The sequence below is a fragment of the Tauraco erythrolophus genome, chromosome 6, assembly GCF_009769465.1.
Source record: "Tauraco erythrolophus isolate bTauEry1 chromosome 6, bTauEry1.pri, whole genome shotgun sequence".
NCBI lineage: Eukaryota > Metazoa > Chordata > Aves > Musophagiformes > Musophagidae > Tauraco > Tauraco erythrolophus.
In genome coordinates, this window is record NC_141470.1 from 23,527,243 (window position 1) to 23,815,600 (window position 288,358).

General features: G+C 37.8%; 1 protein-coding gene across 1 annotated transcript; it reads left to right on the forward strand.

Moving 5' to 3' along the window:
- The first annotated feature begins 14,889 nt into the window (after window positions 1-14,889).
- SPON1 (spondin 1) lies at window positions 14,890-206,455 on the forward strand. Its single transcript, XM_086613778.1, has 16 exons — window positions 14,890-15,112; window positions 22,090-22,196; window positions 56,352-56,485; window positions 80,604-80,677; window positions 81,355-81,477; window positions 84,521-84,669; window positions 175,834-175,898; window positions 199,170-199,371; window positions 200,426-200,566; window positions 200,940-201,015; window positions 201,450-201,632; window positions 201,973-202,143; window positions 202,257-202,424; window positions 203,305-203,469; window positions 205,177-205,440; window positions 206,292-206,455. The coding sequence occupies exons 1-16, from the start codon at window positions 14,890-14,892 to the stop codon at window positions 206,453-206,455; spliced, it is 2,409 nt and encodes an 802-aa protein (XP_086469904.1).
- The last annotated feature ends 81,903 nt before the right edge of the window (window positions 206,456-288,358 follow it).

The following is a 288,358-nucleotide window of genomic DNA, read 5'->3' on the forward strand; positions in this document are numbered from 1 at the left end:
GGAATTTTAAAGGTATTTTTGAAACCCGGTTCACTTATGGTCACAAAAACCAGATACAGAGATGAGTTAGTTACTCTTAGTTTACAGTTACTTATTTTTCTATTGGCTATTCCTTTAGAAATAGTGAAGTTTTGACTTCTTTCTGTTTCTGGAAAAATCTTCTTGTATTTCTCTTTTCCTCAGAATGTTTCAATAGCTGTAATTCAGCAGCTTACGTTTCAAAGTGCCCTCATACATTGCACAAATTAAGTAAATTGCAAGGACTTGTATGTGATCATAAATTCTTGCAATCAGTACAGCAAAGGAATATTTTAAGAAATTTCCACTCTAGGTTGTAATTTTATGTCTAATTTTCTTACAGAAAAGCATTTCTTACTGACTCATTTTGTCTCCAGCTGTCTCCCATCACACAAGATACCTAGCTTTACAAAATGTCTCATGAACAATGTCTTTGAAAGAAGATTTTTCTTAATGATCCACAATCATTTTTTCAGAAATGTCATCCCTCGTCAAATATTATTCAGATTTTCCCTATGCACAATATATTTCTGCTTCAATAACGTGTCGTCTTTTTAAAGACAGCTTTCCTGTTACAGTGGGAAAATACATAAGATGAACAAGTGTCATCGTACTTCCAATTAGCGTAGAACAGACCCAATCAAACAAATCACACAGTTATTTTATCAATCTTATCACTTCCTAGTATGTATGAAGAAGCTCAAACAAAGGTATTGAAGGGTCAGAGCCATGCCTACTGTGCAAATTCATCTGAAATTTGAGGAATGTAGAAGTGAGTGTCTGGAAAGCTAAGTCAGAAAGCATTTTGACTTCCAAAAGGCTTTCCCATAGGAAAGACTTTTGCAGGATGTAGGTTAGTTTTCCTTTCAGAGGTTTTTCCAACTCTTTGTCTTTGTACTTTACTGAAGGTTGGTTACGGATAGACTCCATATATGGTGATGCTTGTCCTTTGGTGAAACATCCAGGTACTAAAAAAAAATTTAAAAAAACCCTCAAAACAACCTTTAAGAAGACAGTTTACTTCACTAGAAGATTATTTTTCTCTCAATTCCAATGAGATCAGGTTATGACCCTTTTAAAAAATATGCTGTTTCCATAGTTGCAAGTTTAAATCACATTTGATGCCATTACCTTTGTGTACACATCTACAAAAATCTCTTGATTTTTTTTAGACAGTTTTAAATTTTGAATAATTTCTGAGGATGAGCTAAAAAATATTTTCTTTTCCAAATTCTGTATAGTTTTCAAAAGCTCTTGACTGTCTAGAACTTTTATTCTTAAACCAGACTGTACATATTCTTTCCTTTTCAAACAGTAGAAGGCAATAATGCAGCACTAAGCTGGTTGGGATTTAGTTAGTGACAAAGTAACAGAAGTACTTCTGTCTGCGCCATTATATACCTTAACAATTTTTAAAAAGTCTGTTGAAAGTTTTATGACCTACAAAATGCGTTCTTTGCTATAAAGCTTCACAGGATTATTCCAATGATTAAATCACAGTCATAAAGAGCACACTTGTCAATAGTTGTATTGTGACTAATTTTTCATAAATGGCGTCCACTGTGGAACTGAGTAGTAACATGCTGTATTTCACCTAGTGAAGGAACATAAAGACTTCCTTATTACAAAATACTAAAACTTCACTTAACAGCTTCTAGATTAAAGTCTCAAGTCATTAATAGTGTACGTAAGAAGCAGAGGGTAATTATGAGTTCTTAATGATGGATCTAATAAATTTAAGTGGACAAGAAAATAGGAATAGAGATGCGTTTATGTACTGTTAAAAGATAACAATTAAACTCTGCAGTGTAAAAACTACTTTTCTCACACATTTTACTAATAAAATCATTTAATTATAAATGTATTTGCTCTCTATGATAATATCATAGTTTGATTTTTTAAGTTAAAATCAGTTCAGGATTTTTAAGGCCTTTGTTCCCTTCATTCAAATACTTTGGGCATGTATTATTTTATGAAGTTTATTTTACTACAAATTTACTTGACTTGTAAGTTTGGATCAGATTCCTAACAATTATAAAGACTTTGAAGTGCAGTCTCTACAATACCTGGTTTAGCCCCGTTTCCATTAAGTTTATTCTTACCAAAATTCTAAAATGAGCAAATTGATCAGAACCTCTGTTATTTCTAGTCTTACTGTAGTCATGCTGAAAACATTCCGATGATTCTGTATCTTGGGGAGGGGAAAGTCTGTTCTATATTGAATTTTTAGAAATATTGCAATGTACTAATAAGATCATATCATTTTTTAATGAAAAAAGTTTGGTTGGTTCTGCAGGTCACTATTAAAGTGAATGAAGTATAAATTAATAATTAGTTTTTTCCACTATCAGTGCTTTTCAAAAGTTACTCCACAGTACTTTTACACAGAACACTTTCCTCATAATTACCAAGTAAATGTTTCGATAGTATTGTTCTGATTTTGATCAACAGTGCTCTAAGAGTAATTTATTCAATTAAAATACTTCTGAGCCATTCAAATTGTTTTGAAAGAGAAAGTGATAGCATTCAATGAAAGGTAAGTTGTGGATGAGGCTGGATTTAAAACTGAATTCTGGGACTCATGTACAGGAAAATACTGTTTTTTCTAGTCTGATAGGAATTTATATGGAGGCATCTATGTCCATATGCACACCTATGTTCATATTATTTTCTGTAATTTATAAATAAAATATACAGAATGCATTTATAATAGGCTGTGTTTAGGTAAATAGTATGTACTCTGTTAGAATAATAAGACATGATCAATGTGTGGATATTTTTCTATTTTCATGCATAATACAATTTCCATATGGTACAAGTTTTTCATAACTAAAACTGGATATTTGTCTATTTTTCAAAAGCTTGTGTTGGCTCAAATGAAACAAAAATATTTTGGACTGTTGAACTTGTTTTGATAAGCTCAGTTCTACAATTTAATTACCTCATATCCTTACAGGTGAGAGTAATGGACTACTTATTTCTCATAGACCCTTTCATCATAACATTCTTTTGGAACTTTTTTATTGTCAGGAACACTTCACTTTAAAAAATGGGGAAAAAAAAAAATTTTTTTTCGTAAGGGAGAATACAATGCTTATGAGGTGTATCCGTTGACATTATATAAAAGAGATTATAAGGAAATTGAAGCTGAATATTTTGAAAAATAAGCAGCAAATGAAGCAAAATATTGAACTATTCTCAGATTAGAATTTTCCTGTGAATTAATGTCTGCCTACCTCCAAATCTAGATCCTAGCTGGGATAAGTAGATAGACTATAAAGCAGGTTTCTGCAAGATGGAAACTGATTTTCAAGCAGCTTGGCTAAGTGGCCTATATGACAGTATCATATGTGTATTTCTTTTTTTTCCACAGAACAACCAAAGGAAAAGCCCTACGGGAATTGCATTATTTTGAAATACTTTATATTCAGGGTAGGAATATTCCCCTTAGACAAACAGAAGGTGGTTCTTGATGTCTCAGTCTTAATGACCTCAATTGAGCACATCCAGTTGCAAATGTTTATTGGTCATAGTTTTACGAGTGTTCTTTAGGAAAGCTGTGTTAATGCACAATAGAGCCAGTTTAGGGTAGAAACTCAGAGCCTCATGATAAACTCCCAGGCTTGCTATAGAAATAGAGTGCATCCGGACAGTTACAAACTTCAAAAATAAACTTGGAAATAAGATTGAGGAAGCAAAAGAAATACCCTTTAATAACATTTGAAAATAATCATAAGAGTAGAGGAAAGAACCCAGGCTTCCCTGCTCTCAGCTAGGCTTATTGACCCCAGGATTTAGAGTTGTTCTCACTCGTTGAAAGTTATTTCCTACACCATAAGACAACAAGCTGGGCAGCAAAGGAGGGGGTGTAGGAGTCGTCATCTGGAAGGGCTAGATACAAGGGGGCAGCAATTTTGCCAGTCATCCCAGTGTAAATTAGTCCACTGTTCAGGCCTAAATTCCTTTTCTTTCAGTCAATGCTTATTCCTTTGCAGTTTGGGTTATTCAGCTAGTTTATGACACTCTTTTACAGTGGTTGAAGCAATCTGGTTCATCTCCATGTGCTTCTTACATGTCCAGCTTTCACAATAATATGCAGTACTATGTACATTTAAATTTTTGGACTCAAAGGTCTTTGGAAAATTAAATGAAATTTTTGTAAGAATTTTTTTAGTATATTTTATCTACTTGCTGAGTATGTTAAACCCTTTAGTACAAATTTAATATTTTGCCACAAATGTTTAGACATGGGCGGTTTTGATTTTTATTGACTATGTTTTTTCTTTCTTTCTGGTCACTGTAGTTTCACAGCTCTTGAAAGGACTGAATATATTCTAAGTGTACTAGCTGCAGGTCAGTAAATCAAGCTGACTTCTGTTCCTTCTTACCCCTCATGCCTTACCTATTTCTGCTGCAATGATTTCAAATGGCATATTCATCTTAAACTAAAGCTTCTCAAATTAAATTGATTAATTAAGAAGAAATATGCTCCAGATTAGATTGACGGAACTCTAGTTTTAAAGCTTCAAAATATTGGAGAATGTTTTTTGGCTTCTGATGTTTCTCTAAGTGATGTAATAGAATTTTTTTTGAGCTGTTTAGGACTAAAAGCATCTATTGCCTTTTTACCTAAAATTAGAGAGGACTGAACTTAATGATCAAGTAATTCTCTCTAGTCATATGTCCTTCTCCCGGCACAGCTCATCAAGTTTATGGCTTTGAATTATTCACAGTCTGTGGCATTAATTATTTTTTGTCAAAGAAATGAAGACTAATTTCCTCAAGTAATCCTGAAGTTCTTGAGTGCATAGCCAATTTCAAAGCTTAATCAGTCATGTTTTGAGTTTTCTTGTAGGGACTGGAATTTTTCCAAGGGTATACTTGGTATATATTTCCAAGGGTTTCCAGATATCTTTGTGTTGCTGTGCTTTTTCCAGCCTATGCATTGCAGTCATCGAGGCTTCATCTCATGTGCTTTCTCTATTTTGGATTTATGAAAATTGTCACAGAACTTCTTTCTATACTGTTAGTCTTTTGAGATCACTATGGCCTGAATAGCACGTTCTGCCATTCTTACTTGCAGGACCTAAAACTATCCTCTCTGGAGTGTGATGTCTTTCTCTATTTAATCTCATACTCATATTCTTTGTCATATGCATCTTCATTATAGCCACTTTTTGGTTCCTTTCTTATGTGTCTGTCTTTATACAATTTTCAACTCTTCTAGTGCTCTAAAAGTACCTTGAAAGACAATAATGATCCCAATTGCATTTGGGAATATTGAGAATACAACATGTGTGAATGCCTGCTAGCTCAGATCCCAAAGGCAGCTGGGGTGAAGGAATATCTCATTTCCAAACTCTAGCTGTGCTCAGGTCTAGGTGCAGACTCCATGAGCTTTGTCATAGGACTCAATTAGAGTGCCTATGCAGGAGGCTTTAAAAAGGCCAGCCAAGCAAAGGAATCCAATCTAGGAAGGCAGTCGTAACTCTGGAAATCTAAGCTTCCCAGAACTTCTATTTTGAGCAAGTAAGATTTTCATTGAACCTAGAATGTCATGAATATGCCTGTATTACTAATTTCATTTTGATTACAAGAAATGCCTAGCCTTTTGGAGTCATATTTAGAAATCAAAGCAAAAAAATTAAAATCCAATTTGGCTTAAATTTTATAGTGATTTTTTAATAATGTCATAATAGTGTTTCTGTAAAAGCTATTTCTAAGACTGTTCACAACAAGAAAGTGATTTAGTTTTGAACTGCAGTAGCAGAGCAGGGTCAATTAATTTTGTGTGTGTGTATTTACATATATGTTGGGTTTTTTTTAAGGAAACGAAGAAACTTTAGAGTCACTAACAGATATTCTATTTTGTGTTTCTGTAATGTATATCTACTACATACCAAGTACCAGTGCCTCTAACTGATAGTGGCGGAATTACATGACAGCTCCATTAAAAAAAAAAAACAAACACACAAGCAAAATCAAACAACAAAACTAAAACCAAAGCAACAAAAGGAAACATTCACTGTACGTTATTGTCTTTCTATAACACTAAAAATATTGGTGTACATATCTTTCATGGATTCTTATAAATGCTCTATGATATATCACTATTCTGGGCGGAAAGAAACATGTTTGTGTTAGGAGAGTGAAAGACAGTTTAGCTCTACGTGTTATGAGGATACAAGCAATATAAGCTGAAAAAATGTATGAATTTCTCAATGTTTTTCCCCAAAGAAACAAATCTAAAAACATGAATGCTATCTACAGAGTCAGTTTTTATATGATGACTGACACATATGTATCTATGTATATAATCCAATTTCTTTTTTTTTTTTTTTTACATTGTGTTAGCACAAGAGTGACTAATATGGTACTTCATCAGCTGTCTAAGAACTAATGGATGTAAATAATTGTCATAATTATCTAAACTCCAGTAACTTCATTTATTCACTTTTTCTGTGCTTTGGTACAGCTCGGACTGTGGTACATACTAGAAAAAAATTACTTAATCAGCTAAAAACCACTAGTACTGCCTGCCTTTTATTGTAGTTGTCTCAAGAACTGTGGTGCTTTTCCCTGCATGACTGTGGGAAAACTACACGTAATCTAAAGGCCTTTAACTTGCAGTCAATATTGCAATTCATCTTTAGCAATACTGAATAATGTACATTTCAAAAAGGTATATTTTACTAATAGAAGAAAATTTTTGTTCTGTACATTTTTCTGTACAAAAAAAGTTATTGGTTAACCAATGTTTTCGGATGCCTGTGATCTACACTTGATTTTAATATTTGGCTGTGCAAAGTAGTGATGAAAAAATCATAATGACTTGAGGGGATCAATAAAATATGGTATTACATGATATTTTGCTTTGAACAGGAGAAGATGGGACACTTGGTAGTTCCAGAAATTCACTCCACTTTACTGGTCCTGTGATATAATTTAAAAAATTTAAAAAAAGGAAGAGACAGACATATATTTCTTCAATGCATTGGATTCTAGGCTTTTTGAGGGTGGATTTAGAGTAGTGTACATATCTCACTGTCAGGAATTTATCTTCATAATTCTTCTGATTTATCTAGAAATAGTCCAGATGAATCTCTGTCAGTTTACAGAGCTGAAGTCTGGAGACTGTCAGACTCCATTGTCTGCTTAGGCAAAAGATGTGACCTATGCAATGTATCCTAAAAAGAGTACTAATTTGTTGGCAAATTGCCAGCCATCATTATGCTTGTAGTTATTAATGGCTTATGTCTCAAAGAATGTGATATTCTCTCCCAGTACACCAGGTGAACCTCTTTTGGGAGATCTATAAAGAACAAGACACCCAGCTGCCATTTCCAAACATTTCCAGGAAAACAGTTTTTCTCTCTCTAATATCTCTGTTCTTATCATCAAGGTAAACTTGCAAAACACTTTCCAAAGTTGAGCCTGCAAACTAAAATGTAGCACAATGTGGGACACCAAAACCCAGGAGCTCAGTAGAGACCTTGGTTTATTGCACACTCTGCTATTACTCTCCCACTCCTGTTTATTCTGCAGACTATAAAATAACTCTTTTTCACCTACTTATCACCCTCCTCCTCTCTTTTTGACGCCTACCTCCTTCCCTCCCTTTAACATTCTCTTTACTTCACAGGTACCAATTACCTTTCTTCACAAAGATAGTCTAATGAATGTGTAGCTAACTAAACTCTCAGAAATTGTTGTGATCATGCATTTAGCTTTGTAAAATAGCTCATTTTCAGACCTGCAGAAGGGCTGGTGTGTTTGAAAGATTGTCCATTTTTTTCAGCTGTACCAGCTGGTCTAGGAAAAGAGGTTTCCTCTTCCCACAAACCCTGTTTTGCATCAAGAGCTTGCAATTTTCACCTCATAGGCTGATGACAATGAAAGTAAGATGACATGTCCACAGAACTTGCAATGAAATAGTCAGCATAGTACCTTTGCCTAGTTGATCTTCCATCTGTCTATCAAGCAAGAAAATATTAGCTTTTAACATGGTTTTTTTAATCTCTATAAATATACATATTTGAAAGCTTTTCATATATGTATTTTTAGTAGTTTGTTGCTAGATAGTTTAGATTCCTTTCTAAATTGCAGCCACAAAACTTCCTTTGATATGAAAAAGAAATGGGTCTGTAATCTTTGAAAGATTTTGTAAAGCTCCTTTAATATTTGAACTGGAAATCCGAGATTTAAGAAACTTTGTTGGAGAACTTTTTTTTTTCCCCCCTCTGATATCCCCAACTGCAGAATCTCTCTGCAGAGACTCTGTGGATAGTGAGTATCTGTTCATCTGCAATCCTAGCGACCTACATGAATATCTAGCAATACTTGACATAACTGTGAAGTGCACAAATAGCTGTTCAGTGGCAGAATAAATTCTGCAATGTAAGTTTTAGTCCTGCACTCTCAACTTGGCCATGTTCCCTTCTCAGCAACATGTCAGATGAACACACACACGCACTGCTGCACCCCTCCACCCCTCCTTAGAATTCACTGTACTTCCAAATGTTTAATTTGCATCGAAGATGTAAGTAGCTGATTTAGATTCCCAGGTATGATGGGAAGTGTCAACAGTCTGTAAACTACAGAACTGCTGCAGTTGACAGTCTGAGGTTCAAAAAAACCTGCCATCTAATGACATATGAAAAAAGACGCATCAGTCCAATATGTTACAATAAATGTTTTCTTGAAAAGGAAGAAGTGCTACTGAATGCAACAGGAGAACATGGACAAATTAAATTCATAACACGTAGCAGGAGGTTGTTGTAAAAAGCTTGTTTTGGGAGACCATTCTATTCTGCAAACATCGGTATGCTTGAGTTGGTCCCCATGTGCAAATGTGTCGGAGAGTTCACTGATGGCATCACCTTATATTTGTTTTCTCTGTCTTGATTTCATGGTCAGTGCTAGAAATCCCAAAGAATTTTTCATCCTCCTCCTATTTGTTTGGTTGGAGTTTGTTGTTGTTCTGGGGGTTTAGTTTTTCGGAGTATTTTTTTGTCTTTGAAGGTAATGTAATTTTTGGGTTTGGGTCTTTTGGGTTGATAGGATGTGTTACTTCACAAGGAGCATTTTCTTTCCATATTTAAGATTTAATTGCTACTATAATCTGGGCAATTTATGTAATTAAGTCAGTTTTTTTGGCGTATGTTGGATTTTGTGGTTTGGGTTTTTTTGGTATTTTTTGAGTTTTCTTTTTTTAAAGCTGAACTTTTACTCTGTTGTAAAAGGTCCCAGCCAAAGTGGCCACGGACACACAGTGGTGGAGGGACCCCAGCAAGTCAGCAGCAGTGGGTACCTGGGTGAGATGCAGCAATGAGGGCTGGCACAAGCACTACAAGATGTCCCCTGTTCCCCGCCATGGAAACTGGGAAGTTCTTAAAGGCAGGGGCTGGTAAGGGAGACAGGTATAATTGGAGGAGATGTGACCTAGAAATTGCTGGGCTTGGAGAAACTGGTTTTGTTTAATTTACTCTTGGGAGTTTTCAGGAATTCCCAAGATAGCTCTTGAGAGTTGTCATGTGGGATAAAGGGAGAGATTTTTAAGAACATATTTACTCTTGGTATTGGAAGGAATCCTGAGTTTAAATATTCTAAGAAGTCTGAGTCTTTCCTTAGCAAACCTTCTTCCCAAAATAGACTCTGTGTGGAATATGAGTTTCTGTCAACATTTGATCTTGAAAAATTCATTCAGGAGCAGCCTTAGTTTAAATCCTGTTCTGCTTGTGTTACCCAGGGTGCTGGCAAGACTTTTCTAGATCTTTTACAGCCTCTGTGCTGTTTCAAACACACATTCTTGTCCCACGGTTTTACAGCTTCGCTCAATTTTTGCTCCAGTCAAGCCCAAAAGGAACCTTAACAAGAGCTTCTCTTTCTCCCTCTGTTTCTCTCAGCATTGTAGTGTTCCTCTAGTAATATGTATGATGCTATTCTCATCATGTCAGTAACCAAATATTTCTATAAAATGTATTAGAAATGAAAACTCTCTGTATTGTCAGTGTAAAAATACGCTGAAGACACGCATAACTAAACAGGCAAATGTAATTGAGCTACTGGGGAGTTTAATATTGGAGATGCATTGTATTGACTGACAGTAGTATAAATGGTGAACACACCTCTACAAACATTTACTATCATTACTTTTCACTACTTAGATTCCTAAGAGAAGGGAAGTTGAGAACAATGTTACAGAGCCATACGAGATCATCCGAAGTGCCTCCCAAGCCCTTTCCTTTGTCTAAAAGGACAACAGATGTCTCCAGATCTTTTCCTAAACAAACTTCAAAGACAGCATGGGCCAATTGGTATTAGAAAAGCCTTATTCTTACTGTAGATAGAGGGGGATTTTCGTAGCAATGGGATTATTATTCCACCTAAATCAGTAGAGGAAGCTTCTATCTTATTTAAGAAAAACTGACAATGACTGCTGAGTGAGTGAGAAAGGAGCTAGAGATGCAAATCAGAATAATAACTAAATTTATAGTAAGACATAAAGGTCTAAAAAATGGGATAGGCGTATTTGGAAGTGCAATTCTCAAATTTTGTGCCTAGCCTCCCAGTCACCAAAGGTTTTATCACAGATTGTTTTGCAGTGTTGTTACCAGTCATCTGATGCACTCTTCCTTTGATGGAACAGCAATATCCTCTGTCTTGGCAGTGATGAGCAATTAAACATTTAGCTCACGAGGAAAAGACTTTGGGGGGATTTTCCTCAACCTACATCTCCTAATTTGGTAGTAGTATTCAGGATTCACTTACTTAACTTAACTTACTTAACTTCCAACGTTAGCTGATCACCTGAACACTGAATAGCTATTGATTCCAAAACAATTAATGTCTTCCAAGGAAGAAAAGGCACCCTAGATCTCAATCTCCAGAAAATGCACTCTAATTAATAGAGCACCCTCACTTTCCTCTCTCTCTGGCTATTCAGTTGAGCTTTGGCTCAACTTTAAAAGTATAACATTTTCATGACAGACTGAGGGTACTTCCAGAAGACTTAGAGCTTCATGGTTAGAAGCTTCCTGAGAATTGAGATGAGGATTTGAACACCTGCAAATCAAGCAAGGAATTGAAATGCATATGTCTGACATCCCAAATGAATACTTTCATCGCCAGCACTTGTGTAAAAGAGAGAGCATCATTCTTTCCAGTCATCTTTTGAAATAAATTTATTCCCATTATTATTACTATTTTTAGTTATATAATATATTAAAGCTAGGCTAAAGCTTCCAGCTCCTGAGTTTGGGAAGGTGAATCCTACAACCCAGTAAAGTTATCAAGTACCTGATGGCCATGCGACTTAGAGCACCTGTCACCTTGATGTTTCTTATTGGCTAGTTTTGTTGGCCTCTGCTCTGTGAACTGACCCTTCAGAGGGATCTTGTAATCAGTTTAGAGATCTTGTAATTAGTTTAGATGTTTACCTGAGGTACTGGCCAGGGCCAGGGGCCTTAAAAATCAGGTGTTGCATAGTCAAGCATTGCATTGCACATGCCATCTTGTAGGTAATTCCCAAGACTTCAAATAGCTATTTCAAATCACAGAAGCAGAAGGAAGGAAAAATTTTAAAATGCCACCTACGATATCTTCCAGTCAATGCAGGGATATTCTGCAGTACTTAGTGCAGTCTTCTAAAATGCCGTTTAAAAACAAGCTCCTTATCAGAAAAGCAAAAAGTAAGAAAGACTGCAGATCTTGTGAAATGCTTTTGTTTGTTAGGAAAGACCACTTTGTGGGGGTGAGGGGGAGGGAACAGAGTTTCCTCCAACCATAACAGCTCCATCAAATGCAATATTACCCCAGTAATGATTGTTATGCCTAATAGCCATAGACAGCAACTTTATTCATCCCAGAATGTACACAAAGAAAAGCAGCACTGCAGTCTCTAATATACGAAGCTTTCTCTGTTAAATTTGCCATGGACGGTTGGATTCATCAGTTTGCATGTGTCTTTGACTGATACATCATGCTGGATGCTTTAGGCAAACACACACTAATTAGTAGAACAAATAGAAAACCCCGAGGATGCCCATGCTTAATGACATTGCCCATATTCTAAACCATCTCTACGACAAATTACTCATTTCATGGCTGTAGGCAGTGCAAGTTAATTTATCTGTATCAGTTGCTAAGTTGAAGCATTCACTTTTAACAGCACACACTGTATTATACCTTTCTAGGAAACTTCCCAACACTTTAGTTTTTAAACAAAAAAGAAACTAGAAATAACAAGCCAGGCCAATTCAGGGATTAAAAAAAAAAAAGAGAGATAGGATCTATTGTAAGTTTAAAGAGTCAACAGATGCTGATGAATTAGTTAATTTTTAATTAGTTTGGTACCATATAAAACCCAAAAACTTGTGAAGAAGACTGAAATTAAATCTTCAGAGTATTGAGTTAGAATCCAGAACTCGGGCTCAGAACAAAGGTGGATTGTGCAGAAATGTGTGTGGTTCCTGGTGTGAATGCTTCAGTCAGGTAATTGCTTTCCAATCAATCTCAGCAAAAGAAATGAGAATTCAAGTATGGAGAATGAGGCAAATTGACAGGCATCTTCTACCACTACGGTTTTAGTTGTCTGTTGTTTTCAGTTGTGTATTGGTTTGCTTTTCTTCCCTGACAAATTTGACTGAAGAACCTGCTTAAAGTGAACCTTATTCTTATAAAATGAATGAGCTGAACATAGCGGTCAAATGATCCCCAGGAGTCTATGACATTGCTGAATTGTAGTCACTTAATTACCTAAACGATGCAACTAAATATCCTGCATAATCAAGCCAACTCAAAGCTTTGTTAGCAAAAGCAGACTGAATATTGTTGCTCTAAAGATGATGGGTCAAGTTGCCCTTGTACTGACGGGTTGGATGGAGGGGAACAGTGAAGGGAGAGGATTAAGCAGAGGCAGATAACCTGGCAGATTACACTGGAAAGCCAGGAATGCTCTTTCTGCCTCATTCAGCAGGATGAGAGGAACAGAAAAAGCAACTTTTGCTGGAAAGACCGTTTATGCTCCCATAGTTGAATCTTGTTCTCAGCAGTGGAAGTCTCTACAGTCAGCCTGGCTCTCCAAGGGGTCTGGCAGAAGCAAAGTAGCTGGTACCACAGCCGCTGTTGCAGGTCCCACAGCAGGCATGTGCTTAAGAATTGGATGGTACCATTCAGTGTGGTTACAAAAGCATTGACTGCCACCTCTTAACAAGCATATGGATGGACATTGTCTATAACTCCATGTTTGCAATAAAAGCTAAAACCTTATCCAGCAGTTAACGCTATGTTTACTGAACATGTATTTTTGAGGTTGTGTTAATTCACATTCATTTTAAACATGTAATATAGAGACTAAAATGTAGACAAGCTTATGGTAGCAAAGCTTTTGGCAGATAACCTTCCAGAAAGTAAAAGTTTCGGCATCCTCACAGAGACTTTGATGAAAGAGCACCTTTATTTGGTGCATGAGACTATGCTTTTGCGAAACAACTTCCTAAGGTAAGTTTAGAACCAAAAAAATTGTGAATCTGATACTAGCGAATGCCTATTTGTGTGTTACTTGCCTACCAGGAGAGTTTCAAGCTGCTTGCTGTTTCCTATACTTCCTTGGAAGTTGTGCTTAAACGCAGTTGTATTCATCAATCTGCTACGGTTTTGTCCCAGAGAAAGTGTTTAGAAAGGGTTTTGTGCCCTCTTGCACATGGGGCATCCTGAAAGTATTCAGGTCCTGATCTAGGATGTACCTTTCTGACTTTCTCCTCCACTTACCAAGGCAGTGGAGGGAGGGAGAGCAGAGCAGCATTTGGGGATCAAAGCACTAGAGTAAATGACTGCAGGGGTCTAGGTTCACTTTTTCCCCACTGCTGTAAACTTCTTCTATGGATTTAGATAAATTACCCAGTGCCATCAGTGTGCCTTGTATAAAGGCACAATAATGAGACCTGCTCTCTCCTTGCTTTCTTCTGTTTTCAACTGTTTGGATTTTTGAGTGTTGGAGCAGACGTCCCTCGTTTGCTTAGGAGAACTGTGTTCACAGCTGTCGCGGGTGCGCGCTGTGTGTGCGTGTACGCTCACACAGCCTGCAACTCTGATACGCACGGCTGCAGGTTGATGTAGAAATGGATCTCGTCTTCCTGGCACATCCACCTCTCCGCATCTCTCTCCTTTGTGTTACTCGAGGCGCTTACACCCGAGAACTGCAACCGACCCTCCTTGCTTGTCAAGCGCTCACAGAGCAAGCGGTTGTCTTGGTCGGTCTGTGCTGATTCGATTGATAATGTTTGCCGTGTCTGAGGGTTTGGAGAAAGATGGGGACCGGGGGGTTGTGGGGAAATTCTTTAAGCCTTGTTATCCCTACAGTAACTATAGACTTTGGCAGGAATGCGAGTGATTAATGTCAGGGCTGTGGGCTCAGCCCGAGCGGCAGCAGCTCTCCCCGCTGCTGCGCTGGATGTCTAGGAGACAGCAGCGTCCCCCGTGCTCCGCTCTTTCACCAAGCCCTGTGAATTCATCTCGGCTAAATAAACATCACCGAGCTGCTAATCACACGCTCTGAAACAAAACAGCACTTCACTTCGGGATCTGGGCAAGATCAGACTTCCCTCCCTCCCTCCTCTCCTCTCCTCTCCCCTCCCCTCTCTCTCTGCTCCCTCCCCGCTTTTCCCCTCCCTCTCCCCGGCAGCCGCTGAGCCGGTCCCTCCGACCTGGCAGCCTCATGCTGGGGGCCGCTGCCGGCTGGGGCTGACCGAGGCCGCGCTGCCCGCCCTGCCCTGCGCTGCCCTGCCCGCCCCCCGGGCCGGCACCCCGTGCCGCCGGGCTCCCCGGCACCGCCGCCGCCCCGACCGTAAAAAGTTGTGCGGAGCGCCGAGGATGGGCGCGCATCTGCAGCCTCTAGCCCTGCGGCTTCTGGCGCTGACTTTCCCCTTGGTGGCGAAGGGTTTTTCTGACGAAACCTTGGAGAAAGCCGCGAAATCCGAGGGATATTGCAGTCGGATCCTGCGAGCCCAAGGCACCCGGAGGGAAGGGTATAATGAATTTAGCCTCAGGGTGGAGGGCGATCCAGAATTTTACAAGCCTGGAAACAGTTACCGGGGTAAGTTGGCCATCCTCTACTTCTCATACTAACGATAATAGTCGGGACAAGTGGCTCTGAAACTATAACGTGTCTCTGCCTGTCATCTCTGTATCCCTTTGGGCGTGTGTGACTGTGTAGGTTTAAGACAGGGTAATATACTCCCACGCATGACTTTATCGGGGATGCTTTCATGACAAGTGAGAGGGAGTTGTATTTCACAGTATCGCATTAATCCCAAACGTTAAATCAGCATTAAGAGGAATTTCCTTTCGTTTATGAATCTTTGCTGCTGGCTCAGTGCTAGCACAAGATCACAAGTTGTTGTGATACAAAACATCCACTCTTCCCCCGTTTACCCACTTCTATAGGATTTCTTCCTGTCCCTTTAAATATAACACGCTTAACAGGAGAATCTTTAACATTCAGCAGGAAGGAGAGGAAACTCGGAGCTAATTGTTCTTGCCCTGAAATATGAATGTTAATATAATGAGTTAGCATATGGGCAAATAGTGATGCAGCACACTGCCAACTTCCCACATTCTCCACTTATGTTTATCCCACCCTCCTTTTTTTTTTTTTCTGGGGAAATGAACAGATGGTTCAAACAGGAAAGAGACAGAGATGGTGCTAATGACCGCTGTAAATAAGAGATGGAGGGATTCGTTCTTCTACAATCTTTGAAATTAGCTTCCAAAGCGCATTTCAGTGTGTTTCTCTATAATTAATAGACAAAGGCAGGTTTTGGTCACTTTTCCTGCCTCGCCATATAATGCCTTTGGAAGCAAACCTTTTTGGAGTATACTGTTAATTGTGTATTTTAAAAGCACTTTGAAAAGAATTTGGACATTTTTAGGTACTATAGCTACTATATTTTATAGGCATCACTTTGGAAAACAAATTTTGAGAGTTTCTTCTGTTTCTCCTGACTTTCCTTAGATTCAGTGTGAAGAGCAATGTTTTCCCATTGCATGAACGTGGGAATCTTAGTATAGATAAGGAGAAAAAAGCGTGCACATAACATAATCATCATGTTCTCTTCAAGGCTGAAAAATACATCTGCAGCAGTGATTAACCTGCTTTGAGCATCAGCCTGTAACTCGAAAGATTTTTTTATTATTATTGTTCTTTTTTTCTTCAAGAATTGATTTATTTTAATGTGGTGTGAGGAAATGCACATTTCCCACAAATTGGTGGGAACTGTTCCAGGCATTAGGCTTAGTACTTTGAATCTGAAAGACTTCTTGTTGCATGTCAGCTTGATGTTTCTACTAAGCAGGATAAAGATGTGTCAAGTTTTTTGACAGCGACAAATGTGAATATTCTTAAAATGTTTTGGAATTTACTTCCGTAAAAGCATTGTTGGATATTTTCAGTTATCTACCAAAGAAGTTTCTTTTGCATGGAAATGTAGGGGGAAAGCAACTCCCAGATGAATTAACAGAGCTAATTTTCTGGAGATATTAGGTCTTGGCATCAGGAACTCAATTAATAGAATCATGTTTGTATACTATAGCTTTTCAGAAATGAGAAAATTACAGCTAACAGTAAAAAGTTAAACTCTAGACCAAAATATGTGCCCAACTTTTCGGTACTTAAGACTGAGGTACTCAGGGGGGCACTTAAGCTTATCTAGATAGTTCTTTAAGGACACTTTGTGAATGGTTAGAACATAAGTAAATGTTACCATGACATATACATTATCTATGGCAATAGTTAAAACTAACAGCATTACAAAAAGTTTCAAGAGCTCATTGTCAAAGGAATTTCTGCAGTAAACTAGAACTTTATTCCTGTTTTATACAAAGGGTAGAAAATCCAGCCAGTGATAAAAAATGCAGGGTTATGATAGGTCTGTGGGGTTTTTTAATCTGTAAATTACTGGATGTACAACACTGCAGGAGACTTGCACAACCTCCCTTGTGTTGGAGCCAATGTGCCTGTTTCCATGGCCCCTGTTTGATTTAGTGCAATCTGGATCCTTGGCACATTCCCTAGCAGGCTCCTGGAATAAACTAGTATTTATACAAGGTGGATAACACAAGCATTAACTGTTCATACAAATGCTGTTCTTCACCAAATTGGTGATATAGAGGTATCCGTTTATGACTCTCTCGATCATTGGTTGATGTGACACCCACATAAGACTCTCAAGCTTTGATGACTGGAGGAAACATCACAGCACTCTTGCAGTGTGGGAATCAGAATACCACAGTTCACAGCTGCCACTTGCCTTTGGGAAAATTTTTATGGCTTTCCTGCAGTTACACACCTGTAGATCAATGAGAATCTGTTTGCCCTGAGGGAGAATCCTGGGTGGATCTATGTGTATGGAAGCCTTGGTTTTCCACCTCTCTGGAGCTGTGATAGAGGAAAATGGCCCTGAGGACTGAATAACCTGCTTGACTGGGTATGCATCTCCTCTGTCTGTAAACAGTGGCAGCAGTAAATGAGGACACATTGTCCTGTCTCAGACAATTAAAAATCACGTAGCAGCAGGGCTGAAGAGCCATCCTCCTTTCCTCCCTTGTGTCTAACAAAGCAACAATGGCTATGGGCTTCGTGGTGTCCCACAGGGGAGGTGACACGACTGATTTCTAACATCTTGGGACTTCTGATGCTGTAGCCTGCAAGTGGCCTTCATCTGCCTGGTCTTTCAGGCTGCAGTATTGTTGCCTCTCCCCTTGTTGAGCCAGCAGCCAAATGCATGTGGTGGGCAGGTGTTCTCACAGTGCCGGGTTTGTGGGCACACCATCTTCCTGGGGTTGAGGTCCTCTCCTACCCGCTGGTTAACTTAGACCGGGATGCAGCTGCTGTGGCTTCCACTGAAGGTCAAAGTTCCCATTGCATTCAAAGGGCACAAATGAGCCTTAAGTTTAGATGGTGTTACGAGGGTAATGATCCTTGAAAGTACACAGTCCTAGCTTTATTGATCTCTAGAGTTAGATAGATTAATGACTGCATGAGATTTCCATGAAAAATGGGGTAAGTTTCATCCTGTTAAAAATATGAATGAAATTGCTTCTAAGAAAAGGCATTAGTATGTCCCTTTCATGTGCTAACATGCATGCCATGGAAATAGTCTCCTTCATAATACCATGAAGAAAATGAAGATTTGACTAGTATAGTCCTTAGATTTACCTTTTATGTGGGTTGCCACTTCTGTTTTTAATGGAATTTCCACTTGTAGGTCTGTTCACCTCTGAGTTTTCAAGGAAAAGCTTGTTTAATGTTACACACTCCATTGCATTAGTTTGGAGACTTCTCTAGTAAGGAATGTTGAATCTTTTTCTTTACGTTTCTTTTTTCCCTCCAATGTGCAAACACTCTTTTCTATACTTTACAAACAAACCTTGATTCTGTAAATATTTTTAGCAATTCTCATGTTTCACGAGTTACAGATAAAAGTAGATATTCAAAGTGTATTTGTTGGTACTTGTGCAATGTACAGCACAGGATGTGCTGTAGTGTAGGATGTGGGAAGTCAGATTTCCTGCCCGAAACTAAAGAAGCAATGGCTTTGATCACCCCATCTTTAGCTGGGGACACAGGAAAGAGGAGCATGTTGAAGGTGTGTGCCAAAGTGCGACTTGTAAGGTAATCAGAAATTTGCCGGAGGGGATGGAAACAGACGAAAGTAACTGTTGATATGTAAGCTTCCCTTTAAAGGAAAATACTTAACTTTGAGACTTGCACTGAGATTTAACTGATCTTTACAGGAAGTTCATATTGTTTGGTGAACATTAATTAATGTGAACACAGTGTGAGCAAAACTTGGCTTTTCTTTAAAATAACACAGAGTTTAGCCCAAGAAGGAGAACTCTCAACTCTTATGCAATAAGGAGCTGCTATCTCTTGTGAAAACCAGATGTAGCCTGACAGCTTCCCACTGCTGCCTGTGCAATGCAAGCCCCCCCCTTCTGTGCTCAAACATCAGTCCGGAGCCAGTGACTGCAGAACCATGACCATAACAAGGCTCTGTGTTTAGGAGCACTTCAAATCAAGCCTTGCACTGCAATGTTATCTCAGCACACTGGATAGTTCGGAGAACTGACAAATGTTTTTAGCTCAGTTGTTAGCATTTGTTCTGGCCTAGATCACGGGTGACCAAAGCACACGTTTGTCTTGGTATCCTTATCTGAAGTAGCACAGAAACCTAAATCCTGTAAGTCCACTCTGCTCCTGTGGGTCATCGCCCTCCTGGACCCTCACTCGCACCCAGGTGTCCCCGCCACTGGTGGAAGCGCTCCTGGGGTGGCACAGCGCAGCCCCTCTGGGACTGGACCCAGCTGAACTCTTTGTTCAGGGCTTTTTGGTTTGTTTGACTTTTCAGCTGGACGTGTTCCCTAGCTCAGCTGACGGCACAGCTGCGTGGTTGCGGCTGCTGCAGGAGCTGTGTGGGGTGGGGAGGGCAGGATCACTCATGTTGGAGGAGCATGGATTTATTCTGGGTTAAAATGACTGTGCAACCACAGCATGAGTATTGCTAACCCCGGGCATTCAAAAACTGTGAGTCAGGCTTTGGAATTATCTTCCTCTTTTCTTTCTTTCTTTTTTTTTTTTTTTTTTGTTTTTTGGTGGCTTTTGTAGGGTTTTGGATGTCTGCTATTCCTCTATTTTCTAGAGAGGTGTTTTGTGTAGAATTTTGAAAACTGTTTGGTTTGATCTGTAAATTTGCAAGGAAAATGATGAAAACTGTTGAGTCAACTCACAGCTGGATTCTGTTTGTTTGCATAAGTATTTAAGTATTTCTGGTGTAACCTTGTACTGAGTGACTCAGACTTTTGAATTACATATAATATATGGAAAAATTTCTTGCACATAAAAGACCTTTATGGCAATTAGTTTCTAAGAATCAATGTTCGAGCAAGTATAATGCATTCATCCTTGAGTTCAGCAGTGTGCTGTTCTCAATTACTGCAACTGAGAGGCTGGCTGTGGATTTTCATTTAGATAGAGCTGCAAAAGTTTGCAAAATTGGGCTAATAACACTAATTATTGGGCAGATAATGAATTAATGAATTGGAACATAAATATACATAATCAGAAATAATAATCAGAAATTTAGAAACATAATCAGAAATTTTAATGCTTTTATGCTACTACTCAGTTCCTACGTAAAAAATGTGAAAACTTCTTTCTCCTCAAAAATTATGAAGTTTAACCTCATAATAAGGTTCCATGGAATGAAAAGAGTCCTGAAAAGCTTGAGAGTTGGGGGGGTTACTATTATGCCCATCACTACTCTACATTTGTACAGATGTTTGCAGATGTATAGGTCTAAACTTGGCACTTTCATTTCAATTTTTAACCTTTTGTGTGTGTCTCCAATCCTTCTTTTTTCACATATAGTCAGAAAAACTATGTATTGATACAAACACAGTGGTTTTTAGACCCAAATACAGCTACATAATACTAGAAATCTTCAAAGATCCTATTTTATATTTTTCCACTATTGAATTTTTAGATCAAAGAGCTCTCTATATGTTCCAAATGAACTCCGGACATATTCTGAAATCCATATCTTTTAAGGGCAATCTTTCATTTTAGTAATGCGTTTCAACCCCTCACGGCTTACTTATGTGAGAGGGAGTCTCTTGTGAATACTCTTCTATGAAACAGCGTTGGTAGTTGCGGTTTGCTCGTGAAAACTCTGGGTGGTCTTCAGTTTTTATTGTGCCAGTCAGGGCTTGAGAGCGTGACAATAGCGTGCTACAAACAACACTGTTTGCCTTATGCTTAAAGTAAAAGCTACTTAAAAGTATTAGCAGTCCAGCTTTCTGTCTCTTTTCCTTTAGTTCAAAATGAATTTTTCCCTAAAATTTACCTCTGTTTCAGAAAAAGATTCCTATAAGATGTGGAAAAGGGTTCTGTAATTTTACAACTCCCTCAAAAGTCCTGCCTCATTCCATCTTTCTGATGTTCAAAAGAGTCACAACCGATGTAACTCAAGTGTTGCTAGATGATGCTTAGGTACTGATGATGGCAAGTAGGAAAATCATAAAAAGGTATCTTGCACTAGCAGAAAATGAGGGATGTAGTCCTGATGCTGAGCGTGCCGAAATCAGATTAGTCAGCATTATGTTATTTGTGCTCTGCTGGTGGATCCAACATCGGCTCCCTGGTCAGGACTGGTGTGTGAAGAAGGTGTTTTGCTCATGTGTAGGATGCTTTGGCAATCAGAGCTGGCAGCACAGTCTTTAAAGGTCAGCTTTAGCCTTGAGTTTAATTTTGTGTCTGGTTCTGCCCTGAGGTTAAGGGAAAGGAAGGGTAGTTTTAGAGTGACCATCTCAGTCAGCTGGAGTATTGTGTTGAGGGTAGCTGAGCTGGAGCAGGCAATGTGGTCGTCTTGCTTTACAGTTAAAGAAACTTTCTGTGTACTAAAATGCTTAGATCCTTGTTTATGCTTGGAGCAAGACGAAAGCTGAAGCCAAATATTCAGGAGATGTTCCCTCAGGTTTAAAAAAAACCAAACAAACCTCACCTATCCCCCAAAAAACCTAAACAATCATCAGATCCCCACCTAAAAAAAACCCCAACAAAACAAAACTACACCAAACAAAAACCAAAACGTGTGTTCTCACACCCAAACCACCACCACAGCAACCCACCACCACCAAAGCAACCGTCCTGCAGATCTAAGCAGGTTAGCAATCTGCTTAAAAAAAAACCAAAACAAAACACAAAAACAACGACCACAACAAAAAAAAACACACAACAAAAAACTGACAACAAACAAACAAAAACCCCCATACCACAACAAGAAAAACAACCCGAGGTATTTCACAGTGACAGTGGTGACTTTTTCAGTTTATGTGGAAACAGACTGAACGCTTTTGTATTCTGGCTGGCTCTGCTCCATGTTGCTGGTGCTCTAGCTTTTGTTAATACCGACTTAAAACACACACCTTTCAAGTTGAACCATGAAATGATATGCAAAAGACTGATTTCACAATTATTATTATGTTTTCATTATTTCTCTGTTTGTTATATCTCAGTGACGCTTTCTGCTGCCACTCCTGCCTACTTTCGAGGATTCACACTGATTGCTCTCAAAGAAGGAAAAGAAGGTGACAAAGAAGATGACCATGCAGGAACCTTTCAGGTGAGAGAACTTTCCTTGATCAGTACCTTTAGACCTCTTCCTTACTGTATACTTGGCTCAGAGGGAGGTGTTATTTGCACAGTAAAAGGCAGACTGTGCTTAAGTAAGCATAAATATTTGTGGATGTTGACATGAGAATAACATAGCATATTCTGTATTCCGTGCAACCTCTTCAAGAGGTCAAGACTTTTGTACCTTCACTTTAACTCATCTTCCCACATTCTTACAGTTAAACACAAGCATTGGTTATTTGAACTAGAGCCTGGGACACCTGTATTTGTTATCCAAAATGAATATAAAAATTGTTTTATTCACGTTTTGCTTTTTGTATTTCTTTGCCTATGTATTTTTGTCCATTCAAATGTAGATTATGCCTCTGAGAAGTGTTTGCCACAGCTGTAACGACTGTTTTAGCAGTCATAAATTAGATTCCACTGTTTTATTGATGCTCAGCAGTACTTTACTTAATGAACACATTCAGTGGGATAAAATGTTGTTTATCATTATTAAAAGGATCAGAATCCAGAGAGATGATTCACAAAATAGTATTTCTAGCTATTTCAAGATCACATTTCATGAAAGAAATTATGGAAACTGACAATACATGTCATATTTATGGAAGTAGGTAGAAATTATGTAGGTTTGTTTATTGATTCTCAATTGAGGTATTTTTTGCTATTTGACTTTTATAACTTAGAAATATTGTTGAACGATATTGGTTATATGGGTAATAATATTGATAATAATTTTAATAACAATTTATATATAGATTTCACTGGCATCAAAGAACCATTTATATGTTTCCAAGGGAAACACCCCAAAGTTCTAATTTTGGTGATCTACAAGGAGACAGAAATCAACTTAGTCTTAGCATCTCCTCCTGAAGCATCTTCTGTGTTTTGCATATAGCAAATATGAGGTGCAAACTCAATATGTGTTTACTCTGTTTTCGTACTGAGTTTCCCAGAGGCCTCTTTCTGATTTTTCACATATTTTGTAAGAAAATCTAGAATAAATGAGAACTTATTTGATGTTGGAATAACTTAGAATTAACAATTTCCTGTTATTATTTGGGAGAAATCTGTTCAATATAGACAGGTTTGTTTTTTGTTTTTGTTTTTTTTTAAATCTAGCATAAAACATCAGCTAGTGCTAAGAGCAGAAATGATGGTGCTTCATCTATTTTAAAAGAAACTTGTGACCATTTGTTTCTGTGTTTCAGTTGTCAGTTAGCTGTCGCTGATGGGAAAGGCTTGACCTGAGTTCTTTGCCTTTATGGCCAGACACATCTCTAACTCGTATTGTAGTGAGAAACTCACTAAGCTTTGCTGAAGTACAGAGGAATTTTGAAGTCAGCAGAGTGGGATGCAAATGGAAATTCTGTATAGATCTAAAAAAAAAAAAAGCCCAATGGATCTCAGTGGAGGGAAAACTTTAATTAGCTTTATTGTACAGATTGCAATCTGAAATCAGTATTCTAATTGGCAGATGAGAGTTTCGAATTTTATGCATAGCTAAATTTGTATTTCTGTGGCACAAGCAGTGCTTACTGTGCCCATCCCACATTAGCACAATTAACTAAAGTTCATTCAGATAGTGCCTGTCAGTTCTTTCCTGTGTTGATACAGATTTAAGATCCTTATTTAAGTTTCCAGTTAATACTTACAGTGATAAATACTAATCTCTCTTGTACCATGGCTAGGTGCTAGTAACCAGAGGAGGAAAAAAAGTTCAGTTCGAAAGCTTGCCCTGTGTTTTTATTATAATGTGATGATCCTAATGGTGTCTAAACAGCTGTGCAGGGTAGGAAAAAACTGTGTACAATAACTTGCATGCTGCTCGCAGTTACATATTTCCTGTGCTCAAATGAAGAGTATGTTATTCAATGAATTACCCAATAGAAGACAACTCAGTGAAAATTCCTTAATAGTGGCAAGAGATTAAATGCTGCTTCTGGACTATTGGCATAAGCCTCTCCCTCCATAAGGAGACGTATTTACTGTTCAAATAATAGTTGAAACAAAGCACATGACCGTACTGCATGAGGCGAAGTGCTTCATTCATATTCGCAAGACTTTGCAGTATAACCAAGATAGAATGAAATGAAAGCTGACCAAATAAGACATATGCTTTCCCCTCATGCCTCAGAGACTGCAAAACACTGTGTTTTTCATGCCTGTGAGCACCGCTTTCAAATCATGAAGTACGGGTTGCAATGTCTTTCATTGAAAAACCTGAATCCACACTCTGGTCAAGATCCCATTGAGGCTGTGACTTGTGTTTGGCACAGCTATTGTGTTAAACTGATCAACAGTTCTAATGCCTCGAAGTAGTGCGGAGAGGCATGTGAGACAGTAGCAAGGTGTTAAATAAGGACTAATATCTCAGTGATGGATATGGTGCACTCAGGCTGGAAAGATATTGTTTTCAGTGGTCACAGTCATACTGCAACAGGTTGAGTTCTGCATCCCATTGCAAAGGATGAAAGTGCAGTGAGCAGTTGCCATGAGTTTGCCCTGCCAGGGGCTTTGCTCTGCCTTTTACAACCTCCTCATGGCTCATTTACTCTTGTCTGACTCTGCAAGTCAGTAGGTTTGGTCAATCTTCATTAATCATTAAGCTGCCATGTCTTGATCCCATAATAGCATAGCTGTTAAAATTCTTGGTCAGACAGGGTGGGTTTTTTTCTGTCCTTTTTTTTTTTTTGTTACCTTTATAATTGTTATGGAGTAGAGACCTTTAGAGAAGAGTAGTTTGGACTCCACCATTCTAAAACTGTTTTTGTCTGAGAAAATTGTGACTTGGAAATCTGATTTTACTGTTGTTTGTTTATTTAATGCATCCAAACTTCTTTTTCGTTGTCCTTGTAGCACACCCAGGGCACAATTTGGCTATAAAACAAACAAATCTTGTTGTCTCCCACAAACATGCAAACATATGTTAAATAGCTAAATTAAATATGGCTGGGGAACTAGAGATGCCAAATTCTGTCGTAGAAGTTTGGGGATATAATAATATGGTTCTTACTTATGCCAGTGGTAATTGTACAACAATTGTGCAGTGTAACACTCTGAAAGCTTTGGATATCATGTCCCATTGGCCTCTTTACACAAGCCATTCCCAACTGTTGTCATGCAGACTGCTGATCTTTCTCTTTTGTAATGTTTAGCAACAGTCTGCAAATTGTTTGAAGGCAAACTATACTCCAGGGCAACAATCAAGCACTAATTGACTATAGAACAGTATCTATATAGGCCATTTTAATCAACATATGTATGCAATTATCAAGTTCTGAACTACAATCCTATCCTTCAAAGTGCTCACTGTTCCTTCAAAAGTGGGTGCTATTTGTGGACTTCATAAATACATACTTGATCCTTAAACCGTCGTGTGAAATACTGTGTGCAAATGTGACCTGCTTTTCTCATGTGCGGTGGTAAACTGAGTCACACTCAGAATTAGACACTTCTCTGTATTGTTTTGGCATAATCAATTTTTAGATTCTTACGTCCACTATTTTCATGGTAGTTAAGTGTTAAATGTGTTCATCATAGTAATGTTCCTGGAGGTGTTCTTTCCACTGTTTTTGCTCTACAGTGAATCAAAACATTCTTAGTTGAGGTCACTGAATTTTATGACCCACCAGTGCAAAACCTATGTAAGAACATAAGCAGGCTTGGCAGTAGCAAGTGAAAGTTTCCTTAAAAGGATGATATTTATAAGAGCTAGGGAGGTGTGCTGCAGAAGAGAAAACACTCAGGGAAAATTGGAGTAGTAATGACATAAGTAAGGTAAGTGGTCCTTTATTCTAAGTCCTCCTTCTCTATGTTTCCCTGAAACAATAGTGCCAAACATTGCCTCTGTTTCAAAGACAAGCTGACTGGTGACCATTTCTTTTGATGTGGTTTATCTGACTGATGTGCTTACCAAAGCTTTTAGATTAAAAGGTATTTTTACAGGCTCTTAGAAAAGTGGTTCCTCAATTGCTGTGTTCCAGCATTTTATAGGAATTTTACGTCTTTTAAAGAGATTGATATACTGCATTTTGAATAAAGCAGTCTTGAAAGACTTTTAGCCATGTCTCATTATTTATTAGTTCTTGTATTCATAAGCAAAGTTTGTTTATTTTTTAAAAAAATGACTGCAATTATTTATTAAGCTTTTTATATTAAAAATTAAACTATGCTTATGTAATCTTGATGTTGTGCTCAATTTGTATGCTGGTGGGTTTTTAGCTTTGTGTCCCAATATAAGCACATCAGGCTACTTAGTAAATGGCTTATTCTGAAATGTATGAAGTGATGTAGTTTTGTTTAACAGGGGTTCAGAACTTTCAAGTATTTTGCTCATGTTTGCATTCTCTGCATTTTCTTTCACAGCATCTTATCACTGAAACCGAGTCTGTCATCTTACTGCTTATAAGCATATGGAAGTAATACTTTTTTACTCTGATTTGATGTGAAACATTCAATCACTAATGGTTTGCAAATCAGGCAGGATGAATTTCCAGTTCATAGTGAAACCACATAGTTTAGATTTCTTAGTAAAGCTTCTTCATGTAAACAATGTTCCTACCTAATTAAAATTTTAAATTTTAAAAATTCTTCAATGTTTTCATGAAGGAGGGCTGAGATGTTACAAATAGGAAACAATCCTCAAGTGACATATGATGTGAGGGGCGAAGGGGGAAGTAGACACTAGTTACTTGTGGTTTTAAACCTAGTAATTATGTGGCCGTGACATTATACCTACTTGATGTTTATCAAACAGAAAAGAATACAAAGCTACCTGCATTGATTTCAAAGAGGGACAGATGCTGTATCCCCAAAAAGGGGGGAATGCAGTTGCATCCCAACCCCTAAATGAAAATTTCCTTTCTGAAGTATTGATCCCCAGTTCTACTATCAGCAGGAGATAAATCAATGTGAAATAGCTGTACACAGTCATTAAGTTAATAATCCAGATCTATAATTACAGGAATATGTTAAATACGAAAGAATCAGAATATGCCATTTGAAGACCGAGAATCATAGAATCATAGAATGGTTAGGGTTGGAAGGGACCTCAAAGATCATCTAGTTCCAACCCCCCTGCCATGGGCAGGGAAATCCTCCACTACACCAGGTTGCCTGGTGAAAGGTAGAGATGAATTCTGAGTCTGTAAAATTTAAGTCTCCTGGTCTTTTGCATTTGCAAGAGTATTCCTGAATTTTCTTTCTGTAAGAATCATTGCATATATTATTTTAGACAAGAAATAATTTTATAATGGTTAAACAAGCTCTAGTTCACCTTTCCTGTAGGGTGGAATTGATTGTCCTTGATGAAAACTTTCACATGTTTTTCTAGAACTGTCTGACTCTCTACATTGTGATACTCAGGGATTACATATGATCTTAAGAAGAAAAAAGGTACTTGCCACAACCAGTTCTAGCATTGATCAGAAAATGTGAACGTTTTGAATGAGATTAAATGTGATAATCTCCAGTACACTGGAGAAACCTTAACCCGAACCACTTACTGACAAGGGTTTGGTTGAAAGTTGTCTGAAGAGATAGTTATGTCTTGCCTCATACAGTAAAATATAATAATTTTAAGTAAGAGTGATGAACACTAGGAACTTGAAGAAGAGAAACAGCTCTGTGATAGTGATTATTTGCTACTGATGAATGCTGTAGGAAAAGAAAACTAGATTCCTATCATATAGTGGGTTTTACACCCTTCTTTTATATTTATTCTTTTTTTTTTTTTTCCGATTTGGGCTTGTGTTTTGAATGAGGCAAAAATAACATTTCCCACTTTTGCATATACTAAATGTTGGCTTGTTATACCTTGGAAACTCTCTCAACTCATTGTATACATAGTTGCCACATCTTTCAGAATTAATTACTAAAACCATAAAATTGCAGTGCCAGAATCAGAAAATGTAAGACATTTCTGAACACTGCTTTGTTATGTATTTTACTGTACTGAGTCTTTGAAGTACTAGTTAACACACATTTACAAAGAGAAAATAAGTATTAAAATTATACTTGCTTGTAATGTAACTTAATTCACTACTGAACAAAAATGGGTTTCAGTTTCTTAGCCCAGGCTCCTGCTTCTGTTGACAAGTTGCTTCTCTCAGCTCTGTGAGTTTTCATGTAGCTTCCTGGTTTATTATGTAATGGGGAAAGAGCTTTCCATGAGAGCCCTCTGGGATTTATATGGCCCAATCTCTTCCACCACGGATGCTGAGAGGATGAGAGTCAACAGGAACAAGCTGAAACAAGACAGGTAATACTAGATATAAAAAAGAAATTTTTCTTTGAGAACAGTCAGGTGGTGGCAGAGATTGCCCAGAGAAGACTGTGAGGTCTCCACTCTTGGCAGTTTTGAAGACTTGTCTGGATACAAGTATTTGTATTTCTAGTAATGTATTTTGGTAACTGGAGTTATGAACAGATGCCAGCATATACAGTACTATCCAGTCTTTAGTATATACATGGTCCAGTCCAGTTACACTCAATCTGTAGTGATGTGTACAAACTTTCTTTTACATGGGCATTTGAATCAACCTGAAGAAGTTCATAACCATTGATTTCATACTGAAAAAGTTACCTATATGTACCTTTGTGCTAAATATTCGTACCCTGAGCACTCAAATCAGAGACCTCTTCCCCTAGCCCTCCTTTGATAGGGCATACTCATGCTGATGGGAGATTGATTTTGTAACCCTGACTTCCTCTCAGCCAGCTTAATTTTAAATATGTTGGAGCGTCTTTTGTAAGGGTTTTCTTGCTATGTCACTCCCATCACTTTTAAAACTTTAAATTATTTTTTTATTTTATTTGTTTGGCTTTAGTTTCTCTTCTGCTTATTTATTTTTAAATTTTTTTTTCCACTCTTTTCTTGTATCTCTGCTTGGCTAAGGAAAAAGTCATCTAGCTTCTGGCCATGTAGTTTTTAGCCCTCTTTCTTTGTTTAATCTAATCTTATTTATTCTCTTTTCTTCATATCTTTTTAGTTTTTTTTTAATTTACTGGGGAAGTGTTCTTTCTTGAGAATGACTTCAAATGATGATTGTGTCACAGGAACAGCTTGTGTTTTTTGGAAAGGGTTATGCCTAAACAAATGTTATATTTGTTGATGTTTCAAGTTCTTCCTTGAAAAAAAATCCAAACAAACCACCAAAACCAAATAATATTTTAAAAAACCCTCACACCTAAAAACCCCCAAACCAAAATCAGGAAGCATACTTCTTGAGATACGTCAGCTAAAACTCCAGACTCTTTTTCAGATCCAAGGCTTATCAGAGTCATGTTATCTCGAGTCTAAATTCTGCCCTGCCTTGCAGTCTGCCAATGCATACAGCCTACTTATGCAGTGCCAGACTATGTCATGGTAAGATATCTGAATCGTCTAATTATATCTATTCAAAAATAATATCCACTAGTTCATTTTGTTCCTTGGATTAACGCTAAACTGCAAGACTTTCTGGTTCTAAGAGGTTTCTTAGGGAATTGTTTCCTAGAACTTGGCACTGACGCTTAATGAATGAGCTCTACTCTGCGGGAAGAAGTAAAGAGAGGAAATGACACTGGGAGCACTGTCTCTTTCTGCCTTGGAGACTCCAGTCTGCTCTTCAGACATATCAGTATTGGAAGTCTTCTGTGCCTTTTGGGGATTGGGACCATTTTGTGACTCAAGGTTTCTCTGCTCAGGTCTGGCTTCCAGACTCAAGGCTAGTTTTACATTTGCAATTATTTCATTCAGAGTCTGGTTCTGGAAGTGCAGATTCCACTAGCTCTCTTTTATCAATCAATAGAAGCTGTATATTCCTCCCCGGGCAGTGTTAAAGAGGACATATCCACCTCAGTGACTCAAAAGGACTGTATTTCAAATATCCCTTTTCTCCAGCCCAGGTAATCTACCTAACTCATTGTTATTCCAACGTTAGTCTTTCTGCAGATAGTGACTCACCTGGGCCAGAAATTTTGGGAAGGGCATTTAACCCTCTGACAACAGCCAGATGCTTTACAGTTACCATAGGGTAACTGTCCCATTTGAACTTTAGATGGATGTAGGCTCCGGCCCTGTCAAAACATCTATTCAGCATCTCTTTCTTCATTCATAGTGTTACCATCAGGCTTTCCTTCCTAAATTTACCTTACAGTCTCCTCATTATTTACCAGCTTTGTCTAAAGCACTCATAAATTACTCTAGATTCTTTGTGACTCTTGCTGAGAAAGATCAGGACTCTTATCTCATTAGCTCCTATTATCCTCCTTTAGTGCTCCAAGAATTACCTCTGATGTAGTTATTTGCCATTCTTCAGCATCAGAAAACCTTCAGTGTGTCAGTTCCAATCAGCAGGACCTTAGAGCAAGCGTCTGTTCTTTGCACTTTCCACTTTACATCAGGTTACAGAGCTTTTATCAGGTATTCCCCACTGATCTGGACTTCTTCAGCTATCACTGCCTGTAATCCTAACTACGAGAGCTATGGATCTAGACAACTGTGTTACTCCCATGATGACACAGGGCTTTTAAAGGGAAGGGTTATTCTGGGGGAATATGCTTATTCTGATGCTTCTCTCCAAACGAGCGCTACCAGACTACAATGACTGGGCTGTAGAAGCACAGAATTGTGTCTGTACTTGAAAGTCTTTTCTCATAATGTGCTTTCTTTTCCCTTCAAGTGATTCGGGGTGGAGCAGGGAGGGGAGGAGGTGTGTGTGAAAGTGATGATAAAGGCTGAGGCTCAACTTGACAGTGTCTCTAGACTATATGGACTTTTGTACTACTTTAAGAAAATTCTGCTGTCAGTTCTCTGGACTTCTGAGGAAGGTACACATACACCAGTAGAAAGTCTCCCAATTAAATATGGCTCTCTTAAATTCAGGAATTTACCTACCTGACTCGTTCATGAGTGGCTGTTGTAGGGGAAATCCTTCCTCCAGGATTCATAGTCAAGCGAGTCAAGTCAGTTCTCATCACAGCTCTTCGCTGGATTAATTGCTACCAGACTAAATGTATTGCTTCCTGAGCCAGTTGTCTTGAGAACTACTTTCTGAATTCAGAAGGCAATTCTGCATTACCGAAGTGACAATATATTTAGCTTTCACTATTCTAGACTGCATGTTTACTCTTCTCAGACCTAGATGCAGTCCACCCTAACAGTTCTCCTCCTTGAAAACTGTTCCCTTTCTAATGCTGGTAGGGGCCTCTGGGTGTTTGCAAAGGGATACTGTTTCAGCTTCCATTGCTGTCTTCAACAGTTGAAACCGATTATTCTCTTTGCTGTGATAGCTCTTTCTCATGACCTAGCAACTCAGGATAGTTAGTCATCTGATCAGTGTGTTTACTCTACAGCAGAATGATGCAAGATCTGTCCAGGGAAATTACCGTCTTTTGATTCTGGTGCATTCAACATGTTTGCCTTTTGGTGCTTTATCCTAATATACTTTCATAGATATTTTTAGGCATTTCACTTCATGCAGTCATGAATGGAAATGCACAGTGATGTCTTCAGAATGACATGCAAAGACTCATACAGCTCAAAACTACACCTTCTCATCATAAACACATCAGATGTTTTGCTTCAATACTAGTCTTTACTTAAGAGACTTTGCTGACATGTTTCTGATTAGGATGCTTGATTTTCTTTGGTTTATTTTTTCTGAAAACTGTATGGTAAGGACAGGATGTAGCTTTAAGAGGTCTTCTTTCCCTGACCCGGTTGAGAGTATTTGATGTCCTGTACCAAAAAAGCCATATAATGTTGCTTTTCCTCTCACACCTACTTTTGCAGAACTCCAGGAGCTTGTCTCATCTGGGATGATACTGGTTTGCTTCAATGTAAAGTGACCTTGTTCATCCCTGGTTTGTGAAGTCTGGGATTATAAGCATATATAAGTACTTATACGGAAGGATGTCTTCAGACATACAGACCAAGTTCAGACATCAGAATTTCTCCTAGTCTGTCACTCCACACCCTGATTCTCTCCAGTTGCTTGCATATCTACCTCAGCCTCTGCTTAATGATCACCTGAATGCTATCTCCTTCCATTAATGCAAAGCCCTACCAGACAGGCTGTCAGTGCTCATCTGCTACATAACTATAATTTTTCAAAGGCCTCCTGAGGCACTGCTCACTGGAGCAGTGCCACCAGTGAGACTTGTGTTGGGTCCCGTCTGTTCTCCTGTGACCTTTCCTTTACCCCCTCACGTTGATCCCAACCTGTCTGCTGCATCTTGGTCTGCTTGGATTTCCTGACTGTGGTCATCACTACTGTAGGATTCATGCTCTTATAGATTTCTCATCTGCTAAATTGTTTTCTGACAGAATTGCCCTGGTACCTGTGCAAGACTCTCACCTTAATCAGGAGACAAAGCCAGGAACCTGGCTTTTACTTTAAGGAGATAAGATTATTTCTGCTTCCCCCCTTCCCTGACTTGCTCCTTTAGTTCTCTGAGACCTTCCTTAATATAAGGAGAGCTCTTGCCTTCTACATTGGCTGAACCAGATCCTCTCATTTTTTTGTTTCTCTAGCAGGGAAATACCAGGAAACAGCCGCAAGTAAATATGGTCTCGCCACTGAGACCACTGCTGAGTCACGTTATTTCTCAAGCCATGGTATGGATGTTTCCATCCTAGATAGCATTAGGAGAACTACTTGCTTACAGGACTGACTTACAGGAGCTTGACTTACTAATCAAACACTACAAAATCAAGGATATATCTAGAAATAGCACACTACCCAATATAGTTATGCAGTTCTGTTTTCTGAAATGATTCTTGACTCCTATTCCCAGTAATTGTGCTTGTGGAAGGACCTATAGCTGCAAATCACCCATGGTGGAAACTTACATATCAACAATCATGGAAAGGGGACAGGAAAGTTACTTGTGAGTAATTGTTTTCCTCAAAGATGGGTTGGATATTTTTATTTTACTATATCTCTCTAACCATCTCCCCTTCTTCCATGTTTTGTCTCCCTTTTCAGTTGCTGTGAGAGAAACTGAAAATCATGTGTTCCACTTTGTTTTTCCCATGGTTGTATAAGGGGCAAGATATGAATGTGCCCTACACATACTGTGAAAGCAGAGTTTTCTGACTTTGATACTTATTATTTCAATTGATACAGGCAAGTTAGTATATAATGAATACCTATATACGCAAGATCTTTCAAGAAGTCGTTACTACTGGTAACACGTTGTACTTTGTATTAAGAAAAAAATATTCTACCAAATAAGTTCTGAAGAAATAGTTGCTGGACAATATTTTGTATTTTTTATGTTTAGTTACTTTTGATTATTAAAACAACAGCATATTATAATTAATTTTCATATGAAAATAAATCAAAAATAGCAAAGAAATTCCTGATCCTGTTGGACAAAAGCTGATGTTTGGCTCTCCAGAATACTTTTCATAGTACTCAGCAATTAGAAAGGGAAATTCCCTGCTGGTATAGAGCTACCATTTTGTTCCCCATTCCTTGCATTGTCACTGTGGGTAGGGTTATTATGCAATCTCTGGCAAGCTCATCCTACCAGACTGCTTACTAATTTGTAGGCTGTAGGTGTAAATTGAAAAGCCTTCATCCTGCTTCTGTTTACTTCACAGATTGAACTGGGCTCCAATTATTCTCATCTATGTGAATTGAGGCTCTGTTGTTGCTCTTGCCTCTTTTTTTCCTTGTGGGTGGGCATAGCTCATTTGGACCTGCATTTCTTTTCAAAAGAAACATTTAAAAGAATGTGTTTGTAAGAAGTAGTTTTAGTACTTACTGTTCTTTAATGATTATATATCTCGATACAGTCAGTAGTGTAGTAGAGGTTCCTTAGGGCATTGCCAGTGTTTATTCATTATTTGTCAGGCACACATTAGGGTTTTATTCTCTTGAAACTAATTTAATTTTTTTTTTTAAATTCCAATTGGATGAGTAAAGCTGATTCTGCTTGTATGGGAGGGTTAATTATACCTGATGTTGCTCGGTTTAGCCTGTTTGTCATAAACTTATTTTAAAGTTTTAAAGAGGATGAAAATGAACAAGGGGAGAGAGGGGACATGAAGTAGCAAACAAATGTTGAAAATGGAGAAATACTTTATACCGCAACCTCTCTTGAGCAATAGATCAATTTCACAGGAAAATTAGCTACCTATTTTATACTATTAATAGAAGAATGCTTTCTGGGGAGCTTCAGGGAGGAATTTTAAATTGTTGCTAAGGCAGCAGCTTGCCTCTTATTTCTGGTCCTTTTGCTCTGGCCTCTCTGTACATGATAGCGTGGGAATCTCAGATATTGGAATAAAGCAAGAACCTGCAGTTAGTAAATTACCCCCATGCTAATCCTACCTGTTATGAAAATCTGCCTACACATTGTGATAAATCTCAGTATTATTAAGAGAGTCATAAGTGTTTTCTGTATTTTCTGCATACATAAGATCTGTGTATTTTTTTAGCTATGTAAAGTTTCTTGGCTTCCTTTGCGATTCTTTCAGTAACCTAGTTTTGTTGTCCATAAAGGTCATACAAAGTACTTATATGAATTAGAATTGGGTTATGATATATTTAGACAGTGGGATTATATAATTGCCTTAGCTTCAAATACAGTGCGTTCCAAACAATATTTTGGAACTTTTTTCTTAGAGCTTGTGTAAGATTTCTATAAATCTTACTTGTGTGCTACCTACTGAAAAATCTCTGTATATTAATCTAATTTTTTCTTTTAGTTCCTCTGATGCTCACGAGCTCATCTGATTACATTAGTTGAAAAATGTATTAAACTCACATAATAAACAATCAGCTTTGTATGTGTTGCAGATGTTATGCAACTGCCAGCTTCCACAGAAAGAACACAGTGTACATAACAATATGTTCTTAGGTTTCTAAACCCATTTGCCACTAACTGCTGACTATGACAGAGATTTGGTGTTTCTTTTCGGGAATAACAAACCTGATGTAACTTATATGAAAGCTGGCCTTGCAGTATGACCATTTCTGTTCATATTTTTACATCTATATGCATCATGTACAAAAAAAAAACAGTTTATGCCTGAGCCGAATAAGCCAAAATGATATAAATATGGGAAAGAACATTGCAAGATTAAAAATATGGTAAACGTATAAAGGCAGGATAAAATGCTGAACTCACTGCTGTTAAGATACGTGACTCTTAATACATACCTCTTTGTATGAATTTAGAGAAATCATGACTGAATTTTTTCCAATTAAATTTACTGAATCTTGTCTTGATAATTTTTTTGTCAGTGCTATCAAATTTGCATTTACATTTATCGGTATAATACAGCTTTTATATTGCCTTTCTGCTGAAGATTTCAAAGCTTTTGAATGATTCTATTCCGTAAAAATCTTTGTAGAACGTGGTTTTATCATATCCACTTTACAGAAGAGTAAACATTGAAGCATCTCACTCAAGATCACGTATCACCTTTTAATCATGGTTAAACTTCAAGAGTTCTTTGCATGCCGTATTTGACTCCCAAGTCAGGAATGTTTAAATAGTCATCTTTCTTCTTGCATGTAAATATGCACTAATATGACAAATGTTTGTAAAATATCTAACATTCCAACTATTAGTGTAAAATATCATATGGGGATTTTAAAATATTGGGATAACAGTCTAATTCTGTCTGTATGGTATGGTAGGGTCCTTAAAAACAATTTCAGTAATGGTAGCTGTTGTGCTGGCATGTATCAGAAAGATAAGCAATTCCTTCCCGCTACAGAATTAAGATGACAAAGCCCCTCCAAATACTGTCTTAGCACTCTAGGCTTAGTCACTTAAACCAATAAATAGGTTTTGATCCATACTATGTTTTAGTTCTTCCTGTTGCTCGCACAGAATGGGAAACAGTAGCATTAACATGTATTTTGGATTACTAAACTGGATGCTGTAACGCCTACTGTGCTCTGTATAATATTGAAGTATTGTGTGTTTAAAAAAAAAAGCTAAAATAATCCCAGCAGTAATAAGTGTCTCATCTATTAAATATGATTCCTGGCCTTTAATTTTAATAATTCTCTAATTACATGATTCATATTCTGGAGATAAGCTGTCATTTATCAAGTGTTGATATCTCCTGCAAATTAATTTTTTCTTTATATATGGTTGAATTTCTAACCATCAGAAGTTGTTTTTGCCCTTTATTGAGTTATTTTTTTCGTACTTCTTTGCTAAAGTTGTTTTACAGTTGTATACCTCATAGGATTGTTTTCTGAAGTACCTGTGCAAAATTTGTAAGCTTAGTCTGCAAAAGATGTAAAAGCACAGAAAAATAACTGCTCCAGAGTGCTGACTTTGAGCTTTATATAGCTTTTAATAGAAATTTTTTGAGAATAATTCAAAACAACATTGAAACTACCAAATGAGCTCAAGACCGGTGCATCCCAACAGGTAGGAAGTCAAGAAAGGGTACCAAGAGACCTGCATGGTTAAATGGAGAACTGTTGGGCAAACTCAAGTGGAAAAAGAGAGTGTACAGATCATGGAAGGAGGGGCAGGCCACTTGGGAGGAATATAGGTCTGCTGTCAGAGGATGTACGGAGGCAACTAGGAAAGCTAAGACCTCCTTGGAATTAAACCTTGCAAGAAAGGTCAAGGACAACAGAAAGGACTTCTTCAAATACATTGCAGATAAAACTAAGACTAGAGGCAATGTAGGCCCACTGGTGAATGAGGAGGGTGCCCTGGTGACAGAGGATAAGAAGAAGGCAGAGTTACTGAATACCTTCTGTGCCTCAGTCTATACTGCTGGAGGCTATCCTGATGAGCCCTGGAACCCTGAGGCTCCTGAGGAAGTCAGGATAGAGGAGGAGTCTTCCCTGGTTGATGAGGACTTGGTTAGGGACCAGTTAAGCAACCTGGCCATCCATAAGTCCATGGGTCCTGATGGGATGCACCCGTGGGTGTTGAGGGAGCTGGCGGATGTCATTGCCAGGCCACTTGCCATCATCTTTGCATCGTGGGGAACGGGAGAGGTGCCTGAGGACTGGAAGAAAGCAAATGTCAGTCCAGTCTTCAAAAAGGGCAAGAAGGAAGACCCAGGCAACTATAGACCGGTCAGCTTCACCTCCATCCCTGGAAAGATAATGGAACAACTTCTCCTTGGTGCTGTCTCTAGGCATATCAAGGACAAGAGGGTCACTAGAGGCAGTCAACATGGCTTCACTAAGAGGAAGTTGTGCTTGACAAACCTGATAGCCTTTTATGAGGACATCACCCAATAGGTGGATGATGCTAGAGCAGTGGATGTGGTCTATCTTGACTTCAGTAAAGCATTTGACACAGTCTCCCACGGCATCCTTACAGCTAAACTGAGGAAGCGTGGTCTGGATGATCGGATAGTGAGGTAGATTGTGAACTGGCTGAAGGATAGAAGCCAGAGAGTAGTGGTCAATGGGATAGAGTCCAGTTGGAGGCCTGTATCCAGTGGAGTCCCTCAAGGATCAGTACTGGGACCTGTATTGTTCAACATATTCATCAATGACTTGGATGAGGGAATAGAGTGCATGGTCAACAAGTTTGCTGATGACACTAAACTGAGAGGAGTGGCTGACACACCTGAAGGCTGTGCTGCCATTCAGAGAGATCTGGACAGGCTGGAGAGTTGGGCGGGGAAAAATTTAATGAAATACAACAAGGGCAAGTGTAGAGTCTTGCATCTGGGTAAGAACAACCCCATGTACCAGTACAAGTTGGGGACTGAACTGTTGGGGAACAGCACAGGGGAAAGGGACCTGGGGGTCCTGGTGGACAACAGGATGACCATGAGCCAGCAATGTGCCCTTGTGGCCAAGAAGGCCAATGGCATCCTGGGGTGTATTGGAAGGGGTGTGGTTAGTAGGTCAAGAGAGGTTCTCCTCCCCCTCTACTCTGCCCTGGTGAGGCCGCATCTGGAATATTGTGTCCAGTTCTGGGCCCCTCAGTTCAAGAAGGACAAGGAACTGCTTGAGAGAGTCCAGCGCAGGGCCACAAAGATGATAAGGGAGTGGAGCATCTCCCTTATGAGGAAAGGCTGCAGGAGCTGGGTCTCTTTATCTGGGAGAAGAGGAGACTGAGGGGGGACCTCATTAATGTTTATGAATATGTAAAGGGTGACTTCATGAGGATGGAGCCAGGCTCTTCTCAGTGGCATCCAATGATAAGACAAGGGGAAATGGATATAAGCTGGAACGTAGGAGGTTCCGCTTAAACATGAGGAAGAACTTCTTCCCAGTAAGGGTAACAGAACACGGGAACAGGCTGCCCAGAGAGGTTGTGGTGTCTCCTTCTCTGGGGATGTTCCAAACCCACCTGGACGTGTTTTTGTGTGATCTGATCTGGGTGATCCTGCTCAGGCAGGGGAATTGGACTAGATGATCCTTTGAGGTCCCTTCCAATCCTTAACATTCTGTGATTCTGTGAAATGTAAGTCTCTGAATAAACACTAATGTGACTGGTGGTCCATAACCACTGAGGCAGATTTCCTATATCACCAAAACTCAGCTTTAGATGTGAAAGATGGCATGGGACTTTTCGTGAGCTAGAGATGACCTTCTGGACAATATTTAGTTTCTGCTGTGAAAGTCTGTGTTATTTTTTATGCTTCCATGCTCACGTTCTGCAAATGTTTACTTATGTTAGACTGTGTCACTTATGTTGAAACTACAGGATTTGGGGTTTATTCTGTTCTCAGATAAAAGCTTTCGTAGTTATATGTTTCAGATGCTCACATGAAAATCTAGAAGAATGGGACAGCTGTTTATATCCCTACATACCAACACTCCATCAGTTTAAGAGAAAATGGTATGTCTGGCTTATTTGGTGCTGCACTTAATCTTTTCATTATACTTCTTACTTATGGGACCTCCTCCCAAATATGTATAAAGTCATGTGACTGAAAGAAGCTTTGTTCAAAGTTGGAAAAAGTATCTGTAGCAGATTAAGTGTAGTAAACAAACAGAAGGAAAGGAAAGAAACATTTTTGTAATACGTATCAAAATTTATAAACAGAAATTAATTGAATGTGTACTTCATAGAATCATAGAATAGCATAGGTTGGAAGGGACCTTGAAAAATCATCTAGTCCAAACCTTTGTGGGAAAGGGAGCCTGGATGAGATTATGTAGCACCTTGTCCAACCTCATCTTGAAAACCTCCAGCAACAGGGGTTCTACCACATCCCTGGAGAGATGATTTTTTTTCAGTGATTGAGTGTTCTTACTGTAAAAATTTTTTTTCTTATCATAGTGAAACCTCTCCTGGTGCAACTTGTACCCCTTGCCCCTTGTCTTCTCCATGTGGCTCCTTGTAAAAGAGAGAGCTTCTGTCCTATTTCTAGCTGCCCTTTAAGTACTGGAATATTGTGATGAGGTTCCCCCTGAGCTTTCACTTCTCCAGGGAGAAAAGCAGGATCCTGGAACCTAGGATCCAGTTTGCCTCCGCTGCTGCAGCAGCACACTGCTGACTCATGTTCAGCTGGTCCCTCAGGACCCCCAGATCCCTTTCAGCAAGCCTGCTTTCCAGTTGCAGAGATTCTAGCCTATACTGGGCTCTTTGGTTATGTCATCTCAGGTGCAGGATGCGCTTGTCTTTGTTAAACTTTATACAGTTCTTGCTTGCCCGCTTTTCCAGCCTGTCAAGGTGTCTCTCTCTGAGACGACTCTCCTCTCTGACATGTCCACCTCACCACCCAGTGTAGTTTCATCAGCAGACTTGGTGAGGGTGCTTTCAATCCCATCAGCTAGATAAACTATGAAGGTATTGAGCAGTGTGGGGTTCAGTATTGATACATTTCACTGTGCGTATTCCGTATGATGGAACACTTGTGCAATTCCGTCTACCACCAAGAAAAAGTTAATATTTATCAAAAAACTCAAAAACTTGTTTGACTGTTATTTCGCAATTTTAGAACTTCTAATGCATAAAACTGTAGAAGTTGATTCTGGGTGTGGGTTTTGGGTTTTTTTTTTTTTTAAATTTCTTAATCGCCGGTCTTCATTTTCCTGTTAAAGTCTTTGGGGAAGTGTGGAAGGACCTGAGCCTGATGTCTCGCCTTTGCTAGAAGCTTCCTCATTGATATCTATTACAATACAGCTGTAAAATGAATACAGCAATTATAAGCCCATGTGCTACTTTGAAACTTCACTTCTGTGAATTAAGCACTTCAGTGTGCTCATAAATAGTGTACGTCATGTTGAAGTGCACAAGATGAGCGCAAAAGCCCTGTGGTTCTTGTGTCTGTGCATATCCATCTCCAGTTTCTATATGCTCCCATTTTAACTCTGCAGAGTTACTGTTCTTCTGTGTCCATTTCTATGGAAGTATCTGAATCTTTATCTCTTTGAAAAGCATGAATGAGAGCACATACAGGTGAAGTTGAGCTGCTTGGGACCTCAGTTTTGTCAGTCTTTTCAGATGGCTCTTAGAAAGGCATCATCTCTTTTATTCTGTGGAAAACTGATTACTTGCCAAAAGGAGAGTGAACGCTTTGTTTTGTGCATAACACCTTTGTAGCTGCCTTTGGCCTCATAACTATTGCTGTCTTCTCATATTCGAATGACCAGGATAATGTGGGGGCTGAGTGCAAAGAATAAGGTTTGAAGATTTCTCAGATTCATGTGTAATATCAATCTACAAGGGTGTGTAGTGATAGGACAAGGGGCAATGGATTTAAACTGAAAGAGGGGAGATTTAGGTTAGATATAAGAAAGAAATTCTTTACATTGAGGGTGGTGAGGTACTGGAACGGGTTGCCCAGAGAAGTTATGGATGCCCCATCCCTGGAAGTGTTCAAGGCCAGGTTGGATGAGGCTTTGGGCAACCTGGTGTAGTGGAGGGTTTCCCTGCCCATGGCAGGGGGGTTGGAACTAGATGATCTTTAAGGTCCCTTCCAACCCTAACCATTCTATGATTCTACAGACAAATAGAAGGCTTATATCTTGTGACTATCAGTAGCACATGAACAATAGTACTGTGAGTGTATTGGAGACCGCTTTGATCAGCAGCATAAAATATAGACAATTTTACCTGCTTTGCCATTTATCTTACTGTTTTCTTCTATTGCTACTATGTGAAAGGCACAGCCAAACAATACAGAAGGACTATTTGTTTTCCCCAGTTAGGGCTAGTAGTAAAAAGGGCTACACACAGGGGTCTTTGAACAACATAAAAAAAGAGACTGGTTGAAATTAGAAATGTTCCCTGTCAAAATATGCTACAGTGCTAATTAGTTAAACAAGTCACTTGGAAATTTCCAGTAGGAAGGTCATCGGCACTTTATGTGCAGATAGAACTGAAATACACTATACTTTTTACACTACACTATGACATTATTTACAATAGGTAAACATTATAAATAAAATATTGAAGCGACAATACTTGAGATGATGAAAAATAAAATAAAAAATATTTTAGAATGGATTAGTTTGAATATGTTTAAATTTTTTCCAAATGCTTTAAAACGGTATTTCACTAAAATGACATTTTCAGAAGAATAATGTTTTTCCTAATACTTGTAGTTACTTGTGGCAAGAGTTTTAAGGCCTAAATATTACCATGTCAATTAGAAACTTAGTTTATTTAAAAATATACTTTTGAAATAATGGAATATCTGGGGTTTTGTTTGTGATTTTTTTTTTTGTGCAGTGTTTTTTTAATCTATTTTATTTGAAGTGGATTTGCTAGGAGCATGGAGGGAAAGCCTTGGAAATAGAGCCAGCGTAAGTATATGTTATAATTGACATTATAAATTATTCCATTCTTCGTGTTCTTGATTTCATACACATTTGCTTGTTTTTCAGTGATAGAATGTTAGTAAAAAGGTTGTTGATGCTAGAGAGCTGCAATTTTAAATTTTCCTTACTTATGTGTCAAATTGATTTGGAAACGAATTTTCTAGTTTCTTAATGAATATCACAAAAAGCTGAGTTTTTTTTTCCCCCCAAAGAAAATGTACTTACCTCCCTCTCCTTCGACAACTGCATATATTGAATTTCTACTCACCCTAATGAAATTTCAAATGAAACAGCTTTATAATCTTGAAATACATATTCATCAGAATTAAATCCCTTTGAGATTGAGATAAATTTGTTTTTTTCTAAAGGTATTGTGCTGCCATCTGCATGTATGGTAAGATGGGAGTACAAATTTTTAATTGGAAAGTCTATTTACAGCCATAAAGTTGACACCCATAAAGAAAGCTTATATTTCAAAACAAAACATGCCACACCATCAGGAGATGAAAACTTAATCTAACGCATATATATAGGGTTGCTCTGAAATCTGCTTGCAGCTTTAGCTCTTCTGTGGTGGTGCAGTAAGCCTTAGATTTTTATTTTGTATGCAACTTGACAGTGTCAAGGCAAGAGATGTAGGCAGGTCATGTCCCAACTTCTTCCTCAGACTTCTCGTTGCTGCTCCTGCATCAAATCAGGACAGAGCTGCCAGCCTTGGGAAGTGCCTTGACTGTGGCACAGGATGCAAGTGTCTGGGCTCCTGTCTGGCTGTCTCTTGGCAGGATTTGGTTTCATCCAAGACCTCCTCACCTTGGTCTTACTGTGTTTCTGTCCTTCAGGAATTTGCTGTCCTCTAAGCAATTCTTCTTGGAAATGCGATTTGAATGTACAAATAATTCCAGAAGCAGATTTATCAAAATCCCTGCCTTGAATAATTTGGTTTAAAAAAACGTTGTGTGCCAAGTACTTGACAAAATTCATGGTCCATGCGTTAATATGGAAGTACAACTAAGTGAATGTTTTATTCAATATATCACTTAAAGCAAAATGCAATCAGTGTATGCACTGAGGGTTTTGAAGAGCTACTGTAATAATGTGAGGGGGAGTACTATTTTAGGCCCTAATGCAACAGCAGAGTCGGAGCTCTTTACGTTTTACAAATGTTTTGTAGCTTTTTAAAACTAAAGAGAGTGATGTCTGCATAAGAAAATGCCACTTGTTTTGTTAGTTTTATTTTTTTAGTAATAGTAATAGTGTAAAACTTCTTCAACCTTCTGCATAGGAGGGTGCCCCTTCATTGAGACATGCTTCTGCTTGTCGTGCCAGGTTTAGTGAGTGACAGTTGCATTGAACAAACCACATCTTTACCACTGTACTCTTTGAGATTAATACAAAAGCAAGATACTATGATATATTAAAAAAAAAACCCACCACACTGACAAAGATTTTTAGTCCTTATAGTGTTAATCTATATACAAGTACAATTTGATACAGTTCCATTTCAGTTTACAGGTCTTTTTTTAGAGTGCTTCAATTTACAGAACTATGAAAAATTTTATTGTAAGCTTTTAACAAAACTCTGTTGTTCTCTTCTCTTAGAATCCCTTTCTACATGTTTTTTTCCTTTAAGAAGATTCTATAATTCTCATTATACCATGATGCAATATACCACTATATTCAAGAGTATATGGAACTTTTTTTGAAAAAAAGAACCAAACCTAAGTAAACCAAACAACAATCTCACATAACCCCTGAAGCTTTAAATTACTTTTATTTCCTGCTAATTATGTCATTGTTTTGTTCCTATAATGAACATTTTGAGAAAGACAGTGTTCAGAAAAAGTGTCGAAACCATGTTTTAATACTGATGCAGTTTTAATATTTGGCATTGTGAGGTTTTTTGTTTAGTCACAACACTTAACCCACTTGGACTTCAGTCAGCGTTTGAAGAGAGCCTACCAAATTCTTGAAAAGAAATCTGGAGGCTGCCCACAAGACTCTCCTTTTTGCCAAACTGTGGCTTCACTGTTGACTGACTGCAGCGTGTCTCTCTGAAACGGTATCCTCTCATACTGGAAGGGAGAAAGAGTAAGTTTTTTATTTCCTTGAAACTCTCAGCAAGGAGGTTTAATTTGCCGGAAGGGTACTCTAGGTGATGTGAAATTAGGCTTTATAGAAAACCTTGGACACAGAGGCAGGCAGGGGAATTGTTCATGAATAGACTGTATAATCTGTGATGTCCTCTAAGTAAGGAAAGAATTTGAGTATCTGTGCTTTAGTAGTTCATCAGCATATCAAAAGTAAAAGGAGCTATAGCCTGGATAATTTTCTCTTGACTCTACCTGACCTGTAGGCACACACTTATATGACCATAAAGAACGTGGTGGCTTTAAAATCGCTCACAACTTCTGTCAGTACTGCCACAAACCCTTCCTGACTCTGTGCAACTCTTCCTTATGAACAGTGTCTTGGATCTGCGAAAGATTTGAGAGCTCTTTAAGGAGGTAAATGCTGCCTTAAATTTATCTACATAAAGCCTGTAGTTCCAGCTTGGCAGTATTTTTGCTCTAAATGTGGTTTTAGCAGTGGATTAAGTCTCTCTGAAATAGATTATGTTCTGTACACAGCCATCTGAAGGCTAAGGGAATTTGTGTGAAATCTGCTTGAACTAGGTTGGGATGTATATTTTGGCATTGAGGCATTCATGAGGAACGTGAATAGCACATGTGCCAGAGCTGCTGATGCTTCAAAGCTCCAACACCATGCAGGACAATAATTCTATTAAAAATATGTATTCTCTGTAATCCTTAAATCCCTTCTTAACTTAAATGAGGCGCTCCAAGTGAGGTAGCTATTCTTGGCAATATATTCATAATGCTGAGTAGTGTAATATTTTCTAAAATGAAGAATAAATGAGAAGCCTGAACAAACTAAGTAAATGAGAGATGCTGATCCAGTAAAATGTGTGGACTCACATTTTAGTAAATTTCAAATAGCTTTTATCAATTCTGGTGTACTTAACAGCAGAAGAGGTGTTTCCTTTGTACTTTACTACCAAATGTGGTATTTTATTCTAGAAAAGAGTCATTTCTATAATAATATTATTATTGTTTATATTAGTAAGAAAGCCCCATCTGTATAAGCCCATGTTGCACTTCGTACTCTACAAAGTCGTAGCTGGAAAAGGTTCCTTTGGCAATTAATGCTCTGACAAATGCGAGAGGAAGGATGAGGAGGAAGGCAGGCTGATACCGTCACTCTGCTGACATAGAAAGGTGGCTGCAATAGAAGAGCTAAATATGTCATTTGACCAGCCACTGTAAAATTTCTTCCTTATCTCATGTTTTATGTGTCTCCTCAAATTTAACGTTCTTTTTCTTTTGATTAACTGGTCTTGCAACTGTATTCTTATCTGGGATGTTGTTCCAGAAATAAAAATAGCAGTTCCTGAGTTTTAAATTGAATCAACAACAAAGCTGGGGTTCCTTGCCACAGAAATGTAAATGAGAAGTGCCTGTGTGAGCAGAAGATAAGGCCCACATCTTCTGTGTGAGTTCACCGCAAATATTTCTCTGGCACTCGCTTCACTTGTGCATTGTTCATTACGGTGCAAAAGATATTGCCAATATACAATTGTGGGAATAGTACATGGAGAATTTTAATCTTATCAAAATATAATCATGTAATTAATTTCAAAGGGAAGAGCTACACCTCAACAGTATCATTTAACACCAAGTTTACCAAACTACTGAAATGCAGTGATTAGTAGGCAACAACTCTCACCCGGACCATGTGGTTTCTTCTGGTATGAAGGTCAGATTTTCTTGACTGCTCTTAGTTAAGCTTTCTAGAGCTGATGATAAGAATGGTGGATTTAGGACTAGATCATGTTTTCTCTCTCAAGTATTCTTTCCATATGAATGTGAGAATGTCAGTTTTTTTCGTTGTTTACATTTCTCATCTGCTTGAGTGCTTAGAGCTTATTTCTACAGTAAATGGAAGTTCTAGACCACTGAATTTAAAATATGTTGTTGATTGGACTTGAATGGTGACTAGGGGTCCTTTCTAAGGAAATAGCTATTAGTCGCAGTGAAGACATCCTTTCGAGTATTTATAAATGATGTTTCTGTGCAGAGAATTACAGGCATTGGCAGACGCAAAGATGCGTGAGCTCAGGCTGGTGAAGATGGTTCCTGCAAAATTTGGGGAAAAATCCTGGTACTAGTATGAAAAGTTTCATGTAGTTTGAACAAATTAAGAATGTGCTGGTAAGATTTTCATTTGCATATAACAAAAATATGAATGCTGATTTTTAGCTAAGTTTACAAATATAGCAGAAAAACGTGGTCCCAGAAATCAGATAGTCTTTCAGCTTTCCACAAACATGTCCATGAACATAATTCTAATTTGTCCTGGATTCAGTGCTGCAAGGTACTGAGCACTCTGCCTTTGACTTTTTAGTGACCTTAAATGCATACTTAACATAAGACTGGGAAGTTGTTTTAGGTGCAGGTTTATAAACCTTTGTTTTGTGCTGAGACAGGAAAAACTGAAATAAATTCTTTAACATAGACATTTGGAAAATGTGGGGGGAAATATTATTTTTTAGTGTATTGTTAGAGTTTGGTTTATGCACATGTGCCTTTGCAAGCATGAGTGGCCCACTGTGTCAACCAGGGATTAATCTTTTATTCACTAAAAGTGTTTTATGAATTTTTGGTGCTGCCAGATGCAGCACTGTGTGTGTGGTTGTGCACGTATATATGTCACAATAATGTGGCCAACGTGCTCATCATGTCGGCTTAAACATAAACTCTTGATAGAGATGTATTATAAGAGACTACTGATGAGCACTAGTTCAAGATGAAACACAAGGCCAAGTCTGGACAGGGTGCTTAGAGGTCTTTTTTGTTCCTTTTCGAACAAGAGCATTTGTTTGTGATGTTCAGAAATAAATGCAGAAGGAGTTTTATTATTTATTTTTAATTGAACGTTTAAAAAAGTTCTAAGCATGCTTAGAACTGACATGGATCTCAGTCCTGGACTAGCAAACCAATGTTAGAAGGTATTCTCAATATTTGGGGAAATGTTTCAGTCTCTTGTCTCTCCAGGAAGAAACACCGATATATTGAACCTTTTAATGGAATATATAAATTTTCACAGTGTTTTTCGTTGGGAAAATTTTTCATCCAGACATAATTTCCAGTCAGAAGAAGAGGTTCATCACAAGTGACAAAAGGCTTTCATTCTGGATGTAGAGAAGGAGGTTCAAGTGCCTGAGTCAATAGAATAGGGATTGCACCAGGGAGTTTTGTAGCTCTAAAGAGTGTTTCTCCATGCAGCAGAAGTCTATTTCAGAACTGATTTCTCATAGTCTCTTCCTCTTGGATCTCTCTGCTTAGTAAAACCAGTAAAACGCTTCACTAGGCCGGCAGAGAAGAGACTGGCTTTGCAACTTGGAGGAAAAGTCATCAAAATAAACAGAGTAGAGATTTGAAGATGTATCAGTGCTTTCATTCACTTGACCGTCAAGCCAATTTTTCTGCTTAGTTCAGTGAGTATGTATCTGAGGTAAAACGTATCAGAAAAGAGACTGGCTGAAGGTTACTTATTTTGTAAAAGCTCACACTGACAGTGAACTACCTGATTCAGAATGGATATATGAATTTGCATCTTTTATATCAGAAGTGGAGTCTTCAGTGCTGACCCCAGAGCAGGCTCTACTAGGTGGTCAGCTTTTGCAAGATAAATAAGTAAATAAGGTTTGTCTTCTAATCCTAGTGTGCTGCCAAATGAAAATATAATTTTTTTTTTTGCAAAGCAAGGGTCTTATTTTTTAGCGATATTTAAATATCTTTTTTTTTTAAATTAATCGTACTGCAGTTCCTTGATATGCTGAAAAAGCATTCTCATTTGTAAAAGATGCGATTGTCAAACTGGAGCTCTGCCACGTTTGGTTCCTGGGTTCTGCAGGAATCAATGCACCGAGCTGCAAGATCTTTTGCAGAATTTGGCTGTTCTTTCTACAAAAATGAGACAGAGGGTTGTTATACAGGGGTCCACCCCAACTTTATGGCTTCCCTGGATTTCCCTGACTTGAATTCCTGGCTGATTCTCTAAGTAACTTTTCCATCTAATTTGAGCTATTGGCACATTACGGAGAAGGCTGAAGGTCTGGCATCTCATGTTTAATCCCTACCCAAATCACTCCTGTTGGTGAAGTCTGAGGCCAATTTGAGGTATAACAAGCTGTTAAGGATAATAAGTAGTATGTTTTTGTAGACCATTTAATATATCATTTTGAAAAAGGAGCCCAATGTCTATATCTCAGCTTCACAATTGAGAAACATTATACTAAAGTCATTTGAGAAAGGTTGCTCAGCAATGCAAGTCACAAAGTCACATCTCATGTCCTGTCAAGTATTGTATCCACATTGCCTTATTTTATATCACTTTTTTTGTGAGGCTGGGAAAACATTTATTTCTTTGCACAACCTTACAATGCCTTTCATTAATCTAGAAAATCAGATTAAAACAGGCTCTTAAATATGAGGTAGCTAATTCCATTATAAGTAACTAGATAAAATGGCAGTAAATACATTTAGGAGAGACAGTAACAGTTTTTTCTCTTTCAAAAAATGTGTACTATAAGTGTAAATGGAAGGTCACAACTGTAGTGACTGCACAAGAAATATATGAAGTCCTTAAACTTATACTGCTTTCAAGTGATTGTTATCTAAAAAGCCTTGATTGTGAGCTTGATTTTTATATAACACCCCCTTCAGGAAGCAACATTTCTCCCAGTCTGAAAGCACTTAAGACACCACCTATCAAAAGTTATTTTTTCCCTGTGAAAATTTCTTATCAGATTGAAATAGTGGTTACTTTTTGCCAAATAAATGATATTCATACTGAAATAGTTTGACAATAACATTGAGCATAAATAACCCCTCTAAGAAAGTATTACACAATGAATCCTGCTTGTATCTTTGTTGAAGCTTATTGTGGTTATAGTCTTATCTGAAATGAGTATATTAGTTTTGTAGTCTTGGAAGAACCATTTGCACTCTGATCTTCCAGTTATAAGGAGGAGAGAAATGAGAAATCCATGAGAGCCAGTGAGAAGCCTAAGGGGTTGTGCTCCATTTTTCTTTTTTTTTTTTTTTTTTTAAATATTAGATTTTATTCTCTACAGCTGCTATTTTGGGTTGGCCTTGGCTCAGGTGAAAGGAACTGCAGCTAGAGGACTGTTCTAATTAATGCTGACTCTGTTCCCAGGAGGCCAGCAAAGGATTGCCACAGCATAGCCTTGTTCTGTGTCTCCATCTTCACTGGTTATTATGCTTAGGGCTGCAATAGGACAGTTCTGCTTCCTAATCCTTGGAACAGAATCTTAAAAGTAGTATTTCTTAATTTTCATTTGACTGGGCATTCATTAAATGTACCCTTTTTTCATGTGCTTTTTTTACGCTTCCAAAAGTAAACTGTATTTAGACCATAAACAAACCCTGATTTCATTGAAAAGCAAGTTCAGTCTTTTAGCTACTGCTTGAGTGTAATGAAAAAAAGCCCAACCCACAAGTTAATGTGTTTCAATTGTTGAGCATAGAGTCTGACCTCAGTAAATTTACTCTAGATTTAGGTCCAACTTGATTAAATTATACATCAAGGTGAGCCAAAAGTCCTGTTTCTTTGAAACTGTAATTTTCAACCTTGCCCAGAATCCTAATTCATCATTTCAAATGTTATAAAAGGAGCTGTGTAAACTGAACATGAAGCACGAAGAATAAAGTTAAGCCATTTGTCATGCAAGGCACAGAGCAAACTCATTGCTTTTGTGCAAAACATCACAAGAAGTTCCTTTACACAATTTACTCGTACTGATGTCCCTAATGCTGCGACTAATTTGTATGCTCCGTTGCTTATGCCGGAGCACTCTCTTGGGCAAGAGTCAACTGGTGCACTTTGAATCTTTACGTGCCAAGGTGAGAAAAGCAAGTTTAGTCTTCAAACCATTTCCCATTTCTGACGAGGATCGTTGGATAGTATTGGCTTCATTAAGAAACTAGAATCTTTGAAGGGGTTTCATAAGGCAATACTATTTTAAAAGATTTTGATCTTTCCCTGCTGGAACTTAGTATTTACTAACAGCCTTTCAAACATGAAATGGGAGAATTTTTCTTAGTCAAAATAGCTACTTTTTGAAGAAAATGATAGATGGAACACAACGAGATTTATAGCTATGAGAATAATGACGGCTTTCTGTGCCTAATACAGTTTTCCTGTTAGATATTATAAAAGTAATATGTTCTCTGGGAAAAGCTGGATTATCTGCCACAAATAGTAGCAATATAATCTGATGAAGTAGCTTGAATCTATTTATCCAACTATTTTCATAAGAATGTTAATGTTAAAGTTGAGAAAAATTAATAGGAAACAAAGATTAAACTTTGGACCTTAAGTCCACTCTTAGTGACTACTTAGGTGAAAACCATCTCAATTCATAACAATCTAAGTTCATTCATCTCTTGAGCTGCACAGATATCTTTTGTTTTATTGGCCATTTTAATTTTACAAGCATAAGCCTTATAATTCAACATATTACAACACCGATTGAATTAACTGAGTGTGGTTTCAACTCCAGAAAAATATACAATATAGCATTTAACATTTACTAAATGCTGTCAAGTTATTACTATCTGTCTCTGTCGATGTCTTTTCATATATCTTGAATTAAGTAAAGAAGAAATTGCGGTTTTGTTAAACTTCCCATAGACTGTATCTCAGGCAGGAAAGGCGGTTTAGTGTAAAAGCTGGCAATGTAATGCTACACCTTTAACGGGCTTTAGGTTCTCATCACACTGAGCTGCGTTCTTCCTCCTTTTGTTTGAATTGCACCTTAGAATAGACCCTACTGCCTGCCCTATGATTGGTGTAATATAGCTCTAAAGTTTGTTTAGACTGAAGAGCAACATGCAGTACAGTCTGGCTGTAAGATTCTTAATGGCAACAATTTTTGGAACACTTTAACATATAATGTTCTCAGACAGGATTCTCTCAGTAGCTTGTTTTTCCTTTTGAGCATCCAATGTAGCCTTTTTTGCAATGAACACACTATTCAAATTTTTTATTTTAAATAAGAGAAGGACAGTTGTGCAAAATTCAAATACTTTTCCTTTGAACATCGCACACTCAAATGTTTAGTTTACTTGTTTTTTGTTTTGTTTGGTTTTTCATGTATTGGAAGATGATTTATAGGTCCTGTATTTTTTCCTTTCCTTTTGCTAATATACATGGAAGACTTGATGTGACTGTGTGGCATCATACTTTGTAGAACTGGTCCTTTCCCCCACCACTCCCCTGCTCCTCCCCCACTTCCAACTATCTTGTTTCTGGGATTGGAAAAAAAAAAAAAGAAAGTAAATAGCAGGTAGGTGGACACACAGAGGCAGGTAGGTGGAAAAGCATATAACTTGTGCTGATACTGCTTTCACAGAACCTGACATCATGTCATCTAGTGGATTTCATCTTCACCTGATAAAGTCTGTGGTCAGGTAATGATTACAGAACAAAATTTGTTTTCCGATTACAATATTGTGGAATATCTATGTAAAAGTCTGTGCTAGAAGTTACCAGAACATAGCGATAATCTAGAAGCGTATTTTACCAATGCCTTTCTTCAATAGGTTTGCACACTTTTCTCCGGTTCTCCAAGGTGTGGCTAGTTATTGAAATCCACCAGTCTTCAGGTGCAGTGCTAAAGGTGGCAAATCTTACTGAGAGCCCAGCAGTGCCTGGTGGTGCTGTGCAGCTTTGAGTCATAGTCTGTGTCAATACTGATTACTGACACTTCATAAAAAGTCCCATTTCTGATTGTAAGCACAGACTCTGAAAGAAGCACTGTGTCCTTTAATCAAAGAAATCGGTTATGTGAAGCATATCTCTGAGGTAGATTTTTTTTTAAGCTGATTTTGTTCATCATTAGTTTTCCCTTCCATATAATAAGGTCTGTTCTAGATTAATCCCTAAAGGCCAAATATTATTATCATTATGTAGATCCTAGTCAAACTCCATATTAGCTCTTCCAAAGAAGAAAACTGCCCACAAAAATTCTTATCTTGTGAACTTCGTCTGTTTTTTTTGTTTTTGTGTGTGTGGTTTGTTTTTTGTTTTTTTTTTTTAACTCAGTTGTTCCAGTAGAATGCAACTGTTTCAGTGGGTGGAAAGTGATGATGTGTCCACAGAACAAGAAATGGTGCTGAAGATCCTAGCCAGTGGTTTAAACTAAGGAAGCAGACACAAGCCAGTAGAGGATTTATGTAACATCATCTCCTTTTGTACTTGCTACTAATTCCTTTCTTTACGGTGTATAGCATTTTAATTTTTTTTTTTTTAAATACCGATACAAATTTAGTAATAAGATAACTGCCTGGTTTAGTTTATTTGATTAACAATTTATAGAAATCAGAAACAGTTAGCAAGCTCTATCATTCAGCATGAAATGTTCCAAAGCTGAGAAAAGAAAACCACTCATTCATCTGTTTAATATCTAAGCAGTATTCAGTCCTGCTTTTCAGGAACACCCAAAACTCGTCCTGAACCTCTTCAGTGTTTGGAATATGCTAAGAATGCAAGACTGAGCCTGGAGCTGGTAAATTCTCTCTTTTACTATCCTACTTCCTTAAATCTTGTAAATTTACCCACGTTCAGCCAAATTCTACTTTCTGCGACACCCATTCAAGTCTGGGTTAACTCAAGAGTCTTGTTCAGGATTTACACTAGTTTCCCTGAAGGAATAAATTGGTCCAATAATATTACAATCATAAAGAAACCCACCAAAAACAAAATGCAAAAAAACCCACACAAAATGAAACCCATACCAAAATCTAAACAGAACATTAAGACTTAATGTCATTGTGTTTGTGGATTCAAAAGAATTAGTCACATAGAGATCCTTCCTCTGAGACCTCAGATTATTCAGCCAAGTGTTTATTTTAGTTTTTAGGATTTCAGTCCAACATGTAGTTAATTTGCTGGCCCATTCCTGAAAATGTAAGGCTTCCTATTACAGATAACCTGAGGTTTAGAAAGCTATAATTTTGCAAATGCTACATTTTAATCTGCATGCCTTTTTCCTGCCAATTCTTTCCTTCATGTCTATGTGGTCTGACTTGATTCCAGAAGCAAAATCAGGATTGTATTATTTTTAGAGATTACATATCTTTTTCCCAAAAGTTGGCCAAGATACTATTGCTTTTTCCTGTGTTGTGAGTGAGTGCACTAATATGGTGAGTGTACCACCTTAAAATCTCATGTAATTCGGAATCCTGTTGTATAATTAGTGAACACTTTCTGTATTGCCCTTAAGAACTATTTATAAAGAATCAAATCTTTGTGGATATGGAAAAACCTCCATCTTTGTAATAAACATATTTGAGATGGTTTTATATTTATATGAGCTCCTAGGATCTGGATAATTCTTCTGAGTATCATAAAATATCTTAAAATAACTTTTTTTTTTTTAATCCTCAGATCAACTGGTATTTGAGTTTTTCTAAATAGTTCAGGAGTTCTTTACTATATTCTGTCAGCATTAGGAGTCTATCAAGAAAGCTTCTGTCTAATTTTTTTTTTTCCAAAGGAACTCTTTGGAAAACCTTATTCTTTTATGGTCAAGTTTTCCCAGTAGACACTTATTGTATAAGTGTTCTCGCTTTGATGGTTAGTGATGCAGGAAATCATGATGTAGCCTTGAGATTCAACCACTTCCTGTTCTTCCAGGACTATGTTCTAAAATTCAATCAGAACTTTAAAATTATTTCATGACAGGCATCTGTATTCCTTGAGAAAACTAGTAACTCACTAGGTTGCAGGAATTTGGTAGGCTATGGAAGTACAAAATATGTCTGCGTTTCTGTGTTCGTTTCTTGCTACTGGAAAAGGGCATGGATGTGCTCCAGTCTAATGACTATCTAGAATTCAAACAAATATTTCAGGTTTTGGTTTTGCAGTAGCCAGAAATTTGACTTGTAGTAACAACTCACGGTTGCTCACAACTCCTTCCTTTAATATTAGTAGTTGGATTTGGTTTTGGTGTTCCTTGTGATTCCATTCATTGTCAGGGAAAAAGCAGGATTGACTCACCTGGAGACAAGTGAAGTGCATCACAGATGGATCTACAATGATGACTGCTGGAGGCATGATATTTAGGGATATGAAAGCAGCTAAATTGTTGTTAGCTGGAAATAGCAACTCTATATTTTGAGAACATGGGTTCATTTCAGTTTGGCTTCTCAAGAAACATTCATTGATGAAGTGTGTGTCAGACAAGTGCTAAAGTAGATTTGGAAAAATCAACATGTGAAAGGTTCATCGATCATTGTTGAATAGCTTTTATCTGGTTAGTTGTAAAGTATTTACACTTATCTGTAATTACTTAATCTTTCTTGACCTGAATTGAACATATTTTTAAAGATTTTATCCAAGTATGTGAGTTATAATACTACAGCAAGTGTTTGCATCTGATGAGAATATGGAACTCGTGTAACTTGTACAGTAATTTGCAGTGTTTCTTTTTTTCTAGAAAAGCTGCCCTTTTTAAGATCTTTCAGATAACCTCCTAAGGGCTCTTTCAATAGGAATTACTCTGCTTTTATATAATGCACAATAGTATTTTATTTTGTATGAGATGGTATAAACTCACTCATTCTTCACTCAAAGCTTCCACCAAAATTGGGTTTTGATTGAGAATGAATTACTGAGAGATATGGATAAAGGGACAATTGATACAGTCCTTGAACAATTGAGAACCTTTCTGAGAGATAAATAAACAGTTTTATTTCTTTATTTTACTGCTGCAGAAATGAGGCAGACAGAAGAAATACAGTTGATAGCCAAGACAGAATTGTAGATTAGGGATTTTTTTGATGCTGGAGTTAGGTGCGTTAAATTGTATCAAGGGGAAGTATTAAACTGTGCCGTGCCAGCTTAAGCCTACCTTAGATCCCATGCTTCCCAATGCTTCATGTTAATTAAAATCTAGCAAAGTAGTAGCTGTACACGTTGTGTTTAGTTACATGAATTCTACGAAGCGTTAAAAAAGTTGAGGAATATTAATGGCTTTAGATTTAAAAGTCATTAACCATTACCCTATTGACCAGCTAAACAGAGTTTCTCAGCACTCCTCTGGGCCAGTGCCCCTTCATTCTACCATGGAAAATGGGAAATGTTTGTTGGCTCAGCTGAAAATGTTTGTGAATGTTGGCAGTATCATTGAGTGAGGCAACGCGCATGCCGACTCACTAAAGCAGATCTGGTCAAATCTGGTCAAACTATAGATATTGCTGCTTTTTCAGAATGTAAAATAGTGTGAGGTTTTTTTGTCAAAATACTTGTTTAAAGTTATGTTTACTGCCAGAAGATTTTTTTTTTTATTGTAATTTGGTAAAAGTGTGTGTGTTATTAGAACCAGAGTTCTGAAAAATCTTCAGAGTTGAGTCTTGTTATAAATTGATAAATGCAGCTTCTTTCCCAAAGTAGTAAGGTTTGTAATTAATTGCCTGAATATTGACTCAATGTAGTGTGAATTATGACTTCATCAAATGAAAGTGGACCACTGAGTAATTTTGAAGAGAAATTTCGCAATATCACAGCATTATCTGTTTTCAAATAAAACTTGGCAGCTTCTGATGAATTTTCTTTGAGATCTGATGAACAGAAGGTTCAAAGTATAGTCCATGAGTTACATATGTAGTGAGAAAGCTATTTTGTCACAGACACCTTTGAGTAAAATCCTTAGAACACCATCAGTTCCAAATTAGTCTTTCTGGGTTTGTGTTGACTTATACAACTTCAATCTTTCTGTTAAACATCAGTCAAACAAAAAAGAAAAAACGTGTGCAGATTGCACTAAGTAATGGTCTCTGAATTATAGATCACTGATTCTTATATTGCCTCTTTTCACCTGGAGATTCTTTTGATGCCTGAAAAATAATAGTTTTTAAGCAAAGGCTTAAAAAGCAAACAAAAAATAAACAGAAACCCCTTATTTTCTAGCATGTTCCATCTGTTCTCACCAGTTATCATAATGTAAAAAAAATTGAAATTATGCATCTTTTGTTACTTTAAATTCATTAACGTTTACAGGAAGCTCCAGTAATCAAGATCCTCAAAAAAAGATTGTTTGCAGCTATGCTCAGAGAAGACTAACTTCTATTCACCTAGAATGGAAGTATTCTTTTGTCTTTATAATCTGGGCTTTTTGTTTTCGTTTCAGTGAGTGATCTGTATGTTATAAATAAATTTACCAAAGTAGTGCTGAGCTCAGCACAGAGTATTATAAATAATCCCACTGAAGGAAAACATGAACTGACAAAACATATTTGAGACATTGGCTATGTATGTCCTTAACTTTTATTTTCTTTATATTTCCTTAGATTATAGATGAAGAAGAAACACAGTTCATGAGTAATTGTCCTGTTGCTGTTACTGAGAGCACACCTAGAAGGAGGACACGCATTCAAGTGTTTTGGACGGCTCCTCCTACTGGTACGGGCTGTGTAATTCTGAAGTAAGTATTTTAAAGCATATTAAACTAACAATTTAAGAAGAATTCAGTTACTAATCTAATATTTATTTGATTAAGAACTACTGGAATTCTTTAGATGCTTTTATTCTCCTTTGACACACTTTCACCAAGAATAGTTCTACTTGCACAGTTAAATGTTAGCAACTTAAAGCCCAAGTGTTCAAATTTACTCCAAGCCTTCAGTAACCATTGAATTAGTAACCTTAATTGAACTTGGTGAGCTCTCAGCCATTTATGTCACCTAAAATTCTGAATCTTTAAGATCAAAATTGCATCCGTCTGGTTGAGATTTGGATAAAAAACATGATCTTAGTTGAGATGAAGAGTAAGAATGTTCTGTAGAATCAGGGTTTTCTAAATGAACTTTTATCAGTAAAACTAGATGTATTCATTTAGAGATAAACGCTTTCATTTTAGAGCTGGTGATCTTTTACTCTTGTTTTCCTATTGTTTCTACAGTCTATTTCTGAAGCATGTATACACATGCTTTTTGAGCAATAGACAGAGATAAGATTATGTAGGTGCACTTTGCTTTAGGGCCACTCGTTTGTCTGTAGAAACCTTAAGTCACTTCTTACTGTGAAGACTATCAGAGGAAACTGCCAGAGAAACGTTGTCCTGTCTCCTAAAGTTTTGCTTGTTGTATTTAATAGGACAGATAGGTCAAATATGCATGGACAATTGGGATTTCTTTGCTTCGTTTGAGTTTATGTCTGGGATAAGCCTTTGCAATTGTTAAGATATGCCCTGCAGTAGACCAATGAATTTCAAATAGTCTGATTAGTACTGGGGATGCCTTTAGAGACACAAAACACCTCTAGGCTTTTAAGGAGATGCTAACACAGAAGTTGGACTGAAGGTAGTTCAGGCCGATTCAGGAAAGTGAAATTGTTCTTAAAATTGTAACTGATTTCTAACAGGCTGCAAAATTGCCACCAGCAAAACTGGTCCTCAGCTGCCCTTCTCTCACCTTGTGCCTCACTTCCCTTTCCTTTTGCTAATTGGCACAAGAGATAAACACTCTCCTCTTCTGCATTTGTGGGGGTGATCTAGCCCCAACCCTGACACTGGCTATGGAACAGTCTCAAATCTTTGGCAGTGCAGTTCTGCCTGCTGCCTCTCGATATCAGTAAAATAATTTTGTTTAAGGTAATCTATTTTAATGCGCACTGAAACAGTTCAAGGATACACTTACAGTCTTAAGCTCAGGACAGACAAGTGTACCTTGGACTGCAGTAAAACTGTGAATTATGGTGCTTGGTGCATGGCCAGACTGGTGGTTGTGTGTTAAAGTTTATACATGGAATTTTTCAAGAAGCAACCAAGAAGATTCTTTCAGTGTTGCTGAGCTGTTTATTGGTAAAGCAATTGTGTTCCCTTCAAGACTTTCTCCCTCTTAGTTGTATAACAAATACTGCTGAAGCACTTACTACTTCAGTGGTGTAATAATAAGGTGATGATGTTTTATACATCTTTTTAAAGACACAAGATTTAAACTTTAATCCAATAATGATATGCAACAATATAAGTTGGTGGATTTTTTTTTTATTACTGTCCTAACAAGAAGTACCATTACCAAAAAAAAATGAACCAAGACCGATACTTTTGTCGCTGAAACTTAAACATCTGTGGCTGAAGTTGGTTTAGGGGCCTGACTGGGTCTTGTCAGCAAAGGAACATAGTAAAGTACCAGCAACTGTAGGAACCTTCTTAGATGTTTCTTCTCTCTCCTCTCTGCTGGTCAGATCATGCTTGATATTCAACACTCTTTGGTTTTTACACTGTGAAGTACTCACATAATTGCAGAAAACTCAAGAGAGGCTCCAAAAAGTAACACAGACAGAACCGCAGTTCTGATGTTAAACACACAAAAGTATGAAATTTTCACTGCCTTAAAGAGCGTATAGATTCAATGAGCGGCATACAACCTTCTCAGTCTGCTGGATGTACATCAGTACTGCCAACAAAACAATGAAGTGTCAACATAGAGTTAGATTAGCTGACTGGCACCAGTTCCTGTAATCTGTTTGGGCAGCTGGAAGAGCATCTTAGAAATTGAAGTTCATGGGAAAAGGAAAAATTGTTGACGAGATGACTGCTTGTTTGCAGTGCATGCAGGTGTCTTAGGTGTGTACATGCTGATGAAAGTGAAAGGAAGTTGTTAGGTATATTCCAGTAAAAATTATGTGAAAAATACAAGCTTGCTCCCAATGGTGGCTTTATTGACCTCAGAGCAACTGCTCCATTCCTGAGGACATTTCAAAGAAAGAATGAAACGGTCAACATTATTAGGAATTGCTGATGCCAGAAATTAACATTGCAATGTGGCATTTGATTGCGCTGCAGTGCAGTCCTCAGTGGGACCATACATAGCAATCAGTGATGTGGTTTTGGCATTAACAACATTTACATTTTTTCTTTTGTATGTAAAGCTTTGACCACATCTGAATTAGTTTACAGTTAGCATTCTTTATAGACCTTCTTTATGGTCAGCTCCCTTAGAATAGCACAGAAATGTTGAACACAGTTTTCAAAATTATTCTGTCATTTGTGAGAGTTTTCATGATATAATAAAAACAAAAGTCTGAAAGCAGTTATTATAAATAGTTGAGTCCAAACTCATCACAGAAAAATTCTAAAACCTTGAACTTTAGAGGAAACAAAAACCCTCTGTATTTTTCTTTTTTTCTGTGTATAATGCAATGCAAATAGTTTTGTGTTTTTTTTTTTTATTATCAATACATATCTGTTTCAGTCCTTGGAGACTAGCTAGTCATTTTCTTGAAGAATTTCCAGAACAGAATGGCGTCATTTTGGAGCTATTCTGAATCATAAGGATGTAGAAAAGTTAAATGTAGTCACAAGTCAAACATAGCTCATCCATAAAAACTTATTGAGGTTTTAGTGCCAAATACTGGGGTTTTTTAAGATTTACATTGGTATAATTGAGTATAGACACTCCCAGGAAGCTTTCCTTGGGCTAGTACTGAGGTTTGGGAACGTTTTGGGTTTTTTTGTGGTTTGTGAAGTCTGATGCCTTTGATAGAAACACTTGATTGCCCACCTTTGGCTAGTAGTCTTCTCAGTGTTTTCTAGGCATAGTGCATGTGATTAGTTTGGTTGTGATAAGCATGAAATGACACAGACAAATAGTAATCTGTAGTTCCCAGGTTCAGCAATGGATGCCATGTCTTTTGGCATGAACAGCCTGGAGAAGAGAAGGCTCTGGGGTCATCTTATTGCAGCCTTCCAGTACTTAAAGGGGGCCTACAGGAAAGCTGGAGAGGGACTTTTTACAAGGGCATGTAGTGATAGGACAAGGGGAAATGGCTTTAAATCGAAAGAGGACAGATTTAGATTAGATATATGGAAGAAATTTGTCACTCAGAGGGTGGTGAGGTACTGGAACAGGTTGCCCAGAGAAGTTGTAGGTGCCCCATCCCTGGAAGTGTTCAGGGCCAGGCTGGATGAGGCTTTGGGCAACCTGGTGTAGTGGAGGGTTTCCCTGCCAATGGTAGGGGGGTTGGAACTAGATGATCTTTGAGGTCCCTTCCAATCCTAACCATTCTATGATTCTATGAGAGTAATGCTAGCTTTCTGGGTGACTACAAAATATAAAGTTTAGGAGAACTAAGAGATACTTGAATTCCACTTATTATCACCACTTTGCCTTCTAAATCATCTCTTTCTGTGTGAAAATTTAGAATTGGGGGGCGGGGGTGGGGGGGAAGGAGGGAGATGGATTAACATACAATTTTGCACTGTAATTGCTTAGTCGAGAACAATTCATCCATTCTCTTCATTCTCATTAAGTGGTGACAGTGAAATAGCCTAAAGGTTCGAATCCTTCGACTCTTTATTGAAACTGTCAGTGTACTGAATGTACTTCCGAGATGCAAACAAGAGCTGAGGCTCTATTTGTCCAAGCATTTAAGCTCGAGTCTCACTGAAGACAGAAGACTTTGCTTAGACGTTACACATTGCTTTTGAGACCCTCAAGCTTTAAACCCTCTTTCTGCTTGCCTGATGCGTGCTGGGAACACTATGCAGCTAAATCCAATTATAGGAGGGTACATATGCTCCAGCATGCCAACTCTTAAAATGATTTCTGCAGATGGGTGAAATGGAGAAACAGCATTTCACTTTGGGGATGGCCCCAGGCACTGCAAGACTGTTTCAAGCACCTTGATTTTTAGAATGACCAAACGGAAATGGAATGCATCGTCGACTACTGGATAGTGTAGTCAGCCTCGTCACAGCACTAGGTACTTGAATAGAAACTTCTGCTATGTGGAAAAAAGTTACTATAAAAAGATGAATCAACAGAATGCACTCAGATCTTAGCGATAAGGATTCACTTGGCTGCCTCAGCATCTATGCTAGCCTCAGAGGCTACTCAAACATCAGCATGAGCAGGAAAGTGCTTACAACAATATCTTTCTTGCTTCTGTGGTTAAAGATATCTATCTGGACCATTCTGAGCTGTCATGCTGTGTGCAGTCTACTTTTTTTCATGTTCACAATGCAACATTTAATCTTTCTTTTCGTCTTTACTTTCCCTTGTTCCTTGTGACTGATCAGACACTAAATGTAATGTGGCAATATGGGAGGACCAGGTCATTTCCTTCATCTTCTCATAAAAGCTTCTGTTCTAAAATTTATTTACTAGATTTCTGGGGTCTTCAGAATGTATTTGCTTTCTAGAATCTTTGAAAATCTACTGTTAAAACTTTCTTGAAAGGTACTTATAATTACTATGTACAATTTATACTTATATAAAAACAAATTATATAGACAATTGAGCAGTGGCAGCGCCTGGTCGTGTTTATATCATCTATTGGAAGTGGAGAAATTTTCAGGGATTTGAATTAATCTGTTTTAATATGTTATATAAGTGAGTCTGAAAATGGTTTTAACTTTTTAAAAAAACCCACTTTTTTTTCCTGCATGTAGACTGTCATGCTTGGTTTAGCATGTACTACTTTTCAGCAAAGTAGAACAGCACACGTGCATTGTTTTGCTTTTGTATCTAACAGCTAATATTCAGAGACTGTGCTTAATTAGGTAAAAAAGCTAATGGAGATTCATCTAGTTTAACAAGGAAAGTCTTAAATATGGATTTCAATAAATGATTTACACTATTGACAAAAGAAAAGACAATAAATGTTTATTAAAAGTTTCTTAGCAGTGATTGAGAATCTCCTCTCACAGGCCATTTTTAGCCCCAGATATCTAGATTCCACTGGTTAGTTGGATTCCTCAAGATGAAGGGTCTCAGTTCAATGTGGTAGTGAACAAACAGGTAAAGGTCTGACCCATGTAATTGGTGGAAAATACAGAACAAAATAGCTTTCTGCAAGTATTTTAGAATTCTGTAATATAAAACAAGAGTAAGAAAATTTTGTAAATTGTCTTAGCTTGTCATATATTAAAATTTCATGATAGGGAGAATCTTGTTAATATTCAAATTGATTAAATCTGTAAGCTGGTGTAGATCTCCTGTAGAGTCAAGTATTGCTAGATGGTAATTATCTTCTCCTCCTTTAGCATTTGGTGACTTTCACTGAGTCTGAGATTAATTGTTAATGTAGTAAATGATGGCCACATACAGATAAGTTACATCCAATTTACCATTTAGAAAAGAAACCACAGTTCTCTGATTGGCTCAAGGAATAATTGAGTTGTCAGGCAACGGACGTGTCTGGTGTGGTAAATGTAACAAAAGTTCTTGCTGACAAGTTATTTACTTCTGCTATATGTATCGTGCTTAAACAACCAACAAATTAAAATCCGGTATCTGTAAATAGTGTTTATTATCATTACTACTTGCAGAAATGCACTGAATTTGTTGTAATGTCTCTGCTGTTTGTTTCTGGAAATGTTTTCTGAGCCATCTGCAGGCAAATGTTTTATAATTTTTGAGGAAAAGTGTGAAACTTATTATTTTCCTGTGTATATAATTATCTTCATGATTTTAATTACATTGGTTTTGTTGGTGTGTAGTCAAAAAAAAAGAGTAGAGGAATTTTAAAGATATGTGGTCTTCCAAATAAAAACTGTGATATGTTTAGTATATCAAGTATGTATTGGCAAAATCTTTTAGGTAGTTGTGCTATTGTAGCAAAGCTATCATACCTATGAGGACAACTTCAATTCTAGTCCATGGATCTACACCTTGGATAAAATACTCAGTTTCCAACCTCCACATGGATTCTGGCAGTCTTCTTACTCTTGAGCCTTCAAAGCTCTGAGGGTGAATGAACTCCAGCTAGAGCTTTTTGAACATGTACTTTTTGACTTCTTGTGACTTCAAGCCTAATACTCATTCAGGTCACTTGACATCTCACTCTGAGTAAACACTATGCTGAAATGTGATGTTGGAAAGACTAAAAGAAGAACCATAAAGCAAAGGAACTAAGTGTTACAAAACCCCACAAGTTCATAACTACATATACATACTGAAACTGTCTTGATATGCAGCCAAATCTCTTCTCTACACTCAAAACTCATTATGAGATCCAACCAGGGAGTCCTTGGGCCAGAAACAGAGTACAAGACATCTGGATAACAAAACTCAAAAAGCACCAGAGCACCTCTGTGGTGTGTGAATTAATATATGACCAACTCAATAACACTGTGTTAAGAAAAGTGTTTAGCAGAAATGCCAAATTGAAATGGTCAGAATGACATGCATCTCAAAATTAATCTCTCTTACTAGTAGCGTTGATATTATGATTCTCTATCACAAAAACAAGTTGTACAAATTCACTCCTATCAGAAAGAAGTTCAAGTTGTCAAGGAGCTACAGAGTGGGTCCGCATCAATCAGACTCCTTTAAACGGGTGGAAGCTACAGTGCTGCTTCTGAAATTATTGCAAGTTACATAAGAGGAACATCTGATAGATGATCACAGAGTTGAATTTAAAAAACCATAAAGAAAAAAGAATGATATATAGTTACAGCGGGAAAATTTGTGCGTTAGATTTCCAGCCTGTCCCAAATTCTTAATCAGTATCTATGAGGTGGCAGAGGGAGGAGAAGTACTGAGGCAAGGTTTTAAGGTATTCAGGTTACTTGACTAAGGTTATTAAGCAGTATAAGTAGATTCTTTGCTCCTCTCTGATGCTCTCACCATTAAAACATTTTCTTTTCTTTGTGAGGCTGTGCTTACCCCAATATATGCAATTTTCCTTAATTTGTTGGGATGCCTACCTGAGTAATATATAGCTCAAGTATTTTTCCATATGTTTAATTGAATGTTTCTTCAAATGTTTTACAAGGGTTGTATACTTTAAATGCATCCTATTTGTTACAAAACATGTGAAATATGATTATTTCACATGCTCTTTTAGAATTCCTGAATACTTATGGGTTGTATTTCTTGAAAAAGAGTTTAGTGGATTTGCACTTGCAGAAAAATCACACTGTTTATTCTGAAGCAGATGGGCTACTAGTGAGCAGTTGAAGAGCTATGAGGAGTTCACTATAAAATTATACCTCTAAATATTCAAAGTGTAAAACTAAACAACAACAAAACCCTTGCTTGTTTGAATTGTATATTAAGCTTGTTATTCAGTCATTTCCATTTATCCTTTCAGTCTTCACATGCAATTGTCCAGACACGTACATGTCAACAGTTTCACCTGACTGTTTATTAGGATGCTAATACTGGAGCAATTGAGCACAGTTATAAAGTGTTTACTGAAAGCTTTCTATTATAAATAAATATGACAGCCAAGGAAAAACAGAATAATCTGCCTTCCTTGCCTAGCACGAGCCCTCAGTAACAGTTATATGCTGTTTATGAGACAATAGAAGATAACAGTTCTCATATTATAAGTAGCTATATTGATTTTTCCCAGTAGAATTAGTGAGTCTTCTGCATGCAGAGAAATGATCAAAATTCCTGTAGTAATAGCTTCAAAAAAAATAGATCTGTATCTTCCAGTTAACTACCACATGGCAACACCAGTAGCTTTTGAACTTCATTTTTGATAGAGAGAATATCAGTGTAGCTTAATATTTCTTTGTGCATAGCATAAAATATTTTATATAGACATTTTATGTATTTCTAAACAACTAAGATAGCAATCTAAGATATCTCTATACACCTTAATAGTCCTTGGAACAAATACAACCTTTGATAAATAGAAAATGTAATAGTTTTCCATATGTGTTTCTTTTGACCTGCTTTCATTTTTCCTTATTCTTTGCTTTTAGGAGTTGATGTAACAGAAATGTGCACAGCTTTATATAGTCTGTATAATAGGGACATAGATTGAAAACGAGTAGATTTGGGTCCATTCCTATTTTTCACACTGTTATCATATACAGCTCAACCCATTTTTCAATGCATCTGCTTTCTCAAAAGCAACTAGAGGCCAGTGACTCTTTATAAAACACTGCAAGATAGAGAAGATTATACATTAGTATTGCACTATTCAGAGTCCTTAAAAATAATTTGAATGTTTCCTTTATCTGGCTATTTATTTATTCATTTACAAAACAAGACAAAAATTTAAACTTTGCAATTTAACTAACTTATAGCCCTGTATTTCATTTTTTAGGCTAAACACCCACAGAGAGTTTACTTGTATTGGGAAGAATAACATTCAGCATAATATTTTTTCTTGTAATTTTATGTTCTAAATAATCTTTTTTACAGTACAATTAATAACGTATTTCTATAAAATCTAGCTACATTCATTCATATGCTGTTTTGTTTGCAAAGGCGTAGTGTTGCAAAACAGTTTAATGGTTTTGCTACTGAAATATGATGGGTTTATTCCTTGAGGAGCTCAAAGCAATAGGAAAACCATGTGGAAAAAAAAAAAAAGAAGAGTAAGGAGAGGATGATAGTCTTTCCTCTAGTGTTAGGAGGAATATGGTTATGACTTTATTATGAAAGATAATATTTTTAACTATTTCACACTGTACCTTGAAAAAGCCTGCAATAATTTAATATTTAAAAAAATATCACTATTATAGCACATTTTGTGATAAATAGAAATAACATGCAATAACTCTCTTTGGTCTATATGGTTATTATTTTGCACAATTACTTGTATTTTTGTAAAGCAGACTGATATACAAAAATTAAAAAATGAGTCCTTTGTGTAGGGCAGTAGAAAGGCAGGTATTAGAAAAGTACAACATACTTTATGATAAGGCACTGATATCAATTCTCTTTTCGATCATCATTGTGTTTTCAACTGACTTTTAGGGAAATACTGCAATTAAGATGAATTGTTAATGTTTACAATTGACACAAACTCAAACACGGAACTGATCGGAGATCAATTGTATTCTCGTTTGGTACTCAGCAAAGATACATGGGGTATTTAAAACTTTCCTTTTTATTTCTTTATTTTATATGGTGAATTTCTTGCTCCTTCTAGATTCTCAACACTGTTCTAAGGATATTTACTATGTGTTCAAAGTGTTCACTTGGAAAAATCATATGAAGCAGCAAGTCAGGTATAGTGCTTCCTAGTAATTCTACTTTCTGACCCAAAACTTGAAGATAAATAGGGAAGCCATAACAAATGATGTTGGAAGGGACTTTGGTGAAATACTCAAGTCTTTTACTGTCTGCCAACAGTATGACAATAGGATGAGCTATCATTTTTACCCCTGTCCACCTCTGTTCCTAAAGGTTGGGCCTTGGCATTCCCCATAAAGAAGTGGTGCCAATACTTATCTGTCATAGCTGCTGTTTTGCTAAAATGATTCCTCTAATACCCCTTATTCTCAGGTGCTGTAACCTTTTCAACCCATCCTTTCTTTCAGTTGTCTTCTCTTGAGGTTACTCAAGCCCAGCTCCTTCAATGTTTTCCTCCTTCTGCGTATCTGGTTGTTCTTGTTAGTCTCTTCTGAACTTTCTCCAAATGATCTATATCCTTGAATTGTGGTACCCAAAACTGGGCATTCTAATTCTACAGATGCCTTGTATGACTCCATGTGGTCTTAGAGAATGTGCTTCCACTGTTTTTCAGGAGAGAATAACATTTATCTGTGTTCAACTCCTGATCCTCTAGACTTCCTTCATCTTGCTATCAAATACTTCTCTCATCAACTTTTTCCTTTCCATCTTTGTGCAAATAATTACTCTTATGTAAAACTAGGACTTTGTCTTTAACATTATTTAATTACAGATTTTTCAAAATTCCTCAGATTTCTGAATTATTTTGCATTTTAAGCAACTGCAGCTTGCTACTGTCTGTAGTCAGTAACTTGTTCTCTATCCATTGTTCTTTAATGAAAATATTGGTGTTCGCATAACCGCACTGAAGTTGAAACTCTTCAGTGAGTTCCAGCTGAGTTCTAAACGTATATAAAAAGCAAATTCATTTGTTTTAAACATACGAACATTGCTGCAAAAGAATCCTGCCACCTACTTCTGATGTAGCTAATATGTAAACATTTTACATAAAACTTTGAAAAAACCTACTAGTTCGATGTGTCTGAGTATTAATAAATCTAAAAAGATGTATGAAAAATCAAGAAAATGTTTTTATTCAATAGTATTTTTAATTGAAATAATTTGTATTGCAGAAAGATAAATCCTCAAAGAATTATTACATCTTATTTTTATATCTTGGAAAGGAAATGCGAAAGGATTTAAGACATGTAAGGAGAGAAGTTCCTGAAATATCTTGCACTGAAATCTGATTTTGTCTGAATTTTCCTCCCAGTAAATGGGGAAATAAAACAGTAAACTCTCACTTCTTTCTGGCTAAGTTTCAGGTAGAGTCTGTATTTTCATAAATTTCAAGTAGTGGGATTAAAAAAAAAGACTCCATAATTTTCTTGTTGTTTGCTGTTAGTAAATGAAAATCATTGTTAATTTAGGAGCCTGACAGCTGTAGAACATTTGCCATTTGGCAGCAGCTGTCAGTAGCACTCCAGTTTATTTTACAAACAGATGTTTAATTTGACTTCAATGCCATTGTCAATTTTTGCGGGGAAAGAAAGAGAGGAAAGGAATAGAAATAATCGTGATAGTCATAATTTGATTTCCTTTCAAAACATAAAGCAGAGTCACTATTGATGACATCAAAAGTGTTTTCATTTTTTATTACTGAATGTTTTAAATTGTGGGGTTTTTTATAACCGCATGAACTGAAATGAAACTTTCTCAATGTATGGTAACTCACGTTAAGGAAGTGATTTATCTTATGTCAAGAACTGAAGACGTTATTTTAATGTAATATGCTACATTTTTAAAATATGTATTTTATTTATGAATCAAAATGTCATGCTATTTCTAAAGTTTATGGATAAAGAGATTTTTGTCTGTATATTAAAACCAGGGCACCAGTGGGACCACTGTCATACAAACATAAAGTTGTTTACTGTAGTATAATGGTATTCTCATTTCACATGAACAAAAGTGAAGGACAAATTTGGTCCAGTAATGATGAAATGATATAATAAAAAAGCTAAGTAAAATATGTAGTTAATTTTTAATTTTAGTAATGAATGACTTTATCCAGTATATACCTAGTGACTAGGAGACTAATAAAACGTGCTATGAAAATCTCTTGCCAAGATCATCTTTTATTCAACATGTCTATAGATGCAGACAAGAGTCGTGAGATTAACAGCGTATGGTCTCGATCGTACAACACTGGTAATTCTTAGATGTTACAAAGTCTAATTTAATATAGTCCTAAAAATGGCACATCTTACTGGTCATTTGCTCCTTCTTAGTACAACCTGTTCAGGTAATTCAAGACTATATGATTCTATAAAGGTATGTAAGTAAATCTGCAGTTAAATTTAAGAAGCTATACTGGGTGTGCCATTTTTTATGAAATTTTCTATGTTAGCAAAATTTTTGTAGCATGCTGAGTTCAATATTTGCTGAACTGTCTGCATGCCCACAAAAATCCAGAACAGTTCTTCATAGCACATTTTACAGTTAAAATTGCAAGCACAGCTATATTTCATTATGAAAGGCAAATGGCTGAATTAACAAAGTGTCAGATTCTGCCATCCTTGCTTATATTGAATAGTATTTAAATTCTCATGTGGATTTAAATATATTAACTGGAGACTCTCTGAGTGATGTATTATATAAATAAGGGTCTAAGAACCTGAACATGATATTAATCTTGATTTTTTTTTTTCATATAAAGCACCACAAAATCAATTCTAATTTGTTTCCTTAAAGGAGCAGCTACACATATAATTGCAATTCTTTAGAAATTATGAAAGGAAAAAAACACCTAGAAAAGGAATTGTTCTTCATGTAAACTGACTGTTGAATTGATTCTTGTTGTCTTTCTACTTATCTGGTTTGACAGTTTTTGAAAGGGATTTGTGAAAGGATTGAAATATTAAATTCAACTAATAATTGTGGGCTATTTTTCTTTTCCTTGCAGTAATTAGATACCCACTTTTTCTATCTTTTCTGCTTCATTAGATATGCATTAAGTATCTTTCCTATCTGAACAGCAGCAGTCTGAATGCTTTTTGCGCTGCTTTCCTGAAGAAATGGATTTGTTGCTCCATCACTTCACTGCTTCAGCAGAATGTAGTTTAAAGTCTTGCAATGCACCAGAAAGCACACTTGATTTCTTTAATGGTTTCTGGGTTTTCATCTGCTGCAGAAAGGATAGGTTTGCAGATATAGTGGTCTGTGTCTGGAGAAGGAATGAGCTCTGTTTGTTAGGAGGATAATGAGCTTGATGCTCAGTCATTACATGGATAGTGTATGTAGCCTGGCGATACCCTTAGTATGTACCAACAACTGATTTAAGTTCTACAGATTACCTATCATAATGTTTCTTCCCATAGATTTCTCTGAAAATGGAATATACTTTTGGTTCTGTAGATAGTAAAAAAGGTGTGCTCTCTCATGTTGCAATTGCCTTACAGTTGTTTGCTGAAGTGAAAATATGATGAGACAAGGAACTTGGAACACTTTTCCATTTTGTATACATGCTGCAAAGATGATGCCATGTATTGAGGTACCACCATTTCATGATAGTTCATAAAGAAATTCTCTTGTTCATCAGAGTTACTTTAGATAACAAATACTAATGAACAGGCAATTCTCTAACTTCTCAGAGTAAAAGACAAAGTATTACCTTGAATATAGTGAAAAAACACTAGCTTTTCTTTCTTGCCAGTTTTATAGTACTAGTCTGTATTTCTGCCACACATGAACTATGCAGTAGAACTTTGTCTACTCATTGTCTACTCACAAAGTACTAAATATGTCCAGGCAACTTGGCTCAGCATTAATGAAGTTTTAGGTGCTGTCCTTACAATTTTCTAGTTTTCCAGTGACTACCTGTGCGTCAGAAGAAATTCAGGCTGTGATTCTCTTCTGATTAAGTGAAACTGAAGTTGGTAATTGATTTCAGTAGAAGGTCAGTCAGTTCTCAATAGACTGTCACCTTGTGATCAACAGCAGAACAAGATTGCAGGGCACATCTAGATTTTCAAAACACTCTCAACATCAGTGTATCTGGTAATTGTTTGGTTTTAATTTTCAAAACTTGTATTTTTCGTGTCTGTTTTTCTGTGTAAATGTTTGGTGGGAGCAAATGACTGTGCTATAGAAAAACAAAGTTAGGTAAGTACACCTTATGTTTTTGTCTTGAAGATCAGGAGATTTGTTTTCCTTGTTACTTCTGTTTCAAGATCTAAACCAACAATTGGAAAAGTTTAAATTGCACTGCTCGAGTGTCAATCTCAAAAACATAATCAATTCACCTACTTCCCATACGCATATCTGAAGGAACACCCCTGCTTGTTTCTACAATGCCTGATCCCTTGCTCTGTTTCCTTCTATATCTCTAATCGCACTTTGTGTATCTGAATTATCTATGTTAAAACATCTCCCTCTGAGTTCCTAATGAAGTTAAGAATCTAATTAACTGGACTTTTGTTGCAAACAAAACTTGGTAGGGCTGGATTCCAGTTCCTAGCCTATTCCTGTTTCTCGAAGCTGCTAATATGGAGGGTAATTTATCATCTTAATCCTTTCCATTACTACTTACTACTCTTCACAATACTTTAATAGTTCTGTTCATGTGTTCTCTTTGTCCTGATGATTGAGGGAGGTGCAGACTGTGTAGCTTTTGCTTAATCCCTGATCCTTTAAGCATGGTTGTGATCTCTTTGTCCATGAAATGATGACCTTTATCTGGGTCAACAAGACTTCAGGAGCCCCACAGAGGCAAAAGACTTCTTGATACTGTTGGGTTTTTTTCTCTCTTCCTGCTGCTATAAGTTGCTTTATAGAAAAGGCTTTAAACCGCCTTGAGAAGGAATCAGTCACTTCCAAGGAGTTTCATTACCCCGGCCTGTTTTGGGTAGCTAATGTATGTAATCTATATGTAATCGCATCCACAGTCTGACAACTCACTACTGTATCAGAGAGATATGACTAGACTTTGTTCTTGCCCTTCCTATGTATATCTTGGACAATTTTTGATCCATTTCGTGACATCTGTTTCTGTATCTTTCAACATTATATTTCCTTAACCCTAAGTGTATTCTGATTTTCATGGAGCATGTTTAGCAATTCTCCAGCCCCCCTGCCATGGGCAGGGACACCCTCCACTACACCAGGTTGCCCAAAGCCTCATCCAACCTGGCCTTGAACACTGCCAGGGATGGGGCAGCCACAACTTCTGTGGGCAACCTGTTCCAGTACCTCACCACTCTCTGAGCGAAAAATTTCTTCCTTAGATCTAATCTAAATCTCCCCTCTTTCAGTTTAAATCCATTGCCCCTTGTCCTATCACTACACGCCCTTGGAAAAAGTCCCTCTCCAGCTTTCCTGTAGGCCCCCTTTAAGTACTGGAAGGCTGCAATAAGATCACCCCAGAGCCTTCTCTTATCCAGGCTGAACAGCCCCAACTCTCTCAGCCTGTCTTCATAGCAGAGGTGCTCACATAACACTGCTTAGAGTGTTCCTTGTATGTTGTCCCATTCAGGTTGAAGGCATGCATACCTTGGGCACCATTTCTGTCAATATACTCTGAAATTCCACCAGTGAACCAAAGGTGATTTGTCCTGTAGCTTTGTACTGAAATCCTTCAAAATCTGCCTCAGTCCCATGTGTAGCTGTTGTTTGTAAATGACTGGCCATTGACCTTCTGTTCCCATATTGATTAGGGCACAATAAAAGAGATCAGGTTACTGAAGGTTTCTGAGGCTAATCTGTGGTTCGTTAATACTAATGTCCACAGAGCAAGTATTGGGAGCTCTGTGCTTTCTGTCAATGATCCTGGCAGAGTAAACTTTGAAGGAGACATCTTATTTGCATCATGATAGGGGCAGTACATGTGAATATTTCATTTTTGTGTTGTCCAAGCAGCTGTTAAGCATTCCCAAACATAGATTAAAGAGCACATCTCTGGTATTGCTATTTTTATGTATTCATAGGTTACTGGGGCCAGCCTGGATTTTTTGATCTATTGTAGCAAAACTGCTACCAGTGCTACTGGTGTGGTAGCTAATCAGACACAAGAAGATAATATTGAGTTTGGCATTTTTAGGGCTGAAGAAGGAAGCGCAAAATCGCTGCTGTACAGGTTCCCTGTCATAGCATTCTTCAAAAATCTATGTGCTAAAGTTTTGCAGCAATGTTTGCTGCAAATCCTTACTGCAACTAATTTTTGAAGCCAGAACAATTGGATGAACCAGAAATGCTACCCTAACACTGTCCTCAGCCACGAACTTGTTGCAGCAGATGTTGAACAAAAAGTAACTGGAGAAGCTTGATGAAAATCTCCCTAATGACATAGAATTTAATGGATTAACTTGATCATTCTTTGATAATTATGTATTGCATAAGCAGTGTGGTCTTTCCGCTATTTTTCAAATACATTTTGAATATGCCTTCTTTCCATATACTGTCCCTTCAGAATGAGGAAGGTCGAAAAGCTACTGATCTCAAACTTTTTACCTTGACTGGTCCTTTCTTTTCTTTCCTTTCTCCGCACTGTTATCTTTCAGTGTAAACAGCCAGTATCTCCTGACATTAGCTGTCTGAATGTTCAGTAGGCTTCAGTCTCACCTGTCAGCAAAAGCTCTTAGAAGAGCCTAGGTAGAAGAGATCCAGTTGTTACAGGTATTAATTCTTGAAAGCTGAAATGTGTCTCAGCTGCACTAAGGAAATGGCAAGTTTCTTCTGATGGTTCCAGATTGAATTCCAGTGGATTTGTGGTTTCAGACTTAACCTCAAGTACTAAAGGTACTGCATCAAAATTAAACTTCCCTAGGCAAATACATTGATAAAATTAAGATCTCTTATAAGAAGTAATATTAAGCATTTTAATATCAATTCAAGTTAGCTTAGTTTCAGTGCGACTTAATTTGTTCTGTCATCCACTGTGGTACTTTAACTTTCATGATCCTGTCTACTGAAATGAGACGAAGATTTTTCTGGATTTGAAGACATCAGATATTTTATTCCAATTTGGATTCCTGCTACTGAATATCCAGTAATCAGTATTTTACAAATAGACCTCATTAGGATGTTGCTTTTGACTCACAATTTTTGTCTGTACAAGCAAATAATTTACTCATTAAAATATAACTTCAGTATTTTGTTAGTTGACCTCTCCTCTGAAATAGTTGGAGAATGACAGCTGTGATGTTTTTAGTTTTGTCTACAGATTCTCTTCCTTCCTGAATCCTCTAAGAATATTAAAGATTTAGAACAATTTTTCTGAAGTTTTGGGGAATTTTTTCAAGTGTCATTAACCAGGCACTTATGCTGATGTTTAACTTTTACTTATTTTGCTTTTTTAATACAATATTTAAAAAAATGTTCTGTGTGGTTTTTTTTTTTTAGTCCTTCCAACCTGGACTGGGGGAAGGCAGCTCAAGAGGGGAGAGGAATGTGTGTAGGATATGGAGATTAAAAGAAATATTGTAAAAAGGCAAATATGCTTCTTACTGTGTCACGGCTGTCCTCGCTTGCTGTGCAATAATGGCAAAATCAACAGAGGTCAAGTAGTGACAGCAGGGAGCTTGAGGACTGGTGAAGAGTAGCACATGTGGGACAGTTTGAAATATGACCTTTGCCTGTGTGGTTTGTTTTCTGCCACATAGCAGGTAAAGCAGGCTACAGATTGAAAATAGGGGCATGGTTGCCTCTTTCTTTTCTTGCTTCTCTAGAACACCCAGAGGAATCAAGTCTGAGTTCCCTGTGCAAGTGGGTGTATGTCATGCATGTTGCATAGACCTTCTAAGCAGAGATAAAACAATGCTTGACAAGTTTTATTTTTAGATTTCATTTTTCCTTCCGATTTTAAGATTTGTTAGTTTGGTTCTTATCATGAGTTAGTTCAATGAATATAGCCATCAGTTAATATTACTTTGGGCTCACTAGCTTGATAAAAACGATACTCCTACCTTTGACAGATTGTTTCCATCTACTATACAAAACCAGTACTTAGAATAACAAAATAAATATATCCTCCAACCATCCAGTCCTATCTGATCTTTTCTGATTTTTTTTTTTGCAGTATAATTTATAATGATTAGTTTTGAAATTCAAGGAGGTGCTACTCGCTACAAAAAAATGGTGGCTAGCAAAATACCTGGTGAAGTTACAGCACACAAATAGCAATGGGCTTTAAGCAGTTTGAAATTTTCTCAAGAGTCCTAGACAAACTCATTCTTTCATCTTTTTTTGCCTTTGGTGTTTTTTTTGTAGGGTTTTTTTCATGTAATAGGTGTAGCGTACGTGTCAGAAACAATTTTGTCAGCATGAATTTTTATCCTGAAGATTTTAGATTTAATATTTATGTCTTGTGACCATTCAAGCAAAGAACAGAGAGATTTTCTGAGGACAAATACAAGATAGCAGCATATATAATTGTGTTTTCCCCTAGAGCTTTTTGTTGTATTATATATGATGGCCAAATCAGTCCTGAAGTCAGCGAGCTCCCATGTATGTATGTGATGGTAGACCCGAGTATGGTATGAAGGACAACTAAAAGGATTTTGAAGCTAGAGAAAACTTGTAAGACAAGTTTAGAGTACTTTGCTCTTACTGTGGGGTTTCTCTCAATTATATTTTCTGACAGTATGGGTGAAATATTGAAAAAAACCTGAAGAAGAGTATTCTGTTGTATATGTATGCGCTGAATTTTTTAGAAGCGAGCAGCTTTTATTGTTTTTCAGCTGACTAATCTTTTAGAGAAAGAAACTCATCCTGTGCCGGAATGTAAACGTTGAATTATGGCAACATTAATAAACTTCCCATTAATATTACTGTGTTTTATCCAACATCGTGTATCAAGTCTGGTTGGTTTGTTCAAACCGTGTTAACAACATATTTAAAAACAAACAAATGAACAAAGCCAACAAAACAACAACAAAAAATGCACCATCTGTGTTGGCTCCTAAGTTAGGCATCAAGAAAGAAATAATTTCATGCAAGTTTTTAATAGTACTGGCCCTTGTCAGTGATGGCTGATGACAAAATTAGATTCTGGTGTAGATGGGGCTTGTTTTTTGGTGAGACTGAGCACAATTTCCTAGTTGAAAGTTATTTTGAACAATGTAGCTGTCAAACACCCTACCAGTGTAAAAATTGCTGGGCATCTAGTAGTTAAAGGGTTGTATATGTTTTCAGAGGAATTTTAATTTGTTTTTAATAAGAGTCTCCTAAATATTAGAAAGAGAAGTAGATGTTGTTGGTAAACTTCCAGGAGTTTGCACATATCCTGACATTGTAAGTGCTTGACAGAAATGTAGGATTGTTTTTTTTAATAAGACAACACATAAGGAAATAAAATTGGAGCATCCTAAATAATGTATTAGAATTACAAAATCCAGTAGCAACAACAAAATTACAGTAGATATAAGTACGTGATTTTCACCTCACTTTCTAGTGATAAGATAAATGGTACATTTAGAAATTCTTTCTCTCCAAAAGATAACAAAACCAAAAATGCAAACATACTTAACATCCTGTTAAATATAATTGTTCTTGGTATCTTTTTGGGATGGGAAACAACTTATAATAATGTAATTAAATCAATAATTTTTAGTATGGAATAGTTAAATAATTTTGATGGCTAGAAAGACAAGGCAAGGTTAACTCCTAAGTAATATAGAGTAGAAAAATTTTCTTATCTGCAAACCAGTAGTTTATGATTATTTCTCAATATCCAGGTGAAACTCAGGGTATCCTCACCAGCTCTGGCAAAACCTGCTTTATTAAAATGTAACTCTAATATTGTACTTAATGGTTTTGATGTAAGCTTAAAAAATGCCAGAGGAACAATTCTTATAGATCCTCTTCCTTACTACTTTAGTCATATCATTACACCCACAGAGGCAATTTAAAATAACAGTATTTCTGTTGATGCTAGAATTTGACAAAAAGTGTAAGGGAGATAATCTAAAGCTTTTTCAATGGAAGAAAGGAAAACAAAAACCCAAATCCAGCTCTGTTTCTGATATGACTTGGAGCGTTCCCAAGGCTGCTCTGAATTTTTATGCTTTATGACATTTGCTGTTTGTTAATATCCCAAATGTAATTTGTGTGAATTTGCTAGAGCTTTTCACAGCAGGATGTTACAATTATCGTGGAACTGTGTTGGAGAGAGGCCTTCTTATTCCAAGGAAGTCTTTCAGGGCAGGTCTCACTCCTCTCATGCTCAGGTGTGGTCTGACCAAACCGAGACAGGACAAAGGCTCTGGTCTTTTTGTGTCCAATCCACAGCATTCCGAAGTAGTATTGCCAAAAAAAATGTTACAAAGCTACTAGATATTCCTTGATTTTACTGAGAGAACTACAAAATATAAATAACAGGTAACGCTGTTAGGAGGTAGGGTTTTTAAAATAAAAACAGGTACTGCTAGGTGTATATATGCCTGAAAAATACAGTTTTGCTCCTTAGTTTGGTGTTGGAAAAGCTTTAACACAGATCCAGGAGCATCACTTTGAAGAAAATAGGAAACAAGCAGATTTTTGCAATCATATTTGTTTCCTTTTCCTATTTTATTCTGCTGACAGCCAGAGGAAAAAAATAAGTCAAAGATCTGCTTAAATATGTTAATATGTAGGGGAAAGCAATCGGATCCCACCTTCCCATAAACTTCAGACAGCACTGAATGTTGGAAATGGTGGGAAGGATGCATGCAGGCCAAACAGATGTGTACCTTGTGTAAATTCTTAAAAGCTTTCTTACCTCCCTGTGAAAGTTAGCCATTCCATTTTAAAGCTGTTTTTGTAAGCCTCAAAACCAAAGGAAAGACTCTTTAGTCCAAATTGGAACTTTTATAGATGAATAAAAATTATGTCAAAAAAAAAAAAAAAGGGCAATGAAAGGTAGATGCCTCCTTTTGGTATTTGTGCAGGCATCTAATATACCAATCCTGTTCCACTTGAAATCAGTAACAAAACTCTCATTTAGATTATTGGCTCCATATACCATTTCAAACACAGCTGAAGAGACAATGACTCAGAAAGCTGTGAAGCTTTTGTTGTTAGAAAAGGAACTGTTCCCTTGATATTTCACAGTTACAAGCTAACTGCAGCAAAAAGAATAATATAAGTACATTTCAGACTTCAAACAATCTTTCTACGTTTTATTTCTAGAATAACTGCTTCTCAAATTAAATACTCGTAATATCTTTGTTACCTGCAGATTTGGGAACTCTTCTAATGAGCAGCTGATCTCTTGTTTGTTTTGATTTTCTAGGTGGTTTGGTTGGTTTTGGTTGGTGTTTTTTTCTTTTTTAGTAAGTTTTGGAAAACCTGTTCTTTAAAATTATATTTAAACCACGGGATCACAGAATAATTTAGCTTGGAAGGGACCGCTGGACGTCATTTGGTCCACCTGCCTGCTTCAAGTAGGTGTTGTTACATCAGGTAGATTGTGTATGTTTCTGAGGCATGGGTCTGATCAAGTTTTGACTATCTCCAGGGGTAGAAATTGCACAAAATGTCTAGTCAACCTGTTCCAGTGTTTGATCACTTTGACTATCCTTTTGATGAGAAATCTTTTCCTTGTATCCGCATGACATTTCTTGTGTCCCCACTTGTCTGTTGCCTTGCATCCTAGCACCATGCGCTTCTGAGAAGCGTCTGGCTCTACCTCTTCTGTATCTTTCCAATAGGTAGTTGAAGACAACAAGCAGTAAGATCTTTCCTTTGCATTTTCTTCTTTAGATTGAATAGGCTGCCCAGGGAGGTGGTTGAGTCCCCATCCCTGGATGTGTTTAAGAATAGGGTGGATGAGCTACTTGAGGATATGGTTTAATGGGGATTAGGGATGGTTGGACTCGATGATCTCTAAGGTCTTTTCCAACCTAGAAATCTATGAAATCTATGAACTCAGTTCTCTCAGCCTCTCCTTGGACATCATGGGCCCCATTCCTTTAATTGTGTTGATGGCCCTTCACTGGACTTTCTCTAGTAATGCAATTTTTTTCTTTAACTGAGCAGTCCAAAACTGTCTGTAATACTCTAGATGTGGTCTCGTCTCACAAGTACCAAACAGAGGGGAAGAAATCATACTCCTTCACCAGGTTGCTACATTTTTGCTGAAACCACCCAGGCGGCTGGTGTCCGCCTTAGCTGCAACGGCATGTTGCTGGCTCTTGGTCGACTTTTCCACCAGGACCCCCAAGGCCTTTTCTGCAAAGCTGCTCTGACTAGCAGATGTTCTGTACTGTACTGTTGTAACTGCATTATTCCATCCTATGTGCAAGACTTTGTCTTTGACTTTTCATGGGGTTCTTGCCAATCAGTTTCTCAAGTCTGTGGGGAATCTGCCTGTCTAAATAGTGGCCTTACCCTCCAGCATGTCAACTGCTCCCTCAGTTTAGTATCATCTGCAAAATTGTTGAGGTTATATTCCACCATCCGGGACATCAATTAAGATGTTATTGACCCTAGTATGGATCCTGGAAGATTGGTGCTGGTAACTGGCCAGTATATAAGAAATTAAAGCATCTTGACGTTATGTGAGTTCTGATGATGCATACACGTTTCAGCTCAGGTTTCTGCTACTTTGCATTTTATTAATCATCCTACGTAACTACTTTCTAGCTTTATGGTACAGTGTTTGAAAATCCATGATTGATGATATATCAAAAATGTTATGTGTTTCATTGAGTCTGTGTGAAAGTTTTAATTCCCTATTGCAGTGTAGCATCCAAAAGTCTTTAAAGCTGTCTTTGGTTTTCAATGCAAAGGCTGGATGAGCCAATTGACGCTGAGGTAGCACGCCATTGTCACAGGCTGACCATTGGGCTCATATTCTTGCTAGTAGTTGTTTTGTTTGGGTTTTTTTTTTTCCCCTTCTCTTTCTTGTTAGAAAAGCTGAAAAAGATTTTTCAGAAAGCTTTCATTCTGCTTCCCACATACTGTTTCTTCTGGCATTGTTTAAATTGTCCCATGATAGATCTCATATTAATAAAAGACAGGTATAACTAACTCTAGGTTTCATTCACTTTCTGTTGTTTGCTACAGGCTCATATCTGTCCCTAGTGTAAACACTCCCTTATAAAGATGAGGCCTAGGAGTACCCCTTCACCAAATACTGGCAGATCATGCCCTTGCTTTTGGTAAAAGTCAGTCTTGATCTTCTCTGCTTCATGCTACTTTTTCACAGCCTTGGTTGGTTGCCTGTATTGTCCTTTACCACATCTTCCTTTAGAAGATGCCAGCCTTATTAAGGATGAGAGCAAGCTGTAGTTTCTGCACCCTTTCCAGCTTGATCTAGTTTTGAGGTTTACAAAACCCAGTTATTCTCCTGGGTGCTTTATAACGTGAAACGAAGGATTCCTGCATATCCTACTCTGACCTTGTATCTTGGCTAAGAAAGCACCGTAAAATTGCATCTTATTTTGGTAATTTTATGGGGTAGCACATTGTCAAAGAAAGGTTTACATGACTACAACAACACTTCTAAGCATATAGTGTCTTATTTTTCTTCTCGCTTCAACTGGTATGAGGGAGGAATAACTCTAGAGGGATCAAGATAATTATTTGACTGTAAAGTTGAGGTAAGACAAGAATCTGCTCCTTGCTATTTAGAGTTTTAAATATAAGTCATGGTAAAAATTGTTGCTAGAAGAATGTGATGCCTTACTGATAAACAAAGAAGAGTGCCAGCTCCCAAAGCATATTCTCAGAAAACTCTCTGTCCAAAGAGTGTCTTTGAAAGTAACCAAATTCTGTTTTCTTATTGAAAGAAGATAAAGCGTACATATAAATTGAATTTTTATAGTTAAAAAATGGTCAAAGAGGCAAGCTAAGTTTATTTAGGACCAGAAGGGATCACCATTTGAACATATTTTCCAGTTGATTATTATTTTTGACATTTACCATACAGTGGTTATGATAACAATCTGCAAGAAGAACTTGGTCTTGGTGCTTTGTTGACTCGATGAAAAATTCAATTTATGGTCTCTCAGATGGAAGGCTAAAAATCAGCTAAATTTCAGTGCTACAATTCAAGCCGTAAAAAATAAAATTGCACAGTAACTCTGGTTTTCCCTGTATGTTTTCAGATTCAACCTCCGGCCCCACACACCCCAAACTGAGGCTTGTAAACTTACATTTTGTTTGAACTATAAACCTGAATAGAATATTCTAGATTTAATTAATTTTAAAGTGGCTTGTCTTTTGGAACCTTTGAATTGCTTTTAAAGACTCTTTTTCTAACATGTGTTTTACATGATATTTGCATTGAATTTCTGTCATATATCAGAAGTATTTATCCCTTCAGAATGCCATGTAACTTCCTACAAACAGCTGCTTGCTTTAGCTGTGCTGTTGTTCTGAAAATTAATATGATTTATTTTAATATAAGATTTGATTGAAATATTGAATATTCAGTTGACCGTCATGCACAGATCCTCACCATATGACTTGATCACTTCTCTAAAGGTAATAAAATTCCAAGTTTCTGTAAAAGATGATGAACTTCAAATGCAAGTTGAAATAAGAACATCCTGTCTGTAGTCCTGTATTGCGTATATGTGTTGTCAGAGAGGAAAATACACCTAGGTATTAGCAATCCAGTTCTGTCCTTTTGCTACTTAATCATGCATATTCGTTTTCCTTTAAGGAATAAATATATTTAAAACTTATTTTTCTTTACAGAGCCAGTATTGTGCAGAAGCGCATAATTTATTTTCAAGATGAGGGCTCTCTCACCAAAAAAATTTGTGAACAAGGTAAGGTAAAGTAAAACATCTTTCTGACCTCCTTTTTGTGTTTTCTCTTAACTCATTATATCAGACTAAAATTTTGAGGCCTTAAACAGTTTCTTCCAGGTTCAGATATTGGGATCTTCCCTTCAATTATGTCGATCTCTGTCACATACACTGTTCCTCATACAATCTTCCTTGCTTTCCCCTAAATGGGATGTTTGCAACCTTTTACCTGTTCTTCATGTGAAATCTGTTTGTCTCCAGGGCACTTAGTTTATTAAATCCTCGGCTACTTCATCCTTTCCTAAACCTAAGCATTGCAGCTGGTTATTGCATACCACTGGAGAATTTATATGCTTTGGCTGTCCAGAAATTTCAAGCCTATTTTGTTTTGAGATCAGCTGAGGTTTCATCCATATCAGATAAAAACCAGAAACAAACCCATTTTGAATCTGAAGATGACTGAAATAATGATGCCTTCTTATTTAATAACATAGTTTTAAATCATTGCATCCACTTCTAAAAATGATCCAGGTGTTTTAGGGTTCTATTTTAGTCTAGTGGGGCCCAACTTAAAAATAAACAAAAATTATATGTTTAACTCGGATTTATTTACTGGAGTATTTATTATAGCAACTTTGCTGTCATCTGTTGATTTTGAGTTGTAATCATTTTTAATGGGTACTTTGCTGCTTTTTCAGACTCGGCCTCAGAAGGTGTGACTGAAAAACCTATTTTAGATTGTTGTGCCTGTGGAACTGCCAAATACAGGCTAACTTTTTATGGGAACTGGTCAGAAAAAACACATCCCAAAGATTTTCCACGTGAGTATCATTCTTCTAATGTTACTGTACCGTATAGGGACTGCGAAGAGGGTTGGAGCTTGTTGTATGACACAGCATTACTTATTTACAGCTCAGCAGTGTAAATTATGATATATATGGAATACTGCTAACATTCAGTATTGAAAATCTATGGATCTTTCTGTGAATGCTACACATTACAAATAAATTCTATTATCTGCCTGACGTTAACTAGACACATAGATCTTAGAATATTCTGTCATCTTTGTTGATTGACTAGACAGATAAAATACACATTCTGAGCTTTGCCTGCTTGAGTTTTTAAAGTTTGTGAACTAAAGAATCAGTATTTTCATTGCAATAACCCAAATAACTGTGAAAAGCTAAAGTTACAAAAATGTGTATTATGCATTTGTTCTTTCGTTACTGACTCCACGGTCTGTGGCATTAAAGGCTAGGCAATGATTTGAGAACGTGAGTTAAATTTACTGGTCTTTAAACTTTGTTATGTTTTCTTTGGCTGATGTTTATTATATAGACTTTATTTGTCGATATTTTTTTTTTTTTAGTATTGTCACAGCGTCAGAATGTCGTCATATAAGTGAAATATAGTTTGTGTGTCAATTGGCTCATAGTTTTAACAGCCTAAGCAATATTGCTTATGTTGAATCTCTCATATGTTTTAAGTTGAACATAGCATTGTTCAGATATTATTTGTCAGTGTAATATGTGGGAGATAAAATAAGACAAACTCGATAATTGCAGAAATGCTCTTTTAGGCATTGGATGATTGTGCATCTGCTGAGTGTGACACTTTATTTGCATTATTTGTATGGATTCAGTTTCTAGTTAGAAATAGGGCATGAGAAAATGATTGAAAACTATGAAATTACTGTGACTTAATGATGTAATATTGGGGATAAATGGCCTTTTCTTTTAAATCCAAGTCAGTGAATACGTGAAGAGTATGGGTGCTTGACTGAAAGTAAGCAAGTTGCAATAGTGGACTCTGTAGATTGCTATCTATCCTCAGTTACAAAGTGATTAATTATGTGAAAATTTTATGCTATCTATCATCAGTTACAAAGCGATTAATTATATGAAAGTTTTACTTAAAAAACCTGGCAAAGAGAAAAGATAATCATATAATACTAGCAGGATTAAGCCTAGTAATAACAGCTGATAAGATTTTACATTGAAATTTCTTAAAGTTAAGAAAACACCTCATCTCAATGTAGTGATGTTAATAATGAAAACTAGTCATCAACATAATTCTTTAAAATCAAGAAACCATCTTATGACACTTCAGTCTCTTCAGCTATTACCTGGGTGAGGAAGAGGTTTAGGGTTTTGTTTTTTTTTTTTTTTCCCTCCATTTGGCATCCAATTATCAATTAACTTTAATGGACTCTGAAAACATCAAGCCTACTATAATTCAGAGCTCACTATGTATATTTTGGTCCAAGCTTTGGGAAATTATGAAGCCTCTGTTTGCTGTGTTGCTAGGCTATCTTTCTAATCTATTCTGCTTGCTACACTTTTCTAGCTTTTCTCTGCTACCGTTGGAATTCATTTTTTATTTCTAATCTATTTTCTATTCTCCTGTGATTAGGTTCCTTCATCTGACTTTATCTATTCAATTCTCTACACTGTCTTTTTCAATTTTGTTATCCCACCTTTCACATCTTAAATTTGCATTCCTTTTGTTTACCTCATTATTCATTTTTCATTCATTTATTCTAGTTTTCTGCTGTTTTTACTGCTACTCTCTACCTTTTGCATTGCAAAAAAGTTAAATATTGTCTCATTCCATCATTCTGTCTCCCTTGTTTCCTACAGTCTTTTCACTGTTACCAGATTATTTTCTGATGTGAGCAGTTCATTTTCTTATCCTTTTCCTTTAAGCCCATACCTTTGCAGAGCGCTATTTGACACTTAAGTGAATTCATTTTTATCTCCAGTACTATGGAACTTCTGTGACTCCTTATTTCTGCTCGATTCTCTTTTCAATTTCATCAGACTTATCTAATATTTTCTTTTTAAACTTTTACTTTTTTTTTTTCTTTTTCTCTTCAACAAGACAAGAAACAAGAACAGGAAGCCTTTTGTCTAGGTCTACAACTCTTACACTATGAGAAATTTGAGCGAGCAAACAATGAATGTAGAAGCACCAAAATTCACTACTTGCTCTCTTCCTAAATTAAAGGGCATTTCTACTAATGGCTGGGGTGAGGGTGGGGGAAGGAGACATGCTACATGTATAATCTAAGTATGCAGAAGCAGAAAATACAGCTGTGTCACTGCCAATAAGAGCAGTTCTTTACTAATATTTCAGAAGTCTCCTGGAAGAAGTACTGGACACCATTTGCACATAGAAAGCAAATGTGTAACCTCTGTTTCAGCAGGAAGCTACTGGTGGAGGTTTCTGGCTGTAAGCCCTTTATTGCTCTGTGCTTGACAATGTTTGGGCACAAAGCTATAAACGAAAATCTATAACATTTAATGATAGTGTAATCAGGCTCATATCTACCTTTTGCTCGTAATCTATGTCTGCACTCAAACACAAATCTAGTGGACTGTTAGAAACCAATATCTCTCAGTAAGGAAATGATTTGCTGTTAAATCTTTGACCTCTGAAGTCTTTCCTTGCAGATTTTATCCTCAACAATATTTTACATAGAAACCTTAAATTAAAGAGTCAAACTTCCTGAAGAAGTGAAGTATTCGGTGAAATATACTAAGCCTAAGCCTGTCAGGGTGGGGGGTGGTGGGGGGGCTACTTGAGTAGGTGGAATACAATCTTTCTCACCGTTTCTGTCTGTGTTGTACCCAATAATTACTGACCTTTTATGATATATGTCTGTAGTTCACTGTCTTTTTCTTACTACTCTAAAGATACTGTGTATTGATGTAGTGAGAACTGACAGCATGGAACATGAAAAAGCTTGCTACTGGTGAAGACTGGGCACTTCAAACCTTTCACTTTAATAAAAAACTGGGAATTATGCTTTGAGGTTGTCTTGATGGTTGATTTTTTAATTTTATTTTTTTTCCCCCGTGAAAGGACGCACCAACCACTGGTCTGCGATCATTGGTAGTTCTCACTCGAAGAATTACATCCTTTGGGAGTATGGAGGATATGCTAGTGAAGGTGTCAAACAAGTCGCAGAGTTGGGGTCCCCAGTAAAGATGGAAGAAGAAATTCGACAGCAGGTAGGTGTAATTTAGTGTATGCTTTAAAAAATACATCCTACCTTGGCCTGTGCATGATTTGTCATTAACAATGTCCGTGAATGCAATTTTGCTAATTTTCAGTTAAGCAGATTAGGAGGTCTGCCTGTCTTTCTACACTCATTCTTTGGCAAAATTTTTTATCTGTGAAAGGACAAGTAAGTTGTAGTATTCTGAACTTAGAAAATCTGTATGTCATATAAGGCATAAATCAGGGATAGAAAAGTAAAATTCATCTTTCCAGCCTTAATCACGAAGACACTCAGAGTTTGTTAAAGGAATACCTTGAAGACAGCAAGCAGCAAGCCTTATTTTTTTTTGAAGTGGTGATTTTTAGTTTACGTATTGCAGTATTTTTTTTCTTTCCTGATAAGCACCTTATTTGCAGTTTTCCACAGGTTTATCCAAGTTAGAAATGCTTTTACAGGAGAGTGAGGTGATTCTTGTTGCTGAGCAGGAAAACTTTACACAACAGCACTAATAAAATTTGATGAATCAGGATTATGGTTTAAGGACAAAAGAGTCTTTACAGTGTATCACCTTACAGGGGATTGATTCAGCTGAACAAAAATCAGTCTTTCAAATAGTTCATAGATTATTTTCATTTTTTTACATCAAAGAACAAGCAATCAAATGAAATATACCAGGACATAGTGATGATTATTGTTAGGACGTCTACCTCCATGAAATGTAAGAACTCGCTGGAAGCTGAGCTCAATTATAAGACAGAAATAACGTAAATATTATTACAGATAATAGAGCTATACAAATGATTTTATGTAGGTGTATATGTATGGGTAAGTGCGTATAAAATATATAGTTATGATTGCTCCACATGGGAGAGAAGGCAGAAGTTGCTAACAGCTTATCAGCTTGTACAGGCAAGACAGAAGCAGAAACGAAACAGCATTCAGTAGGAGAATTTAGACAGATCTGGTTTGCTGTAATCTCTGTCTGATTCAGTTTTCCTGACTTTCCCTCCGAATTTATAAAGTGCTACAAGTGAGGAGGAGGCCTAGTCCAAGCAGAATAGTGAGGTGAGATAGCAGGGACACACTGCAAGGGAGAGCAAAATGGGAGCTAAAAGGCTTGTTTTGGAATTTCATGTGCCTGCTTTGCTATGCCAGCCTTTAGTGTGATGTGAGAGAGGCGACTTAACATTTAATTGATATGCAGTATTTTTAGTGTATTCCTGGGACATTTTCTGCCTCTGCCAAATGTACCGAGAATTCAAGATTTCAAAACAACTGGAATTTTTAAAAAGTATTTGTGTTTCAATCATTCCATGCCCATTCTTTTTATAAATTACAAATTTTAACAAAAAATCAAAATAAATATTGTGAGAATGGAAACCATACTTTACACTTCAGTAATGAACAAAAATATCTTTCCCTATTAATCATTATTCATGTATCATAAGCATGCTTTCCTTAATTGTCTGGTTTTTAGAGAAAATAATCTATTCCTTAATTTTGAATACATGTAAGAAACTCTCTGTAGCTACAATCATTTTTGCTACGTGTGTGGATCTTTCCTATATTTGATATGAAGTTGTTGATCAATCATACTTACTTTTGGTAACAGCTGCGTGTTAAAGAGACAGTATTTTGAAGCCTCCTAGATAACACTTAAATTATATACAGTTATATAGAGAGATATAAAAAAAGATTCAATTGTATTTACAGAGACAGTGTAGCACAACCTCAAAGACTCTTTTGCCCACCAAAACACTTGTTTAGTGAAACTTTCTGTATACTAAATTTCATTTGTGGTTTTGTGATGCTGAAGTGTATATAATCACGGTACAAGAGCAGCTGGTGGGCTTGACAAGAAACTCCCAAACCCAAGGAAAGTAAAATAAGACCATCTTATACTTTAATATATTAAATGGATACGTAAAGAATATGAAAGGGAAAAACAAGTTAAATATAGAGGGGAGATGCGGTGGTGGGTATGTTATTCTCTTTATCCTATAATAAACCTCAGTGTACCTGGGAATAGAGAGTAGTTGATCCTAGAGAACTTGCCTTTGCATCCTAACTGAGAAGTGGCTGGATTTTATCCTAGCAGTACTATATAGAATCACAGAATCATAGAATGGTTAGGGTTGGAAGGAACCTCAAAGATCATCTAGTTCCAACCCCCTGCCATGGGCAGGGACACCCTCCAGTACACCAGGTTGCCCAAAGCCTCATCCAATCTGGCCTTGAACGCTTCCAGGGATGGGGCAGCCACAACTTCTCTGGGCAACCTATTCCAGTGCCTCAACACCCTCAGAGTGAAAAATTTCTTCCTTATATCTAAATGAAATTTCCCCTCTTTCAGTTTAAATCCATTGCCCCTTGTCTTATCACTACACGCCCTTGTAAAAAGTCCCTCTCCAGCTTTCCTGTAGGCCCCCTCTAAGTACTGGAAGGCTGCAATAAGATGACCCCAGAGCCTTCTCTTCTTCAGGCTGAACAGCCCCAACTCTCTCAGCCTGTCTTCATATAAACCCCGATGGATTAAAATTATAGCACAGTATTCCATATACCACAGGTAATTTATCATTTTTGCTGCTTACTTAGGAAATCAAGATTTTCTCATAGTAAGTCCACGCAAAATAAATAAAATCAGCTTAATTAGTAACTTTGTATTAACAAAGAGGGAATTTCTTTGCACAGTCTTCACAAATACTTTATAAATAAGTGTTTGGCACATCTGAATTGTAACTATTCAAAGATTAGGTTTTTGTATATTAGATAAAGAAGCAGCAGGGACATGGGGAGAGTATGGGATGAAGTGCAAGTAGAGGTGTAGTTGAGAAAGGTCATAGCGAGCATTGGTGGAAGAGGCAGTGAATTTGAAGGGAGTATGGGAAAGAATGCAAATCGTGACTTTTATGCATTCTAAATTCTCGGTTCTTTGTCATTATGTACCATGCATTTGCAAAAAGGAGATGTGTGTATATGCTGGATTCAAATCAGACGTGATTGTGACTTTTAAACTATGTAAAATTAATGTCTCAGTTAATTTCAACATCAGGGCTGTCTGATTGTGTCAAACCTGCAATAATTCCCCTGATTCTCTTGGCTCAGTCTAATCCAAGCAATGAAGTAGTGTTATAACTGGATATTACCGAGAACAATGCAGCGTATCAACAAACGCCTTACCATTTTTATTGAGTTTATTTGACTTTTTGTTTCTTTTTGACATGTATTTAAGGTGCCCTAAAATTTTTGAGATACTGAGGTGAAGTTCTACAACCAAGACAGCAAAGCTAGTATTGCCAGGAGCTAATTTGCTGATGTTTAACTCAGGCTTTTTTTTTTTATTGCATTTTTTCCCTTGTAATATCCCTACCTGCCTTGAAATTTGGTAGTGTTGTTTCCTTCCTTATGCTTCTCAATCTATCTCAGGATGCATTTCTCCCTTTTCCATTTTATATTATTCCACTATTTCCTCTGTCATCCTCCCAGCCTTCTCTTTTAGGGGAGTGCGAAGACATAATTCATTCAAACCCAACCCATTCATTCCCAAGCTGCTTTTTGAGCTTTCTGAAACTGCAAGACAGGCGATTCCTGTGCTTCATTCTGGTGCCCAGACCCAGACCTCTCTGCAGCAGTGCGGGACTGGGACCATAGCCCTTGCCTGCAATGTGCCTACAGAGACAGAGGGTGATGTCCACCTCGCAAGACCAGACTTGGATTTGGAAATCTGCTGTGTGTCTACACACACAATAATCTAATGATTTTTGTGAATTATTACTAAAGATTTACCATCCATGTGCAAAACAAAAAAAAAGAAGGCTTTCTTTAAATGGAGTTTTGTTAAGAAGTGTCCTAACAATTATGTGTCATTAACTAAAGATTCTCAAGCGTGAACATTTCTGCTTCTCATTTGACAGACTGCTGAATCATCATCAGCTTTTCTTCCTGACTGAGCACCTTCAAATGCTCTGATTCGTGTTGTTACTGTAAAGAGCCTGTGTGATATTTTTGCATGGATGATGCTGGGTACTGTAAACTTGCTTTGTAGTTTGTTTATCCGGGAGTACTTAAAGGAACTAATCAGCCTTTTTGCTAAATTTTTCCTGGCAGCATGGAAGGAAAGCCACAGCACGTAAGAGTTTTAGTAAAACAATCTGTTGAGTGGTTGATGTGTACAATAGGATAATTCATGCATTATACTTCAGGGGTTATAAATGAACAAACAAAAGGATGGAAAAGGTATTATGTGAGCAAAAGAATGTTCACTGACCTCATGTATCTCTGAAATATATTTGCTCTTTCACTTTTTTCCCAGAAAGTCTTATTTGTCCAGAACCTGTTACTTGATAAACTGCCTGGACAGAAACAAATACAGAATTTAAAAGGGAAAACTCTTCATCCGTATTCTAATTGCTCTGTTTAAACAGAAAAACAAACAAGATGGTTAAAACACGAATCAAAAAGAATGAAATGTAATATCCTAGGCAGATAAAACAAGATTAAAATAGAGACATAGTCATTCTTTTATTTAAATGTCTCATACCTTAAGATAACTCTTTTTTTGCCTAACTATTTTAGGACAAATACTAAGTCATTTTGCCACCCTTTTTTTAAAAAAAAAAAACAAAACAAAACAGCATAAGTAATATTCTGTACCTTGCTGCTGTCTCCAGGAAATGCAGTTTGTACTCTCTGCTTATTCCCTATGGACACATAGATGACATTCTTACAGGTTTAGTTTAATGCTTTCTGAAATGTCAGTAAGTGGAATGACTTTTTCCATTGTCTTCAGTGGCCTCAGATTAGAGCTGACTATGCCTCGAGACCTTTGAGAAAATCAAGTTCTGGTTTCCAGTAAGATGTTTGCAATTTTTTTGGCACATGATAATGTATGTGAAGACAATTTCTTAATTGAAGATGAAACCTGAAATATCTGGAACTTTCTACAGAATAACATACATTATTGTTATGACTATCTAAACACTTAATTTTACAAAATAGTTCTGGTTTGGATTTTTTAAAACATATGAATAAATAACTGATGAATAAATATTAGGTGGTGTATTATTTCCTGGACTGAAACATGAAATATTCAACACACTTTTAATAGTTCATGCAGGCAGTCAATAAAAATGAATAGGAAAATTCGTGCTTATTTGATTAGTTTAAAAATATCATTGTGCTGTGGATAAGCTCTTAATCATTAAAACACAGTCCTTATGCCGCAGCTACTCCAAGGGTGGTGCTTCTATTTGGAGGATTGTGAGGGCTGGCAGACATTGAACACATTTTGTGCAAAATGTCCTTTTTGTGATTGTGGTAATCTCCTTGGTTTAGAACAAGAGACAAAATATCATTTTGAAATTTTATTTAGGCTTGGGTCAAAACTGGAGCAAAATAATGTCTTGGTTAACAGTGTTTTTTCAAGTTGCTTTTTGCCAGGTTTAGTAACAAGAGCAGGAAAATGCTATAAAATTACTGGAAACTCACTCTGTTTGTCACTAGAGTTGTAAATCTTAGTGAAACATTCTGGTTACCATTGCTCATTTGAATTTGTGGTACATTTTCAATCCACATTTATTATGTGTGGAGCTACGCCAGGGGCCTTATTGTCATAGATGAATGAAGGTCCTTTCTGCTGTTAAGATCTGAAAAAATCAGAGAAATTTTGCACTCGTGATCTAGAAACTGTAAAAGCACTGTAGTTTTGTTCCATGGTGGCTGGGTATTTCCCTCGCAAGAAACAGCCTTTGCAGTTTAACACGACTGATGCAGTCATGCCATAGGGAAGATGACAGACGTGCTATTGTTGTTCCAAAAATTTTGTCTCAGTATACTGGGGTGTATGTTGCATTGCAGGACACTTTTTCATCTACTTAAAATTAAAAATGCTTTTAGAGATTGTCAGCACTGAACAGACTCCTGTTAGGACATTGTTTTCATATGAAATAATCTCATATTGATTTCTGCACACTGCATATAGCTATGCCACGCAAACGACGCATCAAAAGCACTTCTTCCTCGCCACGTTGAAACCTGCACTCTGTCTGCGCGCCGATATCCAGCCTACTCAGAAATTTGGACTTTTCACCCAGCTAAAGTGCCCTCCAGTCCAACATTTCCATTCTAAAAGACAAATAACTTTAAGGAGTGATATTCTGTCAGTGTCAGGGACACTGGTGCTGTCCTCAGCTCTCCCAGGAGTCAGTGGCTCTTATAAGGTCAGCTGGGCTTCTGTCACCTGCTGCTGGGAGAGGCTGCAGGAGGTTGTTGGTTAAGGCCTTCTTTCTTAACACCTTTTCTCAGAAGTTACTGGCAATCTCCTGTCTTCCCTCATTCCTTGTCAGCAGAGGACTGCTGATTGTTCTGGTAATAGACAAGTAGTGATATTTGAAAAAAATGTTGGGTTGTGGTTTTTTTTTTTTAATTTTCTGTGCTTTTAATAGTGGTTACTATTTGATAATCAATAAGTCAGCTTGATTTCTAAAACTCCAGGTTGTGAGCTCTCACCTTGCTTAATGAATTCCAGAAGTTTCACCCCTGTAACTTGTAAGGAAATCTTTGAAGTTTTGCCCTCTGAATAATTACTCAGTTAATGATATGAAACAATTTGCATAACCAAACAAGTTAAGGTTTTAACAGTTAGTTCAACAGTTGGTTTCCCTTTCATTTACTTTAATTTGCCTTGCTGCTTATTTTCTTCCAATTATCATAGACTGTCCATTTCTAATATAAAACAGGAATAAATACAACTTTTCAGTAAAATCCAATAATCAGGTTCCCTTTGAATAAAAAAGCTTCACACCAAGGTAGAATTCCTTTTGCAGAAGACAGGCCCATTAAGAAAAAAAAAAAAAAAGATTTAACTCAAAGACTTGCTTTTCTTCAATGAATTCTGATGCTAAATCTTGCAGAAATGGGACCAACAAAAATTCCTAATGTCTATAATAGCTGAGAGGCCCATGGAAGCTTATAAAGATTTTCTCTGCCTCTTTGATGACTGCCTGGATTGCAGTAAAACGGTGCTAGAGGAGGGAAACAGGAGCTTCTGGTAGATTCATTCATTTGGACAGTATGCAATAATTTTAGCTCTCCAGTACACAGACATAAAAGTCACTAGGAAATGTCATCTGTTCCAGACATTATGATTGGATTGCTAGACATTATTTGCTAATTTTAAAGTCTTTTAAAGTATCTTGCCTTTTCATTTCCTGCAGTTAGATTTTATCATACTGTTCTGCTGTCACAAAATTATTACTATCCTGTAGCAGACTCATCAGGTGAAAAGAAGCGATGAAATGACTTTCAAATTATTTTTTCAGTCTGCCACCGTAGTGTTTTTAAAACACAAACATTTCAGATGCATTCATTCTTCTTGTGCTGCTAATACTGAGGGACAAACTTAGTCTGATAGCAGATCAGCACTCCTACTACCAGACTTTGGTCAGAGAAATCAGTCTTATTACTTGCAAGAACTCTGTTTCGGAATGGCAGCTCTAAATCCTAACAAGGCACAACAGATGCGTTTTAAGAGCGACTCTAAGGCACTCAGGAACTGTCTGGCAGCAACGCGAGCAGAGTGATAAGTAACACAAACTGTAGAAGAGCTGACACCGATAATGTCAAATTATTTGACTGGCATGTAGAGCAGATGCTTGGGCTCTTCATCCTCTGGGAGACATTGCCTAAACTCCTGTTGACTTTGGTGAATTCTGTTTTTTGAGGGTCAGAGTACCACTGAAAATTAAATTGGGGAAGAGTGAACTTCTCTCTGAATGCTTTCATCTGCAGTGGCTTAACCTGTGATTTAAATGCAGTGGCTGCATAGCCAGTGGCATTCAGTTGCCAATTAAAGAGGGGCTGCAAATGCTAAAGAAGTGCCTGAACTCTCATTAGTAGCATTTGTCAGGAACCACAGGATCTTCCCCTGTTTTCTCTCTTGTAGCATTGTAAATATTGTTCAAAGGAACAGCATGATATAACAGCTGAAGCTGAAGAGTCCTACTACCTCATTTGACTTGCAAATGCTTATTCAGATAAATTTTCAACTTAAACAAAAACTAAGGAAAAAAAGCATACAATGCCAAGTTCATTGTTCTAACATTAACTTTTTAGGGTTTTTTGTTTGTTTAGGAACATTAGTTCAGAACTCTATTACTATGGTTATATCAAATGCTCATTTCCACCTGAATTCCACGAGAACACTCAGAAAAATACCACATACAAATATTATATATATTTCCAAAAACAAATATAGATGCAAATATATGTATGTTACTTGGCCTGTGTCATTTTTTAACATAGCTTCTTTCAGTTAAATATCTAGATCACAGATACTGATTACAAAATCTATTTATTGCATTTAATGTGCAATGAATAGGCATATTCAGGTATTATCTTACCTATGTACTAATATGTAATTAATTAGCTGGCCCAAGACACTGAATAGGGAGGATATTCCTCAGTCTTTATTTCAACTTTGCTTTCTATACATCTTTTCTTTACAGAAATTGAATGCATCTTAGAATTATTATCTGTGCGATATTCCCTGTAAGTTGGTAATATTTGTTTAGATGTTGAGGATGCAATGATTTTGCCCCTCTCCCCTTCTCTTATGACTGACTTTTTGAATACTTTCAATACATTCAATACTTTAAAAATACCTTATTTAAGAATAAATATAAACAAAGAAAACAGAACTCTTTGAAATAGCTTCTCTATCTGTTAACTGTACCTACTTTTTTTCCGTTTGAGAGAGGGTTCTTATTATGAGGGTGACGGGAAATGGACAGTCAATGTTTTTGCCCTCGGAGGAAGAACTTATAACTTCATTTTTTTATCTATAATGAACATAATTGTCATTTGGCTCTGTAGTCATGGAGGTTGGGGTTACAAAATGATGGTTTATCATTTCTGTTCAAGTTGCTAAGAGGAAGAAGCTGTGGTTTAGGACTGTGCAGCAGGTTGAAGACAAACCCTTGTACTTCTAACATGAGCAATGCACATTCTAGCTAAAATTTTGTAAATATATCTAGTCACATATGAACTTAATACAATACCGATTAATATCTATGAACTTTTTTCAGCGGGCTTTTTATCGTTTCTTGCATTCATGCTTCAAAACATCAAAATGCAACATTTGCTTTTAGTGTTCTTGCAAAACAGTTAGGTCAGTTCAAATACTCAGCTGAATCATCACTGTTATTCCATCCTCACAGCTTCAGCTTGTCACAATAATTTTCAGAACATAGTTTGTTACATGTATGATTTTTTTTTTTGCTTTCATTCCTTTTACAGCTGAGAATGGGCCTCTAAAAGCAGTTTTCCATAACTGTGTGTAGTGCATTCTGCTGACAACTTCACTATGTGACTTTTGTGCTTTTAAAATAGAAACCAAAACGATAAATAAATCTTTATCATTATTAGTTTCAAAGTAATATATACAAAGGGGAATGTGTGTGTGTATAAAAATGTGTATAATATACAAAGACATATATGGCCATATAATACGTATATTTTAATGTTTAAAAATGAGAAGACTGTTGTTAATTTTCTTACCCGTGTAAACTACATCAAAAGTCTATAGCTAGCCATGCATATGTAACAAGAGATACATCCGCTGTCTAAAATCTGCTTGAGCATCACTAACTTTTCCTCTTGAGACATTTTATCAAGGAGCTAAGTTGTCATTGACTAACATACAGCCATGAATAGTAGCATTGTGTTTTCTTAAAACACAAGATGCATCCCCCCAATCTTTAAGTTACAAAAGTCATCCAGAGGTTCTTAAAAATCATTTGCAACCAAGGTCTGTTGCTATCTCTTCATTTCTCCTTGGTTTAAAAAAGCTACAATACTGCAAATAAATGAAATCTCTCAGTTATTTAAACTGTATGACAAGACTCTGTGATGTAATACTCATGAAACAGCTTGTGTTGATAGCTAATTTCTTTTTGAGTATAGGAGTTTGAATCCCATACACAGACCTTCTTAGAAATGTCATACAGAAGATTTTTTTTTTTTCATTTTGCAAAGGGAAAAGCAGTTTTTCTACATCCTCTATAAATTCACTTTAATAATCACCCCCTAAAATTGTTTTAAAAATTTGCCATGTCATTAGTCAAATAGAAATGTTTCATTTGAGTTATATAGCCAGAGAAATACTCACAGTAGACATCTATTCTTAAGATATAAAAGCTGCCAGTAAATTATCTGTCAACTGCCACTTTGGATATTTCCTGTTTCCTTTTTTTATTTTTAAGCAAAAGATTGGGCAGAATTAGTGCACATGTGCAATTGCTCTGTGCTTTTTCTCCCTCCCTCTCTTGCACTCTATCCTTTTCATATATGTTCATAGATGAAGGGGAAGAGATACTCAAGAGAGGACGGACAACCTTCATCACTTTTACCACAGCAGTGTTAAACGCTAGAATATCATCTAACAGTATTTATTTAAGAGTTTTTAATTGATTTAGTTTACATAACTGGCAGTGTAGAAGGCTGTGTTTCACTGCATCAATATCTAATATGCATTTTTCCAGTCTGTTGGTCATTGTCAGCCCTGTATTCCCACCTGGGTTTTAGATAGCTCTGTCACAAATGGAGCTTCAGCACTTTTTCTGCCAGTAGCAATGGTGTTGCCCCAAAGCTGTGTATGATGTTCAGAATGGTTTTGATCAGACTCAAGCAATGCAGTGAGTTCGGAAAACCCAAGACCTGAGTTTTTGTAGGCATCCTTTTAAAGTGGGCATGTCTACAGACTGCTGCTTATATTTTGTATGGGTGCACACGAGTGTCTGTAGGCAAATATACTCAGTTCATTCTGAATTTTACATCGGTTCAGCAATGTTAAGAATGTGAAAGATGGATTACTCCTTGATTATTCACGTAATATCAATGATATTCATGTTTCTTAAATCAGTCAGAAGCCTGCCTATGTGAAAGTCGGTGCATCTTTGCACACTTGGGATTCATCTGCCTGCGGCAACTTCTGGATGTAAGGAATGATTTGAGTTTAACAGACAATAGCTAGGCTGCATTAACTACCCAGGTGGAAACTGTTGCTCTAGAGAGGTGACTTTCTTGCATTTTAGTTTTGTAATGTTCCGACACACTGAAAAACAGCTAAACAAAGGGAGAAAACTGCGCAAAAGAAACCTAGTGCAGAGTAACAGTCCTCATAGGTGATCTGTTCTACAGTAACTCCTTGGGGCTCTTGTAGGCAAATTCAAAGTTACGAGGACATACCTAGGAGAGGATAAGAATCCAGAGTGCTCTGTCCTGAGAGTTACTGAGTAGAGACATCTTTCCTTAAAATTACTGCATATAGTACCAATGCTCATTAGATTCAATTGAAAGGCTCCTCATTACTTTAATGGGAGTCCATCAACTCTCCACATCTTCACAGCCAGAGCACTTAGCTGGTTTTAATCTCATAGGTTTCACTTGGAAAATTCTGTAAGCTTTCTTCTTGTAGTTAGTGTGTGGGTTTGGGACATACAGAACTTTTGAGGTGTGTCTTCTCATGTCACCTGACAGGACAAAGGTCTAAATCAAAACATTTAATTATTAAAAAACCCCGAACAACTTCCTGTGTGAAATTCAGATCTGCATTTTAGAGTGAAATTCCAGGGGAAACACAGGCTCGATTTTATATGGGATACATAGCATGTTTGTAGTTAAGTGGGGACAGAGTTTGTTTACATGTCTTTCTTTACTTATCTTGTTCCTTTAACCAAAAATTAGTAATTAGTGTCTGTTTTGTTTGTGGAATTGTATTTATAATTTTGCGATGCCTTCAGAAGAAATGCCACTCAGTCTCAGCACTTCTGCAACAATGTTTAAAGAAAGTGGATGGAAAAATTCATTTTAATGGAACTAAATACAGAGAAAGCCTACTGTGTTCCATAGATACTTGGTTGTTTTAAATGCTTCCCTTTCAAAAGTTAATTATGTGATTGCTGTATTACTTAAGAGCTGAGAAGAACATATCTATAATGAGCAGAATCTGAATAGATTTTTAATGCATCTTTTTTAGCTCTCCCTGTGGCTATGAGTGCTTATTGAGATCTTAATTTACAATAGATTGCTGCTACTTTTTAAAGTATTTTCCCACTCTCCGTAATTGATGTGTTAGTACATCCCCTAAGCATATTTTCTCGTTCGTCTTTACTCCATTAAGGTTAAATAGGATGGTCATTAGATTATAAAGAAGTAAAATATTCACTTTGCTACTTACTGAAAAAAAGCTGCTTATTATCTGTCCAATATAAAGATTAACTTTGCCTTCAGGTAAATTTTTATTGACCTTTTAAATATAACCCTGAAACACTCTAACGCATAGTAATAGATTAAGAACTTTCTTCATTGGGGGAAGTGTATCTTAATTAGGTGTCAGCCCCAGAATTTTTTGCTCAGCTCACACTCTTAGCTATGAAAGATTTTTATCCATGGTTATCTGAATTCATGATACAGTTGCAATGCAGGTTAAAATTAGGGGGACGATTTGTACTTTATTACTTGCTATAGACTTTTTAATAGCTTTTGATTAAAATGTCAAGTATCTTATTCTATATCTATTTCTTGTGTGAATAACAGTGGAGAATATGAGTTTGCAAAGACATGAAGTAATCCAATTTTCAGTGTGCAAGCATAAACTACATTAGCAAATATGAAACAAAACCAAAATTTTATTTAGAAATTCAGTCTTGCAGAATGGTGTATGTTTCCCTTATTCCCTATAGTCCCTCGTTACTTTTTTTCCACAGTTCTGTTCTTCTGTAAGAGAAGAATATAATGTTTCAAATGGTGAAAGTCATTTTATAAAGGGCATCAGGAACACAGAGGTCACTTCTATTCCTTTTTATGATTAACAGGTGTAAAAAACATAAAAGATATGCAGCAGCATAACTGCAAAGGTGTTCTCACCAGCAATGGTCATGTTTACCGTCCACCAAACTAGATAAATGTAGCAAAAGAAATATAGTATTAATGACTGATTGATTTATATCAGGAGAAATTGCAGTCAGACTTATTTTATTAATTATTTCATATTAATGCTATCATAGCTCTGAAGTCAGTGTTCATAGACAACTAGAGAAGTATCAATATTCGGTAGTTTTGATTGTTATTGACAGTGAGGTCTCTCCATGAGTGTTTGGTTCTGGGACATTTTCCTGTCTGCCCTGATGTTACTGAAATCATTTAAGGTTTGGATGTCATTCATTATCATATCTAAGCTTTAAGATATTCTTGCTTATGTTTGTTTTATTAGTTTTTGTAATCGTGTTGCTAATTCTAGTCAGACTTAATATCTTTCAACGGAAAAGCCATTTCTCAAGGAGTCTAGTGTGCTGTAATTGAATCATAGAATCACTGAGTGGCATCTATGATTTTATTTACAGGGATTAACAAAATGACACGATATTTCATCTGTTTTAAAAGAACTAGTTTTAGTAAAGACTTCATGGAAAGATTAAATAAAATGGCCTTGTTGATGTTATAAACTGAAATGATAGTTAGCAGATGTTGTAAAATACCTTCTTTTAATACTGAGTATATGTTTGGTTAGATTAAGGCTTTCCCTTTTTGAAGTCAGAAATTTAGCCTTTAAGGTAACTTTTTTTTTTGGCATCAAAGCCACCGCTTTCTTTCAGTAGTGCTTTAGTTTTGTCAGCTACGGATACCTTCCTGAGTGCCCCCAGATCTCCAGGGCTGGGCCAGCTACCCATAGTAGCAGTTCAGTTCAGGTGCTGATCTCATCTCAGCGCTGCTGCCTCCTCGCAGTCTGGGAAGGAAGGTGCTCTTTTCTACTTGACTCGGTGTTTTGACACATCTCTCTGAGGTTTGGTGCGCCTTGTCATTTGAATGGGAACACAGCCCCTCTGATGCTTATAGGAAATGTTATTTCTTCTTTTTATCAGTTTTCCTTGGATGAAAACGTTCCTACTGACACCTCCTTCGCTTATTATGTAAAGCAGGTAATTAGCTGATTACTTGTGCTCCACTTAACAGCATGATTGGCTACGTTTCAGTCTCAGCAATGTTGTAGAATAATCTTCAGAACAGGGCAGTTTACACAGAAGATGCTCCTCCAGTGTCACTTTCAGTATCCTGGAAGCCCTTATTCTAGTTCTGTGCTGGAGCCCTTGAGTGACTCCCACTATCAGTGACTGGCTCTTCTTTTTATGACGGTGGACAATTACATCTACCTGACCTCAGCCTGTCGCTGTGCCTCTGCCTCCTCTCCTAACCAAAGGCTCTGACAGAGCTACAGTAAGTACCCTTGATCTCCTCAGTGGAGCTCCACTGGAGATAAAGGCTGGAATTAAATTCAAAAGGTAATTTGCTTCTTTGACACTTATCTGTACGTGTTTTCTGCCAGCCTATAAACAGCTCAATAGCAGTGCCATTTCGTATGTATTTGTTGTGCAAAGTAGAGGAAATTAGTTCCTTACATGTTCAGTCTTGCCTTTACTTTTCATCTCATCTTCCTTACTAATCTTCCTGTAATTGCACTGAAAAGCATTTTAGTAAATGTTGATCAGCTTTTTCTGAAATTGTTTTCCAGGCTTCTCTTACAGAATACCTATGTTTCAACCTCTCCCAGATCGTATGCCATTATTTGGTCAATTCTTCTGTACTTAATTTTAGGACTTTCCAGCATTTATAGGGCATATATTCTTTCACTTAAATAGCTGTTCAAATTAAGTGGAGGAATTCAGTTGCAGGTCATTTATTCATCCATAATGTTATGTGAGAAAATTTTTCACCCTCTTTTTTTCTGTGGTAGGTGTAATGAACTAGCTTGTAGGTCTCTTGTCAGTCTTTATTTCTGCCTTCATGTCTTTTTAACATCTGTTTCAGAAAGACTAGGCTTTGTTTCAATTCTAGTATTGTTTTGGTCAGCATATGCTGAAAAAAAAAATACAGTGCAAAAATTGTTAAATTTACAGGTAAACTATAAAAATTCCTATATAATCCTAATATGTTTTGACTGTCCAGATCTTAACTAAAACACCTAACCTTTCCCATGTGCTGGTGACTTTAAAAAAAAAACCCCAAAATAGCAATACAAAAAACCCAAACAACTAACAGTGAATTGAATTACTTTTCATATCTATATGTCATAGATCTGTTATCTGTTTGATAAAGCAGGAAAAATATCTTGCTCTTTACAGAAAAATTAGAGCTTTGTGATCCTGTAAAAATTTATTTTTTTAGTAGCAGAAGAGATGGGTCCGCCACAGTGTGGCATTTGTGCTTGAAGCACCCACAGTCAGACTTCCAATGAGAGAAAAATCTCTGGAAAAAGGATGATTGAGAGGAGTGATAGCTTTCTTATCTGAATATTTATAGCCAAAAATCTTTTTGTTTTTCTTACCCTCTGTTACTGGCATGTAATAAAGTAAATTCTTGTGGATATATGAGCTAGACACTAGGCCTGGTTGCTACCTATTGTTTTCCTCTTAGATGAGCTTGCTACTGTTCCATTAGACCTAGTGCAGACACAAGTTGTTTTACAGGATTTATAAGAAAGAGCTAAAAATATAGAAAAATAAAGGGAAAAGAATGGCAGCCCATTTGGGATAAGGCAGTAAGCTTACACCTGACTGAGTCACAACTGCTCTTGACGTTGCTTTATCCTTAGGCCGGTCACTTATGTGCCCTGAATCTTCAACACTTTTTGGAAAAAAGAAGTTATTGGTACTCTTTTTTTTTCTCATTATGATGTCAGGAGAATAAATTAAAATATATTCATTTAGTACATGTTGGCGAAGCATACAAAAATGCAGAGGGAAGGTCTGGCTTATAATTTATTTTATATAATTTGCTTAACTAATGGCATAATTCCTCAATGTCATCATTAAGGCATGAATTATTTTCTTACAGTGATGTCCTGTAATATTTTCTAATCTTAACAGTTTCAAAGCACTTCAAAAATATTTAAGAAAAGAAACTTTCTAATACTCGGACAAGTTGGGTAGAGTTTTTATCAGTGTAGAGTGGTTAAGCACCCTATGTAGAAATTCTTCATAATCTCCATCAATAAGTATTTTTATGGTGATGTCACTCCATTGTGTGTTATTTCTAGACTGAATTGTGAAAGAGCAAGATTGTGTTCCAGTGCAAAACAGAAACTAAGTCAAAGGCTCTTTTCTTTGGCCAGGGCCTTTGAAGAATGATTTTGACTGTACAGGACTTTCAGGGTTGCTTCAAACGGAACTCTTTAATTATGAGGTGATGCTGAAAGAACTGTACTCAAAGCTTAATATGCACAGGAACCTGATGCTTTAGAGTTGGTGAGAATATTAACTAGTAAGATAGGATGGACAACATAGAATATATCTTGTTACTTTTTTTTATTAGTTCACAGAAAAATGACTTGACAACTGTGTCTAAGGCTGAAAACTAGCAGTTGGGCTTCCCTGGCTCTGGTAGTGCTATTGCATCCTGCAATACTGGGCACTTTAGTCTATTTTTTGATACCTGTGACATTACAGTCAGTCTGTGAATGAACTGTAATGTTAGGCAGAACATGTATATGTTGTGTCAGTTAATATTGTATGTGCTTTTGTGAAGCGCTTATAAAATACTGTAAAGTGCTTTTGATTTTCAAGAAAGGGAATGTTTGTGCTCTTGCTGTTAATGCCGCAGCCCCATGCAGGAGGAGGCTGACAGTGAAGGAGAGGTGGGAAGGGCTGGACCATCTGAATGTATCTAAGGCAAAAGAGAAACCATTTACTCATCATTTAGGGAGAAATAGGAGATTCTGTAGAAATTAATTGGAATCCTTTTAACAATTTTGCCCTTCTGTGGATGAGAGGAATTTGACCTGTTCTTTATACAGCAGCTAAGACTTGATGATATTGCCTTCATTTCTCTCAGTTTGTGAGGCATAAGAAAATAAGATGGGTTCCAAGCAGTGGGATAATTCTATTTTCTTCAAAGCATATGAAAGGAGAAAGGCTGCTATGTGTTGATGAGATCATCACTTTAATAGCAGCCATTTATCTATGAATGCTCTCTGGAGGTAAACACAATGATCACTTTTAAAGCTAAAAGCATAATTCAGCCCAGCTATTCTCTTAATCCTATTCTTATTGAGGTGGCTTGGTTCAACTGATGTATTTAAATGGTAAAGAATGCAGCAGAGTATTTTTTCAAGAATGCCTTTCATACTTGTTTTAGCTTGATTTAGGATTCAATAGAAAATGAAAAAAAGAATATATCTTTTTAAGAAAAAAAGGCTGATCAGGCTGAGTGGAAATATACAGAAGAAACCCCAAACATTCTTCTTTACGTTGCACTTGGGAAATGCAAAGCTGTCAAAAAGTTATTTTGCAAATGACAAAAAAAAATTAGAAGTTCCCATTACGAACGACACAGATCACTGCGATCAGTTTTGATGCTAGAAATAGTTCTGCTTTATACACAGAGTAAACTGGTTGCTAAGGAATAGGTAGGTTGAGCCTTTTCACATTAAAGCATAGACTGATACTTGTGGGAGATTCTTATTAGAAGCTGGTGATAGATGAATTAAAATTAATTTAGAGAGAGAAAATGATTTTTAAAAAAGCAATATCCACAAACTCAAGAATACAGTGATCTTACAAGAATTTAATCCAAGAGTCTGTCTGGTAAAAGCACCAATCATAAATTTTTCCACAGCTGTTTTGGTTGCTGGTAGAAGGGAACCTCCAGCTTTTGCATCCATACATGTGGTGGGTGTTTAATACTCCAGATTTTCTTTCCCTTTCCAGTGAGATTTTATACTTTCCTTTAGTGTAGCAGCAAGGAGCCCATGTTGTTTCATTCTCTTCTAAGTAAAGAACAGAGCTGTTATTGCCTTTCTTTTCTCTCTTCTAGGGTCTCAGTTTATATTGAGCAAGATCTTAGAATGAGAGTCATGGTGCATTGTGGTTATCTGGGTGTTGACTCCTAAGTACGCTTTCATTGAGTCCACAGAACTAAAAAAGAGTACACCAGTCCTGTCAGTGCTAAAATAAAGAGTTTCTCTTTTCAGTTGTATTTATCAAAAAATAACTGTTTTGAGAGACATTTAGCCCATTAACAGAACTCTTTCATAGTCATGTAGTATTATAATTGCTTGTCCAAAATTCAGAGAGGGTTTCTAGTATGTCCGTCAAATATTCACCTGGTAGCAGTTCAGGTCTTGTACATGTTTTCACAAATTGTATCTGTAAATTTTGCAAACAAGACAAATACTTCTCAGAAAACTTTCAATGAATCAGTCATCCATTTATAACTATCCATAATTATTTATTCTCTAGTATCCTTCTTCTTAATGTATAGCTCTAGAATTTGGGATCGTTAATGTTTTCTCCTCTAAAATAAAAATACTATTAAAAAAAAAAATCCCTTGTACCTAGTTGGCTACTTAGAGACATCTCCTTTAAGTTTTCACATTTACTTGACTTGAGTTACTGAGTTTAATAATGGTCAAGAAGCAAGTATAGACATGAAAAAAAAAATAGTTAACATTGAGGAGAAATGTATTGATTTAATTAAATTTCTGTCATATGCCCTAGCAAGAAATTAAAGCCAGTTATATTGGTTAGATATTTCAGATCTGACACAAATGAAGTCTTTATTAATTCCTTGATTCCTAATTGTTTTATTTGCATCACAGCACACCATAGCTCTTTGATATAGTTCTGCTCTTGCTCCCATTATAATTACTTAGGACTTGAGCACAGGAGAGACAAATTCAAGCCTGTCTCCTTGACTGCTTAGTTTCTTTTAATATCCATATATTACTTGCAGAATTTATTTGATGACCACTGCTAGTGCTGTCATTTGAAGACCCATCTCACAATCTCTTTTATTTTATGGCACATCTTGAAGGCTAGGACATGTTCTTATCCCCAGTGTATATATGAAGAACTGGGCACAGATAAAGTGGTTTGTTGAAAGGGTGTATGGCAAGTCTTTGGCTGAACAGAAAATTACTCCATTGCTTGCTGTCTAAGGCTATGTCTGAGAATTTGAATGTGCAGAGTAAAAGCCCAGACTCCTTGGCTAGAGACCTTAGTTCCTGCCCTGTGCAGATGTAGTTCCTTCTTCGCCTTATTTGTCTCTTCTCTTTCTCCTTCTTGATTCCTTTCAAAGGAGTAAATTTTCCTGGTGTTTTTTTTTATTATTATTTCTCATTGATTGGTTTTTTCTTTTTCACTTTTTTTTCTTGTATTTATTTTCCTGTCTTCCTTGTACACCTGTGTCAATTACCTTTCTCCTTCCTTCTTTTAGAATGTCATTGCTTTCTGGAAAGAAAAAAATTAAAAGATTATAGTTGAATTGCGCTATTCCTGCTCTGCTGGAGTTATGCAAATATGGTGCTATTTAATTTGAAGAACTTAAAAATGTGTCCATCCTGTAGTATTGTTTTTTCGTCTCTTGACTTCAGATCCACAAAGCCAATATTGTTTCGTACTTTCTCTCCAGTATTTTCTGTGGAGATTTGCATTGCAAAGTGACCAGTTTTGTTGAATGAAAAAAAGTAATCTGTGGGTTTTAGTGAATTTGAACAAAATCTTTAAATTCTGCAATTTTATGTGAAAAAAAATTATGAAATTAATTTATCCTAGGTTATTCAGAAGATTTCATTTTGGTAAAACATTGCTTTTTTTGTTTCTGTTTTTTTTTTTATGGTTACATTGTGCATTATATCGCTATCAAAGAAGCATCTGAAAATGTAACATCACTACTGTGTGATGAAGTAATATATACAATTAGTGATTTCAAACAAACAAAAAAGCACTTCAAATTAAGAACATAAATATTTTTAAAATTTGAAATATGATGATTCAAAAAGGTTTTTTTTCTTCCTAAATTAATTTTTGGCTAAGTTGATATTTTTATTGTGATGGGACTAGAAAATCTAGTTCATACATTGAAACGACCAACAGAAAGAATATGAAAGAAAAATATCTTGCCCACCCTATATATGACCAACATTGAGAATCCAAACAGTTAATATGAGATAGAAAAGGAACCAAAACAATTTAGCTACTAGAATAAAATCTGTATTGAGGAAGATGAACTCCCTCTGACAGATGAGGGAAGAGAGTTAAGGGCAAGCCTATTTCTGCTGAAGAAGCATGCTGCTAGAATCATGTCACATTAATGAAAAACAAAATTATACTGGAAAACAGCATATTTCCCATCTTTGCAGAGGAAACTCATTTTGAGTCTTGATAGGCAGGATTCCCCCAAGCAAATAGCCTGAATCACAGAAGAATAGCCTCTGCCAACAGTGCTGATGCTCTCAAATCAAAGCTAACAGAAGATCATTTCTCTCTTACCTTGGAAGCTGTTCTTTCCTTTTCTTTTTTCCCCCAATGCACGCATTCTTTCCAAATCACAATTTGAAACCCAGGAGAAAACAGAGTGAAAATAGGCTCGTGAACACGAGAGAAACTTGGTTAGTCAAATGCTTTTATTTTATTTCAGAAAAGAAAACTTCTACTGTGCCAGTCACAATTTTAGATGAAAATCTTTGCAAAGTCAGTAGAGCTTTGTTTGAATCTCCTGTGAGAGTGTTTCAGACTCGATCCCTGCCAATTTTGAGCCAATAAAATTTAAAAAAAAAATCCTACGTTTATATAGTTGTTGTTCAGTCTTTTTAAATTTCTTGGGTTGAAAGAACGTTACTGTGCTTAGCTGCAATTGTTGGTCAGTGAGATTTTCTGTACATGTTTTCTTCCCCATCATTAGGTATTTTACCTTTTGTCTTGACCTTGTAGTTTTGCCACTCTTGCTGCCAACCAAATAGGTGAGGCCAGTGCTGAGCCCTGCTTTTCTTGGCATCAGAGCAAAATGTGTATAGTAGTTGTGCAGATACAGCCTTGGTTGACTGCTGCCTCCACAGCATGTACAACTCTGATCGCTACAGGGATCTAAGTGCATGGAGCTGTCAGCCTGTTTTCAGACCTGTATCATCTCACATTACAGCCAGAAGAGTGTTTTATTTTTCCATGGAAAAGTTTTTAGTGCCTATACACCTCCATGTTAGCACTGATTTTGACCCTCAGAACCTTTGACTTCCTGTGAAATTAGACTTTTGTTTAAATGTTAATAACATTTGAGTGGTTTAATTCCATTAGTACCTGCTTTCAAATGCAAAATTATGTCAATAAAGTGGAAATAAATTTAATAGCTTTAATGGCACCTTTAGAGTTAAAGTAGCTTGGCTGCAACCTTCTAAGTCATTAAGGTGTTTGCTGACAATGCAGACTAACAGCAGTATGACTTTAATACTACGGTGTGAGGAATTACCTAATTTTAAAAAGCTTCAGCAAATTTTCGTGCCTTATCCGTCCCCGTTCTGTCTGGCTGCTAGAACCTGTCTGTACTCCAAAAACCTTATCTTTCTCCTTGACAGAGAATTTCTAAACATACATAAATCTGTGGACCTAATTGCTCTTCAATATTTTTCCAAATGTGTTTCCCAGGAAACAGCGTGAACCATAAAAAAAAAAGTAACTGTCTATACCTCCAGTCTTTTCTTTAGATTTTTGCTTTAGCCCGCTTCTTTTTGAAAGACTTAATATTTTGAATGTAAAAATAATGATCAATTAGACTGAAGTTTAATCTCCTATTTCCTGCACAGTTTATTTTGCCCTGGGCTTTGAACATTGTGAGAACACCACAGTTTAAGAGTACCTTGCTCTGAGACTGCCTCCGACTGTAGTTTTGACCAACACGGCAAATGTAACATTGCCCTTGCAGAGAGTCCTTGGTGGTGTACTCTGCACTGGAGAACAATCAGAGATCTGTCTGCTCGGGATGAATCCCTATCATGGAATTGGTGTTTTTGCTAAGTGAGACTGAGGTAAAATAAACTCATCTCCCAGCTTAACTGAAGGGATATCAGACTTTATCCAGGTAAGAAAACTTGAATCTCTTAACAGAAAATACTTAAACTTTGTTGAAGGTCAGACCTGCTTCAGATTATTACTGTCTTGTTAAATGAGCGTTGTCAGGTTTATGGCAGATAGCCTGTTAGATTGACATACAGATTTCTTAACTGCCTCAAAACCAATAAAGCAGATTAGCAAGCATTTGGTCTCATTAATTGTCCATGCATCAGTTTGGACACCAACAAAAGTTTTTCTACTTTTCTTGCACCTTCTGTAGAATCATCTCCAACAATGCGGAATGGCAAAATTATGGACATTGAACGCTAACGTCACAGCTCAGCATTTTAATATGTTCTTTTGGTTCAGATGAAAGCTTTCTTTAGTCAGCATGTTCAGGTCATCTTATAATTCTTAAATATATCAGTATTATTTGTCATGATTTAAGATTCTCCAGTGGCTGTATTATGACTGTCTTCTGAATGGTTGAGTTTAGGGTCATGTTTTCAGTCAGTGTAACAAATATAGCTTCAGCAAGTTACTGGAGTAATGCTGATTTAAACCATCTCAGAATTTGCTTTTGTGGTTAAATTGAAAATGTTGATAGTAATTAAAATTAGGCCTGTTAATTTCTGTATGTATTATAATCTCATTTTCTCATCTTTCTTAATTTTCCTTTCTTTGCCATTAAAATTAATGTAGATCCTCAGGTTCTCTACTGTCTTCTGTTCTTTATGATAAGGATACTTGAAGTTATGTCAGTCCTGGTATTGGGTCTTTCCCTCTTCATTTATGTTCAAACAAACAAACAGAAATCTTGTCCTTCTACCCTTATTGCCGTCGTTTGAATCAGGGAATCTTTGAGAATGTGTATAAAATGTCTTCATTTCCTAGCATCATTACCTTTTTTTTTTTAAATAGACTTTTCGTAGCCTAGTCATGCCCTTGAGAGGCCATGACACATTCAAACACCAGGTTTTCCAGTGCAATGTTTCATATCCATAAGGTCTGTATCAATCCTATTTATTTTCACGTTCTGTCCTTTAACAAATATTGCTTTCTTCTTCATTCTTTTACCTACCTCAATATTAATAGGAATATTAACTATCTTGTTAATCTATTATGTTTTTATCTGTTGTATTTTATATGAGCTGTTCCATTTTGTTCTATATCACACTGAATCTTTAATTCTTTATGAAATAATGGACAAAAGCTATATTGTGTAGTATTCTTCATAATTCTTCTTTTGGCATATATCCTATTATATGTATATACACACACACATATGGTAGTAATACCATGCTTAATTTTATCTAAGACTGTAAATACATGTCCTATCTACGAGAATAAAGGTGTATGAATGCTTCAGTGAAGGTGGGAGTTGTCATGTTTCAGTAGACAAGAGAGTACAGTCTTCATGTAATAAGACTATCAACAACCTCTAAATGCTTCTTTGCCTTGCAATTTGTGTGTGTGTTTTTACCTTTCCGATACACTTATTTAGTATTGGTACTTTTTGTATTCTAGTCTAATATTTTTTTAATTTGAATGACCCTAGTAGGATTAACCTGAGTGCCAAAAATTACTTGTCTTTCTGTTGAGCGCCGTGGAATGCAAGACTGATGTACAGTGCATTGAGTATACTATACAGTTTTATTCAGGTTTCCTGCAAAACCACTTAAGGAAATAGATATTTGTAGTCTGCCTTTCTTTCTCAGTTTCTTTCAAACAGGTTTGAAAAGTAGATCTAAAAAGACAAGGAGAATCTGATGCTGGAGGTGTGGAAGCATGCATGGGGGAGCAGTACTAAGTTAGAAACCCAAGTTTACTTTCTCTACTTTATATTGTGGCCAAATAATTTAGTTCCCTGGTTTTGTTTCCCTTCTGTAAGGTGGTAACCATAGAAAGCATGCAGATTAATTTATTGAAGATCTTAATGCAGTCATATATGATATTATTGCAGACATATGAGTTCTTGTTTTCATGGCAAGAACTAGTCAAAGTAGTGTAGCAAGTCTCAGTGTCATAAATTAGGCATAGTAGGAATTCTTGCAGGATTTCTTCTTTCTTTTGCAAATGAAACATGAAAAATTATAATTTCTGTCCTGTTCTTGCTGCATGTAGTCTCATGTTTCTTCATTTGTCATTAATCAATCTAGTCAATTAAATGATTGTGAAAAAAAATATCAAAACTCTATTAAGACTTAACCAAATCATATTTGTAAAAACATCAGTCCTTAGAACTCACTAGCTGAATAAAATATAAAGCCTTAATTGCAACAAACTAGGAGGAAAAAGCTACTAATGATTCTGGTTTTGGAATACTTATTATGGGCTGAAGGATTCATTAATCAGAAAAAATACTGTGTGTAAAGTATCTTTAACCAAATATTGGGAAAATAATATAGTTGAATACTACTGATAGATCAGGCTTTCTGATAAAAGAATTAATACATTTGGATGGAAAAATTTGAAGACATCAAATATTTGGTGTGGTAATTCATAAGAATTTAAAACCATTGGATTAACAAGAATTAATTACATTTATGAAATGCAGTGATTTAAGTGTGCTGTTATTACCAAATAATAAACACAGAGTCAGTGAAATTTTATAGCATCTGTCAGGGGATATACTAGGCAACCAAGAAATTGATTTATGTATTATAAAAAAGAAAATCCTGATAAAATTTTGCAAGCATAAGACAAAGCTTATATCTACTGCAATGAGCAACTGAATTTTTCATAGCAAAGCTTCTTAGCTCTGTATGTGCAATATGTTGTAAAGCTGATGTTTTGTTATATTATTATGTGACGTATTATTTTAGGGCTGAAACAAAAATAGCTGAGGAACACATTTTCATTACTTTTCAAATGGAATGTAATATTTTTAAATATGAAGTGTTTAATGAAAAGGGAAAATGCAAATCTGATGAGATTAATAGAGAAGAGAATCTTGCAATAGTAGATCTGACGTTCTAGTCCATTTCATCTTGCTATACAATTGCAAGTTTTAAATTATTAGAAACGCATCAAAGCAAATTTACACATTTTATGTATCAGACACATGCTTGTAAGATGGACAAAACCTTTTAATTTTACTGTTTTATTCAAAGAATTACTAGTATTTGAATTTTAATAAAGGTACAGTTTCCTATTTTTAAAACCAGCCCAGTGACCAATCAAATCATTTCATAACTAGGTGAAAAGTTCATTTTCAGATCATAACAGTGAGAGTTTTATGAATTGTTTGACAATATCTGATTCTTCAACAGCTTCCTTTCAGTGAATGATAGCTCTAATCCTTGAGGTAAAGAAGATTTCTCTTTAGCCTGCGTGAAAGAAGCTTAGTTGAAGGGCTTTATCCCATCAGAGATATCTTAACTGAACAGTTATTTTTATCCTGTATCCTATTGCTGTGTATTAGCACCAAGGAAACTTCTCTGAATTTCCATGAAGAAAAATGGCAGCAGTGGCATAGAGCAGATCAAATGTGCCTAACATATTTTGACAGAACAAAGAAATTTTAAACCTATCATAATAATGAAAATACAGTATCCCTTTATGGCATTTTGGAGGCTTCTGCACTGCCTAGAGTCTGGTAGCTCATTCTGTGAGATTCCCATACCTCTTCCCTACTCCGTTCTCATCTCAGTCAATTCTGCATCCCAAAATCTTAGCAATTAATTTTTATTCCTAGTAATCCTCCTATCTACTCCAGAGCACACCACCTCTCTTCCTACAGCAGCTCAGCAAGGAGATTGCTAATGCTCTGCTCAGGGTTAGGAGGAAGGCAGATCCTGCATGACTGCCTAATGAGGATTACCTTGGAGGGAACTTAAGGAAAGAGGACAAATGGGACCAAAATGGTATAAAATAGCATTTGCTCGGCTAGACGTAACACCCTGATCCCCAATGTCTACCTGCCAGGAGTATCAGAAAATCAGTAGAGTTGAATGGAAAAGAAGGAGAAAGTTGATTCACAAGGACTCTGAGCAGAGGTGTGAGTTCTGGGTCGTGCTGCCCACATGTCGTTTGACCTGCCCGGCAGCTTCATGTAACCTAAAGTTACAGTCCGCTCTTTTTCACCTTTTCCTGAAGAAGTAATTTTTCCTGGTAGTTGGTCTCTAAAATAAGCTCTGATAGGGGGCACCCAAATTTCTCACTCCCTACCCTAAATAAAAAAACCTTGTGATTTATTTTAGGAGAGCTCTGCTTGCGGCATGCAGCAGCTCTCAGGAGGAATGCAAGGGAATGTAGATGAGCAAGTAGGTGGAGTTTCTTCCGTACCTAGAGAGGTTGAAAACTGTGGAGGAGAATGGGCGATATACAGTAAAACGTGCTACCATGAGTAGAGTGGATCTAGGGAACACTATATATTGCTGCCTATCCTCTCCTCTACTCTTCTCACATCAAAAAAAATAAAAGTATAAAGTAAAATCTTATGTTTTATCTTTCTGGGTGGAAAAAATCTTGTGGTTTTATTCTGTCATGATGAATTTCTGCTCAAGCCCTAACCTTGAGAGCATAAGATAACCAGGAATCACAATAGAGAAAGAAAATATGATGTCTCTGTGTGACGGGTTCTTTGAGGTTTGCTCATTTCAGAAGGCAGTGCTAATTTGAGGTACCCTATGCCGGGTTGCAGATGGCACTGAAGAGACTTCAGCAAGCTGTACTGCAAAGCTCTCTCTTCTCATTGAACCTGTGGTGTGCTTCTGTGTGTGGATCTGCCCACCCGAAATGCTTGCTTGGTAGCTGCAGTTAGAGATGACCTATTGATGCTTCCATCTTCAAATGAACTATCTATTTGGTCATTCTTTTTAAATAGGGCAATCTGTGTGGAACAGTCCTGTATAACTTTATATGAGCAAACCATATAGTTCAAAACATTCAAGTAAAACAGCACAACTTCACAAGGAAGCATAGTTTCCCAATGACATCTAGTCCACTAGGTATAATCACTGAGCACAAATACCTGAATCTGAAACTCTTTGAAAGGGCTACATGCTGCTATAGTTCTGTCCAAATCAATTTTTTTGCACTAACTTGTGGGTTTTACCTCCAGCTGCAGAAGCACAGTGTTTTATAGTCACAGAGGTTAATGCAGATTTTCTTAATGACCCTTTACAATTTGTCGCATTTTCTTGTGCCATTCTCAAGAAGTTAGCACATCTTCATTCCTGTGACAGCCAGCAGTGCTACAGAGCAAGTGCCAGCTGAATAGGAATAGAGCTCTTGCTTATCTGGTGATACCTCAGGGGGAATAGAGCATTTGTGAAATTCTTCTTGGCTGTCAGAGGAGTCGAGGCATTTTCTTCCTCTTTTCTCAATTCACTTTTCAATCTCAATAGCTTATTGGAATGACAGGGTATCAAAACGTCTGGAAAGCTAATACCATACATCAAGCACCTGTGTATGGCAGAGGTCTGACAGTGCTAACAGAAGAGATGGATTTTATATAATCTCTGTCTCCTGAAAAGAATAAAAGAAAAAATATTATAGACTTGACCTGCGATCTCACAGAAATAGTCTGAGTTTTGTCTGGATGGATTGGCAGAATTGGATGCACTTCAATACCGTTCCACTTGGTATTTAATAAGCAGAAATGCCCCATGTAGAAGAGTAGTTGTGACCATTCTGTTAAATATGAAGGAAATCCTCAGAGCATTGGTCCTATTTCTTAGAGCAGGAATTTGAGTTTCATTACTGTACTGCCTCTGACATGTTGATAAGCTGGGCATCTGAAAGAATGACTTTCCTCGCCTTCCAGTTTTCACTGAGACTCAGAAAGGTTTCCCTTGTTTCCTGTTTTCTCTTTTCAACTAAGAGGATTATCTACTGTTTCTTTGACTCCATCTACCAACTCAAAACCTCCAGTCAACATGACAACGTGTAATATACGTGCTGCCTGCCGAATCCTGTGATGCTGTCCATAAGCCCTCTCTCCAAGCAGCTCTCAGAGAGGAAAAGGAGCAGCCTTGCAGTGTATTCTGTGCAGAGCGGGCTTCTAGAGGGGTGGCTGCAACAGGGACAGAGAGACACCAAGGTGCTGGGTGGGGACGCAAACTTGGGAAAAGGCCAGGACCGTAGAAACTAGCAGCAGTGATTGTGTTGAGAGCTAGAATTGACACTAATGCCTTTCAGACGGAGTCATAGGATATTTTTTTTTCTTGTTCCCCCACTACATGTGTTATTCAGGGGGGAACACAGTGGGAAAAATGGACCTCAGCAGCTGTGGACTCAATGGAGCTTGCTGTCTCTGTTGCCGGCCTCTCCTGTACTTCTCTGCACTAAGCAGTTTCTTCCAGGTGCATCATTGGTAATGGTAGACTGAATTTTGAGCTTTCCCTCCAGGGATAGAAATGAAGGTACATTTTTAGGACAACCAAGTTGTTCAAGCAGATCTTTCTTTCACGTAATACAGCTTCTAGTACTGGGGAAAGACCAGCTTGGTGCAAAGATTTTTTCAATATTGATTCACTGTAAGGGTAGCTGAGAATTCAGAACTGCAAGTGGTAAGAACAGATCACACAAATACTAACATCCTAAGAAAAGTGAATGCTGAAAATGTCTACAAGATCTGTATGTATGTGTAAGTTTGCAGGAGTAACACACTTGTCTATCAAAGATCCTCATGCTGAGAAACATATGCAATGTGGCTGTGAACAAGGATGTTTGGGGAGCTGTTGAATTATGCATTTTCTGGTTAAATTGTTACTTAGTGCTAGAGTTGGCTTATGAAAGATGTAAATGTGTAGACATCTGTGTAAACTTTACTATGGAGGAAGCATGATGTAACTTGCAGGGCATGCATTGGAAATGAATGTTTGCTCATGCAGTGTAAAAATTAAACTGATGCACAACACGCAGTTTATCAAAATAGATTTTCTACTTACTGCGGAGAAAGCTTGTTGCTAACTTGATTGTAGAGGAAATGGGACCATGAGAGATTTGAAGGGATTTATGCTGTTAGGAGTTTACTACGCAGAGTACCAGTCACAAAAAGATGGAAATAGTTATTAGTAAAAAATGTTTCTTAATTACTTCAGCACAGAGAATAAAAGCATTATTTTTGAAGCAAGAAACCTGGGAGACATTTTCTGTCTGATCTTTTGCTCTCAGGATGTTTTTTGCAGCCTGGCTCTATTTCGTATCTGACTGCTGTTCATCACCTACTCTGTCTGGTACAGCACTCAGTTCTGGTAAGATAGCCTTAGTAGTTATGTTATTCTCAAGGCTGGACCACTGCCAGCATTGCTGTTGAAATAATATTTGGAAAGACATGAAAAAATTAAGGGAGTGTAGTAAAATCAAAAGCAGTGATTTCTCCTTACAGACAATTAAAGCATCATAAACAATCATGTGAGAATTTACTTAGAGTGAAAAACATTGGTATCTCTTAATAATCTCTTCCTTTGTTCCAGTTACCCCAAGCGTTCAAGGACTGGCATTAATTAAAGTGCTTCTAAATTGAATATTGCTACTAAGTACAATACTAATAGGCTTATTTTTCTGCATTACTGTTCCATTTATCCTATACCTGCTTTGCCTTTTACAAACTAATTTGATGTATGTTACTCCTTTACTATATACAACTCCTTAAATGATCTGCAGAACAGTATAAACAATTTATGCGTATTGTGTGTACGTTGCCTAAAGTATTGTACATAAACTTATTAGTAAGATGGAAATACAATATCTTTTATAGGAATGAATCAAGACATAATAAGATTCCTTGAGATCTCAGAATTCACTTTCCAAGGTTGTTTATAGTTATTGCATTAAGAAAAAAAAAAAAAAAAAAGTAGGTTTCTCCAGAAGGTGCCAGACTGATAAATACAGCTTTTTCTTGTGTCCCACCAAATTCACGAGTGATCTGTCTTCTGCTTTGTGCTTGAGACTTCCCTAAGCTCTCAGTTAAACTAACGTCTTTCCTTATCCTAAACAAATGCTATGATTGACTCAGATTGCTTCATTCCTCTGAAAGAACAATTAAAAATGAGGAAGGGAAGGAGAGGGAATCTAGATGTCTGCTCTTGTCAGAGCCACATGCTGATTTGCTAATATTTTAAACAGTTGCTTGCCTAACTAGCTATTATTTTCAAGTACATCTCATTCGCGCTGTGCACTTGTAGTTATTTAGTTTTCATTTTTATCTTGAGGGGAGATTGGGGGGAGGCTCTGCATGTAGAGCCTGGAGCTGTTTCCATAAATGAATGTAAGAATGCCAATATAAAATGAGCTTAGTCTAACCAGACAGTACTCTCGGAGTCAGAGAAGAATTTGTGATCACTAAATAATAAAGTCTGTTACAACAAACAGACCTTTGCAGCTCCCTCACGGAGGCAGATTTCAGTGTGCTGCAGGAAAGGATACCTTTCTGCAGTGTTCATATAGACACAGCAGAAAGGTATCTGTGTCTATATGAACACACACGTATGCATACATATATGAGAAGCAAGTAACCTCTCATTTGTTTGAAATTTATGACTTCCTGATTACTAATGTGGACACACTGTGATTTACTACTTTCTTACTTCATAGCACTCTAAGTTGTATTTATCTAATGTTTGGATGGAGAAGTCCTAGCTCTTAGCAACAAGTGTGATGGAACAGCTGAACTAGTTTATACTTTAAAGAATTAAAACCGTGGTGCTTTACTGATCATTTTTTCCAATACTGCAAAGATTTAAACATTCAGGAGAAATTTTTTAGTAATCTTATATTTCTTTGAAATTCAGAAGTATCCTCCTTTAAATTAGTCTTTTCCTACAGCTCTTTTTTTAGAGTTGTGGGAAAATAGGTTTTGATCTTATAACAGAAAGCATTTTTTAAACTTAAATAATGTTATTTAAGTGAGAAGTCTCTATCGCGACCATCTTTAAGTGGAAAAAGAAAGTAATACAGCATTTACTAAGAAATTATGTTCATGAATTGAAAGTCAGAATGTACTTGTTGGATCAGTTTCACTGGTTTAAGGAACAGTATCGCATTTCTGAGCAGTATCTCATGTGCCTGGCAGACTTTCTGATCCACATTTTCAGTGCAACATGTTGCAGTTGATAGAGGAAACATCAGTGAGCAAACTAATAGTGATTTAGTAAAGTTTTGAAGATGTTTTTGAATAGAACAAGAACTTCCAGTGGTAGACAAGAGACTGTGTTAAAGGAGTGCTAAAACTTTAAGTCTATTACAACAAGAACTAGAGGAAAAAATGTGCGGTGTTTTTTTTTTGCAGTGTTTTATGATTATGACTATCATTTTGGATGCAGAATTGTTTTTCAGAGATTTATGGGATATAGTAGATAGAGACACTATGGAAAAATATAATCAAAATAGAAGTCTTAAAATTTTGTCTTTGCCTTTGAAAAATTAAATACCTGGTCATGAAGCTGGATGAAAAACTAAGCAGGTTGTATAGCAGATGCACTTTTATTAGCAAATGCATATACATCCACCTAGAAACACACGCACGCACGGAGTTTTCTAAACTTCTAACTTCAAAAACTCAAACGATGTCCAAAAATCAATTGAGGCTTATTCAGACTGTTAGTGTATCACTTAGTGTCATCATGTGTAAAATGGCAGTAATAGTGGACTCTACTAAGAATTGTATTGGTAAGTGAGATAAATTAAAACCTGTCTCATTTCTAAAGTACCTTTGCAGTGTTATCAGCAAGGAGAAGCAATAAAAAGTAGCTTAATGCACAAATGCCTCTCTGAACACACCCAGTAGAACTGCAAATGAGAAATAGACCTCTTTTATATATATAAAAACATTCTCATCATAACTACACATAAAAAAGTTATATTGGCTCATATAGTCCTTAGTGTTGCCTAGTAAAACTTTTTGATCGTTCTAGGTTCAATAAGTACTCTCTCAACTGTTCTTCTGTTTCTTAACATAAAGGCTTCAAAAGAGGAAAAATCAACTGTAATACTCTTTTTTCCTCCCCTCCGCTTGTTTATATCTTTCCAGTATTCTTTGAGCCTTACCTTACTGATTCACTATTAGCAACAAAGATTCAAATTAAGGAATGAAGAAAAAAAACATGGGAGTATCCTATGTCTTCACAAAGTTAGGAATGTTTCCTTTAACGTTTATTAAGATTTGCATAATCTTGCATTATTTTGGATCTGTGTTACATGTCATTTTCTTAAATGATGAAATAGTTGGTCTATATACCTATAGACCCAAACTAAAAACTTAAATTTTTTTTTATTCCCAAGCCTGAAGATACACTTATGCTGTTCAGTTAAAAATGCTGGGTTTAGCTTTCAATTTGCATAAAAATGTTTTCAGAATTGGCATAGTTTGCTTCTGCTATATATCTTTTTTGTACTCTCTGTTTTATACGCCTTCTGAGATCCTGTACTGCAATTACTGCCATATGGGAAAGCAAGTTTAGTTTTACAGTGGAAATCCAACGTTGGGTAATCACATTGCCTGTCTAGAAACGGATACGCATTAAGAGTAAAAATCATCCTATTAGATCTATCAGGCAAATCTCAGATAAGTAGCAGAGGCTATGATTTGTCTGAGATTACCTACAGAAATACTATTGTTATCCCCTAGATTCTTTCATGCTGAATATGTCTTTTTGAACTTACCATCATTTCCGGCTTGGGACCAAGGAATTAAAAGAGGAGTGGGGGAATAAGGCGGGCATTTTAGACCTTCTTGCACCTACCCAATTTCAGCTTCTCCATTCTGAAACTAGATGAAACTCAGGTCAGGTCTGACCCAAACAGGAGGTGCCCGATTTTAAGCTCAGCTTTTGGTTATAGGTGAGGAATATGGTCTGTGCCACCTGCACTGGAGGGCCAGCTTCCAGGGCCTGGGAGAGCACAAGCTGCTGTACCTCGAAGTGCTGCAGTGAGCAGCGGCTGGCTCTCAGCAGATGGAGTCAGGCGTGGGTGTACTGGGAGGTGGGTGGGCAGCGGTCTGTTAATGTGATCTGACACGCTGTGCTCATGTCCTCGGCACTGTGGCAATCACACAATAAGCACGAGTGCTGCAGGAGATCCAGTGAACGCTCCCTGCAGAATTCATCTGATATCTTTTCAAAATCAACATGGCAACTTGTGACAGGTACAGTCTAACAGCCATATGTCTCTTGCCTAATTACAGGAAAAGTTGTCTGTATGCCTAAAACTAGTCAGAGATAAACTCCTGACATGGGGATGCTCATCAGCACAGAAGTAAAACACTGGCGAAAGAGAGAGAGCAGACCTTTAATTAGTGTTGCATGAAATATGTGAGCACCTGCAGTACCTGTCAATGAGGTAGGACTACAAAACCACTCTTTTGCAGAACTAAGAAGCTTGTCCACACGAGTTAATGTCCAGCAGCTCTGCTTGGGTGGAAGTTTCCTCTGTCAGGTGCCTTTACACTAGCTGTGTTTACTCTTCCCATGTTCCTGGAGTGGAAGTCAGTTTACACATCTGAAAGCAGAGTGAGCATCTCTGGCAACGCAGCAGCCCTTGATACTCTTTCAAAAATGTGTGCAACTGTTCTAAGGAGATAAGCTATTGATCAAATACTGACAGCTTAAATTAATTCATAACCAAACTGCTACCCAGTGGTGACAGTAATTCAGAGTCTTTAAAACAGTATTTTTTCTTTTTGTTTTTCTCTTATAATACATAAAACTACAAGTACCATTGTGTATCTTCCCTTTTTCTGAAATTGTATACATTCAGGCAAGCAGGAGGTCTCACGTGTAAGTATGCTGATGTAGGAATAACTCAAGAGATTTTTTAGAAGTGTTTTAATTAATTAACTTAAATTTTGACAGTATGTGGGAGTTCAAAAGAGACCTAAATGTCCTCTGCAGACATATGCCTTGCTTTACCATAGTCAAAACTGCAGAACCAAGTATCTTTACATGAGAATAGCTCCAACTGTGGTAGCTATTTGTGCAGTGAAGTATTTCATTTAACTTTTCCCTCTGAAGCCACAAGCCCAAAATCTTGGTCAAACCACAAGTGGTCTTATCCTTGAGAAGTTTTCAAAACAGCTGCCTTTTGGCATTTAATTTAGCATTAACCTTCAACAGGTGGTTCAGAAAAAGAAAACTTATTGTAAACTTTATGCTACGAGAAGGAAGACATTTCACGTAACTTGAAAACTAAGCTTTAAATGCTCTTAGTGCAACTCAGAAAAGTGGCTTTGTAATCACGTCTGTGTTTAATGCGTTTCTTCAGACTGTAGAGGGGAAATGGTAAGGGTCAGAGAGTTTTTTTTAAGGCTCTCAGACTCTGAAGGTCAGAATCAAAGCTAGATAATGTTTTCTGTATTACTGAAGAGCAGAGATAAATTTTCCCTAATTGAGTCCGTATTCTTTCTGCGTAATTTTGAGCACATCACTAGGACAGCTAAGTTTGGAGAGATGTTTCTGATGCCCATTAGAGATAACAGGCATCTCCATAGGATTAATTCATATTTTGAATGGGAAAGGACAGATTGAGGAAACTTACAGGTACAATGTTTTTCTTTTTTTATAAGAAAGTACAAGACAGATAATGAAAAATGGAGAGCTATGGCTTTTCTGTGAGGAAGGCTCTTACGGTACCAAATTATCTTGTGTCATCTGAGAAGAAAAATGTTGTAACTTGTTTCTTAGAGCTTTTAATGTTCTTTTTTTTTATTTTTCAGTGTAGTTTAAGTATACAGCTGCCCAACACACAAGCAAACACCTATATAAACATTTAATACTGCAGTTTGAATTAATTTTATTACTTAACAGGACAGATGCCAAAAAAGCCACCAATTAACTTCTAATTGATTTTAAAACAATTCTGCAATTTCCAATAGCCAGAGATGGCACAGTAAAGGCTTTTATTGCCTGAAAATTAAAGAACAATATAGGATCTGCTACTGCTCTGCAAACATTTTTTTTTTAAATAAATTATCTTACTAGCCAACTCCAAGTTACCTACCACCTGTTAATTGCCCCACAAAAGAATGTCAGTTCTCTTCATTCCTTTCCTCTGTCACCTGTTTATGATTTAAACTTTTGGATCAGTGTTAACACATATTGCCCTAGCTCTTTTGGAAATCATTAAAAACTATTGAAGATCTGTAAATATATTGCATTGTAGACATAAGAAGCTGAGAGGATGAGATGTAAAGTACTTGTCGGGTAAAAACAATACATCAGTAACATTGTCACTGAAAATCAGAAACTCTTCTGCCATTTCTGATTATAATGCCTACTGTTTCTAAAATATTCTGGTTTTAGTTTGGTTTCAATTTAAAATTTGTTAGTTTTTTTTGATGGGAATTTTTGTCTTAAGTTTACATACAAAGAGGATTTGAGATTGCAAATTTTATTTTGCATTTAATTGAAGCACTCATCCTTTTGCTAGATTGGAACCTGACCAGGAACATAGCCTCAAAATGTTCTTTACCCCTTCAGCATCCTCAAATAAGCTGTTTTAGACTTCTTGGGCTGAGACAGCAATGCTGCCTGTGGGACTATGTCAATCTGTGCAGCAAGAGAAGGGCAGATAAAGGCTGTACATTGTACATTGTACAAAGTTTGATGGAGTTAGTAATTCTCAGCATATAAGGATAAAGAAATGATGACAGTTACAGTTTGTTGTGACAAACCTTTTATATTAGTGCACTTTTGTCATTTGTCCCTGCAGCTCATAAAAATCACTAATACAAATATTAAGATAATATTAATGACTTGCAATAAACAGACTAATGGTTAAGACCATGCAGCACTATGTAGAGACTGAGAACTTTGCTAGTCTTGCTGGTTCCCATATCAGATCGATTTTAAGATTATACTCTCTGCTTGCCTTCCCTCTTAATAAAGGAAATAAATGTAGTGAGGTTTTATTTGTCGTGACGTCTGTTACCTCCTGAGCACGTTCAGAGTTACATATTTTGAATTAAGATCTCTTTAAAGAAACCCAACCTTTTTGAAAGAAGAAAGTGTAAACTAGTAGTATATGACAAAGATAATTCCCGCCATGTTTACTACAACTATTTATTTTTATAAATGATCCTGAGTCATAACGCAGAATTTCTCAGTCATTGAACTTCTGGTCTCCAGATAGATGAAGTTATTATTTTTGGTTTGGCTTGTTGTTTTTTTTTCTTAAATGGTGTGCAATTCTGTGCCATTCCAAGTAGATCTGACCCATTCATATTTAACTGTTACAGACTAAAGCCTGAATTTGATATGGATATTGGGCTGAGTTTTATGATAAGTTTTGTTTTGGTTTGTTTGTTTTTTACATTGAGTGGTGTGTAATGATGTGTGAATGTGTGCACAAGCATTACAGTTAGGAAATCAGGATATAAACAGTGCCTGCTTTATCTCCCTGATTCCAAATAGATTTAACAGACTTTGCTTCCTGCTATGTGTAAATTTGTTCAAATGTTCTGCTCTCTGTTGCTCCATTGGGGATATTTCTAATTTGTTCTTGGTTTATGTTGCTCCTTTCAAAATTAAAAAAAAAAGTTAAAAGTTCATCAGTCTTAATTTTGCAATCTAAATCTAGGAGACTTCCATCAGCATTGTAATTAGAAACTAACCAGGTATTTATGTAGTGAGCGACTAGCATCTGTTAAATAAGTATGTACTTTTTTTAAAAAAAAAGAGTAGGGTATGCTTTATTCCTTATTGACTTACTCCTGGTCCAGATATCTTTAAAGATTTTATTGTTTATAAACAATAAAATTGATTCAGGAAGATTCAGGAAACATACATCTTCTGTAGTAGTTGTGTACTGACAACGGCAACATTATAAGAATTTTACATGAGCAAACTTCCAGTTGCATGGCAGTTTTGAGTAATAAACACAGAATGAGGACGGATCCACCTATAAAGAATCAACCAATAAAAAGCAGAAAATGCCTGTCCATATTCCGTAACAGATTCATGGTAGAGTTGAGTCTTGTGGTATCAATATACTTTAAAAGCCACTACATTCACCCACTTTTACACTGAGATCAGTATTCTCTGCTTGACTAAAACATAGTTTTTCTTTGACTAAGTCTGATCTTCTGGAAAGAAGTCCAGGCTTAACTTGGAGACAAGGCGTGGGGAACCCACTATGTTTCTTGGTGGGTAAACTTTAGTGATTAATCACTGATAGACTTTTAGAAATGTGAGCAGGTTTCTCCAAGTCTCTTGAAAGAACTACACGTAAAAAGACTGCAGTGCTTGACGGTATTAGTAAATCAGACCAGATAACTCATGAAACATACTCAGCTATTGTTTCAAAATCAGGCATAAACAATACTTTAACTTACAGCAGCAAATTTTATTTAGAGCTGTTTAGAATTCTTCCACTAAATTCCTGCTGTAAATACATGTTTCTGTAAAAGAAATCTCTGACTATTACTAAACAGTTAAACAATGAGGAAACCAAATTTCTTCATTGGTTTTCATCACGGGCAAGATGAAGATAGCCATCTGACATGTATTCTTTGCAAGTATTTTAAGTGAAACTTTATTATATCCTGGAGAGATTAGACTGCATTGATATGTCTAAATTACAATAAGTCATCATGCCTGAGTACAGTCATTTATAATTGAGGAAGGTTACAAATGAAGTCACAAGGGTGCTAACAAAATGGTATGAGCTGTCATTGAAATCAGTTATCTTTCTGGAAGATAAACACTGAAATAGTCACGTTTATACATAATATCACACCTTTTTTTTTTTATTAATTTGACTAGTTAATCTATTAATGAGTAATATCTGAGAAAGCCTCCAAGTTATGTTAAGAATAAGTCACGAGGCTTATGCAAATACTGTATTTTTGCAGTCACAACCCATCTTAGATGATTGCAATATGGAAGCATCAGCATTATGAGAGATACAGATAGACCATGGTCCGAGATGTGCTGTTTGAGGCAAAGTTTCACAATACATCATGTTTAAAAACTTGAGAGGTAATGTCGGGGGAGTTCCTGGCTGTCGGGGGAGCTCCTGGCTACTACAATAGAAAGCACCTGTGCCTTGTTAGGACAGGTGCTGTGAGTCACGTTGGTCAGCCGGAAACCACGTGACTCATGGATGAATAAAGGTGGGGCACTCCCGAGAGGGAGTGGGGCAGTTCCCTCCTGGAGACTGGAGTGATAGGAGCCCCTGGAGAGCAGCGTCTTGAAGCTCTCTGTTAGACGCCTTTGGTTGTGACAAGGACCTTTGGAGGGTGTTAGAGCCTTCTGATATACGAGGAAGATCACAACGACCTTCTGGGTTGTGATCCCCGAAGATTGAGACATCAGTAGTCCGCAACAAGGTAACATAAGGAGAAGTAATTTGGGCTACTGATGAACATTTTATGACTTCGAATTCATAGGAAACACTAAGAAAACATTTGACTTGTATACAGTACCATGAAATTACATAGAGTCAAAAGAAGGGGCATTCTACTATTTTGTAGGATGGATAATAATACTCACAGTATCAAAACGTCTTATAAAACTAAACTCTTTTTTAATTTGGGTGACTGTTCGAACAACACCCAAGGCAGTTACACATCCATGTAGTGTGTGGGGGGAGGGGGGAATCAGTAAAGTACAATTTTTACAAGGCTTTCAGGAGTGAACGAGTTAATTTGCTTTCTGTACAAGCTACCGGCAACAAGTAAAACATCTTGGTGCTTTGATCTGAATAACATCAAAAAAATCAGTCAACTTTACTATATTACACCTTGATGTGGCTGAAAGGAAAACCAAACCTCTGGCAAAACTTCAGTTGCTCTTAAATTTAACTTTAGCACTGAGCACTGAAAGTCCTAATTTTTTTTACAATCTATTTTGGCAGCAATTAGTTTCTTACAGTCTTCTTTTATCCTTCAGTTACTGTTAGAGTTTCTCGGCCTTAACTGCCTCTTCAATGTTTTTTTCTGTAGGGAGTACAAAATAAAGAATAGTATATAAATGTTATTCGAGAGCTCCTGCTTACTTTTTTCCTCAGAATATGTGAATAATGGATTAAATTAAAAGGCTTAAAATATGAAATGGATAAGAACTAATATTTATTCAATGTAGTTTTGGCTATGGAATTCATTGTTACGACCCTTTCTAAGTCTTATTCTAAACAGTTATTTCAAAAGCTGTGATTAATATTTTTATATACACATTTGGCACGACTAAATTGTATAGAATAAAATAAAGACACTGAGATTTGAACCCTGCTTGCCTGTGTTTATGAAAAAAAATTACTTATAGGGACTGCATAATTGTCCTTTCTGGATTTGTTACATATTTTTATGAAGCAACAGGATCTCTGCACACAGGTCCAGATATATTAGAACCTATATTTCGATGCTCTTGGCAGTAATTACTTAGAGACACTGAAAGACTCAATGGTTTAATAAAGTAAGGGACTATTTTGGCATTAGTACTATTGGTAACTGGTGAAATTTGCTTTTTTTTTTTTTTGTGATCAGTATAAAGCTTCTGAAACGTAGGCAGTTTTTTTCTTTTTTTGTTTTGATATCTAACACACAAGAGCTGCTTATCTGTGCACACTATCTTTTTCCTTTTGCTACAATTCAGTTTTCTGGCTTATGTCCATCTTTTCCGTAAGAGACTGACAATTTTCAACTTCATTTTAAGCATCAGTATTTGAATGCAGATTTTGTCTTTGTAGCTGAGACCAAGTAGAAGGTATCTTTGAAGAAATGCTAATAAGAGTGGTGTGATAAGGCACTGCTCCTTAGACCTACCTTCCTTCTTAAGAATATTTCTTTGAAATCTAGACTAAAAAAATAAACCATTTTGCTCTTATCAACATTGCTTTAATGTGCTCAGAATAGCACATCTATATAAAACCAGAAAAGCTGATGGGTGATAGTGAGCTATTCATTTACTGTGCTGGATGTGGGAGGTTCTGCTTTATTCCAATACATAAAGAAATTTTGAAAGAAACAGCTATTCATGTTCCTTTTCTTCTTTATGATTTAGCTGATTAGCATCCTGCATTTACTGAAATGACACACCAGCCTTGGGCACATGATAAACAATGTTGAAACCTGGTTTATTGTCTGCAGCATAGAGACGTGGAATACTGCAGTAAAGAAATGACTTGGATGGGAAGTGCTGGAAATCTAATGTGTAGGAATTTCTTAACAAAAAAAAAAAATAAAAGGAGAAAAGAATGCAAAGCCTGTAAATGACACTCTAGTGTGAAATTTGAGAGAACTAGAAAAATTGCAGATCCTGAAAAATTCTGTCTCTGTAAAAGAGAGAGAAAACTTTCTTCATTGAGAAAAGATGACTGAAGAGAAAAATGTCACACATAATTCTACTCACGAAGTACTGTGTGATTTGCTGCATTTATCAAGTTACACAATCGTACTCAACAATTGCAAGACAGCTTTAAGGTTAAAGAAAATTCTTAATAACTTTATGATTCTCTCTTAAAAGCAGGTAAAGTTCTTTTAACTGCCTTTGGTATCATTTTTCATACGGACCCATTAGAGTTAAATTAATGTATTTGTGGAGATAGCTCAGTCATTCCAAATTACTTTTCTGTCTGATGTTCAAGCCTTTGATAGCGTACTTTGTGTTTGAATTGAATTTTGGAGAGACACTAAGCATGCTAATTAGATTCTCTTTGTGTTCTTTGTGCTCTAAGAGAGAGGAAAAGTAGAAGGGATAATTTTTAACATTTCAGTTGAGCACTGTTTGCAGTGCACGTATCTCTTTCCTACAATATGACATGCAATTAGAATTAGACATTTCTAGCATTGACATGTTCACTATCTAATCTGAATTTGCTAAAGGTGGCCTTTGGATCATATGCATCTAGTACAGAGTAATTTTTTAAAATTCGATTTTTAAAAATATTGTCCCGAGGGTCTTAGTTAAATGTTAATATATTCTGGAACAACAACACTGTTTTATAATACTGAAACTGCACGGATTCTTGACCAGAACAAAAGTATAGTGCACATCTGCTAAACAGGGAAAATATTTATGTTAGCTGATCCTTGTTTGCACAACCATGACACTTTTGGTTTTAATCTTTTTTTTTACAAATGGGGCAGCAGCATTAGGGGTCTCAGTAATGACAAGGAGAGGAGGCAAAGGGCTTTGCTTTACTGAGAGTCACTGGAGCATGTTAGTAGGGCCAAGTGCCGGAGGCATCATTGCCTGTCAGCATCCACCAACGCTTACACTGGCACTCCTAGCAGCACTAGGTGCATTAGTAGATGCACCCTAGGAGATAAGGACAAATAGTTTCCTCTGCAAACACGTTCCTGTGGCCAAGAGTAAAGCAGTAAAGACCCTCCACCATCTCCTTGTTTGTGCTCCTAAGTCTGCTGCCAGGAGGGGTTTGGATGTGGAGTCTGATCCACGCACTGCCTGGAGCATCCTCATCCCTGAAGCCTCAGGGCCAGCTAAGCAGACAGACAGAGCAGCCATCTGCTTCCCAGATCCAGAGCCCACCCTGCAAGAAAAAGCTGGTTAATGCTCCCCATTTAATCTGATGTGATGACTCTCAGACTGAGATTTCCAAAGACAATAGTGGCAGGAAGTTGAGGGACAGCAAAGATGTTAACTGTGCACACACACAAAATAAGGGACCTGAAAGCGAGAAAAGGAAAACCTAGCAAAAGAGAGAATGGAGTAATAAAAATAACTGTACCAGTGAACGACAACATGACACAAGAGAGAAGAAATTAGATGGAACAAAACAAATTTCATAATTACTGATCTAAAGAAAATCGAAATACAACCCATGAAATGAACAAAAGTGGCATTTATTGTCATGCTCGTAAAGGTCAACAAGGCAGTTGTTGGGAGAATGTTAAGGTATTAGAAAAATATAAAAAAATGCAGGGAGAAAATAGAGAGCAAGTTACAACCTTTGTAACTCACCCACGTTGGCAGCGTTTGGAAGCAAGGAGTTGGGTGAAGGAGGTGGGACAGCTGAGCAGAGGCTTCCTGGAGAGCTGCCTTCTCCTAGCAGGCAGCACGTCAAGGGAGGGAGTGCAGGCATTGACCACCAACAGAAAGATTATGGATCTGCTAGAGAGAGGGGATCTGACAGCTGTGAGAAGTTCTGGCAGTAGGGAGACATAGAAAAATGAAGTCCCAGATGAGAGAGAATTGAGGTCAAAACAGGAACAGATGTGCACTAAAAATAGAAGGACAAGAAAAAGACAGATGCAAAGGTCCTTTCAAGTAGACAGATACTAAGGAGGAGGGAGACACATCTTATTAAAGGAGAGATGGAAAAGCAATGATAACACAAAAGGAAGAAAAAAAATATAGTGCAAATTAAGAAGCCTTTTCCCTCTCTTTTAATTCGAGTCATTCTTATTTAGCTCTAACTAAATCACCCCTTGGATCTTCAGCCCGTGTTATTACTTGGAAGAGAAATGAACCTTATGTAAAGGGCACCAGCATAGACATTGCTGAATACCTCGGCAAACTTGAGATAATGACATTAAGGGAATTAGTAGAGTTAAAGTACAGTCTACATTTAGTTGTAATTAGACAAAAGATAGCAGCCAAATTACTGCATAAAACTTAGATAGGAAATTCAAACAAGTTACAGAAATTGTGGAAATATTTAACTTCTGGGTTTAGTATGATTCCCTGACTTCTCCCTGATGTATCTGCCCCAGACTTCTGTTTGTTCCCAATAATTTCATAGGGTTTGAGGAACCAGACCCTTTCTTGATGGTAGTCCAGAGCCTTACCTCAGCCATACCTGCATCTGAGCCCCCAGCAAGTACCTGGCTGACAGTTTTCACGTGGCTGTCCTGGTAGCAGGATGTTGTTTCTGGCAGAGGGACTGGGAATGAGAGGGAAGTTTGCTTCCAATAGCAACAGAAAGAAAGAACTATAACCAACACCATCAAACTTTAGTCTTTCTCTCCCACAAACCCAAAAGAGTGCAGGAGGAAAAGTATCAGTTCAGCAACTTATCTGTTCTCTTTTCCCTATTTTCTGCAACAACATCTGTAAAGGAAGTATTCCTGAGCTGTAGTAACTCTTTAGGCCTGTCTTTGAAAAAGAAAGGACTGTGTGAGGAAAAAAAAATGGAATCAGAAATCTGCCTAAGAACAGATTCTGGGAGACCATCAAATCTGAACTGGCAAAGTGGATGGAGACTTTGGACATTTCCCTTTTGTCTTATGAAGTGGAGTGATTGTACTCAACAACCTGTTTTTTAACTTCCAAGTATTGGTATGCAGCAGCTGGTTAATATCACAAAATGTTTATCTTGGCATTTCCAATGAATTCCTCAAAAATAGTCTTGTGATTCCCAAACATCTAATTTTTTTGTTTCACTCAGGTTGGCATTTAAAACAGACCAACTTGCCTCTGAGTTACAACCCCAAGAGCATTGCTACAGTGCTGAGACATAACGGCAACAAACTGACCGTGTGAATAGATTTTCATTGCTTGTGGAAGTACAGCGATTTGAAATGATGCTTTGCATATGGCTAGATAAGCCTTCTGTAACAGCAGGAGAAACAAATGTTTTTTTCTCTGTCTTAATGAAAGATCATAACGAATTCTTTTTTTGTTGTTGTTCTTTTTGCTACCATTACTAGCTTTATACCATGCATGTTTTTCATAGAACTAGCTGAAAGTAGTATTACATGATTTCTTATGCTCTCTTTTCATGTTTGCAGCAGACTTTGTCCTGTTCTTCCCTCTAGCAGTTCTGTTATTTTTCTGCTTTTAAATTCCTTCAAGTGATTTACTGTAAGCTGTATGTATAGTTTTTCATCAGGTAGAAAGAGGATAGTTGGCAGATTCTCTACGTGTGAAAATAGCATTTGTTTTTTATGGCAGGGCTATAAAAGAATTGGTACATTGATATCAATTAGCAAAATTACATTGGTAATTAACTCAAATGATTGTCTACATATAAGTTCTTCATTTTACATGGGAAGGTTTTCCTTATTAATTTCTCTAGATTTGTAGCAATCCATTAGCAGCCAATCCATAAGCAGTCTTACCCATTTCATGCATTCCATCTTAATGGGGGCAAGGGGATGGGGGGCAAAAAAAAAAGGGCTGGTTTACGGCTTATCTCTGTCTTTCTGCCTGAATTTATAAACCCCTTTCCACTTGTCTCTGAGCCCACATGTTATTTGCCCTGTATTTATGATTGCGTAACTTCTTTTAGCAGCTACCCTATTGTTTCTGTGGAAAAATATTTTTGAGTGTAATTATAGGCAGCCCTCAAAAACGGCTAGTGTGAAAATTTGGGATATTTTTTTCAACCTTTACTTCCTATAAGAGGCTACACCTGTTCATAAACAATGCACTGATTTATGGAGAGGGAAGGCAGGAGATAACACTTCAACTTTGAGACTGTGATAGAGGGAGGATAAAGACCATTCTCTGCCACAAAAATGCATTATGTCTGCTCATTACAGCCTCGATGCTTCCCACTTCTACTTTGTAGGCAGCTTAATAGATGACAAACAAATATAAGATGTCTTTTGTGGCAGAGGAGGATGTGATGGAGCTAGTAAGGAGAGTCAGAGGGAAGAGCCTAGCTACCCTCCAGCAGGTTGCACGTACAGGAAGGGTAAAAATAGTACCCAGGAGGAGGAAAGATGAAACCTTGACAGTTCTCCTCTCCAAGTTTTTAGTAGCAACAGAACAGATGTCTTTGCTAAGGAGCGGTCCAAAAGGAAGTAAAACAGGAGTAAAGGAAACTCAAAAACAAGAAACCCTGGTAGAGCACTTGTGTGCAGTGAAAGAAGGGAACCAAAAAATGATTCACAGGTGTCGAAGGATGCTGTTGTGCTTAGGGCCATTACAGAGCATGGCAACATTTTCTATGTAGGCTGAAAATGCCTGTATTTGCACCTTGATCAAATATGCATGGGTAGCAAGATAAAACATACACCAGCATAACACCCCTGGGCATAAGACTGCATTATGGTCCCATTACTAAGTCAAAGAATTTACTGTTCATTTGCAAATGTTCCATTAGGGCCTTCTGACAGGACTTGCCATGACCATATTCGTGGCTTATTAATGTGGAACTTGTTATTTCTGGATGAACATGTATGGGAACTACTAGAGCCACATGGGTTATTCCCTGTCACTGTGAATTGAGTGCGTGGTCTCAACACAGTGGCTCCATAAACAAGCTTTTCTTTGGATAGTCTATGTCATCACAGCTCCCCTATCACATCATCAGATCCATATAGATTCAGACTGTAGATTCAGGTAGGTTAGATTGGATATTAGGAAAAAATTTTTACCATGAGAGTTGTAGAACACTGGAACAGGTTGCCCAGAGAGGTGGTAGATGCTCCATCCCTGGAGACGTTCAAGGCCAGGTTGGACGAGGCCCTGAGCAACCTGATCTAGTTGGAGATATCCCAGTTCCTTGCAGGGGGGTTGGACTAGATGACCTTTGAAGGCACCTTCCAGTCCTAACCATTCTGTGATTCTATGATTCTACGATATAGGTATGTAGTCCATACTGGCATTTGCAGGCGTTCCTAGGGAGTCTACAACTTTGCCTAAATGACGCTTGAAGATGCTGATAAGAGGCACTTTCTCTTTGCTTTTTTGTGTCACCTATTACATGTAAAAATAAGCTAAAGCCATTTAATGTAAAAGCACCTTTGTATCCAGCCATTTCACGAACTGTCTGTCCTGCAGTGCTACCAAATTTTTAAGTTATGTTTCCAGTAAAACTAGTGAGAAAAATAGGAGAAAGGGCATTGCCCTAGGGCTCTTTCTGCCTCCATTCCCTCATCCATGCTATCCTAATTAAGCAAAATTCTGGAAGATTTGTTGGACTAAAGTCTCATTTGAAAACTGAGTAAAGACATCAGGACTTGCTCTTTTAACCTTGTAACATCACGATTAGATATGTTTATATGATGCATAAAGCCTTAGCTGGAGTTTAATTTTGAGCTTTAATTTGCTTCCAGTTCACATGATTGAAATACTAAGGTCTCCAGGTATTCAGGGACCTCCTGATCTAGAGGAACTAGTTCTCCCCCTAACTAAAGTTAATTCACCCCATATGTAAGCTGAGAGGAGGCAGAGGAGAGCTGAGCGCCATTTGAAGGAGCTCTACTCAAGCACTAGAGAGATGGGGAAAAGCCACACACTCAGCCCCAGGGATCCTGCGCTCTGCAAGCCCATGGGGAGCCAAAGGCAGTGACTGCCGTTGTGTTTCTGTTCCCCAAGCTGAGCAAAAAGCCACCAGCACAGCACAAGCCTCTTCAGCGAGTTCTGGGAACCACCTCTCGGGACTCGTCCAGACCTGTTTGGGCCACTGAGGTGCCAAGGGATAGTTTTGTACCTGGTGCCTGTGCTGAACTAGGGGGTAATTGCAATCTCAAATTTTTAATACATTTTTAATGTAGCTCTGGGTAGACTGGAAAGGAAACATGGTCCCAATTCCAGAAATGTTGAGCATTGAATTGCATTTTGTATCAAGCACCACTGAGCAATCTGCCTCACTGCTGAGTAAATGGACTAGGACTCGTTATAACCCTTTCTTGAATACAGGAGCAAAATCTTCTGATTAGGAAGAACTGTCTGCTGAATTGACTTAACCCCCGTCCCCTCTCAGATTTTTAGATCCTAAACTACGTGATATAAATGACGTAATGCTAGGCCAGTTTCAGGACACAGTCAAAACTGCCTCAGGGAAGGATTGTATCTAGCATTATTTATATTCATTTTTAGACAATTGTGCTATAATGAATGTTTTCACTATACCTAGTCAGTGGAGTTCCTTACCTGAAGAGTGCTTGTGCTAACCTATTCCTTAAAGAAGCTGTTTCAACCTTTGGAGAAAGGTTCACTGATAAAGATTTCTGTTTTCCTTGTGTAAGTCTTAATTGTATCTCTTGGTAGTGAATTAATTCCATGTGTATTCTGAAAGCAAGCTTTCTAAAGCCCTTTATACTTCATTTGCAGTGCATGTTGTGAGAAAATTTCAATGGATTTCAGTGGAAAATGTCAACAAACTTCAGAAACAGTTCAAAGTGTGAGGAAGGGGAGTTTAGAAATAGCATGCCATGCTCAGGAACCGAAGCTTTTATGAGAGCTGTAAATATAGGAAATGTATCTAGATAAGAAAACTTGTCTTAAAAGATAGTTAAGGTATAGAGAAGCATCAGAAATTCATAGTTCAGCTATATATGGCTATAGCAAGTAGTTTTCACAGATATATTGATAGTTTTCAGTCTTTTGAGTTTGCCACCCATCCACTATGTAAGGTTTTATAAAAGAAATATCCTTTAAAATGCAGTCGTGTTCTGAATTATGGGCTCGTGGAGTTCTGGACTCAGTGATTTCTATATTTAGTATGGGTTAACTGTAAACAAAAGACTTCTTTTTCCATTTACTCTACTTGCAATTTGCATGTAGTCTTACATGTCTTTTACATCTATATTCTCCTGCACTAAATAAGACTATCCCTAACACCGAGCAATCTGATTTTTTCTAAATGATGACACTGATTTCACTGATATAAGCCCATTGTTGGTTTGGCTGCATTCAGTATCTAATAAAAAATTTGTAAACACTTCTGTTAATAAGAAAGAGATTTACACAAGTCTCCTCAGATCACTGTGACTGAAATAACAGAAATGATGAGCAAAATGCATTCTTAATTCTTCAATCAGAAAATTGGACTATATTCACCACAGGGAACCAGACCCACTGAGAAATAAGTGAAGCTGTCTAACGTTTACAGTTTCTGAAAGCAGAGGCACATATAATTGAAATTATGTTTCAAGGGGACCTGTCATACTATTTTTGGCATATGGAATAACGTTCACTTAGTGAACAATTTGAAACCACTGTCTCTTTCATCCCATTAAACATCCAGATGGTCTACATGTTTGTGTTTTTACTTGCAAAGTAGAGAAACACCATTGCTGTTGTAGAATAAGGTATAGAAATGGAAATGAGGTAGATATTTGCTGCCTGCATGCTGAGTACTTGCTGCCTATTTGCAATGAGATGGCAATGCAAATACTTGCAAGCTATCATGTGGGGAGATTTACTTTCTGTAAGATTTTTACATTTGTCTGTATTAAATTATCATAATGATCTCTCATGCCATAAAATTTTATTCCCATATAGAGTATACAAATAGTGTGTAAAGTGTACAGAAGTTACACAGAATACTACAACATGTGACCTCTAATTAAATGACAAATCTGTTAATAGGGTGATGGATATCTCAGGAGACTGAAATAAAACAGAAAACACCACTGATAGGCATAGTTCCAGCTGGAATTCAGACAAGGAAACAGTGTTGGGAAACAGTGCATCATCAAATGGGAGATGATAACTAGTGGAGAAACAAGTTTTGTATCCTCAGATTCCTAAGTTATCTCCCCAGCTTTACAACTGACGCCCGTGGTAGCATCTCAGAGAAGATGCCAATGTTTATAAAGATGCTGGTGATACTCTATTTTCTCCTTTGTAAAAAGTGATCCTGCTACTTAACAGTTAAGATGGAAAAGCTACATTGCATAAGAGAAACATAAAATCTCAAGCTCAACCCATCCTCTGAGAATTAATTTAATGGTAGAAGAACAGTGAGAATCAAATTTTAGACTCAAAAATCCCGATCTTTCACATGCAAAACCTGAATATAATATAGTAGCTGTTTAATGTGTTTTACATTTAGGTCCAGAAATGTCAGTAAATTGGATCTGTATAGTGAACAGTTTCTGGAGTCAAAATTCTGCCTCTGTTTTTTCCAAAGCTCAGTAGAGCAAAAGGCTTAGAGCTTTTTGGCACATGGATGACAACAGAAGGTTTGATGCAAGGGAGTTCTGAATACATGGAATAAATACAGCTGAAATTATCTACCAGAGGAGTAGGAAGCTCTAGTTCCACATCTGTTGTTCTTATCTCACCAGAAGCCCTTCGCAGCAAAGTTTCTACCGTCAAATAACTTGACTAAATAACGCAACATTTGATATTCATTCAGAGGCTGTGACAAGAAAGGAGAAAAACTATTTTTCAGTTTGGTATCTGTCTACACAGCCCATAGAATTTTACCAAACTCTCAATTTAAGCATGCATTTCTGAACTATATGTAATCACCCTCTAAATACTTCAAGTATTTAGATTAGATTTCAATTAGATTTAAGGAAGAAATTTTTTACATTGAGTGTGGTGAGGCACTGGAACAGGTTGCCCAGAGAAGTTGTGGATGCCCCATCCCTGGAAGTGTTCAAGGCCGGGTTGGATGAGGCTTTGAGCAACCTGGTGTAGCGGAAGGTGTCCCTGCCTATGGCAGAGAGGTTGGAACTAGATGATCTTTGAGGTTCCTTCCAACCCTAACCTTTCTATGAAGTTCCACCAAAACTGCCAGATAAGCAATAAGTAATTCTCATGTTTAATAGCCTTCCTGGGAGAAATTTGCATCTTAAGAAGACACGAGTAGCTTTTGGTGTTTGGTTGCGGCTGGGTTAAACCACAAGCATCACAAAAAGAAAGCAACTAATTTTGCTCACTTCCTCTATGCTAGAATAGTCTTTACCAAGTTTCTGCAGAAGTGTTTCACTGTAGTGTCAGTTATGCCAGAAATTCTAACTTATTGGAACTCAGCTATTTCATACTCAAGTGATTCCTGGAACAGCAGGGAGATTTTCATAAATACATGATGGGGCAGATGTTGTACTGATATCTGCTCAGTGAAAACAGATTCCCACTTTGGCTCCCTATCTCTGCCTGTTTGAGATAATCACAGTGAAAGTGAGTGGTAGTGACATGCCATTAAGTCTGGTACTGCCACACACTGGGGATCTTTATCTCCTGCTACATTTTTTTAATGCTATAAACTCAGAATAAAATCAGGGTTGTGCTGTCTGCAACAGTCTATATTTCTCAGAGACTTTTGTATTTCATAAAGAAACATGGCAGTAGTCCATGGCAAATCCTGTTATCAGAATAATGATGTGATACAGTCCGTTTGGTTGTGCTTAAGTACTGATAAATAAACATATACTTTTTATCCTGTCTACTTTCCCACCCCTGCTATGAGGTTCTGTATTCAGGGCACTCACATGTCCAGCTTTATATATTACAAGTCTAAATGGGTTTACATAAAGTTAAACCAAAGAATGTAGAAAAACAGCAAAGAAATAAGCTTATGGGGAAAAGAGCCTGAAAATAAGAAATCTGTTACTAGGAAGAAATACTTCTGTGGAAAATGTAACAGGATTCTTAACAATTTTGACTTTTGAAACAAGTTTATCCATGTAACTTGGAGCAAGGTCATGCCTGACTTCTGTGCAGTGAAGTCCAGATAGGGAGAAATGTGCTCGTCCCCTGCTGCATGAAGGCCACCCGTGACTTCAGTGTTATATTATTTTGAAGAGGATATCTCCTCTACAACAGCGTCTTGACTGCTCCCCAGAGACATATCTGAGAAGCAGAGGAGTCAGGTAAGTCCTGCCACATGTCTGTGCCTGCAGCCCTGTACTTAGATCAAACCATGTGGTTATGGATCTCTGAATCTTTGAAAGCAGCAGCTGATCTTTTCCTTCCACCAATGTAGGAAGCTTTGAGATTTTTGTTCTCCTTTCTTTACTTCTGTTTGACAAGTAAAAATGATCCTTAACCAAGTCATGTGAGTATGGATGTTCATTTGGGTCTTATTTTTTCTCTTCTCTGGAGACCTAGAAATTAAGAACACCTATCTCTTTTTGAGACGCTGTCCTGGTTTTAGCTGGGACAGTTAGCTCTTCTTTTTAGCAGCTAGAAGAGCTCCGTGTTTTGGTTTTACTCAGAGGCTCGCTCTGAGAAGAATGTTGACAGCGCACTGATGTTTATAGTTAGCACTGAGGTCTCAAGGACTTTTCAGCTGCCGTGTTCTTGCCAGTGTGCAGGAGCACAACAGGATAAGGGGGGAGCATAGCCGGGACAAGGCGTCCACAATTCTCCCTACGATTTGTACCTGAATTTAGGATTGAGGGCCAAACTGGCCAATTAGTATTCCATATCATGCAGCGTTGTGCCCAGTATAAGAGTGAGGGTCAGCCGGAAAGAAGGGCTTTTGCCCTTCCGGGACTCTCACTTTCGGGCTCTCAGAGTGCTTTCTCTCTCTCTCACTCTCTGTCTCGGGGCCTCCCGTTCATCTGGGATTGCGGTATCAAGTTTTATCCGTTTCGGGATTGCAGCTTTGGAATGAGACGGGCCTCAGTCAAGGGGTGGTGATCAATTACACCGTACATCACTCGTTTGAATATGTTTACCCTTGTGCATATCCGTACATACATATATTGGTAGCGGTAGTAGTAAATTGTTCTTATCTCAACCCACGGGTCTCTTTTCTTTTTCCTCTTTGATTCTCTCCCTCATCCCTGGGAGTGGGGGAGAGTGAGAGAGGGACTCTGTAGGGTTTAGTTGCCAGAGCGGCCTAACCCACGACAGACGCTCTTTCTGCAAGAGCAACAGCTTTTCTTTTCTCTTCTCCTTCCATCCCTTCCTTTTCCCTGTTTTGTTCTCTCCCTCTTTTGAAGAAATAGAAGAAGCAAAAGCCCCTTTAGAGAGCTAAGAATACTTGACATGATAAAACAGCATTTGGAAGGAAAATATGGAGCAGATAATTCCTTGGGTTTTTAATAACTGGAAAAAGAAAAGAATTTACGTTCCAAAATCTTAACAATGTCACTGGCTGGGCATCTCCCCATAAAACTCAAACACAGGTTCTTCATGTCAGGCAATATTTTGGGGATTTGAAAGATAGTCACTGCAAAGATTGGGACATATTGATTTTGGTCTCTGTGTTGTCTGTTTGCTTAGAAGTTACTTTCAAAAGTTACTTGTTTAGAGGTTATCTTTCAGCAAATTAATGACAATAATAATAATAAAAAAGGCATACTTCTGGAGAAGATGTGTTATTTGCACGCTTTTTAAATAAAATCAAGTCAAATGTCAGCTTCATGGATAATTCTTTACAACACATAACCAAAATTTAGTATATTGTTGCCTTAATCAAGAGATGACATAGAACTTGCTTTGTTTAGTACATAAGTAGTAAGTGGGTCACCTCCTTATATCCATAGGACAATAAATAGGCATGACTCCAACCTGAGTGAACTCTGAGACATGTAATCTGCCTTGTTTATTGTTTCTGGTGTACTAATGTGAGCACAGTGTTTTACAGTTGAATCTTGCTGACTTGGTTAAAGGTATTGCCGTCATCAGTAGTCTGCCTGACCCCCTGCTACAGAAGATAGCAACGCAAAAGGGCATATTTGCCCATCCTCAAATTCTTAATGTGCAAATAATACACTTGCTTAAAATGTACATGAAGATGGGTTGGGCTTGTGATAAGGTTTCAAACTAAGGATTGGGGATCTGAGAAGAAGGGATGTATTGCAACCTGCTCACAGGGCCATGCTCTTTAAAAGCTGAATAAAACTTTCAGACCAAACTTAGATCCAAAGAGAAGTCTGAAATTTAGGGATTTGTGTTCTGGTGACTTAGATTTGCATAGTCGAGAATTATTTCTTTAAAGATTCAATTGTATGAGAAATGCACGACTTAGTTACAAGTTGAAAAATACAGTTACACTGGCAAAAAAATAAATCCTATTTTTGTTGATAGCAGTGGCAACTAGAGAATGTGTCTGGCCTTTTCAATAGACTTAAGCTTCTTGAGTCACGGAAATAATGTTTGATGAGACCAGGGCAGAAATAAGGAATGCAAGATCAAGAAGAATTATATTTTGTTCTTTCAGGAGGCTAAAATGAAGTAATTTAATTGTTTTAATTTACAAAAAATGAAAATTATAGTTTATTCATTTAGATAATGAAATTAAAGGAAAACTCCTGATGAAAATCTTGAAAACATGTTTGCTAAACATGATTAGTATTTTCCTGGTACTAGAAAGTGACAGGAAGTTCCAAATGTTACTTTGAATGTATTTTCTGATAACCCTATTTTCCCCAGTTCATGTAGTATTTGTTGTTAATTCTTCCATGATATTTTTTTTTTTATTTTGTGTAATTCTTTTAATGGTGGGTGCACAGATATGCTGAATAAATTAGTATACCCATCCATATGGGATCTTTATAATACAAAAATTATCTTGCTCTTTTTGCAAACTTTTAAAATATTTTCCTAAAAGAAAGAAGAGTTTTTATTGCCCTTGGCTATGAACTTATGACTGTCAGAAAAATCTTGCTTTTTCTTTCTAAATGCATTGGAAAAAGCCAAAGCATTAAAAATTGCTTTATAAGCTTTTATCAAGTTTTTGTTATCAACTCTTATCCATTTTTTAAGCTTTTAGCTGGTATGTTTAGTCCTGAATACTGACAAGTATTGGCCTAAACCTGTTGATTGTCCCCTTATAAATAATACTGTTATTAAATAACAAAACTTAGTAGTATAAAAATGAGTCTTCACTTTTAAAACAATAAAACAAAATACTAGACAGTACCAAGAAGCTCAGAAAGAGGTGATAGCCATCAAGATTTGTTTTCATTAATAACATTTGTCTTCCTTAATAACTAATGCTGTAAAAATCGTTCCTGGGAAAACAGTGAAGTAGTTGCTGAAAGGGGGAATTATGAATTAATACATTTTATTCATATCTTTTTGGGCTCATTTTCAGGCAATTAGGCTGTAGGTACATTCATTTGGTTGGCTAATATTTTACTTTAAAATGCTGAAATTGATGCTCTATTTATTAAAGTCATTCTTTCCAACTGACAGTATAATTATGCAAGGGATTATTGTCTCTTCATTTATTTTTCTGGAGTGATTAGCTTGTGATGCTATAAAACTCATTTATGAGAATGACTTATATTTATAATGTTTTAATTAAAATTGGATTGGGAAGCAAATGGGAAAATTTACATTCAACATATACAGTTGTGTCAAACACGTTTGACGGCAGTTGTCTTTTTATTAGCTTCGGATAATTAATTGGGGTATTTATGTACTAATATTACCTAATTAACTCAGTAGCGAGGTAATTAATTTAGTTAACGGTTGTCCAAGAAAAAAAAAAATTTAGTAGTATAGCCAGCTGCTTTCATTTCACTGTATTCTTTTTGGTTACATGATTTTCTCAAATAGGTATTGTCTTTTAAAAGGATTCTGAGATCAGAGAATATTTTTTTTTTATTGAAGAGGGCATTTTTTACATTTTACCCATGGAAAAGCAAAGTACAGTATAAATTGCACAGGGAGAGAGCAGAGCAATTGACTGATTTTCACTTTCGAAGATGCTGTTAGTTAAGGTACACCATCCATCAACGGCGACTGCAGTTAGACCTTTGCTTTTAAATTCCAAATGCAATTTTCTTTTAAAGGGTGTCTTATTGCAACATTACTGAATATCTGGTGTGTGTAAGAATTAGGTGCAAATGTTGGACACTGAGTAGATATATAACTAAGCCCCAAAAAAGATACAAGTTCTGCTCTCATTCATGTCTATGCAAGTGAGTGAAAGAAAAGTTTAGTTCATCCTTTCCAAGAGATTATTTTAGGATGAAGAATGGAGAATTATGTGCAAGATACCTAGTTAAAAAGCATTCTGCCTTGCTCTCCATATAACTGAGTAGAGTTCACTGACCTTTCAATGATTTACAAGGTGTTTGGGAACTTTTTGTGTTTGTATTTTTCCCGATGCATTGCCTGTGCCATAATGAGTGTGCTAACGCTGTCCCTGAAAACCTCGAACCCTATTTACTTGCATGTTTCATCACATTATCTCTACTGAAAAGATTGAGTTTAGCAATGCTTGGTGAAGGACCATTTGTGGAGTCTCCGCATCCAGAAGACTCACTGGGTTACAAAATAGCAGAAAAGTCATGTTGAGAGTGGTGACAGTGACATACCGCAGCCGGTTGTGTCAGAGCACATCAAGACAGCTACAGTGGGTGAGACCAAAGGTCCACCTGTGGCAGTGTCCCCACTGTCCCTTCTCCAGCAATAGGCTTGGCCTCTGTGGCAAGGAACAGTCATGAGTTGCCCTCAGTGCCTCAGGAGGACTTGGCACAGCTGTGACTCCTTCTGATACTCTCCCAGCCTCCAAGTATTTTCAGACAAACAACTTCCGAAGCTATGTGTGGTTTCTTATTAGTTAGTTGTCCCCCATTAATTCCTACTCTATATAAACTTGGCCTGTCTCCCCTTGAACAATATAGTAGGTCCTGTGACACTGCCCACACGTTTAATGTCCTTCAGATGACACACCACTTCTTTCTGTCGGTTTTGAAATTGAACACCATAAGCACTGTTTCATGCCTTTTAATTCTTTGACAAGATGATTTCCATCCACTGAGCAGAGTGAAAGGGCTTAATATGTGATTGCTGCACTAATCTGCTCCTGCAAAACTGTATGTCCATGTTTCCCACAAGCCTTGCAGGGTGGTGGTTTGGAGCGGGATTCTTCCAATTTACTTTCTATTTAAAGAGTATTAGTATGTTTTCCTCTACTAATGAACATTCCTAAATTCATATCAGATCAGTTCTTAACAATTCTATGCTTTAAGCTTTACTTGCATTATAGACACAGTGGGATGTAAAAATGAAGTGATTTGGAAAAGAAGCATACTCAAATGCCTTAAGTGCTTAAAATAACAAACGGCATTGAACTCTGAAAAGTGGTTCTGTGAAAAGGATACTGACATCTCTGACTCACATGGACATCTGGTCAGTTTTGAGGAGGGAAGAAATATCCAGTCAAATGGTTTATTGACTTTACAGACCAAAAGGTCAAGTCAGAAACCTGCAGACTGCTCACTTAGACCTAAGTAGCTCCTTACACATCGCTACAGAAGCTTTAAAAGACTATTTTTCTATGCCCTTTCTACTTTCTAGCAATCAGTTACTGTACATGTGTGTTTAATTGCTGCTGTTCCTGAAAATTTTGCTTTACCTTTGAGTATATTGTAAATCCTGTTGCTTTAATGAGACTACTTTTTTTGCCAAAAGACAGTAACAGAGGTTGAACCAGTGTCAGCCATTTCTTTGGAAAAGTTACTGTCTTAAAGGATCTCTCACCTCCATACTTTTAAACATTTACATGACCTCTCTCATACCTTTTTGTCACTGATTTTATTTATTTATTTATTTATTTACTCTACTGAACGATACACAGCAGAGACCATTGCAGTCTTTGCAACTGTTTTAAACATCATCCTGTAGGCAAACCGTGTGCTGATATTTATCTTTCATACTTTATCATTATCAAAAAACATTCTATCATGCTTTTCTATTTGTAGCTAGCTAGTCCCAAATGAGATGTATGTCATAATAATTCATGCACCATCATGTCTCAGTGTATAATTAAAAAACTGATGATTTAAATTCATCAATGTTTCTGGCATTCCCTGAACTGTCCTCTTACTTTTTGTCATAATTTAACTGAGACATTCCTTGGTTGCTTCATGAGCCTACTCCTGATCTAAAGAAGTGTAAGTGAGGAATTTACATTTCTAATTTGTTTACAAAATGTAGCGGTGGAGAGGTTGTTTCAGAATGGCAAGGATAATTCTTGGGTTTTCTTACTTGAGCCATTTCGATCTTCATTTTTTTTGCATACCAGATTTGAGAAGTAGCTAGTGTCTAAAGTATTTTCACAGTTAAGGTGTAAAAGACAGGAATCAAGTCATTCCTTAATATTTCTGTAAAGTTTAATAAATCACATGTCCTAAGTCTCTCATTTAAAGTCTGTTTTTCCACATCTGGATTTTTTTGCATTTTTAGGAAACCTTTTCTCCCTCTCTCACTTTTTTTTTTTGGTTTGTTTTCATTTGTTTTTGAGTGTGGAAGCCAGTACTAGTGTTTGTCCACATAATGTCGTGACAAATATTGTAATTACCCTTCTCCTACTTGTTATTTACGTGATTATACACAAAATTTTGAATTAGTATTCTTCATGGCTCGTCTTACTTGATTAGCCACAGTTTTCAAAGCCATTTCCAGAATTAGTTTTCTAGGATCCTGTTCCTTTGATTATATATTCTATATGCTTTGCTCCTAGACTTCAGGCATTATATTTAAATGTATTTAAAAACCTATGCAGTGAATGAATCTAACTTACCAAGCAATCTGTGCAGTACAGTTGATCTGTATTTAACTTTCTGCAAAACACGTGACCAGATTTTGCGTCAAATTGAATTTTTTTTAGCAAGAGTTCCCTATTTTTTTTTTCCAAACTACTGCTCTGGTTGCACATAGCCGTGTGCTGAGGACACATCCTTAAGATGCCTTCTAAGTATGACTCCATAGTGGATGATTTCCTGTTATGTTTTGAAATTTCTGGGAGAAGGAGGAAATCTGCAAAACAGAGCATGCTGAGTCAGCAAATCGACATTCTTTTGTAGTATTGAGTTTGAGAGCACATAATCTTTATTTATTAATTTTAATAATAGTGTGATCAAAGACACTACATATTATTTATAATCTTCTAAAGTACTTATCATTATAGTATTCAAGTATCTCTCGTTCTGATTTTTTAATGAATTGCCATATTCTCTTGTTATTAGGAACCCTTATCCCTACTTTATTAGTTAGATAAATATTTCGGAGACGACACGTAGTACATGTTTTGTACTGCCACTGAAGTAGAATCTGTAGGATGTGATCCTCGATAAGTGGTAGCTTCAGGCATGGGTGGCATCTCAAAACTTTTGTTTTCCCATACATATTTCAGAAGTGTCCTTGTCAGTGAGGTCATGGAGTGTTGAGGAAGAATACTATACCTAATACTATTTAGAAATAAATTATCCAGTATCGGAAAGGCTAGAAAATAAGAATTATCTAAATAATGTTTTAAATATCCATCTACAAAATAATGGATATATTCCTGTGTGGCCTTTAAATTATGCTTTTCTTCAATATCCCTGTATTCAAAGTGTATCTAATCCTGCCAGTGGAGCATCATTCTGCATCTCTTTCACAAAAGAGAACCTGAGCAGTCTCCTTCCTAACCCTGCATGACAGCCACAGGACAAAGTGCAAATAGAGTAGCATGATTTTTTTTTTTAAGTCATGTTGTGGTTGGACTGGGCTGAGGGTGGGTAAAGCAGGGGTTGTATTTTTAAATAGCAGTGGTTGACACCTCTTTTAAATGCTTCCAGTAGCACTAGCGTATGAACACAGTGACTAACAGTGCCTGACAATTTCAGTTTTACTGCAGTTATTGCTTTGACAGGCCTTGACTTTCTGCCAATTCAGTTGGAAAGAAGCTTTATATCCCTTTGGCCCCACTGGCTTCCAGATTCTCTTTTTTTCTAACCACACATTTTTCTCTCTCACAACTCTGATTTCTCTGCAGTAATGGCCACAGTCACCTCTTCCCCACCGCCTGTGGCCACCTGTGCTGTCTCTGCTGTTAAATCATTAAGACATATACACACATTCTGAGAAAACAGGAGGGAGATAATTACAACATTAATTGATCTTTTACCTCATTAATTTTTTAATAAAAATGTCTTATCTTTGACTTGAATGGGAGCTGCAACTGCTTGGTACTTCTAAACATTAAGCGTAGAGTCAGCCTGTCCATTAACAGTCTCCACCCTGACCATGACCCGCTGACCTGTCCCATGAATGTAGTCTTTCTGTAGTATCTCAGTCTCTTTAGACTAGATACGAGCTTCCAGGAACAGCTGGAAATGGTGGGTGATGAATAGTAGAGATTTACCCTTTTACCAATTCCTGGCAGGCTGGCAATATAAAACACATAGAGCTGTGTGAACATATCTTTCTTGAAAGAAACATACTTAATCAAGAAATTAAAGGGGATGTCAGGGACCAAGATCAAGGTTCTCACTAGGCCAAGTGCAGAGTCCTTCACTTGGGGTATAAAAACCCCAAGCATCGCTATAGGCTCGGGGAGGAGTGGCTGGAGAGCTGCCTGGCGGAGAAGGACCTGGGGGTGTTGGCTGACTACCAGCTTGATATGAGCCAGCAGTGTGCCCAGGTGGCCAAAAAGGCCAATGGGATACTGGTGTGTATCAAGAATAGTGTAACCAGCAGGAATAGGGAAGTGATCCTGCCCCTGTACTCGGCACTGGTGAGGCCGCACCTGGAATATTGTGTCCAGTTTTGGGCCCCTCGCTTTAAGAGAGATATTGAGCTCCTGGAGCAGGTCCAAAGAAGGGCGACTAAACTGGTCAAGGGGCTGGAAAATAAAACTTATGGGGAGTGGCTGAGGGAGTTGGGGCTGTTTAGCCTGGAGAAGAGGAGGCTGAGGGGAGACCTAATTACAGCCTACAAATACTTGAAAAGGGATGGTGGGGAGGTAGGGGAAGGACTTTTTACATTAGTGATGGGTGATAGAACAAGAGGAAATGGGTATAAGCTTAGTCAGGGAGATTCAGGTTGGATGTTAGAAAGTATTTCTTCTCTGAAAGGGTTGTCAGCCACTGGAATAGACTGCCCAGGGAGGTGGTTGAGTCCCCATCCCTGGATGTGTTTAAGAATAGGGTGGATGAACTACTTAGGGATATGGTTTAATGGGGATTAGGGACGGTTGGACTGGATGATCTCTAAGGTCTTTTCCAACCTAGAAATCTATGAAATCTATGAAATCATATCTTCTTCTTTTCAAGTTTAAGCCTATTACTGTCTATAGATACTTATAATTCTTAGTTATTAAGAGGAAGTAAGATTGCTCAAGTTAGTCGTGTCCTCCTTACTAAACATAAGCCAACTAACAGGAATGTATCTATTCACAAGTTGGACTAAAATGAGCTGTTGATGTCAACTCATTTTAAATAGTCAAGTATGCACAATGTGAAATCTCATTGTTTTTTCTGTTCTGCTCTCTGAGACTACGAAGACTGCCTTGGCATTGCAGAATGAGTCATTTCTTTGCTCTGAACGGTGCTGCCAGGTCCAGGCTGATGATGTACTGAGTATTAGAAAAATGATGCCACCTTTTCATGTTCTCCAGCTTGTTGATAGCTTAGAAAAACTTGGTGTCTGCCACCATCAATCTACGGTGGACATGGAGTTCCCTTCCAAAAGAAAAGTTTAACAGAAAAAATCTTTTTTTATCTCCTTATTCTTGTCTTATAGTCACCTACTGGCAGAACATTTGTGAAAAGTATATTTTGTCTGCAGGTAAATTGATAGCATGGATTTTTATTCTTTTTTTTTTGTCCACATGCATCCATACTTCATTGTTAATAAGTAGGTAAGATTGAACATAGAATAGTAGGACAAAACAAAGGAACCAAAACAAATAAACCCCACCAATTAAAATAATTTCTGAGCTTTCATAGCTTCTTTTATGTTAACAGAATGATTTTTACTTATGTCAGAGGTATAGTTGTCAATATGAATTTTTTCTAGGGGAATTTTTTAAACTGTGAGCAGAATCCATAACAGCTAACTATAGCAGTTATGGTCAGTTGTAAAAACTTGTCATTTTCCTTTGACAACCAAATATTTTCTGTAGAGTTCTCAAGCCTTCTGTAATGAAAGAATGGAGAATACCTAGGTACCTTATCTAAGGAAACATTGTAAAGCCTGTAGAGAAAATAAATACACATTGCAGAAAAAAAAAATGCTTGGAGTAAAAATATATATTAACTATTGGTACTCTATAACTGTTTTGTTGTGCAATAACCCCAAAACTACCATCTGACACAAAGAATATTGAATACAAATGATATGTTCATACTTAGGAAGTTTATTAGTATCACTCTAGTGAAATGGCTGGAAGTAGCTTCCCATTTGCTGTATTTTAAAAAATTATCTACTTTCTGATAGCAGCAATAAAAGTACATGGAAATAATCTAATAGGAATTTTAACAGGGCATTTATTATTTCTCAGAAGAAATCTGGTCAGTGTGCTAAGATATTTTGGGCAACATACTCAAAACAACTGTCTATATTCTCTTTTAGGATTTCGCTTCACTGAGGGACATCTGCACCTCTCTACTCAGTGCCTTGCTATTGTCAGTAGATTTTCATGCACACAGGACATTCTCTGAATGATGGATACAGTAGTAGAATTTTTTTGAATGGGCCCAAATGAGATTCAAATAATGTTCCTCTATGGACATTCAGAGTCTGAGCTAGTCTTTACGCATATGTTGCCTTGACCATCTCCACTCTATTAAAAGACATTTAAATTTACAAGACATTCTGACAGTGGCCTTTAAATACATCTGGCTGCATGAAAATTGAATATGAATTTCACATATGCATACTTTTTTTTTTCTGGTACTGCAACTGTGCTCCAGTTTGGAAGTATATTTTTTGTGTTAATCTGTATCAGTATAGAATTGTACTTTACAGCTCTTTGATTTTAAAATCTAAGATGAGACTTTTCTGGTATCTATATATATTGGATATTCATGCACATCAAACTTTACATTTCAAGCAGAGTTTCATGTGAAGTAATAATGGAAATTTTATTGAAGTAAAATGAATAATTAAAAATATTTTATTGACCTGGGCTCAGGTCAATTCAGTTCTATTTTTATTTTGATGAGTTTTCTGGTCCATTAGAGATATAATTTGTTAGGTATAATTAACGCTCTTCTACTTATAATTTTTATACAAGCCTCAAGAAATGACAAGCCCCAAGAGTACAACTGGATAAACATTATCTTATGACTAAATGAAAGTTTTATAGAAACGTTGAACGTCCCAAGGAAAATGAAGAAGAATCTTGTAAATCGACCTGGTGATCTGTGTGATAGTATTGCAGAATGCCTCATGAAAACAATGTTTTCCTAACTACTCTGGGAAACTAGAGACTCTTGCAAGAGTTACCAATCCTTTTCTTGAGGCTAAAATGAAAAACTTGCTCTAAAATATGAAACAACCCCCAAAGTGACCTAAAATTGTAACTCCAAGTCATGTTGATTGTAATTATTCATGAATGTAGCTAAATATGTGGTGAAGTTGTTCACCCGAGGACTATAGAACCTTTTGCCTTAATGCATTTTTCTATAACCTGTAGCTATTTCCTGTTGAAATAGTTACCATCAATGTTGGGGTGGTGGTGCTTACTTTTGTGGCAGCCAATATCAGTATTTATCTGCCTATTTCCCAATGCCTTTGCTTGAAAAGGAGAAAGAAGTGTGCTTGACCTGGGGCCCTAGAGTCTGGGTCCAGATCTGTTTATTACCAGAGTTTGGTTTTCATCTAGGGTGGTGTAGGTGCAGTTGTTCCCAAGATCAGGGATGAATTGAGGAGCTGGTGTTAGCAAGAGGGCTCTAGAGCAGGTTCTAGATTGCTTGTTGGTTCTAGAGCAGGTTCTAGCTCAAAGCTCTAGATCACTTATTGGTTCTACATCAGGTTCTGGCTCACTACCTGGTTCTACATTGGGGCTCAATTTGGTTCCTTATTGTTATGTAACTAGTTTGGGATTCAATTTGCTTACTGGTTCCTGATTGTTATGTACTCAATTTCATGGTCAGGAAGATGGTCTTGAACTTGTAAGATCACTCGTTGTGTCAAAACAGTTATTTTGTTTTGGATTGCGGTCTAGCTCACTACTTGGTTCTAGACCATGTTCTAGCTCACATCTTGGTTCTAGATCGGGTTCTAGAACATGTTCTAGGTCACTTGTTTGTTCTTTCTAGATCAGGTTCCAGGACAGCAGTTCATTCTAGAGGAGAGGGTGGGTTTTTCTTTCCTTTTTTTCTTCTTTTCAGAGGAGGGTTCATAGAATGGTGATCCTGTCATCCATAACTCTCAAGTTTGTGGCCATTCTTTTCTCTGGAGACAAAATTGGAAACTGGTTATCACACTCCTACTCTGAGAGTTCTTGCTGGCCTGAGCCAGTGTATTCAAATTGGCTTCAGCCAGGACAGGTGTGTCCATGCAGCTCAGAAAGAACTCAACAATTCTAGAGTACACTCAAGCTCTTGCACCCACAGTTGTGAGCAGCACACTAACCTGTAAGCTGAAGAAGAAACAGCTGAATCTGGCTGGCAAGACTGAATTGTCTGCTCACTGCTAACGTACAAGGATGTCACAGTAACCGTTGCTGCCACTGGCAGAGCCGTTCTACAACCTTACCTGAAGCACCTGGGCTTGAAAGGCACGAAGAGGAGATGACCCAGTCTCCTTATTAGCTGGACTCATGCAACAAGCTTGTGATCGCTGTAGCTACTGGAAATGCTGTGAGCAATTACTGGACTGATCCTGCTGCTTTTGTACTACAACGTCAAGGCTTGAATATCCAGCAATAACAGCAATTTTGTGGCCCTCTGCTTTAAGTTGTACTCGGGGCTAGCTTGCCAGTGCAGGCGTACAGAGAGGAGTTAGAAATAGCTGTGTCCTCTCCATTTGCTTTGAAAAAGTTTAAGAGTATCCATACTCTGATACGTAATATGTTACTTGATGTTCACTATTTCTTAAGGCAAACAATGTGGTCTGGCTGTACCTAAATTCATGTTGTGCTCTGATGTGTAACTGCTTCTGGTCATGGCTGCTAAAAAGCTGCCTGGAGTAATGGAAAGTAGGGGGTGAGGAAGGTAAATATAGGCTTTGGAGATAACTTTTTACATAGGGTCAGAAAGCAAACGGACAGGAGAAAAACCCCATGTTGTATCCAGGTGCGCTGCCGCTGGCTCAGGCAGCAGTTGAGCTGCAAGTTATTTGAACTTGGGAGACCTCTCTTGAGTTGTCCCCACATTGGCCCTCCTTTACTCAGTGCTGAGACACTGGCCTCACCAGGCTTTGGCCAGGCCCCGCACCCCATCTCACGTCTCTGAGACCATTTTGCTCTTCAGTGTTTTTTCTTGGTCTCCTTGCTGTTCTGCTCCTGATTGTCCACCTGTTTGTCTTTCCTCGGGGTCCTCGTGTTTCTCAGTGCTTTTCCCCTAGCCCAGACTTCCTCTCTTAGGGATTAGAGAAGGTGATGCTGGGGCACGTTCCCTGTCCTTGGAGGTTGTGGAGTGTTTTAGAGGAAATTTGTTTTTTCATAGAGAGGCAGCACACTGGATAGATGTCAATAGGCTCTGGCAGTGTCTGAATTGCTTTGATTTGCCTGCCCCTACGTGTGCCAAAATTTATTTAAAAAGAGGAAAATACTGGTTACTTTATCTGGCACAGCTGCCAGGCTATTCTTACCTCTCTGCTATGCCCTTCGCCTGCCCATTACATCTACCTGTTGCCCCTGATTTTCTGTGCTAAGCAAACTCTTTGAGAAACTGTGTTCTTAAACAGCCAGGGCCATGGAATTGAGACCTCAAAGTAACAGCAAATATCGCAAATAATAAATAATATTATAGCTACATAATTATAATGCGATACTGATTCCTTTTAAGAGTGTCTTTGTGTCAGCCTGAGGGTGTGCTGTGATTAGAGCAGTTCATTTTGCAACTGCTGTGTCATCAGGAGCTTTTAAGATTATGTTTACAGTAAAAAGAAACACAACCATGAAACAAACTGGCAATTATTGTATATGCTAATTTTTGCCTTCTATTTACAGTAGACTGACTGCAGTATTGATTTTAGCATTTGCAAACCATTTGTTTAGGGCTCAGTTTTGCCTTTGCCCAGAGTACTCTCAAGACCATTCATATGAGTGACAGTATGTGCAACCAAAGCAGAATTACCAGAAGCCTGTGAAGAGAGCTGCTGTATATTCCGTGGTCTGATGGCTTGCTACCTAGCTGAAGCACTGAAAATGTGATTGTCTTGCAGTACTCTTATTTTTCATTATACTAACCACTGCACAGTGACAAGGAGGAGGTCGTCTCCATCTGAAACAACTCCCCATTGCAGAAGAGAGAACAGGTTGATATTACAGAATAGATAAAGGAAACCAGAAGGGTTTGATGATCCTCAGTCACAACACATCAGCCACCTTCCTGTTGTGAGGGGCTGGTTATTCAGGAGAGATCCCATAGAGCTAGCGTGACGTTACAGCCAACTGACAGTAGTCAGTTGGACCTTCTGGAATTCATTTCAGTAAGAACCAATGTGGGTTTGAAGCTTTCTATGTTAAAAAGGCATACATCTTTCTGTGCAAAACTCTACCCGTAGTTAGAACAACAGTTAAAGCTAGTTAAAGATAATTAAGACAAGAGTTACACTTGACTGATTTTTCCAGCCAGTTGTTATATTTGGGTAGTCTGAAGAACCAAGGGGACAAAGTTCATTCACAGATCTTCAATATTTTGAAAATATTCTGAACTTGTAAAATAAGTTAAAATAGATCATTGTGTGCAAGTTCCTCAATGCATTGTTACTGAGATCAAACGAAGATCTTTGTACTGTCACAAAAGTATAAAGATGCCTTATTGTAATGATACTGTAAATAACAATAATCAGTCTACTTGTGCTTTGTGTTCACTCTGCATGTCCGTGTGGTGTGGGAAAAAGAAACTCAGAAACATTAGAGTTTAAAAATACCAGGAGAATTATTTTCAGTCATATAGGAGACAAAATATTTTCTTCAATAGAATGATGATAGATTTTTTGGGTGAAATTTTTGCATACTAAATGGAATTGTAGAGAAGGCTGACAGAAACATATTTTAGTTAACATTTGGTAATAACTGTAAATGAAATGTTCAATTATGAGCATAAGACAACTCTGTCTATAACCTTTTTTCAGCTGGGTTGATACCACTTTTTCCATCTTTGACTAGAAAATTAGTTGTGTTACTGAATTGTGAATTTAAAGTTAGTGAGTGCCCTCTGGTTTTCATCAGCACACATTTATATTCAACTTTTGAATACAACTGGATGAGATTTGCTAGACTTCTAAGAAATGTTTTCCATTATTTCTTCCTGTGCCAGTATACAGAACCAGGTCACCTACAGGATGTGAAGCACAAGCGCAGAGAGGGCTTTTCAGTGATAGTCATGGGAGAATCACAGAATTGTTGACATTGGAAGGGACCTTGGAGACCATCTAGCTCAACCGCTTGCTCAGAAGAGGGCCAATCAAAGCAGATTGTTCAGGGACATGTCCAGTCAGGTTCTGAGAGTCTCCAAAGAGAGAGACTCCACAACCTTTCTGGGCAAGTGGTGCCGGTTGTTTGACCACCCTCACTGGGAACCAAAACAAACAAGCAAACAAAAACCAAAACAAACAAACAAAACCACAAAAACCCTTTAGTGTTTTTAAATGGAATTCCCTGTTTGTGCCCCTTACTTCTCCTGTGACAGAGCATCACTGAGAAGAGTCTGGCTCCATCTTTGACTTCCTTGAGCTTCTCTTCTCCAGGCTGAACAGTCTCAGCTCTCAGCCTCTCCTCGTATGACAGATGCTCCAGTCCCTTAGTCACCTTAGTGACCTTCACTCGACCCACTCAACTGTGACCTTATCTCTCTGTACTGGGGAGCCCAGAACTGGACCCACAACTCCAGACGCATCTCACCAGTGCTGAGAAGAGGAGAAGGATCACCTCCCTTGCTGGTGGTGCTCTGCCTAATGTAGCCCTGGAGACTTGGCTGTTCTTGCCACAAGGGCATGTTTCTGGGTCATGGTGAACTTCGTGTCCACCAGGACCCTCAGGGCTTTTTCTGCAGAACAACTTTCCAGCCAGTCAGCCCACACAGTCTGTACTGGTGCATGGGGTTGTTTCTCCCTAGGTGCAGGACTTTGCATTTCCCTTTGTTGAACTTCATAAGATTCCTGTTGGCCCATTTCTCCAGCCTGCCAAGGTTCCTCTGAATGGCAGCACACCCATGTGGTGTACTGCGGAGAAGGGATTTGGAGAAGTACTGAGACGACTCAATATGAGTTAGCTGCAGGAAGTCTCGTTTATTGCGCAGTTCTTATTGCTTATATAGACAGTATTTGCCAATAATCCTGAGACCACACCTTTTCTACACCATTATTGGATGATACATATGCTTGTCATATTTAACAGCTTATTTCAAACAGGTACCCGCCTAGCGAAGCTCTGCTCTAAGCAAACACTACTCCCTTATCGTACTGCATAGTTTTCTTATCCTTAACTTCAAGGGCATTCTGCCCCTGAGGCCTAACTTTAGAGCTCCAGTCCTTATTCACACAGGGTTTTCTTCGTGCAGTCTCTTCAAGGATCTGCACTCCGACAGTGTACCACCCAGTCCTGCCAACTGTGTGAGAGAAGGAATGTACCCTTCACTCATATACCTCTCAGGATTATATTTCCAAGCATGTAATATCCTTATAGTGCTTGCATACAAAAGATTTCTACAAGATAGAAAAGGATTATCCTCACTTTTTGGAAACTAGTTGCGATGGGAGTAAAGCATCTAAATAGCTTTATAAATACTGCTATAGTTTGAGCAAGCTAATGTTCTGGCATGGAACTGAATTCTATAGCTCAGTTTCAGAATTAACTCTCAACTACGTCTTCCTTCACTAAGATGTCATAGTTTTGGTCTTGACTGCCCTATTTTTTTCATAATGTCTTAGGTTGCTAGTACCTCAGAACTCAAAAGCTGTGCAAAATATGAGTATTTACACACATGAAAGCAGTTATCGGTCTGAAAGCACATCAGGTGGAAGACTTTTATTTCCTCCTAGAGGACTTTTGGAGGGATTTTTTGGTTTGTTTTATTCTTTCACTTTCATCTCATGCTCTCCAGAGTATCAAAAAGAGAATATTCTGTTTTATGGCTCATTCGAAGAAGAGAGACATTTAACAAAAATATAGTTGCAATTTATAAAGGAAAATACTCCTTAGTTCCCAGAAAGAGAGAGGCTGGTCACGCGTCAGCATAGCTTATGTTTATAAGAGAGCTATTTCAAACTGACTCGTGTCCTCCTCTGGCTTAAGGAACCAGGGAGGGCACTTTAAAAAGTATGCTGTAAAGAAGATAGATATTTTTCTTTGAATGTACCTTATAGATATATTTGGTAGCTGATTTGAGAAGATATTAATTTAAAAGTTCCTCCATCTGCATATAGTGATGTTGCATACAACAGTACATGGAAGCTTTGTGCTCTCCTGGTGTGTCGTTATATGAGATAAAAGCGAGCCTTGACTCATCTGCTCTTTGAAAACATTATGCTTATCTTGTTGTAGCTAGACTGTACTCTATAGGTCAGTACAATAAAAAAATTAAAAAATAAATTAAATAAAAGGCCATCAAAATCCCCAAAGCCCAATTACCCCATCTATTCAATGTTTCTGAGGTGAATTGAATGGAAGCGTTTGTTACTAATAAAGATCTGAGAGATAAGCAATAACTTCAGGCAAAAACTGTCAAACCTGTTCACTTCTTGAAGTTGCTTAAATAGCTCTGGCATCCTTAGAGCAGAAAGAGCAGTGTAGGGGCTTATGAGAATATAGCAATCCCTAGATTTTAGAAAATAACGTGGTGTCACCTGCAGAACAGGATAAAAGAAAAACCTGTCACTTCAGTCAGCTTTTCTGCAAAGGCTACCAAAATTTCTGCCATCGCTTTGATTTATAAGTTTTTCACAAAGTGTTGTCTGTAAGTGGTATCTCACTCCAGTACAGCTACATATTAAGTGCTCAGCATCATCCTTCAGTACTTTTATTGTTGAAAAGTAACCTTAGTTCATCCTGGTGCTTTGTCAATGCTGTAACAAATATTAAGGGACTGTAATATAACAATCTAATACAACATAATGTAACAATATAATAAACACTATAACAATCATCATTATGCCTAAGAGGCTAATGCACTTAAACCTAGCAATAACTGATTTTTGGGGTCACTGGCAATTCTGAAGAAAATGAAGAAATTACTAAAATAATCTAAAAAACCCCATAAAACCTATTTTAGGTTGAATACCATTCAAATTAACCTCAAAACTTCCTACTTTTTCATTGGTTTTTTTTAGCACTTGTTCTGAATGTGCAGGCAAAGTGCATTCGACATGAAAATGAGAATAAATGTGGGAATAAAAGGGACTTTGGGGGAAATTTGCACTCTTGCAGTCTCAGATCTGCCAGGGCTCAGACTGGTGACCTAAATGCCCCTCCTCTGAGTTATGATCAGATGACTCGTGCAAAGTCACAGAAGCTGCCAATGAATCTGATATATTCTAAGTCAGCATATGGGTGATGGTTTATTTTTTGTGCTCCAGTGCTTTTTTATTATGTTTGTTTTCCTACTTTTTTTTTTTTTAATTGCAAGTTTTATTTGTTTATATATATGGCTCATCACTGATGTATTTTAATGTTTACTGCATCATCTGGGAAAAATAGAACATTAAAAGCTATGTAAATCTGTTTATAAACATGTTAGTGAGTACAGCTCTTTGCCAAGGGAAAAGCATCCAAGATGCTTTAATTGACAGTTCAGTTCAAGCACATGCATCTCATTTGTGAATAACTCCACGTATGAACAGCACTCACATTTACTCATTTACAGTCCAGTCTTCACTGAATCCATTCGCAAGATTATAAATTAGTATACAAACGGATGATAGGTACCATAAGCTTAGCAGTGAAAGCATGCACATAAGCAAAGTGCACCGCAATAATCAATGTTCATTTTCATGAGCAGTGTACAGTCTAATAAGACAGAGTGCAGAACAAAGAGGAGGTTGTGTTAAGTTACTCAGTGAATGACCAACTGTGAAAAATTGAATTTTCAGTGGATTTACGAAAGGTCAAAGTAAGGGAATATTGAGTTGGAGAGTCCAATTTTTTTACCTCAGACTGAAAGAGTTTCAAGCTAAGATTTTTCTTTCTTCAGAGAGCAGAATGATTTTGAGTAAAATGAGGGAATTAAATATTTAAAGACTGTCAACAAAACATATCTGTAAGCATGCACACGTTTGTTAGAATCTAGGAATGTAACTAATTTTCTATTCAGCATTCAACCTGATTTTTACCCTTGAGATAGTTTTGCACCTAAACGTGACAAACCATAGCGTTTGGGCAGACAAGGTACAAATGCCTTATTCTGTCATAGCAGATTGATGCATTACAATCATTTCCAAAATGAAAATTGTTAAATACTGTTTTCAGTAAGATTTTTACTCATAGGAAATCTGTATTCCCTAGTGTAGCACACACATCTTTTTATTTAACTAGTGCATACTCTAAGGGCCAGATTTTATGATAGACTTCCGTATGTGTACGTATAAGCTGAGCATACAAATAATTTTATTTAGATGCACATAAACTCCCCATTACTGCAAACTTATATTAAGAAAATTAAATATGTGGGTTTAAGCACTTAAAGTGTTATTTTACACCGTCAGAAGACAAGAACAATTGAACTTCTTTTGACAAGTAAGGGATACTCAAAAACCTCAGAAATTTGGTTGGCTCCAGTAAGTTGGTGTCACTTAGATATATACGCATGATGTTTTGCTGGGAGGTTTATTGTCAAAATGCAGTCTTTATGCAAGATAGATCCATGTGCTTCTCAAAAAGCCCACAGGTTCCAAACCAAGACCACTCTCACATGTTCTTCTTGCACCTCTTTCTAGCAGTGTCTGTCCACAGGATGGGATTTAGGTGTGCAAGGAAACAGAACTGGAGTTTACTTTTCAGTCATACATAATATAGATAATATTCCTGCCTCCCACGTCTTTTCCATCTTGTTTTAATGAGACTATTGCCTACTTTTTTGTCCATTTTGAATCAAAATATCTAGTGGCTTAATAACAACTGGCTTTTTTTAAATGTGCTTAGAAATCCAGTTTAGGATGCTAATTTGCTTAAGGATGGAACAGAACTACTTTTTCTTCTCGATAAAAGCTCTTTCTGCAATTTAATATCCTAATCAAAAGTAATAGACTGTGGAAATATAGAGGCATTGTAGTGGTTTTAAGAGGGACATTCTTAAGTACTTGTACATGATTTTGTAAAAAGTATGAAGCGTTTTAAGATGCTCTTCCAGCATCTCAGGTATTTCAGTTTATCCAGTCAAAAAGTCCGACTCACTCTGACATCAGGGGGCGATTGGAATAGTGACTGAACTCAAAGAGTAGCATAAAATAAATGTGCAGCCTAAGACAGCCACATAAGCTGTTCATAGCTGTTCAGTAGCACATTTGCTTTTCCAGTGAACTGGAATATTTTTTTCTAGTTCTGTTCAACTGTTGTGTGTTGGGGGTTTTTTGTTTGTATGTTTGTTTTCCAAAAGTGAGACAGTACTGGCTGTCTTAAACTCTCAGAAAATTGGCCAGGGTACCGGAAGATCCTTAAATTCAGGCAAGACTCCCAGCATTGCGAGAAGCCTACGATTCCCCAGCTTGCTCGTCTGGGCATCTGCTGTGGCCAACAGGCAGCACCCATAGCAGACGGCTTGGAAATCCAGAGCTGCAGCAGGGAGAATCACCCTCATTTCAACTCAATGGCAGGGAGCCAAAAAAAACTAAAAGTCATGGCTTTAACGAAAAACTGAATCCCCTTTAGAAACATATGCAGTGCACTCCTGGATTTGTGAGACTTTTAAGTGCCAGTCATGAGCAAAATAAACAAAATCCCAGTCTCCCAGGCAGCTTGCTAGATGGGAAGCCAAGTGTATTTCCAGCAGAAAGCTGCCCAAACTTTGAAGGAATTAATCGAAACAAATAATAATTTCTACAATCTCTTTCTACCTCAAAAAATTAGTATTGTTTCCCTGAAAAATTGTCATCCAGCTCTAATGATACTAACCCTCGATTTATATAGTGTCTTGCACATTTCAGAAGAGAATTCCTGTTCTGCAATGAATACCACTTAAGAAGGTATAATAGGTTGCCCTAACAAAAAGATAACATATAACGTATCGCCTTAATTCTACGCTTTATCATATTGCCTTAATCAAAATACCATCTCTTCTTCCTTCTCCTCTCTCTGTCTCCCTCTGTTTCTCTCTGTGTTTATCATCCTGAGATAAGAACGGCAGCATGCAGTTGTGGCTTTAGATGCTACAGCAAAATCTTGTGTTTATTGTACAAATGACTCATCCTTTCTGCCAGTCACAGCTTCTGCTGTTTAATAGCACAATAGCTGCTTTGATGGATTAGATAGACTGAAAGTCCTTCTAACCATGTATCGTACCTCTGTCCAATAGCTGTAAGCAATGTGTGGGAATAAGACACATAGAGATGCTTCCTCTGAAAGCGTAGTGGCTTTGGGCACACTGGTGAGCGTGCAGTGACCTAAGATGACTCAAAAACAACTGGAGTTTAACCAGATAGGCAGGGACTAAGTACTCCCCAAAGGTGAGTACTCTGAAGTGAAACTCGCCTGTGTGTGTTTACCCCACGGTTCAGTAATTGTAGCGTAGAGCAGAAATACCCAAACTAGCTTTAAACTAGCCTAACTATGGCAACAGAGATCTGCACAAACTAATTTATCCTACAGAGAGAAACTATCACCTGTCCTTCAGTGTAAGTCCTTTTGGACAATAAACAAAGACAAGGGAAGGGGATTGGGAGGGAACTCTGTTGCCATACCTACAAAGCTATTAATTCCTAAATGGTTTCACGTATAACAGCCTTCATTCATTTCCACTATACCAAGGATTATTGATTTTTGCTGCTGCAGCAGTGCCTTAAAAACCTGATCAGTGCCTCTAGGCGTAGATGTGTTATATTTTTGCAGGCATGTAAGACAGAGATAATCCAAGCCCTAGGCAACTATCAAGTCAAAAGACAAGAGGATGTTAAAAATATATGGCAAGAAAAAGCGAGTAGCACGTGAACCAGTAGACAAGAAGAAGTAATATTGAAACAGGAAGATGAAGTTGCATTACTATTTCTCCCATACCATGTGTGAAAATTAATAAATGTTAATCACTGTAGCATTATAGGATAAAGCAGTGATTTTAGTGCTTATGATGTGAATGTGTTCGTTAACAAAAGACTTGCTTGTTCTTGCAAGAGGCATACGACAGGTCACTATAGACCCACCAAATACCATCTTGTTAGTGAATCAACGCTGGTGTGCTTTCATCATGTTTTGTGACATTAATTAGCTGAGACAAGGTAGCAGACGTAGCATTTTTAATGCTATTGAAAGTATCTAAAACAAAAAAGCAAGAAGTCACATTTTATTCTGCATCGCAGCACGTATTCAAAGCTGAGAGGGCTGCTGATATGATTGCTTGAAATGAGGCTCCATAGATGAAGGTAGTGTAATTTAGCAGGGTTAATTTCAGCTAACAATTACTGTTCTGATAACTACTTCAGGTCTTGCACTTACACAAGCCTCCCAGGTCAAATCTATTTTTCCTTGAAACCCACGTTTCACTTGTATTTGATCAGCAACAGAGAGAAATCTGCACCCTGTAAACTTCTGTTCTTACTCTGCCTTCGAGCACTGGAATATTGATTTTAATCTTTGCTTCTTATTTATTCATTTAGTGTAATTGCATCTGAATGTTTCATCTTTGTCTCCCTTTTTCATTTTCGTGTAACGTTCTCACGGCTCATTCAGTATCACTGGCCTTTACTGGGAGCACTGGGAAGGTATGTGAACCACAAAAGCGCAACCATAGATGGGTCAAGACAATCCGTGGGTTGAGTCACTGGTGGCATGTTCCCACTGAAGCAGGCACTCCCCAGTCCTAGACTGTCATCCCAGAAAAATGCTATCGAGAGAGAAGATTCTATTTTTAAGCATCAGTTCTCAGTCTTGTGCCTAGTTTAAATATATCTTTGCACTTCTTTTTCATGCACAGATTATTTGTGGATTTAGGATATGTTTGAAACTAAATTAGGAATTGCAGATTTTTACTGTATATACCCAAGCTGCACCTTTAGAGTTTGTAGTAGCAGATCATTTTGATGTTCACTGAATTAATGTGTTAATTGAATTAATATCTTTCTTTTATTTATTTAAAAATCATACCTACCCCTCATTGACTAGGTCTTCCAGTTTTCATGCATACTGTGTGCAAATCTTTGTTTTCCATATTCCCATGGCAAAAGGAGCAATCAATTATTAAAGTTTGGTTTGTAACAAAAACTTACTATGTTACATAAGAAAGGCAAATACTTGTATGAATACATTTATGCTACTTATGTGAGGTACAGCAGAAAAGAAACCAATCATTTTCCATTCATTATTGTTTAAAATACCACTATTTATGTGTGACCAGAGGGTTTCAGAATCCTATTTATACAAACAAAATAATAAAAGCACTCACATGCTATAATTGCTGTGTGATAAAATTATGTATTTAAGCTGCATAGTATATTGGCTGAAAGCATGTAAGAAATTGCAGCACTTCAACTGCACGTTGAATGTATTATTAAAAAGCTGATTTTATATTTTATATGTAAAGCAGAAGAATTATAACAGTAATGCTAACTTTTAAATGCTATTAACAGCACTATTACTTCAATAGAGATCTGATTATTTTAAAATCATTTTTCAAGCTATTGGCATGATTATTTTCTTTTTAAGGCAATGTATTAGAAGTACTATATTCTACATTAGTCTGCACAAGATTAGCTGTAATTCAAGAGTCAGTCCTCTATTCATCAGACAATAAGAACTTTATGACAAGACTTTTGCTTACAGATATGTGTGTATAATGGAAAAATGAATAATTCTTACCAGATAACAATATTACATTCTTTATTGTGCTGAGACCCTCACTTATAAAACAGCCTAGAAACGTCAAACATTCTGATATATAAGCTTTTACTGAATTTTAGTTTTCTCAAATCCTATATACATTGATGAGAATAAGTCCTTTACCGCCGTGAGATAAAATATGGATCACCCATCAGGCAGAAGAAGAAATTTTTGCACCTGGATATGAAAACTTGCTGAATGTTCTTTTTTTTTTTTTTTTTCCTCCAGAATGTTAGTTAAATAGAAAATGAAATTGTGATGTTTAAATTTATTTTCTTAATCATTATGCTTCAGGTAATTAATTCATGAGTAATTTCTAGGCCCTAGAGATTTCTCTGACACATCAGAGATGATGTTGTAGCAAAGATAATGACATTAAATGATATGTAGAGGGTAAAGATTCTAAAATGCTTGCACTGTGCATTCCTGAAGCCTTCTGTGGGCTGCAGACTGATGTAGCTCCTAAATATATCTTCCCTTCTTCGCCTAGGTAAGCAAACGCATGAAAAAAAACCCACAAACATGCAGAGATAATGAATACTGTAAGAGCTCCCTGCCCTAATACTAGCAAGAATTGCAGTAGGAACAAATGCTTAACCTTTTGTCTTTAATAATAAAAGTTACACTCTATCCTCAGAAAGGCTTGTAAAGTTTTCAGTTTCAGCAGATAGTTATCTCCAAAAGGAAGACTTTAGACGCAAAAATGAATTGACTACGTGTTTAGTATTTATCTGTGGCTTTTTTCTACTTTCAGTCCATAACTGTGGGCTCTTTGAAAGCAGTCAGAAAACATTTAAGACCAAACCATCGCTAATCTGAACATGGAGAGCATGAGGGCACCTACAGTTTCAACATCTCCAGAAAAGGAGATGACCGTCACAACTCAGTTCCAACCAGAGTTGTGTCTGGTTAATGGGTAAACGGAGACACTGGTTGTTAATGTTCTCTTGGAGTGGTCTCGCAGGGCTTACCACTTTGGCTTCTTCCTGGACCTGCTCCTTCCGATTTCAGTAGTGTAGGAGGACAAGGGTTACAAACTGCTCCTTGAAAAATGACCTTGAGCAATTGTTTCATGTTTTTCAGCAACCAAACACATTTCTAGTACTGGATAAACAAGGCTCAGATTCAAAGTAATGTTAAAGCCCCCATGGCAACTACTTTGTTGTTATTTGCTCATTAGCCTAAAACATCTGCTCCTTCCCCTTCTCTCCTCCTCTCTGTTCCTTTGAAGATGATTGCTGCAAGGAACAGAAAAAGACCTTCAGAACCATAAAGGTAACCGAAACAAAACAGAAAAAAAATCATACCCCACTATGAAGTGAGCCTTGCACTGCACTGGGTTTTTTTTGGCAAATGCATAGAATCAGCAGGAACTGTGGGCCATGGTTATTATTTTGGCTACTTTTCAATTCCACATATCCTATACAGAAATTTTTTTACCGAATTGTACAATTCTCTGTGCTTCATTCAGCCAGATTAGTAGCGGCCAGATCAATAGTGGCCAGTAGTGCAGAAATTGAGAACAATTATGTGATCTGAAACCCATGGACATGTTTTTCATTTGTGGTCATAATGTTTCAGTGTAATGGAAGTGCATAAAATATTTGATAAGGTTACATAAATATTTTTAATATCTGATGCTTCATGCATGTGTCAGGGCATTTTTTTAAAAAATATTGGTTAAAGCAACTCAACAGAACATGGATAAACTTGTACTTTCCACATTCATGAATGTTTTCTTGCTTAACATTTCCATTGCAGAGAGTACATTTTTGCAATGGATTGTGATGTTTTTGTTTTTACTGATTATAAGATCTCCCTGGAGAAATACCAGCTTACCTATACACTCAATTTTGCCCCAGATACAGCAGAAATGTACTCCTGCAGACAACAGAAATTACATACACATATCAAAGGACTAAAATGGACCTTCTACTAAGTTCAAATCCCTAGTCTTTAATTTTGGTGAGCATTGGAGTCACAACTTGTCTCTGCAGCTGAAATAGAAAACCTGTAAAACAGTCTCTCAGGCTTTTGGAAGACAGACAGAAATAATCTTATCTTTGTAGTGTCCCTGCTGGTCTTTTTGTCAGGAATCTCCGAAGAATGCTCAGCTAGAATGTACTTCAAGTAAACGACCCTGTTAATCATCTTGCTAAAATGTAAAAGATTTGGGAAATGTGGCAATATTTTCATCAAGAATGTTACTGTAGGAAATTCTTTTGTTAAGGAATTGCAAATTAACTTGTTTTCCTTGCTCAGATGCTGAGGTTTCATTTATTTGAGCACTGCTTTTAAAGCAACTGTTAAGAAAACAATAGGACCACTCATCTCGAATGCAATAATATAATTAAAAAGTAAATCACTGCTGACACCAAAGTGTATTTAAAAGCAGCTGCAGTCAGTAAGATGGTTGGAATTTAGTTCGCAAAAATGAAAGGCATGCAGGCACATAGGACCAATAATGCTGGATGATTTATCATACAAGAAACATCCAGAACAAATCAGTAGAAATGTGGACCTGAAAGCAGAAAAAAAGAAACTGAATATTTAAGGCTCTTTGTAAGTCCTTTTGGAGCCATAGGAAGAAGTAATTAAGAGAACAGTCTTTGAGAAAGGCTGATACAATCAGGACTGTATTTCTGATCAGCAAGAGAGAGATATTCAGAACAGTTTAGAAGTCTCTGTATTTGGCTAAGCTGCAAAGAACTATATGTAAAACGGGTGGAAAGAAAAAAATATCATCTTAATTAGTTCAGTAGTCTGATCATATCTATGAAGTGTTATATCCAGATTCACCTGGCCATGCTTAGAGTAAGTAGCACCTGCCTTTGAAAATGGTTATAACTTTTGTATAATTCAGTTATTTGAGAATAAACTAACATTATTCATGAATAATGTCTGCACTTGCAAATGTTCTTGTCTGTTGTATAGAGCAACTCTGACTCAGAAAATAGATAATTGGTAAGGTGTAAGCCTATGAGCAATTAGGATCTTTTCAGATCTTTGTGTGAGAAAGAGGTTTGTTTTCATCTATAAAATGAGCAGAGCGTTTTGGAGAAATTGAAGCTGGATGGTTAAAAGCATCGAACCTTGGCTCAGTAGTACTGGATTTTGTTCCCAGCGTTTTCACAAATGTTTCTCTGATAGGAGGAAAGTTTACAGGAAGAGATAAAGCTCAAAATTTAAGGTAATTCTGAAGTTTGAATGTTGACTATGTTTAATTAACTGTACAGCTGGGTGGTGGGGAGGAGGTAGACCCATATGAGACAGTAGGAATTGTTCATAAGCAGAGAGTAATGGATCTCAGTTCCCAGGCTTTGAAAATATTTTGTAGGTTTTCCTGACCATAAGAATATATCTTACTGGAGATTGGGTTTCCCTTTTTCTTGACTGTGTGATTTCTTCCTAGGGCATAATATCTTTTTTATTTAATTTACATAGTTCCTGTGAAATGTTATGACTTCTGTTTGGTTTTGGGCACAGCAAGTAGCACTGTATGAAATCTGTTGGTGCACAGAAAACTTAGTTTTGACATTACAATTGCCAAGACTGGATGGAGTGGGAAAAGGTCATTTGCTTTCTGCCTGAGGTAGAGACAGATGAGGCTGAATTAGTAGTTTGAGAGAACTTTTTGAGTGGCAATATACTCTTTTTCAAGCATAGGATTATAAGACAATGATTCCAGAACAGGATGAGATACAACAAGCTTCGGGCTTTGTAGATGGTATTCAGGGAAAAGAAGTGTTCAAAATTCTCATCTATCTTCTTTAGACAAGTGTCCTCATTTATAAGCCCATTATAGTCAGGTGCATATTAGAAAGACACACACTTGCTCTTCAAAGTCAACTGCATGCCTGCTAAGGACCTGGGTTATAGCATGCCTTTAGGCTGGTTTTACATAGGTTTTGGTTTTGTGAAAGATATGGTTTGAGCCATCGATTATCTTTATCTGTTTGTTAGTTAATACAAAGTTAACATAGTTAATGTATCTCACAGACAGCTTGACCATGCTTGCTGTATTAATTAAAGTTTTAACTACAAATTCAAATTGACAGTCCAGATTGTAGATGGTGCCATGTTTGAATGTAATTACATTATCAGAAGGTGGTTCTTCAGTATTGTAGAGAAAGCTTGATGTCCTCACCTTTACTCATGGATTACCAGACATCACTTCTTCAGAGTTATAGATAAGACCAGTGGCGGTATGATAGTCAGTCTTATTTCTTGCAAGGCATGTTGTTGCATCATCATAGTGCTGGAAGTCAGTGAACATGCTTGGAAAAAAACTTTCTGAACTGTAAGAGGGTTATTTGGTCTGCTAACTTTGTCATAGCTTCTGAGTCTGTATGATGGTGTAAATGATTTACAGGAGAGCTTTAAACTTAATTATTGTTTAAAAGCATTTTTAAATTCCTTGAGGCAAGGTGCCATGCAAATACGAAGTGCTATTAATTGGCTCATCAGACTTTAGAGAATGCTACAGTAATTGCATATTTAATAGTCTTTCAGTAGTTACTGTGGTGCAACAAGTCAGCAATTCTGTTGTGGTAAACATTTCCATCAATTTCTTTCAGTGTACAATTGCTGTGTCAGGAGAAGACAAGATGGAATGTCCCTGTGAATTTTGCATGCTTTTGCATTAGAAACATGAACACTAAAAACATTCATCCTGATTAGCCAAAGGATGACGTATCTTTAAAGTTACTCCAGTGAATAGAGTCCAAGCACTCACTGGCTTCATAATGAGACATGGCATTTACTATGCTTTGCTGCTCTGATTATTAACCACCTTGGAAGTTTGCCCTGCAATAACAGAGCAGTTCTAATCTCTAAAGAGATTTGTAAAAAGAAAACAACCTAATTTTATTTTAAGGCATAGTAAATGATTTTAATAAAGTGGCTTAACCCCTGGAATTAGGACTTCAGTGGGGACCAGTCTGGCTTGCTACTTTTGTACAAACAAAGAAGGGAATGGTGTTTGTGTTTAAGGTTCTTCTGGAAATCCCCCAGCAGAAGTCTGGTATGAGAGAGGACTCAAAGGAGAGAAAAAAAAGATGACAAAAAATAAGTATCTGATTTAAAAGAACTGTGCACAATTCTAATACTGTACAATTCTGATTACGGAGTTACTAGAAAAGAAAGAGTTTATTAGATGCCTAAAGGAATACAAATGAGACAATCACAACAAAAATATGTGCTTTACTAATGGAACGAGGAGCATGCTTTTTTGGCTCTGAACATGTCATGGAATATTCAAAACACCTGTTTCCTGGCATAATAATGCATTGTGTCATTTCGTGATAACACGAATAACACCTAAATTCTAAAATTTAAACCTATATTCAGCACATTAGCTTTACAGATAAGCATATAAATAGGTCAGTGTACATATAATTTTAAAACAACCATGGGAAGTAGCAAGGGATGTACGTCACAATAAGCGTTTCTAGCAATACACTTCGATACACAGCTTTAAGCTGTGTCCTTTCCAGTTAGTGGTATTTTATAGCTAAAATGAAGATACTTATATTCATTCTGACCTCACTGCAGTGATTATTTCTCCCTATTTTCTTATTTTTAGAATTAATATTGTGACAAGCAAGTACAGTGCAATAAGGTGAATACCTTCTTTTGGAGACCAAGCCTCTCTTTATGTTCCTTAATGTAGAACTATTCTGATTATAAAATAACTACATGAACGCTACACTCAGCAATTTGACGTTCCAGGGATTTTACAAAGTACTTTAGAGATGCTGTTAAGACAAACATATTTCTTCATGTCTGGCTTATTACAGAGACAACATCACGCATTTATCTCTGATTACTATAGGATGACATACAGTACTGTGGCTACAGGGTTTAATTCTTATTTCTCTGTTCTGTTTTTGCTGTTCTAAGTAAGCAAATAGAAACTAAAACAATGGAAACTTTCTACAATGGAATTAATAGCTCTTCCCTGGTATGTTAATTACATCAATTGCAGATGTCACTCTAATAGCAGCTCCTACTGTTTTTAAAGCTGTAAGTCTTATATAATTCCTCTTCTAATATTAATTCTGCTCAATGGCACATGTAAAGTATTGCTGTACTAACTGATCTAAAGATACCTGAATCTCTTTAAGCAATAAATATTGTGGGCACCAGATAGGGAGATAACCTTTATCTGACCTCCCACACTGTTCTGTGGGAACAGTTAGTGCTAAATAGCTTACCCAGCCACCCACCCCCCCCCCCAAAAAAAAAATCATAAGAGTATTTCCCAGCTGTCTAACTGCTCGAGAGCCAGAGCAAACCATCAAGAGATGGGAGACAATGTTACCTAGCTCAGGCCCCTGAAATTCCTAAGAGTAGCCAAGAAAACTTTTCTGGGTCAGTCTCAGTTTCTAGATTTGCTTCTGTGTAGTATCTACCTAAAGAAGACCTTTCCAAGTGTATATAAATCCACCATGGGGAACAGGACAGAAGAGTTCCTCATCTGAGAAAACCAAAAGCTATCCACTCCCATAAAAGCTAACCCTGCCCTCAGGATGGGTAGTGCAGTCAGTTTCCTTCTCTCTGTCTGTCCTGACTTAGAGGAGTGCAGAAGCAAAGATGAGGCAAAAATTAAAGTACACAAGCAGAACCAGGACTATCAGACTGGAGCCACTATCCATGGAGGACTACACAGATAATCCTTTGAGCCACACAGTGTAGATGGAGCTGTTTTTCAAAGGGAAAGGAGCTGCAAGGAGAGGAGGTGGTAAGGGCAGCCCCTGATGAGAAAAAAGGCAACATCTCCACTCCTTGGAGAAATCTCTGGCATTCCTCTTAAAACCCTGTTCTCGTAAGTCTTGTCAGAGATTGAGATTACTTTGTCCAAAATGTGAGACCAAGTGTGTTTTGGTCATTCAATTTTGAGGCAGGTTAATGTCAAAGCATAAACCACAAGACCACAGAGTGCCAGAGAAATGGTCCGCAAGGGCAGCAACCTGTTTGTCACGGCAATGCCTGAAAGTGTACAGGGGGAGGAAGAGATGAGAAATTGATTTCTTTAAAAGAATACTCCTTTCCAGAATACAGGAAATATAATTCATTATATGATCCTCAATTCCTTAATTTGTTTAAAAGCTACATTTTTGGTTGTTTGTTTTTTGTGGTTTTTTTTTGTGGGGTTGTTTTTTGAAGAAATGGTAAAGGGTGGCTGAGACACACCATCTTTACTGAAGGGAAATAAAGCTGTTGTGATTGCCTCTGTACAGCAGTTAAAGTACACTTAGAATATTTATCTTGTACATTCTGCATGAAAAAAGAAAATCCTGACATTGATTTGTCAAAATGCTATCAAGGGTCAGGAAAGCTCACCTCCTGAGCTAATTTGCTGGTCTTATTTAAATCACTTTCTGTTATCTGAATAATTATTTCTCCTGCATTCAAGCTACTACATTTGGCTAATGTCTGAGAGAAGCCGCAGAATGAATAATCATGGTACCTGGAGTCTTACTGCCTGCATTTACTAGAAGACAGAATTGTTCTCTGGGCTGTTTCTCAGAGCAGAGAAACCTTCTCCTGAGGTTTCCTGCTGATAGTTAAGCAGTTGAAACACACTTATTTGTAGCATGCCCAAGAACTTGTCTCAATGTTTTCATCCCTGACTGCTTTGAAACTATTTGAGGGAGTCTGAGAAAGAAATGGTGTGGTTACCCGAGTATGAACCTGACAAGTGAACCTAGTGCTTTAAAACACTTTTATGGTTATCTCCAGTGAATGCAGTTTTTGTCTTGCTGCTTGCAGGTTGCCATTCAGTTGCATACATCTGCTTTATTATACACAGAATGCCTTGGTGTGTTGGATTGGGTGGGTTTTTTTGTTGTTTTGAGTTTTTTTTCCTCCTCTTTTTTCTGGTGTGCTCACCATTCCCAGATCATTTGTGAGTTTAAAATAACAGTAGCTTTATAGCACTTAGATACAGGTTTAAAGGCTAGTTTGGTCTAAAGGATTGATGAAATTGGGAGAGTTAAGACAGAAGGAGGACAAAAGGGTATGTATTGGATAAACCTATTAAGCAGAGGATGGGAGTTACACCGCTTATGGTCAGCTTCAAAATCTAGTTTAATTACCTACTTTAAAAAGTAGCCATTCCTAAGAGTAGTAAAAAGATCTTCCCTTGCTTTTGCCAAAGTAATTTAGGATCCCAAAATGTTTCTGTAATCCTAAAGACAGTAAAGATTCTATGTAGAATGAAGCAAAATGTGCAGTAGAAAATCAACACACAATCAAGAAGCGGATTCACAAGAGAGATCCTTTTCCTATCAAATCTGCTCAGCCACAGAAAATGAGTGCTCAAATACTCAGAGCATACCTAGGGCTCATTATCACACACTGCTAAGCTTTATACTATGCAAAAATGAATTATTGCTTTATTGGGACACCCTAGATTATGTAACTGCACCTTAATGGAAATAAAATAGAGCATATTATTTTCACTGTTGCCATTAGCAACACTTCTGTTATTAATTTCAGCCTACATTCCCCTCCTGAAACAACCACTTCATTGAAAGAAAACCCTGTGGGACAGGTAATGCAGAAGGTTGTTAATGCAAAGTGAAGTGGTGCTTTTGGGGTATATACTAAGAGTAACAATGAACATCTTTTTGCATTTCATCCTAGTAGTTTTTCATAAAATCAGGAATTATAATTGCTATAATTCCCTTTTAAAAGCTTTTTTAAAATGTGCACTGGCAGCTAGCATCTATGCAGTCACCATCCTGAAATTGTAGTTTTAGCACATATTTCCATATTTTCTGGAAGTATGGACAATATCCACATTTGGGGAAAATTCTCAGCCTGATTATCTAACAGAGTAAAAGTGAATACAAAATTGCTAAGTATCCAATTCAGGAAGGCTTTCCTGTACAGCACAGCAGTTAAGCTGGAACTGTCTGAAGCACTCGGTTACTTGCTCTCCTGAAACAGGGCCAGTTCAGACAGTAACAATTCAGGATTGGAGGATTGGATTTAAATGCTCATCTTTCCTTCCACTTGTCTTCAGTTGCACCCCTACAGTATTTCTTTATCCATCTCAGCCCCAAAATTGTGCTTTTGTAATTGAGTGGATTTTATTAAAAGCCTGGAAATTCCCCCAGACATTCATATTTGGTGAACTGAAAAACATAGATTTTATATTCTCAGAAATGTCATTACCTGTTTATTGAAGAAAAGAAATAAGACTTTTTAATTAAAGAAATGGATATTTGTACAGGGAAATATTGAATTTGTATGTACTATGATCAAATAATGAATTCTATTCAGGCATATTTATATATCTTGTAATATGTGTGATTTTCTCAGCTAACTATTATAAACAGAGCGAAGTCAAAATAAAACAGGCAAACACAATCCTGGTATAATTCCACTGGCTGAAATGTATTTTTGCTGTTGCTTAAAGTAACCCCAAATCTGCGCTACTGGCTTTAAGTATAATCTGCCTGAATCTAAGTCAGTCATAGAATTAAACAGAATCTAGTTGTCATCAAATGGTAGAAATCAGTCTTTGTCTTTAATTATGGGCTTTTTTTCCCCCCCTTCCAAATGAAGTAATTTGTGGCTAAAAGCTTAACCTTTTCAAAAATGTTCTTTTTCATGAACTGGAAAAAAACAGCTCCTGCACGTTCTTCCATCAAAAACTCTGCATGTTAAACAGAACTGCATCTCAGCACTGAGGCTTAGGGCAACTTCAGCAACCTCTTTGGCTGCACCCAGAGCAAAATAGATGTGTTGCATGATGTATTACCAGCTCACAGTAGTAGCCTTGCAAGTAAGATTTTCTAATAACCATGCTAATAGCTATGGAAAACTTCTGACATGCTCTACATAAACAAGAAATTCTCAGAAATTTGGGGAGACTCAAAGCAGGCTGATTGCTTATGGAGTTAATAAAACATGCCCATTCAGAGCGCATTACAGGAGATCACATTCACAGTTAACTATAAAGCAAACGTGTATATTTACGTGAAGATGAACTCCAGAGCAAATAAAGCTTTATGTAGCTGCTTTTATCCCAGGAATATTTTATTACCACAGAGCAGACAACTACTTCCTTTTTCTTTTAAAGTTTTTACAAACCTCAGTAAAGTGCCTACATGAGTGTCTCGTTTTTATTCAAATACATCTGTAAAACTGAGGTAGGCAAGATGTCTACAGATTTTATCAACCAGGAGAAAACGTGTCATATTTCAACTAATATCCATGGAAGTCCATAATGTGTTGAACATTAATTAACCAGGTATTTTGCGTTAGTTCGTACTTTAAAGAAAAGATTGGTCTTTATTTTTGTTTCAACCTGAAAAGAAATTGTACATTTGTATTGGGGTACAACTTCAACCTGAAAAGAAATTGTACATTTGTATTGGGGTACAACAGAACTTTTTCATTTTCTCTGGCCTTGTAATGTACCTTCTGGCACATCTATTGCTGCAGTTGAATTTTTCATAAACAAATATCATGAAATTCAACCTATGGGAAGCTATGCTATTGAATCAGAACAATCCTATGACATCAAAGAAGGTACACCTCACTCATGACTTAAATAGAATCTAAGTACATGTACTTAAAATTACAGTCTCTTCCCTCTTGCCTGATAACATTTCTAGCATTAAGTGGTTATTAGATAAAAAGTTCATAGGACAGAGCTCAGAACTCCTCCTTCTCCAGCAAGTAGCCTAACTATGAGTCTTGCACTCTGGCCCCAAAACTGAAGCCTTTTTTCAGGCTGTGGTAGTTTCATCAGTAGACTATATAGCAATGTCATCTAGACAGTTTTTCACTCAGCAGCAGGGACAATTGCAAGACAAGTTGTAAACATAAACCCTTTAGCAGAAAATTGTACCTGCATAAAGGTATAAACACTAATAGTAGTTCTGCTTTCAGAAGGAAGCTTCATACTCTCAGTCCCAAGTAAACATGTTCTTTTAGTAATGAGTGAGGTACCTAAGCCCACAAGAGGAATAGCTATAGCATCCTCTTGTCTTTGGTGCTTTGTCTTCAGGCTTCCTTGTGACTACCTGGTTGCTCAGAACATGAAAGCAGATGTTTGATCGTCTCTTAAATGTCTCCTCCTAACAGTACTCTGTAACAAGACGTCTAACTATACTCTGTGTAGTAACAAGGAGACAAAATTTGCGGTTTTGAAGACTTCTGTTAGCCTGAAACTATTTTCGTGAACTGAAGAACTAAGGGATACTGAACGCACACTTTTCACATCCTAAAGTGATTTCTGTGTGTCTGCATAGGGTAGAGGTGGAATAAGGTCTATTTATACTCGTCATAGAAGACTGATTGGCATTTAAGAGCACCCAACTATCCCTCCAAAGCACTATATAATTCTCATTTTTACAGCATTTGATTCCCAACAGAAGACATACTGTGCATTGTACTTTTTCATTCTCACCTTATCTCTATCTTCTTCAATAACAAATTATTTTTTCAGGGAAAGGATGATCCTGCAGTGAAGATGCTATCTTAAAACTCGGATATGTGGGTTTATTTCCAGAAGACATTCGATTCATCATCTGTGAATTGAGGATAATATTGCTTTTTCCACTTTCTAAGAACCTTGTGAAAATCAGTCCACTGTGGATCAAAAGGCATTCAAATATTATGAGGACAAGTGTTGTGGAAGGAATTAAATGTTCTCTGTTCTAAAACAATTGGATGAATGCCAAGCATGGCGGTGTAAAATGAGTGAAATTAAGCTGTGGCTCAAAACAGGTGTTTTTCATTCCCACAGTTCATTGAATCTGACTCTGATTTTGTTGTCAGATAATACACTGTCATTTGTTTAGCTGAACCGAATCAAATCATTATGAACTGCTAAGCAATCTGCACAGTAACATTTTCCAATGTTATTTAACACACATAAAATAAAAATGGTAATAAAAATTACTCATTAAAAAAATTTCCAGTACAGAAAAGATACTAATGACATCGGTTACCAAAAAGTAGCATGAAATAATTTCCATGGTTTTCCAGATCCTGCTAATCTCTCTGTTATTCTAAAGTATTCGCACAATACTTAAAACTTTTGCTGAAAGCTTTCATTACATTTTAATGGATTTTACCCTTATAACAAGTTGTTTTAAATCCCCTTGGTTGAGAAAGACTTCAAATCAAATTCTATCTTCAATGCTGCTTTTTTGAGCTGTGTCCCACTTTCTGTTCTTGAAGATGAGGAAATGTTTTTAATCTTTTGTAAAGTGCACAGCTGAACGATCTAATTTAGCAGTGGTTTCATACCAGGGGATTCTATTTGTTGCCATTTAATGACTTTATTCTGTGTGCGCCTTCATTTGTGCATTGCAGGAACAAACGGATGTAAAGTAAATGATTAATTTTTACCAACTTCAGAATGTCAGTAAGGCTGTCTGTATTAGAATGACACTATCAACTTTTTAAAATCACATTATTGGGACTTTTTAGAGGACGATGCTTTCATAGGGAACAGCTATTGAGTCAACCACCCGCCCCCAGCTTGAAGCACAAATGTAGAAGGAGAATCTGGAGAGAAGGATAATTGTTTGCTATTTTTGCATGTTTTAATTTAGGCCATAATCCAAAAAGTATTGAAGTCAATCTACGAACTATTTTGGCTCTACTGGACTTTTTGAGCAAGCTCTAAGCATGCAGGGAAGGGTTCTTTCTATTTCAACTGGGAACAGAAATCGTATAATTGAACTAGTAACTGAAATTAAAGAAGAGGCTTCAGTAGGTTCTACAAAGATTTTATATCAAGTTTTGTAAGTGATTATGCCTCACTACGCTTTTCAAAGGGATTTACCAAGAAGATTCCTGAGAGCTTATGCTAATTTATTAAATCATGACTTCCTGCTTATAGGAGTAGCAGAGATGCTGCATCAGTGGTAGGATGTTCTCACAGCAAACGGAGACACAGACAGACAGGGCAAGCGAGTCGCTGAGGAGCAGGGCGCATTGCTCCCAGGAATTGCTGCCCGTGTGCAACGGCGGCGTGCCGGGACTAACCGGTGACCTTCACAGGGGAATGTCATACCTGTACTCCATTGCGTGATATCGACTGAGCAAAAACTCAACAGCAAATTCCCAAGTATCAATTCTGTGATTTGTACTGTAGGATGAAACCTCCTTAAATGTGAAGAGGAAAGAGGGTAGCAACTTTCTTCCTGTTCGCCTCTGTAACAACTGACAGGTAGTCCGAAATTCGGTCCTTGACAACTTCCGCATGCAGAGAGGCATAACATAGACTTGACAGTTTTCTTCCCTTTCTTTTTTTTTTTCCTTTTATTGTTGGAAGAGGTGTGTGACTTTGACTTTACCTAAAGGATTTCCAGCAGTTCGAAGCAAGAGCATGGGTGCCCTTCCCTTTAACTTGTTCCAACATTGTAATGTTTTGACACTCCATCATTGTGCACGTGATTTAGGTGTGGTTTTTTTTTTCAAATTCTAACAGTTTCATTACTTGGGAATCATTGCTTCCCAGCCAAATACATAAACGATGACAAGACAACTTGCAACATACAACAGTGAAACATCCTAGCTCTTTTGCCATATTTTGATGTGAATTTGAGATTTTGTTTACTCCAAAAATCAAAGCAAAACTTTGGGAATATGAGAGGAGAGAAAAATAGGTACAAATGCAATACAGCAAGCCCTAAGAAAATGTTAACTGAAATTCATAAAACTTATGTGGTGTTTTATGCCCCTACTGTAAAGTCTGTGCAATTGGGTTATTCAAGGCAGTTGGGTTGTATCAACTAGCTGTATATTATTAATTTGTGGGTTTCTCTTCAGACATTTCATATCCTCTCAGTTTCTACCATCTGCCAATAAATTACAGCTAAAGAGATTGGCCAGTAAATCCAAGCACTGTATCTTCTCTATAGATTGCTCTCTAGCTATAGATTGTTCACAAGGCTGTGAACTTGTGAGGTGGATAACATCTGTTTGCCTGGGATATTTAAGTTTATCATGTTCCCTTAAAAATGCAGAGGCCAGCTGGACAGGCTGGAGGTAGAGGAAGGTCACTGCTTTTCTGGAGGAACAACCTGAGCCTGCTCCCTGCAGGAGGCTGGAGAGATGCAGACTGGTGGCACCACAACTGGCAAGTAGAGCTGGATTTTCCGGGCTGGCACAAAGCCTACCAGCCAGACTCAAGGAGATGGCAAGCAGAATTTACTGTACTGTTTTCCAGGACTTCGTCTTCTTGACATAAACACTTGTCCAAGGAAAACTCTTTAGTGTACAAAATATCTACTCAGGTATCTGTGTGTCTATCAGTGCACGTGGAAGTAAATATACAGTGGCATTAATAACAGTGTAGGTGTTAAATTTTTTCATTAAAAAAATATATAAATCTGCATGATAGAGACAACTGCATAATTAGAATATCAGTCTGGAATAATAATGATTTCATTCAAGTTGCAGCTTAATCCTGTGCAATTGTCAAAGAGCTTTAGGTATCAAAAATGTGTGCTTTTCTTCCAGGCCCATCAGAACACTGGATTCTGCATCTTCTGATTTTGGTTACTGTTCAGGAAGTAGCCATGTATTCAGCTCTTCCATGTGTATTTTCACCTCCCTTAAAAACGTGGGGATGTCTGAATGCTCCATGCTCTGTTCTTTATTCTCTTCCCTCTGCATTTACTACTAAACTATTAATCATAGTCCATGCACTCTTGGAATTCATTTTTAATTTGAATCACACATGTTAAAATGCTTTCACACATGAGTGATTTGAATTTTACTGACATAATTATTGGCCTCTATTAGGTAAACAGTGTATCATTTCAATAAACATAACTGTTCATGCTCACAACAGACTTTCTTTGGGATGTACAACACAGTTAATAATTTTGAATGCAAATGTGTTCTCAAGGCAAGTAAATGAAGATATGCCTGGCTGGAAAGTCTTAGGATGTTGAAACAAGAAAAACTGAAAATTAAGGTGAATTCCATTGACAGATAAAGACAAGTAATGCCTTTTAGCTTCAGATTTTTAACTTCATTCATTTAATCAGTTTCCTTTTAAATCATTTTGAGGGGAAAGATTTCTCTTCCAATTTTGGAGGCATAGAGGTAGGAAGAGTTTTTCCATAGAAGGACCTGGATGTGACGCATCTCTCCTGCATGGAGCGTATCTCTGCTTGGTGCCACCCAGCCCAGCGGGGAGGCTGGGAGAGGGTTGTGCTGGCAGCTCAGCCTGTGGCTACTCACCCAGGGCCTGCCCTGGTTAATCTGCCTGCTGGCGTAGCTGTGCTGCCTGCTGTTTGATTGCTCCCTTTCATCTTAAAATTCTCTTTATTCAAACTGTATCAGTAGTATGGGAGTTTGATTAAATCTTTTTATACTTACTTGCATTTATACAGTCAGACTTTCAACTGTCTTAGCTCAGGACATTTAATGTAGTGTTGGCTTTGGCCAAGTATCTATATTTTTAAGAAAGATTTTCAAGAAATGGCTTATCCATCCACTCAGGTTGAGGGAGAAGTCATGTCACATATGTATTCCGGAGACTGAAAAACTTGTGTGTTACAAAGAGGGCCCATCAGTGCTGTAATTACCTTGCTTTGGTAAAAAGAAGTCAGAAAATATTGAGAGTGGTAGAAACAACCGGTGAAAATTGCTTTCTTTAAACAGGGTTGTATATGGACTAGAGCTAGTCTAGGGTATCAGAACTATTGCTATCAAGCAGGAAATGGCACTATTATCACTAAACTGAAAGGTCAGCTCTGTTGGAAGTGCCAATTACTGGTAATGTATGAGGTGGGTTTCTTAGTCTAATTGGGAACTATTTTTAAAAGACAGTAGAAATCATGTGAATGAGTTGCGAACTTTGTGTTCCTCTAGGCGAATTACCAGGGTGGATTCCTAAGGGAGATGGGGAAAATGCTTCTAAAAAAGTGTGATAGATGTCTTCTGGGCATCAGAGACTTGTTAACAGTCTCCTGCCTTTGTCCTGGTTTTATTGTACCAATATAAATTTTAGAATCGCTGATGCAGGAATTCCTACAGACTTTAAGAAATAATCTTTGTACAATTCTTTGCCACACTACGGGTTTCCACAGGTGGGTGCTGTATTTCACTCTGTAATTTTTACATAAGTAAATGGAGAGCAAAGAGAAAGTGCTATCAATGGTTTTACTTGGAGGAGACTGCGGCGCATCCACCATGGACTCTTTACAGCCTTATGTATATGAAGATAATAAATAATATATCATACATGCTCACAGGATGTGTTAGATTGCCTAGAGCAGCAGTCTCTAGTTTTTGCCTGCCTCTCAACCCATGGATCTCTAACGCATTAAAAGCAATTTTTCTTTCTTTGCTTGATTTAATCCTGTAAATTCCTCTGGCCCCAAGGATTGTCAATTACAAAATCTACAGCCCAAGATATACTTTTTGCCAAAGAACTACAACGTGCAGACTAATAGCCCAGGATACAACACAGTTATCTTTCTGTGACAGTGTTACCGAACACACACAGTTTGGTCATATTGGTTTGGGGTATTTCTCTGATGCAAAGGTCTTCTTATTTATACCTGTCATCACTGTGCACTACTCTGAAAGCTTTCCCTTCATCTCATGATGCAAAAATAACATGGTCTGCAAACTGCTGTTGGTTTTTTAAGCTCACTTCAGTTTTCATGGAAGGGAAAGAGATTGTACCCAAGGTCTGACTGCCTTTGCTTGCTGCTCTTGCCTCCTACATTCATACAGGCTCCTTGATGAACCCTGTGCAGCTGAGGACATGAGGTACCCAGATAACAAAAAGGACAAAACACGTTTCTCATCGTCAGAATTTGGAGGCACAGTTTGATCTGATGCCTCATATTTTTGCTGTAAATCATAATATTCTCATTGTCCCAATCACTTTCTTCTTTTGTCTCTCCTCACAGAGCGATGAGGTTTTAACAGTCATCAAGGCAAAAGCACAGTGGCCTGCCTGGCAACCTCTGAATGTGTAAGTAAGTAGGGAATAGTATGTCTCAATAGCCTTGTGCTGAATGTTGGCTAATGGACCACTCTAAACTCATTGTCTCATATAATCATAAACTCTTGTAAAAAAATAATCTAAACATATTTTGATAGATGAATTTTTAATCTTTTTCGGGGGAGCTGCCAACAACTGTTTCTTGGTTTCTTTCCTCTTTAGCATCTCTTCATTTCTTACATGCTTTGGTTTACTGTTACAGCAGGATTATCCAGTGGAGTTTGTGCCTTCATTGAACAATGATGTTTATCCAATGTTTGCTCAAATATATATTGTACTATTCTACATGTAGTATTTTTTTAGCATTCTGTGTCACACACTGTGACAGCGCACTCTTGTCAATACAGCAAATCCTCAATCCACCAACAAAAAACTCTTGCAGTATTAATTCTATAAAGGCTTATCTGAAACACCCTTTGATAACGTCATGATCTTGATGGTAGTATAACTATGGGTTTTTTACCAAGTGAGACAGTTAACTCGCTTCCCAGGATCCTCACTTTGGGCTCTCCGGCAGTCAGCAGAAAAGTGGATAAAACTCTTCTTTCAGGATACTCTTGAATTTACTGGTTCTCTGGCTGGGGGAGTGGCGAGGGTCGCGGTGGTCGTTCCTAAAAAATTTATCTGTGCTTGGACCAAAGTTCATAGTAATTATCCAGGCCCAAATGAGTGAGACTTACAAGAAGGGACTAAAGATGAGAACCTCGTGTAAGGGGTCACCCCGTTAGCTGAGGGTCAAATTAAGTCCTTGAAAAGCAGGGCAATTAGCCTACTGCAAGATTATAAGGACCAGGTAGTCTTGTTTCCTCTGAACAAAGTATAAGGGAAGCAGTTAGAGGAACACTGTGTTTGGTTTGGTCATCTGCATTTCAGAAAGTATGAGAAAATTTGGAGGTTAGTCAGAAAAAAAGCTGCAAAAGAATTCAGTTTTTAGGAAACATCCCCTACCGTAAGAGGCTTAGAAACTTTTAAGCGGCTTAGGACTTAAGCTATTCAGTTTATTCCCTCCCCCCCGAAAAAAAAAAAAAAGGTTAGGAGGTGAACACAGCTTAAATAGTGAAAAGATTTCTGATAGCTGATCCTTCTTTAATCTAGAAAAAAAACCCCAACAACCTATGAAATCCCTCGTAGCATGGAAGCTAAGGAAATTCATGACAAGGAAATTCTCACTAAAGGTACGGTAAAAGGCTTTAACAGTGTGACTAACCTTCAGAGCAGCTTACCTGAACATAAGATGGATTTTCCATCACTTAAATATATTTTAACCCTATTTTCTAGGCATATTCTTTCATACACTTGCCTGCACATGCTTCTGCAACATCCTCCAGTGTTCTTCTAATCAGTTCTCACCTTTTCTATATAGTGATTCTCACCTTTCAGTAACATCAAAAGGAAGGAATCTTGGTATTTGTGCTTTCAAATGCTGTGCAAGGGTTCCCCTAACAAACGATCATTCACTTTACAGATAGTGTTAGATTTTTGGCTTTTTAAATAATTTTTACGCTATTTTGCCATGATTTCCTTCTTCTTGATTCAAATTTAAAATATGATCTAAGCTTTAAGACAAGACAAAATTTTCAATAGCCATTAACTTCTGCTGTTAATTTCCCATTTGCTGTTATTGACGGTCCTTGGAATTTAGATTAGGGTTCTGCAAGTGTTGGATAATGACTGCTTAGGATAAACATTTGGTCTATTATTATGCATAACACAGCCACCTTACTAATCAAAAATTGACTAAAAGTCATGAATAACCTTCTTTTGCATAATCATCAGTTATATACCTAATATACAACACAGTGAGATAGTGGTGTCAAAGTGGTGTTACAATATGTCATAATAAGTACAGCCTAAAAACCTTCCTGAATGTGTTTTACAAGAATTGTAAGACATATAATACTAGTGAGCCAATTTACAGAGGCCTAAAGCGTCAAAAGTCAGCAAATTCAACCTGCTCATACTTCAAAGTTCGCCTCCTGATTCCATATAGTGATTTTTATTGCTAGCCCTATTCAAGTTACAGTACCAAGTTATGGTGATTACACTTAAAATCAGAGGGAAGAGAGGAACAATTATCTCCAAAACTGGTGAGAGGACTGTGAGAGTATTAGTCTATTTGCATGCTGTTGTGGAGAATCTGGGATGAGACACCAGGGATACCAGGCTGCTACTTCAGCTGAGTACGTTACCTGAGAGTGACAACCCACAGCTAATGGGGCTGGAGCACTGCGGCATTCACTGAGGTGATGGCCAACACTGTCATCGTGGGGAGACTAATGGGCTCAATATTTGCTCGTCACAGTCCCCAGCTCACTCAGACCCATCCCTTTCAGGGGAAACCTGAGAGAAAAGAAACCAGATGGGAGCACGGGCTGAGGCTCAGCATAGCCCTGGGCACCACACTCACTGCCCACGCAGGGTAATCACCAGCCAGCCAGGATGGACACTGCGCTTGCCCCTTGGGCTCTCAGGTCCTCTCCCATCTCTCCAAAACAGCAAGGAGACTGCAGCATCTCCTCCTTTCCTCAAAGAGGCTGTAGCAAGGCAAGCTGCTAATTCTCACCCTCATCCTGAGCAGCTGGTGAGCCCTGGTATTTCTAGTCTGGTCACTCATAATAATGTGTGAGAGGATGGTCTTGGCCGGGCACCTCTCAAGGATTCATCATGGAGTTAAACGGCTTTTCTTCGACTTTGTTGATGCCGGTCAATGGGGCTGTGACTCCTGAGGTCAGTCGTACCTCGTTAAGCAATGTTTCAAGTTCTGTATGGACTAAGGGCATGAAGTGTGTAAGTCTATGTCTAAATCTGACGGTGATGCTGAAAACCTTTGGTTCATGTCACCAGAGATAAGAAGGGAAATATAACAGGGAGCTTTCTTATGCTTAGGGAGAAGAAAATAGAGGCTTCTTAGTGCAGATCAAGTGGGCATAAAATGCCTCCCCAGGGAGAGGTCTTTGGCTTCAGACATGAGTCCAAATGTGAGAAGTTACAGAAGGGGCTAAGACAAGTTGCCAGCCCTAAGCAGGGAAGGATATAATGACGCTAAGTAATTTTCTCAAATGCTTCCTGTTAATTGCAATTAAGGCTAATACACTTCAACATATTGTCATCTCCCAGTACAGTATAATGCTGTGGAAACTATATCCTGTCACAGACTTAATACTTCACTGTCTTTTGTCATTCCTCTCCTCAGTTCCTAGATATGCCTTTTCTCTGTCCCTATTTTTCTTTTTCCTTCCTATCACTCATCTTCATTATCCTCCACTCAGTTTCTTATCCAGGGCACCGGCATGCAAAAAACTCTCCTGAGTTGTTGCATGCAGGAGACAGTTTTGGGTGATCTTTGTCAACTAGTTTTACGGTTGCCCAACCAAGAGCACAAGAAGGAGTGCCAGACCAAGTAATAAAACATTTTGCTGTTGCTTATGTTTTTATTACCAAGTTGTGTGTTGAAATTCTGACTTTAAAGTACTTGCAGGGAATGCATTCTTCCTTGAGTGTAATGGTATCAATATACAGCACACTGTCAAATTAAAGTAGTTTTTCTTATCTTGCTTGTATAAACAAGAGCACAGCTCATTGCTTCCTTCCTCTCAGCTGTGTTTCAGGCAGAATCAAATTTTACTTTCATATTCAGCTGCAAATCATTGGCCTTTGGCAGTATGGAAGATAAAATACAGCAAATACAGATAGTACAACTGGTATCCAAATCTGCATACCTGGCACCTGTGAAATAATCAAGTCACAATGGATAAAGAATGCAAGACTTTTAAAGATAGTATGCATCAAATTCCACAGGAGCTAATACCTTTAAAAATCTTGCCTTGAACTCCTGTCCCCCAGATTGATGTGTTTGGGTTTTTTTGTTTGTTTGTTTGGGCGGGGCCCTGTATTCATTATGCCTTTATTTCAAGTCCAGACATCTCTGTTGTGACACCCTCCTTTTTCAATCAACAAGTATTTTTTTCTAAATACGAGCTTCCCAGGATAATCCGAGGAAAATAAGCACAAACCTTGATCTATTAGTCCCACTCTGTAATGTGAATTACAGAGTCAGTTACAAGAAGAAAAAATGGGAAGAAGCTGTCAATTCCACATCTTGGCATGAGCTGGACTTTAACACGGTGAAATCCAGGACATGCAGCGTTGTCAGGGCACTTGCTGTTTTTACAGCTGCCTGTGTTTTCGTGGTCACTATCTCCTCTGTGTGATTCCTCACCATCAGGAAAGGCATTCTCATACGTGTATCTTTCTTTTATATAGCAGCATGTTTGTTGTGATGGTTGGAGAGTAGGAGAAAGCAGATTCTTCAGGTGGATCTCTGATTTTCCAAAATGGCAGGACCTCAAAGCCAAGATATCACATCAGAACAAGGAATATAGTTTCACCATACAGTTCTCAGCTCTCTGAGAAAGAGAGTGGAATTGAAAATGGATAGTTGGACAGAAGTCACACATTAATAGACATCTCTCTGGGTAGTTTTCGACATTTCAAAAAGATGTCCAGTATAAGTATATGGCTCTTTCTTAATACAGGCAAAGGGGGAAGTATGTCAATGGTAATTCTTGTGTCTAATCACATTTTTGTAGTTCCTGTAAACCAGGAAAGCATTCAACCCTTTGCAACATTGTGGAATATGGACTTCCATGTACATACAGCCTAACGCTGATAAATACAAACACGGATCAGACATAGGATGGAAATTATTCTCCAGTATGTTATGTATTCCATTATTAAACACTCAACACTGACAAATTATTAAATACTGCTACAGATAGTGTCTTTCCAAATATTTTCATATGTTCATTCTGGCTTTTTCTGAAACATAAAAAGGCAATATCGATTTGGAAAAAAGAAGATAATTGAAAAAGTAACTTTAACTTTCTGTGCTAAAACCTTTTAGATTCTAAAAAACTGATAAGACCTACCTTAGAATCATAGAATCGTTTAGGTTGGAAGAAACCTTGAAGATCATCAAGTCCAACTGAAAAAATGTTGGAAGTTTTATGCAACTTCCCTGTGCAAATTAGCTGCCTGTTTCCCATTCCTTTCCTGCTAGAGTTTCAGTCTGCAGCCCTAAGTAGGAGAAAGAAAATGTTTGGATAGGGATCTCTGGCAGTATGATTGTAATTATTACAAAGAACATAATGTGTTTTCTAATTATTTTTTTCAGTTCATTTAATTATTTTAGGCTTAGTAGGTTACCCTATAGACAATATATTCCAATGCAAAAATTCAAGATATTTTATCCAGGAAAATAGTGTAGTGAGAGCAGCTGACATCAAAAGGTTAGTTTTTTCTGATATATTCACAAGCATTACTTTTCATACTCCTCTCTCATTTATTTTTTCTTTTATGCAAAAACACCACTGCTTTCCAACCTTTTTACCTCCTCAGTATGTTCTTAGTCACAACCAATGCACATCGAAGTGATAGGCATTTTTCTTTATTATAATTCTGAACTGTTTGAAGTTTGGAAAATTATCCCCTCCTTCCTTATATCTGTTTTTATTTCATTTCTCCATACTGTTTGAGCGAGGAGTCACGGTCCTGTGGCTTTCCTCTGCCTCTTGAATGTGTGCAGAGCTTATGCTTTTCTCATCCATTTAAGCAGCTCTTCCCCATTTATTTGGAGATTACCTGAAAACACTCCAGTAAGCACTCGAAAATGAAGCTTAGCAGAAAAGGAGGCCTATTCCTTTATACTTCAGATGGATACAACTATTTAGTCCAAACAGTTTATGAGTTACCTCATCATCCCCTTCAAATTATCCCATTGATCCCCTTCCACTTCAAGTTTTGCATATCCTTGGTATCTTTTGTTTGACTACAAAGCTATTAGGGCTGTTTTTCCTGGCTTGGAAGAAGGATATCAGAAAATGTGAAGGATATTGCCAAGTACCGTTTTCAGCATTGAGATGGATAGTATGACTAAATTGGGCAACAAAGTAAACTGTTCCAAAAATTAAACAGAGTATTCTATAGAAAAGTGATGGCAAATGCAAAAACACTCTGATCCAAAATATGCTTTTGATGGATCATACTAGCTGGAGAAAAAAATGTGGACATACTCTTTTGCATTTTCCTTCCTTTGTTCTTGAGTGAAAACTCTTTCAGTCTTTGCTTTCTTCCAGAATTCTTCTGCCACAATTTGAGTAAAAAATGTTTTTTGTATGTTTTGATCCTGCAGTGAATTTGCTATGATCAATGAGTCTTCCTTGCAGCATTTGGGAATCGAAAGCCAAGCCACAGCTAAGTAGGGAACTTCATCTGTTTGGGGGTTCAGCCTTTCTTTGTTTCTCATTTTGCTTCTTTTTTACTTATATTTTCCACTTTTTACTCTTTTTACTATACTGTTATCTTCTGCTATTCTTGTGCTCACAAAAGTTCTCTTCCTTAAAGTAGCTTTCATATTTAGGTCATTGAATGATTACTCAAATGTTGTTAAATGGAGAACCACTTGAGTAATAAATGAGATGCTTTACTATCTTCTGAAATGTAACGAAAGAACTCCCTCTCCTCATCTTATGCTTCATTGTTTAAAAATCTCAATTTATTGTGTCTGATATTCTACTCTTTACAACTCACACAGCCTTAATGTGATGCTGTCTCACTGATAAATGTCCTTGTGTAAAACTAGCCATGGTTATATATACAATTTCATACTTAACAGAAGTCTTCAGCAGTGAAAACAGCTTTAGTAACAATTTGTGACTGCATTAATGTTACTGATACTACCTAATCAGTTCCATCAGATGGCAGAGAGCTGAAACATAAACCTTATCCATGTAAATACGATGTGTTGATGAACCTCTCTGTTGACCTTCTCACATGTTGCAAGTTTTGTGAGGATCAAGAGAGAGGCTAATTTACAAAAGGAGGTTGGAAGGCATTTATGCAACCATTTGCTGCAAACACCTAATTCTCAAACTTTCAGTTCCTGAAGTGTTTACATACCTAAATAGTTATTAGTACCATTACTAACTGCATAAAAATACAGCCAAATTTCAGTGTTCCCAAAGCTCACTGCATTTTTGCAAAAGTGAGGGGACCTCTCTTAGGCAACAGATCACAACTAAACTATATCAACTTCCATAATTTCGTTGTTGCCCTGCTTGCTTTATCTGTGAGGGTCTCATCTTCAAGTATACCTTTTAAGTTAGCCACACAGACATATGGTCAGCAAAATAAAGTGTATCCCCCAATATGGAGATCTCTTGGCACTTTGAAGATCTAGGTTTAATTCTCCTTTTCTCCTGATGAGATTTGAATGGTGATGCCTACTTCTGAATGTAAAATTCAAACCAGCAACCTACACAGTGAGAGCCCTTTACTATCACATATCATGTTCTTTTAGCTCAAGCCTTCCTATTTTAAATGGAATAATTAAATATTTATTAGCCAGAGAAAGAAAGCAATCACTAGGATTCATCCTTCAAGAAAAGGAAGAGAGACAGAAGAGTTCTCTGAAAGAGATTAATCGCTAAAATGTTTGGCAGACAGTGAGTTAACCAGCTTTGTGAGATGGGGAAAGGGTGTATGTGGAATAAGTAGAGATCAGTCGCAAGTTCTCATTAATTAGAGATCACTCTATATTTTGCGGCACTTCTGCAATGACGATAGCTTTTTCAGTTCCCTGGCTACCTTGGAAGAGAGACCGTTCCTGGCCAACAAAAATATTTTGTTCCATTTCCAGGTTTTTAGCATTTATTTTTTTTAACACCATCACATTACTTAAAATAGAATGCAAGAATCATGTAAATTTTGGAAAAGAAACACTTACACTTGTCTCTTTTTTTGACTGATACTTGCTGAGTTCAACTTAAGAAACAATGTTTCTGTTCACCAAAAAATGCACTTTTAAAGTAAATGATAATTTGCAAATAATTTGCTTAGATTTAGTTCAAATTGATTTTCCATTACATGCTTAATTCTCTGTGCTAGAAAAAGGACAAATTACATACATTCATGTACATTCATAAGAAATTGAGTAGTTTTTTAGAGTGAAGATTTCAAGTAGACATTTCCTTTTGTGTTGTCCTATAAAATAAATACGTTATTCAAGGAGTCTTTTTAAGATTTTCTGAAAATCTTTTAGTAGTAATCTTTTTTAGGATTTATGTAATTGATTTCTATATCTATCTGGAGAATTTGAGAAATTAATTATTTACTTATCCATCTATGTGAATTAACTCTTTCTAAACTTCACATGTGGATAAAATATACATCCACACATGCCACAACTAAAGCTGGCATTTTTCCTTTAATAAGACCTATACTAAAAAATATTTATAGGATGTATTTAAAATCAGCACCTTGTTGTGCTACCTACATTTGCAGTAATTTGTTTTGGAGAGCTTAATGTGGACACTGTTGGAGGAAAAAGAAACAGATGTACAGAGTAGTTTCACGGCCTTGGTCAGTATTTTTAGTGGAGAAAAACGATTTCTATTTTCTCCCTGTTTATTTGTTGCCTCTGGTTTTGATAAAACCAAGCTAGTGTCAATAACTTGCTTATTCCCTTGTATCATGTTTTAATTTTGACATGGTTCACTGCAGTTAATTATTATAAATATTAAAGTTAAAATAATTAATTAGTTTACGCCAGCTACCTTTTTTAAGGCATTTCAAATAGGGTCAGTATGTGCTGAAATCATGTGTGACAGCAGCATAGGTCTGAGGCAGATGAGCCAGTCTGGACAAAAAGAGCAGAGAAGGTGCAGTTAGCTGTGCAGCCTTCAGACCAGGTTAGTCCCCAACACATGTGCAGAGTCCCCGGCACAAACCCACACCACCACTTTTGCTGCCAAGTCTTGCATCAGCTGCTGCTTGAATGCACCAAAATAAAACTACCTCAACCCCCTATGTGCTATAATTGCACCTTAAATGACCTTCCTACAGAAATGCCTTTCACTTTCTGCAGGGAATGCTACACTTTCTGTAGGGACAGAAAGTACTGGACTTGTTCAGAGCCGGTAACTGTTTAGGAAAGCCACATAAGGAAAATATGGTCCATTTAGTTGTGTCATGATAAAATTAGCCTGCCTGTTATACCCGGGATGTTCTGTGCCAAGAAGAGGATGTGCCGCGTGTCTCACGAGTTTGGTGCCACCACCTGGTTCTGCATGGACATGCCTATGCACCAAACCCTCACAGAAATCCTCTCCCACCATTTTCCTCTGGAGCCAGGCGTTTTGCTGTGTCTAACTCAGAATCCCAATGTCAGCGCCAAATGCTGTTCTCTACTACATCTATATTAATCAGCACTGAGAGGGGAAGATTCAAATCAATGCACCTTTCAGCTTTGATAACAGAGAGGCTTTAGATAAAAAATAATGAAATGCCCAGAGCCCTGGAGAACAGAGACCTGACAACATCTGTAAATTAATTCTGTGAATTAGTCTTTCTAGAGCATCTTATTAAGGGCCGATGGAATTATTCAGAGGCACAAACTCCTCATAGCATACAAGCTAAAATTCAGTGAAAAATACCTACTAATTTTCTTTAATCAACTTCAATAGAGAAGGTGGGGTTTTGAATTTTGCAGTCATTCCAGTTCTTATTCATCCACTTAAAATACTTCACATGAAACGAAACTGTGCCTTTAGTCTTTTAAAAACATTATGTAGTCACAAAAGTTTTGGTTTCTGTGATGCCTAGGTGAACAAATTCTGAGATTAGTTGTACACTTTCAGTTCTGTGACTCTCTTCCTGTCTCCTTAAAAATGCTGAAATGATTTCCTGTCCTGCCATGCAATACACTGCCAATAAATAGTCGATACTGGTATCAGAATGTAATTATAAAAATATACATCAGAAATGAGTAAATTACTCAGTTGCTTAATTAATCAAGTCCTCAGACTACCCAGCTGAGAATTAAAAAAAAAAAAAGATGTGTTTGAACACGCATACTTGTATTTGGATTTAACCGGCATTCTGAATGGCAAAATACAGACTGAACTGCAATTAACCAACTGTAATGGGCATAGTTTAAATTTTGTTTGTTGTTTTCTCCAAAGTGATGAGAACAGCTCATATCATAGTCCTTTAATCATCTATCCACTGTATATCATTAACATTTGATTATGCAAATTGCTTATAAACACTGTTCCATCTAATGATTTGAAAAATAAATCATGCATGTATAATTTCACCTAGTGTGACTAAGAGTCAGCAGAGGGTTATATACAAATAAGAAAACTTATTATTTATTGCTACTTCTTATATTCCTTATAATGCTCATTTTTCTTACGTACTTGCTAGATATTTTTTCTCATTGAATGCCACATTTATCTTCCACTTACTCTGTACTTTTAAGAAAGTAAGGTTCAGATATTTTGTTGCTTTACAAGTTTATATATCCTTCCATAGCTGCATTTAACCCATTGAACGCCTTAGGACATGCATGTGGTTGCATTACCTTTAAGTTTCTTTTAATAGAGAAAAGTGAGAGTAGTTAACTCTCTTTTTATAAGAGAAAAGTGTGCTATAAACCCAAGCAGCTGTTAAATCTTTTGGTGAGGAAAGGATGAAGACATACGAAGGGCTTTTTATTTTATTTAAAAGATTTATTTTATTTTTATTTTAAAATAAAATATTGTAAGTCACATGGGCAACTGTTTGTTATACCGCGGGTGTAACCTGGTGACTTCAGAGTGTTTGTGATACAGTGGAAGTTCAGTGGCTCTGTGTTTAGGAAGCTGCAGTGTGAAAGGCACACACAGAAGAGCTCACAGTCCTGTTCTGAAAAAGACATGCTATTTTGGACACCAGTAATGTTTTGATGTTACTATAGATTATTGAAAGACGCTTGCTTTCTTTTAACACAAGCAGAACTGTGAATAGTATGGCTCTTGCAGAATATATTACATATTGGATCATTGTATTGAATGCATTATAAAATTAATAGCAAGAGTACTGCAGAAGAAGCAAAAGAGTAATGTAAGGCTCCATGAAGACACAATCTTTACTCACAAAGTTCAATATTCCTTCACATTTAGATTATTATTTATTAAAAAAAAATATAATTAATATCTGTTCTGCAGATAAATTCTTCTGTCAGTGTGCATGGTAATGCCATTAATGTTAGTTAGATTTACTCCAAAGCTAAGGTGCAGATAATTTCATTGGTGCGTAAATATTCATTTAGGATATGGGACAATTTCATACACTTGATTTTCCTCATGTGAGTAGTTATGTAAATATGATTTGTAAGAGTAGGATCTCTCTTAATACAGTAAGTGGATAGCACGAACAGTTCAAAAAGAATAAATTATTAAAACTGAAACTTAAATATAACTATCATGCTAAGATAGTTTCAAATTGTTGCCTGAAGCAAAAGTTAATGACCATTTTAGGGATTCTTGGTGAGGGGAAAAAAGCTTATGTTAACTGCAGCTAATAGCTTACAATATCAACAGATCTTTGACCACAGTAGTGCGAACATTACTTGACTAACACATAGTTGGGAAGTCAGCCATAAAAATCAAACCAGTCATTGCCATCATAACAGCAATATTACTGTACCCATAGCACACTGAATTCACAATAACATGATTTTCAATCAGTAACAGCTGCATCCAGGAAAATAAAACTTCCAGCAAAGAAATAATTAAATTTGTACAAGCCTGTCTCATTGATAACAAGTCTTCCTGAACAACTGAAAATAAAAGGATATAAAATTGCTAGTAGCTAAAGCATGAAGAATTGAGAACTGTCTAAGTTACAAATTTATTCTCAGTGACTTGCCGGTTCAATGAAGTGGGATGAGTGAAATGTGATTATATTTGACATCTCACTGTATCTATGTTATCCTAAAAGAAAATATATGAGGTTTTTGCTGAAGAATTATGGTGTGTTTTTCTCTTGACGAATGAGTTGGTTCAAATTTTGAGATGCTTGAAAGTATTTTCCAAATCCCTAAGTGGCTCTCTTCAAGTACACATATGCTTTTATAAGAATAAAAGTTGTAATGTTGTGTTTATGGCTCATATTTTGCCTTAAATAGGTGCCGTGGGAATATTTTAAAAAGATTTTGTGTGAGGTATGTCTTGTCTAAACTTAAAACTCTAATTCTATGGTGTAAGCACCACAATCTCTATAGTCTGTATCTATAATCGTGAACAGTCTTCCTGATGGAACAGATACCTAAGCTGTCTACATCCGTAAGACATACACTGCAACACAAGCACATCTGCGGAGTGAAACAGTGCTGAGGAAGTGGCACATTTGGGGAATGGAAGATTGCTTTGGGCAGCTGTCGTGCTGGTCGCATGGTATGTGGCTGCCTGCTGGCAGCAGGAGCGCGGGGGAAAAGCTCCAGGCTAGATTTATCGGAAAGAAATCAGGTCTGCACTTCGAGATTGCCCCAGGTTATGAACCAAAGTACAATGGGAACTTCACCTCTGAAGTGCACCCCTCATTCTGACTAGAACACCCATACACTTGTCTCTCTGTGCTCGAATGGGATGCTGTGCAGTGTCATTACACGTTATAATTCATTGCTGGCACAGAAGAGTAGAAGGTGATTTCAGGAAGTGCCTGAACTGAGGCAAATAGCACGCTCAATCATTTTCTTGACTAAGTGATTTTTTTTCCATTTTGACAATGGATTCATTTTTTTAACAAGTGCAAAACGTGGGAAAAAATACGTATCAATTATAGTTCACCTTGTAGGATACTGATTACAATACCTTTTTTTCAATAGGTTGAATGTCATTGCATGTCAAGTATTCACATTGAAATTTTCATGCCAAGTTAGAGGAAACCACAATGTTTTGCTTACATTTAAGCTGTTACAATAGCTGTTTAACTATGAAGGTCTTGTACTGCCATGTTTTGGAAAAAAAGACTTAATAATGAGTTAAAAATCTCATCCACATCTGACTTAAGTTTATGAGGGTACAGAGATGTCAGTGTTCCTGTGATCACTTGTTAACATCTGGCAGCTCATTATTTCTTCAGAAACTGACCTTATTTGAGATGCCATGTAAAGCATAAAGGATGAACAAAACTTTTGCGAAAGCTTCTGCTATGGAAGCCTATAAAATACGATGACAACAAAATCAGAATGTAGAGCTCAGACTGAAGGGAGAAACATTTTTGGATGGAAGCCTTTTGGAATGCGAAACAGTTCATAATAGTTAAAAGTGGGATATTTTGGTGAAACTGCGGAAAGAAGTGGAGGAAAGCAGCACATCTGAATTGGCGTTTGCACATTACGTCATGGCCAACAGTATTACTCTTGCAAGAAGTAATCAGGACCTGAGTTTATATAACGCATAGACAGATGTAAATGTGAAACAGTCATTCTTTAATGATTCCACAATTTTACAAGTAAAAAAAAAATTATCTTGAAGTCCTAAAACAAAAAAAAAAAGGTCAAATTCCAACCTATTTTCTTAGAAACTAACATCTTTAAAGTAAAAGCTTTCATAAGAAATACAACAAAGGCAAAAAGAAGACAGTTCTCAGAAGAAAAATACATTATCTGTAGAAGAAATGCAAGCACGTCAATTAAAGTAAATACCTTTTTCAGATTTATGTACTCAATTTTTTGGATAAGATCTCTTGTTATAGTCCTACATGGAAAAAAATGCTTTCTCGTAGAATATTTGTTATGCGGTGATGATGAAACGGCTTTGTTTTTAAAAAACTCGGGTTTCATGGTCAACTGCTCACAAGGGAACAGGAGTGTAATTTTAATAATTAATATTTCTGAGTCTAGACTTTAAAAAAATTTAGTCATAAGCTGCAGTAGTAATAACAAATTCTTTCAGAACTTTCTAGGCATTCTACGGTACCTACTACTGCAAAGAGTGCAGCCATAAAAAAATTAAAATACCATGTTCTGGTAGCTCTGTGCTTTATAAGTGTAATCTTTTACTAGCATGGATGTACTATTTGAGCCTTATAGTTAAAAGTCACGTTAACTTAAGTAGTTTGATGACATGCATTCCGGGAATAGAATATGATGATAACCTGCAAAGATTTCTGTTGCTTCCCCCCACTGCCAAATATACTGTTCTATAAAGTATATATTTTTATTCTTGCATGGCAACATTTTATTTCAATAGTGACATTACAGCATGTGCGTCTTTACTTTTTATTTCTGTAAATCTCTGGAGTGCTTTTTTCCCCACAAATCCTTTTCTCTCTTGTTATCTCCCACTGTTATACTGTGCTGTCTATCCTAAAATGAGGTAAAAGCCAATATCTGTCAATCGAGATGTAAATGATGTTTCCTTCCACAAAATGACAGTATAGTACTAGGAAACATTTTCAAAGTTTGGAGATTTTTTTTGTACAAATTGAGAGGCATGAGAAGGCCAGGCAGAGTTGCTTGTTTCTATGGCAACACGATGGTGTGTCTAGCTCAGCTATTTTCTCCTTTTATGATTTTATAGATAGCTGGGATTAATCCAGTGAAATTTAACATTGTCAAAAATAGAAGAATTCTACCCCCGGTACAATCAGAAATAGTAATGCATAAAGGACAATCTGATATACAAAAAAAAAAATACGCAGGGAAAAAGTCAGTTGTGAATTTGATAACAGGAAGGCAAATACATAAATCTCTCTGGAGCTGCACAACAGTTCTGAGTGCTCCACCTTTGCATTTGGCTAGTGGTTAAACTATATTTTAGGTCAGAAAGCTTCCTGTGGTATATCCTTCCTTCCGTACATCATTCCTCCATACTGTTGATGTGCTGTCTTAAGGACCACCATTTTCCCTAAACCATGAGGTGATCCCTACTTGTACGACTTGAAGTACTTTGGAAGTTTCACAGAAGTGTCTGTAAACTCCTGACAGCTGCATGCAGGAGTAATTTATGTTGAATGAGCAGTTTATGCATCAGTAGAGCTAATCAAAACACTTTTGTTAAAAGGCTTTGACTTAAAAATGAAAGCTGTCACATAAGAGTCGGATCTAAATGGTAAATTTGTGGTTTCACATTGAAAACAGAAAATCTTCCTAGTGTTATTAGATATTTTTAACACAAATTCTAAATTTTATCCAAAAAGCAGAAATATTTGTTTCACAAAAACCAAAAGAACTACTTGAAGTGAATCTCAGCGAAAACATGTTTTAAAAATCCATATAAAATAATTGGCATTTTTACCAGATTTGAATATTCATCTAAATTTGAGATTGGATGTGATTGAGCTCAAAATTCATGTATATATTTGGATAATTAATATAAGATAAAAGCTTTAATCATATGAATTTCCATTTTATTAATATTTTAGGAACTTAACAAGAATGAGTAAACCCAACACCATATGCCGCTCTCGCAACTTGGTTACTCTCTTTTAATGGCTCTACAGAGCTCCATTTAAATAAGGAAAGAAGAAAGTCTCTTATTTTTCACAGAAAACAGGACTAAATACTGCTGGGTTGTATATTAGCAGCACAAGGCTGCAAACTTCTGCCTCTCCTAGCATTAAGTCACATGATGCTGCAAAGTACTCTGCTTACCTCAGTCTTTGCATTTATAGTTATAGACATTTATTGTGTTGACTATAAAAACCTAATCACAAAACTACATCATGTTTATAAAAAGAATTAATGTGTTCAGTATTATGTGTATTATTGAGGCTTAGGGAAACTTCATTGTTTGACAGATGGTCTGACACCTACATTTAGAAATTCATAATTCAATCTCTAAAAGTAAGGAAGAACATATGTGTTTGTCGGAAAAGAAAAAAAAAAATTGTATCGATCATTTTTTTTGTCAGAGCAAGCACATATGGCAGTTCCATTTTCTATCACTTACCATTTACTTTTTATTTAAAATTCAAATGTCACTAGGCAAGGAAAAAAGTTGAGTATTGGAACATAGAAAAGATTTAACTCAGAACAATCACTGCTAGAACTTTACACTAATTGTTCATGGAAATTAATGGCCATCCAATTAAATCAAACTTACTCATCCCATTCTAGCCTTGCTTTTGTTTTCTTTACATGTTCCTCCCATTGGTAGTTACTGTTTTATGATTATTGCCCAACCATCTGTTGTCTTTCCTTGAGCCAAAATAATTTCCCTTTATAATGTTGTGAGTAATCGTGTATGCATTATTTTCAAGCAATTATATGTCTACTTACTAATCCTAACTCCTCATTCTTGTATAAATACTCACCGAGTAACTGGAACGATCTGCCATTTAAATTTCTAGTGAACAGAAATCTGCAAAATTTCAAACTTTCAATTGTTATCTCTTTGCTTTGTTATGAAGGTAATGATAGCTAAACATTTACTCTAATTCTCATCTCCAGATGCCAAAAGGCATATGTAGGTTAGGTGGATGCAGTGGCTGAATGAAATGGAATGTGTATCTTATTAAAAAAGGTGATGAGATGTTGGACATCTGCAGAGATTACTCAGGGCCCAGGGAAATGTTAAATGCAATTCTGAGCTTTTGCCACTTGCAAATAAATGGGTTTGAAATGCATGAAAGTGCTGTTCTAAATCTTGGAAGGAATTTGAAGGAGTAGCTACATTTTGTAGATATTGCAATAAATAGCGTCATAGTCATTTTTGTTAAGAGTAGATATTTGCTGTAATCTAATATTTAGAATAAATTAAATTGACAGCAAACCAGAGTTCATTGCTAAAACAGTCTCATAAATAAGTCTATGCTGTTTATTTGATATTTTTAATGGGAGAGAAAAGGATCCGAAATCTGGCTGTGATGGTTCTTACGCTGAGTTGAAGAACTGATCTCTCATCAACGTTTCTCAGGACAAACAGCGCACGGTCAGGGCTGCATAGATTAGCCAGGTGAAAAGGAGATACAAAGCAATGGTGCTCTTACAACATCCCACAGGAGTTTCTTTGTAAATATAGCTGTAATTACTTTGAGCAGATGATTTGTAGCCCCAAAGCTCCTAGGCAGTGAAGAAGAGAGGTTGCCTGAATTCATACAGGTAGAGTCCTTTGGCTTGGTAGTCAGACTGGCCTGGATAAAAACGCAGTAATGCCATATGTTGCAAAAGGATTCCTGAAACACGGTTTGATTGTAAATGTGCAGTAAGTGATCTGAAAAGTGACATGAAGCTATTCTAAACAGGAGCAAATGTTGACAGCACCATGTGGGATAACCACACCAAACTGGTTTGTGACAACCTGCAAAGAGCATACAAAAAAAATCAGCAGTTTCCAGAAACTGTAATCTTAAATTGAGATATCTGAAAATTTTTTCAGTGATGAAAGCCTGTTCACGTTTGCTAATCCTGTCACTAAGGTATGCCCACTCTGATGGTATTAAATCAGATAGCTGGTGTATTAATGAATAACATATCACTATTATCTAAAGGACCATTCCAGGTACGTTTAGATGACAATATGAAAATGTCTGAAAGATGTATTGCGCAAAGTCTGATCCTTTTGTAATGGTCTTTAAAAAATACTCAGATTAATGATATATTAGAACAGCATTTTTTCTGATTAGTGGTTTTAATGTTAGTACCTCAGTTCTGTATGCAATTGCCTATCAATCTCTTTTAGCTGGTTGTAGGCAACATTCTTCCTTTACGAGCTTACATACAGCAAAATAAGAGGTTGTTATGCAGGGCCTTTTGAAGTCCAAAAGGTAAACATATAAGAATTTTTTGCAGCTTTCTTTATTCTTTCATTATGAAATACAATAGCCAGACTCTTACTGTCACCTCCTCTGATTTGGTGCTCAGAGACAATAACAGCTTGGCATTGAAGTGCTTTTCAAACTTCTTACATGAATGTCAGTCAAATTTCATTGACTTAATTTTATCATAGTTTTCTTTTCCCTAGCTTTTTTGGGACATATATGTTTAAATTATTCATTAGGTTAAATGCTTATCAGCCCTGCATTTAAGCAGAACATAAGAAGGATTCTCCCCCTCCTTCTGTGCAACTCTGAAACTCTGTTTCTATGTTCTAGTGTTGATATCTGCACATAAAACTTTGATGTCCATGTAATGGTCCTAATTCTTTTGCATCACTTCATAAAAGGTTTTCTTAATAATACGTCACCTAAATACGCCATCTAATTTGTTCTATTAGTTGCAGATTTCTAGGACAGTAGTATTTTCTGTTCAACTTTAGATCTTCATTTTCTTAATTTCTTTGAAGCTAGCACACTTTTCAGGATGTTATGATTTTCAAGTTTATTCAATAAAACAGATGTTGTGTAGGTGCTGCTGGTAGGCAGTAGGTGCAGAGTTGGAAGTTCAAGGGTGTGAAATGTGTTTCCATGCTGATAATGTTATTTGTATCAATAGAAAAAATTGTAAAGATGAATAAATAGATTTTTCATCCTGGAAAGTGTATATGTGATGTAGTCTAAGTGTTTAAAAAAGAAGGATGTCACTTTTGCTGATGAGAGTTATACTAGGCGATAAATTTACTGTTTCCCTAAAATACACAATACACTGTCTATGTAATCAGCTAAATTCTCAGCTTCAAAAATAGTGTTTTCACATCATCAGCACCACCTAGAACTGACACTAAACCAGTAGCAATGTGGCCGACAGTGCTCTCAACTACCTACAGCCTCTGACAGTCATCAGACTTGGGCTGGCTTCTTCTGTCTTTAACTTTTGTCTTCCTATTTGAAGCGGCTACTACGTTATGTTTAGCACAAGCGCAATCAGGTCCTGGTATACTCAAAGGAGCCTAATATCCAACTCTCACAATAGGCTTAGGACGATTAGAACTTAATACAGCACTGTGGAGAAACCTGGAGAGGTTTAAGCTCTTTCAAACTACCATACGTTTCATATAGTTTTTAAATCCATGGAATCAATCAGATTTTTTTTTTCCTCAGCATAAAATACATCATAAGACTAACTGAATTAGAATTTTATTTCGAACAGCTATCATAACAATTAGTATTTTACGCTCTCCTGTTCTCTCTAATATGCCCACTTAATCACATTATTTTTTACCCACAACTGAAGTCAGAACTTGGATAACTGTGAAGTGCTGCACAAATTCAATATTTCTGAAGATGTTTCAGGCTGCTGCCTTTTCCTCTACTGCCGCATAACAAGCATCTAATACAGTGTTTTAATTTATTTGAAAAAATTATTTACATTTGTGCTGCCACAGCTAGAATCACTTCTATTAGCCAACCTGGTGGGTTTAACAGCTCGCAAGAGATTCTCTGCACTACACTGCATTTTACAGTGGAAATACCAATGCTCTTCATGTTCAAATCTGTCCTTATATCATAGGCTTTTGGGATGCTGGAAAATTCTTTATGCATGGGTGAGGCAAATGGCTTTCTTATACGAATATAGTATACATAGCATCCCGTAGCAAAATTCACATAGATTCCAATGGTACAAGCTCAACACTATAAATGGTGTTATTTGTTGAGCTAGTTAGTATCATAGAGACAAAGAGTACGTGCTCAGGCTGCCTTTTTCTACTTATTTACTGGTGTACTGATCAAATATTTAATCAAAAGTAATCTCAAAGTTTTATTCTGCAAAATATTCTTTTTACTATTTATGTCCAGTAACTCCACAACCACCTTCCTTATGTGTGCTCTATTACCTTTCATGGGGATATCAGTAGAACACAACAATATTGATTCAACACTCAAAAATATGTCTTGCAGCAAGTTGAGTTTTCTGTTGTTTTGTCAAAGGCTCTCTTAACACCCCACCACCACCACCACCCTGAGCAGTGACAGCAACTAGATTGTTACTTAGGGAAAAAACTTGTAAGGCAAAATCATGTTTGTGCTCTTTTAACCCTAACAACAAAAAACACCTCTAGATGAAAAAAGGAACATTTTCTTATGCTGTTCAGTATATGGCATCCCTATAGCTGGAGATACAAATCATGCTAACAAAAAGAAAATAGAATAAAAATAAAGCAAATAGAAAACATTAGGATGCAGGACACTATCTAGTACTTTGCTTCATTCTGTACTATGTGACAGGAATTGTCAGCAGGCTGATCAGGCTCACAGTGGAAAAGTACTATCTGCTTTAGCCAACAAAAGCAGAATTCCTCAGCCATGTGGGACTCTCAAGGTTGTCACTTAGAACTTACCTAATGTTTAGGATTTGCTCTGCAACTCATATTCGCCACTGTTTTTATGCATGTCCATGTGCAAGGGAAGGAAAAGGGACATATTTGTCTCTTAGAGCAAATTCACATAAGTTACAAACTTTAAGCTTCTCCTGTGGGCATTACTAAACATGCTCAACTTGTCGCAGAAGAAAACTTGCTTGGAATTTAAAAGCCTTAAAATATATACTTGTATTGAAAGCAGAGGTAAATAAGATGATCTACATTCCTGTTTCATCAGGTGTGTTGACAATACAGAAATGAAAAAGATCAGTTTTAGGGTTCACTTGAGTACATTTTTACACTAGTTTCCTTCAGGGAGATCCATAGGCCAATCTTAGGACACTTGAGCTAGATGTGTTGCTGAGGTATGTGTGGAAGGATTTAGGTTCCTGTCAGCTTCATACATCTGTCATTCATGTGGATACTGGAAATTCATCATTTTGTTTTAAAACAAACAAACAAACCCAAAACCACCAAAGATCTCTATTGTGTAAGCCCAGTCTGTGCCTGTCCCTACACCTGGGTAGTAGTTACCAACTGTGCCATAGATCAGCTCATTTCTCCTCCTTAATTACAGCAGCTCAAGAAGGACTCTGTTGAATGTTGGGCAACATTATACAACTGTATATATACATACATATATATATATTATTTTAACTACAACATTCTTAAACTCTGCATATAAAAAATTTTTAAGTGTCCAACCTAGCACATTATGTTGCACTGCAGACGAAGTGTATGTGCACTGTGTATGTGACTGCACAAGAGTGGAGGAAAGAAAAGCAGAAAATTTGCCTCCATCCTTCCTCTATTAAATCTTTACATTATGTATTAAACAGTTATGAAATAAAATACAGTAAAATGGCCATAAAACTATCTCTCAGTCTTAAAGAAGGAGCAGAAGGAGGTAATTTTTGCAGTGTTTTGAAATCGGAAAATTATGGGAGGCCCAGGTTTACTGATATAATTTAATACATGCAAAGGCTTGAAGGCAAAGCGTATCTCCTACTAAAGTGTTCTTTACACAGTTTCAACACTGCTATATTTAAATATACAATTAATTTTTATTTCTATTCATAACATGATTACTATTTACTTTCCTAGCAAAGCATTCAAAGCCTTAATTCTACACACCTATCACAAGAATAACAGGTCACAAAAGATTACCATTACAACGTGCCTAAAGTAGTCAAGTGATTTCCAAACCCTCTGCCTTTAAATGGTATGCCTGTGTCTGCCCTTCCTGTCTTTTCTGAGAGCATGTGTGCACCGAGCATTGAAATGTAAGGTCATGCAATATGTACCAGCTACTTTAGTACCAGCTCAGGTGCCAGACACAGTAGTAAGCACCTCCACACTGCCCTGAAAGAGCTGACCTGCGTCTCTATTCTGCAAAGTCCATATTAGACATATTCTTAATCTAAAAATCAGGTGTACAAACACACACCTCTCTTATTTTTACTGTGTACTGTTTAGATTTCTGCTGTGTACAGTTTTAAATATAAAATTCCTACAGAGAATTCTTAGAAACCTCTATTATAATGCAGTAAATCCTTTCATTAATGGAAGTCAGTTAGCAGGCTTTTTAAGACTAATCAGTGCTATGTACTTGACAAATGTATCAGGATACTGTATTCACAGAGTGAATTTGAGACTATCATTCATTATTTTATTACTTTATATTGTTCCATTGAAGTCAGAGTTCTATCTGTCAAGAAGAAAAGTCATTTGCATCTCTTTCTGGGAAAGACAGGATTAATGTCATCAAACACTTAGAAACTCTTCTACTCAGAGTCTTTAATTCAATATAAGATAATTTACACAGTAAGAAACAACTTTTAAAGACTCTGGAACAGAAGTGGCCAGAACATTTTACCCATTAGCAAATGCCTACTTCTGCAACTTGCCTCTGGAAGGGGAACTAGATACACTAGCTTTAATGTCTTACATTTGAAACTGCATGATAACTACTCAAACTCATTGTCTTTGGGCTGTTCTGTTTTTTTCTAATGTGCTGTGAGTGCTATGGGTCAGAAAAAAACCACAAAAATGTCACATTTTTACAGAGATGCAAGCATTTGTAGGAAGAATACACTCTTTAAGACTAAAGAACAGTGTATGTACATTATATATACAGCTACCTAACCCAAAAAGGGAAGATGAATAACACTGTAAAAAAAAACCACTTACATTAAAAATAAACAGAGCTTTTAGATGCTCCTAAAGCAGTGTGTTTTGACATAAAATTGGGAAAAAAAAACAAACAAACAAAACCCAAAAAACCAACAACCAAAAATCCCAACTTGACTTTGTATTGACTCAAGTCCTGTAACTAAAGAAAACTTGGGTTGGCATCAGACCAGTATTTGGTGGAGCAGAATTGCCAAAATCATTTTTTAAATAACTCTACATTTGTTGTTGCTCATGAGAAAGATGCCATGAAGAGGTCCAGCTTTTCATCTGTGAACAGAAACCTCCAGTTCTGGCTTGATTTTATTCTCCATCTGCATAGGAATGTGGTAGTTTCTCGTCAGCATCACAGAGCACTGCATGATTCAGCACGATTTCTCCCTAAGGGAACAGCTGACAAAGGCTGGATGAATAGAGGCATTTTCACATACACTGGCAGAAATCTGCAAAAGTCTTGGCTGAACTCTCTAGGGCTGGCAATAGCCATTAATCCCTCACATGAGCACTGAAACTCTATTAATGAGTGCTTTTTCACACACATACACACAGTAGCACTTCCAAGCACTGTTGGCATTAGAATTTGTATTATGTTTTGGAGGTTAAAGGTATCCCAGCAATCAAAACCTCAGGGTATTTCTCTGCTGTGTTACTTCAAATATCTGTAAGTGTCATGACAGGTCTTTTACTGTTATACAAATAAGACATAAGCATGCTGCTGCAGCTTTTTAGTGCTACATCTCTCTCACCCATTAAACAATAAATGTCCTTGAACAATGTCAAAGCTCTTTGTCAGATGGTACACGGAGACTGAAACCAGGGAGTGCTGAGCAGCAGTCCTCGCCCTGTCCTGCTTCTCCACCTCTACACACCAGACTCAGAGACATGCTGGTGTTCAGTGTTTCCAAGTTTGAAGCACAAGTTTCACTGCCCTCTAACAGCAAACTTGGATTCAGCTGTTTATAATAGTCTTCCTATGGCCGATTTGCAGGAGAGCTGCTCCCTCTGCTGAGTTTTCTGTTGATCGTCACCGGCACCTGATGTCCTTCCTCACCATGCTGGGCCCCAGCCCGGACTGGAACGTGGGTCTCTCTGCCGAAGACCTCTGTACCAAGGACTGCGGCTGGGTCCAGAAAGTCGTTCAGGATTTAATACCCTGGGATGCTGGCACAGACAGTGGTGTTACCTATGAGGTATGTGGACTATTTGTAACATACTCAAAACATAAAGTTTGCCTTACAGCAGTGAAGAATGAAAGCTATTTGATCCATGGTCATGCCATATCTGCCTTTATACTACCCTAGTAAAAATTTTCCTTGTAATGCATTAAAACTTATTTAGACAGATGTTAGCTATATTTCCTGTCACTTGTTGTGTCTGAATTTCCTGAGCATTATTATTAATGGGATAATATTACATTCACCTAGGATATTATTACATTCACCTATTAAATAAATGGAGGACTTAGTTTGCTCAAAACAAAGCATTAAGGTGTCCAACCCCCTTGATACAGATCTGTGTTCCATCAGCAGACACATGAACTTGATTTTTCTACTGTTTCAACCCAATGCCAACTATTCTGCTTGGCGCAGAAAACTTAACCATTCTTGACAGCAGGGATTGAAACTCTGGACTTCTCATCACTACAAGACTCTAAAATCATATATTTTCTCTGTCTCCATCACTCTCTCAGTCTAGGAAGAGAGTTACATCATCCTCAGGTAAAGTCCTGTTTTTAACCAAATGAGTTACGTCAAATTACTGAATGGGTTGGGTCTCCGTAGGTGACAAGTGTATCTACAATATGTGTCTCTACAGGAAGTATAGACAGCTGAAGTTAGGCAAAATTAGTCGCATCCTCAAATACCACATATATTCCACATGTTCCTTTTACTACACATATTTTCAGATGACAGAAGACAGTTGTTTTTTTCATTCAGACCTGATCTGTTTAGAATCTAAGAAATTTCTCCAGTTATAATGCAGCTCTGGAGGTATACTGAATAATTTTTTTTAATTAATGTAGGTATCTAACCACACAACAAGGCATACATCTTATTGTGAAACCAGCTTCAGGGTTGAATCCCAAAGTGTTGGAAAAGTACTTCATGCCAAAAAAAAAACCCCAACACCTTAACATTAAGTATGAATGTACTGAGTTCACCTTCTATTGAAATTTCCCAATTTAGCATTTTAGAGAAGTTTTAATTATTACTTTTTAAACTTTTTTTTTCTTTTTGATTGCAGTCTCCTAACAAACCTACAGTGCCTCAAGAGAAGATCAGACCACTTACAAGCTTAGATCATCCTCAAAGTCCATTTTATGATCCAGAGGGAGGATCTATCAAGATGGTAGCCAGAGTTGTCATTGAAAGAATTGCACGCAAGGTATAACATATATATATATATATATATAAAATCCTCAAACAAGTGAAAAAAAACCCATTTAATAAACAAAAAAGCCAATTCTTCCTGTCTCCCCAAATCTACACTCCTTAACCTACCCACAACAATGATAATGGCAGAAACGAACAAAACTGTGTCTTAAATTTAGAACTGTCTTAAGGTGTTATTTCTCCTACTTCTGGTAATTGCTGCATCTGCTTAATTGAGGATTTTTTTTTAAATATGCGTAGGAATTAGAAGAGAAAAAAAAAGTGCTGCAGATGCAATAAGGCCTCACAGTATACTGTTTTAGCCCCTCTCGCTGCGTACACGTATGAGTTTCCTATATCCAATCTCCACAATGATTTCTTTGCAGGGGGAGCAATGCAATATCGTGCCTGATAACATAGATGATATTGTGGCAGATCTAGCACCAGAGGAAAAAGAAGAAGGTACTTTTTAAATTAGTTTGTGCTGTACTAATTTATATTTTGTTCCATTCTCCACTGTCATTTCTAGATAAAATACAAAACTGACTTAGGAGAAAAAGTCCCACTCGGTGCCAAAAAGCGCTTCATCTTTTCATCTTTTTCTGGTATCTACTATTGGAGCCTTCCCTTCTCCAGCAAAGAAATTGCTTGTATACCTGGAAGATGACAATAACAATAAATGCAATAAGACAAGTGTTTTGGGAGCTCAAATATTATTTTTTTTTAACTGAAAGTTGGCTATTAATCAATTTTTTCCTTTGGGTTAAAAATGGAGAAGATAGTGTGCAGGAGGAAAGAATGTATCCTATTAGCATCTAGTAATCACCAGCCAAGTAAAGAGAAGCAAATGGAGTACAATCTATTTTTAATGCTCACCGCCTTTTCTTACTTTTTAGATGATACCCCTGAGACCTGCATATATTCAAACTGGTCCCCATGGTCAGCCTGCAGCTCTTCTACCTGTGAAAAGGGCAAGAGGATGAGGCAGAGAATGCTTAAAGCTCAGCTGGACCTCAGTGTGCCCTGTCCAGATACCCAAGATTTTCAGCCATGCATGGGTCCAGGCTGCAGTGATGAAGGTAATCAAGAGGAAAGAGTGGAGAAGAACAAGACCTTGTAGTGTTTAATTTTCCTTTAAAGTTCTTAGAGCTGTTGTTTGCTCTATGACTCGGGTTATGGCAAACAGAGGAGTAATTGCTGAAGGATAAAAATTGAAGCTATATCTGGTCAATTCTGCAGTTCATCTGAGTTGGTGCATGAAGATCGCAGAAATATAAAGGAAAGGAGTAAAGTAAGCAATAGACGAGAGGATAGAATGTGAGAGGCAGCATAAAAGTGATACTGTACACAAATGAGCAGCTACAGATTTATCAGCAAATATGTTAATATTAGTAATTGAAATGGTTCTCTGTATTTTAGATGGTTCCACTTGCATGATGTCTGACTGGATTACATGGTCCCCCTGTAGTGTTTCCTGTGGAATGGGAACGCGATCTAGAGAGAGATACGTAAAACAATTCCCTGAAGATGGCTCTATGTGCAAAGTGCCTACTGAAGAGACTGAGAAATGTATTGTAAATGAGGAATGTTGTAAGTATTTTATTTAGCTTTGTAAAATCCAGCCAATAGCAGGACCACTGCCCAAAACATTTTTTTTATATGAGCTCTACTAGTGAATGATTTTCTCTGTCCATTTTGAATAGCCCCTAGCAGCTGCCTTGTCACTGAATGGGGAGAGTGGGATGAATGTAGTGCTAGCTGTGGCACGGGGATGAAGAGACGACACAGAATGATCAAGATGACTCCTGCTGACGGATCCATGTGCAAGGCAGAAACTACAGAGGCAGAGAAATGCATGATGCCTGAATGCCGTGAGTGTCTATGAGTTTATCGTCTCTGCTATAGAGGCATCGTTTCTGACACGTTGCTCCATCACATAAAGAATATAGCTAAACCAGAAGCAATGTTGCTTTTTCTTGTTCTCTTTAAAATTAGATCCCTTAGGGAATATGCATTAAATACCACATTCACAAACAGAATGAGAGTATCTAGTAAAAATATTCAGTGGTATGCTATTACTGTATTACCCATACAGTGATGTGTATATTAGCAAGCCATACATAAGCAACTCTAAGTTATGGAGCACGAGGTATATTTAATCATAAGGCTAGAATAAAATAGAGCCCTCTCCTTTTAGCCCAGGAACAGTTCAGAAATTGAGGTGCTTCTTTTGTGCGGTCAGCCAGTCTCTCCCTTACTGTGACTGTTAATATTGTTTTTAATTTCTTAAGAAATGTGAAGATTTTCAACAAAGACAGAAAGAACTAAGTTAAAGAAGATTTTCGGTAAATAAAATGTGGAAGTATCACATTTTAGACTATATAAATTTGACTTCCAGTTCCGACCACTGCAACAATCCAGGTTTTTTTACAGGAGTTGTGATTGAAACGTACTACTTAAACTATTTATTCCCCAGAAGCAATGAGATGCTGCAGATATGAATAAGATATAGAAAAAGATAGCAAAGAAAAGCTGTTAAAACCAAGGAAACCTTTCAATTTAATATAGTGTTTTCTGAGCTTCTTCAGAAGCATCATTCAGCTTGTGATTAATTTTGTCCAAGGTAACAACAAAGTATGATTGGTTGACGACAGATAAAACATAGTACATTTTCTACTTGTATTAGGTTCAAAATGTATATCTTCATAATTATGTATAACAGGAATTCATTACGGTTTATTTTCATATTAGATACTATTCCTTGTCTGCTCTCTCCTTGGTCTGAATGGAGTGACTGCAGTGTAACATGTGGGAAGGGAATGCGAACCCGGCAAAGGATGCTGAAATCTGCTGCTGAGCTTGGAGACTGCAATGAGGAACTGGAACAAACGGAAAAATGCATGCTGCCTGAATGCCGTAAGCGTGGGAAACTCTCTGGAAAGAGAAGGCTAATTATGTGTGTTACAGTCTATGGGTCAAAAGTCTACTGCCATTTTTTAGCATTGTTTCTTAGATGCTTACTACAGTTCTTTTTTTCTAAGAAAAGTGATAATATGGACAATTATTTCCTGCTTGCCTTTGGTTATGAAACAGAATTTGAAAATTTTACATAAATGCTCTCTGAAACGAGGAATTCTAAAGATTACTTTATGATTCTGTTTTGAAGAGGGGTCTACAATTGGCAAGAGTAGTCCTTGCCCCCTCAAACTCTGTAAACAAATGATCCAAAACTCTGTTGCTCGGTTCTTGCTTTCCATCCATGTATTACTCCTAAGTCTACCCACAAGGGAATCAGTAATATGAGTTTTACCATATAATTTTTATTGGTTTTTAAATTATTATTATCGTGCACTTTTGGCTATTAAGAGCTGAAATATGATCAAGTCTTAATCTCAGCTTGCCTTACTCAGCCCTATACTGATAACCAATATTGTTTGGAGTATATGGTTTCTCCATATTTAACACAATTTCATAACTTTAGACAACAGTTTGTACACTTTTCAATAGTAAATAAGTCAGAATTACAAACCCTATTTTTTACTCAAATGTAGACTGAGTGCTTAGGAAGGAAGGAAGGAAGGAAGGAAGGAAGGAAGGAAGGAAGGAAGGAAGGAAGGAAGGAAGGAAGGAAGGAAGGAAGGAAGGAAGGAAGGAAGGAAGGAAGGAAGGAAGGAAGGAAGGAAGGAAGGAAGGAAGGAAGGAAGGAAGCATTAAATTACCAATATGAGTCTCTTAGCTCACAGAAAGAGCACAAAAGAGGCTCCACCTTTGATACGTCTCTGAACTGTACCAAAGCTTTTTTACTGATCCACATCCCTTTGCAACCTGGAATATCATATGAGCCAGTGGATGGTGTGGAGACAGCTGCACTGAGTTTTTACCTTTCTCCTCTAAAAGTCCCCACTTCTTGGGAGGTGCAAATTTCTAGTTGCTTTGTTGTCTTTGTGAGGCATGATAGCCTAAGGCGCTACAAAATGAATAAGATACGATTGCTTTTAGTGTCCTGTTGCCAGCTGGTTTATGAGGCTTTATAACTAATTACATTATTTTTCACAGAAAGTATTGGTTAAAAAGGCTTTTACACTGTAATTTGCTAATTCGTCTTTTCTTAAATAATGTGAAATATTGTTTTGATTAGTATTCACAGGGGCTGTAAGTTTTAAGCAGTTCAGAAAAGATGAAAACTTTTAAGACATAATGGTATTAGTGAATCTTGCTATTGCATAACACTACCAGTAAAGCAAGGCTTAGATCTCAAAGGTATCAGATTCTTGGTAAATATAACTCAATTTTTAACAGCTTTTCATTACAAAACAGACATATGGGTGTACAGAATGGAAAACTGAAGAAGGCACAGGAGGATTATTTATATGTTCTTTGTAATTTTAGTGGTCTGCCAGCACCGCTCTTGAAAAAGAAATTTATGGAAGTGTCAAATAATAGTTCTGCTAGAAAAGGACTCAAAAAATTTTGATGCGTAGCCTCACAAAGTTGCTGAAAAGACTGGAGGCTTAAGTTGCATTCATGTATTTAGGATGTAAAAACTCACTAGGCACATCTGTGTGTTCTTGACCTTACATTTAGATATCACAGCTTTAGTGCAACATTTCTCATTCTTTACAGCCATAGACTGTGAACTAACAGAGTGGTCCCAGTGGTCCGAATGCAATACCTCATGTGGAAAGGGCCATATGATCAGGACAAGAATGATTAAAATAGAACCACAGTTTGGTGGAACAGCATGCCCGGAAACTGTCCAACGTACAAAATGTCGAGTAAGGAAATGCCTGAGAGGTCCAGGTATGGAAAAAAGGCGCTGGAAAGAAGCCCGGGAGAAAAGGAGAAGTGAACAAGCAAAAAAAAATCTAGATAGTGAGCAATATCCAGGTGAGTTTGAAACCATTATTTAGTATGCTTATGTATATTTGCCTTTTCTTCATAACAGGAGTTTGTGAGCAGCTCCACTTCGTGCTGTGAGAACATTTTCAGCATTTCAGTCTAGGGAAAGTTTTAGCAATAAAGTAAAGCATAGCCACTTTCGGTGTTTGCCTGTCACCAAAAACGTGTCATCTGAAGGCACAACGGAGGATGGCTCACATCTGTCCATGTCTGGTCACTGAGAATAGTTTGGCTCCTTCAGTACCAAACGTGGAATGTGAAAAATCAAGAATATAGACCTGGCAAAGGACTGATCACAATTTTTGCAGAACTGGGTGACAATCTTTGCATCCATTTACCTTTGAACTTTGAAAGTATTTGTTCCTGGATCCAATACTGAATTTCAAAGCTGAATTGATTTCCATCTCAATAATCTGATTCAGAGTCAAATTGCTCTGAGAGAGCTCAGAGTGCTTTTTCAATAAGGGACAGTATTATCAAACACTGATGCCTCAAATCAATAAAACATAGTATCTTGTGGTATAGTTTACATTATCAGGATACGAATTACTGCTATGTTGTGGTTCGCACTTGTCCAACATTTAATGGTTTCCTAATTTTATCTGTGTTTTACAATGTAGACAGTAAATTTCTTTTTTAATAGATTTTTTCAGTGTTTGACAAATGCACCTTGATTATACTTAGCTGGAGTTTCTTAATACCTACTGTAATAAACTAAACAATATACTATCTTAGATTCAAAAGATGTAAGTGTGCACACATGCATAGTGGTACACGTATTAAGATATGTAGGCTAGACTGAAATCCTAAGAACTTAATAAAATTACTTATTTTTTCAGTTTGTAGGCTGAAACCATGGACTTCTTGGACAGAATGTTCTACACTCTGTGGAGGTGGAATTCAGGAACGCTACATGATGGTAAAGAAGAGGTCCAAAAGTACTCAGTTTACTAGTTGCAAAGACAAAAAGGAGTTAAGAGCATGTAATGTTCATCCTTGTTAACAAAACACAAGGCTTCCAAGTGACACACTCTGAGCTAAATGGAAAGTCAACCTTGGTTTGGTTTTTAAAACAAAAAAAAATTATAAAGTGTATATTAGTTTTCATTTTTGCAGTGTGGTTTGCTTTTTAGTCTTGCTGGTGCAAGAAATATATTTTATAAATATTTCCTCACAGATTTATGCTGAGAGTAAATCTTTGGTACTCCAGCCAGCCCTTAATGCATAAAAATAGTAAGTCATTACGAGTCATTTAACTAAAATACAGACATATCTGTGGACTTGGAATAGCCATATAGAAATACTACTTGTAAAGACATGGGATGCATGCATATTAACATAACTTAGTTAAAGTAACATGTTTCATATGTGGGAGGATTTGTCTCTCGATTTGGTTTTGAAAATCCAAAGCAGTGCCTATGTGATTACACAACTATGCCAAGGAGTAATTTGAGTAATGCTGGTTCAATAATATTAAAGGTGCATGTTGTATTTTTTTACACTATTGGTTTAAGCTGATAGTTAAAATAATTATCCTATATACTTTTCTTCATGTGGATGCAATGGGCCATGCAAAATGCTCCTTGTTTCTTTAAAACTTAAAAAAGAAATAATTTGTGCAGCTCAATAGTGACGTCTGCCCACTACATAGTCACAATCAAAACAGCACACAAAGAAAAGATGCCACATTCTTGTATTGGGTCTATCGACTGCCTCTCAAAATGGATACAGAGCTAACAGAAGATGGTCCAAACACAGAGAGTCCCAACAGCTGTGTTACAGAAAGACTTCCACATGAGAGACACTAAAAAATTAGATTCAGTTTTGTGAGGTTGTTAATCACAGGTGAAGAGAGAAAGAGGTTTATAAAATAATAAAAACACTAGAGAAAAAATGAATCCGTTTCTTATGTATCCCTTATAACAAACAAAGGGAAAGGAGCCTCTGAAATGAAACAACGACAGCTTCTTAAAATATTAATTACAGATTGACACAAGAAAATATTTACAGCAGTGTCATTTATGGTTTTTTACTCAGAGTACAGGAGGATCTAAATATTACTAAATTTGTGAGAATTACTCATTTGTAGATATACAAGTCAAGATAAATGTCTTCCCTGACCCCTTGAGTGATCAACAAACTGCCAGAGATTAGAAAATAGCTCCTCACCATTCTAATGACTTTTGCTATTTTACACTGTCTCCTGCAGAGCTTAGCCCTCATCCCTACACGCAACCGAGTGTAGGACCAGCAAGATCTTGGGCTTCACTTGCTATGGGAATATAATACTGTCTTCTAAGTTTAACAAGTTAACATTAAAGATGAGAGATGTAGAGGATGGGTTATCTTTTGGTCCAGGAAAAGCAGCGTACACCTGTGTCTCTACATAAGTAATAACAATGCACTGATAATAAAGGCTGTTGATGCTGACTCTTAAAACAAGCTTGAGAGAAATGAATGGAGAAAAAATTATTGTATAGCCTCTTTAAAACAGCCTTAAGTAATTTACTCACTTCCTGAACACTTGGTCACAATCCTGAGAACCTGACAGCCAGGTTGTAAGTGAACCACAACCCACTGGGGCTGTTCAACTTCACCATCGCTACCCTGGGAATCCTCTTGTTACCTCCCTGGACCTGAAGGGGCTGGTTGCCTTACACCGTAGGGCTTTCCATCATCATGTCTCCACTGAACACTGCAAGGGCTGCTCCGGACTTCCACTGCTGTCGCATCCCACCCCCTCAAGGTATTTTACAGGTTTTTTTAGATCTGGAATGAAGGGAGGGCCAGGGAAATAACAGAACCAACCACAGTGTTTAGCCTCTCCTGCCGCTGCTAAATGAGATGGGTGCGAGCCCATAGTGAACCAAACTAGGAGGAAAAAAAAAAACAAGGTTTAATGCTAAAACCAAACACTTTACATTTTGCACAGCTTGGCTCATTTTAAAATATTAATTCAGATAGTCTCCTTGTGCCTGTTGAAAAATTCTGCAGTTTGTGTCTCCATAGCACTGTCATTACAGTGTAGCAGCAAGACTATCCCTAAGTAATCTGTTTATGACCTTATCTTGCACATTACCCTTTTATGACCAAAAAAACCCAACAAAAAAACAGTGGAATAATATAGATGCTGGAGGAGTGAACAGATGAGCATATTTCAGGTGAAGAAACAGATGGCTGTAGAGAAGGGCTACAGCGATTAATGCCGGGCGCTCAGCCAGGGCAGAGCTACAAACGCAATCGAGACCCACACACCACCTACCTTTGAGAGCTGCTCTTGCTGAGCCTGCAGAGGCTATCCCAGCTGAGGCTAATAATTCAAAAAATAATCTTAGACTATGAAATATGTGACAGAATCGTTTTCGTAGGCTTGGATCTGTGAGAGCTTGAGGCAGAAGGAGCAGAAGAAAATTTCTCCTGAGTGGGGCAAATGTTATGAGTTTATGGACTGTATTTTATCTCATCAACACTTACCTTACCCTCGTTCAAGCTAATCGTGGAAAACTGTGCCTGTTTCTGCAAATAATCAATGAAAAATAATGTTATTTTCATGTTTGTTCCAGCTCATTGAGCTGTTTTGTCTTTTAATTACTCCTTTTGCCAAAGGCTACATGGTCCAAATATGCCTTTAGGTATGTAGGAAATACACAACATCTTTCTGAACATGCCCACAAAAATGTCCATTAAAATAATCTGGCATTCCTTTCACTGTGCTTCTTGCTAATTTGATTCTCCATATACTTTATTTTCTCTTAGAAGGCTGTTCAGTGTGATTTCCAGTCATTTCTCTTAGGCTCATTAAATTTATGAATGTTGGAAATTTTTTTTCCCCCACTTTGTCGATACATGGAATGACAACATAGATTGCACTGGGTCAGAAATATGTGATCATTCCTGCTTAAGTTCAGCTTTTCACACTGTTTTTCTGTTGAAACATTTTACAAGTCACTTGTCTTTCTTCTAACTTGATACAAAAGAAATATTTAAGCTTGTTACATTTTGTAAAAAAAAAAAAACACAAACAAAAACAAATGAAGAAAAAATAACAGGTTGGTTTTCTATTCAGAAGAGAAAGCTCTGATATACAACGTGTAGAGGTATTGCGTTGTTACTGTAAACTTTCTAGTAGTGTAATAGCCACTGATTATCAGTCAATAAAAATGAGAACTGTTATCTCTCTTATCTCCTGAATAATACTGCTGAACCGAAAGCACAGATATCACTCCAGTTTTGTAGACCTCAACTATCAGATTTTAGCATTGTGTGTATGGGTTTTTTTCTAACATACAAACTGTAGAAGCTTTACACATAATAAAAAAGAAGTTAGGGGCTTAATAAACGTACAGTAGGACTCTATGTGTGCAGTATACAATTTAAAAAAAATTTTGTTCGATTGCATTTTTAGATTTCCTTCGTTGTTTTTGTTTGCTGTGGAATTATGAAAAAGCTACCATGAATATTTCTTACCAAAGTCTTGTGTAGATGTTTTGTAGCTGTCTGGCTAACACATTATTATTATTTTGGAATAAAGACATCTTTACTATGAAATTCACACTTGTATGAGATTCTGTTCAACTAATATGATTATGTATACAAAAAAAAAATCCCTACATCAATATAAGGAGTCAAGTTATGCTCGTATTTACATTTTACTCCTGTTCAAGCTAACGGGATATCTCAAGCAAGCTCAATTTAACCAGAGCCAGTCATTCTTTCTACTTGGAAGTTATTTGCATCAAGGTTTTTGCCAAACAGTTTGTTGTTCTTTTGAAATCACAGGGTAACTTAGGGTCATTACTCAAATTACCCTGTATTAGTCTCATGCTGGTTTTGTTGCTGCGGTTGGTGGATTTTAATAAAAGAGAAACTATTTAAAAGAACACATTTTAAAGCCTGGCAATACACGAGCAGAAAAGCTGTTAAAAATGAGCTTTCAGAAAGTCTGAGATTTTGTGAAACTTTGAACTGATGTTTTGTGCTACTATTTCAGTATGCTGCCATTGTGACATCACTAACAATTACACAGAAGAGTACAACAGGAGGAGCCACTCAGCAAAGTTGCTGCTGTAGAAATATGACTATAAGTAACATCTTGCAGACAGCTTGAAGTGACCAGCGTGTTCATGAAAAACCCCTACTCTAAAACTAAAGCGTAACAAGGCTGAGGTGGACCTAGAGGTAGTTGCCTGGAGATGACAACCTAGGAGTTGCTTACCACTAACTGAAGGCAGAGTCTGGTCCAATAAAACCCCATTGCATTTAGAAAAATGCTCGGTATTGCCAAGCAGCTGTTTAGAGGCAGGTTTGTCAGTGTGTACAACAGCAGCATGAGGCACCCCAGCAGTGCTGCTCACCTGCAAAGAGCTGCCTACCCACTGAGCGTCTCTGCTCCAGTGGTTCTGGGCTACTTGGAAAGGGACAGGGCTCACTGCCAAATCCCTCCCTGCGGATACTCTGCCATAACGTCATTCAATTTTTGTAGTCACTTTTAGGAGCACAAAGACAAGATTAACTCACCCTTCTGTAATCTCTGCTTTCGTTTGTTGGCGAATAGTGGAGTTTCAGCAAAAATTGCTCATTCTTTTGTCCTCAAATAAGAGTGACAGCACTGAGCCTGCCTGGCTTGAGCAGAGTAGTCACGACAATGCCAGTAACAGCGGTCTGGCTTAGCAGGACAAGTCAGCTGGGCACCTTCACATCATGTATAACCAGACTTTTCTGAAGGACAATTTACCAAGTGCATCAACTAACTCTTTCTTCACTGACAACGCAAAGCTAAGTGAATTTATGGAGCAATTTTATGTCCTGGCATACCAACTGGAGGGACATCTGGAACAGCAATCATGCTCTTATGGCTCATAAAACTGTATCAGAACAGCTTTTCCTTGGAAGGGGTCACAGAGCACATAAGTCAGCACAGTGAACATATGGCCTCTTTAAATGCTAGCCATCCAAGGGACTGCTTAGGACCTACTTGACGGTATGCCTGCCCTAACTTGCAGTGTTCTTCTTTGCATGGCCAACATGCCTAAACCATAACCAACATGGTAGAAGGATGATGGGTAGAACAGGTCCTCAACTGTGTCTTATGAGTAAATCAATTAACTCTCCTTCCAGAGGTATCTGCCATTCTCAGAGTCACAGATACTGAGTTTCCAAAGTGGGGAAAAAACTAGCAAAACCCTGATATTATTCACAGCTCTTCGCTAAAATCTGAAGCCTGTCACTGTAGACTATTTGACAATTATCATTTCCATTTCTGATATAATAATTAATGCCACAACATATTGTTACATGGCTATGCTCTTTACTGCAAAGAAAACCTTAGGGTGTGTGTGTGCGTGTGTGTGTATAAATATATATCTGGTATACAGTGCATACATACTTACACAATTTTTTCAAAATTTTTTTTCCACTTAGGAAGCAGCATACTAATTACTAGGGGGGAAAAAAAACCTTTACCAGTAAATCGAAATGTGTTTGAAAATCTCTTGCCACCAAGTTCCAGGCACTTAGCATTCTTTGCTCCACATGAAAACCCATTTAAGATCTTTATTGCAATGCTTTCGACTTTGGGGCTCAGTCACTTCATGCAGTGTTGTGCAGAACAAAGCAATTACAGGCCACCTGAATGATACTGAGTTCTGCCTCCTCTGGTTTCCAAAAGACAGAACAGTTTGTGCCATAACTGATGGGCACATTAACTGCTCAGTAGGTGACGACATTTTTTCACATGCGGTCTAGATAGCTTACTGATAGCACTTGGAGCTCTGTATTCTTCTCATCTTCTTCATAAAAGTCCCAGGGAACAACACTTACTCTGCTATCAGTAATAAACTTCCAGGCACTGAGACAGGAAACTCCTCCCTTTCTGCTTACTGATGGCATTTGCACAAGTGGAGAAAATGAAGCCTCTCATAACTCCCAATTTGCTTCCTTTTTGTTAGCAAACAGCAGGGTATTTTGAAACAGATCTTTTAAAATAGGCCTTTGATATAAGTTTCAAAGAATATCAAGAGTGTATGGCAGCATTTGGAAAACCACCCACTGTCTTTGAAAGGCAAAAAAACCCTGCATGTCCCCTCTGTTGTGCCAGCTACTGCCTTAGTGCACTTCATGGGCTCAGGCTCAAGGCCATCCCAATCACCAGAGTCATGACAGTGACAACTCAACAGCCTCTCTGTGGAGCTTGAACATGCCAACAGATGATGCTCTATAGGGAAAGGCCAAGGGCACAGTATCACATCTGTCTTTCAGGGCATATCAGAAGTTCTGGGTGGAGGCACAACAGGTGGGACTGTGAATTCCCACACGTGGTAAACAATCACACTTTTGGTTCTCGCCCATTCACAGCGGAAATAACCAAGGGCCTTAAACACTCACCCACCCAAGGCCTAAATGCAGAAAGGACTTCAAAGCAGCACAGTGTGTAGCAAACCACCTTTACCTAAACTGCCTTTTATCTAAAAAAAAAGAGAGAGTGCCCATGCATATTTAAAAAAAAAAAAAAAAAAGAGTAAACAGGACACATGACTAAATCACAGAATCTTTCCAAGCAATGCTCTCTCTTCACTCAAAGAGCTGGATGATGCTGAAAAAAGCCATTCTGTTCCTGTAGCGGATGGGCCAGCATAGAGAAGGTGGCATGATTGAGTCTGTACTGAAAGCACCAGTACCTCAACCACAGCTGCTCTGCCAATACTGCCTGTAAAACTAGACTGGACAGAATTAGCCCTAGGGTCAGCAGAATAAAAAAGTCCCAGAGCTGACTATTTTGCAGCATTGTCCAGCTTTGGGGGGGTGGTGAGCACCACCTGAGGAGAGCCGACGACTCATCCCTGCATCTGAACAGCTTAGCACTTGGGCCAGCAGAACAAAGGGTCCCAAAGGCATCCATCCAGTTCCTGGGGAGGCAGAGTGAGGACAATACAGAAGAGCAGTCAGTGACGCATCCACGAGGCGTCCTTAAGTAACCCCCCCCAGATAGGACTAGTGAGGTTAGGATCTATACTTTTGTTCTATCAATATAAGCACTGAGCCAAGGGAATTGGGCCAACAGCTGAAAAAAAAATGTAGATAACAGATCCCACACTTCGCCCATAAACCCTGAGGTATTACATATTATTTGCCCACAATATTTTATCAACATATGTCACAAGTTAAAAAAAAGAGAAAAGAAGAGTTTTACTTACAGATTCCTTAAGCCCATTTGAGCAGTGAGGGAATCAAATCAATGTCTAGAAAAGAAAAGAAGGGGTCTAAATTATAATTTTAAAATGTCAAAGTGGTCTACATAATGAGTTCAAAATACATAGTGTTATGAATGGGACAATATAGCATCCAATCATTATTAGCCAGCTGGACTGAGTTAACTAATTAACTCAAGGTACTGATCCTGCCTACAAGAGGCAGGCCATTTCCTCCTGGCTGCGGAAGATGCAACAGCGTCCTTGGTGCTGCAGCCCAGGCTGGTGAGCAACAGGACAATACAATATTTATACCACTTTACATAAAAAAATACATAGTGAACAAGATGTACAAGTACAGGAACAGTACTTTCAAGTGCAAACAAGCAGATATACTATTTAGAAAGGTTAAAACATTTACAGCCTATCTCAGAAGTCTCCATTAAAGGAAAAGATGAGTATTTGTCAGTACTGTCTACCTGCAAACATATAGTTCTGTTTACTTTTCTACATGTTTAAACTTCTAGTTTAGATCTACTTTAAATATCAGTAACGAGCATAAATATCTGTAAATGGATCATTCCTGAAGGACACAGTGCTCTACAGAAAGGAATACTGATATCAAGGCACATACATATGCAGGCTTGAAACGTCTTTACTGGAACCCTCCCTCCTAGAGAAATGAAATCACAGCCCACTAGATGGCACTGGAAGCCAACACACAGAGCTGAGTGGTTAAAAAGATAAATAATAAAACCCCAGCTGAGCCGTAGAGTCTATAAGCACAGTATCACTGAGTGCAAGGACCTGCACAGGGTGTAAGTCAGCATTTTTCTACCTGCCGGCTCACAACTGCTGACACCGAGAGCCTTACTGGAGTTCAGCTGCCTGCGGACATGCCAGGCACCTCACAGGGAGACACGAATGTCATCCCAATCCTCTTTAATCAGCCGTAGAAATGCTACTGGACACAAATTAGATGGGAAATGGGCGAGGGAGAGGTAGTGAAATAAGATAACAATGTCTTTTCTTCCACAAAAATTATTACGGCCTGTGCCCAGAAAAGCAGCCCCAGCCTTCACCTGGTTGATTTGAGCACAACGGGCAGCTACATCACACAGCACTCCCACCTACACAAAATCTCCTCTGTGCTCATATAAAGCATAGCTTATAGAACTGGAAAGCTCTTCTCTTCTTGAAAAGCATTTAGAAAGCATTGTCTTTGTGAAAATCCATCCAAGAAGAATTACTGTACATGTGCAACGATCCACAATCCATTAACAAAGAGCAAAGTACTCTTTACCATTTAACATAATGAAAGAAAAAAAAAAAAAGAAAATCAGTAATACTTCTTTTGTACAAGTTTTACGTTTTTTTACTCCTTTTAAAATTTAAAGTGTAAAATATAACTTTATATTTCAACTTAATATTCCTTTAAAATATTTGATTTCTCACTGAAGTTTGTATTTTCAGTTTATACTCGGACCGTTAGGTGAAAATTAATGGTATGCACTGGCTTACAGAGCATCCTGCCTGCAACATTTCAAGAAGGCAACAGTTGTTGAAGGAGTAATTTGTGAGCAGAGCTGTACTTCCAGCTTCTCTGACCAGAGAACTAACAGGACATGTGGGGAACAGGTTTATCCTTTTTTGTGTTGCTAGAAGCTGAAGTGCAGCGTTTGTTCTAAAGCAGTATACAAAGACATGTCTGGAGCTTGGTATGCCTATCTTCTATACTCCTGTTTAATATGTTTATATACATTCACAACTAACAGTTTGCCTTTCTGAAACAATTTGCACAGAGATGCATTTTTTTAGAGCTTTTCATTTCTATGGTGATCAAAACCAGACTAGCTTCTCCTTCTCTAACTGGGGACAGCTTGGTTATTTCTGTCCTGCTGCAGTGGTATTTTTGTTTTCTCTTTATAATTAAAAAGAAAAAAAAAAAAAAACACAGAAAAAGAAAACAGAACTGATCACACAGAACACACTCCTAACTGAAACAGCGTTTATTTTTGTGTTTCATTAATTCCAGGAAAAATAATTTCAATTAATTCCCTGAGCTCCTTCAATTAATTGCTTGAAGCCATTTCCAGAAGACAGAACCGTGCGGTAAGAAAACCCCTAACCTCTGCACCCAGACCAGGCTGCAGCCCCCGCCCGAGACGCCGCCGCCGCGCCTGCGGGCGGCAGCACGGGAGCAGGTTTCGAGGCGGTGGCTGCGCTCTTCCCGAGCCACCCCGGCTCCAGCCAGCGGCTCCACAGGCAGGGCTGCGCGAGGCACTGGGGGACCGACGGCGCTTTTGACTTTAGGAGAGCTGGAAGCGGGACCTGCTGCGAAACGCTACCCGAGGCTCAGCGGCACAAAGCCGGACTCGCCGAGCACCGACGGAGGGGAGCGAGCGGGTCGGTCGGTGCCTGCGACAGGCGACGGGCTGCTGCCACCCGGCAGGGCTCTGGGAGGTCGGTTCAGCTCTTTCTTCAGGCGCCTACTGAACGTAGCTCCAACTCCGAACAGATGGCTTTAACTGTTAAAATCACCAGCATTGTAATGCTTAAGCTTTAGGTACGTGGCCTACAGCACATACCTGCAACAGCGATTCAGGCATCTGAAATCTCTCACTGAATGTTTCGTAACAGTCAGGTCCCTCAGAATTGATCCTATAAACAGCGGCACGGAACTGACTGCTCAACTCTTGATTTTCAAACTACTCCTTCAGGTCTATTGTCTTCCCTGAGCTACTCCTGCTGGCAGGCAGCGATTTTGTTAAAGTAACTGGATGCTTGGTGATACGACTACAGAGAAGCCAGAACAAAGAGCAATCTTAGCTGAGCAAACTTTGCTCATGGAACAATAAAACCCATCCTCTCTTCCCTCCTCTCAAATCCTGAAAGACCAGAATGTTACAAAAGCAAGAACTATGTTGCTATGACTACTATAAATTAACATCGACATCTTCTCCTTAACACTTCCCTTCTCAAAAATCTAGGTTTTAATTGTATAAAACATTTTCAATCTTAAAGTTTTCCGTATCGTGTTTCTGACTTAATGTATGCTAAAATCATTCAAATATTTAAGAGAATATGTATTGCTTTGCTCATGTTTAATCTTTATAACCCACCATGCATTGTAGCAGGGACTTACGATTAGACAGAATGGATGTCCTCTTACTGTTAGTGAGAGGAAGACACTCATCTTTCTGTCCTCATGAAGAACCACATATGGATAAACTTTGGAGGTGTTCAAGGTCAGGTTGGATGAGGCTTTAAGCAACCTGATCTAGTGGAAGGTGTCCCTGCCTGTGGCACGGGGTTGGAACTAGATGATCTTTAAGGTCCCTTCCAACCCAAACCATTCTATGATTCTATGATAAACTAGACAGCTTTATAATGAACCTCAGTGTACATCAAAAGGCTCTAACCGCCGTGATGAACCTCCCCTGGGGCCCCCAGGTGCACCCACCTTGCAAAGTACCTGCGTGTTTGCTGGCCAGGAAGCTTCATGCAAGCCCTGCCCTTGCTCCGGGTCCTCTCCTGAGCTTTGCTGTGGCTGTGGCCGCTTTTGCCCCATGCTGGCCTTGAAGTTGCCTTGTGATGACAGGCTTATCTGGTGATCTGGAGTCGTGCTACTGTCACCAGACACGCTCTGCCCCTCTTGTTTGGGCAGCTCAGTTGTAACTCAGAAAATGTTATGTCCTAAGCACATGACAACTACAAAGAAGCACAACGGTGAAAAGATGCACAGCTGCAGGTGGGCTTGTGGTGCACAGCAGACAGGTCAGCAGAGAAACGCAATGCCACCACACAGCTATTGCCTATATGGTACATCCCATGGATTCACGTACTTTGAACTACAGTGCTTTGATGCCCAGCTCTCCCCACACATTCTGAGAGGACAGACAAGAGACAAAAGTTGGGCTGCAGAGCTGAAACTACTTTGTGGGACCAGCTCTCTATGACTCCATGCTTCATTTGTAAAGGAGGATTGATAACAATAAATATGGATTTCTTCAGTGTGGTAATAATAATGTCTGAAAAAACAATTCTTTGTAGAAAAGAAGACTGACAAAGTGAATTGATCATACTTTCTTCCCAAAATAGGGTTACAGTTGTGCATGTTTTGAATCCTATTAGTAAATTACATTACCCAAGCCAAAATCTCTATTTGCTACAGTGAAATTGCAAATTAACCCCCTTTAAAAGTAGGTCAGCTCACATCGCCTAAAAGATCAGTACTGTGTGATCAATCTTAATATCGTTATCAAGTAATCTGTAGAAAACTGTTTGGCAGACAATGCACTTTGACTCCATGCCCAGGGCTTCCGCTTTGTGATTAATGATTCTGCTATTCTCCATTTGTCCCCTGATAAGTTACACCTGTCCACCACTTACGCAGACTTCATCTGAAATTCATGGAAGCATTAAAAATCACCGAAAGGAAAGAAGAACAAAAGAGGAGAAATGTTCTCAGTATTCAAGGAAAAAGTTGCTGGAAGTTCACATTTCAGACTCACTGTCAATCATATACTTTCAGAGTGCTTCTGATTTAATGCTTTCCAGATATATTCCAAATTTTTTCTTGTACAACTCCAAACATATGCTTGCCATTCAAGGAGATTTGTCCCTTTATATTATGATCCAAACCACCAAAAGAAGAGAATCTATTGTCTACTAGTCAGACTAAATTAGTCCTCCGAGTACCAGCTGATAAACCTGTGTAACGTATGGATAGTGGATATTTGTGCAATGCCATTTATTGAAACTATAGATTTTTGTCCCATAGTATTTTCTCAAAAGTTTGTTGACTGAATCACTGTTGACTGATTTACTGCTGTATGTGAACCGTCTTTTGGGGCTGCTGCCAGTGCTGCAGTTCCTCTGGACATAGGAGGCCGGCAGAAGGCTTTCAGCTGCTCAAGATCTATGTCTGCCCTTCAAGTGGGATTTATACACAGCATGGATTTCATTTTGGATTAAATGCAACTGTGAATATCATTAACAATTAACATAATTATGAGATCATTCCGCCAGGTTGTTGTTTCATACCATGAAACGTTGGGTAGTTAAAAAGGCTTAATGACGTAAACTAAAAGTACCTTCCTCCACCACTTGTTTTTGACTAACTACTGTTCCATACCACCAGTTGTGCCAGTGCAACTATTTGTGGGATCGAACCGTGCTCACGGTACCACCCTGAGCTTAAAATGACAGCAAAAACTGAAGGGCTGCATGCTACTGCGCTGAGACAGAGACAAACTGCAGACAGTACAGATAGCCTTAAACTGAGATTGTCACAGCACACTTTGTTATGGCTTCAACAGACACGTGGTAGAGAGCACCCAACATGCAGAAGACATATAAAAGCCAAATATAATTTACAGATTAACTAACAACCATAGCTGTTTGCTTCATCTACTCCACCATCCGTAATAACAATAGCATTTGAACAATGCAAGGACAGGAGCAGGGAGGATTTTGATCTTGTATTTAAATTCTGAAGCATCATAATGTTATGCACAGCTGCATTTTGCTTCATTTGTTTTTCCTGACAGAGAATATTTCCTGTTAATTTGTTCCAAACAGCTTACTGGCATAGGACAGTGCCACGTATTGGCATTTTTTAACTGTGGCTAGCTCAGCTGTGCAGCGAGCAGAAGAGTCTACACCTACCCTGCCCTCCAAAAAAACCTTTTAAAATAAAGAACTCAACTGTTCAGAACTGGAAAAATATTTTCTCCAAAATCTTACTAAGAAAAATAATGAGTGGGTGCTTTCAAAGTAATTTTGGTGTTTTCTGAGGCAAAACTTGGGAGTATGCTCATAACTTACTTCAGTACATTTCCTGCATGAGTCAATGGAAGACAAAGTGCCCGCTGATTTCAACAAGATTTCAGTGTGTCAAAGAGGAAAGATATTTGAAGAGCATTTCTTGGAGCTGCTTCGCTCTTTTAGATACTCCTCAGTACCTGCTTGTATTCTCTGATTTTAATATTTAAAGAAACATTAATCGATCTCTCTGGGAGACCTACAAAACTGAGTCCATCTCTGGCTGCAATAAAGCCAGTAGAAATTGTATAAAAACATAACATTCACATGGATGATACTTAACTCTTCAACAAATTTATAATTCTTTTTATCTCCAAGTTACACCATTCTTGCAGCCAAGAGATGACTAAAATGATTTAACTGAATTTCACAACTTTGCAGATAATAACTGAGAACAGCAGGCAAAATTGAAACAAAAAAGCAAACATCTTTCCTCCCCTCAACAGGACTCTATTTCGGTGGCTTGCTTCACAAAATAAACAGCTTTCCCAGTACAAAATCAGTATGAATCCCGTGATTTTAAATGAAGATATGTGAGGGTTGGTTTTTTGTTTGTGTGGGGTTTTTTTCCCAAATCCATATTGTAAAACACTATTAATTTTTTTATGAAACACAAGTGCCCCATGTATAGTTCTCCTTGCAGCCTTGAATGAACCTTACCTTGTATGTGCTAGAAAAGGTGGTATCTAAATGCACACGTACATTCCTCTGCCATAGGGGCTGAACCTGCAAGCTTTATTCGCAAGCATTTGATAGTAAAATGTACAGAAATACAGTCCCTATCCTTTCCCCTCACCTTAAGAGGTTCTTCTCATCAGAACAGATCAAGTTCCCTTGTAGAAGTGTGGGAAAGACATTGCACATTGTACCAGCATAGGCAAAAAGGCCACATATCCAAGAAGGAGAAAACACAGCCAAGGAGGCTCGGCTTCCCATCCTGCTCTCCCCAGGACTGAAGAAAAGGACTGGGACTACATATGGCCAGATGGAGGAAGAAGCTTCCATGGAGCGGCTTAGCAAATGCTCTGTTGCCTAAGAGTGAGGCTGCCTCATCTCAGCCCTCTCTACATGCCTTCCAGCCATGTGCTGAGCCCGGGATTTGAACCATCTGTGCTAGATCTCCACAGTAATAATCTAATATTTTACTTGGCTATAAAGTTACAAAGAAACAATAAAAAAGATATAACGTAACAAAAGCCAAAGAAGTGATAAAACAAATTAAATGGCTGGAGAAAACAGAGCAAAAGCATAAAAAATATAATCGTTAACATCCTCCATGTGTCAGTAATTTTACAGGCAAAACCAAGGATGACTCAGATATTCTCAAAAGTTTTTAAAAATCAAGCTGTTATTCACAAACCTGACTTGATTTTATTTTTCTAGAGATCTTTTGTTTTGTTATGTTGGATACACACTTCATACAGCGATGGTGTTACTTTACAAACAAACAGAAATACAGAAAAGCAGAAACTTGCTGATCTAACAGAGGGCTGACAGTTCTAAAGGCAACAACAAGATTTCCCGTAATCTGCTTCTATACCATGAGCAGTTTTAGTGGCTATGAAAAAGAAATAGAGGGGAAAAAATGAGGTCCTATTCAAGTTTTAGTTTAAACGCTGCTTCTCAGTTACTGCCAAAATACTGCCGTGTGTATTTGGACACCCCTTCAACGAACAGCGGCTAGAGGACATGAATGCCAGTAACGTTTCATGCAAATTCAAGGGTTAGTCTATTCCTCTTTCTATCCCAAGGGGTCATTACTATTTTTGTAGGTATTATGAATGCTACCTGTCTTTCCTAGGCATGTTATTTTGTGTAACAGCTCGAAAACTAACAGCCTTATGATGCTTAGCACTAACTCTATGTTTCTACAGTAGGCAGGATCACAGAAAACCCCTCCAGATCAATAAGCATTATAATTACTAACAAGTATTTGTTGAATCAGGCCTTCTGCTTTTTTCTGTATGAGATTCGGATCCAGCTGCACCTATACAATGTTTTATCATTGTAACATCAGTGACCTCAGGATGAAGCATACCTTGAAATGCTATGCTTAGAGATGGCTTTCCACCTCAGAAGTGTCTACTTTTAGGATGTGTTGAACAACACCTTTTACATGCATTTAACTTCATCTCCCACGTAGGCCACCTACTTTAAGAAATCATAATCATGCAAGCCATGAAGAGCAGACCCATATCTTTCTGTAGCTAGCACTGGTAGAAACTACTTTTGTTGACTTCAATTGCCTGTTTTTCTCAACTGGATTCATGTGCCTCCACTACTATTCATGCAACCAGGTCATGGCAAAAATCCCAACCTATTGCTGTTCGCCCCCTTCCACCTGTTTGCCCCTGGATACAGAACAGGTTTGTAGAACTAAATCTGGTACTAGAAGGACCTAGAAGGATTGGCAATGAAGTTTAAGAGGTTTGCAGTTAAGTCTTTAAACTGATATTCAGATTCTAATCCAGTTAATCGAATAAACAGCAAGAAGTAAGAAGAGTTTTCATAAAGTACACTTTAATTTGTAGATAACAGGGATATTCGGGGGGTTGAAAGGTGTTATATCTTTGGATTTTTTCCAGAAAGAAGGTAGACCAGGAGAGCATATTGCTCTTCTCTGATGTATATTTTTTTTTACCCCACAGGACATTTTATTGTCAATGTTGCACACTTGATTTTTTTTTGTTTGTTTGACAGATTGAAGGCTCCTTACCTTTAACATCACAATGAGTTAAAAGAAAGTTTTGGCCTCAGTTTATACATGGCATAACTCCACTGAAAAAACAGCCAGGACCAATCTGTTCTGCAGTGTTCTTTAAAAAAAGTTATTTAAATATCACTTGACTTTTTAATGAGTTGTAAATTCAAACTATTGTTCACACACACAAAAATATAACCAAATTATAAAAGGAGGACTCACGTAAAACCTTATGAATCCCAGGTTGGACGAGGCTTTGAGCAATCTGGTGCAGCGGAGGGTGTCCCCGTCCATGGCAGGGAGGGTTGGAACTAGATGATCTTTGAGGTCCCTTCCAACCCAAATCATTCTGTGATATAGGCTCTAATTCCTAGGTGGATCAAATACAGCTTTTTTTGCCATTTCAGAAATCCTATTTTCATTTGGATCACTCCAAGGCAACAGAAATACTTTTTTCTTCTTCTCTGGTTAAACTGTTTATCCTTGTCTCACTTCCCAGAGCCACAAAGTGCAGGGCAAAAATTGCATGTTCTTCATGAAAAATAAACAGGAAATCTCTGCAATAATATTCTGCTTTTCCCTCATATAAAAACAGAAAACAGTCGCTATTTCATGTTAGCTGACACTAAGAACTATGTAACTGATGCATCCCATCCATTTCTGTCTTTTTCCAGCTCTGTTCAGTCTATATTTTGGCCCTGCATATATTACAATCATGTTAAACTGTGCACAAACATGAATAATTTAATGGTAAAATACTACAAAATCAAAATGCGAGGTGGAAAGAAGAAACTCATCCATCACAGGAAGCACTGGAGATGCGAGTCTGTGGAAGGAGGTGGTGGAGGTGTTTAGCTTTTAGACTACAGAACCACAACAAAAAGGCAGCATTTCAGGCATGTCACCCACTCCTCAGGTCTGACCTGGCATGTCTAACATCAGCCTACACCTACATTTGGTAAAATTTTTAAGCTGTCCTAAAATGATGTCATGCAATAATCAAACCACTGTAAATATGGTCCTTGTCATCATCAATGAAACAAAATTGATTTTTTATATAAGAGCTTTTACCCCACCCAGTGATGTGATCAGAGGGGAAAGGGCTTTAAACAAGGTGAGAATAATCTCATACTCTTCAAATTGGGTTGGAACTAGATGATCTTTGAGGTCCCTTCCAACCCTAACCATTCTATGATTCTAAATGCAACACAGGTTTAAGTGCAAAGCTTTAAGTGCCTTAAAAACAGAACCACAACTTGTGCTTCTCTAGAAAAACAGTCAGCAGAAATGGAGAGTTGCTTTCACAGAACATTATCAGCATAGAGACAGTATAATCCTAAAAAAGATGGTGGGGAAGCACTGAAGAAAAAGCTCATAGTTCTCTCCAATAAAAGAACATCATCAGGTGTGTCAGGCAAGATACTCTTCTGACGTCTTAAATCCTAGATAAAATCTGGTTCTATACACAGGATTCCTGGCATATCCAGGCAGAAGTGGGTCCACCTACTTTGCTTTCCATTGCCCACAGCACAATTGCTTACGATTGCAAGAAATTCAGATGCTGCAAAGGCAGGGGAAGAGAAGGGAAGGATTATCTTAAAGGGAACATACAAACCTATAGAGATTTTATTTATTTTCATATCAATATAAAAGTGTGTCAAAAACATTAGAAAATAACAGAAACTGAATCACAGTTTCTTTATATACATTCTGGTGCTGTTTCTCTCATAAGAGCAGTCCTGATTTATTCCTCCTCCTGCTCCACAGCTAATTTTAATCTATCAATGTATTAACAGATTTCAGACTGTCCAAGTCATAGTATCTATATACAGCCTATGCCAAAGTATGTACCTTTACATACACTCCCATATGTTTAGTTCAGTCTGTTATCAAATTAATCAAACATGGCAGCAACTACTAATGGCTTGCTTTAATAATCTGCATCCATCACCACGCAGACAGGGTTTGTGTACGCTCCCACAGTTGCATACGCTGAGCTCAGCTGTGGGCATGTTCATAGTGCCCTCCTATTCATTCTCTGTTGCCACTAGTCAACATCTCATATTTATCACCGAGAGGAGACGCAGATGCAGGCAGTGCTAGACTGAAGCACCGACTTGCCAGATTCGGTGCAAAAATAATGTCGGAAATTTCACGTTTACTAAATCCAAAAAAGTGGATTTCATATCTTTCGAAAAATGGCCTTTCCCAACTGTTCAAGGGAAGTTGTACTTTCTCTCTAACATGGAATTGGCTCTTACAGTGCTACAGAAAAGCATGCTCATAAGATTATTTTCATATTTTCAAACACACAGTAATTCTCACATTCTACACGTTTCCCCTGATTCCAGTGCAATTTGATTTTGGTAGCTGATTCGTATAACAGTGGCTTCAGCTTAACCCTTTTGAGTGCATTCATCATTCTGATCAGGATGATAAGTAATGGTGCCCTCTCAAAAACTAAATAACATACTTGACTGAAGTATTTATGTTATGTACATATTTTCCACTCAAATAGCTTCACCTAATAACTCATGAAAGCCTTTAGTACATGAAAATGATGAGATTAAACACGATGCCTTTCGATATACTTGTTCCCTTCCATCTCAGAAGAGTGGTATTAGCTAAAGCCATTCATTTTATCTGAAGGGATCCCTATAACGCTTCATCTGCTATAAACATCAATTTCATTAAATTTTCCATTCCTAGTAGAAATTAGGTGCAATTTCAAACAGCCAGGGATTTTAGCTGCCTTCATCACCACTGAGATGCAGTAAATCCATATTTATTCAGCCTAATGTAAATAGATGATCTATATATCAAAAGACCTCCCAAGATGTGACTAGCTGCTCATGAGGTTGAACTCAGGAAGAACAAAACAGCCTTTTCTCACCATTGCTGTTTGTTACAGCACTTGTGAAAAGCTGGGTACCGGAGAAATACAGACCAATATATCAATAGTTACAGCTGCATAAATGGAAAACAATTTCAAAAAAACAAGCCCATATCATCATCGAATCTGAAGCCCCAGAACATGCTTTGCAGTCTTTAACAGACATTGGTTTCAGAAGACTGAAAAAGAGCTAAGGCAGCTTTCATTGCACCAAGAAGATTAGGGAATATTTCTGCCAAACTGAGAAAGCGGAGGTGGAAATCTCTCTCTGCTGTGGTATGAACATCTATACAATTCCGGCATCACCTAAATTTTTAGGCGTTGATTTACTTTGAAAACGTATGCTGTGATGTTGTGTAAGGAAGGCTTGGGAGGTACTAGCTGATGGTTTTGAAGACAGACAGTGTTAAATATTACACCTTCTATAGAAAACATAGGAGGTAGAAATAACTCTATCTGCTCTCCAACACTTCAAAATCATGATATGCTGTGCGTTCATCAGTAGTAAGATTTTACTTTGACTGTAAAGATACGGCATCCTTCAGCTCATAAACCAGTAGGAAAATAACGTATTCTGGAAAAAATATTTGTTGGAAATTCAAATGTTTGTTTTTCATGAAATAGGCTCAGCACACATACATATTAGCCTTATGGCAAGATTACATTTAACAGAGGTATTTTCAGAATCAAGAAAGACAGTTCACCCTCTATGGCCCCTTATAGCACACAATCACTCATCCAGTCCTTTTATCCAGCTTATTCTTGTGGTGCTTCATGTGCGTGACCTTGGGAGGCAGACTGGGACTGAAGAGCGAGCTCCGACTTCCCGCAAATGATCCTCTCTGACAAGGAGACCTGACGCACACAGAGCAGCTATTGATCAGAGAAGGAAAAAATAGGACTATGCCCCATAGTTATAATGCCCTGCAGGATCTAGGGCTGTTAAAATATTCTCATTTCATTGCCTCAGGGCATGTTTTTTTTAACTTTTTTTTTGATATTTTTTCTTTCTGTAAATCAAACACAGGATTTGGTTTCTGCTACTAGTCTGATGTACACAGAAAGTTTTCATGATGCGCAAACAAGTGTTTTCATACTGAATATGTAAATGCTGTAACCGTATCCGTTTCAGTTATTACAGCAAATCATGCCCTCATGAGGATGCACAGCACTTTTTAGGATCTAGCAAAGTTTCAATCAAGTAAAGTTTTGCAAGGAATGTAAATACCACCCTTAGAGCAAGTTGTGGTTTTATTCTAATTAGTGCTCTTAGCAGTATGATTTAAACAACTTCTCTATCAGTCAGACTGTCTTCAAGGAAAGCATCTACATCTTCAGCAGCATGCTGACTGAAACTAACCTTTTCCATCCACTCATAGACAAAAAGCTCATTGATTTGAAATGCAATGTGGCTCACAAGTGAGCATTAATGACCCCTGGAAAGCTTCTGAAGTGGATACAAATAAATGATGTTAAACAGAGATTAGCAATGGAAGCTTCTGTACTTTTCTGAGTAACTGACTACAGCTGACAAAAAGAAGGTGGCGTTTTTTATGAAACAATAGAGTAAGGAAGTCTTTAGAAGAGTTAGTGAAGCTAAAAATACAAAGTCTGGAAAATATAATAACTGAGTTCAAGGAAATTAGAACAGCAAGAAAAGGGCTATTCATTTGCACACACACTTGGGTTTTTTTGAAACCCTTAAGATGGAGAGAAAAAAGCTACTCTTGAAAAATAGTGTTCACCATAGCTCTTGGGCTGATTTTTTAAGATGCTGGCTAGATCTCAGCATTATGTGTGGCACCCTAGCACCCAGAGCTCCAGCCAAAAGACATTCCCACTACAACTTAGAGGAATCAAAGTTTTTGTCTTTATGCAACATGTGTAATATATTATCATATAGTTTTCTATCTGAAGCACTTCTGAAATATTATTTGACATAATTCTCCTGTATTTATTATTTGTCTAGGATCACTCTCTCTTTCCTCATACACATCATCTTGTATAATGAGTTTAAGGATCAAATTCTGACCTCAGTATGGGTATATTATTACTCTGTGTAGAACAGAGACATTTGAGAATAAAAGGGATAGGCTAACACAGTAGTTGTACAAGAGCTTTCATATCCATGCCTTTAATTCTCTTTTCTTTTTCAGATCCTCTTCAGCTGCCAATATTCTGACAAACATGTGAACAGGACATTTATTTCCCTCAGATCCCATATTCTGTGAAGTGAACCTGTATCAGATGTACTACACTGTAAACACAGACCTTTGACAGAAGGGTGAAGCCACAACACACATTGTATCTCAAGTCCAATGTATGTGTTCCTGATTCTACATTAGGGAGCAAGGGCCACACAAAGCTCTTCCACTCACCAGTTTTCTCTCTCGTTGCTGAAAGTACAAAGCTTTCAGACCCACGTTCATCCCACCCAGCCCCAGGCACCAAAAGTTACCTACCTTAGAAGTCATAGGCTGTATGAACAGTCAACCAGGAAAGACAGAACCCTCCAGGGTGTGATTCAGGTCTTCCTATTCATTGCACAGTGCTATGTAAAAGGCGTCTAAGCCAGTTTTTCTCAATTGAGTATGTAAAGTTAGCTGGGATAAATCTCCAGGCCTCAGTCTGGAGATAACAGGAGAGGAACAGACTTGACTGCATCAGTTAATTCATGTTCTGAAATCCCCCAGCTGTAGCTGAAGCTGCCTGGGAAAGAGGAGCGATCTGCTAAAGGTCACAGAGCCACCAGAGATGCCCTTTTTCACCAGTCTGTTTGCCTGCCTGCATCCCTCTGCCCAGCGTCACTCAATCTCCTCTTTTCCTTTCTTATATTTAACCTGTTTTTGCCTTTGACCATTTTCTACTTTATTCTATTAGCCATGCTTTTTCATTCCTCACAGTTTCTGTATCTAGCTGGATTCAGTTGAAAGGAAAAAGCATCCCAAAAAATTAGGATCTTACACTGTAAATCAGGACAACCTTTGTGTTCTTCTGTCTTCCAAGTCATCAGGTATATTTTCCTGTGCTAGATTTAGTTACATATACAATAATGTATTCTTACATATGTTTAACATAATGCAGTAATATAACTTCTGTCTCCTATATCACTCCTGTCTCCTACATTAACATCCCTTTCACTCAATCTTTCTGCTTCGCTTCCCACTCTGTATTCCCTCTAGCTGGAGAAAGGAAACTAGTGTGTTTTTTTTTTTTTCCACCTTAGGAAGCATAGATTCCGTCTATATAATGTTACCTGCTATGTTTTGACAGATATTTAAGACAGCAGAATTTAGCTCAGTCAAAACTTCATTGTAATTCAAACTTTTGTATGTGAAAGAACATAAACAGAAGCCTATTACATAAGTCTTAAGTGTAGTAGGATTCTCACATTTTAAACATTAAATATTTTCTGAAGGGAAAAAAGCTTCCCTCTTCATGATCGGAACTCAACAGTAATTGTTGAACCTACACCAAGGAACCACCGAGCCACTAAACCACTTAATTATTCCCTCTGAGCACTGCTCAAATACCAGTATGTACCACTGAGGCTGCAACAAAATTGCATGTTTCTGGTCTGGCAGAAAGAGCTTTCCAGAGTCAATATTCATATTGCTACGGGGAAATACATCTAATCTCTACATAATCTCTATATGATTTTTATTATTATTATTTATAAGACAATATAGTGGGTAAATAACGGCAGCTCCATCTGCGTGCGGCATTAATGAGAAGCTGATTCAGAGAGCAGCGATTCATAAATCAGCCTCCTTAAAATGAAAGAATGAACCCAACGGCCTCCCATGACACTAAGCAGACCAAGATCTGCGGCGTCTGTGAAAAGGACTCTTTGAACATCTTCCCTAGGTTAAACACATGCCTGTGGGCTTAGCACCAAGTTTCTTCTCTCTAGTTCATATACATAAATTTTACTGAATAAAATATTATCCCCAAGATAAGGAAGGAGGTTTTTTACTTTAGGCACTATGCAAACACATAGCTAGGAGGAAATTGTATTCCTCCAAAAGCTTACTATCTAAACCAACAAGCTAGGAAAAGAATCGGAGAGAAGAGTGGTGTAATGCAATACATTCGCAGAAACGTACAAACGTAAAGTGTGTTAGTATCTTTAAACAGACTTCTTAACTCTTAACAGAAAACAATAAGTAGTGTTTCTGTAACTTCAGTAACATGAAAAAATATTATAGTGATTTTTCATTAAAAAAAAAATTGAACCTGAATGAATGCACTGACCTAAAATATTTCATGAAGAATGCCAAGGTAACAAAGTATCTACAGAAGCATTTATGATACTTTAAAGCCAAACAGACTTATTAAAATATTCCAGCAATCATTCTGAAAAACCTTTAAGCAGTTGTATCAATTCCAATGAGATCGATCTCATCATTAGAAGCACACACTGACATGGAGATGGCTTTGGCAGCCACGCGTGTCCTGAACAATCAGACTGGAGCCCCAGGAGGTGGGATCAGGACAGAAAATAATGCCATTTAAGCTACGTTCGTTTTGGTTTGGTTGTTTGGGCTTTTTTGGGGATGAGGTGATCAAACTCTGAGGACTCTGATTGCTCTGTGAACATTAGCAAAACAAAGCTCACACTCCAACTAATGAAGATAAATTGTAAGGCAGACTTTTCCCACCTTGCTGATGGGGAGCTCAAAAGACAGAAATATTAAGGTTATAACCCCACAAAAATTTAATTCCTGTGCAGTGACCTATAAACTGTCCTTTGGCTGTTATCAGAACAGTCTGATGAACGATGTGCTTGTGCATCTGGCTTTATAAGGGTGGAACCTCCACATGATGTTATCAAGAATTCATGCAGTGTGTACAATGGAAAACACACTTTTGTTCAGTAATGATGTTAAAAACCCCCCTTTTTTTAAAAAAACCCAAAACATTATTTTACTACATATCTGCCTCCTAGCCCTTATCCTATGGCTAGTCCTGATGTTGATATTAATAATATATTTTTTCTCTGATTAAACATTTTACATTTCAATAACATTGTAATCATTATTTGAAAAAAAAAAAGATAGAAAATTAAGGCTAGCCTGCTTGAAATGTGAAGGAAGATAAGCATTCATTATAGCCATTTTATACAATGGGAATTATTAATTTGGCAATACTATTGCTCGGTAGTGATGTCATTAATAACCAGGTGATTATAATAAGACAAATACTCTCATCACAATTGTGGAGACTGACAATCAAACAACCCTACAGTGAAAAAATAGAACTATAATGTTTGTATTTTGCTCAAATTTCTGTTATAAAGTCAGTTCATGGACTAAATTTTGGTACCAATTTCTTCTTTTATATCTGTATCATATGTGCCTATGTTCTCTTTTTATTATTACTGTTAAAACTATGTTATAAAAAGGACAGAGGAGAAATAAAGCTGGAAAATTTCATGCAAATATAAATTATATATTGAAAACAAAAATATCTTATCCTCCTTAAAATTGTAGCTTCCACATTAAAGTAGTGGTGGTCTGTCACCACATTCCCTTAGAGTAATAAAAACGTGTAGCAGACACATATCTGCTTAATTATCACAGTTTCCAAAAACATGCACTTGCTTAATTTAAAGACTAGTAAAACCTCAGCAGCATTATTCTCCATAGTTAGAGGTATGCGAGGGATTTTTTCAGGTGTAGGATCTCAGAGCATAATCCTCTTATCATTAGAGAGTAATGATACTTATCAGTTGGAGAGGGTCCAGAGGAGGGCCATGAAGATGATAAGAGGGCTGGAGCACCTTTCCTATGAGGACAGGCTGAAAGAGTTGGGGCTGTTCAGCCTGGAGAAGAGGAGGCTCCGGGGTGACCTTATAGCAGTCTTCCAGTACCTCAAGGGGGCCTACAGGAAAGATGGGGAGAGGCTATTCAGGAGGGCCAGTTGTGATAGGACAAGGGGTAATGGTTTTAAAATAGAGGGAGGTAGATTCAGATTGGATATTAGGAAAAAATTTTTTACCATGAGAGTTGTAGAACACTGGAACAGGTTGCCCAGAGAGGTGGTGGATGCTCCATCCCTGGAGACGTTCAAGGCCCGGTGGGACGAGGCCCTGAGCAACCTGATCTAGTTGGAGATATCCCTGTTCCTTGCAGGGGGGTTGGACTAGATGACCTTTGAAGGTCCCTTCCAGCCCTAACGATTCTATGATTCTATGATTAGGACATTCTTTTGCTTACATATAAGCTCACACACGTATGCATGCAGACTGTATAGTGTAAAAGGCTGAATGTGTGCGACTGCAGCATCTACAGCCTCCTACTCCTCCTGTGCAAGTATCTTTTTCCACTTTTTAGGTGTTAGTCTATTTGTTTTGGAGACTTTTCTTTCTTTCTTAGATGTGACAAAAAGATAGAAAACCCCACAGCTTCAATACATCTTGCTACTATACCAGATGGCATAATAAAATAAACTACCTATCCCTAAAGTCCTCCCTGTTCCTGGATTCTTATACAATAGCTGCAATAGAAATATACTCAGTTCAGATATTCCATAGTTTTATTCTCTACAGATACATTGAAAGAACAGCAAATACACTTTCAAATTCCAGTTTAGCTACCAGGCACAGTGGGGTTTTTTTGGGGAGGATTACAGAACAGTAAGACACCCCATTAAAGTTAAAGACAACTGAAACCAACAGCTGCTTTTTGCACGTATACAAGGGATTTCAAAAACACCCAAGAAGCTGAAAGAGAAGGTGCTCGGAGCAAAAGGCAACAACTGGCTGTGGAAGACTGACAGAGAAAGATAGAACTTGCCAGGCGTGGGCATTGTTTCATGGTTCTCCTCTTACCACCTCAGCCACATTAAAATCTTATAGGGGCTCTAAGCAGTTGTCTGCTGGACATAAAAATTCATTTTTCTAGCAATAGACCAGCAGATCATTATTTAAATTCACTGTGTCATTCCACTGCCATATGCCAGGCAACAGATGACATACAGTAATAACAAAAAATAGGAGCTTCCTATGGAAATTTGAAATGTTGTATCATTAGTCTATAAGAACATCAGATCACCTAATGGATGTCAAAAAATATATTAAGAGCTATCTACACTGTTATAAAAAATTATAACCTTATCCTAGCTAAGATTTGGAACAAAACTAAGTATAAAACACAAATACATTTATGATCATTTAATATGACTATTGTCTGCTTCTTTTCTTACGAATAGGGGAAATATTAATCTCATTTTACAAATGGCAAACTTGAAGGAAAAATACTTCATGACCAAAGAGTAGAAATCCTGGATTCTTGGCTCTAATTATGTCCATGTCTATTGGGCAAAGGGGAGAAAGAGGGAGTCCCTCTGGTAAAACGGCAATACTACTGTAAAGTAGCAGCCATTTGGGGTTGATACTTCTCTTTATGAATAAATATAGCATAAATCATCTTGCAACTGAATAACTCAGCAGAAATAAAACTTCTGTATGAATAAAAAGGATTTGGATCATCCCTCCAGACTTTTGCCAAAGATAAATGAATCAGTTTCCACAGGTTGGAACAAGCAGAGGGAAACCTACGTGCTGAACGATCACTGAGGAAATGGAAGCTAAACTCAAGATTGCTTCACACAATTTTCTGAAAGGTTTCAGCAAAGGTTATACAGGATTTCAAACACAGAAAGTAAATAGGACAAGAACTGGCATTATTGCTGGCATTTCCAGCATTTACTAATTTCAGTGCCCAAATATTGAGAAATGTCTGCATAATTTCACTATTTAAATCCACTGATGGAAGGTGCATTGATATTTTGGGTCAGTCCATTTGCTTTTAGTTCAGAAATAAGTATTCTTTAAATTCTGCTAGGAGAACTGCAAGAAAAAAAAATCAGGAAGAACAGATGATTTGTGATTTTGCCCTCCATTCAAGCAGGGTTGGGGTTTTTTTTCATACTCCATTAAGGAAAAAGAGGAGATGGTAACAGTTAAAGCACACAGTAGTGACTGGATGCCTAGGTCCTTTTTTTTTTTTTTTGGACCTTGAACAGATCATCATTTCAGAATAGCTCAAATACTCTTTCTTCCCATTTGAGGTTTGGGAGGACTTAAGTAGGACAACCAAATATAAGAGAACCCTTGGAATGAGAGCTCCAAAAAACAGAAGAAATCTCCTCATTATTTGTAAAGGTGATAGCTCACAATACATTAGAACAAAGCTAAACTGAAATCTCCTTGATGATAAGGGGGAAAAAAAAGACAATATTCTACTCATTTATTAAAAAATAAAACAAAACAAAAAAACTATTACTCATACAGTACGAGGTAAATTTTGTAAAGCTTACAGATCAGCTCTGTCAGTAATGCAGAGCTCCTGCTCTTTCCAGCGTGTAGTTTAAAAAGACCATTTATATGATTTTCTTCGATCTATATAGATTGTTAGGTTTTTTATCAAAGCCTAGTGGAAATTTTGCTGATGAGATAATTGTAAAATTAATAGATTCAACATGAAACTTGATTAAGAACAGCCCACTTGATTTCAAGAATGGAGACACAATAAATACTCAATTGTCTTGCTGGAATTTGGGCTTTTTTTTTTTTTTTTTTAAACACATTATATAAACAGAGTATCAACTGGACCCAGGAAATTCTGTTAGGTTCATGCAGTGAAATTTCCTTTTGATGAACCCATGAGGGACTGGACTCGGGGAAAAGCACCAAAGAGACGGGACATCGGGGAAAATATCACTTGCAGCCTTTTTGTTACCACCGAGACCACCCTGCATAAGTGCATTTACAAAGCACAGAACAGACAGTGCATTTTCATTTCTGAAAGGGAAAAAAAAATAATCAAAAAATTGAAGTAATCTCCATGCTTACAGTTCTAATTTGTCAGATTATCTTGGCTCAAAGTACATATTTAGTCATGGCCCCAAAGTTCTTTTTCACTTAAGATCTGTCTTCCGAAGGGTTCTTTCCTTCTGATGAAAGATTTGAATCTTTAAATTGCCCTGATTACAAACTGCCAAACAACTCACAGAACCTAACCAAAGCATTTTCAAGCACTTCATTAGCACAGCACAAACACAAACCCTACAGTAGACTGAGAGACATGACAAACGCGCTGGGGCAGGGGAGGCTGCCAGTAGAAGAGGCGACTGGTCTGAGACAGTGCCTGTTTATCCTTTTGATGACAACATCTTCAGCTTAGAGAGCATTTGTAGCCTCGGAGGGAGTTCACTTTTAGCTTTAAATCATACGACCTTTTCTTTTATGAGGTGAACTCATCCCTATGCCATTGCTCATGTGCAAGTTGTATTTTGTGAGATGCACATCTGACATCGATGCCAGCAAAGACAATAAATCCATCTTTCTTCAAATAGCACTTTTGAAGAAATTAAGACAGGCTGTTTCTGCTGGCTGAAGACTCCTGTCCTCATGCACCGCCTAAGCTTTTCCCTTCAGCTGACTCTTTAGCAGCAGGAGTCTTAATGCAAGTGGGAATCATATTGCAAACAAACAGTTTGACAGCTGCAAGTCTACTTTACGTGTTTATATAAAAAAAATACAAATTACCATGTGATTCTTCTATATATAATAGAAGTCAATTGCCTGGAAGAAATCCTGCAGTTACCCACTTTACAATTTACTTAAGACAAATGTTTATTTCCAGTCAGAAACACCACAGTGAATTCTGGACAAAGGTGACTGTGGAACTTCTTCAGTCTGTATGAGGAAAGGCTGTTCAGCTGGGTAGCAGTGAAAATAAATACGCATTTACAGAAAGGACTCTGGTGCACGAGGTATACCTCACCACTACATAAATTATGGAGTCTCAGTATCTGGGCTTTAGCTATTATAATGCTTTTGACATTCACGTGTTTTCACGTACCACTTGAAAACACCTTCTTTTACTAAGAAAAAAACTAAAATATTTTTCGGTCCCTGAAGTAAATAAAATTAAGATCTGATCCCAAGCAAAGTTTACTCTGAACAAGGAGGAGAACAAAAGACTCCATAAACTCCCTCAAAGATTCTGCTTCTGCCAATCTGATTTATAGAAAAGGTCCTCAGACACATCAGCCAGTCACACACATCAGAGTGGAAGAAAAACAAAAACTAAGGAGATACTGGTGAGTATGCTTCCAGACCTGCCACAGAAGAACTGCAACATAATCAGGACATTGCATATGCACAGGCACACACTCATACACAACCTTGCATATCTAGTTTTTGATCAACTAAATTTACTCTGTGTTTAGACCATTTGAGTCACACATATAAAATTAAGCAGAAAATAAGTAAAATAAAAAATCTAAAAAGAACCCACTCAAGCCTATTTCATATCTTGAAATATGACAATATTACTAACAAATACATTTTTAATGAGACAACTGGAGTAAATGTTACCAACTTTCAGCTCTACATATACTGATTTATATACTCCATTTTTTACAGTTAATTTCAGTATACAGCTATAAGGAAAATTAGCAGTAATCATGATTCATTGTACAGAAGTGAAGACAAAAAGGGGATTACAGTTTACTCTCACATTTGCACAAGCACATTAGAATAACTATACTCCCATTAGATGGTAAATCCATCCACCCCTGTATTCTGCCTCCAGCAATGGCCAGCAGTGAGTAACCAGGAATGGGAATACCGTTCAGGAAAGCAAGCTGTGCTGCTTTCTCCAGCATACTCTGCCAGCCTTGCCTATTCAATGAGGAAAATAATGATGAGATAATTGGGTTTTCTCCACACTGACAAAAGGCATCTTGGTTTTTAAGATCTTGCAGAATATTATCCCCAGGCTATAACACTCAATGCTTTTTGCATTTCACACATCTAACTTCCCATACATACGCTTAGAGCAGGAACCCGAAGAGATGTGAATAGTGTGTTAAAATAGGATCCAAACAGATCCAAACTAGAATCTGATTTTCGGGTGAGGGTCAACATATACTTACAGGCTGTACCTCAGTGCACTCACTCAAAGTGAACATTTTAATTAATAAAGACTTTACACATGACCATTTGTGTGTTTGGAGGGTTCCTTATAGCAGATCAGAAGTAGCAATGAAACTGTTACCTCTTAGCTGGAGTTGGCCATGTTCATTTGCCACTGCCAGAGCCAACTTGATAAAAAAAATACAACTTCTGATGTTAGCCAGTACTGACTACAGAGGAGGATTCACCGCTGACCACTGGACTTCCCAGACAGTGAAGATATTCAGGGGTAACAAACAGTCACAGTTAAGCTCCATTTGCTTGAAATTTAGCTCAAAACAAAGAAGGAAGGGGAAAAAATCTTTTTCTATGTTTGTCTCATCTGTAGTGTACTCAAAGGTTTGTAGAATGCATTTTGGTGCATGGATGCCGTGTAAAATAGCCCTCCAGAAGTCAATGCCAGTTCCAGCTCCTGTAGAGCTTGTGAAGAGCCACCACGAGTATCCCTGCAGAGCAGCACCAAGCAGTGTGCACCCACCCACAGTCAGGATACAAAGCAGCAGATACAGCATCATGATCTTTCTTAAAATAATGAGCTGATCAGCACATCAGCTGGGTTTGTATCAGTCTCAGGGTTGATCTACACAAAGTTTAGTATGCTAACAGGGGCCACTGATACCACATTGAAATCCCCCTGCAAATAAAACAACGTCAGCAACTAAACCTTGAAAAGTCCTGCCTTTCCCATTTGCTGAATTCTCTTTGGCTTCTTTTTAGTTTAAGATGCTGTGGTTGAAGTTTATACATCATGTCACATCACTTCATCTAAGAAAACCTGAGAAGAGTGAACATTAGGAAGTATATGCTTTTACTCAGATATCTATAAAGTGTTGAGTATCGGTGCCCAGAAGAACCTGCACACTATCAAGATAGGCACAAGCAGACTGGCTTGCTTTTTTTTTTTTTTTTTTTCCTGTGTCTCTTGTGCAATAAACCCATAGAAAGGTCTCCAACAAATTGCAGGCAGGAACTTGCATATACACTAGCAGGAAAAAAGCTGGAACCTCAAAAATCAGGGTAAAACAGCAGCTTCTAAACATGCCTAGTCAGCAACAACTGTCAGTGGTATGGTCCAGCTACAAATTTGCATCCTGGCTTGCTACAGCTTTGAAGAGAACAGACACCTTTGCGCAGAGTGTGAAAAGGTTTATACATTTCTGCCTGCTGAATGAACCAACAAGTCTATCCAAGGCTGCTGTGGACAATTCTCAGCAGCAAAATAAGCTGTTAAATCTTGAATTAGTTTCAAGTCAAGCTCATGAAATTCGGAAATGAGCTACAAAGATGTTTTCAAAAAGGATGAGTGAGTGAGTCAATTTTTAATTACTTATCAAGAAGGGGTTTACAGGAGAGGTCTTCTTCACAACTATGCAAAGCAATAGATATAACGTGTTTACAGCCGTTTTTATTTTCATGACAAACACCCAGAATTTGAAAGTAGTACAGAGATCAAAAAAGGCTTGCTTCGACCAATATTTATGTAATATTCTGCCTTCCAGCATGGAGATGAAAAAAAAGCATAAATATAACATTTTGTTCTTCTTAAAGGAAATAATCCATGTATTTACATTCAACCAAAAATAATGAGACCTTCTGTTCAAGTCATCTTAAAACTTCTTTACGCTCCAATCATAAAAAGATAGGCTTTGATCAAAATCTGGCATTGGTACAGCAAGTTCAACTGCTAGAAGATTCTGCAGGTTATTACTTGTATCTCTCCTTGTTCATTCTCATGTTAAATCTAGGTGCATTGACCCAATGAAAGAAAATCAATAGTGACAAAGTGATTTACTGAAATTATCATTCATGCCAGCATATTTTATGGCACTGAATGCATTAAGTTCTGGCTTGCTTTGGACCTGGAATTTACCCTGGGCGGCTGCTGGCACCCAACAGTAGCTGCTTTCTCTGACCTGCTGCAGTTTCCAGGAACAGGACATTGTTGCCTGACAAGTCCCTAGGAGCGGCGGCAACGAACGGAGCAGGAGTCCACACCACCGTCAGTGAACTTCAAGAGGTGACATCCTTCACCCATGCACTGGGTTTATGTGGTGAGGTTTTGGTAGCAGAGGAGGGGCTGCAGAGAGAGCCCCTGTAAGGAGATGAGAGAAGCTTCCTCAGCTCCATCTCAGGCCAGGGCTGAGCCAATCAGCACCTCTGTGAATAAACATATTTAAGAACAGACAAAGAAAAGCGCACTATGTGGGACCTACAGCAAAGAGAGGGGAGAAGCCAAGGGCTGGCTTCCCCCAGCCTCCCACACAGGCAACTGCCTGCGCTGGGTTGCTGCCGCTCAACTGGAGATGGCCACAGCAGTGCAGCTTGGAGAGCTCTGAAGCACCCTGCTGCCAGGGCACCTGCCAGACGGAATTCATCCTGCCAGGACTGCTGAGGTTCATCAGGCTGGTCAGGTCTGGCGCAGCTGCAGAGAAGAGAGGACAGATCTGAGAGAAATGGCTACCCAGACACAAAGGTCAGTGTAGATGGAGCAGGAGGAGGTACGCTGGAGCTGAGATTCCCCTGCAGCCTGTGGTGAGATGGCAAGATGCTCCCCTGCAGCCCATGGGAAAAACAGTGGAGCAGAGATTCACTCACAGCCTGTGGAGAACCCCACGCTGAAGTAGAGATGCCTGCACCCAAAGGAGTTAGTAAAGGATTGTCTCCAGAGGAAAAGGCCCCATGGTGCTGAGAGAAACAGTGGAGCAGAGATGCATCTGCAGTCTGTGGAGGACTCCACACCTGGGCAGGTGGCTGCACTCTAAGAAGCCGTGACTCCATGGGAAAAGTCCGTGCTGGAACAGTCTGATGGGTAAGGATTGTATTCTGTGGGAAGGACTCATGTTGGAGAAGTTTGTGGAGAACTGTCTCCTAAGAGAAGGGGTCTCACACTGAAGCAGGTGAAGGGTGTAAGGAATCCTCCTCCTTAAGGAAGGAGCAGCAGAAAGAGCATGTGACGAACCGACCTGCAACTCCCATTCCCCATCTCCCTGTGCCACTGACGGGGGGCAGAGGTAGATCTGAGAAGGGAGGAGTAGGGGGAAGGAGGTTTTTTTATGATCTGACTTTGTTTCTCATTATCCTTTCTGAATGAACTGGTAAAAAATTCAGTTGTTTTGTCCCCAAGCCTTTGCCCGGGGCCATGATTGGTGGATGATCCCTCCCTGTTCTTATCTTGACCCTTAGGTCTTTTATTATTTTATTATTTTGTTATTTTATTATGATATTTTATTATTTTATGGTTTTTCTCCTCTCCACCCCACCAGAAGTGGAAGGGGGTGGCCGGGTGGGGAGTGAGCAAGCGGCTGCATGGTGCTTAGTTGCCACCTGGGGCTAAATCATGACACCCCACCAACTTTCGGCAATCCTTTGTTTTGTGCAATGAGTAATCCAGAAACCCTTTACCCAGTGCCTAGCACCAATTTTAACATGTGAAGATGCTTTTTCTCTTTTATTTTTAAGCAAATATCTGTCAAAGTATTGTGCCATAAGCAAAGTATGCCTTATGCTTCATCTCATCATGGGGCTGTGTTCCCTCATTGCACCAGCCTCTGTGATCAGGAGACCTTAATACATTCTGAAATGTAAGTGAGGCACATCACACAAACACTTTGTCTGCAAAACTTGTGTTTGGCTTTATCAAAGGTTCCCCCTACACTACAAGTCACTTACTGCATTTTTATTCTGATCAGAGGACATCCTTGCACTTCCCCCCCCACCTTTACACAGTCATAATCACACTACCTTGAGCTCCATCACATCACCATCAAACCTATAACGTCATGATCCATGAGCACCACAGTCCTCAGCACAAGGCAGCAGAATAAATCGTGTCCACCATGGAATAGCACTAGGTGGTTGTTTTCAGCAGATGACAGGGGGTTTTTATTTCCAGAATAACAGAAAATGGAGATTTTGAGCCTCAGAGAAAGCATGTTAAAATGAGAACCTTTTGCTTCAGAGTAGTTCTTTTGTATAAAGTTAGATTAGCGTCAATGACAAATTACTGGGCAAAAAAAGACTTCCTGTAAACCTAGGAAAGATGTGACATGACACTAGCATAGAGAAAGAAGTAATCTGTGAGAGAATGGAGAAAGGAACATTATGCATTATTACATGTCATTATATTACACATATTATATGTTATTATACTACTACAAAGCTGAGCTCCCCAATTACATCTAACTCTGGAGTTTAAGCCTGACTTTCACTGGACAGATTTTGTCCTTCCCTCACCTTCTCTCTTTTGAACACACAAAAGGTTGGTATTCTTCTTCTAGAGCTGGAAATCTAGATATATGTGTTAGTACTCAGCAAAGAGATTGCAGAACATATCAGCACATACAACGTTGTATGCCACATTTGTGAAACATCTCTACATATTGTGAAATGCATTTCAATGATGGGCTGGCTTAGAAAGGCCAAAACCAGTTTAGCTATTTTCAGCACATATTCCCCTAGTACTCGAACGATTTGAAATTCTGACAATCTATTACTGAGAAGTAGATCCTTTCTGATAAGAAGACCTAAGACTTCAATTTGAATTTAACTATTTTCTATGTTACTAAAATTAAAAATATTGAGAATTAAAAGTTCCAATCAATTCAATCCCTAGTTTAAGGTTTCACATTTTCAATTTTTCTACCCTGAATCAGAAATGTGACAAAATTAGTTTAAAGAAAATAAGAAATAGTTAACCAGCAAAACTTGAGCTTTACATATAGTTCCAAATATCACAACAATCTGCAACACTACCTTGGTTTGGTAAACATAATCTATTGATGAACTTCTCTCTTATGAAGTTGCCTGTCTGAAAAAGAAAAAAATCATGGAGTAATTCATTAAAAAACATACCAATAAATAATTTAAAAGCAATTCTCATGTAAAAACTAAGTACTGACCATATTGCCTCTTTCTACATAGAAAATCTGAAGAAGCTGCCAGAAACCAACTACTCTTTAAGGGTAAGCTCTGCTACAAAGAAAAGTCATCAGGAGCAATAATTTTTAATTTTGCTCTAGTTAAGTATCAACACAGCATTTTTATTATGAAGCCTCAAATTTGGAGACTTCAATATTTCATTCTAAAGGCTTGCCAGGAGTTTGAGATTTTTAGGTTCAGCTTCAAAGACAAGCATTAGCTTTTAAAACATGATGCACTATGAAGCTGCATGATTCAGCTGGATAAGTGAAGGTCCCAGTACAAACCCACATTAGCTTCTGCATAATCCTGGAAGAAATAGCCTCCAGCAATCCACTCCCAGTTTGAATTTCAAATTCTCCAGGTATCTAAACTTATAGTCTCCCCACACTCTCAGCACTGCTTTTTCCTCTTCTGGGGAAAACAAACAGTGCCATGACCGTTTCTTGAGATATACATAAACAGGCACCAGGAGACCACTGAGGCACAGGATTTCCTCAGTCCAGAGGGATGCCCTTAGCAAAACACTACAGGATATGTTTTTCCTGTTGTGGCCTTTTGAATTTGCCTTGCCATAACAACACAGCATCAATACCTGCAATAGAAAGTGCCTTCCGTGGCCATCTTCATCCCTCATCACACACATTCCTGTGGCACATGGTGGATGGGGGATGAATTATCTCCAGATGAACCTGGTGCTATTTCACTTCCTAGACTAAAGCTCAAACCATTGAGCTGATACATCAAAGGGGATTCTACTACCTCCACTTGTAGTCAATTTGTGAAGAAGAGTGCACTCTGGCCACTTCTTTAAAAGACAGACCAAAGGTACTCGTCTTCAGCAGATGGTACAAAAGATGCACTCCAAGTGCACAAAGGCGAGCTCCTGTGGCTCTGATTTAAGGACTATGAACTAATTTTCATTCCTGTCCTCTCTCAGCTTATTCAAAGTAGGTGTCCATAGACCGATCTGCACTCTTGCTTCCTTAAAATGCTCTTCAGATCTGTCTAACGCTATTCTGTGCGTCTCTTTCACTGAGATTTAAGTTCATGCAGTAACTGCCTTATGCCTGTGTCCTAAATCTGGATTCTGGATTCCCTGATTGTACAATCAAGGTCAAAAAGTTAAGTGTTGTAATATTTCAATTCAAGGTGTACTAGATTTTTATTTTACCTTGTTTTGCAGCCAGTTATGAATCTCTGTCATTATTTACATTTTACTATAAAATTCTTAATTCAAAGTACAAAAAAGTAACATCATAGCTAAAAAGAAAATAGCTTATCTATACTTAGACCTAAAGTTGAAGTATTTTTTCAAAACATATCCAAGAACCTGACAATTCTATTTCTAATCCCAAATCCACCAAGATATTTAGGTTCTTAAGTGTTTAGACACATTACTTGAACCAAAATCAGTAGCACTCAATGATATCAGTATGTTCACTGAACAGGCCCTTATTATGGTTCAGTTTCTTCACTTCACGTGAATATTCAGAATCCGTCATAGGCAAGTATTGCCACTCATCTCATTGTAGCAGAGACTTGTACACACGGAATATTTCTGATGTTTGAACACTCACGACTCACTCAAAGCTACTTTAAGTTCATTAAATTCTTAGCATATGTATACAGAGCTTATATATACTCGTTAGGTATGTAGGTCCACACACACAGCAAGCACTTTACAATCACTGTGCTCCAGTGATACACAGCACTTCAGAGATAATAGCATTTGTGCAGGATGTATTTGCTAAGTTTTGGCTCAGAAGCCTTACTACAGGCAAAAGCAAAGTCATGCCAGGATGTGGTTGGTTTGATAAATAATGGAAGGAGATTTCGTAATACACAACCTATTATCCCTCCAGCAGAAAATGCAAAGGAATAGGAAAGCTAATAAAAAAGTGGCATAAATGTCTCCTAAGAGAGAGACGGGCAGATTCCTCCCTCAAGGGGAGCGGGATTAGGATTTATACAAAATTAGACAGGACTAACAGTTATTAGTTACTCCAGATTTATCAGTCAGTGGAAAATTCAACACAGCCCACCCTTACTCCTCACTCTGCAACAGTGGAAGTAACAGGAAGGAGGGGTGGCACGAGGGCTGTGCAGCCGGCCCAGCTCCCAGACACCAGAAACTCTCCAACCAGGATGCTTGACAATTCCCTGGCCAACTCCACGCTGCTAACAAGTGATGATATAGCAGTCAACTCCTCATGATTTCATTAAAAAAACAAATCAATAAATGAAATTACATTATACTTTCTCAAGGATTGAAAATCCTTCCAAGATTTTGCTGTTTTCAGAACACTGTGCTGCCAGGCAAAGAGTTGTAGAAAATACAAGAATTTGTGATGAGAATTAAATGCATTTAAGATTTTAAAAAACCCTACTTCATTCAGTATGTACTTTCATTTTCATAACCCTCTGGATAAGCTGCTGTGTGTTTTGTCAGTTCTATCTCTTCAACCATACATTCCTGCCGTCAACTTAATTTCTGACCGGAGAGTGTGATGGTGTGACGTAATCATGCGGTATAGTTGCTTGAAGAACTCAGTGTTATCTGGGTATCCCTTTGTCATCTATTATCGAGAATTTTACACTGTTTTCCAGATCACTCAAAGGAATCAAATCTCATCAGGACGCAATTTCTTTCCCTTGCAAAACCAGAAAGAGAAGTTCACTCTGTTTTCACTGGAAATGCAAAAAGTATTGGATCACAGAATCATGCTCAGACAGCTGTACATACGTGTTTCTGAATCCATATATCTTAATTTTCTTTTCCTGAAATCAAGAGCAATTATTTCATGGACACTGTATATAATAAGCTCGTTGAAACTCAGCCTCATCTCAGCTGAAGCAGACATCGTCTCCATTTGATGCAATACAATGCAGTGAACATCTCTGGGAAACAAAAGCTTCGCATCAGGGCTTACAGAGCACTAACAAAAGAGTGGCCCAAGGGGCAGATAATCAGTTTATGCAGAACTTACTGTACTTGTGTTATCAAGATGGAGAACAGCAACAGAAATTAGTCTGAAGTGAAATTTCATTTTAGTATTGCTCAGTATGTGACCGAAGAGACCACATTGCATTGAGAATTACTGCCCTTAGAAGGCTGCTGGTAAATGCCGGCTGACGCTTCTCATCCCAGCACATAAAGAGAGGTTAACTTTGCACATAAACTGAGCTGGTATTTTCAGGTTCAGTTTTACAGTCTTTCCTGTCACTAAAGGCAAGCAAAGTCCTTGAACTGTTACTGCTCTTACAAAATCCCCCCAGGAGAATCTAGTAGCAAATAAAAGGACCTAGAGGATTAAGCACGTTGGAAACAGTCTATGTACTGTAATTTGAAACACTCAAACTGCCATCTCCTGCCATCACCTCTGCTCACGCTGCCACCACCGCTGTGCCTGTATCCATCACCATCCTCTCTCCTCCGTGACATGGTGTCAGCAGCAGTAACGGCAGCATTGGAAAATGAAGCGATGGCACAAAGAAAAGTGGCGAGTTGAGCAGCAGCGGGGAAGGCGTTGGGAGCGTGTGGGGCAGCAGCAGCTCATGAGAGAGGGGCAGTTGGGTGAGCCACGGGTAGGGCTCCTCAACCTGCATCAGTCAAAAAACAGGAGGTGTGGAGTAATTACAGGCTGGCCTAGTTTTATGATTTTACAGAAACGTTGCTTTGCAGTTCTTTGGCTAAAGACAAAAAGTGGAAAAATTTTCCTGTTTTCTCCACAAAAAAAAAAAAAAAAGAAAAAATCCATCTGAAATGTAGTATTTGACTCCAAAATTACATTTCATTTAATTAAACTCTTTTCACATTTAAAACTTGATTTTGAAAATTTAAAAATGAAGCACGTCTCAAAAACAAACAATTTTGCACATTTGACCCACATCTGTGAATCAGTTTGGTTCAATAAAAATGGCCTTTGGTTAATGACCTAAGCATGCTTTAGTTAATTATTTGTCCAAAATTACTCCCCTGGGTCTAATCATGGTCCCAGAAGATGTCTGTTTTTGTGCTATGAAAAGCTCTAAAGTACTATCCTCTGCCTCTCTCAGTAGCATCACATTATAAAATACAAAACTTTCCACCAAATTTTCAGAACCATCTAGTAGTCACATTTTTTTTTAATATTACTGTATGATGTCATGACGCATCTATTGTTGCATTAGTCATAAAAGAGCTCAGACATTCACAAGAGATTGAATGTTACTAATCTAGTCTGACATCAGAGAACTGAGGTCTAAAATGTTTTCCCAGAGGAACAAGGGTCTGTAATTAACTGTACTGTGTTAAAAGGTCTGAGAGCAGCTGTTTTATCTCTATGACCTGTCCAGCGCCTGTTTTGAAAGTGCTCCCCTGTAAAGAGACTTCAACAGTATATTTTTGTATTCAACAGTTAGTATGGAAAGAAATTTTGATCCCACAGTAACATCTATCTGGAGACATTTGCTTAGAATGTGTTTAATTTAAAAAAAAAAAAAAAGCCTTAGGAGAAATAACCCCATTATATTTCAAAAACAATTAATTCAAGCATAATTCTGCTGATACTTTATGGGTAATCCTTGTTACTCTGCTTAATACAGAAATTGGATTTCCATTGCATTCAGGAGGCGTCACGGGCCAGCAGGCATTATTCTTAGCAAGGACTGACAAACCACTGGTTGCTATTTCACCGTTACAGCATCCTCACTCCCCAAGCTCCATATACTCTATGGCTATCACCAAAGTAATGAAGAATCTGAGATGAAAGGTGATAAAAAATTCAGTATCATTGCTATGAACTCCTCTGTTCCAGCTGCTTGCTCCTCACTTTAAATTACAGTCCTCTGCATAGCCACAATATCATAACCAATTGCATCAGAAGTGATTAAGATGTTACACAAAAATGAAGGATTATCAAACTGAGGGAATCCTGGCAGAAGAATGGAGATGAACAGATGAGTAAAACTGATCCTAATATAAAAATAAAGAAGTAAAATACATATTCAACAAAATAAACTACCAGCTGTGACACAAATTGGTATTCCTCCCTTGACTTTCCTGGAGCTATGCTGATTTACATCAGCTGAAGATCTGCTCTATTGTTTAGCTTTGTCACCTATCACCAGTAATTTTGTTGCAGATTATTAATCGTGTTTAGGTATTCTTTTCCACGTTGCTACAATGGTCTCTTCACTGCAGCATCAGCAACACTCTTCAACAGATAAGCAGTGTCCTCCCTGATGCCTTCAATTTCAGCCTTATACTATAGCAACTCTCGCATAAGACAGCCCTTCTTGAAAAATGAAACACTTCTAAAACAAAAGTTATTAAGAGCTCTACCATTTATTCACCAGCGATCAGACATATTTGCTTTAAATAACTGTTCTTCCTCTTCTGAACATGTTTTCTTTTTTATCACGTTTACCAAGAAACCCATTTTCCAAATTCTTAGACTCCCATTGCAGCTCTTTTACCTTTCTGGGTCTACTGTTTAATACCTTCATATAATGAGGCTAAGTGTAAGTGTTTTCTCACAGGCAATGCTCTGAACAGCAAACAAGATACTCAGCTCTTTCATACGGCTAGTGCTCTTCAGTTTGCTAGCAAATAACTGCACATCTCTCATACCACAAATGTCAAGCCTATATCTTTCTATTTTTCTTCCCAAGTCAACTTGAGAAACAGCAAGCCAGGCAAAGACAGAGGACACAAGCAACTGTGTGTACTCATGCAGTCATCTTTAGTGCAACCGCAACTACACAGCAAAATATCATCACTTAAGTTTATGAAGTTCATTTTCCAAGATCCAGCAAATATGAAGGCCTTCACTCTAAAGTTTTAGAGAAATTTCTTATAGCAAATTCCAAAATCTCAATATTAAGTCAAGACCCTCAGGGAAGTGCCAACTCTGTATTTTAAAACGGACATGTTCAAATAATGCAATCCCCAAAAAAGAAAACTGCTAGGCAAAAAGGAAATGACTGAAGTCAAAATCTGTAGAAGTTAACATGATCCTTTTTCCAACAGAAAGTGATGGGGAGGCGGGTATTTCTTATATACTTTCAGCATCATGACTAGTAACATTACTTGAACACAGACATCAACTGAGCCATCAAGTCCAATTCTCTGCTATCTCAGGCAATCACATTGTAAAACCAGTTCATACAGCCTCCGCTTCTGCTTTTGCCTTCCACTAACAACCCTTAGATAATCTTGCTTTATATAATGCTGAAGACTGAGTATCAAAAAAGTATAAAAAAATGTGACAGTTAGTGCTTTAATAAGTTGCCTGCCGATATTTGTGATGCTGCCATACATGTGTAGCACTACATCACACCAACAGAGCTGCTACGAGGTAATAAACCCAAAGGATTTAGTTAAATCTTTGAGATCTGTGTCACCCTGTTTAGTTCACGTGTTCAGTACTTTCATTGGCTAAGTACTTACATGCGCACGTGACCTTCTCAGGAGATCACATTGCTAAAAATTAGCTTAATTGCACATGCTAACGACACACACAGCTACCTTACCAGTTGTATACGTAACTGTCATAAATGGCATGAAACAAACAATTTTGGCCATCTACCAGCTAGAATTACTCCATGTAGATTTTTGAAAACGTGCTTCCTTTCCTGCACATCTCAGACCAAATTGGTGCCAAAATCATACAAGTGAAAGAAATTCCCCTCCTCCTCCTTACGAATCTCAAAGCTAGCTATGTAACAGGACGAGAAGGCATACAAAAGAGTGTCACTGTAGTTACACCGGACTCTATTTCAATAGACACAATGAAAAAAGTATGAGACAGTGCTTGGATTATTTTCCTCCTGCTTTACAACACACTGATGTACAATGAGCTTTATTGCTTCTGAAAGCATCCTTGCAGCCGTTCAATGAGGTTTAAAAGCCTTCCAGTGACGCAACCCTTATTGCACGTTAGATGTTATTGAAGTCTCTCATGTATACTCAGGGCTAGCTTAGGCAATGTTAAATATGTCTCAGAAATGTTACTATGCTGACGGCAATATTATTCATATTATAATTGTACCAAGAGTACCGTCCCCCCGGAGGCTAAAGTCACACTGAGCTAGACATTGTATGTGCTGATAGCAAGAACTCGTGCCTGGCCCTTGGCGCATACCATACTAATCGACAGTGCAGAAGAAACAGAAGAGAAAAATGAAGTTACAAAGACTCACTCAAAGTCCATAGCCAAGCCAGGATTAGAAATCACATCTTTTGAATTATGGGCCAATACCCTTTCCAAAACCTGGTCCTTCAGCCTGCACATGCACTGAGCAACGAGACACAATACAGACACTGTAAAGCTACCTTAAATCACATCTCAAGGATTTCTCCAGTACAGACTGGGGAGGACTCTCGGAGCCATAGTCTTTGTGCTGCATCTGCCACTTTCAACCCTCGCAGGTTCACCAGATGGGAAAAAGCTAAGCTGCAACTCATCTCCTAGGCTCTCTGTGAACAGAAGTATGGAGCCTGCCAAATTCTCCCTGCTCCCACTTGCAGGCAATCTTGCTTCAGACACAAAATAGAAAGTGGGGAAAACTGAAGGTCCATTCTTGCTTTCGTTTTTAAAAAACTAGGACCTGAGAAAGTTAAACCATTTCCAATGGGGTAAAACCATTCACTCAATTGTTTCATGTGGCATTTTATCCAGGTCTGTAAAGACAACAAAATCCCATGATGGAAAAAATGAATGGGTACACCCATCCTGTCCATCCCAGTGGACACAGTGATTGACTGAAACAAATGCAAAGTAAATTGCCTACATAACATCAGAGAAAGCTGAATCTCACAACAAACTAGCATTACATCTGCTTGCTAGCTACTTACATCGCAGAACCTCCTAGAAAGAAATAACGAAAAACATTTAAAGGCATGCTGAATTACAGTCTATTTAGCAGCCTACTGTGCAAGGGACTGCTACACAAATAAATATGATGAACCCTACCCTGAAAATACTTTTTTTCCTCTTTCTAAAATGGATCGAGGCAAATGAGGCTATTTTAACTCCTTCAGAGCTAAAACGGTCTTCTCAACAGTTCTTTCAGAAATATCTTCCCTTTCTGTTATTACCTTCACCTGTAGCATAGCTGCCTCCTACTCATGCACGTTTGCAAGTGAAATTAGGCACGTTGCTGTGGTTAGCAAATGACACAATTCTACAGCAATTCTATCCCTGTTGTTTCGACCCATGCTTTGAGGAATTGCTAGTTTCTTCACCACTGAGCACATCATTCGTATCTTATGCAGCATGTACAAGTCATTGCTACCACCTCAAACTCAGAGTATTTACTTTGCTTCTATTTCCTTTTTAAATGTGTCTCCAACCACCTACTCATTCTTTTCTCAGCATCTGAATAGACAAACACACCACAGTTCATCTGTATCATCAACTTAAGTCTTCAATTCACCAACTAGCTCCTCCTGCTGATTCACAGGCCTAAACCTCAATAACCACCACTGGTTTTATAGTTTCTAAAACAATCTAATATCAAAGGGAGTCATTACATGAAAAAATTGCACATCCTACAAATAATAAATAAAGGTACATAAATACAAAATCACACCTGGAAGAGGCAGAAAATTAATTGCTGGTACATGCATAGTTGACCTAAGCTGCAGGATGACAATTTACCCTTGTACAAGATTGGACATTCCCCCATTATTTCTGTTGCTTCCACTGCCTAACAATTTCCTCCGCAGCCTGTGTTGCTGGTATCCATGGCAGCCACGCATCCCGCCGGAGTCCTGCCAAAAACACCCTCTGAGATGGGACACAACACAAGAAAGTACAGTGGGTAGAGGGGAAAAAACCAACAGGTATAGAGTTCTGAAGTCAAAAGGGTTGCACTTCGATATTTGATTAGAAAAGACATATTAATTAGAGATTATCGAAAGTTAAACAGGTCAGAAGACAAAGATATAAGTGATAATTAAAGCACTTCTAAAATAAATGCTAAAATCCAGAATCAAAACAACTCTGCAAACAGTAATTCTCTCCATAATGAGTAAATGGTGAATGACGCATATTTTTTACACCTTTTTCCCCTATGTCCTCCTCACATACAAGCAATTGCATTTTTAAGAGCCAGTAGAGGACATTTCAGCACAGGTACCCAAAGGGCAGGGGAGAAGAAAGGATCTCCAATAGGCTTTTTTCCCCAGGTACTCCGTTCTTAATTCTAGCCACTGTCAGCTTCCCCTGAATATAATTCTGTCAATCATACAGAGGGAACCAAAAGTTTTGCAAAAATGTCACATTAAAATTCTGACGGTGAAGAAAACAATTTCGAATTCCACATTTCAGCTAGCAGTACCAAAGCAAGGCAGGAGTCAGAGGTAGCTAGTAGCACAGGAGCAAAACCCAGTCTGCCTCCACAGAAAACTGCCAGACTTTGAACATCATGAGTGTGAGGATTTGTTTAGGCTAGGAGACTGCTACTACATGCAACCAAAACATTTACAAATAGCATATCTCCTCCCTGAACAAGGAATACCGCAGTACACGCCGAGCCTATAAATCTCTTGATGGCATTTCTAGTACAAATCGAAGCAAGGCATACCATCCCTCACTCCAGCACCACCTGAATGCTCATGCTGTTTATGCTTAATAATAATAACCTTTCCCCAAAAGTTGGTTACTAAACCCAAATACTATTCTCCTGAACTTCCTGTGGCAGTAAAATGTAGTACAAGATGTGAAAATAAATGTATGACAAAATAACCATATAATAAGAGGCCACTTTAAACCCTGATTAGTCAGTACAAAGAGACCTATTTATTACAATATAGATAGATCAGGGTCTAACACAATGTCTTATAAGGCCGTTTCTGTCAGGCATATTTATTTTTAAATCTTCTGCTACAATAAACTGCAACAGGAAAATTCAAGTTCTGTATCTCCTATACGAGGTAATTGAGGAGCATCATATTCAATCAACAAAATCCTTGAGAATCACTGAAAACTTGCACTAACTGCAAACTTCTGAGATACTAAAACTGGGTAGAGCAAGTACTGTTATCACTGCTAAGAGGTAAAGCAGGAATTTCACCGAGAGGATTAATAACAAAACCAAAACATGTTATTAGAATGTTTGAGTAGGTGAATTTCTCTCCACTATTATTCCTATTAATAAACAAAAACAGAAAGAAAAATACACTGTTTGAGAAATGATCCTGATCATCTAGCTACTTTTAAAATGTGAAGAAAAATACCACTGCAGTGCTTCACATGAACACTAATGAACTTCCTGCAGCAAATCTCAATGGATCTGTGGGATCCAGGAGCAATTTGAACCCTGTGACCTGAGGCAGATTATAAACCCTTGTCAAATCCTTTTCTTCTAAAGAAAGGACATCTGTCATCTGCATATCCTATAGTCTCACAAGCCACCACATCTACCCAGGGATGAGATCCAAGGCAGTCCCAAAGACCATGAGTCCTTGAGTCATGATCTTTCCAAGGTACTCATTAGAAAATGCTAGTCCTTTTTATGGGTAGGTGGCAAAGTAAAAGTGGACCCATTACTTTGCTGCTTTCATCAGCTTTGTTAGTAACTTTTGCATTCCCTTTCCTCCTGTTTTATTTTAATCTGTTTTGAATTTCCCATGATTAAATGAGTTATATAAGGGGTTTTTTAGTCAAGTTAAAAAAAAAAAAACAAAACAAACCACAAAACTCTTGCCAGGGATGAAACAGTGCAGAACTTTTTATTCCCACTGGTAACTCACAGAGCACTGTACTGATTAACCATTAATCACCCATTAGTAATAGAACTTTATCATCTTAAATGGGTTGAGTGCTTAAACTTGGGAAAAAAGTCACATGTTGGGAAATGCACCTTATTGACATTAAGTTTAGTTTTGGTTTTCTTTGAGGACTCAACTTCTAATTGAAATCTACTAAGTTAAGGCCAGCATTTTCTGCTCACAAAATATGAAAAAAATAAATAATTGTTTTCATTATTTCAGAATTTGAAGTTGTCTAGCACCTCTTATTTAAAACGCTCCCTTCAGTATTTGATCAGGTAGGGCTTTGATCTAGTTGAGTGTAAATCAATCATTAGTAATGTTTCTGCACCTTAGCTAGAAAATAATAAATTCCACAGTGAAGTCTCTAGCATAAAGCAAATTTACAAATCATCCCCATCAGATCTGAATGTACAAACTAAAGAAAATTTTTTTCTACGAGCTTTTCTGACACTGAAATAATCAATAAACCTGAAAGGCAAACAGATAAGAATTTTGTTGAAACTGATTTATTTCAATTTCAAATGTTTGAACAAAACACTGGGCATTGTATGTAGGTTTTTTCCTACTTGCATTTCCACCATACAAAGTTCAAGTCTCACAGGAAGTTTTTATAATGTATATTAAATCCATAGAAAACTGGGGCTTGAACTCAAATCTCTCTCTCATTGAAATGGAAAAAAAATTATAATAGCCCAAGCTTTATGTTTAAAATTTCCTAGCCTTCCTCTTGGAACTAGAGGAGAGCTAAGATCACCTCCTAAGTCTTAATAGGCAGAAAATCACTTCAGGCTGAGAGGGTGTTTAGAAAGCTGCTCCTAACTCCTCCTCGAGCTGTTCCCCCACTCCTTTTGTCACGTGTTTTCAGTGCGTGAGCTCTTTGCTAACCCTTCAACTGCATCGCTAATCTAATAAAAGGTACCTCTCAACAGCCTTCCTCATTAAAAAAAAAAATAAGGTCCTTGTGACGTTCTCAATGGTCTTGCTCACATCTTGAAAAGTTTTGAAAACTCATGATCTATAGCTGTAACAAAACCTGAACACAAACTGCTACGGTTGAGTTAGAGGATCTTTCTTGTCTCATTTCCTAAGCCTGGGCTTCCATTTCTGTTTTTCCCTGTCTGCAGAAAGAGTACAGTACTTCTCACATCTGTGAGAAGCTTAGTCAATTAAGCTCGAGTAATTCATGCCTTCAAAGCATCTTGAGATTATTGTACAACAAACAGTATAGAGCTGCATTGGTAGGGTAAGTTATTTGAATTAAATTTACCTGAGAGTAAGTAAAAAGAGATAAAGAATTTGAACAGAAAATGTATGACAGTATTAAATAAACAAGCCTGAATTCCAATATTAAAATGCAGCACAGTTAGAGTTATTACAGCCTGAGGCAACTGATAAACAATCAGTATTTCACCTGAACATAAATTCTGTGGTAAAATTACTGAAATTACAATACCAAATATTATTGTTTAGAGAGAAGCTAAATGCTAGGCAAAGCTCTCTTTTACATGAGCACTGTTTTGCCTGTAAAGTTAGCACAAACACCCTGCTCAACTACATAAGCAATTATTTTAATCAGATATTCAAGCAAAATCCCCACAGCCATGTACATCATATCCAGTGACGGCACTGATAAGTGCTCATCACAAAATGTTAATTGCATTCCATCAAAAATACTCAAACAGACTATATGATTTCAAATATTGTGTGCTGTTTCTCTCTAATTGGTCCAAAGAAATATTTTCTTTTACCTTTCATTTCCATGTAAAGTTCAAAATTGTTCTGGAACTTGATGAAGACAAACACTTTGATGTTTCTTTGCGTTAGGAAAATCTTTACCCAATAAATCACAATTATGTAAATATTAGTCCCCCTGGGGTATAAGTGCCTCTTTGAGGCATAAGATGATTAGAGCAGAAAAATTATTAGATTTGTCCATGACCATGCTATACTTTCCTTCCTCAGGAAATTCTGTTATCAAAGAGTTTAATCCTATTCCCACTGAAGCAAGTAAATTTGGCCACTGAGTTAAATGGAAGGAGAATTCATTTCATCCATTCAGGCAGTAGCCTAAAAGCCCAGATGATACTAACAGCCCTGGTATGAATATTTAGTTACAGTTTTTAACACCATCCTTTCACAATTGTGAATGTTTTTACTATTAACATCCCCTTTCTACTGGCATGAAATCTCAAGCTTTTCTGAAAAACTGGAAAATGTTACTAAACCCAGATAACAGCCGGGCAGCAAGCATGCATGCCCATAATCACGTATGGTGGTTAATGTAGTGAGATTGTCTAGTGACAGGGCAGCACACAATTACATCGCTCTTGACATTAATGCTTAGTGGATGGTGGTTTGATCTGATGCTTGCAAGGCTACGACAACGATTACAGGATTTGTGCAATACAGGCAGCTGCAGCTGTATAAGAAGAATGCATGTGAAGAGAAGCATGTTGGGTTTTGTAACCCTGATTACATCACCAAGTCTTTCTGTCCCCCTTGCAAAAGGCATAGTTTGCACTCTGCTCCTGAAGGCTTTTTATTAGGCTTAGGAATCTGTTTGAGGCAGAAAGAAGCAAGTTGTTTCCTCTGTTCCATCCTTTGCTCGTATGATTATAAAAGCTCCAACAGAGCTTAACCTCCTTTCTCTAGGAGCAGGCCAGCTGGTTTGTGATCTGGTGTAGCTGTTTCCTTATGTGTTTTCTCATTGTCAAAGACCATGAGGCAGACTGAATTCCCAAGAAATGCAGAGGAAGACAGTGCCTCTTAACAGCAACCAGTACAGTAATGGCACAGTGGCTTTGAGCCTATTTGTAGACGTACAAGGTTTTTATAAGGAAAGGATGAAACAGACATTATCTGAAGATTAAGGCTTTATCCCTAAAGATTGAGGCCAAAGAGAGTACAGTCTCCTGAATAATTTACATATGCATGTTCTGAAACACATTTAGGAGAATGAATTACTGTAGAGATTAGTGCAGAAATTTCAAGCACGCTTATTCTTTTATACATACAATAAAATGAAAAGTGGATGGCATTATATGTTCATGTTATTTCTGCTTCGCCAAAGGGTTATGATACCTTAAGCGTTTAGCACCGAAACAGGACAACGTGCTAGATTTCAAAAGTGTTGGGAAGCTTTGCAAGTTTGAACCGTTCTCCAGAAGGGAGATTATACATTTGAAGTTTTGTCACGTGCTTTCAGTCACTAACTCCTGCTCAAAATATTTGTTATATATAGGTGCTCGCATGAAACTAACATCTTTCTTTAGAAACACAACAACTGCCAAGAACATTGGGCAGTGTCTGCAGATTTTTGAAGACCTGACTGCCAGTGGTTTAGGGGTTGAAAGTCAATATGTCATAGCAGATTCTGAACTTCACAAAACTTCTAGGTAGGGCTCATGGAAGTGCTCAGCAGAAGCTTTAGTTGCTTTATGGTCCTAAAAATAAATTGTGCCAGATGCACTTGATGACTCATACACTGGATCCATGAGGTAGTGTGTCTACATTGAAGGTAAAGAGGGCCAAAATCTACACCTTGAAGTGAGGACTCTGCTCCAGGTTCTGATAAAACACTAGCTCCCCCCTACTGAAGGGTCTATAAAATGGTAACAAGTAGTTATTTTTAAGGAACAGTGAACCAGATACTGTGGCTCAGCAGCTTCTTGCTGAGATACTTCATTACTGTAATTCAGGTTAGGGCCCAAGATCACTCACACTTCTGTGTTGGAGTACCCCTGATACTCCTGGACTGATATCAGCCTGAATGGACTAGAAAAATCATGGAGTGTTATGAGGGTATTTGATGTTTGTACCATCAGGTGGGGACTCCTGCCCACCTATCTGTGGAGCATAAGTTTCACTTATTTCTATTACACCTATATTATGTTACACGCACACACACACACTTACATGTATGTATGTGTGTTTATTATATAACGCAGAGAGATGAATCTTGTTTCCCCTCCCTTAATGCTATATTCTTATTTTATACAGAGTTAGTACTTATGAAAATAACTTTCTAGAGTCCAACAGTACTCAGATGAGGAGACCAAGGCAGTGTGTCTGCTGATTTTAAGAGAAACTCCTGGTCATCTGAACCTAGAATTTAGCATTTGCACCAATCTGGAAGTGTTACCTAGGGATCTGCAAGATGTTAGAAATTTTGTCCCAGAAAATCCTTGCAACTGAGAGGGATACTTGAACTCCCAAGTCCTGCAGAAGAAGAAAAGCACTGATGAGAACTCCGGGAATCAGGATATTGCCATGTTGCCAGTGACTGGTGGGTCTGCCCCAGCCCACAAGCCTACTGAAGTACCTATTGTAACAGATCCATGCACTCGAGTACAAAGGAGATTAAGTTATCTTCTAGTCTACCGAATGTGACTCAGTCACTCAGCTTTTCTTTTTTATTTTTAAAGATTTTTGTAGAGAAAGAGCACAAAAGCTCTGCCAGTCATGTTTGCTTTATCTTATCCTATAGCCTCCTTCGTGCAAGAGAAGCTGCAAAATACTCTTTTCAGTTTGTTTACCTGAAGTTCCATAAACTCCGTACCATTTTGAAAGTCTAAAAGTGTATAATGAGAATGTCTTTGGAAAGCATTGTTAAAGAACTCAAATACATTTTTGCAGTAGCCTATGAGCGCCTTCATTTAATAAGTAATTTTAGATGAAAAATATGTTTTAAAAAATTGCCTTGAAAGCCTTACTCAGACACCTCACCTCTACACTGCTGGCAGCCCTGTGACTGCAAAGCAATCCAACGTGATGCTTCTAATCTGACCTTGAGAAACACAGCTGTTCATTCTTAGAAAAGGAATTATCCTCTCTTACAGAGATGACTGTAGGTACATTCAGACATTTGTACACCTTGCAAATAGAGAACCTGTTCAGTCTTTACTTACTCTTTAATGATAGCTTTGACTAAGATGAAAGCTATAGACTTTGGCCCAAACAGTCTAGCACAGTGGATGTTTCAGAGATACACACTACATGTGCTAAAATAAACTCCAAACTGTTATTACTGCTACTAATAAGCTGCTGCTTGATTCCATTTTACCATGCTTACTGAGAGTAGCAGATCACTCTGTAAGTGATTTCACCTAATTTCAGTGTGACCACTGTAGGGTAAAGCATGATTCAACAGGGTTAGGAAAAGGAAAATCAGGATCTGCTACTTATTTTGTGCTCTTTGTCAGCATCTCAAAGAGAAATAAACCAAAACAAAGTAGCTTTAGCAAAATAAAATATTTGAAAGTATGCTTTGATTTTCCCTAAATCTTCAGCTTGAGGGGGATCTGCCAGGGCTTTACACAATAACTGCTTACACATGGCCTCTATTAAACTGCTATTCATTTAAACTTTCTTAGCAATATTATCAAATATTTTAATTGCTTTGGAGACTCTATAACCAATCTGAATGCTATCTGATTTTAATCAACATTTCTTATCCTTTTCAAAGAGTTGATACTGCACCAACCCACAAAACTGAAAATATTGGGGCTGACTGGATTGTCACAAAGAAGACAGAAAAAAAAAAACCAAAAAAACCCACAAAATTGCAAAACATTTAACTAGCACATATTTCTAACTTGTGGTCTTCATCAAATCAGTACCCTCCAAAAAAAATGTTAGTACAAAAATAAAATAAGATTAAACCCAAATAATCAAATATGTCCTTTATGGCAATTCATCATTCTTGAGAAGTTACCTCTTCACTTATAAGGTTTGGGACTTACTTTCCAAATGTCAAGGCAGTTTCTCTGTAACTTTCCTTTCAGCAGTGCAGTGTTTCCTCTGCTGGTGATTTTCAGGTAAAGAAAATTTCAAAATTGCAAAAACGAGAACAGATGGTTTGGACTCCTTTCTCCCTTTTCCTTTTTACAGACAGCAAATACCTGGTAGGTATCTTCAAAGAAACAGATATTATGCAATCATTGTTACTATAATTATCATATACAGAAACCTGAAAAGACAGCAGAAGGGTGTAGGGTTATGGAAGAAAGAACACAAGATCCTGCTGTGAGCAGACTAAACTAGATTCCCCAGTGTAGTCAGGTAGCTAAAAACATGATAAATTACTACTGTGTGATATATGTTTCTTAAAATTGGAAGAGAACGGACCAAAACTAGCACTAAGAGGGCTGTTGTGATGCATGAGTTGGAAGGAGAAATAACTACGTTAGAAATGTTCCAGATCCCTTTCAGCAGTGGAAATTAATGGAACATTGTCAATTAGCCTGAAACACTTAGCATAATGTATTTGGAATTTGCATGATGGATGGTTCATGTAACTATACAACAAAGGTCAGCACAAGGAAATTGGTTTCTTCAACTTCTATAACTATGTTCCTCTCAAAGGTAAAACAAAGAAAGAATTAAATCCATATAACAACACTTCCCAGGGATAAAGTTGGGCATTTCCTCCTGCATTTAGGCTTTCAAACACTGTCCAGAAGTAAGGGCCTTGCTAAAACGCCAAAAGGAATGATCTGAGCCTATGTGCAGCAAACACACCTCGCAGTTCCACAGCAGTCAGTGAGAATCCTCACAAGCTTAGCTTAAACCTGAGTGACAGACTCTGAGAAATGGCTTCTAGATTTTGGATCTCTGCAAGCGTGTACCCAGCTATCATGCCTGTGCTCTGTCCTCCTTCGGGCCCTGCACAGCATAGTGCTCCAAAAGCACAGCTTATTTCAATAAGACATTTCACATGCGAGATGTATACACGCTGGAGTGGCCTGACTGAACTGGAGCCAGGCAGCAGAAACGTTTTCTGGTCGTTTCCATACTGTTCTATCCAGGTAATGCCATCAGATTGTAACTACTTAATATATGTTTTCCTTTTGTTGAGTGGTTGTAGATAGCAAGAAACTATAAGCAAGACTTCTGCTGAGAAACAGATCAGTGATAGGGTATTACAGAAAGTTGCACTGAGATAGTAGCCACTCGGCAAAGCGCCAGTATCTGTAGAAGTCAAGAAAAGCAGAAAAATCCCCTTGCCAAAAGCCACTGTTTCTTCCTACAAAACTGCAATAAGAGCACACATGGTAGAACTCCTCCATGACTCAAGATTAGTTTGTGCAACAAGAAAAATTACTTGCAAGATTTTGAATAACATCTTGTGACCCAAATACAAACATCTCAAACAGCAGAGGATTTTTTTTTTTTTAATTTGAGAGACAGGGAACTTTAAAGAAATCCCGAGTCATTGTACCATCTTTAGACTAATTTAATATCAGTGTATTCCCCTGATGCAAATTCAGCCATCTGTCAAACCCCTTATGGAGCAGGAGGTCAAATACACAATACATTTTAAAAGTATAAAATATTCAGCGACAGGCAAGACCTCCCTCTGGTTGCTCATTAATAAGCCACATACTGGTACAGTTATATAGTTGTAACAGCATGTCCTGCCTTCACTTAATCATGATTTACTTTAGCAAAAGATGGAATTAAAACAAAATTACGTTCTTCCACTTACACTTTTTTTCAATTAAAAAAAAAAGTCGTCTTCTCTGACTTGAACTTTATGAAAGACCCTGACAAAGCCTTTGTCATATAGAACTTCTCATTGAAAATGAATTCTTTGGTATTTGTACCAGTATAGCTCCTTTCTTCTTCAGGAAGTTAGTGTTATTAAAAGCAAAATGAATGCTGTGCAGTTTCTTCAGTATAGATGTCCCCACCAAAACAGATCAGTGACCCTGAAAATATTCGAAAACCTAAAGGGAGTCACAGAAGATACTTCTGTGGCAGTCCAAGATGTTTAAGATCACCCTCCTCTATTATAAAGGCCAAACAAAAACTATTAAAGCATCAGATGCCACTGCATATATCAGAACTGCATGCTCAGTTTGTCACTGTTAATCATACAATTAAATCACAAGCAGGTTACATGGAGCAAGACACTCCATCCTCTAGGGTCTCAACTGTTCCCTCGGAGAGGAAGGTGCAGGTTGGGGTTATGCAGTCAAGTTGGAGTTTACAAGGGACTTGTCAGCACTGCCTTCGCCTTGCTTTCCCTGCAACAAGGATATCCCTGCAGTCAGGGTAGAACTTTCCCAGAAACTTCTCTCACGCCTACCCAGCGCTGAAGCAGAGACCACCACATAGAGAGGCAAGAGGAAGAGGAGCTGGAAACAGCCCAACTAACACGTAAAGGGAAGGGATAAGGCCAAGCTGAGACAGAGTGCGTGTGGGATGAATTGCCAAGGGAAGTGATGACACTGGTAGAGTTTCAGGTGGAGAGAAGATGAGGGGTCCAAGGAGAAGGCAGGTCACTTGAGGAAGCATGAGCATACCCTGACAAGGACTCTGCAATGGTGTGGAAGGAGGAGCTAATGGAGAAAAGGTAAACACTGAGATTGGATTTGAAGCTAGATAGATTTGAAACAGATAAAAAAATAGAGGATTATTTAGTTATCTGTACATAATTAAAATGGAAATCATCTCACTTCCATGCAAGGAACTTCAGAATTATAAATTACTCTGGACAGGAGATCTGCTTCCTAAGATATGTAGATCTACTTAAATTCATTATCAAGGCTATGGTTGCTGAAAAATTAATTTTTTAAAAATTTCACTCCATAGAAAGCATTCATAAAGTATTCCCTTCAAATGGGCCTGAAGATGACGAAATTACTGTTTTCTTAGCTATGGTTTTGAATTTCATATTTAATAGTGGCATTTATTAAATATTAATTTGAAAATGCATAATTTATACCATGCTTAGCATAGGTGAAGAGTTCTGTCACTCATGACCTCCAGCTCGAGCACTTATCACCATACTTACTTAGTCATTCATACTACCTTAGTCAAGAAAAGGCTTAATTTTATAACTCTTCATCACACCCAAGTTTGCCTACCAGTTTGGCATCCATCCACATTAGTAATCAACAGGGTGCTGCTCTGACCATGTCTGGAAGCCACCAAAAGCCCTGGGTAGAGGGAAGCCAGCCTCCTACGTGCTCAGGCTCCCTCTCATTTACATCTTTGAAGACTGAATAGAGCAATAGAAATACCTGCAGAAGTTCATGGCTCAGAGGGAGTAAGAACAGTTTCTATAACTGCATTAACCAGAACTGATTTCATGAATGCCCCTAGCCCATTTCTGCGCTGAGACAGGCTAGGCTGAACCACCTTTGGCAGTGATTTATATTAATCTATTTGACACTGCATTGAAACGGACTGTCAATGACCAACCACTCAGACGGCAACCAGAGCTCAAATGAGACAGTAACTAACAGCTGAGTTGAAAGAATAGTTTTAGTCGAGACAATTTTTTTTTTAATCAATTTGCAGTTACTGAGGTGTAGAAGACAATATGGGACAAGGATTTCAGAAAGAAATTACCAGTAGGTGAATACGTAAGAATTGACTGGCCTAAAGCCACTTATTGAGCTGCGGACATGCATCACTGAACCTCAAGTATTAACTTGGGCAAAGCAAGAAAAATATCTATAGGCTCCCTGGTCTGAGCCCCCAGCTCAAACCTAGGCCAACAATGCAGCAAATTCCCTGCCCTGCACAGACATCTCAGCAACTTTGAGGGTTTGTGCCTTAGGTCCTTCTGCACTTCAATACACTTCTTGCAACATGGAGAATAATATTATTTCCTTACACTGAAGTCACTGTGAATTAAGAAATTTCACTACACATTTCATAGGGTCACATACCCTGAACAAATTAAATAGGTATTAAAATCTCATCTTTTGGATACATATAAGCATATAACTAAAAAATCATTCCCAGTAATTTGCTTGTGACTGTTATCTCCTGCTTATGCAGCTCAAATATCAGAGGGCAGCTACCAAACAAACAGACTGACACTTTTCAAAATTTAAAAAAGATTCTGTGACAAGAGGTAAAGTCAGCTGCAAATGTCTCATCCTCAGAAGCTGATCAGTTCAATTCCATAACCTGCTTGCTTCAAAATTAAAAATCAAAGAAACTTCATCATTTGTTCTTAACTTAAATCTTCATAGACAAATTCCTGTAACTTTTGCATCAAATCGATGGCCTAGGGTTAGCAAGATTTGCTGGTAATTCAAGAGTCACTTTCTGCATGTTGAAATTGGACAACCACAAACCTTCTCCTATAGTACCAACCTTTCTTTCTTCTTTTATTTCTGCCTATAAAAGATTTCCATCAATGCTAGATTGAGACAATGGTTTAAGTATATTTGTAATTAACAGTAAACTAGCTGAAAAATGCAAATGAAAACACAAGATGACAAAAAAAAAGATTTTATTTGAAAATTTGTTTGTTTTTCCTAGTGCAAATTTTGCAAATATCTGAATGCATTCACTTAATTCCTATGCAGACCTCTCTTGTAAATGTCACAAATCTACACTTCTGGCCCATAGACTTTGGCCTGAGCATTGTACATCTCTTTCAGGACAACCTCACATCCTATCTGTCTTCCAGGGAGATAACATAAAAAAAAAAAAATAGTTTCTATTACTCAAACTGAAGTCCAGATTAAATCAGGCCTAGTCACAAAACAACTGGCCACACAGTGCTTTTGGATCCCTGTCCTGAGAGGTTTCCCTGCCTAAAGACGAGGAAATAACCTCTCCAACCCCTGGCCCAAATACTTGTGTTGTTCATCTCTTCCTTCTTATAAAAGCTCACTGGTGAAAAGCACCTCTGCCATCCAGGCACAATACCTGTCTATACTGGTGTTAGCTATGCCTGTGTAATCATGAAGCTGAAGTCTCCTCACTCCAAGGATGGTGGTCACAGAATCTCTCACGCTGATAAGAAAAATTCAAATTAGATCACAGAACAGCCCAAGCGATGCTACAGGACCATGAAAAGAGACAAGCAATCACCTGGCCTGTTTATAACTGAGAGCAGAAGGTGATAGGAAGAGTTCAATGTTCTCTTCACTTCTGTACTGTACACTACTACCAAGATACAAATAGGAAAACTAAATATTTTGCTGTATAGTATGTAACAAGCAGAAAAGGGTCCACCATCTCCGATATGCTCTGGTCCCTGTCTTCTAAAAAGCTTGTAATCTAAGACACAAGATGTGTAATAAACAAATGCAGTGAGTGACAGAGTAAGCGAACAGGTATCAGATTTGAGTTTAAAACATCTGTATGCAAAATTCCTAAGCAGAATAATCCTAGTGTTGAGTAGTACAACATTTATTTGGAAACAAAGGCAGTATTATTTTAGTTATGAATAAAAGTAGCTTACTCAGACTCTGTAACTTTTTCTACAACAGCCTAAAATGACTAACACACAGGTAAATTCTAGGAAACAACAATCAGATAGTTGTTACGTGATCTGTCCTAAAAAGGGTGAAGCACAAGAACTTCTTTGCAGTCTAATAGACAAAATAATATGAAATACTGTAGGAAAAGGAGAAATTCAAGTTTTATACCAGACTTTCCCACTAATTTTTCAATAAACTAGATTAATGTCATTTTTTCTAGCTCCATTAGGCCATATACAGCACTGCTATTACCCAATTTGTAGCAGAGACGACAGCAGGAGACATCACAACTTTTCCATATACAGCTAGGTGATGTTTGATCCAGCCCCTCGGCAGTCAGTGACCCCTCTCTTTCCACTGGTAATGAGCAGGAACTGTATCTGTGAAAGGTAAAAGCTGTGCCTTTCCTATCAACAGGTAAAGAAGATAAGCATGGCCAGACTAGAGGTCTATCCAGCCTGGAGTCTATGCCCAACAAAATCCACTCACCAGTTTTTTTCAGGTTTCTAGAAAATCGACAGAGAACTGAACGTTGTACCCCTTCTTTGGGGGCTGGCAGTGAGTCCTAAACCAATCCCCACTCTCCTGTTGCATCTCTCTCTACTTCGCAGCACTTGCTGCCACATTGGCAGCACCAGAGCAGCTCTGTGAGACATGCTTGTGAGAAGAGTATGCAGTACACTGTTTCGTGCTGAATATCACTGACACTTCAAATCCTGCGTTCCCCTCTTCTGAGATCCTGCTGTAGCCGAGTCACTTAGCAAAGCTTTGCAATGCTCTCAGGAAAGGGAGAGGAAAACAAGGCAGTAAGAGGATGCTCAGGGAAATATTTAAGAAAAGCATGTAACCTATTGCAACGCGCTCTCCCATCATCCTGTGATGTGTAGCTCAGGCAACTTTTGAGACAGAGAACATTTTTGTATTTAGCCCTCAGTAAGTTCCTCTTCCATTAATTTCTTTGATCTGCTCTTGAAAGCTGTGTAAGCTTTCAGAATTTATGTCATCTTATTGCAAAGGCTTCCACAGTCTGGTTACACTGTGTGAAGAACACAGAAGTAAAAATGAAGATTAAGTTTCTGCTGTGGGCTTATTTTCTCTGAGTGTTCCTTCTAAACCTTGATCATCTATCAGCCTTACTCCCTAGCTTCCTGATTCTGATGCATTTGAAAAAAATGCTTTATTATTCATCCTTATTCTGTCTGTAAGGTGTTCCTCAATTTTTTTTTTTCCCGTCTTGTGCTTTTACATTTAACCTGCCAGAGATATCAGCCTTTGTATATTTCCTATTTGAACACAGATTCACCTGCTTCTTACAATCCTCTTATTCTGCTCTTTAGCAATGCTACTTACTTTCTGGTTTTGTTTTCCAAAACTTTTTTTGATAAGTATGCTAGTTCTGTTTTTCTGGTACAGTGTCCTTGAATAGTCCTCATCCTGCCTGAAAGAAAAAAAACATGCTATATCCTTTTAGATTCTAAGTGCCAGCATTTTAATTACTTTTTTATTCGTATAAGCCTGTCCATCTGGTGTAGGCTTTCACTATTCCAGACACTTCCCTAACCCTGAAGAAATTGTTCCCCTCATCCTTGTGGGCTCTCTCTCCCATACTCCCAGCTGCACATGGAGACTTAACCTCTCTGTCTCCTTACTTGTGCTATCTTGCAAGTTGAACCAAGGGCTGGAGCCTGCAGAAAAGAGTCAAGTACAGTATGAATGTCTCAATTCAACCCTCAAGTGACCTGCAATTGTACTGGATATTGCTATTATCTCAGATTAGCTACCAGCATGCAGAATCAGTATAAATTCAGTGAGAATGTTAATAACGTATTGTTATTACCTGGCTCGCTCTTTTCCAGTATAGCACGTGTTCTGCTAAGCGAAGTAAAGTACTCAATGGGCTGATGTAGCAAGTACAGCAGATTGAATTTCTGTTCTCAGTAGTCAGTCATAGAATCATAGAATAATTTGAGTTGGAAGAGAACTTTAAAGGTCATATAGTACAGCTCCCCTGCAATAAGCAGGGACATCTTCAACCTGATGGCCTCCTCCAACCTGACCTTGAATGTTTCCAGGGATGGGGCACCTATTACCTCTCTGTGCAAGGACTGTTCCAGTATTTCACCACCCTCATCATACAAAATTTCTTCCTTATATCTAGTCTAAATCTACCATCTTTTAGTTTAAAACCATTATCCTCTGTCCCGTTGCAACAGGCTCTGCTAAAAAGTTTGTCCCCAACATTCTTATAAGTGCCCTTTAAGTATTGAAAGGCCACAAGAAGGTCCACTCCAACAGGTTCATGTCTTTCTTTTACCGAGGATTCCAGAGCTGGATGCAGTACTTCAGGTGGAGTCTCATCAGAATGGAATAGAGGGGCAGAATCACCTCCCTTGCCCTCCTGGCCACACTTCCTTTGATGTAGCCTAGGATAATGTTGGCTTTCTGGGCTGTGCGTGCACATTGACAGCTCATGTTCAGTTTTTCATTCACCAGTACCGTCAAGACTTTCTCTTCAGGGCTGCTCTCAATACTTTATCCCTCAGCCCGTCTTGACATCTGGGGTTGTCCCGACCCAGATGTAGGACCTTCCACTTGGCCTTGTTGAACCTCATGAGGTTCACATGGGTCCGCTTTTTCAGCTTGTCCACATCTCTCTGGATGGCATCCCATCCCTCAGGCACATCAAACGCACCACTCAGTTTGGCGTCCTCTGCCAATTTGCAGAGAGTGCAGTCAATCCTACCATCTATGTCATTAATAAAGATAATAAACTCTAGTGTTCCCAATACAGATTTCTGAGGGACACCCCTTATCACTTCTCATCTTAACATTGAGCCATTGACCACCGTTCTCTGGATAAGACCATCCAGTCAATTCCTTATCCACTCAACAGTCACCGAACAGAGAAGGATGTTGTGGGGGACTGAGTCGAAGGCATTACGGAGTTCCAGATTGATGACATCCATAGCTCTTCACTTGTTCACTGGTGTAGTCACTCCATGCCAGCAACGTTTTTGCACTTGCTGACTTCTTCAGTTCAGAGAGCACAATTGCTGTCATTGCTACTTTGGGGGACAGAATCAGTTTCGAGGAAAAAGGTGTAATAGAAGATTTGATGACTGCAGAAGTACAACCCATTTCCCTTTGCAATGTGAAGAAACGTCCAAGTCATAGCACCAAGAAATGTGCCCTGTTTGTGCTAAATTTTGTCTGCCTTTTGATTTATTTGGAAGCAAATCCCAGTCCTTCTCCAACTACCAATCTATAATAGCCCCTGAAGACTAATATCGAAGGATTGCTAATGAGTTCTAGTCAACTAAGTACGACACTACTGACATCGCAACCCACCAGCTGTATGGGAAAAGAGGAGATAGAACTTGGGTGTGCAAACACAAAGAGTAGCTTGATTCTTGTTAGAAACAAACCACATTCTGAACTAAAGCCATGCATTATCTTAACCAGCAGGGAACACAATGGCAAATGAGGGTAAAATTAATCCCCAGTTTTAAATCATCCCAACAGAAACACTCAGCAATCTTTCATTTGTTTCAAACCAGTTATTTTCCCATCACATTTATAGAACCAGATTATTAGTAAAAATATTGCTACAGATTTGTTAAAAGCTATAGGAAGTATATAGTACTACAGGAAGAATCTAAAGAATACAGGCACTTTCCCACCAATACACCTATGAATTTTAGACAGTTTTGTCAATACTGTGTGCAGATTCAACTGCTCCTAAGCTAGAAGCTAACCCAAATTCATCCTCTTGCTTTGAACTCAAATATTTTTTACACTCATTTCAAATGTGCTTTCCCTAAACAATCATTACAACTTCAAATTCAGCAAAGGAAGGAATAAAAGTTCAACCTCTTATTTATTTTGATTTAATGTGCTAGAAAATCTCTCATGATACTTCAAATGCAAGAGCAGTGATTGGATTAGAAGGGAGTAAATTCTCCCAACTAAATGTGATGTTTGATATATACTAAAATGGCATTTTTTAGGTAGTACTATCAGAACAAAAAACACACAAAGAAAAAAATGGGGAAAACTACATTAGAGTTTGTACGCAAAGTAATTCAATGTTCTCCTCTCCATCTGCTTTATTATTGTAATGAGTAGCTGAATAGGCAGAACGGTGCTTTGTTACTTTTATCCTATTGTAGTGCATATTTTACTTTCCTGTGTTTTAAACTTCAGAGCTTGTGAATACCAGTAACTGCAAAGTCAGTAACACAAACAAGTCCTGTCAAACACAAAAATATACTTTACTCATTTATTATAGTTGGTGGTCCAGACTTCTAAAGCATTAAATCACGCTGTGTCTGTGCACTATAGTACCTTTCCCTCCATCCTCTTATTAGTTTCACTACACAGCTTTTCTCTGTTATCAATGGATTTACATTATTTTTACAAACACAAATGCTACCAACCACCCTTACTGCCAACTGTAGTTCAGCGGCCTAGAAGACCTGACTGGGAATCAATGGGGTCTTCTTGCCAAGGCTGGCAGTCAAACACCTGGTAGCCATCTATATTGCCTACTTTTAGCCAGATGAATTTCTCCCCTTTCTGACTTCGTTTTACAGATATTGTCTAGAATAATGCTGATAATGCAGAAATCATTTAAAGCATTTTGAGCTCAAAAGAACTTTTTCAGTATTCAAAGAAATTTCGATTTCTAAAATTTGCTTAAACAGCTCTCAAATGAAGTTAAAATGGTATAATAGAAACACAACTACATCCTCCGGAGCTTACACAGTATTGTTTTCTGGGATTCTGCCCTAGATACAAATTAAAATACCGGAAAAACAAAGATTAGGGGATCCTAAGAAAAAAAAAGCGTACCACAGAGACAGAAATAAGGAAATTGATATCACATACCAGATTAGAACAAAATAATAATTTCTGATCGATTAACCCAGTTGCCTTGATGACAATCTTCAGGGAAAAAAACACCACAAGAAAGTAGAAAGGTCCCATCCCCCCAGTAAATAAGGCAGACTTTTGAGTCTGCTTTAATTCAGAACATTTTTTGCCTAATTTTGAATTCACATCTCAAGTAAATAGGCTTGTTTTCGTGATGTGTGCTATCAGCAGACCCCATTAACAGTCTTTTGCAAGCGAAATACAACTATCTGCTGCCATTCAATATTACTTATTCATTTTACCTCTATGAATAATGAATATAGCTCACCAAACGCTGAAGAACTTTAAAATGCTTTATTACTCTCAAGAGCTTTGCAATGCACCTAGGAAAAATCAGGGTTTTAAAAGAAATATGAAAATATGATGCTCCTTTAAGTACATATTTCTATTTAACAATGGTTATATTAGTCCTTAATTCTTTCTTCTAGCAACAGAAGCCCATGATTATTCAATTACTAATAATGCACATAACCAAAGCATGGTTATATGATGATACATACCTACACTAGGTAAGGTTAAAATGGTTAAGAAATGGTGCCTCTTACTTGGTCTAACAGTTTATATTGGCCATTCAGTCATATCTGCATATATTTTATTTATTTATTTATAGAAAATAGCAATACCTAGCTGCATTCCAGACAAAACGCGGGTAAGAGAGGGTGAGATTAGATGGATTTTGCAAAACAGTTCTAATGATGATGTAAAGGAAAGAACAGCCTCTGTTACACGTATGCCAAGCTAAGTGTAGGCAACTGATTCAGTGCAGAGCTACTTGACAGTCTGTTTTTTATTTATTGCTAGGTCTGCAGTGAAAAAAATCCCAATGTCAGTTTTGGAGCCTAAACTCAGGTTTGCAAGGATTGGCAAACAAAATATCTGCCAGGCATTCACACACTTATTTAATTTTGGCAGTTAATCCTTACACACAGAACATGTATTTGGCTGGCCTGATGTTTTCCCAAGCTTGGGACTATCATGCAAAGTGGTGCTTCACACAAGGAGATAACTAAGTAATTACAGAGTTAAAACATCTCCAACCTGAAACACTCAAAAAAAGCGTTAAGTCCTTTAGAAATCCTTAAAATTATAACAGAATGTCACAATAAAAAGCCCATTTGTGTTGCACACAGTATCCAAATACTCTTGCAATGTTTTTTTGCTACGTTCACAGTGACTCTGCTGGAGTCCAGCTACTTCTCCCAGAAGAAAGTGGTAAGGTTTCTCTTCTCTTTCTATCTTACAGAAAGACCAACAGTAAGGTTCCTCCTTTACCTTCTCACACTTTAGCTCTCCGACTTCATGTGATTTTAAAATTAGTATTCCATAAACACAGGTTTAAATGCTTTTCCCCCAAACAGTAAGAAAGCTAAACAGTATGCAAACAAAAGGTGGAACCATTCCTATAAGACATGACCAATATTTTTCAAGATTGCATATACGAGAGTCATAGCTATGCTGTAATGTATCTGCTCCTATCTGCTTCAAGTTAACAAAATTGAAGGAACCAGATGTCTTTAAGATTATTATAGATATTCACTGCCAGTAATAATTAAGCCACAGTAGGGAACTAACAGGGAAGGAGAAAACTGTAAAATTCAATTTCATGTGCATATGAACTAATCATACATTTAAAGTATATTCCACCCATATCATGCTGTAGTCATTGCTCTGCCATTTTTTTTTTTAGAAGAAAATACGCATATCTGATCAAAAGAATTTCAATTAGAAAATCTTGGCAAGACACCAAGGCTTAGCCCTTCAAAAGAGTATTCTTTAAAAGCTCAATCTCAGGCTGAAAACGTCACTGCAGAAGCAAAAGAAACAAGGATGCAAAGCGCTTAGCATTTTAGGGAAATTCGGATCACATATGGGCAAAACTAAAGGGATTTTTAAAAAGCCCAAAGAAAAGATATGTTGTTTATGAAAGAGAAGCAATCAGCAGTTTTCAGATTCAGAGCCCATTCAACTATTCTAAGTTCAAAGACCAGTCTTTGCTTTGAAAAATCAATGCAAGTGACCAGGATTCAGTAATCTAATGACAGAACATGCATTGATTCTCTAGCAAAATCATACAGGCACTTTCCACCTGGTTCAAGTCCTGCCCTGCTTCTCAGCCTGAGACATGGAGTTAAAAGCAGCACTGTTAGTGGTCCTTTACTAACATTTCCCAACTGCTCTATATCCCTCTCTCCAGTTATCAAAGTTAACTGGGCTTCTAGACGTGATTCAACGGAAACGTGCTGTCTTCAGATGGTTTTGTCTCTTGTCAGAGGCTGGGACCATGTTATGAGACAGGTTTCTTGTATTATAGTAGTCTTTATCAATGGATTCAAGCTGCCTGTTACCATGAAAGAAAAAAAAAGTCATATAGAGAGTCACAACAGCCTTCTATAAACCCAGCATTTTAAGGATCACAAAGCTGTACAGAACTTCACTCAGAAATCTGCAGGAATTCTTTTTAGAAAAGAGATAATTTAAATAATTTAATTACAGTCTTTATGGGTACAGGAATTGGAATAACCATCCTTTACTTTAACTTTTTTTTTTTTAAATTTTAGATGTCAGTATTAGAGGGAAAATTATCTTAGGAAGAATTAATTCTTAATCATATTGAAACCAAAAACTCATAAAATAAGCCTTACTGGTATTCTTAAAAATTCCTGAACTGCCTAAAAGAAATTTTCTCCCAATGACCACTATTACCAAATATACAAAGAGCAATAAATCAGGTGTCATTTCTTGGATTAAAGCCCAATAACTCAATACAGAACAATACAGCTCTTTCCAATTCTTCTTTGGCATATTCCCCTGTTTGTATCTTAGTAACACATTGATTAACATGGTGGCTGTTTTTATATTTCTGAATAAGGCAATTTGTACAAATCTTTGCATAGCTTTAAACAAATTAAGCTCTATATGATCAACAGTATTTGTTGCAGTAACATTAATTTCTACTTTTGTTTAAATTAATCAGGCTCAGTTGGTATTTTCTGTTAAATTGTTACAAAACGGAATCTTTTTCCCATTCAACTTTTTCTTCTTAAGGTTCAGGCAAATTTATTTCTTAGCCAGATCTCCTAAGGAAATGAGATTTATGTATTGAAACTGCATAACTTCAATAACTTGTAAATCCATTTGCAAATTTCAGTTAAATGCAAAGGGTAAGTAAAAATCCCAAGGTATTGAAAATGCTTATAAACTTCATAACATGTTCAGAGAGAGAGGCCCTTGCAGTCTCCACTGATGGCAAGGAAGGCTGCAGAATGAACTTACTCTCCAAAGCTGTTTAGTTTAGTTTTCAGACATAAAGTTCTACCTGTTAAGGAATCACTTGTCTTTTTAAACTTTCTGACTGCCCCTAAGTTTTCATCATCAGATGAGTGCTTAAGTGACATCACATCAGGTAGTACTTTTCAGGTACTACCTGAAAGCCGTCATCTGAAAGTGTTCTGACTGGCTATCTGAGCAGTACTCATGTTTTCAGTTCAGTTCTTGGCTGTCAGATTTCTGGTTCTAATTGGATGTGAAATATCAAAAATTTCCTTAATAAGTGCAAAGATGAACCCAAATGAACTATCACTTTTACTAAGCTCTCCAGATCAAAATTTTACGTGGACCATCAATCAGGAGCTTAGATTGCTTTCACATGTGCTCTCTGGATAAGCAGAGGATTTTTGCCTCCAAAGCTACTTATCCAACTCCATCCACAAGCACTAAATGTGTTTCAATGCTTTTTCACAGGAAGGCTCCTCCCTGCATCTTTGCAAACAGTCCAAGCTAATACTTGAGCAAAAGAAGAGCACTGACATTTTATGTAACTTCATCATAAGAAAAAAAATACATGCTTAGTTCTATGAGGCATCCAGGGACCTACCCAATTCCAAAGTGATCCCTGGAAAAAAAAAAGCCAGTGTATTTCATAAACAGCTGGATATACTCTTCACCAACGAATTTCTTTGCTATTCAAAAAATAAAATAAAATATATAACCAAAAGAATGGTGTTTCTCCAAATTTCTCTTTGAGAAGAGTTAACGAATTCTGTTACAGACTAATATGAACAAAAATCCCTGCAGTTTACCCTCAGACCCTCAAAAGTCAGAAATACACCCTCACATTGTCATGGTTTGATGTGGAGGGGGGGCTGGTTCTGGTGGCAGGAGAGGGGTTTTGCTCCCTGCGACCTCCCTGGTTTTGGAACCGGGTTAGGCTTAGTTCTGGCCACCAGATCAGACTGCCATCCCCCTCGGGGTTGAGCCAATAGGGCGCCTCTGCGAATTGCCCTATTTAAGTCAGGACAAAGGGACAGGAAAAGGTGCTTTGCCCAGGATCGAGCAGAGAAGGGCGGAGGGCACTGCCCCCGCTCCCTGGCTCCCGGCCGGGCGGCTGCCTGCGTCGGGCCGGCGCCGCCCACGGAGAATGGCGGCGGCAGAGCCGGCTGGGGAACTTGGGGGCACCCCACTCCCGGGGTGCCCACTGGGCTGAGTTCAGCTGGAGAGGACTGAGATCTGAGAGAAACAGCTGCATCGACAGCAGGTCAGTGAGGATGGAGCGGGAGGAGGTGTGCCGGAGCCGAGTTTCCCCTGCGGCTGATGGTGAGATAGCAGGCGGCCCCCCTGCAAGCAGGACGGCCTCGGTGGAGCAGAGACCCACTCGCAGCCCGTGGGGAGAAGATGCCTGAGCCTGAGGATGGTCGTGTTGGGGTGCACGACAAGGCAGAGAGGCATCTGGAGTCTGCGTGACGACCCACGCCGGAGCGAGTGGCTACAGCTCCCTAAGTACCCGAGACTGTGGTAAAGCCCACACCGGAGCAATCTGTGGGGAGGATTGTTTCCAGTGGGCTGGACTCACCCTGGAGAAGTTTGTGGATTTTTTCCTCGTGGGTAGGGGATCCATTGGAGCAGGGGAAAAGGGTGTAAGGACTCCTCCTCCTTTAAGAAAGAAGCAGCAGTAACAGCACGGAATGAACTGACCTGCACTCCCCCAGTCCCTGCCCCCTGTGCTGCTGGGGGGAGGAGGTAGAGCCGGGAGGAAAAGGAAGTGGGGGGGAAGGTGTCGATTTTAAGATCTGGTTTTGTTTCTTTCTGTCCTCTCAAGTAATCGGTTTTTGTTTCCCTTTGTCCTTCTAAGTAATCATTAATAAACTGTTTTGCTTTGAGAAAAGCTCTGCCTGTTTTGCCCAGGACCATGGTTGGTGGGTGCTCCCTCTGTTCTTGTCTCAACCCTCAGTCCCTTTGTTTTTTTTTCTCTCCTCTCTACTTTACTGGAGAAGGAGAGACTGTGTGAGTTTTAGTTGCTGGATCAGCCTAAAACCACAACACACATACATGCACACACTATCAACACAATCACAAAATGGAAAAATGAAGCCAGGACTTCATCTGGTCTGATGGCAGCAGCTTCTTACATTTAATTAGAGTGCATGCTGATTCATGGATGGCTACTAAAGAAGACGCACAGTTCACATTAGCCTCTCAGGATCTAGATATCTGAATCTAAATGTGATTACTCTAATTCTGATACCTCCTATAACCTTCTCTGTTGCAGATAGCAGCACTAATTCAAAGAATGCAGTAAAGTGACATCCAGCACGGTTCTTTTTCACAAAAGATTGTCCCAAGCGGAAACATCTTCAGAAACTGAATTTATTAACATCCTTATTGAGGTTTTTCAAAGTGTTATTTCAATTTCAACTGGTACAGAATTGACTTCAGAGAAAATAGTTCTAGCTGTGAGCATAAGTAGACGTGTAAGAATCATGCTTTTTATAACATTCCCATAGACTGTCTTATATTCTAATAGAGAATAAAACTGTATTACCACTTCACAGTTTCAGGAGACCTCTACCTCATTTCAAAGCTGCTTTCTAGACTTATCAGTATCGATATTCAAATGATTAATAATACTCAGAAACATCTGCTGACTTCTGTTAATTGTCAAAGAGCACTCGTGAGGTCAGGTCTTCACCTCTAGTTTTTGATTACTCTACATCGAGCAGACAGGCCCCTACTGCAAATTTCAACCTGGGGTAAAGTTGCCCAAACCAGTTTGTGTCCTTAAATAGTTTAGTATGGCAATAGAGAAAGACTGAGGAATTGACGCCAAACATTTAAGAGGTTTGCCTTTGCAAGCACCAGTTTTAATAGCTAACTAATATTTAAATAATTAAAAAGACTTGGAGATCATCTTTAAAATAGGACTACAAATGAAAAAGTGCAAATATATTTAATTGGTTAACACAATATCAATTGATTAAACTCAAAGAAATCTCATTACTTGTACAAAGAGGACTTCTTTAATAACACAAAAACGTTCAGCAGCAGTGAAGAGTCAATGGCTTAATACAGAAAAATAAAAGATCACTGTATCTGAAGCCAAGAGCATTTAATGCAGGAATATTCAAATAAAAAATGGACTTCTAAAAACATTCTTTTAGACTAGCTACTATATTTTGCTCACTCTCTCTCTCTCTCTCTCACACACAATGAACTTGAGAAACATTAGTGGTTTTCTAAGTCTTCATGGTTTCTTTTTGTACGGATACATTTCTTACTATTGACAGTATATCAGGCCAGTAATGTATGTTCAGGGGAATAAAAGCTATATTTAGAAGATTACAAGAGGAAAAACTACTTTTACACAGAACTTATAAGAATATATGCAATATGTAACAAAAGAGGTCATCCTTGTTGGAATGCATTGTAAACATGATAGCATTAAGCAAAGAGCTTACAGGAAAGTATAAGCAATGAGGTCACTAGTCCAAGAAAACACGCAGACTGAACAGTAAGCTGTCTGGTTTTCACTTTTCAGAGCATTATACATATCACAATTGGATTTTTTGAATACTTTTAATTCCTTTATTTTAAAAGATAAATTTATTCGCCGAGGTACCTACAGCTCATTTTGATGCCTAACATGGTACCACCTTCCTTTAGTTTCCTTCTCCCTAATATCATGTGATTTCTTTAAACATCCTTCATTTCATTTCATTTTATATTCTCTTCATTGTCACCCTAGTATCAAATCTCTGTATTTACTCTTCTCCCAGATGCCTACATGAACTCCTTTATCATGGAATTTAGCTTTTCATCCTTAAATCTGTTGATTTACTCTCTACTCTAATTCCTTTTTGCTTTCTGTGATGCAGCCTGACCCTTTTATCAGCTATCCCATCACTTTTCTGTCTGTCTCCTCTCTCTAAAATGACTCCTGAGAGACTCTGCAGAGCTGAAGCAGAGATCCCCTGAAGATCATCAGTGTCTGGAGGAGAGAAATTACAGTTCTTGACATCTAAAGAGATCCTATTTCAAGGCTCTTCATTTTTACAGAACCAGAAATTTTACAGTACCACCAGAGCACTCTGTAGTTGTAGTTGCATTTCATATTCTTTTGGGTAATCTCAGGACTTGAAAAATCCTTTGTGACTTGAAAATCTAAGTAACTGAATGATGAGAGGTGAATTATTAGCCTCTTGCAGCACAAAAGAGAATCACAGGAGGCTGCAAGAATGAGGAAAAACTGAAAGAAATAATGCTTATCTACCAGTCCTCAAAAATGAGACTATGTGCACATATGAAAGCCTGCCAGTCAACTAGGTCTGAAGACTTGTATAAATTAACCAGAGGATGGAATTTCAGTGTATGGTCGTGTGAAATGCGTTACCAGCTATAATCAAGCCAAAGTTCAATAATAAGCCTCGGAACTATCTTTAAATACAGTGTATATTTGAGATTGCAGTGAATTATGAGTATATCCAAAGTACCAAGAGGATCTCCTCTGATGACTTCAGATATGCATTAAATTACAAGTTTACAGGTGCCAATGAATATTTTCAGAAAACACATTTAATATCCATCAAATCAGTGCTGCAGTTCTGAAGAGACATTTTTTAAGAGAACAAAATCACCCTTAATCCTTGCCATAGCTTCAACAATTCAGCTGTTAATCACAGTGTTGTGACATATCTTTTTCTATATAAAAGGCTGAAGTAACAAAAGGAAAAAAAAATCACAAACACATAGCTGATCAGAGATCTGATGGTTTTAAATATCCTCATTTGAGATCTAAACTTGACTGCACTTATCAGTTAGCTTCCCCCTGCACACACACTTCATGTCACATAACAGTTAAAGATCAAATCCTTTCATTTTATCATCTGGCCATTCACGATATAATCTATAGGCAACAGAAATCTCTTAAAAAGGTCACTTGTACTATACTAGAAGTACCAAGATAATGTTTATTACAGGACCCAAAATGTCATTTGGCAATTTTCTACTTCAAAAAGAAAAAAGCAGATCCATCTTGGGCATCATGAAGCCTTGCCAAAAAAATTAGATACCATCATTACCTTTTATAAAACCAAGTAACCCAAAAATACTAAAAATCTAATAAAATGTTCAGTCTGCTGCTACCAGCTGACACGTGCTGGAAGACAATGTGCTCTTTCAGTGTGCCCCAAAGCTATGGCTTGCCAAGGAACCTGTTTATCTCCCACCAAATCAAAACAATGTAATAGAGGACCTTACCAGTATAACCTTGCCTTTGATTTTACATCATGCACTCAGAAAGAAAAAAGACAATTCCTCAGAGAGATTCAATGTCACTTACAGTTTCACAGTCAGAAATACATTAAGTCTACCTCAAAAGCAATAGAAAGAGCATGCATTTTAATGATGTTCACACACACATACACCTCTTCTCCACCATATTAAACAGCCTTAAAATAAAGCACCATTAAAAGTGCTTTCTCTAATCCACTTATCAAGGTAAGCAATTATTAATACTTCCTTTATCCTATAAACATCATCCTTAGTCTCTTCATCCTTCCAAGACTGACACAGAACTTTTAGATTGTATCACAATGGAAAAAGGAAAACCATGCATACCATATCATGTTAACATAATAAAGTTGTCAATGTTAAACACTGATTACTTAAATAACGCTGCATGTCATAAAAATATTAATTATTAAATGAGAAAACACATGGATTTCATAATATAAAATATTTACCTTAAATAAACATTTTAGGATCAAACGCTTCAAAAAATGAAAGCATGTCATTCCATAATGAGCAGTATTTTAGGATACGGGATCAATATCTTACCAAGAAAAAAACATAAGACTTATTTCAGAACTTCCAGTCACGGTAACTTCTGTCCCCGGGATCCACACTGTGATTCTGATTTTGTCTCTCCTTTCAGGCCGCAGTGCATTTTTAAATATTCTGTGAATTGAGAGAAATGCTTTTCCTTGAATGTGCTTTCAAAAAGATAAAAATAGTTCATGCTATAAGACAATCTTTGATCCATGAATAATTATCCACAATACTCCCAAGGGGTCAAGTCTTGTATACTAATCAGTAAATTACATCTGCTTACTAATATTGATTAAGATCATTCTTTGATTTTCCTATTGATTAACTGAAATTATATAGAAAAGTATTGGGTTAGAGAATGAATAATGTGGAGAAAAACATACTATCTCCACAGTATTAATGTCTTCATTATTTAATTTATTTACTTATAAAAATATTCTACATATTGTAGTTATTTTTCTAGAAAAATTTATTTCAGGTGAGTAATTATGTCCTTTAACTTTCATTTGTAAGTTTATTAGGTACTAAGACAAATTATCTTGTGACTTCTTGACACAATTTCCCCACTGTGCAAACAATCTTAGCATGCTTTCAGCTAAGCATCATTTATTATGTGGACTTCTACTTTGCCACCCGTATTATAGCTAAACCAGGGAAGTAGTTATTAGCGTAAAAAATTTTCTTAAAGATTAAAGATTAACAAGAGGAAAAAATCACACTTTTTTTATGTTTACATTCAAACTCTATTAAATATCATGTTTTCAAGAGGCTTTTAACCTTCATTTGGGGTTCATTGTTATCGCTGTCAGTTGGATTTTTCAGTTCTCTCAAAATATTCTATTAACTGTTTACATTATTACATCCTCTAAACACATGCAGCATGATCCTGACCAAGTGATCAGATACAACACAGCAGGATGGACTGCATAAGCTCCATATAAAGCTTTCTAATCACTGTACTATCTCCTGAAAATTTAATAAAGATTCATAAAGATTGCCTTCCAGCTGAAGGAATAGGATCTGTTGCTACTGCAAAGGCTGAAGCTACTCTAGACAACAACAAAGTGACAAGAAGAAGTTGTTACACATGGTCTTGCAAGGTTAACAACACAATACCAAAGACAGGAGTAAATATAATCTCAAATCATTGCATTATCTTCTATAATACCACCTAATCTCCATGCACACAAGATTGGAGAAGTAGTTTCTAGTTATGAACTGCTTAGGGTGCCAATTGTTCCACTGTTAGCACTTTACTCCCTATTGGGTAACTGCAGACTGGTGCACTGAGAGTAAGCATCCTGGTTCTGCATGCAACACACCTAATGGCAGACCTCCCTCCCGGAGGAATATGTCCAAATACAACACTGTGGTGACTATTATAAACAGCTACCAGCAGAGGTCATTTAGGGTGCAGCATTTTAAAAAAATAACTTAAAACCCCAATATCTGTCTGCTACAAAAAAATATGAAAGTGGAAAAATTAAGGGTATATGTTATTAATCAATATAGAAACGATCAATCGTTTATTCTAGAAATGATCAACAGTTTATTAATTCATACCAAATTGCTTCTTTGAGTGAAGATAGTTGAAAGAGAAGAGCCCTGAGACCAAACGCCTCAGCAAGGTAAGCGGGATTTTTTTCTAAGTGTTGGAAGGAGAAAATAAAGTTTTCTACTTATTACTACCTGTTGCTCCTTGTCATCCATCCTTAACCTTCCTAGTTTACCTTAGCGTTTTTTTTTTTTTCCATTTCATGTAAAGTATTCATGAACTGTAACTGAACAGTACTATAACTTATAGGACATGTCTGTAACAGAATAACTGGGGCCTTCAAAACCAGCAAATCCAAAGCAATCTTAACTCAAGGGATATCACAGAGGAGTTTTTGTCTGTGTAAAAAATTTCGTGATGGAGCTAAGATATTTTAAATAATGTGTTTGGTTACATAGTGTAGCCACAAGGGGGAAGCTCAACCCATTTGTTAGCTTTTTTTTAACTACTTTATCAAATTCCAAACCGCTCACAGGCTACATTCTTCAATTTATAACAAAATCTCATGTTCATGACTTAAAATTCAAAACGCTAGTCTAAACTGGTGACAAAACTTACAGTATAAAGACATTGGAAGAGAGGGAACATACGTAAGACTAAAACCATGAAAATGGAGACATCGAACCAAATGAAGAGACCCTTCAAAAAGAACTCAAATTACATCCAACCAAACTGCTTAATGGACAGTTTCTGGGATCTAAGGCAAGCAATGCACCCAGGGAAGGACTTGGTTGAGGCAGAGGAGGATCCACAGTTATTTAGCTAAGAAGAGCAAGTGCCCTTTGCTTTAGCAAGGGGAACCACAGCAGGCATGAGAAGGAGCCAGCAGCTCTCATGCCTGCACCAAGAGCTAATTCAGCAACCAGTTGTAACACTGGTTACATACGAGGTATGGTGTGGACATAAGGTTACTGCTTAATGACCATAATAATGGTCGTTTTCACCCCTAAAGTACCAGCAACTGTTCTGCTGAGGACAAGGCCAAGTTCTGTAAACCCATAGAGCAAACCCATTTTGCTCCCCTCCCATGGGATAAGGGCTTAATGCTGGCCTGGGAAGTGACACTTGTGTTGGCTACTGCCCACTGGAAGACAAGCGAGTGTCCTCCTGCACCAGAAATATACCCCTGAAAACAAGAATGCTTGCCAAAACGAAAAAGTGAATTTGACTGACAGTATCAGACAAGAAGGTACCTAGGTTTATACATCTGGAAAGGAGTGTATATCCAGTTGATTTTGATACACTTTGTTCCTTTTTATAATATTTCTCAAAATATGAAGAGCAAAAACAAGCAAAAACCTAGTGATTCTAAAATAAATGTAATTTTTCTTGAAAGCTTGCTTCCTGTTTAACAAAAATTGGATGCTGAAAAGATAAAAAATATTTGTCATTTACAGTCAACAAAAGTTTTTATTTGAGGGGATTTCACAACCAGAAACACATCATGATGTAATGGTACACTCAATTCACAAATTCTTTCCTGTTCCAGAATCACTGTGTACACATTCAGAAATGAAACGCTCTTTTTTCTAATTTGATCATGGATCTGGATACCTTTATGAAAAGCTGCACATCCCAAATTGCCATGCAGTGGAGATAAATGTAATCAGTGTTTCACCAGTGCTAGTTTCTTTCTTCCTTTCAGAACACTGTCAGATACCAATTAGGTCTCTTTCTCCAAGACAGGAGCTGCTTCCCAAAGCTTATACCTGAAGGGTTTTCCTTGTCTCTCAGTGCAGCATAGCAGAAGTGACAGGAAATAGCTAACCATTAAAACAGAAGTTATTTTACCCATGTTCTTTCTTGCCTATAGCACTAAACTGCTTATCTAGTACAAAACCTTGATGCAGCATAGAATATTGTTTTCTGTTTATGTGTATCAATATCCCAAAGAGAGAAGCATAACTTAAAAAAAACACGTAAAACATAGAAGTACTGTCTTTGTACTATCATACATACAGGAAGAAGTGCTTGCTACCTTTGGGAGTTCCAAGAGATGTCAAACGTGTGGTATTACTTCCACTTCATCTAACCAAAGTATTTTATAGCTTTATCTGTTTTTACAGTCTCTCTTAAATATTTTTAAGTTTTAGTATGCTTTCCAACTGCCAAACAACAGCTCGGCGGATGATTACCTGTTCTTTATTCTCTCTGCTGGTTGTTTTTCATTCTTACGTCAAGGAATACTACTTTCAGAGTGCTGCTGGCATTGTGTAAACCTCGCACCGCTGCAGTATCAAATAGCAGCCCCAGCTCTGGAAATCGTGACCAGACATTCCTACCGAAGGATTCCCCAGGGGCTGGCCACAGCAGCCTCACTCAGACAGCCATTAGGATGAGGCATTAGAAGAAGCACACGCTCTTCTGCACAGCATGGAAAGGCTTCACAGTACAGAAAGGGAGCTAGCTTCATAGCACATTTTTACCAGGGAATTTCACTAAGCAGCGCCTTTGCATCTCAGAGAAGCTTAATAAAAAAAAAAAGGACTATCTTGCACAATGCAACTGCTGATGAGAGCCCTCCTCGACTCAGTTGACAGAAATTAAAACTGTGCCATACAGACTAACGCAAAGAGCTGCATGCCTGTTTCTATCCCTGAACAAAGGACATAATAATTTTTTAAAAAGCCCTTTTCCAAAGATGTCTGGCTGCTGGATGGGTGATCATTCACAAGTAGTTTCACCTGGATGCTCATAGGTAGAGCAAAGGCATTAGAGACAGAGCTGCAGAGTTCTGTGTAGAAGCCTATGATCAGGCAAGCTAATGATCTGAGAAGATGATCTGTGGCAGAATTGGTTTGATTTTATTTTGAACAAGCTTTGGAATTCTCAGAGAAGTGTTTTGCATTACTGGGTAAAAAGCCCTGGTAAGTAACTTTTGCTTGCTGATAGACATGCCTCTCAGAAAGTATTGAAGTTGTCCCTGAAATGCTACGAAAAGTCTGCAGACATTCAGATTACTACAGCCAGCATTTCTTCCAGTTAATGTATCCAACAAGCAGCAAAAAATCACAGAATAATTTTAATGTTGAAAAAGACCTTTGGAGTTCATCTGATCCAGTTCCTTACTTTAAGAAAGACTTTCACACGTTTTCTTTTTTTTTCTTCACTTGGCATATAACAAGAAAACATTCAGTGTATTGAATGGTGCTTGCACAAGTGCATGGGTGTACAGCATGGGCTGAAGAATTTAGCAAATTACAAAAGCCAATTTTTACACTCACAAACTTTACTGGAATTCAATGCGTTTTTTTACTTCTTAGAAAGATCAGCTTAATGTACGTGCCTCATTTTTGTCCAAGCTAGCAGCTTCCTTCTCTCATGGAAACACTAACCAACACCCCCACCCCCACCCCCTCCCAAGAAGGCACCTTGCTCCACAGGACCAGCAGGAACAGAGAACAAAGATCCTGTGGAGACGCAAAACTGAGTGGAGATTTCAGAAATACTGCAATGGGTTTTCTTATCATGGAAAAAAAAAAACAAACCAAAACACAACAAAAAAACGGCAACTTGAAGCATCCTTGATTTTAAACCTCCATATTGCAATCTGTACCAGATGGGTCAAGCAAAGGGATTAAAACTTAGATTTGTCAGTCAGGACCCTAGCACCAGACAGCAGTATTTTCAGTCCATCTGTATCTTTTTCAGGATTGAAAAAAAAATGATGTGCACAAGTCAAGTCTCAAACAGGGGTTTAAAGTCATGAGATTTTTAAAGCCAAAACTGGGTTCATTTCACACGGCGTTAGTCACAGCAGCGACAACCATTGCAAAACGGGATATAGAAAACAACTGATATTTCACTCACACAGAATATATCACTTCGGAGTTTTAAAAATCTAGAATACCACTAATTTGTAATGCCCCAACAGTACCTTACAGCAGCAAGGGCACAGCTCCCCCAGGATTCCCTTTTCCTCAGCCACCTCGGAGGGGTGCTCTCCCACTGCTCATTGTCCCTTGATGAGCACGTTGTGCACTGCAGGAATTGCATGGCTGTGCATCAGATGATGGGCTTTGACGCAGAAAGAAGTGGCTGATAAGACAAACTGTATCTGTCCTGAATTAAATGTCAAGACAGCAACAGGGAACTTGTAGCATACCCAGCAAAGACATTATCTGGGTTTTTTTTTATGATTTATTTTTGTAAAGGATTTCCACAGTAAACAAACACTTCTGATGGATGTGTCAACAGTGCTGGTCAAAAAAGTTGGGCCAGAGATCCGAATAATTTTCAAACTTCTTTATATTATTTTTCACAAAAAAAGAAGCTGACAGGATATATTTGCCATCTGATTATTACCTGTATGCTCATAAGCAGGCTTCACTTGCATTGGAATATTCATGGAGTATAAATGAAAAAAAAAAAAAACACAACAAGAAAGCCGCTAGAGTGTAGGTAGAAAATTTACTCTCCTTGCTAGTTCTTAACTTTCAGTTTACTTTCTTACAAGTGCACGATAACTTGAAGCAAAATCCATCCTTCAAGAGAAATGGCTAAGCAACATCTCCAGTTAACAATGTGCTCCACCTGTCAAATACATGCGCTGTCACAGGATATCAGCGTAACAGTCCCAGGCTCTGAGAACATAACACCGCTGGCTATTAAGAGCAGGAGCTGGGGTAGCTAAAGAAATTCTCACAAAATGAAGCGAAGAAAAATTTTTGTGCTTAAACATAGGCTATGTGCAGGAAAATTTAAAACAAACATTTCCAGTCTCTTCCAGGTCAGTTGTCACTTCATCAAATAGCTCATTTTCCAAAACATTGTTTTCATTTACCTTGCACCAATTGGGTAGTTCCCCACAGCCTTTTAACTATCATTTGAGCCTTTGCCGATGTCAAGCATTTAGTAGACAAAGTCTTGAGTTTTTTTTTTAAAAAAAACACAACAGTAAGAAATGAATATTTATGTTCTAAAAGTTCTGTCTCATTATTAGACAGTATTTTCCCCCAAACTGTCGGGTTTTTTTTAATAACTAATCAGCAAACATATTGCCTCATAAATTATTATTGTATCTGCATAATTAATATTATACAGCAGTATTGAAAAAGTAAAACTCAAGGTAAATTTACTAATGTTTTGTGAGTCATTTAAGTACTAACTCCTTTAGTATACTGTAGTGTGGGTATGCTATTTATAGAATTGAATTGAAACGCCACAGCTTGTCACCTTTGCTATGTTCAGGATTTAAAAAAAAGCCAGCAAGAACTTAAATGAAGGTTTGGAAGAACTAGGATATTTCAAAACTCTCCTTTATATCTTCATTTTTCTTTATGAAACTTTGATATGGTTATTTCAGTTTAGTTCTGATTTCTTTTGGTTGTCCACCTATCAAAATACGACAGACCCTCTTCGAAGTTCCAAAGCCCATCTTCCAGCAGTAGCTGTTGGCAATCTAGCGAGATTAGTTTTATTGCAGCTAATCTTTCTGGGAGACTTTAGATGTTGACTATACATCTCATTTACAAAACTTCTTTTGCAAGACTGCTGGTGAACGTTTTTGCCATGTTTGACTCTTCCCTGGCAGAGCTAGCACAACGATACACGCTATTAAATAAGTTAGTCATCTTGAACATCTTTGCCTTTTAGAGCACAGAACATTAAGCTAAACAAAGCTTGCACTGAAAAAGCCATTGGAGTTCCACCAAAAGAGTTTTACAAGATGCAGTCAACATTTTAGGTTATTCGTCCTTTCTTCAGCTAATACATTTTGACGTTATATTGCTACAGTAGAATCAGCCATCCACATCTATTTTTAAGCTATCTAGGTTTAGAATCAGATGGTCCTGCTGCTACTATAAACCAGACTCCTTTAAACTTAGCAACAAGCAACTGTATTATTAATTCATTATAATAAGACAAATCTGCTTTCAAAACAGTGGCCTGAGTGAATTGGGTAAATGGAAGAGAAGGGTAAAAAAAGGGAAGATTTGCAATGGGGTTGTGATTTCTTCTAAATTATTTCGACCAGCCATGAGGCCTTGTCTGACCTAGCTCAGCTGACTAAAGTCCCAAAGGTGTTGAGTTTAACAGGCTACAGTGCACACTTAGCATGATCCTGACTGTTCTCCTACGACTCAGAGCACTCTGAGATGCCCCAAGTTCAGGATAATACTCAGCTGGAAACCACTACCAGCTGTCCTGCTTCATGCCATCCGAGAAAGAATGGCAACAAATCCCAACTACCCTTGTTAGCAGAATTTTGGATTGTATTTAAGTTTTAGAGCCAAAACCTTTCTGGCCATTTTAGAATCATAGACTCACAGAACCCATCATTTATCATGGAAAAATTTGGGTTACAAGTGAATTTTAAAGGTTCACCTAGTCCACTCCCCTCCAATGAGCAGGGACGTCTTCAATCTGATCAGGTTGCCCAGAGCACCATCCAACCTGGCCTTGAACATTTCCAGGGATGGAGCATCTACTACCTCTCTGGGCAACATGTTCCAGTATTTCACCACCCTCATCACACGATATTTTTTCCTTATATCTAGTCTAAATCTACCATCTTTTAGTTTAAAACCATTATCCCTTGTCACATTGCAACAGGCCCTGCTAAAAAATCTGTCCCCATCTTTCTTATAAGCCCCCTTTAAGTATTGAAAGGCCTCAAGAAGGTCTTCCCAGAGCCTTCTCTTCTCCAGGCTGAACAACTCCAACTCTCTCAGCCTGTCCTCATAGGAGAAGTGCTCCATCCCTCTGAGCATTACCATGGCCCTCATCTGCACCCACTCCAACAGGTTCATGTCTTTCCTGTACTAAGGACTCCAGAGCTAGACAGTACTCCAGATGGAATCTCATTAGAGTAGAACAGAGGGGCACAATCACCTCCCTGCCCTCCTGGTCACACTTCTTTTGATGTAGCCTAGGATAGAGTTGACTTTCTGGGCTGTGCGTGCACATTGACAGCTCATGTTCAGTTTTTCATTCACCAGTACCTTCAAGACCTTCTCTTCAGGGCTGCTCTCAATCCCTTCATCCCTGAGCCTGTCTTGACACCAGGGGTTGCCCCGACCCAGGTGCAGGACCTTGCACTTGGCCTTGTTGAACCTCATGAGGTTCACATGGGTCCACTTCTTCAGCTTGTCCAGATCGCCCAGGATGGCATCCTGTCCCTCAGACATGTCAAACACACTCAGCTTGGTATCATCTGCAAATTTGCTAAGGGTGCACTCGATCCTACCATCTATGTCATCTACAAAGATATTAAACTCTAGTGTTCCCAACAGAGACCCCTGAGGGACATCCCTCCTCACTGATCTCCATCTTAACATTGAGCCATTGACCACTATTCTCTGGATGCAACCATTCAGCCAATTCCTTATCCACTCAACAGTCCATGTATTGAATCCGTATCTCTCCAATGTAGAGAGAAAGATGTTGTGGAGAACGATGCCAAAGGCGTTACAGAAGTCCAGATAGATGACATCCATAGCTCTTCCCTTGTCCACTGTTATAGTCACTCCATTGTAGAAGGTCACTAGGTTGGTCAGGCAAGACTTGCCCTTGGTGAAGCCATGCTGGCTGTCTCAAATCACCTCCCTGTACTCCATGTAGCTTAACACAGTTTCTAGGAGGATCTGTTCCATGATCTTCCCAGGCACAGAAGTGAGCCTGACAAGTATCTTTCACTAGACCAGGCTGCTCAAAGCCTCAGCCAGCCTGACCTAGAACACTTCCAAGGATAAATTCAAGTATGAGGGTAAGTCTTGCCTGACCAACCTAGTGACCACAAATTCTCTGGGTAACCTGCTCCAGTGTCTCACCACCCTAATGAGCAGAGGCAGTTCGCTGAGCCTGCCCTTGCCCCTCACCATCTTGAAGGCTGGGCCCATATCCCACCCATCAGGGTCTTGCCTGGACTAGGGAGGCCAGGAGGGCACAGGGGAGTCCAGATGCAGTTGCCAAAGTATCAAACAAGAGAGGAGGAAAGCATTCTTAATATTATTTTCTTGGTTTATTGTTTTGGGTTTTTAAAAATTGTTTATTGCCCAACCTTGAAAAGTACTCCTCATGAAGCAGCTAGAAGCAACCTTCATGCTGAAGGCCAGTACTTATTCCTGCCAGAACCACAGTCTTCTGACTCTCCAAAGGAACAGCTGTCTCTCCAACTTCTTTGCTTAATCTGTTGCTATTCTTCTTGCACCACCACGCAGGGTCTGGCTTCATCTTCAACCACTCATTGCACAACCTTCTTGTCCTCACATTGAAGGAACCCCACCTCCAGGCCCCAAGGACCTCAATGGCCCCTCTGAGGGACAACTCCTGCCACTCCAGTGCACCAGCCTGGTGGAAGCCAGGTCATCTCAACCCCTCTTCTTTGAGCTCAGAGCAGAGGAGATGGCACCCCTTCAGGAGGGGTGAGGGAGACGGTGAGGAATGGGAAAGAAAGGTTCACACCACCTGTGGCAATCACTTAAGTAATTGTTGATGCTGGGAGATGGAATGGGTGAGCTGCAGGATGGCCAGCCGCAGCTGTGCCAGGCACTCCTGCGATGCCATGTTGATGGTGTCAAGGAGGGGAGCTCTGGCACAGTGTAGTGGGGCCAGGGAACTGGATCTGCCTTCAGCATGGCTTCCATTGGTTCTTCTTGATCTTCCAGTAGATCCACCTCCACGGCCATTACTACCGCGTGGCTGATGGTGCCCTGCATTCTGACGCTGCCTCCTCTGCAGCTGCCTGTCTGCCTTCCCACAGATATGTGGTCGGCCACTGGCCTTGCCGCTGTGAGACCCCTTTCTTCCATTGTTGGAATCTGAGGGCCTCAAAGCTCAGCAAATTGTGGACCTGCTGCCGAGGTCCCTGTACTTGTAAGGTCTGGAACAAACGGCAGTGAGGTAGCTCATGATATCAGGAGGCTGCTGTGATGGTGATGCATGTGGCCAAATACAGCTGTTCTGGGAGTTGAGGGGCCTGTAGCCTGAGAGATGGCCTCATCTGGGAGAAGAAGGAGGGTTGAGGACCCCCTCTCCTGGGGATTGCTCACCTGTGCCATTCTGCTGGGTGCAGGACTGCCCTCCACCTCCCATCATGCGCCTGGGTTTCAGCCCCCTCCTCAGCCCCAAACTGCATACACTACTCCAGTATCTTACGAGCACTGAACAGAAGGAAAGGGTGGGAAGAGTGCTGGCTTCAATCTTATTAATACAGCCCAGGATGCAGTTGCACAACAGAAAGAAACTAGGACATATACTTATATGTTATACTACATATTACAGAGAATAGTAATACTACATTATACTACGTTACAGAGAAATTGTTGCTAGACCTTCAGGAATACATTAGTTGAAATATAGCTACATATAATATTAGCAATTAATATTAATAAAAAATGTAGGAAAGGAAATTTGTAAATTCCAACAGACAAAAGATTGGGCAAAATTTTCCCCTTGGGCATAGACCTTAGTAGCAGATTCAGTCAATCATTCTCCAAAATGCTGCCATCAGGACAAACAGAACATGTGTCCAGGAAATTTAGGATGATAGTGTCTTGAAAACAAGAAAAGAACATTTCTGAAGCATTCATCTCTCTATCCAGCACTTAACATATGCCTTCAAAATTTTGAGAGAACCAGAATCAAGGATTGGAACAAGATGCTCTGTACATTATTCTCTCATCTGCCCTGTCAAAATTTCTGCCTGTGTTAATGTTGGTAGCAGCTTTTATGCTGTTAATAGCATCCTAGATTATGGTTTGAAATACAATTACAGTTTTCACAATAGTTTCCAATCTAAGTGGGAATTCACACATGCTTCAGGGGATGTTTGACTACCTTAAGACGGAAGCATCTTAAATAAAATATGTTCTAA

What these genes read in the sequence shown, in the direction of transcription:
- SPON1 (XM_086613778.1), top strand. Translation starts at nt 14,890, where the DNA reads ATGGGCGCGCATCTGCAGCCTCTAGCCCTGCGGCTTCTGGCGCTGACT. An exon ending in ACCATGCAGGAACCTTTCAG is followed by an intron (nt 22,197 to 56,351) that starts GTGAGAGAACTT and finishes ATATTTCCTTAG; the next exon opens with ATTATAGATGAAGAAGAAAC. An exon ending in ACCAGAGGAAAAAGAAGAAG is followed by an intron (nt 201,016 to 201,449) that starts GTACTTTTTAAA and finishes CTTACTTTTTAG; the next exon opens with ATGATACCCCTGAGACCTGC.